The sequence below is a fragment of the Mytilus californianus genome, unplaced genomic scaffold (assembly GCF_021869535.1).
Source record: "Mytilus californianus isolate M0D057914Y unplaced genomic scaffold, xbMytCali1.0.p SCAF_1, whole genome shotgun sequence".
NCBI lineage: Eukaryota > Metazoa > Mollusca > Bivalvia > Mytilida > Mytilidae > Mytilus > Mytilus californianus.
Window position 1 is genome coordinate 25,443,262 of NW_026262581.1, and position 273,984 is coordinate 25,717,245.

Below are 273,984 nucleotides of genomic sequence, written 5' to 3' on the forward strand. Positions count from 1 at the left end.
TGAAACTTAACACACAAGCTTTGTTCTTTTGTATTGCACAAGGTTTTAATTGAATGTTCCAATTAAGTGCGATATATCTATACTATTTTTGTTCTTTAAATTTCAGTTTTCTTTTACCTCTCTTTCTGTGTGTATATGTCTAAAGTGTGAAATCTTGTGATAAAAGTACCTGACACTTTTGTTTCCTATTCTGACATCGGACTCGGACTTCTTTTAAACTGAGTTTTACTGTGCGTATTGCTATGTGTTTCTTTATTCTACATTGGCTAGATGTATAGGGATCTCACAAAACATGTTTAACCCCGCCGCATTTTTGCGCCTGTCCCAAGTCAGGAGCCTCTGGCCGTTGTTAGTCTTGTATGTTTTTATTATTTTAGTTCATTTGTATGTTTTTGAGTTTAGTGTGACGTTCATTTTCACTGAACTAGTACACAGTTTTATCTAGGGACCAGCTGAGGACCACCTCCGGGTGCGGGATTTTCTCGCTGCGTTGAAAACCCGTTGGTGGCTTTCGGCTGTTGTCTGCTCTTTGGTCGGGTTGTTGTCTCTTTGACATATTCCCCATTTACATTCTCAATTTAACTTCAATTGTACGATAGATCTTATAAGATTGTTTCTTAATTCTGGATTGGTTCCTTTATGAGAAATACATGTGATTAACAACTTTATCATGTAAACAAAAGATAAAAAACATATGAATAAAATAAAATTAAAAAAAAACTAAGTGCATTCCGGATTGCGGCCTTTTGTTTGTCCCTAAATACGTCTTATTTCATGTACCTCTACTTTATGATTTCTATAAAAAAAAATACCCTGGTTGTACATTAGGATCAATGGGAAAAGAGAAACAAATCTTCCTATAACGAAAAAAACTCCATATACAAGTGATTTTAAGTACTATGCAGTTTAAAATATACGTTCACTTACTTTACCATAAACCCTTATAACAAGAGTTATGCCTCATCACCGTCAACTTTACGTCAAATTGTATATAGGCGAACTATATACTTTCATTTAAGACTAGGCCAGAAATATCCAAAAGTGGTTGGAAGAAGTTTGTTGTATTTTGAAATTGTCGAAAGTGTTAGTATATCTGTGTGAAATCTAAGGATGCTGGTGTCGTGTAGGAAAAAAAGAAAAAAATCACCACGAAATAAATCATAAAAGCAAACAACAAAATGACTAAATAACAAATAACAAAAACCTGAAGATGCTGATAACATTGAATTAAGTGGGGTTTTTTTATTTGTTTTTTTTTTTGTTTTTGTTTTTTTTTATCGTATATCATTTCATAAAAAAACAGTCGTAGAACAAGAATTATAGCGAAACAACACAGCCAATCAAATTATTTTAAAGGTAAAAGTTTTAAAATTAAAATTTTTCAATATTACCTCAAAAAGAAGGATGCCATTAACAATTTTAAATCAGTCTGCAGCTACGTCAATCTTTTCTTTGGTTTTTAATAGTCTTCCCCTTTCTATCTTTTAACAAACATGCACTTTAATCAATCGGCTGATTTCATTATACATTAAATACCAGGCTTGAAACTACGACAGACGCACTACGTCTAAAAGACTCATTAATGACGCTCGAATGAAAAAAAGGTAAAAGGGCCAAATATATTACGAAGGTGAACAACATTGAGGACCCCAAATTCCGAAATGTTTTGCCAAATACAGTTATGTTTTCTTTTCCTGTGGTATAAAACTTTCGTATTTCGTAAAATTCCAAGTTTTTTATACAGTTGATTTTTTTTATTCTCCTATTCTCTGACTGCTTTTGGCGTCTTTACACTTATTTTGTTAGTTAATATGTAATGATTGATACGTAGGGCTTGGCAAACCTGATTTATTTTATCAGTTGTGGTTGACTTTGGACTAGGTCTCATTAACTGCTAGTACTCTTTTATCGGTGCTTTTCGCCTTATGCCTGTTTGTTAGTTTTTCTTTTGGTGCTTCTTACCGATCTTTTGAGTGAAGCTATTTGAAAAGAATTTTTACAGTTTGTTCTAATTTTTAACCGTTTTCAAATTTCAGGAACAATACCGACAAATGAACTAAGCAAAATAAGCAAATGGTTGCTTCCTGAAAGTTTTGTTAAGTCGAAAAAATCAGTTTGACAAAGTGTATCTATCATTATCTTCTTAAATTGTAGGGTAATATCTGTAAGGTAATATCTATTTCTATGTTATTTTAAAGACATAAGAAAATCAATGTTTAAAGAAAGACGACCCATTTTCATCTATTTTGAACATACAAAATTCAGTTCTAACGTTTAATTTCATAGTATGTTTCAAGCGATAAATATAGCTGCGAACATATTTTATAAAATGTGTACTCCATTGCAAAGAAACCAACAACAAGATAACACAAACTAATGTTATAGTGATTCAAAAATAACATCATTAAAAATACCAAGCTTTTATTTAAGAAATACATACACGAATTTTGTCTACACCAGACTCGTGACATATGGTTGAAACAGAAGACTGCATTGCACAAAACGCATTTTAGTAGTTTTTGTAAAATGTATAGATTATCCAATTTTCTGGAAATTGATTTCGCAAAATATCAGCCGCGAGCGTTATAGGAAACTTGGTGGCGAGTGAGCGTATATCTAATCGCAGATAACTCGATGATCTGTTTAACGTTCTATCTCTATCTTTTCTCCCTCCCTCAGACAGTTTAAGATTGGCAAAACAAGTTGTGTCCATTTGTTGGCTCTTTAAAAGTCATCTTATGTGTTTCAATTTACACCCTGGATTTTAGCTATACAATGCCTAAATAGTTAATTGGTATCAATTAATTAACAGTGCCACCAAAACTACAATATTGATGTTTAAGAAAGTTGAAATATACATTGACATTAATTGTTTTCTTCATACCATGATGTTTTCCTACCGAAGGTCGGTGGTTCTCTCCGTGCACTCCGGCTTCCTCCACCAATAACAACTGACCGCCACAAAATAGCACAATAGTGTTGAAAGTGGCGTTAAACACCAATCAATCAATCAATCAATCATACCATGATGATATGTTTTGTTAGAGAAGAGAGGAGGAATATACCAATAAGGATATTCAAACTAATAAGTATAAAAAAAACGATCAGATATTCAATAGATGTGTGGTATGTCGTGGTAGAAATAACAAAAATTAATTTTTATCATCATCTGAACTTGAAGAATATCATATATATTGTTACGCAAAAAAAGGTACCGGCTTTATTTGATACATTGTAACAGTGACTCTGATAAAATGAAATGTTCATGTTTGATTGGAATGAATCATTTCAAGATGTTTATGAGATTTTCGTCAATTTCATGTATCTATAGCTAGATAAATGGTATCTTCAGATGGAAGAGCTTAATTTAAAAATATGAACGGTAATGTTGACCTTATCAGACTATTTAAAAACACGTTAAAACATTATATATCATACTTTTATAACTATGTGTGGGGTGATGAAGATGTTGGAAAAACGTCTTTCATGAAAACACGTGATGATGTAAGAAAAAGGTAAACAGACAAAAAACAAATCACAAAACACAACATGGAAAACTAAAGACTGAGCAACACGAACCCCAGCAAAAACTGTGAGTGATCTTAGGTGCTCCAGAAGGGTAATCAGATCCTGCTCCACATGTGGCACCCGTCGTGTTGCTCATTTAAGTACAAACCCGGTGGTAATTCTAATTCGGCAGGTCACACTCGGGGAAAAGGGGACGGGATTGTAGTTACGACATTTGGAACATATCCGTCGTCATTTGTGAAATGTAAATGGTTAAGGCTAAAATAAACCAATGAGTAACATGGGAAAATCCATTAAATGCATACAGCTTGTTATTCATGATAATCAAAAGTACTTCGTATATCCTCATTAGACATTATTTGCCTTTTTCCTCATATCAAAGGCAATACATTTTCCTTTGCCCTAATTGAACTTAGAAGTTTTTCTAGACTGTAACGAGACACGTATATCTAAGTGCTAAATTTAAATGCAAGGAAGATCAGTAAAAATTGCATAGAGAAAAGCAACCACAACCTATATATATTTTGTAGGGATGGCAACGAGTACTTCACCCCTTTGTTGATCATTAAATGTGTTTTTTTACGGTTCCCAAATGCTGTTGTTTGAGTAAACATTTTTCTATATATCTGGTCCTACGTAATAATGTTGAGGATTTTACGTTCATAAAACAAGACAACGGCCCACAATAAATAACATGGATGTAATTTTGTGTTTTCATTTTGTAAAAGTTTTACCGAGCGAGTACTCGAGTATCGCTCGGTAAATCCAACGAATACTCGATGAGTAAATCTTCATCGAGTTGACATCCCTAATATTTTGACAAAAAAGATTGACCTATTTTTTTTTCTTTGGTTCTAACAAATGTCTGTCCATTCTTCTTTTTTCAATAACTACTGTTTGCACAGTACTTATTCAGGCAGAAGGGCTCTTTTCAGTTTTATAATTTCAAAAATATAGTCATCATCATTAGTAAAATCAGCGTATGTTATGTGTCTTAGTTTATCTGGAATATCACACGCCTCCAGATAAAGTGGAATGATACAGTCTTTTCTAGATTCCATTGACTCAAGTAATGCTTGATTGGTCTCAAACTGACACCAGTAGCTGTTAACAAACTTATTGGTTATAACCAATAAGATCTTTGAACTTTTCCTGAGAGAATTTTCAATATTTTCAAATATGAATTTACCAGGTTCAAAATCTCGGTCCGCTATACAACCTAAAAGAAAAATAAATCTTAGCATTTTTTTTTATATTTTACTGTGGGAAAATAAACCGATTAATAATACAATCCACGTTAAAAGGAACATTTTTTCTATTCTTGTGTGTATCTTGTCAATGCTTGTCAAGATTTACGTATTATTACATGTATGAAGATTTGCATTTAGAAATGTTGTATTTGTTTTTCTCTAATTTCATATTTCATCACTGGGTCGATACCATAGCTGGTAGACTGATTGTCGCAGAAGTTTCATCGGCTCAGTAGTGATGTGTTATAACATACCCTTCATAAAATTTTTAGAACTAAGATTCCAACTCCTCCTGGCATTATGTGATTTTTTTATTCCTTTTAGGCTCTTTTAAATATATCCTGATATATTCAAGCATTTATACATCTTTGGCTTTAAATATAAATTTAAACGTAGACGGTGAAGGGCGTATGGACGCAACACAATAATGACGTTTTTTTTAAATATGTTCTAATTAATCCTACTGCTGAAACCAAAATTTCAATACCCCACATCTATCTATACGTTCAAAGTACCTTTAAACTATGCGTACCTCTAAGGACCACATCATCCTCTGTAAAAGCAGATTCTAAATCAGCTACAAGTCGACTCAAGACCCAGTCAGCATCTTTATGACTATGAGAGACAAAGAAGTCGTAGACAAATCCTTCTGATGAATTATTGTTTCCTGGTCCAACTGGAACTGAATTCGTTTGAGAAATTTCTTGTAGCTGTGGCTCAATGTCATCCATAAGGTTCAGGTCTGGAACTGATCTTATGTATTCATGGAAAATTTCTGAATTTTCTATGTCATGAGTCAACAATTGAGTACAAGTTTGTACGCACTCAGTAATCAACTTTACCCTGGGGCCGTCTAATATGTGCGGTATCTTGAAAATGTCCCCAATTACTCTCATTAAAGCCTCTTTCTCGTGTTTGAAAATGAATTTATAAACATCTTGAATCTTTTCATATTTTTCTTTCCCTTTCATCATTGTAAACACGAACTCTTTCAATAGATAAACTACATTTGGTTTTAAATCCACCTCCTTCATATATCTTTTTATCATGTATCGACATGCAAGCTTTAGTGCAATATTTGATTTAGTATTTGATAAAGACACAGCTCGCTTCATCCAGTCAACGGCAGATTTTATCTCATCTAAGTCATATAAAACGGTTCCCATATGATATGCGAGAAAGTAGTTAGTTGGACCGCCTTGGTGGAGTCCAAAGTTAAGGTAATCTAAAGCATTAAGTAAATACCTTTTTTGAAATTCTTTAACGTACCTAAATCCATATTCCCGTATGTCTGGAAACTTTGCTAAAAACTGACAAATTTCGACAAGTTGGCATATTGATCTGGGTGTTCCTTTCGAAATAAAGCATTGGTAACCATCGTTGACTGCAAGTTCGAAAAAAGTTCTTGCTTTTGATTTATTATATCCAAAATACACCTGTCCGAGGTCTTTTCTGACTAACATTCTGGTGCTATAACCAAACCAGTTTAAAGAACTTTCATTTATAGAACTTGATAATAAACGTTGAGCTTTGTGGAGCAAATCTTTTTTATCTTTTGGTGCACGATGCTGTTCTGATAAATTCCATAATGCTCTTCCATAACGATTCAAAATAAATGTGTCACTTCTATTCATTACTTGTGCTCTTTCAAATGCTGAAATTGGATTATTCATAAAAACTCGAAAGAGCTGATCACTGATAAAAGAATAATTATCATCAGAAGTCAGAAAATATTTCTGTCGTCGGATAAGAATGTGTCCAATAAGTGCATACGACCTTGCTTGGTATATAATAAAATTTTGGTTCGTTGTACCTTTATTTGTACTTATTTTCCAAAATATTTCCGTTGCTTTTAGGGTGATGTCTTTCTTTTCTTGAAATCTATCTCTGCCATCTTCGGAACTTAAATCTTTAATGGAATCGTATTTTCTATTGAGTGCTACACCTATGTAAAAAGTCCAAATAATGTTCTCAATCGTAACGTCGAACAAGCCTCTGGCCTGCTCGAATTTCTCAAGAGCTGTTATTCTTCTAGTGAGCAATTCACTTTGGCGTTTACATTCAATGGCCAATTGCAAATTGCTCAATGCTTGTTTATTGTGATAAACGCATCGTTGTAAGTAATCTTTCCTTCGCCCTGTTCCCTTTTTATGCTCTGATAATAACATCCTATAGCTTTCAGAAAGTCTATTTTTAGAAATGTGTTCGATGTTTGCAGATTCTTCATTCAAAATTGCATATCCTTGTTCCATTAAGCATATTGATTTTGTGCGAAGATCATTAGCAGTTTTGCCTTGCAAGATATTTTCTAGTCTTGACTTGTACTGATCCGCTTCTGTAGTTCTATGGAGAGTACGACTGAGTTGCTCTATATCTGCTAATGCATTTAAGTTTCTGGGATCGCGCCTTAGTATATTTTCTAGATATTCCCTTGATTCGATCTTTCCACGAGATGACTTGTTTTTCAAGATGGCGATCATGTTTTGCAAAACATTATGGACTATGATGTGTTCCTCAGTTAGACGTTTGTTCAAGCCTTCTACAGAATCTGCGATTAATTGCATATCGTTTTCAAATGCAATATTTAAGTTCAAATTTGAAAGTCCTGGCACAATGGCAACATATTCCGCCATTTGATAAGTTATAAAATGTATACTATCAAATATAAAGTCTTTTTCAGTTTGCAAAACCTAACTTTGTTTATCTGTAAAAGGAAATAATTACTATCTTAAGTTATCTTAAGTATGTTGATGAAGGATACGATAGTCTATAAAAATATTCATTAAACATAGAAAAATATAAATTAAAATACGAAGACGTGATATGTTTGCTAATGAAACAACGTACCACCAAAGACCAAAGGTGGAGGATGTAAACAATATTAGGCCACCGACCGGCTTTCAACAATATGCAAACTCATACCGTATGGTAAGCTTTAAAAGACCTCGGATGTAAAAAAATAAACAATTCAAAGGTGAAAAACTACGGTAATAAGCTTATATTTGTCAGCACAAATGTATATGACAAAAAAATGTTCTGGATTCCCCCTAACAACATTGTTATGACTATTTTCATTTTGATGCAGCATATGTATATTTATAAACCTTTAGTTTAGTTTGGAATGGTCTTGGTTGCTCACATGGTTGACGTGATTGACGTCTACAGACAAACTACAGACGATCTACTTTTATATAGAAATAAGAAGATGTGGTGTGAGTGCCAATGAGACTACTCTCCATCCAAGTCACAATGTGTAAAAAGTAAACAATTATAGGTCATTTTACAGCCTTCAACACGGAGCCTTGACTCGCACCGAACAGCAAGCTATAAAGGGCCCGAAAATGACTAGTGTAAAACAATTCAAACAGGAAAACCAACGGTCTAATCTATAAAAAAACGAGAAACGAGAAACACTTAAGAACCACATGCTAGATTATTTTAGGTGGATTATACTAAGTTGGAATCGGATCCAATACTACTACTCTACAATTCGACATTTATTACAAAAGATAAATTCATTTAAACTAAAACTCTTTTCAGAAATATGGGTATTTGATGCTACTCCGTAAACAATGTATCTTGCCACTTTTCACGCTCTAACGGTACCCTCTCTAACTTTAAAATGAAAACTGGTACAAAACAAACCAGGAAGAGTTTTAGTAGGATCGTAGACAACTTTGACATGTTTGAACGTCTATAAAACACGACTCGGGTTTATGGTGACACCTCGAATCGTTTAAAGAGACAACTCAGACCGTCCTACAGACAATGGCTACTGTATCATTTGATCGATTTGAAGGCATATATCAAAGACAACTAGGATCGTCAATAGACACAAATATTAAAACATATACGGTATCGTATTGTAAGCTACTGAAGGCCACGCTATAAAAAAAATAATTAAAAAGAGAAAACCATGGCAAAACAAATACAACAACCACTGAATTACAGGTTAAAATGACTTGGAATAGGCAAACATACAAAATGTTACGAGATTAACAATGTAAATTGAGCTATTAATAAACTCTCCATTAACCTTTGAAAGTGGTATAACAGCAAAGCATAAGAACAAATTGTATCTGTTGGATACGAAGTAAAATAAACAACTAACTACTGGAACATTTTAATACACCTCGAGTATTCTGATACATAAATCAGGCATAAATCATTATAAATAAATAGTGTTATGGTAAATAGTGATACATTATGAAATTAAAATCATGTTAATTATTGCTTGTACACTTACCTTTCATCTAACATATCTACACTGAATTGTATCAATAGTTGATAGTATACATTCTAAACAAACAGATATATAAGTACGCTACAGATATTATATAATGTTTTAAATGGAGGTCAGCTGTTATATTTTATTGATAGTTATTTTCTGAAAACGTCTTTTCAGAAATGAGGGCAAGCGATTTCAATGAGGAGGATTTTTTTTTATTTACTGATGTAACAAGATACATGTTAGATAAGTGGGTATATCTTATACATCCGTCAGTAACATGCTTTACTTACATAAATGTACCCAGGTGCGGATCCATGATTATGAAAAAGGGGGAGCCCCTTGCAAGCCAACGTTTGGAGTGATACTTGTAAATAGTCTAAGTATGCATTTATCATATAAGAAGTTCCAGAAGAGAGCCCGGGTCCCCTTGCACCCCCCCCCCCTTTTCCCCCTCTCCCCCTAAATCCGTTTTTGGTACCCGAGTTCTGCCAATCAATCAAACAAATTGTTTAATTATCAAATTGTAAATTAATACTCGTACGCTTGCTTACCTTTCATCATCTGATATATCGATCTACACTTAATTCTATAAATAGATCAAAACATTCAAAGCAAACAAACAAATAAGCTACAGATATTATATAATTCAATAATGTATTTTAAAAGGAGGTCGTGTGTAATTAGTAACTTCTGAAGCATCTTTATCGATATTTTTTTTAGGAATTATAACGATCATGTACACGGATGACATTTAATTTTTTAATCTGTTGTAATAAGATAAAATTAAGACATAATTGGATTTATTTAAATTTCCTACTTAACAAGCTACGGACGAAATGTACTCAAGTCATCCAATCTATGAGGATTGTTTACTGAATATTTAAAAGTATTTTTGGGTCAGTCGAAAACAAAAAGTGACGGCATTCAATAGCGTTTCAATTAGAAATACAGGGGCAGTTATAGACCTGCACAGAAAAATGGACGGATAAAAGAGAAATCGAGAAAGTAGAGAAATTTTATAGAGAAAAGAAGGGAATGAGAGAGGATATGGAAGAAGAAAAGGAGAGGCAGAGGCATGGGCAAGGAGGAGATATATGTGTCCTCTAATAAAACTTAATTAAAAAACTATCTGCATTTACATGTTCATTCCCATCGAATTTATTATTGATCTCCTAATTAGATTTCAAGACCAGCAATCCAACATGTGTGATATGATTGCAAATGAGACAACTATCCACAAGAGACACAGGACGAAGATGAAAACAAGCCACTTTTGGTCACCGTCTGACCTTTAACAAAGAACAAAACCTATACATTATAGCGAGCTGGAAAGGCTCCTGCATCACAAAATCTAAATCAATTCAAAAGATAAAACAAACGGGCTCATTTATTCTAAACACAATGAAAGAAAAATAAACATTGGAGACACCAAAGAACGACAATGCTCGTTCATAAGACATAGCGTATGCTCGTTTTTTAAGTCAATGTTCATGGGTTGATAATCTCTAATAGAACACATTTATTTATATCCAATTGACACTTGATTTGGAAAATTCCTATGATAACTAATAATTTTAAAATGACTTCTTCAAATATAAGACTTACCCTTGATAAGTGTTACAGAATTATATTTGTTCATGTTTGCAAAAATGAGCAGACATGTTGACATATATAATATATTTGTGATATAATTATCATGGGGCTCAGCATCACATTTGAAATGGTTAAAGGTCAGGGAATTAAAAAGAATAAAAAGCTTCAATGATAAGCTTGAATAAAAACAAGGAATGAAGTGATTTTATTCACAGACGCTGAATATTTTCTGATACGTTTGTAATATAATATTTTATTCTTGTTTCGGGATAAATATGATTTAAATGAAAATATTTCAATGCAGTTTTTGTTCTCAAGAAAACTTATCAGTAAACTGTTTATTATTAACTGCAATTAGAATCATTTGAAGTTTCTCGTGATGTCGGGAGAAGTGTTTCTTTATTCGTTCAAACTATTTGCCAAACAGTAAGTGTGCGCATTAATATATAAATCGCTAGCACAATAAATCTCATTATTTTTAGGCTCCCTTGCAATTGTATTAGTATTCCTTTTTAGAAAAGCCATGGCAATTTTCCACAAAATTCTAATGTCAGTGGGTGGAGTGACATTTCTTATTACTTTTTAAGACATGCGCGAAGTTGCCTTTTGGCATATCTGAAAAAACACTTAGTAATACACATATATATCTACAGTTTACCATACGGTTTGGGTTTTGCTCATTGTTGAAGTCCGTGCAACGACCTATCGTTGCATTTAGTAAAATTGAGAATGGAAATGGGGAATGTGTCAAAGAGACAACAACCCGACCATAGAACAGACAACAACCGAAGGCCACCAATGGGTCTTCAATGCAGCGAGAAACTCCCGCACCGGAGGCGTCCTTCAGCTGGCCCCTAAACAAATATGTATACTAGTTCAGTGATAATGGACGTCATACTAAACTCCAAATTATACACAAGAAACTAAAATTAAAAATGATACAAGACTAACAAAGGCCAGAGGCTCCTGACTTGGGACAGGCGCAAAAATGCGGAGGGGTTAGTCATGTTTTTTGATATCTCAACCCTCCCCTATACCTCTAGCCAATGTAGAAAAAATAAACGTACAACAGTACGCACAGTAAAACCCAGTTTAAGAGAAGTCCGAGTCCGATGTCAGAATAGGAAACAAAAGAAAATAAACAAAATGACAATAATACATAAATAACAACAGACTACTAGCAGTTACTGACATGCCAGCTCCAGACCTATTCAATATACATCTCTGGCTTTCAAATAATTGGGGTTGAGCGTTTCTAATGAAGGTAATTTCAGAAAAGCGCTTCGGACACACAAAATTTATAAAGATTTATTTTCATTTTCATGAATATTTGGCGATCCATGATCATCGGAATCGGTTTTATTACACCCTTTATTATAACGTATAGAGATTGATTGACATGTGATGTACGCATAAAATGAATACTTTTACTATCAACTCTAACTATTATAACTGGATGTATAGTAGTAAGTATACTACCTTTAGCTTTATACATTTTGTTTCTGAATTCCTTCATAGGTTTCGAGTTTGGTCGTAAGAAAAGGTGTCTATTATTTTGACTTATGATAGTAAGTATATATTTGTACTACATTTAGCTTAATACTTTTATTCTGAATTTCTTCATAGGTTTAGAGTTTGTTCGTAAGAAACTGTTACTTTAACCGGTGTCGATTATTTTGTACATGATTGTACACTACAGAACGATGTACACATTAACGATGTACCCTCATCAACCTTATGAGAGGCGTATTTACGATTTCAGGTGTTTAGCTGAATTTATCCTGAATGACCATAGATCTAGCTTCGATTAACCTTCTGAATTCATGCAACAATAAATTTTTAATTTTGACGTTAATTGCAACATTTTACGGGAACTAGCGCGTGTCTTTAAATATTGGCAGACAAATTTGAATACAAGTTTTACTACGTCTATTTATGAGAAAAGGGATAATGTGAAATATTCAGATTGCTGTAGGCGTGTATGGTGACTCATCTTGATTGAATGATTACTTCCATCATTGTTTTAACATTGTTCAAGACTTATGCTTTTAATGAATATCAATGAACAGTATGTACAATGTAGCTACAAAGGAATGTCATGCATATCTTTATCGTCAATATAGTATTTTGGCGCATCCACAACTTTATTGTCTTCTGACGCTGAAAATTTATCATTATCTATTTCATTATCCTGATTTTCCAAGGCTTTATGAACTGATCGGTCCATTTTGAGGTCACGTGATAGCGCTTTATTGTCTTTATTAGAATTTTGTTCATGATCACTTTCTGGCTTTTTAAATGAAACATTGTTCGTCTCTGTAACTGTGTGTCCAATGCTGGCAGTTTGATCGGTGGCTTTATTGGTAACAGTCTGCTCTAACTTTACTTGTTGAACAGACACTTCATCGTTAACAGTTTGTTTTGAATTAACTTGTTGAGCAGAAACTTCATAGTCAGCTGTTTGCTTAGCATTAACTTGTTGACCAGACATATCATCGTTAGCAGCTATTTTTGCATTAACGTGTTGACAAGACACTAAGTCTTCATCGTTAACACTTATCTTAATATTATCATGTTGAGCAGACACGTCATCGTAAACAGTTTGTGTATCATTAACTTGTTGACCAGACACTTCATCGATAACAGTTTGTTTAGAAGTAGGTTCTTCGTCACTCATTTTATTGGAAATAGTTTGTTCATCTTTAACTTCTCCCGTTGTCACTTTTTCGCTATAAGATTTATCGGTATTTGATTCTTGTTTAACGCTTCTTTCGTTAACAGTTTTATCAAAATTCTCAATTCCGTTAACAGTTTGTTCACAATGTTCTTCTTGGTTACCAGTTATTGTATCGTAAACAACACGTTCAATATGCATCCCCACTGTTTGGGATTCTGGTTTGATGTTGCATGTAAAAGAAGTTTCGTTTTCATCATCCGATTTGCTTGAGGTAACGTACCCGTCATTGTCGTTGCCTAACTCAACATCGACTATCGCAGAATTTCTTGGTGTCTCAGGCAGTTTTCCAGTCATAACCTATCAAAAAACAAGTAAAAAAATAAAAATGGTCCATCTTTTTTAGAAATGCTGAATAAGGATGAGTGTAAAACACTTGCAAAAGTGTTGCAGGTTTCATAAAATATAAATGTATTCCGGGTTCGATTCTACCAATGTGTTTTGGGTATTGAAATATGATCATGACTGGACATTTTACATCCGGCAATAAAACAAATTTTAAAGAGGTTTGCACGTTTGCTGAAAACATAAATTAAAAGCCACTTTAAACGTAAATGACTGACATGCAATTACATGTATGCTGTCAAGGTACCTATAATATATAAACTAAATTTCAAAGTATATGTTTCATCAATAGTTTTTAAGGGGTGTAATCAGTGGAACAGGAACATCTTGAATCATCCCCCAGTTCTTATTTGGGTTCGTGCAGCTTATATTATCCTATAAGTTTATATTTTGTGTCTATCATTATCAAAACTAAGTTTAATATGTATATGCAGTTATCTTTCTTTATGCATGTATATTTTGTGCACAAATTGTATTGATGTCCCAATTATAATTTGTACAGAATTTTTTGTACAAATTATCAAACATTTTTTTTTTCACAAAAAGTATTTGGATAAACAAAGCACACTTTTTTGGTTAAGCTTATAACTGTAATATATGGATGACTACATGATAGTCTATAACCATACAATATATGCGCATTTAATACCAATCACAACGGTAATCGAATGTAAACATAGTCACATGGAATTTGATTGGATCTAAGCCACACATTAGAATAGTACCATCCCTCCACATGTTAATGGGTCCATGCAATAATTACTCTTCTAAATACGTTGTATAAATTCTAATTTCGTGTCGTACGAAAAATGCCTTTATCCACGAAGTCCAAGTTCATTGACCTTTCACCCACTATATATATCCAGCCATTTTCAGGCCTCATAATTTCATTTGTATTCACAAATGGAACTAACACAAGCAATCAGCAGAGGATAACATATGAAATTTAGGTGAAATGATGTGTTGTTTATCACATTCATATGAACAAAATATATCACATTCATACATGAGAGAATCTCATAACTGATCAAAATTATGAAACAAACCAGTATCATTTACATTAAAAGTATGTTTCATTATTATACGTTATTTTGATTGGCTAACAGTAATCTCGCTTCATTCTTCATTTCAAAATCAATTGCATGAATTGAAACATACATGATGACACACGTTTCCACAATAAAATGCACAGGTAAATAAAAGAAAATCTTGATAGTAATCGTGTTAATTCATGATCATAGCGAAAAAATGTAATTTCATAGGGTTGTAAAAGCGTTGACCGTGCGTACATTTTTAGAATGTACTTCGGTCAAGTTGAACGCTTTTACACCCCAATGAATTTACAAAAAGAAGCATTCAATTCTTAAATAAAACAATTTCTTTTCATTCACATAATCAAATATCTTACCGGATTATCTCTAAAACTTACTTCCTGGAAATTCTTTTTCTTTCGAAACCTTTAAAGTAAAACATAATACTGAGCATAGACGAGTTCACAACGTAATGATACGTTAGTTTTATATAGGAGACGCAATGGATAAGCGTTGGTTCGTTAAAGAGATATTATAATCACGGTAATGGTTGAACGTGGTATCTGACGAATAATCTGAGTTTGAGTATCTCAGTCTTACATTGTCCTATGGATCCCGAAAAACTAATTTTCATTTCATGCAGTCACTTAAGTACTAGTACTCTTTCTGTCTTAATACTGTTAATTTCTGTATATATTGCATGTGTAAGTATGGTTAAATATGGATTAATCATCATCAGATTTGGAATTTTGAGTATCATTTTAAAATGACAATTACCTGTTGCATTCCTTTTTTGCAGCACGTAAGCATAATCTGTATGCAGCAGATGTTAAATTCATTTGATTAGCATTGTTCCTTATATTCGGTAAAGTAATTATGATACATTAACTTCTGTTTTATGTTAACTTCTTAAGGCTTAATATTTTATCTATAGCTTTAACAAGACTTCTTTCGACTGGCGGGGATCTGATTTTAAGGGGATCGTATAAAATACCTTATTTTCGATTTAAAGTAATGTCACACAATATATCCCAATGAGATTACAGAATATAAATCAGTAAGTATGAGCTTGAATATTGCAAATAGATAAGAATAGAACAAGAGAATAATAAATTTGGACTATTCCATGGTTTGATTGAATGATAAATTGGCGTTTGCTTAACGTCCAGTGGCAAATATTTCATGCATATCTAAAGTGAAAACACAATAGTTGGATGTTAATATACCCTACATTGTACTATACAGACACTCTCCTTTTGATTTATAACGTGCTAGCTTTCAAGGTAACAATCCACAGAAAGACAAATCATGACATACTCTGACAAATTAATCTGGTTTTTACCTTTAATCCTAAATTCTTATAGCGAAAATACAAATTTTGAAGATTTTGGTTTTATCCAGCCCGAAAAGTACAAAGTTTAACTAAGCGACAGACAAAGGTATTTCACGGTTATAAGTCATGAAACAAATATAGAACGTTTACGATCATATGTCATATATATTCGTTTCTGATTAACGCAGTGATGATGGCGTCTTTAAAACATAGACGAAGATTGTTCAATGATGAAAATACCAAAAACACCAACCACAATCAGTGTACCGATCCAAGGGAACATCTCTACTAAGTGTATATGATATTTTTAATGAGTTCTAACGAATGAAGACGGTTTCTACGATTGTCCAAGAGGGACAACATTACAAGCCGACAGACCATATGCCAGCTGAGGACTAATTTGCTTTGATGACTAGTCATATGAGTCTGTTTATACCTCCGGCTACCTAACTTGTTTCAGTTTGGTTTGTATTACTTATGGCTGAGTTTTCAAAAAAATGTTTACGCGCATTTCTGTTTTTTCTGTGTTCTGTTTCAATTTGCATTGTCCTCATTTTCAATAAGGGGCTGTTGATACCGCCTCTCTACTTGTCTTGATTTGCAGTAAGAGGCTGTTGATAACGCCTCTCTACTTGTCTTGATTCGCAGTAAAAGGCTGTTAAAAGCGCCTCACTACTTGTCTTGATTCGCAGTAAGAGGCTGTTAATAGCGCCTCCCTACTGATCTTGATTCGCAGTAAGAGGCTGTATATAACACCTCTCTACTTGTCTTGATTCGCAGTAAGAGGCTGTTGATAACGCCTCTCTACTGGTCTTGATTTTCAGTAAGAGGCTGTTAAAAGCGCCTCACTACTTGTCTTGATTCGCAGTAAGAGGCTGTTAATAGTGCCTCCCTACTGATCTTGATTCGCAGTAAGAGGCTGTATATAGCACCTCTCTACTTGTCTTGATTCGCAGTAAGAGGCTGTTAATAGCGCCTATCCACTACTCTTGATTCAGTAAGAGGCAGTTAATAGTACCTCTCTACTTGTCTTGATTCGCAGTTGAGGCTATTAATAGCGCCACTCTGCTTGTCTTAATTCGCAATAAGAGGCTGTTAATAACGCCTCTCTACTTGTGGTGATTCGCAGTAAAAGGTTCTTAATAGCGCCTCTCTACTTGTCTTGATTCGCAGTGAAAGGCTGTTAATAACGCCTCTCTACCTGTCTTGATTCGCAGTAAAAGGCTGTTGATAACGCCTCTCTACTTGTCTTGATTCGCAGTAAGAGGCTGTTAAAAGCGCCTCACTTCTTGTCTTGATTCGCAGTAAGAAGCTGTTAATAGTGCCTCCCTACTGATCTTGATTCGCAGTAAAAGGCTGTATATAGCACCTCTCTACTTGTCTAAATTCGCAGTAAGAGGCTGTTAATAACGCCTCTCTACTTGTGTTGATTCGCAGTAAAAGGTTGTTAATAGCGCCTCTCTACCTGTCTTGATTCGCAGTGAAAGGCTGATAATAACGCCTCTCTACCTGTCTTGATTCGCAGTAAAAGGCTGTTAATAACACCTCTCTACTTGTCTTGATTCGCAGTAAGAGGCTGTTGATAAAGCCTCTCTACTTGTCTTGATTCGCAGTAAGAGGCTGTTAATAGTGCCTCCCTACTGATCTTGATCCGCAGTAAGAGGCTGTATATAGCACCTCTCTACTTGTCTTGATTCGCAGTGAGAGACTGTTAATAGCGCCTATCCACTAGTCTTGATTCAATAAGAGGCTGTTAATAGCACCTCTCTACTTGTCTTTATTCGCAGTTGAGGCTATTAATAGCGCCACTCTGCTTGTCTTAATTCGCAGTAAGAGGCTGTTCATAACGCCTCTCTACTTGTGTTGATTCGCAGTAAAAGGTTGTTAATAGCGCCTCTCTACTTGTCTTGATTCGCAGTGAAAGGCTGTTAATAACGCCTCTCTACCTGTCTTGATTCGCAGTAAAAGGCTGTTAATAACGCCTCTCTAATTTTCTTGATTCGCAGTAAAAGGCTGTTGATTACGCCTCTCTACTTGTCTTGATTCGCAGTAAGAGGCTGTTAAAAGCGCCTCACTACTTGTCTTGATTTGCAGTAAGAGGCTCTTAATAGTGGCTCCCTACTGATCTTGATTCGCAGTAAGAGGCTGTATATAGCACCTCTCTTCTTGTCTGAATTCGCAGTAAGAGGCTGTTTATAGCACCTCTCTACTTGTCTTAATTCGCAGTAAGAGGCTGTTAATAACGCCTCTCTACTTGTGTTGATTCGCAGTAAAAGGTTGTTAATAGCGCCTCTCTACTTGTCTTGATTCGCAGTGAGAGGCTGTTAATAACGCCTCTCTACCTGTCTTGATTCGCAGTAAGAGGCTGTTAATAACACCTCTCTACTTGTCTTGATTCGCAGTAAGAGGCTGTTAATAGCGCCTATCCACTAGTCTTGATTCAGTAAGAGGCTGTTAATAGCACCTCTATACTTGTCTTGATTCGCAGTTGAGGCTATTAATAGCGCCACTCTGCTTGTCTTAATTCGCAGTAAGAGGCTGTTAATAACGCCTCTCTACTTGTGTTGATTCGCAGTAAAAGGTTGTTAATAGCGCCTCTCTACTTGTCTTGATTCGCAGTAAAAGGCTGTCAATAACGCCTCTCTACTTGTCTTGATTGTGAATTTTAAGAGAATCAGGACTACACAATTGTACTTATGATGAAAAAATAAATTGCATTTTGAGGTTGTCTACAATAGGATGGTACAAAGAAAAAGTAAATACGTGTACTCACCTGTAAATGTATTTTATGTACAGATACACTATGACAACAACACCAATTAAAACAACCAATGGAATCACAACAACAAGAGTGATCGTTGTTGTTTTGTCCACCATCTTTGTTTCTTATAATTATCTGAGTTACAAAAAAAATCATAATACAATTTATATCAAAGATATATGTTCTTTCAAAGTATTATTGCTTCTTATATTTTATATGGATTTAAAATCGGTTCCCTTATGTTTAGCTTGTAAAAACGGTTATTTTTAGCTGTACAAAAGATTGACGGTTCTCATTTATTTTTCCTTTTTATACATTGCACAATGTAGCGTTTTTCTGCATTAATTGTTCTTGATATTTTTTATATGAAATCTAATACAGCGGGCCAATATAAGAGTGTAGGAAGTGATGATATTTACATCAGCGGAATATTTCCTTTGATATAAAAAAAGTAAGGAGAGGTGGAATGATTGCAAATGAGACAACTATTCACCAAAGTTAAAATGAAGTGGATGTAATCAATTATAGACAACAATACGACTTTCAACAATGAAAAAACCCATAACGTATAGTCGTCTATAAAAGGCCCCGAGTAATACCGATAAAATTTATAGGACAGTTAAATTGTTTTTGGAAAAGGTTAAGTTTTCTTTTTTTTAAGGATCAAGCAACAAAAACAAAAACAAATCCAATGAGGTAGACTTTACAATACATTCGTAGCATATTTACAAACCATATACGCCTTACCTCCTTTTGAACTATTTCTTTCTGATATTCGCTGTAATATGATATCTTGGAGTTCGGAACTTTCTACCTCAATTTCACAACAAGGTTGTTCCAAAACAACAGGATAACAGCCAAACACGAACAGGATATCACAATGAATGTATTCTGACCTGATAAAACACGAGTCTTTTATTAAGATGTCAAAAGATAGATAAAGATTTTTATTTCAGCGTGAATTTCCGGATCACAAGATTTAATAAAATTTTAAGATAGTGGTATGGGTATTTCAACCCATATCTAAAAAATGTGTTAAAGTGTATTTTGATCATTATCTTAAAAACGAAACTTACACTATCTTACCAAAACGCCTAGGGGACATACGAACATTTTAAAGTACATGAGATAAAAACACATGTCCCCTCCCGATAAACCGTTAAACAGAACTTTACTCATATAATTAACATGAATAAAAAGCAAGAAAAATCTTCTTTTTACGTACTTTAATTTTCATACTGTAATGTTGAGGGGAGGGGGGGGGGGGGGGGGGTGCGTTCCTTATTCCTTCAGAGGTTAAATTTCAGAAGAGCGATTCGGGCGCATCAAATGTAACGGTGTCATTTTCATTATTCATTACCGCTTTTCGAGTGAATGAAATGAAATATGATCACATCAATTTTAATGTCAGTTTAAGTTTCAGTCCAAGAGTATATATTTCATTTATTGCTATATATTAATTTCCTTTCCTGATATATATTTTAGATGAATGTAATATACTGCTGGACTTCAGATAACCAGAAATCAATCAATACATACAATCAATATCCAGACTTCAATTCTCTTATCAATGATGTTATTTTGTTGACATAATATATTTTGATATAACTTACAGGGAAAAAAATAAAATAAATAAATAATAATAATAATAATAATAATAATAATAATAATAATAATAATAATAATAATGAACATAAACTACATGTATATACCTTAATCGTACGTACGATCCATTGAATGAAAAAAATGTATTATTTAGTAATGGATGAAATTACAGTAAAGGATGTATTAACTTCGTTTTAATATAAACCCACACGTATGTAAAAATAAGATGGGATTATATATCTTACTTCTTTATCCAGATTTAAACGGATTACATACTCTGGAAATAAAAAGAGTGAAGACATTCACCTAAAAACTATTTTTGCATGTTAGATAGTTAAATAAATGGTGACCAATAGATATATAATGGTGACCAAAGGATAGTTGACGGTGACCAAAACAATGGCAAAACCAGTTAACAATTTATTGGTGTATAGTGGTTTTATCTGACAGACGGTGTTACTATCAATAGCGATTGAATTATTTCAAATCATATATGCATAAGATGACAATAACACAGCGAATGGCTGCATTTGTAATTTTTGTTTTTACATTCGTACATACATTGTATGTCTTTGACCATTTAAAACATGGCAGATTTCTGCAATCAAGCAATTCGGTCAACACAGTTTCAGTCTCAAATCACAGAACATGATACAATTTCTGATTGTCATAGTATCCCCCGATTTCATTCTGAAGTAAACATTTAGGCTACCCATCCGTCGATATATCAATACGTCAATATAGTTTGTAAGAAACGATTATTGGGACTTCTCAAATTAAAAAAATCGGTTAACACAGTTTCAGTCTCAATTAAATCACAGAAAATGATCCAATGTTTTACTGTCATGGTACATGTCTCCCCCTTTTCTTCTGGACTACATTTAATTCCACCCACCCGTCAATATGTCAACTTGTTAATAGAAATCAAAAGAATACTCACCAAAGATATATTTGTTTACTTTTAAGTATGTAAGAATCCGTTTTATCACAAACAGGAAGTAGAAGATTTAACATACTTGACCTGTTTTCTACAAAGAATTTTTAAGGTGAAAATTTAAAAAAAAGAATCAAATTTCTTACTTGTTTATAAATAGCATTGACACCTTTTACATTTTATTCATTTCCTTGTAAATTTTAATTCTGTCCTGGCGATTATTCATCTATTTCCGGTATTTACGAGAAAATTAAGAATAATACATGATAATGTGTACTGATATTTTAAATATTTTCAGAAGTGATAGGCCAATGACTTAAAAATTTGACATTTCAAGCAATATTTTTCTCGCAAAAATCGGTCTTTTTATCTTTTCTTAGATGTTTAGTGCCACTTATATACCGCTGTTAATCAATAAAAACTTAAAACTGTACTTGAAATAATTTAAATTATTGCTTAAAATGTATGATTTGGTCATTTTTATAAATTTACTTTTTGCAAAAGTATGAATTATTCGAAAAACTAAGGATTTTCTTATCCTAGGCATAGATTACCTTAGCCGTATTTGGCACAACATTTTGGAATTTTGGTCCTCAATGCTCTTCAACTTTATACTTTAATGGCTTTCTAACTATTTTTATCTGAGCGTCACTGATGAGTCTTATGTAGATCAAATTATAAGCCTGGTACCTTTGATAACTATTAAAGAGTTAAAATGTAAGGGGCAACCACTGACTACAAGTAATTACTTCTTAAAAGTGATAGTTTATTTCGAATATATCCATTTTGTGTTTTACTTATATTCGCCTTGGTCCATCATGTATGTCAGTGGTATATTAAATGCAGAACTAACAGTCCTGTTTTTTTTTATATATTTTTAAATTTTAAAGAGATACATTCTAAACAACTTCAGTGGCATATATCTCGTTAAGTGTTTACACATCTTTTGCTCTCAAATATTTGAGTTTATTAGATCCAGTATATGCTTTTAACCCAACTCATGACAGAGGTATTTTTTTTTATTTTGATATCAATCATAAAATTTCAATTTATTTTCGTCCCCTTATAATAAAACATTTAACCTACAGCAAACCTTTCGTTTTGACGTCACAAAACAGTAAAATGTTAATTGTCGTTATCATTAATAAATTAAATGTTGTTGAAATCCCTCTGAATATTACAATAGTTGATAGTCATCATTCGTTTTTATTCATAAGACCGTTAAATGTTAACTGACATTAGTATAAATTTTATTGAAATCAAATTTGCTTTATAATATATGTCAGACCACAAAACTGGTTAGAATACGGTTTAGTCAATAATAAAGACTAATACTGGTAGTATATTATATTCAAATAAATTCATACCTCATGATCTATATATTCATTTTCCGAAATTAAAACATTTTAATTGAAATTAGATGCGAAAAAATAAAATTTAATAGGCTTGAAGAATATGAAAACTATTAACATACTTATAGAATTTGATGTAATGAATAATAAAATCATTATAGATGTCAGGATTTAATTGTGTATTCCAGTCTCGCGTTTCTTCTACAAAAGACTCATGAGTGACCTTCGAATCAAAAAGTTTAAAAGGCCAAATAAATTACGAAGCTGAAGATCATTTAGGACAAAAAGTTCCGATAGATTTGCAAAATACAGATGTATGACTGATTCATCGGGAACCTTTTGTTAGCAATATCGGTATACATGAAAAATCCGCATGATAGTAGACCATTTATAATTGTTGAAGTTGTTATAAAGTCTCTACAAAGACAATATATTTTAGAAAGATGAAAAACAACAAATGATTAGAGTACGTTTGGCATGACGCTTGATTCACACATAAATTTCCTCCGGTACACTCGTAAGGGAGCTACCATTTGATTAAAAATTTTGTCCTGCATTTTTTTTAGTTGTGTAGCAGGAGCAATTTTGCTGGAGATTCGGGGATGCGTACCAGAGCTTGTTCTAGTTTGTGAACTGATTTAAACGGAGACAATGGATGCCAAATGTAAAAGCGCTATCTAAATATCTAAGTAAATGAAAACCAAAAACAGTGAAAACAATATATAATTTATTCAATAAGTACAACTTTTATCATGAAATCCAGAGATTTTTGAAATGGAGCATTCAAGGACTTCAATAATTACCCGTATTAAGAAGGCTTATGGCAGATGCACTAACCTTAAAGGGAAGTTTTGGAAAAGCATAGCTTTCCTTGGTTTTTTTTTATCGTTAAGCTATCCTTGGTTGCACTGAACTTCAGTCCTCAGACAAGTCAACATAATAATTCCAAACCACTTATATAAAATGTATAAGATTTTCAAAGAAGGTTATAAATGATTTGCGACGATGCAAATACTAAACTTTAGAATATAAATAAATATCTTTTACCAATGAATTCCAAATATCAATATCTATTCAATTTAACAAATATGTACTGAATAAGATTCATGTAAATTATTAAATAAAGAAATATGAAATTTATAGTTTTAAACAAGGAAAATAACAATTACATAATAATACTGTCTGCCACAGTTGTAATCTCTGTCCGGACTTTTTATTTTTCACTCTATTCGGTCCTGCCTTTTTTCATTAGTTTATCCTGACTTTTTTTACATAAATTGTCATCCTGCCTTTTTTTTTTTGCCAAGTTGCTCATCCTGCCTTTTTTTTTTAATCAAAACTCCTGTCCTGCCTTTTTTTTTTTAAATTTCATCCTAGCCCCCTCCCCTCATAAAAATCAAATGGTAGCTCCCTAAACAGCCACTTCAAAAATCGATAATTTATAAACATTTTTTAGCATAAAACTAAAGTCACATATAAATACAACAGATAAGTAACTTACTTATGTTTGAGAGATAAAAGGATTTGCAATCTTAGTTTTAGCAACAAACACAACAAGTCCAACTGTTCTTGTTTATCTGTAAAAGTAGTTAGTCCAGAAATGATCCGGAAGGCTTTCCAGGAGACATGAAAGAGTAGCTGCAGCAAATCTTTTTTTGTTTTATCTGTCTCGATGTTACATGTTACCTTGGGTTATTTCAAAGATATGATTGTATCTAGATGTTAAATTATTCGAATACTAAGGTTTTTTGCCCTAGGTATAATAGATTGGCTTAACCTCATTAGGCACATCTTTTTGGAATTTTCAACTTTTAATGCTCTTCAAAGTTGTATGTGATGTTGTTGAAAAGACCGCGAGACCGGCAACGTCGCGAATTACCTTTGTATCCAAGGTCGACGTTACATTGGCGACTCCACCTTAGCTTTAATTATAGTAACAGTTAAACGTCAAACTGTATAACTGTTGTTTGTTATTTAGAGTCAGATAATTATAAGAAATCGTTCCTACATTTATGGTGCCGTGACTAATGGAGTTACCGAAGCCCAAATCGATTAGATGGGCAATCGTAGTGCCGTTACCAGACTTTTACGAAAATTTGCCGAAGCAAAAGAAAGTTCTGCATTCGACAGAGAGGAGCTGTTAGCCACATACGAAAACAGAAGAAGTTACTCGACACACTGAATGAACAAATTGTGAATACATCGGAAACAGAGGATACAGAGACTTTAATCTTAATTTAATGTAATTTATATACTGTTTTTCAATTTTCTTTTAATCGTATTACTAAATTACTTTTTTGAGGCCCCGAGAATGTTGAGAAGACCGCTGGTCCGGCAGCGTCGAGAATTACCTTTGTATCCAAGGTCGACGTCACATCGGCGACACCACCTTAGCTTTAGTTATAGTAACAAGTAAACGTCAAACTGTATTACTGTTATTTGTTATTTAGAGTCAGATAACTATAAGAAATCGTCCCCACAAATGTGGCCTTCCACCTGTTTTGATTCGAGTGTCATGGTCGTCTGTCGTACAAAATTATAAGCCTGGGATATTTGATGAGTTTTTGAACTATAATCACGATATTTCGTATACATGCGACTTGTTTGAGACTCACTCATTAGAATCGTTTGGTTTAACGTCCCTGTGGTCTTCGGATTCCATATTCCACATGCTTAAGTGTGGAGTCGTAGGATTCAACATCCTAAGTGCAGAGTCATTGAATTTAAAATCCAAATTGTGAAGTCATTTGATCAAACTCGAGCAGACCTTTCTATGTGACTGAAGTAATTATATACATTTTATCTAGAAAAATGTCCTTTTATTGAGAAAAGGTTTTCATGTGAAAATAAAAAAAAATAAAACATAATTTTTTTCGCAAAAACATTTCTTACAAAAGCGTCAAATGTTAAGATCTGGAATCAATTTGGCGAAAAACATAGAATAACTAGTGGAACTTGTTGCAAGCATTTACAGTCAAGCATTTTGTTTAGGATAGATTTCTTTCTCAATTATTTCAGAAATTTTAAATGATTTACAGTCAAAGTACATGTAGGTATCTATTCAATATTTCTTCAGTAAAGAAACTTATATTAAATGAGTATGTATATATGTATTGCCTTTGAGTTGCGTATTTTTATTTCATAACTATTTTTCATTTGAATGGTTAATTATTATTCTTTTTTTAAGTACACGAAAGAGTGTTTTGCTAACTAAAGACTGAAAAATTTGACAACGGACCAAAACCGATATATATATATATATATATTTACAGAAATGTTTTTTAATTGATTTCTAATTTGAAAGAAGTTTGAATGGTTTTGTTTGATTTTTATTATAAAAATAATAATGGATCAGATTATAATATGTTTTTAATATTTATACATCACAAAGACGAGGGTTAAGATGTACTGCATAGGAATGGTTAATTATAAAAACCGAAAACTCATAATACTGGTGTAAAATCATTGAACAAAATCATAAAGGGGAGAACGTACCAAAGTTTGAAGAAAATTGACAGTTCTCTTTTCTTAACTTGATTGAAGTAGTTTTATTGCTTTTAAATAATGAGTCAGATAATTATAAGAAATCGTTCCTACATTTATGGTGCCGTGACTAATGAAGTTACCGAAGCTCAAATCGATTAGAACGGGCAATCGTAGTGCTGTTACCAGATTTTTACGAAAATTTGCCGAAGCAAAAGAAAGTTCTGAATTCGACAGAGAGGAGCTGTTAGCCACATACGAAAACTTACAACAGAAGAAGTTACTCGACACACTGAATGAACAAATTGTGAATACATTGGAAACAGAGGATATAGAAACTTTAATCTTAATTTAATATAATTTATATTTATATATTGTATTCAATTTTCTTTTCTACGTAAAGTACTTTTTGGAGGCCCCGAGAATGTTGAGAAGACCGCGGTTCCGGCAACGAATTACCCTTGTATCCAAGATCGATGTCACATCGGCGTCGCCACCTTAGCTTTGGTTATAGTAACAAGTAAACGTCAAACTGTATAGCTGTTATTTGTTATTTAGAGTCGGATAATTAAAAGAAATCTTCCCACAGATGTGGCCTTCCACCTGTTTTGATTCGAGCGTCATGATCATCTGTCGTACAAAATAATAATTATATTTGATGAGTTTTTGAACCATAAGCACGATATTTGGTGTACATGTGACTTGTTTGAGACTCACTCATAAGAATCATATGGTTTAACGTCCCTATGGTCTTCGGATTCCATATTCCACATGCTTAAGTGTGGAGTTGTAGGATTCAACAATCTAAGTGCAGAGTCATTGAATATAAAATCCAAATTGTGAAGTCATTTGATCAAACTCGAGCAGACCTTTCTATGTGACTCAAGTAATTATATAGATTGTATCTAGAAAAATGTCCTTTTATTGAAAAAAAGTTTTTATGTGAAAATAAAAAAATAAAATATACTTTTTTCACAAAAACATTTCTTACAAAAGCGTCAAATGTTAAGATCTGGAAAATATTTAACAAAAAAACATAAAATAACTATGTGGTACTTGTTTGCCAGCATTTACGGTCAAGCGTTTTGTTAAGAATATGTTTGTTTCTCAAATTACAGAAATTTGAAATGATCTACAATCAATGTACGCGTAGGTATTGATTCATTATTTGTTTAGCAAAGAAACTAATAACAAATGAGTATGTATATATGTATTGCCTTTGAGTAACTTATGTTTTTTTTTTCTTTTCATAACCATTTTATTTTAATGGTTCAAACTTGTTTCGTACATGAAAGTATGATTTGTTAACTAAAGACTTTGAAAAAAATTGACAACGGACCAAAACCAATATTGACAGATTTTATTTTTTAATTGATTTCTAATTTGAAAGAATTTTTAATGTTGTTGTTTGATTTTTATCATAAAAATATTAAATGATCAGATTATAATATATTTTAAATATATATTTATCATAACGACGAGGGTATGGGTGTACTGCATAGGAATGGTTTATTATAAAAACCGAAAAATCAATGGACAATATCATGAAGGTGCAAACGTAATAAAGTTTGAAAAAGAAAATGAAAGTTCTCTTTTCTTAACTTGATTGAAGTATTTTTCATTGGTTTTAAATAATAGTTGTAAAGAAATTTGATGTTGTTACATGAATAGAAATAATATGAATACAGCTTTACACTTAGCTGAGTTCAATTATAAACAAGTTCACGGCGCTGATTCGGTTTATCGTTTTTGTTTGATTTTAGTCGTGCAACTGCGGTTATTTACTAAAACAGTTCAGTTAAAAGCTTATGGAAAATAAGATAACATTTCAATAGGGAGAGTCCTTGTGGGGGGGGGGGGGGGGGGGGGGTTATACTTATGGGGATTTGTTTGGGAGACTTCGTAACAGTATCTTGTTACAATCAGTAATTTTCTTGTTTTCTTCAAACATATACATATACTTTGAACGATTTGTGTGAATAGGAGCAACATCAAAAATCGAATGTTTCCTTTGTCACGTGTTGTGTGTAATGAAAAAATAACTATGTATGACGCCTTTGTCCCAAGTGGATGACGGAACAAAATGCTTATGAAATACTTATAATATGACCGAGTAAGACATACACTTATTATCTTTTATATTATTTTAAATTAATTTACCCAAAAATTATGACTTTCTACACCAAGGCAAAAAAAAAAATAAAAATCACTCATGTCACAACCGTACATGGATGTACGTACCTTATTTCCCTAGACACGGCGCGATATAGCTTTTGCGGCATAAAACAGTCAGCAATAAATCAATCAATCAATTACTATGTCCCTAGATGATGTATATCAACTGTATTTACTTAATAGTTACATTTAATATAAAGATAAGAAGATGCGGTATGATTGCCAATGAGACAACTCTCCACAAGAGACCAAATGACACAGAAATTAACAACAAATTAACAATTATAGACTGTTTTCAAGTAGACAGCAATTTGGTGTGCGCATATTGCTTCTTAATTAAGAGTAATTGAAGCTTTCGAACAGTAAGTTTCAGCCATGTGGGTTTGTTCAATTTCCGACGTACGATTCATATCCGTTCCTTATATGCTTCGCAATACTCCAATTAAACTTTTTCTTTTGGGGTTGGTAGAAAAGAAGTAATCCAAAAAAGATATTGGAAAGTTCATAGAATCATGTGCATAACAGTGTAGCCGAGACCATTGATTGGCGCGCTAAAATATCCCATTGACTGGGTCAGATTAGGTGAACGTTCGTCTGTAACGCCCAAAACTCACGACGTATTTATTATAGACATTTAAACTGTGAGGTCACCAAAGGGTCTCAACGCCTAAATAAAATAATTCGAAAAACTAATCAGGAATAACCTTTGTGTTTTGATTTATATTGAATACTTACACTGAACTGCGGCCAAGCTTAGTGAAAGGTCGTGCAACATAATCAGTCAAACAAACTTTATTAGATTAACTCGTTAAGGAATGATCGTTTTCATTGGTCAATTCAAACCTTCGACCTCACACCTGCGAAAATAGAACACGCGTACTAAAAAGCTGAATGGACTGATCAGTATTCACGTAGCCGGTCAAGGTCGTTAAAAACTTCCATCTTCGTATTCCCGAACATGATTGTGTTCTTGATTATCCCATGGCAATTCTAGCTTTTATACATGTGCATGTAAAATTTTAAACTTTAATCTTAACAGTCACGTCGAAATATTTAATTCAACTGTCTCCTCTCAATTGGTCCTTGATTAAGGGAGCTACCATTATATTTTGATTTGGGGTGAAGGACTTGGATGAAACATTTTGTCCTGCATTTTTTTTAGTTGTTATCTCTGTCCTGTCTTTCTATTTTTCAGTCCGTTAGGTCCTGACTATATTTATTCGTTTATCCTGATTTTTTACATAAATCGTCATCCTGCCTTTTTTTTTGTCAAGTTGCTCACCCTGCCTTATCTTTTATTCAATGGACTTGATGAATTAACGTTGTACTTGAAATGAAACCGTACTTAACTACAAAAATAACCAAATTACATACTAAAGATATTGCTCGATTTTCATAGTAAATGGGTTTGTGTTATAAACTGTCATGTTCATTATTTATATTCTTTCATAAGTTTTAGGATAGTGTGATTTTTTTTCTGATTTAGTTTACTTGATTTTGAAAAAAAAATCCCGAAATTCTAAGTAAATTCAGAACATGTAACCAGCCATGCTTTGTTTAGAGAAAAAATGGAGATGGCAAACCATGGCACAGTGGAAGGAAATGTACTTTATAAACTCCAGCGATATACTTTCTTAATTTATAATTAACAGTTTTGCTATCCTCGGTTGAAAATTATACATTGTAAATATTTAAATAGTTGCATAGAAAACAATCAGTTTTAAACAGTGTGGTTATTCACTAAATGTATTGATAAAAGGTGACTCCATTTTTGTACATACTTTTACAGTAGTCATCCTTAGTTTCTTAATATTTCGTTTATAAGTTTATCATACATGTATGATTTTGTATTTCATGCCACACGTTACTTTGGCGGATAGTTCAACAATGTTATGCAAAGCTCTATTCTTACGGTATGAAATTAAAGGATAAATTTTCAACCAATTAAAATCGAAAACAGTACATTTATATAGTTCCTTATAAACTACGACATTTCTCACAAGTATTTATTTATTTTTTAGTTCCACACATGCAAAAATAAAGTCTTCGCCGATGAAACATTTCAAACCTTTTTACACCAACATGCCTTCACTGAATTCATTTGAATTTCGTGGTGACCATGATAGTACATTGCATAGTACATCTATATTCACGTGCACACATGGTACGATCTTTCGGGGACAATTTGCTCGTTTATGACACGTCATTTCTGAATGACCAAACGCTTAGCTACTTTATTTTCGTTTTATAGCATGAAAACAATAAAAGAGGAATGTGCAACCCATCATAAATTTGAAGTGGATCAGTATTATGAGATCCATCATAAGTAACTACGACATTGTCAGGATAATAACCTAGCGTCAATATGAAAGAAATTAAAGTGGTTCATACATTCATCCGTATAAAAGCGGCACATGTATTTTATTTTATCCTTATATTTTCATAGTGCGGTACAAGTGCTGCGTGCATAAAGAATATTACTTAACACAAATTATTAGTATAATATTTCAACCCCACTATTTGAAATTCACAAAATACTTATTTAATTATTTCGACCAAAAATCATTGTTTTTTACGTTCGTAGTAACGTAGTACATTCCATTGTCGGTCACCTGTGTCAATTCACGTGCACACAACAACTGTTGTTGTATTTAAATCGTTCGGCCAATGAAATGAGACGTTACAAGTTGTTTGTTTGTGATACGCCAGAATGTTATCAATGAATTATCAATCGCTAAACTTGACTGCATTTCAGTGTAAACGTTCTTTACTTGTGTTTTCGTTATGTTTTAATAATCAATTTTTATGATATCGCACGTTCTTTCCGCAAAAAAAAAAAAGGATTTAACTGGCTTTAAAAGTTAGAATGCATGTGTTGATTATTATCTTTTTTTTCGGACGTCAAAGCGATTTAACAATTGCGGTTGCATGTCCAATTATGTCATCTTTTAACTTTTTTCTGTTCAAAATTTTATTTTAGAACGAATGCATGATCAACTTTAAAAAGTGTGCGTACACAAAACATATAGACAAAATATACTTCTGTCCTGTCTTTTTCGTACTTGCAAGTTATTAGGCAATAAAAAGGCTATTTGGATCAAGCCTTGTGGAATTTGCATTTACGTTTTTGAATAGGTAAAATGTATAGTTTGGTGAACTTTTCTGCTAACTACTATACTTGTGAAAAACCCTTGGCAACAGAAACATTTTCAGCCTTTTTTTTAATCGACCCAATTTACATAGTAATGGACGACTTCGTACATTTTATGATCGCAAATAAAATATGTATATAATATACTGTGCATTGTAGTTCGTATATATACTGAAACCCTTTGGCAACCCCACAGTTTAAATGTTTATAATAAATACGTCGTGAGTTGTGGGCGTTACAGACGAACGTTCACCTAATCTGACCCAGTCAATGGGATATTTTAGCGCGCCAATCAATGGTCTCGCCTACACTGTTTTGCACATGATTCTATTTAGTGTAGTGTTTTGTAGTATGGAGCAGAACGAATATGAAATCTGTGCCGACGATTGGGATAGGGATTAGCTAGAAAAATAATAACATCTTCAAAATACCATAATCGGTCCTTATAAGTGAGATGAACAACTTTTAACAGACTGCTATCTGTATTCCATTTTCAACAACTTATTATAGGACGAAAACATACGATGAAACCAGACTTGAGACAAGCATCAAAAGGTGTCAGGGTTAAAAAAATGTATTATATTTTTTTTAATCTCTATCCGTGATATTGCAAAATATAAATATAATTATTAGTATACACGTACATGTATAATCAGTTCAGCAATTTTGGTATCAAATTCGGCAGATTTCAAGGGTACAAATCAAAATATACAAAATAATTCTGCTCCATAGAATGTTCATATTAATTGAAGGCAAGAACAAACTATGTTATCTGTTGACATATAAATTAAACTTCATATCGTTTGCGTATTCAAAAACAAAATGACATTTTCATGTTGTCCTTCTAATATCGGCCGCTGTACTTCAGAGTAGATGTTGTACATTAACAAATAACCAAATACATGTAAGCACATGAATCATCTTTTAGCCAGTGCTTCCAAAGAACCATTGCTGATCTTTATACAAGACCTACTATCCCCGATAATCTATTAATGAATGCATACAATGTAATTACGGTTTCATGATACAGTCCGCACGAATATTTATCTCGACGAATCGAGTTACGGTGGTGATTTACTTACATCGAATGAAAGTGAGGTTATCAGAGTTAAGACAGGACTTTTAATTTGAGGGATTTAACGAACAGTTACGACGTTTTGGAATAGACGGATAATGATAATTTTTACATTTTTCATTCCACTATATTTTTTCGTTTATTTACAAACAACCAATGGTAAGTTTAATACATTTTTTTTACCATGTCATCAAATAAAATGCATGTGTAAGAATTTATTCAAATAAAAAGGCAATCTAATAAGTAAAGCGATAAAATAAAATTTTAATAGACTTATTTAAAATACTATGTCATTTAGAATAGAAGTATAACATTTTTTATTATACAATTCATCTAAAATATATGGATTTCGTTTTTTATTTAACAATTCTATCACATTTTTTTTTCATTATCATCTATTTGATATATTTACTTTATACTGATAGGGTAAACAAGTGATGATGAACCAATTATTCTTGTATTTTTTTGTATAGCAGCGTAGTCAATTTCGTTACGTCTTTTATTTTTTAAATTTCAACTTAGCAGCATGTATTTCTTGATTATCATAGAGCTTTTTATATTTATGGTACCTAAATGTAATATATTTCATGGAATTTTTTATATTTTTTAAAAACATTTCTCAAACCTCCGCTTTCCTATCACTTTTTTTTTTCTTGGTAAAATACGGCGTTAACAGTTTTACAATTTCTTATAACAATAATGCATTAACAAAATGTGAGACAAATTTCGTAATTACAAAAATTGGGAATCTTTGACGGCAAAATAATACAGAATAAAGCTTAAGAGTTATAAGGAAATAAACCACATTTTGCATATTCAAAATCTCTAGATTTAATTAATTATATCTCAATTTTCACACGAGGGCCTACACCAAATTTGTTTCGGCTGCTCAATTGATTTTAACAATAATATGTTTATAGTCTCTGAAATAAAGATCTACACAAAATATAAATGCAAATACATGTGTTCTAACTTATAAAACTCTTTTCTGTATTGATAAACAAGGTAGGTTTACTTTTAATTGTAACTGTTATGAGATAGATATAGCTCTAAATGTTCTCCTGGACAACATCTATGTAAGTTGTTTCGGCAATACAGTTTATCGACAGGTTGTGCGTCTTCCTATGGGCACCCATTGCGTCTCTACAATAGCAGACTGTTTTCTGTATTGTCAGTGATTGTTATTAATCACAGTTAAGGTAGATGGGGGTTCTTAATTAAAATCAATAGAATTTTTTAATAACTTGACAAAATGTAGTTTATATGATGGCTTTCTTAAATATATAATAAAAAGTATGGATCATGGGGCTTTTTTTTCAAGCTACATGTTGTGCAAAATTGTCAGATGTTGTGTAAATTATTCATGGGAAAACACAATTTTGGGTGATAGAAAGAAAACTAAACCATAGAATTGTAAGATAAAATATAAGAAGATAGCTCTTATAATGGGCTTTCAAAATAGAGATAGAAACATTAGGGTCACGGGACTCTCTTTCTTGCTACAAAACAAAATAGGTGATTTCATAACACATTCCAGTATAAAAGTTACATTATCTGAGTTTTATCCACCTATATGACAAAGTTGAAAAAATTGAATCAAACAAAATATATTCTGTATTTGTAGAAACAGACGCAAAAATATGATAAAACACATAATTTTCTTCATTCAGATGAAAAGTCTAACACATGAATGACATTCTTCTTCCAAAATTTGTAAATTTCATTAAAGATCGAGACCCGATTGTTTAATTTCTGCTTGTTTACAGTCCAAGATGGCGGAAAACACCCGTGCTACCTTAATGACCAAACTTAGCAAGGATACTAGGTCTAAATTACATTTAATAGAAAAATTTAGACAGCAATTTGGTGTTCGCATATTGCTTCTTAATTAAGAGTAATTGAAGCTTTCGAACAGTAAGTTTCAGCCATGTGGGTTTGTTCAATTTCCGACGTACGATTCATATCCGTTCCTTATATGCTTCGCAATACTCCAATTAAACTTTTTCTTTTGGGGTTGGTAGAAAAGAAGTAATCCAAAAAAGATATTGGAAAGTTCATAGAATCATGTACATAACAGTGTAGCCGAGACCATTGATTGGCGCGCTAAAATATCCCATTGACTGGGTCAGATTAGGTGAACGTTCGTCTGTAACGCCCAAAACTCACGACGTATTTATTATAGACATTTAAACTGTGAGGTCACCAAAGGGTCTCAACGCCTAAATAAAATAATTCGAAAAACTAATCAGGAATAACCTTTGTGTTTTGATTTATATTGAATACTTACACTGAACTGCGGCCAAGCTTAGTGAAAGGTCGTGCAACATAATCAGTCAAACAAACTTTATTAGATTAACTCGTTAAGGAACGATCGTTTTCATTGGTCAATTCAAACCTTCGACCTCACACCTGCGAAAATAGAACACGCGTACTAAAAAGCTGAATGGACTGATCAGTATTCACGTAGCCGGTCAAGGTCGTTAAAAACTTCCATCTTCGTATTCCCGAACATGATTGTGTTCTTGATTATCCCATGGCAATTCTAGCTTTTATACATGTGCATGTAAAATTTTAAACTTTAATCTTAACAGTCACGTCGAAATATTTAATTCAACTGTCTCCTCTCAATTGGTCCTTGATTAAGGGAGCTACCATTATATTTTGATTTGGGGTGAAGGACTTGGATGAAACATTTTGTCCTGCATTTTTTTTAGTTGTTATCTCTGTCCTGTCTTTCTATTTTTCAGTCCGTTAGGTCCTGACTATATTTATTCGTTTATCCTGATTTTTTACATAAATCGTCATCCTGCCTTTTTTTTTGTCAAGTTGCTCACCCTGCCTTATCTTTTATTCAATGGACTTGATGAATTAACGTTGTACTTGAAATGAAACCGTACTTAACTACAAAAATAACCAAATTACATACTAAAGATATTGCTCGATTTTCATAGTAAATGGGTTTGTGTTATAAACTGTCATGTTCATTACTTATATTCTTTCATAAGTTTTAGGATAGTGTGATTTTTTTTCTGATTTAGTTTACTTGATTTTGAAAAAAAAATCCCGAAATTCTAAGTAAATTCAGAACATGTAACCAGCCATGCTTTGTTTAGAGAAAAAATGGAGATGGCAAACCATGGCACAGTGGAAGGAAATGTACTTTATAAACTCCAGCGATATACTTTCTTAATTTATAATTAACAGTTTTGCTATCCTCGGTTGAAAATTATACATTGTAAATATTTAAATAGTTGCATAGAAAACAATCAGTTTTAAACAGTGTGGTTATTCACTAAATGTATTGATAAAAGGTGACTCCATTTTTGTACATACTTTTACAGTAGTCATCCTTAGTTTCTTAATATTTCGTTTATAAGTTTATCATACATGTATGATTTTGTATTTCATGCCACACGTTACTTTGGCGGATAGTTCAACAATGTTATGCAAAGCTCTATTCTTACGGTATGAAATTAAAGGATAAATTTTCAACCAATTAAAATCGAAAACAGTACATTTATATAGTTCCTTATAAACTACGACATTTCTCACAAGTATTTATTTATTTTTTAGTTCCACACATGCAAAAATAAAGTCTTCGCCGATGAAACATTTCAAACCTTTTTACACCAACATGCCTTCACTGAATTCATTTGAATTTCGTGGTGACCATGATAGTACATTGCATAGTACATCTATATTCACGTGCACACATGGTACGATCTTTCGGGGACAATTTGCTCGTTTATGACACGTCATTTCTGAATGACCAAACGCTTAGCTACTTTATTTTCGTTTTATAGCATGAAAACAATAAAAGAGGAATGTGCAACCCATCATAAATTTGAAGTGGATCAGTATTATGAGATCCATCATAAGTAACTACGACACTGTCAGGATAATAACCTAGCGTCAATATGAAAGAAATTAAAGTGGTTCATACATTCATCCGTATAAAAGCGGCACATGTATTTTATTTTATCCTTATATTTTTCATAGTGCGGTACAAGTGCTGCGTGCATAAAGAATATTACTTAACACAAATTATTAGTATAATATTTCAACCCCACTATTTGAAATTCACAAAATACTTATTTAATTATTTCGACCAAAAATCATTGTTTTTTACGTTCGTAGTAACGTAGTACATTCCATTGTCGGTCACCTGTGTCAATTCACGTGCACACAACAACTGTTGTTGTATTTAAATCGTTCGGCCAATGAAATGAGACGTTACAAGTTGTTTGTTTGTGATACGCCAGAATGTTATCAATGAATTATCAATCGCTAAACTTGACTGCATTTCAGTGTAAACGTTCTTTACTTGTGTTTTCGTTATGTTTTAATAATCAATTTTTATGATATCGCACGTTCTTTCCGCAAAAAAAAAAAAGGATTTAACTGGCTTTAAAAGTTAGAATGCATGTGTTGACTATTATCTTTTTTTTCGGACGTCAAAGCGATTTAACAATTGCGGTTGCATGTCCAATTATGTCATCTTTTAACTTTTTTCTGTTCAAAATTTTATTTTAGAACGAATGCATGATCAACTTTAAAAAGTGTGCGTACACAAAACATATAGACAAAATATACTTCTGTCCTGTCTTTTTCGTACTTGCAAGTTATTAGGCAATAAAAAGGCTATTTGGATCAAGCCTTGTGGAATTTGCATTTACGTTTTTGAATAGGTAAAATGTATTGTTTGGTGAACTTTTCTGCTAACTACTATACTTGTGAAAAACCCTTGGCAACAGAAACATTTTCAGCCTTTTTTTTAATCGACCCAATTTACATAGTAATGGACGACTTCGTACATTTTATGATCGCAAATAAAATATGTATATAATATACTGTGCATTGTAGTTCGTATATATACTGAAACCCTTTGGCAACCCCACAGTTTAAATGTTTATAATAAATACGTCGTGAGTTGTGGGCGTTACAGACGAACGTTCACCTAATCTGACCCAGTCAATGGGATATTTTAGCGCGCCAATCAATGGTCTCGCCTACACTGTTTTGCACATGATTCTATTTAGTGTAGTGTTTTGTAGTATGGAGCAGAACGAATATGAAATCTGTGCCGACGATTGGGATAGGGATTAGCTAGAAAAATAATAACATCTTCAAAATACCATAATCGGTCCTTATAAGTGAGATGAACAACTTTTAACAGACTGCTATCTGTATTCCATTTTCAACAACTTGTTATAGGACGAAAACATACGATGAAACCAGACTTGAGACAAGCATCAAAAGGTGTCAGGGTTAAAAAAATGTATTATATTTTTTTTAATCTCTATCCGTGATATTGCAAAATATAAATATAATTATTAGTATACACGTACATGTATAATCAGTTCAGCAATTTTGGTATCAAATTCGGCAGATTTCAAGGGTACAAATCAAAATATACAAAATAATTCTGCTCCATAGAATGTTCATATTAATTGAAGGCAAGAACAAACTATGTTATCTGTTGACATATAAATTAAACTTCATATCGTTTGCGTATTCAAAAACAAAATGACATTTTCATGTTGTCCTTCTAATATCGGCCGCTGTACTTCAGAGTAGATGTTGTACATTAACAAATAACCAAATACATGTAAGCACATGAATCATCTTTTAGCCAGTGCTTCCAAAGAACCATTGCTGATCTTTATACAAGACCTACTATCCCCGATAATCTATTAATGAATGCATACAATGTAATTACGGTTTCATGATACAGTCCGCACGAATATTTATCTCGACGAATCGAGTTACGGTGGTGATTTACTTACATCGAATGAAAGTGAGGTTATCAGAGTTAAGACAGGACTTTTAATTTGAGGGATTTAACGAACAGTTACGACGTTTTGGAATAGACGGATAATGATAATTTTTACATTTTTCATTCCACTATATTTTTTCGTTTATTTACAAACAACCGATGGTAAGTTTAATACATTTTTTTTACCATGTCATCAAATAAAATGCATGTGTAAGAATTTATTCAAATAAAAAGGCAATCTAATAAGTAAAGCGATAAAATAAAATTTTAATAGACTTATTTAAAATACTATGTCATTTAGAATAGAAGTATAACATTTTTTATTATACAATTCATCTAAAATATATGGATTTCGTTTTTTATTTAACAATTCTATCACATTTTTTTTTCATTATCATCTATTTGATATATTTACTTTATACTGATAGGGTAAACAAGTGATGATGAACCAATTATTCTTGTATTTTTTTGTATAGCAGCGTAGTCAATTTCGTTACGTCTTTTATTTTTTAAATTTCAACTTAGCAGCATGTATTTCTTGATTATCATAGAGCTTTTTATATTTATGGTACCTAAATGTAATATATTTCATGGAATTTTTTATATTTTTTAAAAACATTTCTCAAACCTCCGCTTTCCTATCACTTTTTTTTTTCTAGGTAAAATACGGCGTTAACAGTTTTACAATTTCTTATAACAATAATGCATTAACAAAATGTGAGACAAATTTCGTAATTACAAAAATTGGGAATCTTTGACGGCAAAATAATACAGAATAAAGCTTAAGAGTTATAAGGAAATAAACCACATTTTGCATATTCAAAATCTCTAGATTTAATTAATTATATTTCAATTTTCACACGAGGGCCTACACCAAATTTGTTTCGGCTGCTCAATTGATTTTAACAATAATATGTTTATAGTCTCTGAAATAAAGATCTACACAAAATATAAATGCAAATACATGTGTTCTAACTTATAAAACTCTTTTCTGTATTGATAAACAAGGTAGGTTTACTTTTAATTGTAACTGTTATGAGATAGATATAGCTCTAAATGTTCTCCTGGACAACATCTATGTAAGTTGTTTCGGCAATACAGTTTATCGACAGGTTGTGCGTCTTCCTATGGGCACCCATTGCGTCTCTACAATAGCAGACTGTTTTCTGTATTGTCAGTGATTGTTATTAATCACAGTTAAGGTAGATGGGGGTTCTTAATTAAAATCAATAGAATTTTTTAATAACTTGACAAAATGTAGTTTATATGATGGCTTTCTTAAATATATAATAAAAAGTATGGATCATGGGGCTTTTTTTTCAAGCTACATGTTGTGCAAAATTGTCAGATGTTGTGTAAATTATTCATGGGAAAACACAATTTTGGGTGATAGAAAGAAAACTAAACCATAGAATTGTAAGATAAAATATAAGAAGATAGCTCTTATAATGGGCTTTCAAAATAGAGATAGAAACATTAGGGTCACGGGACTCTCTTTCTTGCTACAAAACAAAATAGGTGATTTCATAACACATTCCAGTATAAAAGTTACATTATCTGAGTTTTATCCACCTATATGACAAAGTTGAAAAAATTGAATCAAACAAAATATATTCTGTATTTGTAGAAACAGACGCAAAAATATGATAAAACACATAATTTTCTTCATTCAGATGAAAAGTCTAACACATGAATGACATTCTTCTTCCAAAATTTGTAAATTTCATTAAAGATCGAGACCCGATTGTTTAATTTCTGCTTGTTTACAGTCCAAGATGGCGGAAAACACCCGTGCTACCTTAATGACCAAACTTAGCAAGGATACTAGGTCTAAATTACATTTAATAGAAAAATTTAATTGCACTAATCGTTTCGTCTTTTCACTTTTGTTTGTGTGTATTAAATACCAATCTGTTGAGTAAAGTATTTTCCAACTGATACATGTTCTTATATTGGCAGTTTTTAATACTAATCTAGATCAGAGACATATATATATGTGTATATATGTCTCTGTCTAGATAAAAAAAAAAAAAAAAAAGCGACTGGTTGGGATCTACAAAAAAAAGGTTAACCACTCAATATTATAACAATGTGCCTGTCCGAGGTCAGAAATTGGGTGGAAGATGGGATGGGTTTTTGCAAAAAGTTACAAAATATTTTCCAAGTTTCAAATAAAAGATGTTTCTTCTTTCAGAGAAATTAGCTGAATGACTGCACGTCCAAGTTCAGGCAATAATCTGACCTTAATTGTCCCTCCCAATAACTGGCTAATCCACTTACTTATTTGACCATAGCATACATTGGCCTCAGGTTTCTACACCATGATGTACAATACTGCCCTAGACCCCAGATGGCTAATCCCCAAATAAAATTACTACACAGTAGATATTACTTAATCCTCATTGATTATCTGAACTTGCAGACAAAACTGTTTTTATCTCCAATAAATTTATTGATTGTTTCTGTGAAAATGTTCACAACTTTCATGTGCTCGGGACGATTTGAATGTTTGCCGTATTGCATATCGTAAAAACAACTGTCTACTATTGAAGACTGTATGTTGCCCTGTAATGTCGTTTGTTCATTTTTGTCGTTTGGTTGCTGTTTCATTGCGTATACCCAAATCTCCTTTATTTACATCTATACATCTGATAACGGGTATGGTCAAGGAATATGCAATAGATGAAATGTAACTAAGGTCATGTTTTCCTGAACTGTTGTTTTATGAAGTCTACTGTAAAATGCATCCACTGATATTAGAGTTCAAGGCGGCAATGATTTTATATCAGCAAGTGAAGTACTTTGAACTTGCTTTTAGTCACTATATTGTAATTGTTTTTGTTATTGCTTATATCGTTGACATAGAGTTCAGCGTTTGTTGTTTAAGTTTTTTTTGTATGTCCATTGATTTAGATTTAAAAGAGATCGAATTGTTAAATCAGTTTAACTTCCATGCTGATTACATAACAAGTAAGACCTTACTTAGACTTTGAATCACTTGAAAACCGATTTTGACAGATCATTTAACTTTTTTCATTTGAACGCGTAGGTTTAATATAACTACTGGACGGTGGGACAATGCTTGCACTGTATTCAATAGACAGAATTTATTTATTTTAACGTCAAATTATGATGAATAAAGTTAAAGCCTTTACAAATTTGCAATAAAAAGAATTATAAAAGGATTTTATTTTTTGAAAGGTTAAAAATAATGAATATAAAATGATTTGGTGAAGTGTCATCTTAAGTACAATTAAAATGTTTTTCACGTAATTCAGTGGTGGGTCCGTAGGTGACCTGTTGCAAGGCAAAATTTCTGTAATTTATGGGAACGACTGTTTTGTTTTTTGTTTTTTTTTATTGAAACTGCATGTAGTTACCGTAAACCGAACTGACCGTTCTTAATTTACGGATTGGCTTATAAAAAGCAAAAACAAAATTACGGTCAGTGTTTCACGTTTAATAATATCTTAAAACTAGAGCCTCTTTCAGCTAAAAAGGCAACAAAAAGAAACGATTAAGGCACTTCATGATAGCAAAAACTTATTCACAATTCGTATCAAATTAAAATGCAAAACAAATTTCTAATAAAACATGAGTTGAGCTAAAACTATGAGGATTTCGGACAGATCCAGGTGAGCGATGTAGGCTGTTAAGGGCCTCTTGTAAAAAAATATTTATCTGTATAAAGGCACAGAACAGGGTATTTTGGATGACGTCACATATCTATCAGTAATTTATGTTCATCGTTTAAAGTTAATAAATGTTTATTTTTATAATCATAATGTATATTTTAGATCCACACCACTGTTGCAGTTAAAAGTCACAAAACGATAAACTGCTCTAATTTGATTGATCACGAGAATCAGATAAAAGAAGTCTATGAATGAGTGTTAAAGGCATACGATACCGTTTTAATTCCAGTGTGATTTTATGACGAAAATTTGCATACAAGCCATTTTATGCTGGATCAATTCAAATATGTAATAATAACAAAAATATACCGTCATGCGCTACTTTCAGAGATAATTGGGGTCAAAATTTTTGTTATTTGCTAAAAAAAAACCCAGTATTTTGAATATTTGTATCCTATGGCCAGAAATACCCAACTTTTTTTTTCAAAAGACAAGTGTTTATATCTTAAGTGCCATTCTTTGTAAGAATCAGGCAATTTTGAAAAAAAATCAAAACAAGGCCGGAAAAAACCCACCGACCTAACCATCTTATTTTGAAGTTACCCTTATCCTGAGTTAGAAATTGTAGGTCTTTCATTTCTGCGTGTCTGGTAATTCGAGAAATCTCTAGAAAACTTTTGGTTAGAATGATAGCAAATTACGGAGTTAGCTCCCCTTAATTGTTAATTTCTAGTGCATTTCAACCAAATTATATCTTGAATTACCAGAACAGGAAAAGGAAACGAATGTTATATTCGTGCACCATCACACATTTTGAACATAAATTAATGTCAACTTGAGTGGGTTTTTGTTCGTCATGTTTTCATCACTGCCTGATTCTTTGGCAGATTGACACTTAAACGTTAAAAGTGGCAGAATTTGTTTTTGGACCTACAGTCATAAAACTTTCGAGTAATTTTTCGTACTCAGACTCAGAAATCAACCAATCAAACTATTGGATTTAGTTTTTCGGGCACAAATGTTGTACTCCGAGTACTGAGTAAAGTTTTATGAATGAAAGCCAGATTATAAGAACTTTGTCGTATTAATCAATCACATATACATGTAGTAAGAGGTTGTTCTTTCTAATTTTATTGTTGAAATGTTTTTCCCTTCAATGGATGTAAAACGAATGTCTAGATATAGGAACTACGCTCATAAACATTAGTTTTTATCATTTTCATTTCACATAAGCCAAACCCCAGGCTGTATAACCACGATTGATTTTTTTTTTATTCAATTATTGCCTTTGAAAAATACTATGTTTAAAGTCGTTTATTTTGATTTTTCGATTTGATTAAGAGTGATTTTTAAAATTGTTGATTGCTTCAAGTTCAGTGGCAAATACTTCAGGTAGTTCATGGACAAGAAGAAGTATTTTATAATGATATTTATTCGATTCACTTCACTGTAAAACTGTATGTTACATGTATGTTTGATGTTCATATGCTATACATTAGTTTTACCTGGATTTATCAGACATTAATATAAGGCAATAGACCTTCAATACATTCGCAATGCGCGAGGGAACATGTTGCACAGCTCGAGTAATTATCCGTTTGTCAGGATAAGAATCTCAACTAAAAATGAAATGTTCCATCGCTTTAACTAATACATTATACATATATGCTTGATTAACCCGATAATTCTCCTGACGACTATGATATTAAGGGTCTTTATATAATAAAAAGGAATTTATCTTACTTATCTAAGTATCTAAAAATGTTATCTATTATCGGGTGAATAGTAACAGTTGTTTCGTTGGTAATCATACCCCATCTCCTTATACTGTAATATTCTCTTTTATTGAATAAAGCAAGTCCTAGTTTACAGAAAAGGCCTGTTTACATGATCTATCTTGAATGCATTTTGAATGAATGTAAATGCAGAGCAACAGTTCATTGTTTAACTATCAACGGACAAATTTAAATATGTTTTTAAACGTTTACTGAATGCTAAAATCAAACATAGTACGTACGATTTAAGTATAAGAATGATTCATTGTTAATCTGCTCAATATAATGTTTTCCTATTCAAATTGTTTGACACTAGAAAACGTGGAATATTTTAAAGTATATCATTACGTGGAACATTTTGAAATGTTAATTATCATTATACCTCGTTTTATGATAATCAATAACAAGTTTCATTGTTAATTTGTTCAATATAAATACTTTCCAATTGAAATCGTTTGACACTAGCCTGATATCACACTCAAAAAGGTTTGGAATATTATAACGTATAGCTTTCTACCTCGTCTCATAACAACCAATTACATAAGTTCTCAATGACTGTCAAGTAATTTGATGAAGTGCCATGAATTTTGAGTAAAATCGTTTGCAAAGTGTCATGATAATTGAAATTGTACGCAATTTGTGTAAAATGAGTTAGTTCGGAAAAAGACCGAGAAAAAAAATCAGGATGCAATTTAAATAAATTGCTTCGCCGAGCGCAGCTAGATACGACCGGAGAGGTCTAACCCTGAACAGTTGGGGCAAAAATGGACACAATATTCGCGCTTGATACAGGTCTGAATTTGGATTGTAATTAAATATTTGACACATAATAGGTTTCTGACACAGAATAACTGGTTTTTAAATAAAAAATATATGATTTGAACTTATATTCAATATTTTGCTTTTGTGCAATACACTATGCTGTTGGGAATTGCCCCCTCTCCAAAAAAAATTAAAAAAATTACCCCTCTTTTTTTTTTGCTTTTGTGCAATACACTATGCTGTTGCGAATTTATCCCCCCCCCCGAAAAAAAAATTGTTTACCCCCTTTTGTTTGCAAAAATTAAATCATTTGAAGAAATTTTAATTTCTGAAATCTGAAATGAAAAAAAATTGTCCCCTTACAATTTCTTTTTTTAACCCCCCCCCCCCCCCCACCTTTTCCAAAATAAAAAAATCTTACCCGCAAGATATGGTCATAATCTCAATTCAAATTTCCAATGGAGTTTGCAACCATAATTACCCATTTAAATACATCCTAAAAGTCTTAAAATAGAAAATGACATACATCATCATGACTAAAATTAATATTCAGCATTTTTAAATAGTAACTTCTAAAAATAGATTGACAGCTAATCACCTCAAGACATTACAACATTTCTTTATACATAATTTAAAAGCAGTGTAAGGGAGGTAATCCAAACATAACATTGTACTTTTTTTTAATTGTCAATTAAACAGGACACCCTTGTTTTTTCTTACTTTTTTGCCCCTCATTCCTAAACAGTTTGAGCCATAACCCCCTAAGCCAATCCTGACCATCCCTTTATGATATGGAAACTTGTGGTATAATTTCAGAGAGATCCATACACCGTTCCACAAGTTATTGTCAGAAAACTAGAAAAATGCTTATTTGGGCCCCTTTTTGGCCCCTAATTCCTAAACTGTTAAGACGATAACCCTCAAAATCAATCCCAACCTTCCTTTTCTGGTTATAAACCTTGTGTTTAAATTTCATAGATTTCTATTTACATTTACTAAAGTTAATGTCCGGAAACCAAATGTCTTCGGACGATGCTGACGACGACGACGACGACGACGTGATACCAATATACGACCGCAAAATATTTTGCGGTCGTATAAAAATTACCAACGGTATGTTTGTCTTGAAAAACATATTATTACTTATAAATAAAGCAACTATATTTTCATTTGGAAGAAAAAAAAGTACCAAATTGTCTTTGAACAAAGAAAGCCAAAGTTGATAGAAATATCTTTAATTAAAAGCAGTAACAAAGTTTTAAACCCTTTAACGGCATAAATCTTAGGACTACTTCACCAAAACTCTTTAACATCATAACCCTTAGGAATTATACTTCACTAAAACCCATTTACAGATTACATCAAATGATTTAATTTACTCCACCTTAACCCTTGTACTTCATAAATCTTAGAACTACTTTACTCAAAACCTTTTTATGGCATAACCCTCAGTATTAATTCGCCCTTTTACACTATAAATCTTAGAATAACTTCATCTCAACCCTTTAACAGCATACATATTAGGACTACTTCACTAAAACCCTTTTACAGCATAAATCTAATGATTTATTTACTTCACCTTAACCCTCTAACGGCATAAATCTTAAAATTACTTTACTCAAACCTTTTTGTGGCATAAATCTCATAATTGATTCACTCAGACCTTTTACAGCATAAACCTTACTATAGGATTACTTCACCCATACCCTTTTACGGCAAAAATCTTAAGTATTCTGTACCCAGACCCTTTTATGGCATACCTACTAGGGTTACTTCAGCAAATACCCTTTAATGACATAAATTATGGGAATACTTCACTAAGACCCTTTTACAGCATAAATCTTAGGATAATTTCACCTAAATCCTTTTATGGCATAAATCTAAGGATTTATTTATTTCACCTTTACCCTATTACGGCATAAATCTTAGAATTACTTTTTTCAAACCTTTTTATGGCATAAATCTCAGGATTAGTTCACCCAGACTCTTTTACAGTATACATCGTAGGATTACTTCACCCAGACCCTTTCTCTGCATAAATCGTAGGATTACTTTAACTAGACCCTTTTAAGGCAAACATCTGAGGATTACCTCACCAAGACCCTTTTATGGCATAAATACTAAGATTACTTTTCTGACATAAAATTATAGGAATAGTTCACCTAAAGCATTTCATGACATAAATCTTGGGATTACTTCACAAAAACCGATTTATATGTTCATGTTACCATGCACGTGGGAATTAAGAAAACTGCTACGAAATAATCAATTAATCTTAGGATTACTTCAACCAGACCCTTTTATGGCGTAAGTCTAAGAACAGTTTCACTAATACCCTTTAACAGCATAAATATTAGAACTACTTCAGCAAAATCTTAGCTCCTATTCCTAAATGCTGCGTGTTTAGCGGAAAAGTGGCAAATACCAATTTCAAGATGCTGGTTCGACTCGGCCGGTAGGCTACTACGAGGACTGTATGCTGCCATCTAGAATAGATGTCTTTGGGTTATTTTTGTCATTTGTTTACTGTTTCATTGACCCCACATATTCTTTTATTTATAGGTCAGTGTATAGCAAATGACGTCATTGGTGAACAGAACACACAGACTGAAGATAATGATGATTATAATGGAGATACTGGTAAACATAGTCAATTATTAACTCCAATAATTTGCGACCTCCATCTACCAGAGATGTATTTCCATTCTAATAAGAAATATCATAGTTTATGTATGCAGCCAGTTTTTAAGCGATGTTTAAACTTCTTTCGGTCAAAATTACCGTAAGAATTCGTTATAAATGGCTTACACATTAACCTCTACCCGCATTTGCGTACATAATTGACATTTGTGTTGCTTTCGTGTTGTGGTGTTAACAAAAATCGTATTCAATTTAAAAAGTTGACAAAACTGAAAAAAATGAAAAATCATTGAAAACAAACAATAAAATGTTCCAATTTCTGCTTAAAACATAATAAACTAAACTGATTATTTGTTGATTTTGTTATTATATCTATGGTTAAACTAACATACCAATAACACAATGGGTTTTCTAGTCAACATTAAAATATGTATTTCAGTGGCGGAACCAGGATTTGATGTTAGGGGACGGGACCCTTATTAGTTCTTGACATTTTTTAAGCTAAAAAAATATGTTTGACGATCTAAGGGTGCGCACGCTCTTTACTTACCCACACGAACATTAGGTGTTCAGCAAATGCTTATTCGTCAGATCATAAATTGAATCTCCACATTTACGAAGCCGAATAAATTACTCCCGATCAGGTAAATGAAATTTAATTGTTATACATGTATGTAATGATGGACCAACGCATAGCAATATTTGATAACTAAATACCTTAATGTTATATTCATTTCAAACTAGACGAATTTACAAACCATTATTCTTTATCTGGTTATAAAGGAAAATATTAAAAGAAATTGGCGGATAGTTGTATCTTTGGCAATCATACCACATGTCGCATGAAGTTTAAATACAAATTTAAATTCCATTGCAATGTTATTTACAGATAGGATTGTAGTGATAAATATTTATTATTATTCTTATTAATTTTTCTATATATTTTTAGTCAATGCAGTTCTAAACTTCGACAACCAATACAAATTCGATTGCTGTGGTTTCATATATACGTGGGAAATTTATGTACGCAGAAATGTTATTACACCAATAAATGTGAAAGTCCAAGTTTGGTACAATTCCGGTACAATATGGACTCTGCGAGGAGAGAATGATATTACTGCCACTGGTAAGGCGTTTCACATGTATATGTTACATGTATGCTAAAATACTACGAAAGACTGGTAGGGACATTTTTCCAGTTATCAGTGGGCATTTCTCAGTTTCAACTTGGAAGTGTCATGTTCAGTGCCAGTAAGTGATAAACAGCTTTCATCAGCTCTTTTTTTATTACCAAATATGTACGGCGTCATCTAGCCTAACGCCAGTTTGATTGAATGTTAAAGTAAATTTGATTAAACAATTATGGGTTGCTGATACAGAGGTTTCCATTAGTCAATTATAGCCAAGAGTTCCACAGGGTGAAGTTGAAATCATCCCTTCGTAAATTTTACGGACGCCATCACGAGTTGGTTGACCGTTATGGAATAACCGTTTCACAGATGATATCGGATATGTTCCTTATGTCGTAACTACAATACCCTTCCCTTTTCACGGATGTAACTTACCGAATTAGTCTAATTACCGGATTTGTAATAAATAAGCAACACGACGGGTGCCACATGTGGAGCAGGATCTGCTTACCCTTCCGGAGCACCTGAGATCACCCCCAGTTTTTGGTGGGGTTCGTGTTGCTTAGTCTTTAGTTTTCTATGTTGTGTCATCTGTACTATTATTTGTCTGTTTGTCTTTTTATTTTTGGCCATGGCGTTGTCAGTTTGTTTTCGATCTATGAGTTTGACTGTCCCTCTGGTATCTTTGGTCCCTCTTTTATAGGAATGACAGGTTTTCGAATGACACACATTCCCTAGAGGAACGCGAACCACGTTTTCGTGCAAGTTGCAGCAAGTTCCTCTAGCATACGCGAACAAACTTTAAAGGTAGCATGTTACTCTAGGGTATCCGAACAAACTGTTGCACGTTATTCTAGGGTATGCGAACAAACTGCTATGTGTTGCACTAGCAAATGTGTTAAAAATTGCATTGCGACTCGAATGACCCTTCGTACAACTTACACGAGAACGTGGTTTGCGTTCCTCTCTAATATACTGTTTTAACAGAAATAAAAATAGACAAATCTCACAACAAGAATACATGATTGTTCTCCGCCTTAGACAACCTTCCCACACAGAAAGAAGAATTTCCTCTGATAAAATGTTTCCTGTTGATATTATTTTCTTCGATCGCTCGACTTTTTTTTAAAATGTTTGAAATAAGTGCTGCAATGTCAAAAGACTGTCAGTGACAGTTTATGCTCTGTTTTGTAAATTGTGTAACTTTTTTGGTCATTGTTGACGCTAACGCGTAAAAAAGTCGATATCTAGATATTAAAATGAAAATATTTAGTTTTTTCCCATTTTGACCTTTTCAAAAAATGAACACGATGCAGCAGTAAATCTTGGTACAATGTTGAATTCTATTCAATTCAAAAGAATGTTTACAACAGATAATTCTGCTTCATGCTTTGATCTACAAATAGAAATATGAATTGGGAGCTGGTAGTAGTGTAAATGGTGAGACATATAAGATTACGTCAATTCTCACATGTTTGAAATTTCATTAATATATGAATCATTATTACAGCATAACTCTAGACAAGAAACTCCAGTATCCCTGAAACACGTGAAACATGTATTTTTTTTTTTCATTTAGGGGGAAGTTAAAGATTGAAAAGTGAAACTCTTTTTTTTTTTGGTTACTTTGCACTATAAATTTAAGTACATCTCTCTTCGATTAAATCTTCCTCCGAGCATATTCTTGGGATAAAGTAAAGCTATCAATATATACTATAGCCCTTTCATTTATGATTTGTCATAAACCGATTTAAAAGTACATCAAACGGAACTAAAACTGAAGGAGATGTGGGTTATACGCCATTGTACGACTTTGCCCCCAGGAGTGCTATAGAAAAACAGTACATTAACGGGTGTTACACGGACACTTTTTATGAATAGAATCACTCGTGCATGATCAGTGAGTTCATGGGCACTTTAAATTTCAATTAGATTTGAACTTTTTGTTTCACCGACATATTTCCTGTCTTTTTTATTAAAATATTTACGTTGGCATCAATAACTATATTTTTTTCAAACAATCCCAGTATATTACTATTCATGTCAGTACACTAAGGGATTGACCATTCAACTTCAAAAGGGGGTTATGGTTTTTTCCTATAAAAATATTCTGATCCCCAATTTTAGGAGAAAACAATATATTGTGGTCAAGCAGATGACACAATAATGGTCCAATGTTATCTTTTGATTAGATTTGATTTTTTTTTATATATTTCCTGTCTTTTTTATTGAAATATAAACGTCGGTACCAGCATTTCTTCACTTTCAGCATTGTCCAGAATACTATTCATGTCCATATATTGAAAAAAAAAAACATTTACGGACCGACCATTTAGCTTCAAAATACGGTATTCGGAAAATCAGGAATACCGTATATGATTGTGCTAATTTCGAAAAAAAAATATTTGGGTGATAGCGTTGACAAACTAAATAATTTTCTTACTCAGAAAAAAAAATACCCCCCTTTTGAAGCTAAATGGTCGGTCCGTAAATGTTTTTTTTTTCAATATATGAGAATGAATAGTATTCTGGACAATGCTGAAAGTGAAGAAATGCTGGTACATTGTACCGACGTTTATATTTCAATAAAAAAGACAGGAAATATATAAAAAAAAATCAAATCTAATCAAAAGATAAAATCCCTATCAACTCACCAATGCACGATTGATCTATAAATAAAAAGTGTCCGTGTAATACATGTTCAAATAGGCAGCAAATCTTGAAGAAAATCATTCAACTTATGTCACCAATTTTGGACGGTAATATAAGCTGCGGTTGGATCATATTGTGACACGTGTTTAATCTTGATCAACACTATCAGAAACATATAAAAACCTATGAGCATGAAATTTTTTTTTAAAAATCCAAAATATATGCCTATACATATATCTAATAACAAGACAAAATCCATTTTTTTATAACATTTCATTCCCTAATGAAATAGAAAATTCATTCTTTTGATACATTTATATTGTTATTGAATTCATATATATATATATATTGAATTCATATATTTGGGAGCAAACGTACGATTTTCATTATTTTTTTAAGGGGAAATGGGGGGATGGAATGGCACATCCTGCATTTTTTCAACAAAAAAGGATCAATCATGTTTATTTTAAATGTGTTTTACCGCCCTTTTCCGTCCCCCCCCAATAAAAATCAAATGTTAGCTTGCTTACCTCTGAAATCTTTTTCATACATTACTTACTTGCGAAGTTGCATTTTAAAAAGTCTCAAATGTGTACGACATTCATCTTTTACTTGACATGGTTCTTTTTTATAAAATTATTAGACTCTTGAATTTCTTGAGAAAAAAATTCTCGGCTGAAGGGAAGTTTGTTTAAATGTAACTTACATTAACTGGTATATGGCCATTTAAGTTTCTAATCTGTTTAATTTTGCTACCTCTTCTAAATGCAAAATGTACTACTCGTCGCACAAGTCAGATACAAAACAAAGGTAACAAAAAAACAGGCCGGAAACAAACTGCCGTATAGTTCTTCTGCACTAGTAGTCAGGTCAAGGTTCACCTGACTACTCGTGCAGAAAAACTATCCGGCAACGGTTGTTATCGGCCTGTTTCTTTGTTATATTTGTATTTTATCTAATACATAAGACAGCAATCAAAAGACAAAAACTACCTAAGGACATCTCTAGGGCAACATATAGTGTTCAACAATAGACCGGTGTCTAAAGAATATGTCAAGTTATAAATCGTTAATCAAAAACCCAGTCTCATTTATCTTGCCGACTTTAAAGAAAACTTATTTGATCTGATTTGATCGTCACGAAATTTATATAAAAATTGTGAATTTTAACAGAAACAATCAAAAACACCAAATACTGTAACAATTTAGGAGAAAGCCAGGATATCAAAAAAGTTATTATTTAAAAGTTACCAACCTTTTACTACGTCAATGCGTATTTTCCCCTTCATTTACCCTACAAGAAAAACTTTCGAAGGAGCCGTGGATTGAATATCGTCTTAATATTTCCAAAACGTTCACGTACATTGATGGCGTCATGTGTTAAAATAGTTATTGACCAATCAAATCGGTATATATCATTTCATCTGCACGGTCGGGATTACCCATTAACCCAGACTCCTACGTCGTTCGGGTCAAGTGAAGTCACCCGAGCCGTGCAGATTAAATGACATATACCAACTTGCTTGGTCAATAACTATAACATAGTATTTTATTATTTTCAACATATTGTTCATTTTAAACGTTAATATAAGTTATGGTTTGCCGAATCCCGTATGGGTTTTACTTCCCCTCTATGGATCCGTAGGGGTCAGTAGCGAACTATTTAACGATTTTATCGCACCAGGGTCTTTTCCTGCCAAGTTTTGTATAAAAATAAGCAATGAAATACAACATCATTAATATATATGACGTCACCATTGATAGTAGACGTGACGTCATGAACCCAATATGAAATCTACTACGTGATGGCGTTAAGGGTATACGATACAGTACAGATAACAACGTTTTCAAGCTTTTCGTGTTGTTTTCGCGACGTTTTTAATCAGAACGTTAACATTTCGCGACGTCGCTTTAGATGTTGTCACATTTGCGGAAAATTCACTGACGTCATAAATCCGGTTGCGCGAATTTAAAAAAAAGTACCTGTTAAGAAAAGTTGCCATATCACGAGAATTGTTATATTTATTCATTTTATATTGAAATAATGAGTCAACAGTATTATCTTGAAATGTAAAAAAAAATCAAATCAACATTTACAATTTTGTGTGTAATTTTTTATTTCATATACGAAATGAATAAAAAGATATGTCAATGAGATAGAAACCCAACACAAAAAGCCCAATAAGTAATTTTAAGTATCAACGCACTGTATTCATCAATATATAGTATGTATACCATTAATTTTGGCAAACTCTAAATCTAACGGATAACTGTCATTGTACGGACAAATTCAACAGAGACGGTCAACAAAATAACAAAATAAAATAATGAATAAAGACAACGCCTCATACTTTTCCTGATTTTGAATAGGAAAGTTGTCGAGTTAAACAGCTTTGTAAAATTTAACCCAATAGAACATATATGTGTGTGTAGAAGAACTGTCATTTAAAAAGACACAGTTATAATAAACCCTGCATGATAGACCAAAACAAGAACGCACCCTTTGACGTGCTAAGTATATCCCCTCTTGTACATATTGAGAGAAAAAAATCGAAATATCGGCACACAGGAATTAGGTATCTGACAGACCAGAAAAGTGTTCACACATTATAACTCATTGATGTCAGACTGATGATCAAATATAATTTCAATCTGTAAGGAAGTTTCTGAGAAAAGTAACAGAAATAATTGTTGAACGACCGGACGGACGGACAAACAAAGTAGTTGCAATATTGCCCCACTCCTAGAGTAAATAGATATAAGGAAGATGTGGTATGAGTGCCAATGAAACAACTCTCAATCCAAGTCAAAATTCATAAAAGTAAACCATTATAGGTCAAAGTACGGTCTTCAACACGGAGCCTTTGCTCACACCGAACAGCAATCTATAAAGGGCCCCAAAAACTACTAGTGTTAAACCATTCAAACGGGAAGACCAACGGTCTAATCTATATAAAAAACGAGAAACGAGAAACACTTATGAACCACATCAACAAACGACAACTACTGAACATCAGATTCCTGACTTAGGACAGGTGCAAACAATTACAGCGGGTTTAAACGTTTTAATGGTACCAAACCTTCACCCTTATCTGAAACAATAGTGTAACATCACAACATAGAAAGACACACTATAAAATATCAGTTGAAATGGCTTAACTCAATCAAAAGACATATTAACACCAGTGAACATACACTGAACAAATAAATTTGATCTATGATACAATGTAAATACAAAATAAATAAACTAAGGGAAGAATAATTAAAGTAACATGTTATACCGCTGTGAAATGTTAAACAGTTTAAGAAAAACAAAATGCTTGAACAAAAATATCAGCCAGTTGCAATTACTTTAAACACAGGTAAATGAACATAATTGTGTTGTTAGGTATACGTGTACAGTTCAAATGGAGAAAGGAAATATTTTTACAAAATAAATGATTTTGATGTTCATAGTACGAAGAAGTTAAAATTTATAGTAAGTCAATAATTATATGTACCGTTATAAAGGATAGTTTTTTACACTGAAGACAATCCAAGGTAACTTATCTATTGATATAGAATCATGCAATTTCATGCTCTAATACCAGCTGCTGCACTTCCTATGAAATGTATACTACAACATAATGGACTATTGAGACAATTATGACATGAATTTGCACGAAACAGCTCTAAAAATTAACTGTTTACACATGTTCAGAGTAGTTTCTAAGCTAACCCGAGTTAATGAGGGTATGGTTGCGTGTACATATAATGCTTATAGAGACAAAATTTACCATATTCTGAATTTTTTCAAGAAAAGTTTTCAACGAAACAGATATATGTTTTGTTATTGTATAATGACATGCATATCTTTTATTTTGATAATTCTGCATTTAAAGTACAATGTATTAATCGAAGGCTAGAAATTCAACATTACCAATGGTTTATCAATTTCCTTGACTTCGTATGAAAAGGAAAACCTTAAATTCAGGTTTTCAACAAACTTATATTTTACTTTAGGCTACTATGCCCACAGAACTTTTCAAAACCACGAAATGAAATGTCCACAGATTTGATTTTTAGCCTCAATCCACGTAACTAAATCAATATACACTACACCTAGTTTCAAACGAGAAACATATCAGCTGATTTATATCTTTGTCTCTCCTTGTAATTAAAATTTGAACGAAGATTGTCTTTTGGATGCAAAGAGAAAGGGAATTTGAAGCAAGATGATATACCCCTTGTCCTATTTGATATATTCAACGAACAAAGAAGTGCACTAAAACACACAGGAAACGTTAAAAAGGTTTACACTAGGCCATTAGTGTTCTCGTTGTGAATTGTTTCACATTTTTTATTTATAGCTGACTTTACGGTGTGGGTTTTTTCATTGTTGAAGGCCGTACGGTGACCTTTTATTGCTTTTGTCTTCGTCATTTGAACTATGGTGGATAGTTGTATCATTTGCAATCATATCAAATGTCCTTATTTTTATATTATCCCACTTACTTTATAATTGTTTCACATTTTGTCATGTTGGGGCCTTTTGAATAATCAAAACTATGCTCAAGCTTTGTTGTCTACATGAAACAATTCAGGAATAATGTCGGACAGAGATGCAAATTAATTTTTTATCTTTTTTGTTTCCGTACATTTCTCAAAGAAATTTACTAGAATACTTTAGTAAGATGCTATTTCTTGATTATGAAGAAGTTTCTGTCCAAGTTTCGTAACATTTCAGAAAAGTTTGACAAATATTTTATGCTATTTTACAAGTTACCAGCTTTATAAATGTTGATGATTAATATCGTTGCATTGCAAAACCCCCTTGGCTATACCACTGAATTTGACAGCGTAGTCGTGTACGGCGGGAGTGATTGCACGACGTTGTTGCGATTACAACTTATTGCAACGTAATTTAGCGCCATATTGGCAAACTGGACGTTTGCCATGAACAAATCAGGGTTTATTGCTTTTATTGAAAAAAAAACAAGCACATGGACCCCTATTTTTTTCTTTTGCAATCAATAAAGTACGGTTTCAAGAACGCTTCTCCAAAATTTTAAGAAAAAATCAACTATAGATTTTTTTTTTCTGCACTTCTGTGTAGACGCAAAAATATTGTCAACTTCTTTATTTCACTAATAGTAATATAAATTCAGAATATAATAATTGGGTTTATTCTTACACTTATAACAGCACTTTAATGCCAAGGACCAAGGGAACATTTTACAAAAGAAAACAGGTTAAATTATGACTGTTCGTTCAAAAGTATTGCTACTTTCCTTAAAAGTCCTAAATTATGAAATGTCATGGTTTTGCCTTCAAATATGCAAATTACGAACCAAAATATCTCAAAAAGTAAGTCATAAAGGTATATTTTTCTTTGCATATTTCAAAAGAACATTGAAATTGACCTTCTATCAAAATTTCAAAAAAAAAACCAACGAGATATCTCTACTGTATCGTATGCCCTTGACGTCACTAATTTAACCGAGTTGCGATAAAGAATATTGAGAAATTTGTACAAATACTGTTTTTCTTCTTCTTCAGATGATAGAAATGAGAATGTCATTGCAATTGCAACTGGATCTAGAATCCGTGTCTTCCCTGACGATTACATAGGCTTGTATGTATGAAACAAAATAACAAACAAACACACACACACACAGCATTACTTATCGCTTTTCTTCTATCAAATGTATGTTATGGTTGTCATGAATAAAATTACTGCGCATGCAAATACTTCTTCTTTTAAGAATGATTTATTGATCTCATATTCATCTACCAAAACATATCCCTTGTACAGAAATTCATGTTTATGTTGCATTCATGGATGACAAAGAGTTATATAGTAACTTTTAACACTGTTTATTTCCCTAGCAGAGTCACAATTTTGAAATTTATAAAATCCAGGGTGATTTGAATGTTACTAATGACTTCAAATGATACACTTAAAATGTAGTTTAGTTTATATTGATTGGTGATTGCTTTGCGCAACATCAGCACAAAAGAGGCTATAACTATGTTATTTGTTCAAAAAGATAAGTTAAAACAACTTTTGAAACCTTCTCCTTTACATATGTTACAATAATTATACAAAGTATGAGCAGCTAAGGAGATGTACCTTCGGGAGCAATACCACCATTGTTTCCCCCTATTAGTCTTTGTTAAATTGGCATTTAAAAAAAAAATATACAGAATTTATCTTTGTTTTAAAAAAAGAAATAAAGGTATATTTTTCTTTGCATATTTCAAAAGAACATTGAAATTGACCTTCTATCAAAATTTCAAACTGGCATGAGTAAAGTTTTTTCCTGTCTAGTACTATAGTGAAAATTTCAGATAACATTTCATTGCATATAAGATAATAACCATCATCGGAAGTAACGAATTAAATTTTCACCCTTTTTTTTTCCTTTTTACAAGCTTTAGTAACCATGTCACCTCAAGTTTCCAAATATTTTATCGATACACCAAATAAAAAAAAAGCTTTGGAACACCCAAAATATATGTTTATGACTCAGAAATTTGTTTCTGCAATGAAATGCGGGGTTCACTTCCTACCACTGTCAAATTCAAGGGAATATTATTTTCGACCCTTTTTCGGATGTGACGTACTATGATTTGGTGGCATTACACCTTAAGGTATTAGTAAACAGGGGCAATAACATACATACAGTGTGAAAAATAACCCAACATAATTAAAATAATAATAATAAAAATTTTAAAAAAATTGATAATAATAATGAATGGAATTCATTGGACACGATGTTTTTTTTTTTTGGCTTATATCTGGGACTATTATTCTAGTATAGTATGTCCTAGCATATTATACCTTATTTGATTATCATGATTATTCTTAGAGGATTTTTTTTTAATTTATGCATTTATTATAACAAAGCCTTTTTTAAGATTTCACAGTTTTCCTCGTATGTTAAATTTTGGCTATACCCTCATTGAGCAACTCAAGATTAGATATTCACGAGGTGAACCACATACAAAGTTTGGACTCTGTATTATATTTGATTTAAATTGGTCGTTTTTTAGAAATGAAATTTTGTTCTCTCACACACATTGTTGGTAAAGAAGATTCGAATTTAAATTTTATAAACGATATAGTAACATTTTTCAAAAATGACATTCTGTACTTATATTCAGAGGAGAAGATTTTTAAAACTTAGATCAATCAGAACAAGAATTGCCTCTGACAGCAATGTTTGTTGACCAAAATCAGTAAGAATGAGAAAATTTATTAAACACAATCCATAGGCAACACCTGCCAAGTTTTTATCCAGCTGGGCCTGTGGTTTTGGAGAAGGTGAAAATGAGAAAGGTTTTTAAGATGAATGCCGATATACGACAAGTGATAGTAAAAGCTCATGTGGTCTTTTGTCAGCACGAAGCAATACAGTCAAGATCTGTAAAAACGGACAGTTCCATGCTCATGTCTGTTATTGTCATTTGGTCGATGACGACAGAAAAAGCACAGTAATTTTGGAGATCGCGTAGAGTGACGCATTTTCTTTTACTTACAAAATGAAATAATGTTGTCAGCACTCCTCCTGAATATGTAATAAATAAAGCGTCAAAAAGGCTTTCAAAACATGGCCATGCCGGTGAAATACATTCAAAGGATATTAATTGCCCTACAATATTTTTTTTACCTTACCAAAAATGCCATAAGCATTAAATCTCTTTAATCTGTTTTCAGTATCTACTAATAATTGGAAGTTGCCTTTAACCTCATTATACCTGTCATAAAGCAGGGTAACATAATGACAAAATTATATATATTGACACATTGGTACGATAATTGTTGGTGAATATTGCAAAATAGATAATATTCGTGGAGTGTATAGAATATTACTCCTGAAACATTATCCTTGAAATGATAAAAAAAATCATGTTTAAGGTGGTACCCAACACCTTGACTTATATCAATTTGGCTCGTTTAATTTTCATAAAATTTTGACAAAATGTTTACTTTGACCCTTTGACAAAAATATAAAAATTTCAAAAAATTTGAACCAACCACTTTATCAGAAAAATTTGGTTGGTTATATAGCAGTTTGACAAACCCATATTTTGATCATTGAGAAGCTTAATATTTCCTTAACAATACAACGTAATTAAAACGTTTAGCTGATTTTTACAGAGTTATCTCCCTGTAGTGTTAGGTACCACCTTAACTACTGTCAGTATCAACAATTTGAAGCTATATTGCAACTGTGTAATAACTTGACAATTTGCGATGTATTTCTTTAGTGAAAAATACTTTGATATACAATAAATACTTATTGTTGACATTACATACATTATAAGATCTAAACCAGGATATTTCGAGCCGATGTTACTGTAATAGTATACATGTTAGTATTATACATAAATATTTGTAAGTGTTCATATTCTATACTTTGGTTATTAGTAATACGTAAAAAGGAATTACCAAAAAAAAAACACTGAAAAGTACATCAGACCACATCAGCCACCAACACCCAACGCTTCAGAAAAAAACCAAATATATGTCCAGACAAAGACAAACAACAACAAACAACACATGGTCCAGATAGTCTTTGTACAGGAACAAATTTAAACAGTTTTACGTGCCCGCACCCCTCCCCTTTTACCCTTATAAGTATTCTTTAAATTATATACAACAATCTGGTTAAAGAATGCATAAAATTAATTGCAAATGGGTGATATTTTTGTTCAAGCATATTGTTTTTCTTAAATTGTTTAACATTTCACAGCGGTATAACATGTTACTTTAATTATTCTTCCCTTAGTTTATTTATTTTGTATTTACATTGTATCATAGATCAAATTTATGTGTTCAGTGTATGTTCACTGGTGTTGATATGTCTTTTGATTGAGTGAAGCCATTTCAATTGATATGTTATAGTGTGTCTTTTTATGTTGTGATGTTACACTATTGTTTCAGATAAGGGTGAAGGTTTGGTACCATTAAAAACGTTTAAACCCGCTGCAATTGTTTGCACCTGTCTTAAGTCAGGAATCTGATGTTCAGTAGTTGTCGTTTGTTGATGTGTTTCATAAGTGTTTCTCGTTTCTCGTTTTTTATATAGATTAGACCGTTGGTTTTCCCGTTTGAATGGTTTTACACTAGTAATTTTTGGGGCCCTTTATAGATTGCTGTTCGGTGTGAGCCAAGGCTCCGTGTTGAAGACCGTACTTTGACCTATAATGGTTTACTTTTATAAATTTTGACTTGGATGGAGAGTTGTCTCATTGGCACTCATACCACATCTTCTTATGTCTAATGACCATTTATGGGATATGTTTTCCTATAGGTTTGTTTTTGTCTTTTTGTGTATGTTTGCATTCATATAATGTTTACATGTTATCTTTTTGTATGGTTTGGAAATGATTTCTACTCTTAAAAGTTACTATCTAGTGATTAAAATATTCAAAGAATACATAAAAAAAAAGATAAAGACAAAAATAAATAGATTTTGATTTTATTGTAAAAAGAGATTTTTGAAACTCTCGTAAGTTAAAGTTGATTGCGATCGCGCAGATAACAGCGTGGGTAGTTTAAAGAGAGGTTGAAAGCCACTTTTTGTTACTAACAAGTTTTTTGTAACACAATGTGACGTGTGAAATGTAATGTTGGAAACAGAATTGTGAAGATTCAAATATTGTGTCATAAGATTATTGTGATCAACTATGATTGTCAGAAAGATTGATAAAGATTTGTGATTATTCGCAATGAGATGTCTACTCTCTTACTTAGGACGTTGCCTAAAACTTATATGAATTGAAGTTTAGAAAGAGGAAGAATATACTAGTATATAAATTTTTAATGTGAAATTTAAATAAAAAGAAAGTTTATGTGATACAGAATACAATTGTGATAATATATATTGAGGATTTATCCATAATTAACGATGATGATTTACACATCTTATTTTATAACATCTGTGCCGTAGCTTGTTAGGAAATATTTATATAACACAGTTTTACATGTTTCACGACTAAAGGAATAGATTAAGATAATTTGGAATCTAGTATATGGTATCTTTATATGATATTGTTCGTATTTTAATTTTGACCGAAAAGTAGGGGAGTGCAAAACAGTTGTGTTCATACCTTTAAGATAAGATTACTATCGACCACCTCCATGCTTCGCCAACGCCTTATTCTCTCCGAACATCAAGTGAAGACAAGACTAAAAACGGGTCTGCACCTGCGTCGCTGCACGTACTAGTTATAGATTGAGGTAACATGTATACTGGAGCATAACTAATCATTCTTTGTCAATGAAGCGAAGAAAACTTTCACGAAAATTTTCCTAGTATGATGAGTGTTGTAAAAATTCAAACTATCGACAAACATATAGTGGCGACACGGCTCATATAAATAGATTATTCGCTACAACTAAACATTATCAAGCTGCATACCCAATATTATATCATTCCCTTCAATAGGAACAAAGAAAACTTTGACTAAAATTCTACTTGTACAATGAGTGTTGTAAAATTTCAAACTTTCGGCAAACAGGAAGTGGATACACCGTAGATGTAAAACCAAAATTATAAAGCTACAGACCGAATATTTAGATTTAAATCATTCCCTTTCACAGAAGCCTTGAACAGATTTCTTTCGGACGAATGGACGGACGGACGGACGGATGGGGTCGAGCGGTTACCAGACTTGCTTCCGCCTTTGGCGACGCAGGTAAAAACAGTTTAGCACATCGAATATTACGTTGTTTACTGTTTATTAACACATTTATATGGAATAACAGTTAGCACATATATTAGTATTTTTTTTCGGTAGAAACAACTGAATGATAACAAATGAAAACAAGCACACTTTAAGTCTTACAAAGCTTATTACATATATTTCAAAATTATTTTCGTAATTGTTTGTTAGTTACGAATATGCTGGATCTGTTATCACGTATGGAAATGGTAATGACTACAGGACAGCTACATTTGCCACAGACCAGACAACGTTTGACTGGGGTACAGCAACGGCTGGTGGTAACAGAGACCATGCAATTCACGCCAGGATTACTCCAAGTATGAGTTTTAGGTTTTATTAGCTCTAATGTTTTCGAATTGATGAAAAATAAAAAGATTTGACACGATTTAACAGGCGATATCTATCCGCTAAAAACAACATGATGTTATATACATATTTATTTTCGTAATCTTGTATCTCTTTAATATTTACCTGAAATATTCTGTACTTTATCTACGGAACCTTAAATCCGAAGTATCTGCAGCATGTGGGGCAAAGTTATACAAATGTTTACACACATAATGGTCATTTTTTAAACTCGATTGATAATAATAAATAAAAATAATTTCAACTGTTTAATTTGCCTTAGTATGATTGAATGAGTAATTGTAAGATATATCTAAACATTTCTATAGAATATACCTTAATAGGTGAAAAAGCGTTCCAACATTATTTTTTAATCAACAATACTCCAAAATCGTTCCATATAGATCTGTTTTAAAATTGATACTTTCTAGCAAGGCATGTCACCATTAAAATGTAGTACTTTTATTCTGATCTTCAAACAAACCATACTGTTACATGTGGATGAAAAAAATATCATGCTGAACATAATTCGTAACGTTATTATACTTTTTAAAATTTGGATGGTATATCATTAAACATTTTCGATTTATAACTTATTCCCGATTCACGATACTCGTAACCATACTTTACTAAAAACGTAAAAGAGGATTTTTTCGAAAGCTTTCATTACAATTTTCGATGCTGATATACATTTGAAGATTGCAGATTGAAAGGTCAAATATATCATATTTGTCAATACTACCAATCGGTATTTATGTACATGTATTATATAATAAAAGGAGAGGCATGAGTTGATCAGACATTAACTCAACAACACAAAAAACTAAAAGCAATCTAGAAGTCAACATGGTTGTGTTTGTTATTACATATATTTCTCTATCTTTAATTCATAATGTAATTCTAGGTCAAATTCCAGCTTTCACAAACCTGGATGATACTGTTGCAATAAGCAATAATGAAGTAGCCGGAACCGTTCTTTTTACCCTCGCTACGAGTGACAGCGATCCTGAAGATGCCGGTCTGTTGACTGTAGCACACACTGGGAGCACTGGATTTGCTGCAACTTTTTTTGAACTCGACTCTTCAACTTGTAAGACATTAACATCATTATAAATTGTATTTTTAAAATTTGGTCGTCATAGTTACAACATTTGCTTTATTATAAGATAATTGTCAAATTAAAAATAGTTTTATTATAAAAAAGACCACATTTTGTAGAGTTAAACATATGCTGCTCCTTGAAAAGGATAAAACATGCTCAATTGATTAAGGGAGTCTCTCAGAGATGCTTTCTAAATTATTCAAGAACTTTTAAATCGATAGACAAACTTTAAATGATGTTACCGTAAAGCTGATATCTATACCTAATTCCTGAATAGAAAATACTTTGTGAAACAACCATTGACTTTGAACTGGCACATTAACATATGGTTCATTGGTTATGGTTCATATGTATATTTTGTATTTTGCGATGTTGTAAATACCATTTCAAGCCTGAAATGTACTACAAATAGTAATTGTAATTTAAAACTCAAAAGGCAATAATATGATCAAACTTTCAGGATTTTCATTGGCTTTCTCACATTTCTCGCAACAATAAAAATATCAGATGATAAATCTTATACGTCTGAAGCGCTTTTCTGTATTTACCTTCACCAGGAATGCTTAAACCTAAACATTTCATTGATTGATTGGTGATTGCATTATGCCGCATTTAAACTTTTGAAAGCCAGAAGTTGTAGAAATATGTTGACACGTATACAAGAAAGAAATTAAACACAACTAATAATAATTAAATATCACTTTTTGTAACAAACAGTGGAAGTTAAAATTAGGTCTGGTGTTTCTCTATCCCCTGGAAATCATGATATGACTTTCAGTGTAACGGATCCATGTTCAAGATCTTCATCTGGTACCCTGACGATACGAGTAGAGAATGATGTAAGTATTTTGATTACATTTGCTTGTTGCATCCTATACCGTGATTTACGACATGGTCCATTAAATTACCAGGATATTAGTAATAAACATGCAAGTCCTGTACTTCTCGTCAGGCTGTTACGTATAAGGTAGCACAATACAAAGATCTTTTTACTTCCAATCTCCAACCTTTAAAATGATGTTACTTTCTTATGACTGCATACAAACTAATAAAAGAGGTATATATAGATAGATAAAAGATTAATCTTTTAATTGAATGCAATATTTTTGTCATGCAATCATTATGTAATCAATTATTATGCAATTAATGGCAAAATCTTGGTCAGTTCACTTGAATGAATTTAGCTCTGACATCTCTATAACTTCACTAGAAATTTTAACGTTATCTCAATCAACACAGCAGGAGCTACAAAAGGGTGTCTCAAATTGTCGCTATCGTATTCCATTTTCTCAAGGGGGCCTCGGTGGCCGAGTGGTCTAAGTAGTTACTACTGTAATCACTAGCCAGTCAACACTGAGGTTGTGAGTTCGAACCCCGCTCATGCGGGTGCACTCGACTCCAATCTTAATTGACTAGGATTGTCAGTTTTCCTATCGAAGGTCGGTGGTTTTCTCCGGGCACTCCGGCTTCCTCCACCAATAAAAACTGGCCGCCACGAAATAGCCCAAAAGCGGTGCTTAAAAGTGGCGTTAAAACACCAAAAATCAAATCAAAATCAACCATTCTCTCATAAATCTGTAATTAGTGTAAACATCATTACCACATGCAAGTAGAGATTATTTGATTAGGTGTAAAATTTGATCTATACATTGTATCCAAAATCTGAGACACCCTTTTGTAGATAATGGCTCTAGAAACAACATATTATAAAATCAACCCTCTCGGGGTATCCATGAAGAAGCTAATTTCAATTGAAAGTGGAAATTTCTTGTAAAATTTTGTAGACACAGTTAAAATTATAATTAATTACATAATTGTTGTATAATACTAACATTGCATTAATTTGAAAGAGTAATCTGTCAACTATCCATAAATACCACTTTTATAAATTTTCAAGCATTAAAAAGAAAGTTACAGCATTTTAAAACTGGGGAGTTGGATGTATAAAATCTTTGTATTGTGCTACCTTAAGTGTAGAAAAACTAATAAAATAAAAGTCCTGGCCTTTCGATCAGAAAACTTTAATTAGAACTCGAAGTACAAAATTTGTACTCGAAACATTACATTTCTTTTTTTTTATTGATTGATAATCGTACTCGAAACCATTATGCAAGTCCTGGCATAAGAAAATGAATAAATAGTAAATTGTCATGTAGTAATATCTTCTTTTTATTGACACTTTTGATCTATGATAAATAATTCAACATTTAATTAATTTTTTTACCGATATGTTGTTTTTTTAGCCCATAAATTTAGATGGAAAAAACCCTATTAACTGATTGATGCTTTACAATGCCATGTTTACTTGAATTAAAAACGATTGAGAACTAAGTAAAACAATACGTTTAACCCTGACATGTATTAATTTGCCACTTCCATGGCCTGCACCTCGTCAATAGCTTTCATTGCTTAATTGATTAGGATTTTGTCAAAGAAAGTATTTGGTATCAATTACAAATCGTTTATGATCTCCTTTATAACAAACTTTTTTTTCCATTCCAAACGAGTTAGATCCCGAAATTGGTAAAACCACTATTATAATACCTGACGACCTTATGTTGAATTTTAAATATTTTTTTCTTGTTTTATTGTATTGTTTAGGTTAATTTCTCACTTATGCAATTCCATATTCCCTTTAAACGACTTTCCGTTTATTTTTTTGTGTTTTAACTTTATATTTTTTGCATAAAAGTAAAAAACAAAGTTATATTAATCAAGTTTTGTTATCTACATGTATGTGCAAAAGCATTTTATAGAAAAGATTTTTTGCTTGTGCCACTGGCTGCACATGTTTGAAACAGTTCTTACAGTATACTTTCGCTATCGATTTTATCCTCGTTTCTATATACATGTACATCTTATGACGTATGTATATAGAATAAGGACATTTTTTTGTTTTTTTCATACTGACGTTATCAGCAAGAATATCGTTATTTTTGGTTTAGAATATGAAATAACAAGAAATAGTAAGTAAATAAACTCATCATAGATATCAGGATAAAATTTTGTACGCCAGATGAGCGTTTTGTCTACAAAAGACTGATCAGATACGCTCGAATTAAAAAAGTTAAAAAGGCCATATGAAGTACGAAATTGAAGATCATTTAGGACCCAAAATTCCTAAAGGTTTTGCCAAATACAGCTAAGGTAATCTATTCCTAGTAAAAAAAAAATTACGCGTACAAAAAGTTGCGATAGTTGTTCCATTGTATAAATGCAGCTGTATACGTTTCATTGATAAATTGACGCGGATGAAGATGACATTACTGCATGCAGTGTTACGTAACGTCATTTCCTTATTTTGCCGAGTATCACGTCCTTTCCATGATTTACAAAATATTAGGCAGTAGGATCAAAACGAAAATGTTCAAATTGCCGACAAATCACACCATCAGATTAACGATGATGTTTTTGGGTCTACATATTTTCAAAGTCAAATCATGAACAATGATTGAATGTTACAGCCACCAGTGATAACAAGTCTGTCTACAAGCAGTTCCACCACTATATCTGAAGACTTAACAGCAGAAACGTTATTGCATACCCTTATCGTAACGGACTCAACGCCTACTACGTGCCAGCTTGATTCCACTGGAGTTCCATTTGAAATCAAAACTATATCTGGCAGCACGAGTAAGTTTGTACTTCATTGCTGTTCACTGTTAACATTTACAAAAAGAAAGACCATATTAAACTGCATGATAATTCTACTTAAAATTTTCTTAGAAAAGCTTTTGCCGATTGTGTGAGCATCATGTGTGGAAGGATAACATTGTTTTCCCCTCCTAAAACCTAGTATTTTTGTTGTTATAAGATGTCGACGTACATATATACAAGTATTTTAAACACAAAGACTTCCCAATCTGTATTTTCTAAACCTTGATTTACTAAAACTGGAATTATCACTACTGGTTCCCTCTTCATTCAAAAGTGGCTCCTGTGTTTATTCAACATCGTGTTACACTGTGCGTCATTTATTGCATATCTATTTACAAATTAAAAATTAAGATTCCATGTCGTTATTAAAAAAAGTATAATCGGATAAACATACGTATTTTTTCCATTACTGCTGGACACCAATGATCACATGACTCTCTTCCTCTTCCTATATTCATGAATCTTTTGCTTTCAAAATGTTAGACTATAAGCGTCCTTATAATGATTTCAAAATATTATATAGAAATAAGATAATATATTATGAATGCCAATGGAATAACTATCCACCACAGAACAAAGTACGAGGATATAAATAACTATAGGTTTATGTGAGGCCTTCAATGATGATCAAATGGAACAAATTCAGTCAAAGTTTTACAGTACCGATATTCTATGGATTTTCACCAATATATACAGATATATATATATTATTATATACCTTTTGTTATGTATGTCTTTAGATTATGGCATATTCTTGACTGCCGGTGCATCCATGGATTACGACACACAAAATGCATATGTCCTGGATTTATCTTGCACTGATTCTTATGACGTCACAACGGGCGTTTATACTGTGTACCTTGTAAGAAATGAGGCAAGTAAATTACTTATTGTGTTTTTAATATTCAACATTTTATTAATTGAAGTAAATACAATTTTGTATTTACATAATTCTAGAAAATCATGTAAATTGTGGAAGGAGAAACGGAGTAAGAGAGGTGAAAGATAGCAAAGGGACAATCAAAATATATAAATCGAAGAGGGGCGTAAAGGGGGGGGGGGGTATCTGCACGGAAGAACGCGAAATAAAATTGCCATTTCACGATGAAAGAACAATTAAAACTTTCTTGCACGTTGATCTTTTTACTGAATTCACGAAACACGGTGAATAACGAACCTTTTTCACGGCTGCACGTGAAATAAAAATGGCAAAACACGTTGCACGAAAATAACCCTTTACCACCCTCATCGAAGGTTAACCAACAAAACCATGGTAAAAAACGACGATAAGAAAAACAAGTCTACAAAACTACTACATAAAAAAACCAAAGAGTCAGCAACACAAATACCACCAAATACAAGGGGTTTTCTCATGTCTTGCAGAAGGATTAGCAGTTATAAAGCTTTTTCTATAGAACCACAGGCACTTGTCCTTGAAAAAAATACCTATATACTTTAAACAAAAAATGTCAGAAACAAGTGCCTGTGTATAGAATATACAAATTCTAAACTGGGTGACAGTAGTCGTCGTTGTTCAGCTAAGGAGAAAAATGCTTTAGCAATTGTGGATTTGGTTTTTGAATTATTCATACCACAGTTGATAAAATCGCACCATTTTGAAAAATAAAAGTCGTAAATCTTGAATCAGGTCATTAGGGGGAAAAGGAATCGACAAGGCCCCAAATTCTAGCTCTGTTGGGTAGCTATGTATTTATGAGAAGAAAGTTGTATTATAAATTCATCAAACTGTCCTATGTTCACGTAACATTTAAGCCCCTTTTCGTGGCATGTTGGGTTTCTAGAGGTTGGCATACATTAAATTTTGCGTGAGAGATATGTGCTGTCGTGATTTTGTTGGGCGGTCCGATTACTCTAGCTCATTGGCAATTGACAATTGACCCATACCAAAACATCAAGGGGGAGTGAACTATCGTGTACCGGAATGTAGCGTTGCTTGCTTTACTAGTGGCACCTGTTCTGTTGCTCATGACTGGTGTAAGACGCTGATAAGTAGTTTAAGATGATAGTACACTTATAATATATACCAGGATTACCATTGTGTACGCCAGACGCCAGTTTCGTCTACAAAAGACCCACCAGTGACACTCGAATAAAACAAGTTAAAAAGACCAAATAAAATACGTAGTTGAAGAGCATTGAGGACCCAAAATCCCGAAAGGTTATGCCAAATACAGCTAATGTATACTATTCCTTGGGTAGCAAATTCGTAAAATAATTTCGAAATATTCAACGTTTTGTAAACAGTTGATTTATTATTATGACCATATCAATGATAATAATGATAGGTGATGATATTTACATACTTTCATGTTTGTTTGAATACAAATTTAAGGATACATAATCGGATGATTTAATGCTTATAAATAATTAGATAAATGTTTTCATTTTCATTAAAAGATTGTGATCTTGAATGTAACATAACATAATAATGTAGCAGTGTGATTTTCCATATAAAAGTGTTCATACAAACGACGGTGCGTTGCTTGTTCCGCCTTATGCTCCACAAAACCTCTTTCAAAATTAATAACATCCATTTTTTCAGCTGCCAAAACTGGACCTTGGAGTTCTGATACACCACTTACCCTTAGGTCGGTGTATATCAAATGTGGAGACTAAAAACTCAAATGTGTTTTAGAGAACATACAGTCTTAGACCTATTCTACGTGCAATAGAATAAACACACATTTTATTACTCTGTCATATTTACAAGTATTTCCCATTCTAATCTTAAAAAGCAGATTGTAAGAATTTTTCAAACAGTGTTTTATGAAAATGTAGAAACAAACACCTTAAGCTTGTTCAACGAAGGGAAAACTAGTCCTTATACAATCTGATTCAAACAAAATTAAAGCTGTCCGAAACTGACATCATCAAGATGCTTTATTTCTTCTATTGTCAAAATATTCGTTTCGCTTGGTAGACTTGTTTTCCAAAACCTTTTCCCTTTTGAAGATATCATTGAATACGACTTATCAGCGGATCTTTTACTGGCATCATCAACATTAAAAGAGGCACCACTTCTTCGAGATTACCATCAATTAACTGTTACTTTTTTCTAGCCTCCAACAATAAACGGACTACCAAGAGCTACCGATATACAAGAGGATGTTGTTGTTGAGACAACACTCTACACATTATCTGTAACAGACCCAGAAAGTACTGTTGTGACATGTGATGTCACAGCAATTACTCCAAATACAAATATTATGTTCATCAAGCCATCGTCAAACTTTAATGGTAAGTACCGAAACTAAAAGTATAAGAAATGGCAATGGAAAAGTCTACAGCTATCACTATACGTGTATATGTCGCAAGGATAAAAACAACCATATGAAATAGTGTTCTGCTGAAACGGCTTTCCATTCTTCTTATATCATCTGATTAGTTCTTCAGTAAATTTTTCCTCGCGGGGTTATGACGTCCTAATGATTTTGAATAACGTAATCAAGTTTCACTATAACAATAAGTTAACTTAAGTTTGTGAATTATATTAAGGTCTATCAACAAACATACACGTTGAACATGGTATTAAAAACCAAATATTTGTCTAATATCGTGAACCGTAGTTGAAAAAGGGAAAATCAGCAAAACTTTTCGGTAATCAAGATATTTGTAAATCATTAAGACTGTCAGACGATTCCTTATTTGAGGTATTGCTCTTTAATGATGATTTTATGATTTCATAAGTCTTTATGAAAATGTGGGTGTTATATAATTTGGACATAGCCGATTGATTGGTGGAGAAGGGAATATATAAAAAAAAATACAATTACCCTGATTTTTTTTTGTTAACAACAGTTTGACATATACTTGCCATGGGAGTGCTTCTGGCTCCGTGGTGTAAATATGAAACATTTTTTCTCTCATTTCACATCGAACAGTTTTAGAATTTGAGCTGTTTTTGAATAACTCAAATTTTTGTTATTTACATCAACTATAATGAATTAAAATCCTACGATTTATCCACGAATGTCAAAGATTTCATTCCTTGTGCTTTCTGCGAAACACATCAACTAGATTTACAATTTCTTTCCAGTGCAAAGACTTAGAGTCATTTCCTATGTACACGTACGGAAATGTTCATTATATTTTCTCCCTCCGGCACACAATGTTTTACTATGAGAGGTAATAACTGACGAACTTAATGTAAGTCATTGAAACGTAAAATGTGGGTCACAGTGACATTCTGCTAGGAGAGACTGCGCTGCAGATGCAACCTTGCACCCTTATGTATGCTTGTATCTAACATATATAATATCATAGTTTAATACTGAAATTCATAAAAATTCCGGCAGCTGAACCGTCTTATGGTAAATGGACAGTTTCTAAATGATATATGTGCATACTTAACGATGTGGTTGACATCTTTTCGTTTCTTATAACCTGATGTAGATGCATACGCGCACACTGACGAAACGACGGTAGTTCTCGAATAATCCTTCGCAGCCTGATGACATGAAATACTGATTTCTGGTACATTTATATAAAACATTCTCGCATATATAGGTTATATAAAATTGTATTCTGAAACGTGAATAATATTTCATTAAAACCTTTGAATATATTATCAAAATAAATCATTTTCCCTCAAATAGATTTTCTCGCATCTTCAAAGAAGAAAATTGTTTGCAAGCATTGTTGGAGTATCATCTGATTTCGTCTGTTTAATATAATTTTTTTGTTTAATTATTCTAAAGAGGTATTTGTTCAACATAATCTTTTTTGCAGAATTTGACATAGTTTTGCAGTCAAACCCTAACCTCCAATATGACGTGGTAAGGACTTACAGACTTGATATTCAGTGTACTGATGGTCGGCGTTCAGATTCCGGTGTCTTTTTTATGAATGTGTTACGTAACAAACCACCTGTGTTTTTGAATCTTCAGAGTAAGATAATTATTTTATTTATGTCTTATGTACTTGCTTATGTGTTACATGGATAAATTATGTTGGTGTTCCATAATAGTTGAGACAACATGGACAAGGAGTTTTGTAATTCCTTTTTTGTGAAAAAAAATAAAATTGAGCTTTTACTTTTAAAAAAGTTTTTTATGATTTTCCTTATATTGTGTAAACTGGTTGTTCGTTTTTTTTTCATACATCGTATAAGGCAAACATAAATTTCCCAGTTTACAAAACAGAAAACATAAACTGTCTTTATGAAAAAGTGAAAGGCAAAAGATACTTAAGGGATATCTCATAAGTATAAAACAAACCGACAATGCCATGGCAAAAAAACGAAAAAAGACCATTATACAAGCAACAGTAAACAAAACACAGCAAAGAAAACTAAAGAATGAGCAACACGAACCCCCCAAAAAACCAGGGATGATCTCTCAGGTGTTCGGGAAGGGTAGGCAGATCCTGCGCCACATGTAACGTCAAAAAATTATCTTTATGTATTCTTATGTTTCTAGATACATTTGTTGTGCTAAAGTCTTGAATATCAGTTTCTTTTCTGTTACTGTGCTATTATGGCATTTTTAAAGCTGATTTGATCCAACTTATATTTACAGATGTAACAACGGTGTCGAGTGTCGCATCTTATATTGGACAGATTGTCTTTGACGTTGAGATATCTGACCCAGAAAATGACCAAGTCCAGTTTTCTATGTTTTGTGTACCGTCAACCAACTGTCCGTTTGAAATATATCATTGTATGATTAATTCTTACATATAACCTCAATAAGCTATAGCATGCACAGTCTGCAAAACTCTTTTTAGTAAATTATATTTCACCTATTAAACAAATCTGAAAGCAATTACCAAAACTAAATCTTATAGCAATTTTAAAAACAATTCTATTTAAATAATTTTACAGATAATATTATTTTAAGTCAAAAGTGAGTTGTGTCTGTAAGTTAGTTATATATTCTATTTTTATGCTACGTTGTTACTTGGAGGACCTTCACTCAAATAGGGAATTTTTGAAGAAAAGTTTACATTAAATTTGCGTCATATGAAACCACGAAAAGCAACAAAATTCATAAGCTAATAGCGAACAAACATTTTTCAACATGAAAAAAAAATTATCAGCGCCAGTTGTTTAAATTTCATAGTCTTCTCAAAACACAGTGTAACATCTGAAACACTATACGTCTGCATTCATGTTCTTTTTTATATCTTTGAAGCTGGTGAAATAGTCCTCACGCGGTCCATAGAAGGTGAATTTGTACCAGCCTATGATTTATATGTTTATGTGACCGACGGAAAGTCGACAACAGGACCTAGGTCATTGACAGTTCATATCCTAGGTAATATTAGTATGAGTTAAATATAAAAGTCTTATATTAGTATTTAGATGTTCACCACCTGGAAAGTTCTAATGAGTTTGATAGCAATTATTAATTCACATGGACATAATGGATATCATCACGAGAAATATAATAAATGTATCGTAATTCATGGAATCAAGATTTTGAAAGTAACCTTCAGTCTCAATAGATATATTTCTAGATGTATGATGTAATTATAGTACTAACAAACAATTTTTATTTTAAGATGAAAATAGTAAAACTTAATTTGAGCTTTGACACTGGCGACTGGGATCGTTATGTCTTTTTCTCAACTAATTATTGTGCCACAAATAAAAACTGTTTAGAAAATGTAGAATGTTTTTGAAGTTTACCAAAATATGTAATAATATTCTACTTTACGTTTTTATGTTTCTTATTTTTTATATTTCAGATATCAATTATGTTCCAGTAATTAAGAACCTACCCCTTCCTTCTGCTTTAGTAGTCTCTGAAAATTCTGCTGTAGGTTTGAGTATATTCCAAGTATCCATACAAGACAACGACGGGCACGATACACATACATACTCTATGACTTCTTCGCCGTCTGATGGAGTCTTGTATTTTGATATTGATTCTGCAAGTAAGTTTTGAATTAACCATCAGTGGATATAGATTATTTATTGTAATGACTCGCTTACATAGTAGGGCATTATGGTTGTTTGGTTGTTTTTTTTTGTCTGTGCGTCCGTCCGTCTAGCATCAGGTTACATTTTTTGTTTAAGGTAGTCTACTGTGAAGTTGTGGGTACCCCGACTTGGGGCTTACTACATATGTTTATAATGATGTGAAATTCTGAAAATATATGTCAAAGAGAGGCGAAAGATATCAAAGGGATATTCAAACTCATATGTCAAAATTATCCTAATCATGGCAAAAAAAGAAAAAGACCGAAGGGATATTCAAACTCATGAGTCGAATTTATACTAAGCATGGCAAAAAAAAAAGAAAAGAAAAAGACCAAAAAACAAACAAAAGTATACAAAATACAACATCGAGAAAAAAAGACTGAGCAACATGGACCCCAACAAAATCTCAGGTGCTCCGAAAGGGTAAGCACATCCTACTCCACATGTGGCACCCGTCGTGTTGCTACAATCCCGGTCTAATTCGGTAGGTCATATTCGGGGAAAATGAAGACGGGGTTGTGGTAACGAAGATTGGAACATATCCGTCGTCATTTGTGAAACAAATATTCCATAACCAGAGTTTTAATAGCGGTTAACCGCACACGGAAATGGTGGAAGTATGAATATATTGTGATGACCTGATTAATGATAGGTTGTTGGTGTTTAACGCCACTTTCAGCACTATTTGGCAATTGCTGGTCCGGGTACACAGTTATCGTCCTTTGATACGAATTTGGTCCCTAGTGTGGACAGTGTGTTACTTGTCGATTTTTTTTATACCCCTTCCAAATTTATTTCTCCATGTTTTATGACTCAAATAGTAAGTAGGGGGGTGAAATGACACTGTAAAAAAAATTGGGTCATGAATTTTAAAGTAAAGTAGTGATTTGGTCCAGCTGAAAAATGTTAAAAATTAGCACTTCGGAAGCTGTCAAAAGATTTGAAGACCCCCTTAACATGAAATTGTCCATATTTTGAGTTAGAGCCGATGAAGTTTTCTATAATTTTGATATAATTTGTCCCAAAAGTAGTACAACACACTGTAAAAATATAATTGAGAAAGCGCAGGTGGGATTTTTTTAATTTTCATTTATTGTCTAAAAGAAATGCACTACGAAATAACTGTGTACTCGCCCTAAGAGGTGAAATCAGGAAATATAGAATTTGTACTTTGGCAACTTCCCTGAATGATTTGATGGTGTCAATTTATCAAATAGCATAAAACTAAAGGATTTAAACTTTTATTTGATAGAATTTCTGCAAAAATAACCAATTTTGGCATTTTATGGTCAAAATAAGCATTTCATAGCTTTTTCAATTTTGATGCATAAGTGGCATTCTGACTTTCTATCTGACAGGTTTTTATGTGTCAATATTTGTGTTTCTATGCTTCAATCCAGTTGTATTACTCATTTGTGAACTCTGAATCTACAGAAAAGAAGATTATCTCGGACAATATGTGCAAAATGTGTTGTATCTATGATCCTCGTCTAACGCCCTGTTTGGATCAAGTTAAATGTGAGGAGCTTGGAACATAAAAGTTGAAGTCTATTATAAAGACCTCACTAAATTTGTATAAAAAGCACTTAACATGGTTTTTTGTACCTGTTTTATGCCACATTATATCTTTCTTTTCTTCTGTAGGATAGCAAGTGGTTCAAATATAAGCCTTTTGAGACTAAAATTGCATGCATGTTTTTCACTAAAAAGTGAAAAATCTTTGTATCAGATCATACTGTCTGCAAAAAAAGTTGAATGCAAGAGTCTTTTTGTGCTCAGATTTATTGTATCATGTCACCTGAGTATAGAAATGATAGAAAAGACACAAAATTTTATTTCCTATAGCTTCAATATGCATTTGTAAATGTAAATATGTGATACGGCCTAAATTGACCCTAAATTATTTTCAGTCTTACTTGGCCTAAGACCCTTTTAAACTAATGTGATATGTTATTTGTCAGATTTCTTTCCATTTAAAGTACATTAAATACATATGTAAGGATTATTTATAAACAAAAAGCTTTACAAATTTAAAATTGCTGGAAAATATTACATCTTCATGTAAGGCCCCCCTTCATTGGAAAACCTCCATTTTTAGCCACAGACTCATATAAATTTGACTTTTTAATAATTATGATAAGTCTGATAAATCAAATGAGTACTCTATTGCTTTTAATACATAATATATTATATATTAAGGCATTTCAAAAGTATTTTTTTGCAATATTTTAATTTTTTAAGCCCCAAATGTTGATAGTTGAAAATTTTCAATTTTAACGTCTAAATTTAACACGCAAAGTTGAATATAGAATTAGTCATGTTGTCTATAACATGTATCCTATTGCCATGAAACTTTGTAAGCAGTCTTATTATTTAATAAGCTTTGGTCATACCAAGTTTCATTAAGATTGGTCAACTTTTTCTACCCTATTAGGTCCGGGTACACAGTTATCGTCCTTTGATTTTCGTTGTCCACGAATATAGTCCCTAGTGTGGACAGTGTGTTACTTGTCGATTTTTTTTATACCCCTTCCAAATTTATTTCTCCATGTTTTATGACCTTTAATAGTAAGTAGGGAGGTGAATTGACACTGTAAAAAAAATTGGGTCATGAATTTTAAAGTAAAGTAGTGATTTGGTCCAGCTGAAAAATGTAAAAAATTAGCACTTCGGAAGCTGTCAAAAGATTTGAAGACCCCCTTAACATGAAATTGTCCATATTTTGAGTTAGAGCCGATGAAGTTTTCTATAATTTTGATATAATTTGTCCCAAAAGTAGTACAACACACTGTAAAAATATTATTGAGAAAGCGCAGGTGGGATTTTTTTAATTTTCATTTATTGTCTAAAAGAAATGCACTACGAAATAACTGTGTACTCGGACCTAAGATGATCAGTTTTTCTATTTAAAGTAATTACATATAGAAAATGAAAGGATATGGAGTAAATGTACATGGGACAAAATCGCACACAATACATAGAAAACATAGAAAATTATCAATGAACAGGGCTTTTATAGACATACATCTATTAAAGTTTTCAAGAAAAAAGACAAAAAATGAACAAAATTGGAAAACACTTGCACCTTCATTGTAATGCCGTTTATCCGTTCATATTTGACAAATGCAATGCCAGTTAGGCTAAATTTGATGAGATAATAACATTACATAATTCCTTTTAGCCTTTTGTGATGCAATATTTAGTTTTTATTTTTATTTACAAACAACTGTAAGCTGGGCTATTCAGTACCTCTGCCACAACAAATATCAATTATGAAGCCGTATCATCAACATCGTTTACTTTTACAATAACAGTGTCCGACACAAAGGACTCGGCATCTCAGAACCTTACAGTCACCATAGCTAACCAAAACGAGGCTCCAGTGTTTACGAAAACATCTTATGTACTTAGTGTTGATGAAGGTCCGGTATGTATTGGGAAAAAAAATCACATGTGAGATAAACATTTGCACAAGATGTTTTAAAAATTATGATAATATAAAAACTCTATCGATAAGGTTTGAGTGCAAAAAATAACACTTTATCTTTTTGCGTGGGTCTATTAGTTTTTTCTGGATATATCTTCACCAGGAACGCTCAAAACTATATATTTTAAAGACAGGGATGTATAAATACGTTAACTCGTAGTAATATGACCGAAATGGGCAAACAAAATAACCTAATTTTTCAAAGGTTATTGAGAGAATTTGAGTCTCAGTTTTTTAATAATTTGTTAACTTATTAAGGATGTTCGCTCCTCTTGTTTTTGAATTTTAACAGATATTCGGAATCCTCTTGTTTTATCCATGTACATGTAGTGCCATTAAAAATTTTTCCCACAAACCTCTCATTTTTTTTTATAATACTATAACATATAGTTTAAAAAGCCATATTTGAAACTCTTATAAAATCCTTGTTATTTTTTTTTATAGTTGTTGGAAGAAAAATGGTGCCAATGTCAAATGTATGAAAAATCTAGAGAGAATCATTTCCCGCCATATTTTCAATGGCTTATATCTCGAAAACAAGCACACGGACCTTTCATTTTTTTCTGCTTTTTTAGTTTCTTTACTTATATACTACCGATCGATAATAGTCTTTTAAAAAGCTTGTTTTTTTAAACAGAGTACCAAACACCCTTTAAGGGTCATTTTTGAAATGTATGTTATGAATCATGTCAAAGCAATGACAACTGAGTTGATTATACCCGTGGGGATAGTAGTCTTTAACAGTTAGCAATTTTATTTTACACTTTCTCCTTTTAAAAGAAGGTTTTGCTTCGCTATCAAATGAGATCTTTCGACATAAGATGGTGAATATATATTTTACCACAGGAACAGTCTCTAAATAATCACAATGGCGAGAGAGCTATTCGGAAGATCGGTTGCTTCAATATATTTCATATACATTTTGTATTCTGAACACATATTTACAAAAAAAGAAATATTCAGTATAAAAACACAGTATAGACAGGCTTATAGTTGGTTAAAAAGAAATTTTCTAATGTAAATCATTTCATGCATTTATAATTCAAAATTTATTTTCTTTCAATTCGAAAGGCTGGAACCGTTTTAGGTGATCCTGGTTATTTGTACCAGGATGAGGATACTGGTGACACACATAAGTTTTCTATGAACTGTGCATCAAATGTGGGATACTTTTCGATAGCTCCAACAACAGGATTCATCAGCCTAGCTACGGATATTGACGTCGATGCTGCCGGCTCTGCAACATCGTATACCTGTACAGTTAAAGTGTCTGACAGTGCTTTAACCGATAGTGCGTCTTTAACCATTAATGTGAACAATATAAATGACAACACGCCAAGGTTTTCCAACAATTTGTTTACATATTACCTAGATATTAATTACCCTCTTAACACTGTGTTTGGTTCCACGGTGGCAACTGATGCCGATGCTGACACATTTGGTAAGTGTCATGTATAATTTATGATTTGATAGGATTCTAGGAAATGTATTTGTCAAGAAAGTGTATGCTGCAACAAATGACGAAAAGGTAACATTGATTCAAAAATTATTTAGAAATATTTGATTTGAATTTCCGGTTGATTGCTATTCATAACAACACCTACGAACTCAAATGATAATTCTAAACCATTGAACTTATAATATAATCAAGAAGAGTTCAAAGGGAATTTCTTACTTGACTTGTTCTCCTGTACTGTGTATGTAAAGGTTGCAAACGAACCAGTAGCTTTAGGTTTTTTAAGCTATTGGAATATGATTATGGTAATGTTTGCATGTTTCAGTATATTTCTGAATCTCACAACGGAAGTACTTGTAGTGGACTGTAGATTTCGGTTCTTGTTTCTTGTACAAATGGTTAAAAAGGGTATTCTTATCCTTATTACCAGAAAATACTATCGTTAGTTAACCTTCTGTTGAGGTATACAATAATTGGCATACAAAAACTATCAATTATTTAATGGTAAACAAAATGATAATCATATAACATGTCTGACGAAAGATTTAAATCCATTTTTATTTTTTAAAGTCAGTTAAAATTATTTATAATGTAATACAGTTTCGATTATTTTTGAAAGAGTTAAAATTGCACCAAGTGAACGTTGTACTATTTATTTTTTAATGAAAATAGTTCAAGAATGACTATTGAGTCCATCATTGTTTCTTTACAACTCTAAATTCTGTACAGTTATCAAGCATTGATCGTTAGAATATTTGTATTATGTTGGTAAATACGCATTAGTTGAAGCTTATTTAACAGTCTTTTTTTTCAAATACAAAAAAAAACAAGATTGTAAAATGAAACAAAACAAACAAACAAATAGATTAATATTTCTATGCATATTTTGCGTTCTTTTACAGGAAATTTCATTTATAGCATTGACCAAACGTCTTTAGGAACAGAAACATTTGGAATTAAAGCAGATGGAGATTTGTACTTAAAGAATCCTTTAACAAGTTATGGTTATGGTTCAAGTATTAGCTTTACCGTTCAGGCAACAGATACCGGAAGTCTTCAAGGGACAGCTACAGTTTTCATCGTTATACCACAAACTACCACGACCACAACCACGACAACAGACCGACCTCTTACGTTTTGGGAATACCCAGCTAACCCAGCGTGGGTAATAGTTGCGGGTATTCTTGGACTGATAATTATGGTGTTGCCTTGTTACATGTGTTACAAAAACGGATGTTCTTGTGAATGGAGAGGAAGGTAAGTCAATTTTTATTTTAAGTTTAAAACACTGTTACAATGTAGTATTTAGCATTTTACGCTTATAAACCGTGTTCAATTGTTGTTTGGTAAAAATGCTTTATATGTTTAATGTAAGATTCATTTATTTCAAACATTAATATCAAGGCAACATAATTACAGAGGGAATCCAGATCGAACACCTGATTATGTCAAATTCAACGACGATTTCAAAAGAATGTACAACTAATGATATTCGTATATCTCATTTTGAAAACAATTCTGAAATTAATAATAGGGTCTATGATATACCCATTTCTAGAATAAAAAGTAAACTCCAAGTACTCGCAAAGCGGTTTGTGTTCGTACCGGCAGACAAAACAGCCAATAATGTAGTGGTTGTGTGACGCATATACTACACGGAAGTTCTCCAAAACGAAATAATCAATTCTTCTACATTCAGGTCCGTACGCTCCACAGAGAGTCAAATTGTAAACAAGCATGTCATTGCCACTACCCAGCTTAAAACCTCTTCCGATCATTTGAAGGTCTCGACTATGTACTGGTTAACTAAATTACACAGACAACCATTAAATTTTCGTTTCATCTCCGCATCTAGAAAGTGTTCTACTACTAATCTGTCAGTGCTGCTAACTACCTCCCTTACTACTATGAAAGAACTTGTTATTAACTTTTGTAATAAAGCTTATGAAAATAATGGTATTAATTATTTTTGGAATGTTAAAAATTCTTTAGAGGTTTAAGTTAAAATACATGCTTTAGATGGTCCTTTTAATTCTTTTGACAGTTATGATTTTTCTACTCTCTACACTACACCTCCACACAATCTTATCAAGAAAAAGTTTTCATATTTAATTAAATGGTCTTTTGAAAAATCTCATTGCAAATTTATTTGCTGTAACTCGCTGAAAGTCTTTTTCTGTAACGAAAAAGGAAAGTATGCTAGATGCACTTGCTAGAAATGTGAAGATATGATTGAAGCTTTAAATGTTTTCCGGGACAACATATATGTACGTTTCGGCGATAAAGTGTATCGACAGATAGTAGGTATTCCTATGTGCACTAATTGCGCCCCTTTAATAGTAGATTTATTCCTGTATTGCTATGAATCTCAGTTTATGACCAAACTCAGTAAAGACACGTCATTGGTACATTTGGTTGATACATTCAACAATACCTACCGTTATCTTGATGATATTTTTCGTTAAATAATCCAGGCCAGAGTTTTCTAAATATACTACCGAAATTTACCCAAAGAAACTTACTTTAAATATATCTAACATAAACAGCAGTAGTTGTCCTTTTCTAGATTTAGACATTCAATTTCTAAAGGGAAACTCCATACTAAAATTTACGACAAAAGAGAATATTTTTTCATTCCCTATTGTTAATTTTCCTTTTTTAGACGGCGATGTTCCCTTTGTCTCCATCATACGGTGTTTATAAATCCCAACTCGTTCGATATGCCCGTGTGTGTAGTGATGTCATAGATTTAAACGAATGTAATCAATGCATCACTGGTAAATTATAAAGTCAGGGATTTCTTTACCATAAATTACTTAAAACTTTTACTAAATTCTTTCATAGATACAAAGATGTGATAAGTAAATTTGGCTGTACATGTAGAAAACTTATTAAAAGCGGTATTTCACATCCTAAATTTTACGGTAATATTGTACTGAAAGCGCGGAAATCACTATGTGATCGGAGTAAACTCATCGAACCTTTAAACAAACTTATTAGTAAAGGTTATCTTATCAATGTTGTAATTATATCTTTGAAAATTGCTTTTATTGGTACAAATATCGATTTTGTCATCAACAAATTAAAATAAAACTAAATTCGTATTCTTTTCAAATGTTTTTTTTTGTGATGTATAAATGCACATCCACGTTCATTTTCTATATAGAGATTACTTTATCTATATATAACAGTATACATATTTATTAAAAGGTTAAATCCTAACTATCCTACTGCCTGTCGGTACTTTTAGTTTGGCATTGCACAGGTCATGTCTTTTTTAACTGTCCATGACGTTAAAACACTAAATCCCTGGGATGTATTTTAGTTGATTTTAGTCTCTGATGCATGATTTTTTTATATTATTAATTGTTTTTGGCTTTAAACTAGCTTTCAGTAACTGCGAGTACTCTCAAATCGTACTTTCGTGTTAATTTGACCTGTTGATACAATTTGTAATGCATTTTTGTTATTCAATGTTTACTTTTTTGTGTTATATCTCGTTTTACTATTTTTAATATATACTACCTTTGTTAAGTATTTAGTATGACGATTAATTTTCACTTCCGTTCTCGTACTATGAACAACAAATTTATGTATTTTGTAAAAAATATTTCTCATGTGTATACCCTGTACTCCTTATAACAAAATTATTTTTATATACCCGTGTACGTTATTCTACTTTTCGGCATTTTGTCCACGGTCATAGTTGTTTTTCTGATTTTATTGTACACCCCACCTTTTTTTTTTTTATTAATTTTGTATTTACATTGTGTTATAGATCAAATTTATTAGTTCAGTGTATGTTTTCTTGTTTTTGTTAATATATCTTTTGATCGAGTTAAGCCATTTCAATTGATATTTTGTAATGTGTCTCTCTATGTTGTGATGTTACACTCCTATTTCATGTTAGGTTGAATGTTGGCGCCTGTTAAAACGTTTAAACCCGCTGCATTTGTTTGCACCTGTACTAAATCAGGAACTTCTTGTTCTGTGGTTGTCGTTTGTTGATGTGGTTTCCTGTTTCTCGTTTTTTATATAGATTAGACCGTTGATTTTCCTGTTTGAATGGTTTAACAGTAGTCATTTTTGGGGCCCTTTATAGCTTGCTGTTCGGTGTGAGCCAAGGCTCCGTGTTGGAGGCCGTACTTTGACCTATAATGGTTTGCTTTTACATATTGTGACTTGGATGGAAATTTATCTCATTGGCACTCATACCACATTTTCTTATATCTATTGACATTATAATGTTGTATTTTGATTTGCTAAAGAAAAACACAATATTAAAACAAGTAATTTTCCTAGTAACAAATTATTGACATGTTCCGTTACATTGACTCACATCCTATATAGTAATTATTAATGTTGAAAATTCTAGAAATTTCCCAGATTGTAGTAAAATTTGAACTCTCTAAATGCTTAAAATCTTTGTTTATTAAAGTCGACAATGTTATAATGTTTATAAGCTCTTCATCCTTTGAAAGCTTTAGATTTTCAAATATTTAGGCTTCGAGCATCACTGAAATGACATTTATAATCGAAATGCGCATCTGGTGCAAGTAAAATTGGTACCGTTTATGTTATTGCTACCACTGCTGAAGGACTGTTAGTTCCCGAGTGTAGCAAAAGCCCAGTTGCCATTACCTCGGTACTGGCATGAAAATACGGATAATGTGTCATTAAAATTTGCTGTTACAAAATTTTTAAAATTATTTGAAATTAAGGAATATATCTTCCTCATGCAATGCTCTGATTCTTTGTCCAGTATTGACTAACTTTTTCTGTTTTTTTTTTTTTTTTGGTTTATAAGCTCTACATCTTTTGAATTAGTTTTAGATTTTCAAATATGTAGATCATTACTGAAGAAAAATGTATTGTCGAAATGCGCATCTGGTGCAGTAAAAATGGTACCATTGATATTATGGCTATTTTTCAAAATTTTCCATACAAATAGATTAAGCTTGAGCCTCCTCCCTTCAACACATGTAAAGCATAAGTACAATTGCCATGTAGTTTTCTTTGTAATAATGCATTACATGCTAAATTTAACTGATTTCGTTTTTAAAAATGTGGTGAAGAATTCGCATTACTGCAATAATCATCAGGTATAAATTGACATGAAAGAATAAAGAATCTAGTTATATGATGATGCATGCATATCTGAAATTCAAGGTTCAGATGATTATATTTCAACATTTCAATTTTGGGGTACCAATCAGGGGTAATTGTAATCATTAATCAGCTGTAATCGTTTACAATTTTTCAAGTTATCATTGTAACCATCAATCAGCAAAAAATCTGAATACATGCAATTTGTTCCAAATTACCTTGTAATCCTGATTACGTTTTGATAACATTCTGATTAAAACAAAAAAATCTTAAATTGTGTTAATTGTCAATATATCATGTCTTAAATGAACATTTTTACTATTCATGTTTAATAAATATACAACTTGTTAAAATAGTTTTGTTTACATTAAGCATGTTAAGATATTATGAAATATTGATATATATGTAATTAGATACCAACAAAATGTTATTTCAATGATTTTTTTAACCTTTATTCATTAACATCATTCAAATGGGTTATATCAAAATTCAGTGTAATCAGATTTAATAATGATTACTTACCAATGTAATCATTAATTTAATTAATTACTTTGATAAATGGTGTAATCATTAATTCAATTTAATCTTACAATTGATAAAGTAATTGTAATTTAATCAATTACATTGAATGTATTCAGACCCATCTCTGGTACCAATATATATTTTTTTCAGACCTAGTGACTATCACGAAAGACTTCAAGAAACATCTGAAAGTATGTAGAAAGTTAATGAATTTCTAAGATTGGGAAAAGTATTATATTATAATGTGTAGAACTCAAAGATCATTGTCAACCTTTGTACAGATCATCTTTATTTTTGGGATGTTTTGTTCAAGAAGCACACCGTTTTACTACCAAAAGAAATCATCAACATTACATTCTGTGAATAAGTGAAAATGTTCATCTCATACTTGTAGATCAAATGTTGACAAATGCAAATGATAAATGATCAAATCTTTAATTCTTTACTACTCTTAGATAGCCACACACAAATAAATATATATCAAGTCAGGATTATGACAGCTGTTTTCCATTTGTTCCGTTTGTTGGTATTGTCGAGCGTTTAATTTTGTAAGGTTTTATGGACTTCTAGTTCGGTATTTGTGTAAATACTGTTTTATAATGATACTTTCGATAATTTGTAAAGGTAAAACAAAAAGAACAAGCTATAATGGTAAAAGACTGTCTCTATCATTACCTTCCTTTGTACATTTCGAATATCAATATATGATGATATTAAGATGTACATAAAATGTGCATCATTATAAGCATAAAAGCTAAATGCTAACTTAACAGTGGTTAATTGAAAAATAGCTGGCATTAATCTTGTATTGATGTTATTGAATATTTCAGTAAACCAGAAAAAAGACAAACAACCAAAAGGTTATTCTAATGGAAGTTGGAATGCATGGAAATGGTATGAGCAGTAATAAATACAATGCTTACAGGGATATAAAAATAGTAGAAACAGTAAAGTTAAAGATAGGTAAAAATGAATTTAAAATGCTACCTAAAATATGTTAATTGTTTTCTGTATCCTGAGAAAAAATGGAAACTTCAACTGTTGTAAAAACAGTTATTAGATTTTTTATGCTGTCTTTTATTTTTTTTTTATTAAATTACTATTCATTATCATTAAAATTATTCGAAATACTAATGTTTTTTTTTTTCATCCATAGGGAAAGATTGCTTTATCCAGATTTCACTTTTTTTTTTTAATGTTTTGGTTTACAACGCTTTTCAACTTTCTAACGAATTTGAGATCCCAACTGTTTTCATTCGAGCTCCTCTATTGAATTTTGTGTAGACTTCAAGCGCACCATACTAGGTGACTGAAGTATTTATATCAGTTGGAATATGATAATGTGTTGCAGAGAAAAGGTTTAATATAAAAATAATTAAACTACAACATAGTTTTTTGAAAAAGCATTACATACAAAAGTGTTAAATATTGAATCTTGTATCACTTTACATAGAAAACCTAAAACTTTCGAAAGCAGTATATATAGTAAACAATGAAAGTCCATTTGTTTGAGAAGTCACTTTAACAAGTTCCAATTCAAACCTACGTTAACGACTCAAATATCCGTGAAATGCCCTGTAATAAGAGATTTTTTTTATTTATAAGTTGTTTGCCACTTTTATCTAAACAAAAATATGGATGAGGTATAATTGCCAATGCTACAACTATCCACCATAACATTTGTTTATTCCAGGCTAAATCAAACGTATCCATGAGAGCCAATTATTTGACAAAGAAGTATTTTACTTAATGAACGGACTTAATATCAATCTATTGTAAATCTGCGTTTTTATGCATTCATGTTGTCTATCAAATAAGAAAGGAAATAAAAATTAACGTTCCACTTCAGGAGGTGCAAATTGTCATTATTTGACTATATAAAAAAAGATTCTCAAGTAAACACTTAGTGTTCGTCGTAACAAAAAAAAGCCAACAAACATTGTCCCACGCATCGACAAAACCCTTGGATTTTGTTTAACTTTAGTCATTCTCAAGGTACAGACAGACTTTTGATATGAAACTGGTATTTAATGATTATTAATACGTATTGTATTTTAGCCACATGTACTTCAAAATTAATTTTAAAGTTCAAAATTACCTTACTACATTGTAAACATTGTCAGCTAAGAATTTTGAATGATACGCCAACTGATCAAAGATAAAAAAACTATTTTTAAATTGATTTTTAATTTGAAAGGAGTTTGAAAGTTTATGGTAAATATGACAAGACATCCGATGATATATTTTGACGTGAATATTCAAATTCTTCATAAAGACCAGATTAAAGTGTACTTCAACAAAAAAGTTAATTATATAGAAACCGATAATTATTTTTCACGTCAAATGATTTGTTGACAATAACATTCATGTGCAATCGCACAAAAATGTTAAATAAACTAGAGGCTCCAAGGAGCCTGTGTCGCTCATCTGATATTTTTGTTTACAATTGATGCATGAAATAATGCAAACATTATACTTTTGCTTTAGCTTCAGAGATATAAGCCAAAAACTGTATTTTACCCCTATGTTATATTTTTAGCCATGTAGGCCATGTTGGTTAGCAGGCGGTGTCATCGGACACATTTTTAAAACTAGATACCCTTTTGATGATTGTGGCCAAGTGTGGTTAAATTTGTCTCAGTAGTTTCAGAGTAGAAGATTTTTGTAAAAGATTACAAAAATTTACGAGAAAAATTATCAAAAATTGACTTTAAAGGGCAATAACTCGTTAAGGGGTTAATTGACAGTTTTAGTCATGTTGATTTATTTGTAGATCTTACTTTGCTGAACATTATTGCTACTTAATGTTTATCTCTATCTATAATAATATTCAAGATAATAACCAAAAACTGCATAATTTCCTTAAAATTTCTAATTCAAGGACAGCAACCCAACAACGGGTTGTCTGATACGTCTGAAAATTTTAAGGCAGATAGATCTAAACCTGATGAACATTTTTATTTTAAATGCTTTAGTTTCAGAGATATAAGCCAAAAACTGCATTTTACCCCTATGTTCTATTTTTAGCCATGGCGGCCATGTTGGTTGGCAGGCGGGGTCGTCGGACACATTTTTTAACTAGATACCCGAATGATGATTTTGGCCGAGTTTGGTTTAATTTGGCCCAGTAGTTTCAGAGGAGAAGATTTTTGTAAAAGTTAACGGACGACGACGACGGACGACGGACGCCAATTGATGAGAAAAGCTCACTTGGCCTTTCAAGCCAGGTGAGCTAAAAAATGAAATCAACGTGTTCTATTACTTGTGTGATGTAGTTTTCAATGGCTTTCAAAAAAAGTCACACGAATTAAAATTTAAATAACCTCAAAGGCTTTTCGCTAGATTTGGTGCAAGTTAAAAATTTCACAGGGATGAATCCGTTTATCTTGATAATCACTGATAATACGTTTAATCCATATCATTTCCATTACCAGAAATACTCTTTTATTGTACGTTGATTTCTCACGTCATTTAAACGTTTTATAGGCTAACTGGATCCCTGTAACTTTGAACTGATAAAGTAATTGTGATTGCTTGACATTTTTCAAACACTTGTCCTTATTCTTATGTACATAATCTAACCCTGCATAGTGAAATATCTTAATTTTACAGTTTAAAACAGTTATCGAAGCAGTCATAAATAAAGGCAACAATATTATACTGCTGTTCTAAAGTCATAAATTGATTGAGAGAAAACAAATCCGGGTTACAAACTAAAACTGAGGGAAACACATCAACTATAAGAAGAAGACAACGGAACAACAGAAACACTGAAGTGCAACACAAACAAACGCCATCATTCATAGAAACGAACTATTTGATAACAACTTCCATATTCCTGACTTGGTACACGACATTTTAAGAAAAAATGGTGGGTTGAACCTGGTTTTATGGCTAGCCAAACCTCCTGCTTGTATGGCAATGTTAACAAAATATCGCTAAAATGACAACACTGCGCGACAGAAATACAGCACAAACAAGCGTAAGAACACTCAGCACAGAGAAACTCATAAGGAGGTTATTAAAATATTCATCCCTTAGCTCGACGTACTGACGTAGATTTTATAATCAACAAACGTACAAATGAAAGGAGATTGAGATTAAACGGTCATGAGAAAACAACAAAATTTAAATTTTAAAAGAGAAAAACACATGTAGCGGTCAATATACGAATATACGGTATTCAACAACGAGTAAGTGTCTATACAGCATATCAAAGTCTAAGTCGTTCGAATTTCATTTATTTTGGACTTTAGGTCTATGAAAATATGACAAATTTAAACTCTTCTTTTTTTTAGATCTCAATACTCTCCCTTTTTTTTTAAATCGCGGTCAGTTGAGCAAATATCGGCGAATAAAAGAACAAACAATAAAAACCAATACCACTATAATGGGTTAGAAACACATGTATAATCAATACAATTTTAAACAAAACTGTAACAAAGAATGCTAGAAATTACTGAAAATAGGTTCAAAGTGCTCAAGCGGTGGAGAGGAAATAATGTCTTCCGTAATTAATTACTTATTATTTTGATCCGAGTGCCACTGATGAGTCTTATGTAGACAAAACGCCCGTCTGGAGCACCAAATGATAAACCTGGTTAATATTTGATGAGTCTTATGTAGACGAAATGCCCGTCTGGAGCACCAAATTATAAACCTGGTTAATCGTTGATGAGTCTTATGTAGAAAAAACGCCCGTCTGGAGCACCAAATTATAAACCTGGTAAATTTTTGAAGAGTTATTTCCTACACTCCAAGATCACGGCTGTACATCTTGTATTAAACAATGTCAATGAAATACAGGGAAAACATGATATTGTGTAATGCCAAAAATGAATTTTGAAAAACAAATATTACGAGAATAGATGAAATATTGTATTGTTGTTTCGAGCTACTTTTAGCCAGTTGATGTTCATCCCAATGAATGCCAGACGTATTATGACTCTACAGATTGCAGATGGAATCATAATTCGAGACATAAATCTACGCGTTTGGACCAATTTATTATACAAATTAGTTATGAAAATATTGTGTTGAGCAAAGTTTAAGACGACACTGTAAACGACAACATATCGATCAAGATGAAGAATGTATACTCAATAAAAAACATCACAATCATGGTAAGGACAATTAACAATAAGATAGGAAAAGTTGTTCCGTTTGTTTTGTTTTTTATAAGGTCTAGCCATAAATTGTGATTCATAACAGTAAATGATCAAATTTGCTATAAGAGGGATAGTTATTCCCCATCGGAATACTAATACCTATGATTTATCGGGTTGTATTTTGCATGAGAGAAACAAGTGTTCTCTTGGTTTCACCAGCAAACTAGAAGATGGCTCGATAAGTTGGGATCAAACTTATCAACGTCGGTTCATACATTATGACGTCGCTGATATGTTCGGGTCAAAGTTATAAAGGCCGGGTCAACGTATTTGACGTCACAAAGCCGTGATATGCAATTTTATTAAGAGCTGAGCAGTGTGATATAGATAGTGGGCGACCGATAAACATGTTTGTTTGCTGTTTGAAATATTAGTTTTTCGTTTGTTTTGTCATAAATCAAGTCGTTGGTTGTCGTTGGTTTTCTCGTTACAATTGTTTTTGATTTGGTCATTTCAAGGGCTTAATAGCTGATTTTACATAAAGTTGCTCACATACACGTCATTCGGACTCTGTTGGATAGTTATCTCATAGGCAATCAAAAAACATCTAAACTTTATATTACCAAATTTGTTTTTTTTTTGTAAGATAAGATTAGTACATGTCAGCTAGATTTACATGCGCATCTTAAAGTAAATAATATTTTTCCGTTTAATTCAAAAAGTGAATAACATATGGAATCAGATATTAGAATTTCTCTTCGATAGCTTTCGATTACGATCGCACGATCTGATGTCCACGAATAAATTGTTTGATGGGTAACTTGCATTTCATGTATTCACCCACCCAAACTGATATGTTTTTATTTAGGTACGTATATTCAATACATGATTCTAGACATAGAGACAGTTTTAAAAAAATTGATCTTCTCGATAATCTGAATGATCTATATTTAATACTAGGAAGTTTATCAATCTCAAGAACGTACTCTAATTCAAAGGATTTAATTTCGTAAAAACGAACGACTAGGGTGACATTTTGGAATTAGATGAATCATGATGTTTTTTAGATTGTTCATCCCGTTATATTTCTTTCTTTATATACAACCAACAAATGGTAAGTTAATCTTAATGTACAGGATATAATTGTATTATGATTGCATAAAAAAAAACACCATATTAAAATATACAATTTATGAAGATCAAATTTCACTCGACTTTATATTTATATTAAGAAAACGAACATTTTACATTCGATGTGTTTGGCATTTTATTGACTCAAAATTATGCTTTTAATTCGCATCAAAGTTTTTTTCTTACGGCCATGTATTTTACCTTTGAGTAGCAAATTTTGACATCTTGCAAGCATTTCTAAAACTAAACTATCACTTTATCTTCTTAGTGATATTCGATTTTAACGTCTTATTTGTTTTATTAAAGATGCTCATCTATCTGAGCAATGCCATAGTTGAAGTCACTTATTTTATAGTTTTCACTTTTCTTTAGACAAAAAATATTTAATTAATAATTATGTATTTACTAAATTGTTAAAATGATTAATCACATAAATTATTTTCTATGATTAATGACCATTGTGAAGGTTATGATGACAAAGGTCAGTCAATGATAAAAAAAACCTAAGTAATCACTAGTATGTATATGTGAGTATATGAGTCTATAGAAACAAACAACCAGCACATTTAACAAATATCGGACTGTCTAACGATTGATTGTTTAGGGTTTAACGCTACTTTCAGCACTATTGACAATTTCGTGACGGCCAGTTTATATTGGTGGAGGAAGCCGGAGTGCTCGGAGAGTACCACCGACATTCGACATGAAAACTGGCAATCCTATTCTATAAGATAAGAGTCGAATGCACCAGCCGCGTGCGGGGTCCGAATTCACAACTTCAGTGTTAACAGGGTAGTGATACAGTAGTTGAACTACTTAGAACACTCAGCCACCGAGATGAATTAATGGTGTATAGGGTAAAATTAACAAGAAATGCACTGTCCATACATGTACTATGGACTATATAAATCAGAGGCGAAAGATACAAAAGGGACATTCAAACTCGAAAATTAACTAACAACGCCATGGTTAAAAAGAAAAAGACAAACAACAGTTAACAAACTGTAAGTAGACAATACAACAAGGGTTCTTGGGCCGTTTTTGGATGTCAAAGATACTTTTCATTGTCTACCACCTAAGTATGGAGATGTAAACATACACAACCAAATTGAATAAAGTACAAGATTACCTATATTTGTGAGTGAGCTCTTTTAACACCAAAAACTGGTTTTATAACATGTTAAAAAAGGACTAACGCTGATAAAGGCCCATTGTTGTGCCGAAATATATGTCAATACGATATCTTTTGATCTTGTTAGTGAGACTTATATAAGATATGTTTCCGTAAACTGCAATCAATCACAGCAAGCCCGGTCTTGAATGGAGTTTGAATGAATGCGTGGATATGAAGTACAAAGTTTATTATTTAGGGACACATATGTTTTAAATGAAACATAAAAAATTAACTTCAATGTGTTGTACAAGAATGTTTAAATGTTTAAAATGTATGAATATTTTCACAGCAAATCGTTTGACAGTAACCGGGTATTAACTTGAGAAAGTTATTAGTATTAATATAAAGAAGGCTTTACAATCTTTGTAATCGCAATAAAAGAAATTTGCAATGTTTTTTTTTTATACATATCATAGATATAATCATGATAATGCGATTTGATAATTAAAAGTGACATGCATTTAACTTTAACGTTATGATCAACATTATGTACAATTAACGTCATCTGTTATGAAGATATTGTCCATGTCGTTGTTCTGCAATTACTTACGCCCATAGACTACACAACTCTACACATAACAACAGCCTCGTAAATGCTAATAAAAACCAAACTAAAGATTCAAATTGAATACCCACACGACAGTGCCATGTGCTGAGTTTTTTTGCACATTATGATACATAGTATCATGTCGACAAAATATAATCAGTTATTTATAAATACTACTGAAATCAAAACTTATCAAATATATCATCAAAAAAATAAACATAAGCAAGATAAATTGTTGAACTATGATACACGTCTCTTCGAGTCGGCCCTGTCGCGCGGGAAACAAATAACGGTATATGGGCAGACAATTAGAAGAAATTAATTTCAATGTAATTCAGTTCTTTCAAACGGTCGTAATTACATGGACCTTTAATTGCTGATTATACGGCATGGGTATGGGTTTTTCTCGTAATTGTTTATATCCTCGTCATTTAAACTCTGATGGATGTTTGTCTCATCGGCACCATCTCCGTATTTCTATATATGAAATAGAAAGTTATCCGTTTTTTTATTTAAATAGTTTCCCCCAAATATACAAAGCTGGATGGAGTTAACAGAATAGTAAAAATGAGCAAAACAAAAAGCGTAACAAAGGACCAAAAAATTGAAGAATAAAAAAAAAAGACCATAGAATAGAGAATAACGGGGTGCTAAAATATAAAGAATAGAGAATAATGGCCTGGATTGTAATTTTATAGCAAGTTAAGTTGTTAGCATATTATATATTTACGTGCAAATAAAATTTTCTTGTAAATTTTGAATCTTTAGAAAAAGTTCTATGTTTTCGTGATGTTTGTCATCAGGAATAAATATAATGTACGTCTAAAACCAAAATTCAATAATTTCTGGCGATTCAGAATTATGAAATCCGTACAAAACGGCAAATTTTATGCGTTCATTTTACAATTTCCGATAAAACTTCACAATTCAACATGTTAACGTCTTTCGAAAAGATCTCACGATTAAAAGGTCAATGTAAAAGAGAGGTGAAAGATACCAAAGAGATATTCAAGCTCATTAGTCGAAAATAAGCTGGGATTGACATGGCAAGAAAAACGACCGACAGACAAAAAACAGTATGCAAAACGCAACATAGAAAACTAAGGACTTGGCAAACCCCCCCCCCCCCCCCCCTTCCCCCTCCTGCCCCCAAAAAAACGAGGGGTGATCTCATGTGCTCTGAAAGGATAAGCAGTGTCACAATATGCCAAAAATTTTTGGCCATTGACAAATGTAAATACTTATACAATTTGTACAGGAAAAAGTAAAGAGATATTCTTTTAATCTTGCTATAATATACATGTAGCCATTAGAAGTGTATCTGTGGGTTCTTCTACATGTCAGTCATTTAAAGAATCCAAATAATTAATTTTAACAGTTTAGTTCGTCACGTTTTTTGGTAAGTATTTATAAAACCTCTGCTTTTGGGGTTTGAGCGTTCCTGCTGGTGGTTAATTCAAAAAAGTTCAAACACACTAAATTAATAATTAAAGTGACTTTTTATTTTTTTTTTTTTTTTTTTTTTTTGATACAGAGAATCCAGAAATAAGGATATGAAACTTTATAAAGTTCAGGGGCACGTTACTGAACTTTCTAAAATCTTATATCATTAATTTTAGTTATTTTCCATTCGTTTGATGTGTTTGAGCTTTTGATTTTGTCATTTGTTGAGGGACTTTCCGTTTGAATTTTCCTTGTATTTCGGTATTTTTGTTATTTTATTTTCTACCACAACCAAGTCGGATGTCAAGTTTCTTCCGAAAAGAATCTTTACTGCTGGTGGATTATTTCCTGAGGGCATCATTAACTTTGTAGCTCAATGCATGATGAATACAAAGTATACAAAGAACAAACCGAATAGGACGTCACCCGGGTTACCAATGTTCTCTTCTGCTACACGGAACACTGTAGCTTTGATTTGTGTGTTTCACGGAACGAACTACGGGATACCTTTGATTTGACTCATGTACAGCCAGAAAGTAATTACTACTTTAAAAATTCAGATATTTTTCAAAAATTAAAACCATGTACCGTTAATATTTTCGACTGTTTAAAGACACCCGCTACTAGTGAATCAACTATCATTTCTCCTTGTAATCATAACAAAGGAAAGAGGTGCAAATGTAAGATATGCAATATGTTAATCACTTCTCCAGATTTCACTAGTAACTTAACAGGAAAAACTTATTACACAAACTCTGTTGACCTTCTAGACTGTTCCGCGGACAAAGTCGTTTACGGAATTGAATGTACTTTGTTTTGGCTACTTAATGTTGGTGAAACTCGACAAACTTTGCTTAAAAGGATGATTCAACACCGATCTGATAATAAAGATCTGCAATTCAGGGTTCTTTATAACCATTTTAATCAACCGGACCATGACCTTCCTTATCTATGAAAGTACACATCATCGAGAAAATTTATCACCACACCAATAACGCTATACTAAGTACTCTTTTCCGAAAAGATAGAGAAAATATCTGGATAAAGGAACTAGGAACTTCAATGCCATATGGTTGCAATGATGAGTAGGAAACTGGTCAAGTCCAGCCTGCAGTGATGTAAATGTAATGAGCTTATTTAATACTAATTTAAGAACCTAGCGAAGTCATGGACAAAAATATTACCAACGGCCCAATGAAGAAAAGTCTTCCATATCTAGATCACCTTCTGGGAGCTTTGATGACCTCCTTTCACATCTTCATCACTGCCGGTTAACTTTGTAAAATGTTTGAGAGATTATGCACTTGACAGGAGATGCATAAATACAGTTTCTTTAATATACAGACTGGTCAGTATAATTTGTGATATAGCTCTTTTCCGTCTTTTAGACCAGTAAAATCGGAACCATTACATGATTAAAATAGGAAATTCCTTCCACTTCAGTTTTCTTATAAAGGAATCGATGCTATCAACATCAGCAAATATCTTCATCACAAAGAGGTAACATCTAAAATTCCACTTTATTTTCAAAATCAGTCTGTTCCTTTTGTATCCTACCGTTACACTAAAACCATTGCACCTAAAGTATTTAACTATAAGTAAGCATTGCAGGGCCTTGATTAAAAAGAATACTTAACAGATCTCTGGCATGTGACTGTTCCCACTCACCTTATATTTACAGCCTCTCTGGCCATGTCATTACTGGAGATCTAAACATAATTCAACATGAACATCTCCGAAAGGTGATATCCCATGGTCCTTAGTTCAGAGAATGCCATCACATCAATTGGAGCCATGGCTTCAAAATAGTTATGGGTTCCATTGAGGAGTACGCCAGAGCATGGGCTAAATGAGAAGAAATTCAACTGGACACTTTGTCAGAATGGGTTATAGCTATCACGTCTGAATCCAAAACTGTGTAAATGATTGACCAAAGTCCGTATTCAGAGACAAAACAGCTGTGAAATGTCTATCATTTCTTCAAGAAAATTATGTTGTTGTCCTGCGAACAAAGCTTCAAATAATATTGTTTTTGAATGTAAATCGTACTACAACGAGTGTCTTGTAAAAGAATAAGGAATAAATGTACACTCAGGTAATCCCACATACAAAAACATATCATTTGACAAGGATGAGATTTTGGCGAATCATAAGTCCTTTATGGCTTCAATGAACATTACATTGAACAGAAAATCTAAGGACTTACCTTGTTTGTATTGGATACTTAAGCTTCACAAAATTCCGTACAAACAACGGTACATTGCCGGCTCATCTACTGTTCTACAAAGGAATTGTCTATTAGATTGACAAAAATTATGTCCTTAGTGAAAGAAGATCTTCAGAAATACTGTGAAACTGTTTACTCGCGTAGTGTTATTAACCATATAAGGATACCTTTGATTTTTCAACCCTTTATATCACCATTCCCCATGTTAAATTGAAAATTCGTCTAAAAGAAATAATCCATAATGCTTTTCAATATAAAAATGGTAGCATACGCTATAATTTATTGCTTTGAGATACCATACGACATATTTTGTTATTAGTAAACAAAAAGGTAAAACATGCTACACCGAGGAAGAAGTGATCAGTATGCTGGAGTTTCTTATTGACAACATATTTGTTGAATTTGGTAGACTTTTTCAACAAATTGTCGGCAATCCTATGGGAACGAACAGTGCGCCTCTCCTTGCTGAACACTTCTTATTTTCATATGAGTCGGAGTTACTTCAGACACTTGTCAAAAACAAGAAGACTAAAGAAGCCAGATCATTTAATTTCACATTCAGATATATTGATGATGTTCTTTCCATTATTAATCCAAATTTTTCTGATTGGGTTCCATTTATGTATCCTCAAGAACTAGAAATTTAAGAAACAACAGACACGGCTGCCTCCACCACATTTCTAGATTTATACATCGAATTTGACATAAGCGGTCATTTCAGTACCAGAATCTATGACAAAAGAGACGATTTTAATTTTAAAATTATAAATTTCCCCGACCTTAGCAGCAATATACCAACTTCACCTGCATATGGGATATACATTTCCCAACTCATTCGGTATTCAAGAGCTTGCAGCTGCTACTCAGACTTTATAAAACGGCACCAGTGTCTGTTCAGAAAGTTGATGAACCAGGGTTATGTCAAAGAACGTCTCGTCCTTTTTCTAGAAAAGTTCATCGGAAGATACCAAGACCTTGTCAATAAATATTCCGTATCAACTTCACAAATAATACATGATGGTCTTGAAGTATAGAATCCAGGTACTGACGTTGTGTATCATCTTAATTACGTGTTATAGTGTTCTTTTTTTTTGTCTTTGTATATTTTCAATCTTTACTGTTTAGTCCATTTTTGGTAATATCCGTTCGGCGTGGCTCGGTATTTATACATCCCGCTATTGTGTTATTGTGCGATGGTAATTTTTTGTATTCTTGCCTTTCATTTTATCAATTTTGCTTATGTGCTTTGTCTATAGAATGTCTACATGCCATTTTGTTTTTCTTTGTTGACGCAGTTGTTTATAGTGATTAAGATTATAATACAATGTTGACTGCTGTATCCCAATTTTTGACATTTTTACCTATTATGTCTGTTTGTTTTGTTCAGACATTGTTGTCAATATAATGGAATTTTATGCGACTGTCATACAAGTGAGAAGTTTAGCTAGCTATAAAACCGGGTTTAATCCAACACTTTCTACATAAGGAAATGTATGTACCAAGACAGGAATATGACAGTTGTTTTCCATTCGTTTGATGTGTTTGAGCTTTTGATTTTGCAATTGTTGAGGGACTTTCCCTTTTGAAATTTCTTTGGAGATCGGTATTTTGTTATTTTACTTTTCCCTAGGGTAACGCAAACAACATTGCACCCATGTGTGCGTTTACCAGACCTACATGTTTAGTGTTTCCTATCATGATTTCCTTGATAGAGGATACTGCTCACAAGGAAGCTATTAAGCCAAGAGTTCCAAATGGTGAAGTTGAAATCATCCCTTCGTAAATTTTACGGACGCCATCACGAGTTGGTTGACCGTTATGGAATAACCGTTTCACAGATGATATGGGATATGTTCCTTATGTCGTAACTACAATACCCTTCCCTTTTCACGAATGTGACTTATTGAATTAGACGTTTAACCGGATTTGTAATAACATAAGCAACACGACGGGTGCCACATGTGGAGCAGGATCTGCTTACCCTTCCGGAGCACCTGAGATCACCCCCAGTTTTTGGTGGGGTTCGTGTTGCTTGATCTTTAGTTTTCTATGTTGTGTCATCTGTACTATTATTTGTCTGTCTGTCTTTTTATTTTTGGCAATGGCGTTGTCAGTTTGTTTTCGATCTATGAGTTTGACTGTCCCTCTGGTATCTTTCGTCCCTCTTTTATAACGCGTTGTTCTAGTATACGCGAAGGAAATGATACGCCTTAGTCCAGTGCATGTACACGAACTGCATATTATATACGTGATCATGTTCGAAACACGAACGATGTGTAATGCGTTATGCTATGGTATGCAATCAGTCTGTAACGCGTTTCTCTAGTGAATCAATCTAACAGCAACATGCAACTCTAGAAAACGAGTCACAATTGCAGTATGAACCGAGTAATCCAACATATTTGTTATATTTTCTTGGACAATTATGACAGAGATAATATATTGATGTTACATGTAGTAACTCTATACTGCTTACAATGAAAAGTTGCTAGATTTTTTAAACTTCATTCAAAATGCTATATAGTTTAAACAAGCGTTTTAGTTGTTTAATAATCTTAATTTATCAAGATATTCACTTGTGAAATAAATACTTCACAAAACATTTATCTAATCACAATGATCGATTAAAAACAAAAGTTCAAGGAAAACTGAGAATACATGTATACAATATATATATATAATGTTGTCCGTTAGCAGTATGCATTGATGAGATAGCAACAAAAACGACAAAAAAAAGACAAAACATTTGGTTTACATTTGTCACTTCGGGGTCTTTTACAGCTGACTATGCGGTATGGGTTCTGTTCATTGTTGAAGGTCGTACGGTGACCTATAGTTGTTAACGTCTATGTCATTTGGTCTCTGGTGTAGAGTTGTCTCATTGGCATCTTCTTATTTTTATAAAAAAAAAAAAACACATTTAGGGGTGTGCATAGTTACGGCCTTAATCAATAGGCAGACGTTTATGATACAATAGTATGAAAACAATAATAATTATGGAAATATATACAATATATCAAGCTCCAAATCGCCACGAGTCTACAAAAGTTGTGAGTACTTGCAACTAAGACTATCAAAGATCTAACATCAACATAGAGTTCCAGTTATAACAAAAAAAAATTGTATGCTATTATTTACAAACGACAACCATTATCGAGGTTCCTACATGTAACTGGGAAAGGGAAAATAAAAATGTGGCAGGGTAAACTATTTTCTATATTTCAACCCTCTGCCTTTGAATTTCAATCATTGGCAAAACAGAAGATTCATAAAAAATGGTACACTAAAAATGAGAAAAGGAAAAGAATTTCGCATTAAAATACTATAAAATATGGAGAGTGTGGTATGATTGCCAATGGTGACAACTATCCAACAAAATTCAAATAAAGTGGATGTAAGCAATTATAGGCAACTGGTCGGCCTTCATGAGAAAACCCCATACCGTATAGTCGGCTATAAAAGGTCCCGATATGAAAAGTATGAAACACTTCAATTGAGAAAACTAACGGCCTAACTTATATAACAAAACAATATACGAAAAACAAATATGACAGACGTGAAACAACGACAACCACCGAACTACAGGCTCCTGGCTTGGGACAGGCACATAAAGAATGTGGCGGGGTTAAACATGTTTGTGAGTGCTCAACCCTCCCCTAACCTGAGACAGTGGTGTAACAGCACAACAAAAGAACAAACTATAAAAATCAGTTGAAGAAGGCCTAACTCACCAGATCGATACAAAAACAAACATCAAACAAAAACACAGACAGGACGTGGCAGGGTTTATTAGATAACAAAAATCACAATACAAATATAACAATACCGTTTAAGAATGCTCACAGTTATTGAAAGCACTCAGTCTACTGATATAAAATCATGCTATTCCCTCGCAGCATTTTACAAATCTATGTTAATTGCAGGTATTACATGTATTTCACTACCTACTATAATAATAGTTTTTTTTTACTATTTTTAGTCAATGCAGTTCTTAATTTTGACAGCAACTACAAATTCGATTGTTGTGGTTTCATAAATAAATGGGAAATCTTTGTACGAAAAAATCCAAGTACATTTAATGTGAAAGTCCAAGTCTGGTACGACTCAGTGTCATTATGGACTCTGCGTGGGGAGAATATTATTACCGCTACTGGTAAGATATTTGTATTTATGAAATTAATAAAGAAAATTAAGTGCTAAAGAAATAAAATCATGTTTTCGGTTATCCAAAGGGTTCTTGATATTAAGGTTTAAAAATAGTAAGAACAAATTGAACTTCAAGGTTTATTGTAAAACTGTCATGTCCATGCATATTGAGTAAAGTCATCTCTTCGAAAACTTTGCAAACATAATATTGTTTCTGTAATATTGTTTTTATGATATTGATTAAAAAAATTCAAAACTGAAGGGCAAAAGTTTATATTGAACGTGTGTTTTGTCATCTTCAAGGGTTTTAATGTTTTAACGTAAAAATTAGAAAATAACAATTGTACTATACGTGAAGGTCTTTTCTGAAAAAATGTCCATATACATGTAAAAACTGTACTTGTACTTATATATATATATGTATATGCTAATTGAAATAATTTTTTTTTCGAAAAATTGTAGACATGTTCATGACCTACATGAATTTAACTGTTACGGAATATTTGGTTAAAAAGTCCTAAAGATATGTTCTATTTGTCATAGACATAATCCAGGCATTACGTATAACTAAATACGACACATCTAGTTTTTCTTGTTTTTGAAAAAAGTGGCTACAGTTTATACAATCTGAATCAAAATTATGTTTTTCTTGTTTAGCACAAGTAAATGCCATCTACCAAGCACTGTATAATATACTTAAAGAAAGATCTAAATGTACCACAAACAAAATGCCGGATAAGTACTGAATTCACTGAGCGAAGTGGAAATGTCTGAAAAATCGTAAGACAGACTAAAAATCAAAATCTATTTACTATTCTTGATGCATGAGCGCCTGAAAACAAAGCAGTAATCTCCATATCGTAGATTTGTTTCCTATATGAAATGAACTCTATCAACTTCTTGCTCATTTCTCTGAAACGCGTAAGTTTTTTATCATTGAAAAATTTCAAATTTATTCACTATTTTTGTTGAAATGTATAATACAATAGAATTAATTAAAAAATATTTCAGATGATAACAAAGAGAATGAAATTGCAATTCCGACTGGATCTAGAATCCATGCATTCAAAGACGATTATATAGGCTTGTATGTATGAAATTACAAACAACTCACCACATTTCTCTTATTGATTAGTAAAACCTCGTTTAATTATAGTAAACCTCTCTATCAGGATCGCTGTGTACTACCACCAGAGTAAGTTGGTTTAAACTGGATATGCGTAACGTAATTTGCACTGTCAAAACGCGCTAACCGTTAAAATGTTTGTTTTATACTTCCACCGACCTTACATGGGCTTGTACAAATCCCTTTTGTAACGCTGATAAACTACACCCGTAGTTATGTGCCTGTTTCTCAGTATTGTACAAATACATTTTATATTTTGAGACAATGTATATACATGTTTTACATGTATAATGAATGTACGACAGAGAAGCACAAAAACATCAGCTTATAACTTAAGAAATCATAATGTCTCATTTGGGGCTTGAATTTATTTTGACATACCCCGGATTTGCCTATGATGCCAAATATTTTCCACGAGGAAAAGAATAAAGTTAAATTTTGAATATGTAATAATTGTGTGTGTTTCTGTCAAAAGAAGCAAACCAAATCTTAAATATGCAGATCTGTGCTATCGAGTAATATTATTTCAAAATGGCACTATCCGGCCATGATGGAGGTTTGATGTGTATTGCCGATATATAAGTATGAATTACAGTGACATGCTAAAATCAGTGCGCAACGTTCTTTCGACATTTAATCATTTATATCTGTCTGTGATTATTTCTACATTATATCTGTCTACGACGTGTGAGTAAACTGGAACAGCTAAACAAAATATATGATATTGCCGATCAGCTGACATACAATATATTCGTTTATTATATGATTATCAAATTCCTCTTTTCTCATTGACTAAAACCATACGGAATCTTTTTTGACAAAACATTATATTTACCGCGGGAGGTTAATATAACATTTGGAAGAGCCAACGTGTACCTAAATAGTTATTTTCCGAGGCCACGTCAATAACGTAGAGTTATTTTTTGTTTTTCTCTTTTTCCCTTTTTACATTTTATTGAATATTATATTTTATAAAAGCTAGCAAGTACCAAAACAGACAATAAATTTAGTATAAAATCAAGGAACAGTTAAATATCTTGAGTAAATGCTAAAAAATTGTAGATGGAGAAAAAAAGTCATATAATAAAACAATTGTGACTTTTGATATCACTTGATACAATGATTTATCAACCCCAGAGATCTAGATATGACATTGACCTAGGTGAATCTCATATCTCTTGGGTTGATAAATCATTGTTGGCCTAGACGAATAACATATATTTGGAGTTTATAAAAAATTGTATCAACCTCACCAAAAGCGTCGTAATATAATTTATTTTAGAAGCAGCTGAAAAATAATATTCGTTATGGATAAGTAACTAATAGTTTGATTTCATAAATTTTCACATGTTCTGATATATTTTTGTATTTGTTGTTTGTTTATGCAGTTATGAATATAATGGATCTGTTATCACGTATGGAAATGGTGGTGACTATAAGATAGATACCTTCGCATCAGACCAGTCAACGTTCGACTGGACTGCAGTGACGCTTGGAGGCGATAAAAGAGATCATGCCATTCATGCCCGGATTACTAAAAGTATGTTCATCATTTTTAGCACCTGGCTTATAGGTGTCTGATGACCCCGCTTGCCAACCAAGATGGCCGACATGGCTAAAAATAGAACATACGGGTAAAATGCAAGTTTTGTCTATTATTTTGAAAACCGTTTTAAATTTAAAAAAATGGCGTAAATCGGCGCTGTAAATTTAAAGAAAACATTCGAAATATGTTTATATTCGTGGAGAAATAAGTCAATGGTACGGTTTTTAATGGAAACGGAAATGGGTGGGACATGAGTAATTCACTAAGTCACCGTTGCAAACTTGTTCCGATTTTTATTTTGAAAAAAAAATGTACTTTGATTTTGAGAATTGATCGTAATTGCAAGGCACTGTTATCCTTGTTTGAGTATGTTTGATATTGGATATTATCAGATTTCTCGAAATTGTTTTTTTTTCTGGCGGTCCTTACTCGAAGAAAATCTGCTGATCCTCGCTATTATTTTTATGTTAAAATACCAAAAATGTGTCAGTCCTTTGAAAATTTGGGTGGTCAAAACCTTTGGACAACCACTTTTCGAGAACTCTGATATTATGGGATTGAAATTTGCTGTTACAAAATTTTGGAAATTATTCTTAATCTAGAAATATATCTACCTCATGCAAAGCTCTGATTCCTTACCCCACTTTGACTATGCTTTAAGTTGTTTTGGTTTTAATATGTCTTCATTTTTTTTTTAAATGTTTTGGACTCGAGCATCACTGTGAAGAAACATTTATTGCCATAATGCGCATCTGGTGCTGTACAATTGGTACCGTTAATGTTATAATAGTCAATAAAAACTGTTAGGATGAACATTATTTCGTTTGTATTCAACCCATAAATTCTTTTAAGGTGGTACCCAACACCTTGACTAAAATTAATTTGGCAAGTTTAATTTTCATAAAATTTTGACAAAATATTTACTTTGACCCTTTGAAAAAATATAAAAATTTCAAAAAACTTGAACCAATCACTTTCTCGGAAAATTTTCATTGGATATATAGCAGTTTGACAAACACTAATTTTAATCATTGAGAAGCTTAATATTTCCTTAGCCATACAACGTAATTAAAACGTTTAGCTGATTTTACAGAGTTATCTCCCTGTAGTGTTAGGTACCACCTTAATATCTCATTTAAACTAAATTGTTCCCGACATATGGTATTGATAATACATGTGTTAAAATAACTTAAAACCCGCCGTATATTCAAATTCCTCTCCCAAGTCAGGAACCTATGTAGTGATTTGTTTTTTTAAATAATTATACTTTAATTATCATTTTCATTAGATATTTGGTGTTGATGGTAGGTCTTTGATAGTCGATTTAAACGTAATCTCGGAGCAGTTTATAGAACATGTTGTAATTGTGGACATTCAAGCGGATGTTGACCTCAAGATGTCTTGTGGGCTTTTGTGTCGTTGAGTTGCTGTCTTATCGACTAATTTTCTACACCTGCTTTTATTTATGAGGGTCTGGGTGGGGTTTACAGAATAGAAATGATGGGCAAAATGTGCAAAATAAATGGCAAAATGAATAAAGAATAGAGAAAAATAGGGCAAACAAAATAAAGATAGTCTAAGAGAATAATGCGATGCTTAAATATAAAGAAGAGAAAATAATGGACAAAAAATATAAAGAATACAGAAAAATGACCAAAAAAAGGTAATGAATACAGAAATGAAAGACCCCCATCCAGAGCCACATTTATATTTACTAAAACGGAGAACAAAATCATCTTCATTACAAATTGCAATGCTTATATAAATTTCAAAGGATTAAAATATAAAATATGCCATTATTTCTGAGTCCTGTTGATAAACCAAATGGTTTTGTTGGTTGTTTTTTTTTTATAATTATTTCACAGTTTTCTTTAACTGCAACTTATGAAATATATATTATTATTATATCTTATTATTATCTTCTTTTAGGTGAAATACCAACTTTCACTAACCTAAATGATACTGTTGCAATAAGTAACAATGCCGTAGCCGGAACTGTTTTGTTTACTCTCGCTACGAGTGACAGTGATCCTGAAGATGCCGGTCAGTTGACTGTAGCACATACACCGAGTTCTGGATCTGCAGCAACCTTCTTTGAACTCGACTCTTCCACCTGTAAGGTTTTGAAATTATAAATCATTATATTTCAAATTTAGAATATTTCTTTTACTAATAGTGAAAAAATTTGAAAGAGTTTAACTCTGGCAGCTTCAACATGACATAAAAATGCTTCATACTTTTATTACATTGTGACTTGGTTGGAGAGTTGTCTCACTGGCACTCATACCACATCTTCTTATTTATATTAATAGATGAAATTAGTGGAGAAAACAATTTTCTAAATTGTTTTTGTACTCGTATTGTGGTGTTTTTTTATTATTATTGATAGCGATTGAAATAATCAAACTCTTTCTATAGCAAAAGATATCTTTAAAAGTTTCTTTCCCAAGTGGCCTCGTTGGCCGAGTGGTCTATGTAGTCCAACTACTGAATCACTAGCCTGTCAACTATGAAGATTTGAGTTCGAATCCCGCAGGTAGTAGGTGCGCTCGACTCCAATGTTAATTGACTAGGATTGTCAGTTTTCCTGTCGAAATTAGGTGGTTCTCTCCTGGCACTTCGGTTCCCTCCACCACTAAAAACTAACCTCCACGAAATAGCCAATAGTGCTGGAAGTGGCCTTAGCCACACATTATTCAATCAATCAATCACCCTTTTCCCCATTTACATCAGATATTGGCATTATGAGAATACAAACCCTGGTTCAAGGGTAAATTAGCTTCATTTTCGACATGAGGAAATGCCTGTACCAAGTCACGAATATGACAGTTGTTTTCCATTCGTCTGATATGTTTGAGCTTTTGATTTTGCCATTTGATAAAGGACTCTCCGTTTTGAATTTTCCTTGGAGTTTGGTATTTTTGCTATTTTACTTTTTACCATTTTCAGTACGCTTGGTTATATCTAATCAAACAGACGAATACGTCATCGAGAATATCTGCCTTGCAAAGAACTCTTACGGAATTTTTTATTTTGCTTTCCTAGATTTTCATTCATGTTCAAAATAATATGCATAGTTATACGACAATATAACTCGACAAATTCAAAAAATTAAATTACCCCCCCCCCCCCTCCCCCTTCCCGTATAAGTTATTTAGCAAATATGTTGGTGTGTCCTGCAGTGGTCCAAATGTAATTACAAATCTCAACTGTCATTGACTAAGAAGTAATGACAGCTTATTTGTAATATTTCGTTGTCCGTTATATTTTATGATTTTTTTATAATACCTTAATTGAGTGGACAAATTAAGCGTCATCGATATGTAGTAAATAACTCCTTTCTAACTGGAGCTAAATGAGATATCTTTTGCTATACAAAGAGCATGCTTATTTCAATTGCTGTACAAAATAGATACAACAATTACAAGACCTATAATTGTTTAAAGATTACGAGTGAAAAAAACGAGTAACTTTTGGTATCCGTCGGATTTCGCCAGACTTGTCAGTGGGAAATATAGTGTCAAAATACTTTCTTCCCTTGTAAATTTTGAACTTCTCTTTTCAATATTTGTTCCGTTTTAGCTAGAACGCTATTTGCTTTAAATTCACATGGAAATGTTCTGATAAATAGTTACAATAAAAAGGAATTGAAATACATACTAAATTTCCATATAATGTTATCATTTCCCTCCTAAATAAGCAAACGACGAGTACAGCAGGCTATAGCAGCTTTGTATAAAATTGACTTAAAATGTTGCTGTGCGAACAAATTCCTGGAGTAGCAACTTCTATTTATTTTTCTAATGCTGTACACCTCTCTGGAACATGCCAATTATCCGTGTATACAGCGAAATCAGACAAGTTCAGGGAAAAAGTTCAAAATGAATCGTTTGATATGCAGCAAAGATTAACACTTATGAAATTAAGTTACTAAACAAATAAAACGGACGTTATCCCGATGTAAACATTGAATGTGAGTAGATCAAGAAGACCACAAATACATGTAAAGAAATCGAGACGACATTTTCTTAAAATTGTATAACAAAATAGTAAAAATCTTTTAATAGATAACCTAGTAGTACTTTATAATTGTATTGTTGAATTTTTGAGCTTGCACAGATACGACTTTTAAATTGTTATATTTACGAAAAAACAATATTTCTATATTGGAAGTTTACGTGACAAGAGCAGACAGGTGTATCGAAAACTCAACATGTTAAAAATAGGTTTATTTTTGGGAAATTGTAACATGCTAAGGACTATGTGGAACACTCCGAAAATTGGTGAATTGAAAGATCTTTAGATTTTGTATGTAAATGTTTTTCATTTTTTTTTTATATGCAGCAAAGATTACCATTTTCTTTTATTTCAGTTTCACAAGCTTCTAATGCAGTTATCTCGATAAATAATGAACATAAAACATCGTGTATTTGCATTTATATTTCTAAATACACAGTTTAACAACCAATTTCTTTGAAATGAACGCTTGTTGTTTAGAAATAACTGTTGATCAGTATCGTCACCGACATTGTTTTACCATTGATTTTCTCAACTTTTTTTATAGGAAGAGTGAATTTTCTATTGTTCTCGGTCGTCGGTTTTGCCATTGTTGCTGTGCGCGCTACATACGTCACTGCAGCTACTCTATTTGAATTAGGTTGAATGTGAAAGTTTGCCCCATAGTGGTCTAAATGTAATTACAAATCTCAACTGTCAATGAATAATAAGTAATGACAGTTTCTTTGTAAGATTTCTTTGTCCGTTATATTTTACGATTTTTTTATATTACTCTGCGTGTAGAAAATAATACCTTTTCACAAGAAGAGTGAATTTTCTATTGTTCTCGGTCATCGGCTTTGTTTTTGTTGCTGTGCGCGCTATGCCATTGCTTATACTCTTTTTGAATAAGGGTCCATTATGTTGAATGTGAAAGTGCACATCCACGTCCTATAGGTAGTACAAATACGTAACGCCCTATTTTGGACATTGGCTCGAAGAAACATAATTTTAAAGGACTTAAATACTATCGGAGGGTTGAAGCCCTGTAAAATCGCGTTTTACACACAAAATTCAAATGAATGTGACTCTACAAAGTCATAACTATCACACAGGCATTCACCACTTCCCCCCATAAGGACCATATGAGGAATTAAAAAAAAACATGTTACATGAAGTATATATGGACAATGCTTTTTTTTAGAATAAATCTTTGAGCATTTAATTTAGTACATTTTCATATTCAATTAGTAATCTAGTCTTTATTAAATTTTTACATAGAACATACTCCAAGCAATTATACTTATTTTGATATGGAAATCAGAATGAAAGTAAAGGTGAACTATATATCAATCAGACAGCATCCAACAACACAATTAAGAGAACATCTTTATTTCCATGATGTCAGCATATGAACTAACTTGATAGACGTGATGTCAACCTCTTCGTAGCCTTTGTTCTTCTCTAAACAAGCTATGAATTAAGCCACTAAAGAACATTCGTCTACATCGGATTTTAAAATGTAAAATCATCCCTAAATAACGACTTGCTATGTTGTTGACTTTGTATAATACATGCAAATTATATCAATGTAAATACCGATGTAAAGCATATCTTTATATATCAAACAGCGGAAGTTAAAATTAAGTCTGGTGTTTCTCTTTCCCCTGGAGATCATGATATGACCTTCAGTGTAACTGATCCATGTTCAAGATCTTCATCTGGTATTCTGACGATACGAGTAGAAAACGATGTAAGTATATTTCATATACATATATTCATACATATATTCTTACATATATATGTATATAAACATTGTATATGTATGCGTAAAATGTCATCTCAAATATGTTATATTCCAGCAGTTTGTGATTGCATGAAAATATACCTACTAAACCTTTTGAATATAAAAAAGGAGATGTAGAATGAATGCTAATGAAACAAATATCTACCATGGACCAAATGATTTAAATGTAAGCAACTAGAGGCTATTGTACGGCCTTCAACAAGGAGCAATACCAATATCGTATAGTCAGCTATAAAAGTCCCTACATAGACAAAATTTGAAATAATTCACACGTGAAAACCAATGACAAAATAATAATGGAAAAACAAATATGACAGACAGTAATCAACGACAACCACTGAAACCCAGGATCCTGTCTAGGGATAGATACACCGAAAATGGTGCAGGGTTTAACATGTTTGTGAGCGGACAAACCCTCTATAAATCTGGTACAGTGGTGTTTAAGCAAAACATAAGAACAAACTGTCAAAACCGGTTGGAAATTTACTTGACTTATCAGATTGGTCACACGCTCAAAAGAGAACGGACATAAAGACAAAAGACACAATGTATAGACCTAAGAGAACTCGCAGCTACTGAAAGCTATCTATAGTTCAAAGCCAACTACAACTACTAAAAAACTCATTCAGTGTTCAGTGTAAAGACGTCACAAACAGTCTTCATTTCTCAGTCCTTCTACGCAGACTTTCAATAATCGATTTTATTTATCGGTCTATAAAAGTATATAATATGTATCAGATGAAGACTAAAATTGTTTGGGTTAGGGCATTTCTAGGATTAAAATTAAAGAAACCTCAATCGAATCCACCGTAAAAATCCGAAACATTTAATGTTACAGCCACCTGTTATTACAAGTTTGGCTACAAGTAGTTCCACCACTATATCTGAAGACCTAACAACAGAGACGTTATTGCATACCCTCATTGTAACAGACTCAACGCCTACAACTTGCCAGCTAGATTCTCCTGGAGTTCCATTTCAAATTAAAACTATATCTGGCAGTACAAGTAAGGTTTTATAGAACTGATTTATCTTTTTCCACTATTCTTTAATAATTACCAAAAGATCTCTCACCCATATTGGTGCATAAGAAGAAAAAATGTTCTTCCTCTTCAGACCATAATGATGTTGGTTTTATTTGTAACATATTTAGAGGTTGAAATATCTCTAACTTTCGTCGATCTCTGTACATATTCAGTATATTTATTACATTGTTTGCAATTAATTTTCTTTATTCCAATCAAAATGAGCAGTAGAGTGGAGGTATGGTGAAGACCATAGTTTGGTTCATGAAATTACAAAAATATTAAAATGATCCAGCGCCCTTGATACTATGTTAACTTTATTGATTGATAAATTTGATAATATAATCTGGACTTTTCTGTAAAATATTTTCAGTTGGGTTGTCACTTAGACTTCTATGTCGCAAAAGGCACTGATAATTTAAGACGGCAACAGTAGTAGTAATAATATTACCGGTACCAATTTTACTGCATGTTAAATGCGTGTTTCCACAAATAATGTCCCCTCAGTGATGCTCGAGGCAAAAGTATTTGAAAATCCTAAAGTGTACAAATACATTTAGACATAGTTTGTTAAAGATTTGATTGAATTTCATATATATAATGTGCAATAATTCCAACAGAAATGTCTACATTGAACCCCAGAACCGTTAAAGGTTCATAAAGGTCCTCAAATCTTTATTCCACAGTCTTTTATTACAATTTGTTGATACATGACATTTAAAGGTTCAAGCCCTTCGAGTAAAAAAAAAAATAAATAAAAATCATACAAAAAAAAAAGATACAAAAAAACCTTTTCATCGACGTCATTTGGATTCAGTTGGATAGTTGTCTCATTGGCAATCATGCTACCTCTCATCATCTATATATTATCACCAAACCAGTCTGTATATTATGATACTGAAGCTTAGACAGTTGTTAGCTATGTATTCATGAACATTGTGCCTATAAAAGTAAGCTTTTGATCCATTTTAATTGATGAAAAACCGTCTGTGTTGAAATAAGTCGAAGTTTTGAGTGTGGAAAACGTATAACGGGATTCAAAGTTATGTGAACATTTAGAAAAAAAAGCTTTGAGATTCCATAGTATTCTGTTGTAATGATATCTACCGTGATATTAACTCTATGAACATTTGTAATTGTACAAACCATTAATTTAAGATGTTATACATATTGTTATGCTGATAAACACGTTGTAAAGTATGAGGGATCTGAGATCTGATCGCTCTTTATAAAGGTTATTATAGAAAAGCAATTCAATTGCAACAAAAACAGTTTAATGTTACAATACTTTTTATCTATAAGACTTTCATATCTGTATTTCTCTCTTATGTCTGTTATTTATTCTTCAGATTATGGTATATTTCTTTCTACTGGTGCATCCATGGATTACGACGCACAAAATGCATATGTCCTAGATTTATCTTGCACCGATTCTTATGATGCGACAAAGGGCATTTTTACCGTGTATCTTGTTAGGAATGAGGTGAGTGAAGAATTCTCTTATTTATCCAAGATTTCTATATTCTAACTCGTCTATGGAAGATTTGCTTACGGGGAAATAACGTCCGTGCTTTACGTTGTTCCCGATTAATATAGAAGAATAAACTGTTAGTAGAAAAGGCAATATCTTAGCTTGCATTAGAATACATATTCCTATCAAATACTTGTCAATGAACAGATTTATGCAAGTTTAAAATTTAACTAAACACTTCAAAAAGGATTCATTTTATACAGTTATTAAGTAGCGGTCACCAAAGTCACATCAAAGTCACACTGACGACTGTATATCTTCTGCAATGATGACTTCTGTACCAATACGTTTAACAAACACGGTAAACTTGTGTGCATAAGAAAGTAGGCAGTTGCTGCTACGATAATATCAATCGTTGTGTTACCATTTTTTTTAGAGATTTCCAATAATATGACATTACTCGGCATAACCAACCTATCTGAACATCGACTTCATCTGTTTTGCCCGTTGAATACATATACTTTGTTGGAATATATGTTATTTAAAATTAACCCACTTTTCTATTTTAATCTTTGCATATTTGTTTCATCTGAATTCTGTATAATTTTATTGACAACATCATTCAACGTGGGAATACATAATCCAGTTACCGGTAATCAAATGTACCGATCGATACTTGGTCATTCCACTTGACCCTTATATTTAGTACTCAAGGGTAAATTTTAAAACTACTAAATAAAAAATAAGTTTGAAAAAATTAGAATAACAAAATCTGAAGCGAGATAATATTCTTTATTTTTGATTCATACTAGTTATAAGGTTGAAACAGGAGTTCATACACGCCGGAATGTAAAAGGTGTACACGACAGGTGTACACGACTTACCTCTCTTTTAGCACATCTTTTAAATTATTTCAGACAAGATACCTTTGTGTTAGGTCGAAATTGAGATCACTGATGCATTTGTTTGACAGTGCTTTGCCATCCTTTTGTACAATTTAATCAAATGGAATGAGGATCACTTTCAAAAAACACAAATGATTCCACTTTACCATTTTTACTGAATCAGTTATCATTGTTAACTTCTTGTCATTAATTATATTGATGCATGGATTCTAGGAATGTCTAGTTGTGTAATATAACGTCATTGCTCCAAAAAAATATTTTATGAAATGCTTGGCGTTTAACTTTAACTCTGAAAACGGACATGTTTGGATCATTTAATTGCAGTTTTGTTACGAAGGATCTTTCAGCTTTATGGCCAACTTTTGATATCAAGGGGATATAATATTTTCTGGTCAATGATTTCTTCCTGTTCCAAATTTTAAACTGTCAAAATTAGGCTTTGACCCGGACTAATTGGTTCACTGAATATGGAAATGTGATAATGTGAAGAGACACATTGTCTTATGGCCACTTATTCTTTTTTCAAATGTTTTCAATAACCATGTTCATGTTTTTGTTTCTTCAATATTCAAAACCGCCTCGGTGGTCTTGTGGTAGCGTGCTCACCTCAAGTGCGGCAGGTCATGAGTTTGAATCGAAAAATGACTGCCTCTCTGCTAAGCACGCGATATTTAGGAGTAAGAGCAAATGTTGATCCTTCCGGAGTCAGAATAATGTGTCTTTGCATGGTTACGTGTCTTCCTGCGGACTTTTACCCTGTGAACTAAGATATAAAAAAAATGGTTCAGCGTGTCAGCCTTGTACAAAGTCGGGTTCATATCCGTCTTCTCGTCCTGAGTATGCACATTCAAAATACATATGAAATAAACACTTGTGGTCCTACATCATGTTGATATACTTATATACTTAGCGTTGTGCAAAGTTGTGATCTTCTGAATTACGTTTAATATAAACACATCGAAAAGAAAAAAAACACAATAATTTATGAAGAAAAAAAAAAAAAATTCGGTGACGACCTATACATTGCTAATCAATAAAATGGATAAAATACTATAAGTTAATGTACTTAAGGGGTATAAAACATTTTGCCTGGAAATGTTTTTAATATTTTTACTCATATAACATTTTAATCTGTCATTTCCGTTAAACAACACAACACAGAACAATCCTTAATGCAGCACACCTAATAAAAAAACCTATATAGGGATTTTGTTATATATAAATAATTTTATAATAAATGAAAAAAAACTTGTATTTAGAAATTAAATGAATGCGATAGTTTTTATGTCAGTTTTCCAACATTTATCAAGAGACAATTTCTGACAAACACTGATTTCGACATTTCTGAATATGTCAGAAAAATATACTTCGAAGAAATATTTTCCCCAAAAAAATATAAATATATAGATAGAGAGACGAAAAAAGAAAGAAAATCGAATAACCACAAAAAATAAAGCACGGAAAATATAGAATAATGGAGCGTTCAGCTGCAAAGTATATTGAAAAATAATTGTCACAATCAAACCATGAAAGATACCTTAATTAAACGTATGATAGGTAAGGGCGTGATCTTTAACATATATCAGTGAAAATTAAGGTGGGGGATCTGAAGAATCACGTGATAAATAAAAATACCTGATTTCTATCATTTTACATAATTTAGAAATTATTTAATAAGGATGAAATGTAAGTGTAGGATTTTAAAAGTCTTGGAATGTTTTATATTAATTTGAGCGACGTATTTAAAAAAAAAATGCATGGGTTGGCAATAAACCGTTCCCATTAGGTACGTACGTCGAGTTATGTACGTGTGTCATTTTTTGGAAAATAAAAATGTGCTTTGTCTCTATCATATACGGTTATAGGTCAAAATAGGGGTAAACAGAACGAAATTGTAGACTTAAATTCTGTGTGGTTTGGTCATAGTGTTTACAGTCAATATTTAGAAATTGAATGCAGGCGTTTTCAGTTCAAAATGTCAAGTTTTTGGGTTTTTTTTGTTGTTTTTTTTTTTGTTGTTTTTGTTTTTTTGTTTGTTGTAAATTACGTTATATATGTACGCTTTGCATCTTAACGGATGAGTTGCATTTTCGTTACTGTCTGTATTTTCTTAAAATTACATGTAAAAAACGAACCAGTACGGAAATAGGAATACGTATTACTAAAATGCATGTATTTTTTTCAAAAAACCTTAATGTCTGCTGTATATAATCCTCATAATAACTGATATCGAAACTGATTAATGTAATAGACAACATGAAAAAATCATTGCAAAATTCATGATCCTATTTCGATCAATAAAAATATTAATAACGATGATAATATAGATAAAATCAAAGTTACATCGTCTAGAACTTTTCTTAAATTTTCTTAATCCTTTTTGACCGTTACGTCATTGATAATCAACCATTTATATCCCATTGTTACTTTTTATTCTATTATATGATTCAATTTAGCCTCCAACAATAAATGGATTACCAAGAGCCTCAGATATACAAGAGGATGTTATTGTGGAGACAACACTTTACACCTTCTCTGTAACAGACCCAGAAAGTACAGTTGTGACATGTGATGTCACAGCAATTACTCCAAATACAAATATTATGTTCATCAAGCCATCTCCAAACGTTAATGGTAAATATATGTGTATGCAAATGTGTAAAGGACAAGTCTTAAAGACATGAGAATTAAGTAGAGAACAACATCAAAATACGCTGTTGTCCTGAAACATGGTTTTCATGCCTCTAAAATATACGGTTAAACTCTTCGGAGTATCAAGTATCACAGCATTGTATACCGACAAAATTTTAAAGATTGCATGCGACGGCATCAACTTCCTAATCAATTGACGAACTATGTCCTAATTAAATACAACACTCTATGATAAACCGGTTATTACGATTTAAAAACAATTTTAGTTATGGCACTAAGAATAGTGAATGTTTTATTATAGAATGCACTTATAATAGCCTGTGATTGCATAATACTGTCTAATAATGATAATATTCATGACAATTAGCAAATTATACTTTTATTGGATAGCAAAAGGTTAAATATGACACGAAAACAATGTTTTACTACATTTATTCTTATCGGCTCCATTTGTGAGCTATCATATTGTAATAATGCGGGATTTGTTACGCTATGATACATTAAAAAAAATAATAGCGGTTTGACATAATATGAAATGTTTTAAGCTCAAACGCTTCACTCAATAACCAGAATAGCTACTGCTTTACGGCTTATATTTCCGATATCAATAAGGTATAAAATTAATAACATGAACATTTCTTTATAAGTGATTCTGTGTCAGGATGAGAGATATTATTTTATCCCAATTGACAAATATCTTTCATTTAGATAATTTGAAAAAAAGATAGTATTTGAATTTTGATACTGTTTTAAATCACAATTGTGGTTGTCAAAATAGTTATCGAAGTATAAAAGAACGAATATGTAGGTCTCTTACTAGTGAAGAAATGTATTGATATTCTCGCTCACTGCATTCGTCCGAATATAAAGTAATTATATTCTATAGCCTTCACAAAGAACAAAGATCTAATGTATGTGTGTACTCGCGATAACCTTTAATTCTATATCTTGTGTAACAAACACAACACATTATAAAAATAATCTTCATAATTACAAATACAAATGCACATTAAATTATCCGTGAAAAAACGTGTCTCTTCTTTAGGCTATAGCGAGAGTCGATGGTCAGAAAGATGACTGCACGGGTTTTAAGTGCAAACAAATGGCACATGGGGAATGTGTCAAAGAGACAACAACCCGACCATAGAGCAGACAACAGCCGAAGGCCACCAATGGGTCTTCAATGCAGTGAGAAACTCCCGCACCCGGAGGCGACCTTCAGCTGGCCCCTAAACAAATATGTAATACTACTTTTTGATAAATATTCCTAAAGTAATGAACATAGAGAAGTTCTCGCTCGGACACACACTCCATGTATAAATAACAATGAAATGTGAAATACTTCAAAAGACTGCTCTTCTGCATCCTTGCAACACGTTATGGTTAACTAAGATCTTAAATCGAATGCACAGCTTAATTCTATCGGTGAAGTTAAAAAGCTTATACAAACTCCATTACCCGCGAAAGTTAAGTTTTAGATGTATTCATCTTATTTGACATGCTCGCATACATTCAGTACTGCTACATGTTGCCAACTAAGTCAGAAACGGGGATTCATGTCATCTGTTGCCAATTGTAACATCGGTAGGGAATAATAATTATAGTTATAGCTGTATTTGTATAACATTATCTTCTTCTGCAGAATTTGACATATTGTTGCAGTCAAACCCTAGCCTTATATATGATGTAGTTAGAACATACAGACTCGATATTCAATGTAGCGATGGTCGACGGACAGATACTAATGTCTTCTTTATGAATGTGCTGCGTAACAAACCAACTGTGTTTTTGAATCTCCAAAGTAAGGGAGTCATAGATATATTTATTAATGTCTTATCAGTCTTGTCTAAAAGTTGAAAGAATTACCAATATTTCTGTTAAATCAATAAAATATGAAAATTCCATTTTATACATTATTAGTCCTTTTAAACTTACATATAATAGTGACATTGAAATTTGCTACTTGCTAAGCAAATACGTACATATAAGTTGGAAGTTCAAAAATATTACACAACGGAGAAGAGTTATAAATATTATAAAACAGGAATCCCAACACTATAAAAATGTTACGTAGTTTTGGATATCAATAACTCAGTTATGATGGTTTTTTTTATTCTCTTTTAATTGTCACCGTGATTTATGACAAAACCAGATTTTCTCTAATGTATATTTGCAGATATAACAACAGTGTCGAGTGTCGCATCTTACATTGGACAGATTGTTTTTGATGTTGACATATCTGATCCAGAAAATGACCAAGTCCAGTTTTCTATGTTTTGTGTACCGTCAACCAATTGTCCATTAGAAATATATCACTGTAAGATTTAATGGAAACAAAATGGTTGAAATAATTAACCATTATTTTTATATAGCTTGCTGATGCAAAAAACATACTACATAACAATTATTATGCAACTAATTTAAGAACAACGTAGTGACTACTTAACACATTTTTGTCGAATTAGTCTACCAATTATCATAGACCGATATAGTAAGTTGAGACTCCAATTAAGTCATATATTATTTGTATCTTATAGTCGACAAATATCAACGTATCTTTGATATTATTAAAGCTTTTACGAACTAGAAAATGTTTGTGGTAAAGTCTCACTTTTTTGTTCTTTGTACATGATGTTATAGAGAAAGTCCAAATAACTGTCCATTCCTGGGAAATAATGGAGCGGAGTAGTTATAAACTCACTAGTGAGTTCTTTTTATAACAGCTGCTTTAAATTGGGTTGATTTTAACAAGAAGTCCATAGTAGCTAGTGTCCAAGTTTGGATTATGTCACGTCTGGACAGTGAGGAAATTTTTCTCACGCAAAACACATTTTCACAAGAAACCAATGACGATAACTTGGATTTATGTAATTTTTTCTTGGGATATGATACTACTACTACTAGTGAAACATATTCAGTTGCATGTTCTGATATTTCTGAAGACGAAGGCTTTTCCAATCAAAAATTAACACAGTCTGACGACGAATTACTTATAAATGTCTCAAAAATTCAAAGTAAAAGTCATCAACCATCAACTTCAAGATTTCACGAGCCAAAGACAGATAAAGAAATCGAAGATATGCAATCAAAAATTTTTAAAGTAAGTAACTTATGTTTGATATATATGTAAACAGACGTTTTGTTCAAATCACAAAATAAACAGTAATACTAAATCATGAGACATTGTGCGTGGTTTGTCATCATTTAGGTTATGAAATAGTTGCCACTAGACGTTAAGCAATCAACAGTTAGTCAAATATCATGTTGATATTTTTTCGATTATACTTATTTAACTAAGAAATAAATAACAGGACCCATTTAACTCTGGAAATGAAGAAATAAAAGAAAAATGTAAAGCAGTCTTCCTTTGTGCATGATTACATCTTACAAAATGATAAGGATCAGTTGTATGCTGTGATAAAGTCTTCTCGTTCATCTGTACATCAAAAAAAAAAAAAAAATACGGAAGCCTGCGTAATTTTCCTTGTCTGTATTGAAATAAATATTTTAGTTTGATATTTAGAAATTCGCAAATGACCTTTCACATAAGATTCGACCGGCCGTCAAGTTTTTGTCGGTATTTTGTCACAGTCGGACTAAACAAAAGTTTGACCATTATCGCCTTCTTATTTATACTGCTTTTTTTCTTACTTGTGCACAAAAAGAACATATATTATACAATACATCATGGTAAAACACAAACAGTTCTTAACCAACGAATTTACAGATATGGATAGTAAGATTAAGGTTCGGAATTTAATTTCCATTTGATACTTGATTACAGCCGGACATACAGAATACGGTTAAATACTACATTTCTGTATCGGGACCTATTTGGGAGCAATGTATAATTCTATTGTTAGATATAAATAGTGACATAAAACAATCATATATTTGCATGTCCTATCTTCTTGTTTTTTTATTTTTTGTCTTTTTTTTTTAGGAATTTCGTATTGTCAGATCTTTGACAGTTTGTGTTAAGTTATTAATTTTTCTAAACTCGGGACGATATGAAGCAGTTTATTTTTGAAAACTGTATATGTTGTCGCCTATCTAGATATCTTTTATATTGTATCGTTGGGTTGCTGTTTCATTGATGTATACACCTCGTCTAGTTTTATTCATAAATTATTAGAAAAAATTCGTTTTATAGACATTTGTTTTTTAGTCGTGTATGCTAACCTTCATAAACCAATTTTTTAATATTGTTAGGTTGCTGTCTCGTTAACGTCTACCCTAATCATACTCTTTTATAATTCAACTCTCTTTACTGATCAAGGAAGGTGTATATCTCTCTCTTGCTTTCGCTCTCTCTCGCTATCGCTCTCTCTCGCATTCTCTCTCTCTCTCTCTCTCGCTCACAACTGCAATATTCGATTAATATTATTGAAGTATAGAGTAGATATGTATTTTCGCTGTGTGTTTGCTTGAACATTTATTATTGTTTTTTAATGTTGTAGGTTTGCTGACAGTACCATGAGCAAAACCAAGTTGGCAACGACCTTATTCAAACAATTGAAATATACCAGAAATATTAGGGCGAATGATCCAAATGTGGGACTTAGTCCAATTTGCGTAGATCTGGCTGAAATGTCGCTTGATGAATTGAATTATTCCATTTCCCGCTTTATTTGTGAAGTTCGTAAAGCTGATGGAACTGAATATCCACCAGATACGCTTTATTCTCTAGTTATTTGTTTACAGCTATGCATGGATACACTTGGATATTATCATAAGTTTCTATCTGATTCTAGCTTTATTCAGATAAAAAATTCCCTAGATAATGTAATGAAATTACGAACAGAAGTTCGCGTTCCTAAAAAACAGGCCGAAGAAATTTCTTTTGAGGAGGAAGAAAAGTTATGGGCAAGCGGTTCATTCGGATCTGATAACGCTCGTCATATATTAAATACGTTAGTCTATTTAATAGGTTTAAACTTTGCGTTAATGAGGTGGCCAGGAACACAGAGATTTAAAAGGGGGAAATTCAACACAATTTCAAATAAAAGAAAATAATTGTTCAAAGTGTTTGATTTATAATGAAGCAAAATCGAAGGCAGACTAAGGAGGTATCAAGCATAAAAACTTAAAAAGAAAATCTGTGGTGGCATATCAAAATACCGAAAATAAAGCTAGGTGCGTTTTGAATTTGTTTGAATTGTATGTTCCCCACTGTCTACCGTTTCCAAGGAAAGCCGATGCGTTGTAATTGAGACCTTTGAAATTCCAAACGGAATCATTTGGTATACTTATCAATTTATTGGTAGACATAGCCTTGCTAACATTGTAGCTAGCATTTGTCAGGAAGCAGGTATAGGTGGTTACCGCAATAACCACTCACTTCGACCTTCTGTCGCAACTAGGATGTACAACGCTGGTGTAAATGAGCAATTAATATGCAAGGTCACGGGTCATAGATCGAATGCTGTAAGAAATTACAAAGGAACAAATGAAAAACAGAAAAGGAAAATCAATTCCGTTATCCAAGGACGAACCGATAGTGAAAACTATGATTCCGGAAAGTTTAAAATATCCAAATCTGATGGCAATTCGTCAATTACATTGAATATTTCCATGAAGTGAAGTGTAATAGTTCAGTCAGTATTGTGTTTTGATGTTGGAAATGACCGAGTATAGTAATAAATATGCAGTGCTCCTATATTCTTCTTTTTTAGTTTCAGTCGTCATGTCCCCTTGACATCGATACAAGAAACACAAGTGCAGATGTATTCCTTGTTTGATGTTTGTAATCACTTGTTACAAATACATTTTTTATTTTTATTTCCTTCTCTTTCACTTTTCCTATAAAAATACGCAGTAATATGGAACATTTATTCAAAAGGGGGTTTTAAGTAAAATTACTGCATTTTGATAGGAAACAATGTTAGAGGGGACAAATATAAATATAAAATGTACTTGTGACAAGTCTTCTAGGTAAATTGTTGTCATCGGTTACAAAGTCTAGGTATTAGTCACAAAGCTTTTTCCCTCAGGGTATTGCATACGCCTAATAAAGACGGACAATAGGAAATAACTCTCCATTCCTGGAAAATAATGGAGATTAATAACAATAGATTTACGTCACAAGTGTGTTTTAATGTTTATTAAAACAATTTTTCAGCAATTCTGAGACACAAAGTAATTCTTTCGTCATTGCCAGAAACAGGTGTACTACATTTTGATAACCTACTAGCGAAACGTACCACATGAACTATTTTCATTAATCGAGAATTTTATCCACAACTTAGTATTAAGTAAAAATAGAAAAAAAAACTTTACTATTTGATTTATATATATTTTTTTTTATTTTATAGCTGGTGAAATAGTACTCAAAAGGTCAGTTGAAGGTGAATTTGTACCAGTCTATGATGTATATGTTTATGTGACCGACGGAAGATCGACAACAGGACCTAGGTCACTGACAGTCCATGTCTTAGGTAATGCATACATGTATATCAAAATTAGAAGATGTGTAGGCCAATATTCAGAGTTTAATCTACTGGACAATTCTAAAATGATTGTCATAACAATCATCTTTGTATTTTAAAGCTTGTACATCAACATTATAAACCTTTCGCTAGACACGATTTTTTGTTGCGTTTTTCGTGGGATTACTGCCTCATCGTGATCATAGAAGTATACTCCACATTTTCCTTTATTTAAATTATCATGAAAATATAATCATTACGACATATTACCTAGTGCAAGATCATAAGACTTTTAGTCGTAACTTCAGTATATATAAATACATAAACATCCACTCATACATCATGTAATGTGTTTTGTGCGTCAACACATTATCGACATGCTTTCGCGGTCTAGCAGAGGACGCTTACTTTGTCGACGCAACCGGTTTCGCTGCCGAATTCCCTCAATTTTTTTTCGTTACCTTGATTTGCATCTTTTTAATCGATTTATTAGACTTGAACATCGGTAAACTACTGTTGCCTTCGTTTACAATCCTTGGTTAAATTGCATAGGAAAGGCATAACTCAAGTGGTATAGGGCACTAAACTCCGTGCGCAGAAAACTCAACGATGTCATTGAAGCAAAGGTTAAAATCCCAATAGGTGGACGGAAAATGTTTTCTACAGCAAGTTTTTATATCTTGCATTGTTTGGATAAATTGCAGAAGAGGTATTTAAATGATAATAATAATATAGGTATTACAAACCTAGATAACGTCGACTAGAAGATATCATTCGACTAACGACAACTATATTTGTTCAAAGTCTAGTGTGTCGAGTGGTCTAGTTCGTTTGACAAAGTATATGTTGATTTGCCACGATGTCGCAGATGCATGGGTTCAAATCCAGTTTGATATGATAATTGCAAATGAGCAGATCTAACATTCTTTGGCTAAATTTCAGAAAACGAAAATATTTATTTTGTGGTGTTAAGGTGGTACCCAACACCTTGACTAATATTAATTTGGCTCGTTTAATTTTCCTAAAACTTTGACAAAATTTTTACTTTGACCCTTTGACAAAAATATAAACATTTCAAATAATTTGAACCAACCACTTTATCAGACAAATTTCATTGGTTATATAGCAGTTTGACAAACACTAATTTTGATCATTGAGAAGCTTAATATTTCCTTAACAATACAACGTAATTAAAACGTTTAGCTGATTTTTACAGAGTTATCTCCCTGTAGTGTTAGGTACCACCTTAAAAAAATCATCAAAGATACCAGGCTTATAATTTGGTAAGCTAGACATGCAATTTGTCTACACACTCAATGGCGTTCGAATCAAAACAGTTCGTGAAAACGGCAAATCATATACGGAGAGCATTAAAAACTGAAATTTAAAACAAAATGGTTTATACCATAATATGAAATAATCCTGGATTATCCGATAGAAAATATCAGTCGTATAATTGTCACACATATAGATATGTAAAATTAAAAAAAGAGGAAATATAGTTGATGTGACTGCATGACTGGTATTTGTCACCCTTAACGATTTACCTTAGCTGAATTAAGCTATTCGTTTCATGTCCCATATTGTGATTTAGATCCTAACGTTTCTACATATTTATACATCCTTGGCTTAAGATGTTTGGGTCGCAGTGTTCTAGAAAAGCGATTCGACCACATAAAACATATAAAACATATAACGACTAGTGTTTTTCAATAAACTAAATTTGATAAGTCTGGGATACATGGTCCGTTTAGGTGTTGGTTTTAAATAGCTTGCTATAACCGTGAAGACTCTTACATTGTCTTAGGTCGCGTCTTTTATCAGTTTATCATTTGCTTTCCGACCTAGTTCTGAACTGATGAGACAAGCCTTTTTCAACTATTTTTTTAAAAATCTACTGTAACACAACTTGTACAGATTAGGAGGAGGATTGGGGGTTCACAAACATGCTTAACTTTAGGTTTTTATCTTATATCAGACCATTAATTTTCTGTGTTGAATTATTTAATATTTTAATCTTTTGATATTTTGCTATACTTGGGCTTTTTTGTAACTTACTTCTGGTATGGGTTTAGCCTATGTTAAAGGCCTAACGGTGACCTGCTTGTATTTACAATTCCTGTCTCTTTGTGGCCTCATTACCAAAAAGTTATCCCATTGGTAATCGTACAACCTGCAGTACAATGACTACATTTTCCTCTTAACACTATTTACAGAATGTAGGTTTGATATACAGTTTTGTCGAGCCTGCGACTTTTGTCGCAGAAAGCTCGACATAGGGATAGTAATCCGGCGGCGGCGGCGGCGGCGGCGTTAGCTAACTTTTTAAAAGCTTTGTATTTTAGAAGGTGGAAGACCTGGATGCTTCATACTTTGTATATAGATGCCTCATGTTACGAAGTTTCCGTCAGTCACATGTCCAATGTCCTTGACCTCATTTTCATGGTTCAGTGACTACTTGAAAAAAAAGTTGATTTTTTGTAACGTTAAATTCTCTCTTATTATAAGTAATAGGATAACTATATTTGGTATGTGCGTACCTTACAAGGTCCTCATGCCCGTCAGACAGTTTTCACTTGACCTCGACCTCATCCCATGGATCAGTGAACAAGGTTAAGTTTTGGTGGTCAAGTCTCAGATACTATAAGCAATAGGTCTAGTATATTCGGTGTATGGAAGGACTGTAAGGTGTACATGTCCAACTGGCAGGTGTCATCTGACCGTGACCTCATTTTCATGGTTCAGTGGTTATAGTTAAGTTTTTGTGTTTTGGTCTGTTTTTCTTATACTGTATGCAATAGGTCTATTATATTTGGTGTATGGAATGATTGTAAGGTGTACATGTCTAGCTGGCAGGTTTCATCTGACCTTGACCTCATTTTCATGGTTCAGTGGTCAAAGTTACGTTTTTGAGTTTTGGTCTTTTTTTCTAATACTATATGCAATAGGTCAACTATATTTGGTATATGGAAATATTTTATGATCTATATGTCGGTCGCACAGGTTTTATTTGACCTTGACCTCATTTTCACGGTTCGTTGCTCAGTGTTAAGTTTTTGTGTTATGGTCTGTTTTTCTTAAACTATAAGCAATAGGTCAACAATATTTGTTATATGGAAGAATTGTTAGCTGTACATGTCTGCCTGATTTGGTTCATCTGACCTTGACCTCATTTTCATGGTTCATTGGTCAATGTTTAGTTTTTTTTGGTTAATGTTAAGTTTATGTTACAGTTGTAATAAAGCTTTATATTTAAGACTATTAACATAATATCAATGATTAATAAAGAAGGCGAGACATTTCAGCGTGTGCACTCTTGTATATTATATCTCTGTGTTTATTTCAGATATAAATTATGTTCCTGTTATAAGGAATCTTCCTCTACCTTCTGCATTGGTTGTTTCTGAAAATTCCGCTCTAGGTTTGAGTATATTTAAAGTATCAATACAGGACAATGACGGGTCTGATACGCATACATACTCTATGACGTCATTCCCTTCTGATGGAGTTTTGTACTTTGACATTGATTCTGCAAGTAAGTTGTCTATTCATCATTTATGATGATACATTCATTTTAAAATTATTTTTTAGTGCCTTTGGACATATTTTAATGTAACTAACACGTCCTTTCATAGCGATTCTTCAATAACATCAATGTTTATATTTAAATTGTTTCAGCTACTTTTTGGTTCCTAGTTTATGAACTTTCAGAAACTTGATAACAATTATTTGCTTGCTATTTCACGTATATCCATTTATGAAAATAAAATTGAAATTCTCGCAACTAATGTCAAAAAGAAGAACATCAATAAAACACTACCTTATATCGGTAGTTTTCTTGTATTTCATGGATTTGTTGTCAGATGCATAACACTATTATTGTCCTTTGGAAAGTATTGTTACATTTGAATTTCAGAACAAATTTGAATTTCAAAAAAACAAAAGAAATGTTGAAGCGATAGCAGTAAATAACGAGTCATAAACAAAAGTTTTACATAAAAGAAATTAATGTAAAATAGTACATATAGGGTGTGTAACGATCACTTTATCTAGTAACAAGCCGCCAGTTCACATAGACAAATATTCATTCAATTTTTCTATTACTTCGCCATCAATGTTGTAACAAATGAAAATTAGGTTAGAAGAGACAACAATTGCATCGGTGCTTAACTATTGGGACTAAGGTTTGATACGTATGAATATAAATTGTAATATGAAAAAAAAATTACTATATAAGCTCAACCATATAGTAAGGATTTATTCTGATTTGCGATAACTCATTTTTGAACTATGCAATACAACTGATGTTTGATTTCATGTGAGATTAACCTCAATAATTACTATTTAAGCGTTTTAACGAGTGATATATATATTTTTATTAAGCTGGACTTATCAGTGTCTCTGCCACAACAAATGTAAATTATGAAGCCGTATCATCAACCTCTTTTACTTTCACAATAACAGTATCCGACACAAAGGACTCGGCATCTCAGAACCTTACTGTCACAATAGCTAATCAAAACGAAGCTCCCGTGTTTAAAAAGACATCGTATGTACTAAGTGTTGATGAAGGTCTGGTATGTATTCAGAATATAATTTTCAACATTCGAGATAACAATGTGTACCCGATAAGTTTAACTTTTATAATAATAATATTAAGCTCTTAATCTATCTAAAATGTTTATAATGTAGCAAAATAAAACCTCTGCATTGTGTCTTTTAAAACCACGGTTCTTTTCTTTTCTCTTTTTATTGCTTTTATTGTGAACGATTGAACTAATATATCTTTCGATTCCTTAAAATAGATCTGAATAATGATTTTGGCGAAAATATGATTCGTTAATCCGGTTGCCTCATGCAATAAGAGATTAGAATCGAAACGAGAAGGACAATATTAACTACTGACATGCAGATATTTTACCGAAAAATTGTATTAAATACATATCACCTCCAAATACACAATATTGCGTGAACTAAATTAAAATTAAATAGAACGAATCTAATTAAGAAATATTTAAAGCATTCATGATCAAGTTGAGTTTTCAAGTAAAAGTTATTTAGCAAATTGTTGAACAATTCCAATATAATTTAATGTATTAAATTAGAATTGTATCTCAAATCGATCAAATTGGTAGACAAAATCATAATCCATTAATTTCTTTTTTGCTAAATATGACGAAAACAGAACATATTAATATTAGATAATATATAATAAAGTATGCTTATACGATTTGGACTTCTGAACACAAAGTAAGACAATAAATATTCTGTACAATATTTTTAACTTATATTTGATAATTTTTAATAGCAATCTTATTTTAGACTGTTTTGGCTATTTATTTTACCACTTTATTCAGTATAATTTTATTTTGATTCATTGATATATATATTCCACTTTTTTGTAAAAATTTCCACATTATTAATCCTTTTATCTAGAAAAGTTTTAACACTTAAATATTTATTTTGTGTGTTCATGTTTTATATTTTTATTAATGTCTGTGTGTATATTTCGTTTAACATGTGATGTAAAGCGCTTTGAGTAATATTATTTTAGATTTAGCGCTATAGAAAAATTGTAATAATAATAATAATACAAGAATCGACATGCTTATAATTTGTTTAAAATGAAATTTCCAATGTAAACTATTTTGAATGTCATATCCAATATGTTACTTCAATTTTTAAGGCTGGTACCGTTTTAGCTGACCCTAGTTACTTGTACCAGGATGAGGATACTGGTGACACACATAAGTTTTCTATGGTCTGTTCATCAAATGTTGGATATTTTTCGATAGCTCCAACAACAGGATTCATTAGTCTAGCTACTGATATTGACGTAGATGCTGTCGGCTCTGCCACATCTTATACATGTACAGTTAAAGTGTCTGACGGTGCTTTAACCGATAGTGCGTTTTAACCATTAATGTTAACAATATAAATGACAACACGCCAAGGTTTTCCAACAATTTGTTTACATATTACCTGGATATAAACTACGCTCTTAATACTGTTTTCGGTTCCACGATTGCAACTGATGCCGATACTGGCACATTTGGTAAGTGCCATGCATTTTGTAGAAACGATTTAGTAAATATTTGATTTGAATTTACCCGTTGTTGAATTCATAACAACATTTCAAGTATGTAACACATAGCTTATCATACGAAGTGAGATTTCAAAAGATTCATGTAAACTATCAAATTTATATAAGTATAATCTAGAGGAGTACAAAATGAGCTTTCTTACAGACTGGGCTGTCGTTTATATCTAGTTTTGAAACATACAATTATCTCGTTCGTTCTTACTTTACCATCAATCGCCATAGAAGTCAAACTGACAAATGTATTCGGGAAAAATTGTGAGGAAATACATATGCGAAAGAACTGAGGTGTTAAAACTTTTCATCTCTAATCATGCATTGCTGAAATATAGGTACACTATATAGACAGGATGAAGGATCATAAGTTTTTTTTAACTGTATAGCAATACATATGAAATTATGTTGGGTTTTTCAAATCTTAGGCAAATATATCTGAATACTGTAATTTGACAATAATGCACAATCAGCATCTGCTGAAAACATCTTTCAAGTTACAGATGAATCAGATGTATAACATTATGGAATATCTCTATAATTTTACACACTAGTGAATTAAACAAAATATGTATCCACATTGGTACAAGGGTCGCAAAGCAGTAGTAGCCGAAGGTTTATTAAGCTAGTAGAATATTATGTCACTTTTACATATTTTAATATATTTCTTAATATCTCATTAACGATACTTTAGTTGAACTAGCTCTTGGTAGAATTGGTTAAAAATTTAAATGACGGGCCCAAAAAATACTACCGTTTCAACTTAGATGAAACGTCAGTTGAGATATACAACAATTGAAATACAAAATAATACCAATGACGGAAAGATAAACAAAGTGTTTTACTAAGATAAGCTATCGTATAGTGGAATCCGTGTTTATTTCTTATAAAACATTGTAAAACTCAAATTATATACAATGTTATAAAATACCGATGATATTTGAAAGATTTGAGATTGTAAAAGAAAGGCGAAAGATACAAAAGGGATATTAAAACTCATAAGTCGAAACAGAAGCTGACAACGCCATGGTAGAACAAGTAAAGAATCTAAAGACAAATAACAGCGTACAGAATACAACATAGAAAATTAAAGACTGAGCAACACAAACCACAAGTGGTATTGTAATATTTTAAAAAAAATCAATGAAAATTCTTATTGCAAGGAATGCCTATACCCACCATTGTTTCTTTATTACTGTAAAATTCGGAATTCCATGTATTAAACAAGACTTGGTCTTAAGTGTATTAAGTTTGGTATAAGTCAATACAGTTGTAGCTTATTCATCATTATTTAGTTTACAATTCCAACTAAATTGCAAAAGTTAAAAAAAATATATAGTATACGCATATTGCTTTATTTTACAGGAAATTTCATTTATAGTATTGACCAAACGTCTTTAGGAACGGAAACATTTGGAATTGAAGCAAATGGAGATTTGTACTTAAAGAATTCTTTAACCAGTTACGGTTATGGTTCTAGTATCAGCATTACCGTTCAGGCAACAGATACCGGAAGTCTTCAAGGGACAGCAACTGTGTTCATCGTTATACCACAAACTACAACAACCACAACAACGACAACAGACCGACATATTACATTTTGGGAATATCCTGCTAATCCAGCGTGGGTTATTGTTGCGGGTATTCTAGGACTGATAATCATGGTGTTGCCTTGTTACATGTGTTACAAAAACAAATGTTCTTGCACATGGAGAGGAAGGTATGCCCATTTCGGACTGTAATTTGTTCTCTAGAGAACAGTCACACACAACCTTTATTATCTAGTAACTATAACCCTGTTCGGAAAATGGGGAATACGCTTTTATCTCGATGTACATCCGTCCGGCTGTTAGTCCGTCCCATGAAATCCGAGTTTTCTAAAATTTATCACTCATCAACTTCCTGTTGACTGAATACATATATATTCTTACAAATAATGGGCATGTATGAAATTACCGTGACATATTTCGCAAGCTGTACAATTCAGAGCTTAGGTAAATTTGGTAGCAAAAGACTAATTCAAATATTATATTAATAACAGGAAAGCCTTTAGATGAACTTAATGTGGAGTGCATTCAAACAATAAAAATATAATGGATACATAGTTTGTCACATTTAGACAAGCAATATGACCGTTATGTGGCGTAAAACAAAATTTAAAGCATAGTTGATTAAAGCAATAACTTTTAATGTTGAAAAGGGTAAGAAGATGCAAATAAAAGACAATATTATTTGTTTTATTCGAAACAATAGAAGGACGGCCATCTATGTAAATATGACGACTACGCTGAGTGAATTAATTAACTAATTAAATTTCACCTGACAAAAAAACAAACAATGCAACAGTATTGTATATTAACAATCTTTATTGTTTGTTAAAATAAATACACGGTATTGGTGGAATCCAGATGGAAGAAAGACACATTTTCACTTTTAATTCAAGGTTCCACAGTTTAAAATTTTGACGTATAAATATTTCATTTTCAGACCTGGTGACTATCATGAACGAGTTCCAGAACAATCTGAAAGTAAGTGGATACTAAATTTCTATTTCAAAGATTGTGAAAAAAGTATGAAACAAAAATAAACTTATCAAAGAAAATGTATTACCATTATTATTAACCTTTGTAAGCATTGTGCTATTTTTTTGTCTGATCAACTAAAGGATCAAACCCGTGTGTTTGGCAAAATAGTCGATCTCATACCTGTGTAACAGTTATTGGCATGCAAGTGATAGAAATATGCGTTGGCGTTGTTAGTCGTTTTAGATAATGTGTGAAAGAGGTAAATATAGAACCCACTGTTCTCGTAAGACTATCTCTATAACTACCTATATAAATTTTCTGATATCGATGTATGATTCCTATTTTATTGTGCAAGTCTACGACTCTAGATCTCAAATAGTTTACAAAGACAAAGGAATATAATGCTCAATGCATTAAAACTATTAAAGATGATAACATGTATGCAAAAAATAAAAGAGAAAAAGATAGAACTGATATGAAAATGATCAAAAATGGTACATAAAAGACTGATTTGTTGCTATCCTGTTTTGGTTAATGTGGAGAATACTAACTCTGTTTGATGGGTTTTGTTCTGAGAATTCGCTGCTTTCTATAAAATGCATGTATTTATGAACTTAAAATAAAATTAAAAAATACTGACATAAAAAGTAATATTTCAAAAAGATATTTGTCAAAGTTTTTTCCTTTGATGTTAATGAATATTTCAGTAAACCAGAGAAAAGACAGACAAGCAAACGGTTACTTTTATCCTAGTTGGAATGCTTGGAAATGGTATGAGCAGCAATGAATACAAGAAAGTAGTAGATTCAGTACCATAAAACAGAGTCTGAAATGTTAAAACATTTTTATCATTTTTTTTATCTTGAAAAAAATGTGTAATATTTAAGTTTTTCACAACAACTATACGAGTTTTCTGTTCTCATAATTTAATTTTAGATAGTGTAGTATAGTCCTCATATTTTAAATAAGTGGCATATTGTTTTCCTGTATAAAAGTTTTACTTAATTTAGAATAACTACTGTCATAATACTTGATTGCATCAACTATCATAAAAATAAAAGATTGCAAAGAAACAATTAGGTACTTGTATTACCATATCTTGACTTATACCTAGAAATTGACAATGAGGGTTGATTAGAATCTTGCAAAAAAAATAAAAGATAACTAAAGTTTTCCCAATTTGAATTATCCGTTTGATGTATAGCAACATCCTAGCTTCACCTGTATATGGAATATATATCTCCCAAAATATCCAATATTCAAGGGCTTCCGTTTCATATTAGTATTTCAGTGATTGATGATTGCTACTAACTATGAAGTTATGGAACCAGGGGTTCGTAATGGTAAAGTGGAAAATTGGCTTTCAAATGTTTATGTTTAAGCGTTCCTAATGAGAACCGCTTCGGACGCCACAATATATAAAGACTTATTGTCATTAATGAGTTTACTTTTTTCGAATAATTAATTAGTTTGACAGATTATCACGGATATGTTTCCTTTGTCCTAGCGAATTTACCGTTCTCCCTTCCCCATGTGTAATAATTACTAAGTGCGATTTATAACATAACACATGTAACATGAGTCACACGACCGGTGCCACTAGGGGTGCATAAACTGCTCATCCTTCCAGAACACCTGAGTTCACCCAAAGTTTTTTTAAAAAGGTACTTTTGTCTTTGCTTAGTTATCTGTGTAGTATTTGTGCCATCTTAGTTTTCAATATAAGTGTTGATCCTACAAGAAAAACTTTAACTATCATTTATTAACAAAGTCGTGTTTTTTTCGAGTTCAATTTTCATTTACTAATCAACTTTTTGCGAGGAAAATTGTTTTCAGACTAATTTAATACTCATTTTCATAAACATTTTTTTTCGAATGCATTCAAGTGAAATGACTTCAATTTACTTATCTATTTGTATTACGTGCGGTAATTATAGTATTGATTTACGTAAAAATCAGGATAATAAAGTTATTATTAAATCGTAAAAGACTCTCCCCAACCCCAATTAAAGGCCTAAGCAGTCATCGAAATATAAGCGACCTTTTATATTTATACAGTCTCTGTATTCATTACAATATTTTCACAATCGTATGCGATAAAAACGCTTAAAGTTAGTAGCATAAAAGACAATAACTAAAAGAAGGAAACATCTGACATTTTTGATGGATGATCAAGCAGCTTTGTCCTTTGAGATTTTGTCTATCTAATGCTGCTCGATAGAACTGAACATGCTGAATACCATTCCCAAACAAAAATGTACATATTAACGATCACTCGTTTGAAGTTTACATTTGGTTCACATTTGTTAACTAGTTTCAGCTGTGACTTTCGTTGAAATAGAAATGCACAAATGGCTCAAATAATCAAAAGCTCCGATAAATAGTAAATGTTCATTTTTATTTTTATTTATTCAAACTATTCGTATTTCTTACCTTGATATATTTTTTTTTTCTGTTTTCAGTTCCTGTCTATCTATAATTGTTTTCAAGATAATATACAAACACATAAATGGAAAATAGATCATGATTGTAGAGTAATTACTCCCATAAAAGATCAATTATTGGTAATGTCATATCTAAATTAATGTAGATCTTGACTAGCTTATCATTTTGTCTGTTTATCAAAACCGGAAAAAACACAAAATTGTTAAAAAATCGTCTTTTAAGGGCAACTACTTACACATGGACTCAGTTGATTCTTGAATTCATTTTAAATGGTTTGACGATCTTGTAATGCTGATCAATTTTCGGGTGTACTGTTTCTGTCTATGATAACTTTCAACATGATGGACAGACACGTTCAAAAGTTTTCCGACAAATCCGGTAGTTAATTGAGGTAGTACGGTGAGTAGGCGGATCAGAAGGCAAGCAGGTCGGCAGATATTTTACACACATTAGCATATATGTAAAATACATTTTGAAACAAAGTTTCTAGTTGGGTAAAGCTCCTGCTCATATTTGGTATTTAACGACAAGATCTAAGAATGAGGCTGTTTTTGTATAGTTTTCTTATCTGTTTCACTGTATCTAGACGTTTGAATCCCTTATCTCAATCTGTAAGACAAACTTTTAAAAATGTAGTTAATGATGTCCGACAGACCATTGTATTAAGAACACCTGAAATATCTTATTTATAAGATTTATACCATTTTTTTTGACTTTCTAATTTAGGGGTCAAAAACAAGTGGTCTTATCTGTATGAAACGCCACAGCTGTCTTATGTGGAACTCTGATATTACGTTATGTTGTTTTATCATTACTTGATGATATTTTTTCTTTACATAATATGGTTTTGACATTACATAATGATGTTTTGATATAACTCAATATGAAATAGTCATTATTTAATGATATTTCGATATTATACGATATGGTTTCGTATTGACTTGATATAGTTTTGTCATTACTTAATATGGTTTTGTCATTACTTGATGTGGTTTCACAATTATTTGATGTGGTTGTGTCATTAGGCAATGTGGTTTTAACATTACTTGATGTGTATGTGACTTAACGTAATGTATATATTTGTTTCATTACATGATGTGGTTTTATTATTTCGTAATGATGATTTGCCAATTCTTTATATGGTTTTAACATTACGTAATGATGTTTCAAAATTTAACGATCTTACACTACATGATGTGTTTGTTTCAGTATTCGATGTGGTCCTGTCATTCTTTGATGTGGTTATCACATTACTTGATGAGGTAAAACCACGTGACCATTTCGGAAAAAAAAATATGTTCTATTTTTAAACCGATTTCTATATGTCATTTGTTTATTTATTTAATGTGCTTTGGATGAGTATCGCTATCCATTGAGTTAAGTTCAAATTAAAGTTCGAGTTGCTGTTCAGAGTTATTTGGTATGAAAAAGGGGAACGGCAGACAAAACTAAGAAAAAAAGTACTAAAATATTAACAGTATTTCGGACTTAAGGGGAATATCCCAAAACCAGTTGCTCCTGTCGTGTTTTCCCCTAGTTCTCAAATGGAAGCAGTATTATAATAAATTCGTAAAAGATTTCACGGAACCCTGTGTTTCGCCTGATATTGCTGCTGTCAGTGTAAAAGCGTAATGTTGACTGTACATTTATCGGTACATTTATCGGTAAAAACAAAATTAAAAAAAAAAATATTTTTCTGTAGATGCTTTATCTTGATCTTGAAGAATAACTCCTATACAAGTTTTATAACAATTCATGGAGGTTACAAATTTATCATGTCAAAACAGTTTAATTCGGTAATATTTAATGCAAAAAAAACCCTTATATAAAATAAGAAAATGTGGTATGATTGCCAATGAGAAAACTCTCAACAACATACCAAGTGACGTAGAAGTTACCAACTATATATGACTGTATGGTCTTCAACAATGAGCAAAACCTATACCGCATAGTAACCTATAAACGGTTCCGAAATGAAAAATGTAAAAACAATTCAAACGAGAAACCTAACAATCTAAATGATGAAGACGCCGACGCCACTACCGACGACGGAATATATGTTTGTTGTGTCTCACTGCCGCTACATTAATGTCGCAGGCTCGACACAAATCAAAAGACTTGTACTTTATTGTCAACAAATGAGACACTTTAAATAAACTCACACTAAAGTTTCAGGGAAATGAGGGGATCGGACTAAGCGACAAAGCATCAATTCTCTAAAATAAGAATTCTCCGATTTTTTTTAGCGTGTTTGATCATTTGAACAAATACGAATACCGATATTTTATTTTTATAAATTGCATTGTCTGATATACCTCGCACTAATTGAAAAAGCAAACTTTTTGGAATATCTGTTTCACAGGTGACGACGGATATGTTCCAGTTGTCGTAACCACAATCCCGTCATCTTTTCCTCGAATGTGAACTACCAAATAAAACCAAATCACTGGGTTTTTACCTTCACGAATAACACGAAGGGTGCCACACGTTGAGCAGAATCTGCTTACCCTTCCGGAGCACCCTATATTAACCCCTATGGATTTATATTACCCATTCATACCGATCTATTGATTTAAGCTAATTGAAACTGTTTTTTTTTTTTTTACATTTTTTTCTTATGCTGTGCTGTTACACTACAGTCCGAGGTTAGGTTAGGGTTTACGCGCTCATATACATGTTAAACTCCGCCACGTGAACTTTCTTTATGTGCCTGCCCCAAGACAGGAGCCTGTAGTTCAATGGTTGTCGTTGTGTCATATGTGTCATATTTGTTTTTCGTGGAATGTTTAGTTATAAATTAGACCGTTAGTTTTCTCGTTTGAATTGTTTCACATTTTCACGTAGTTGTCTTTTGTAGCCTACTATACTGTGTGTTGAAGGCTGTACGGTTGCCTATGATTGCTTACATCCACTGCATTTAAACTCTAGTGGATAGTTGTCTCATTGGCAATCACACCACATCTAACTTTATTTCAATTTCTATGTTGTGTTTTGTATACTGTAACATTGTTTATGATTATCTATTGTACGCATACCCCTGAGCCCTCTTTTCGGAAGCACGAGCAAAAGCCATTGATCTGCGATATAAAATTTAAATACGAACTCATATTAGATAACTCGAATTTCAACTCGAAATCGTAATCTATATGAGACTCAAATTCGAGTCTTACTCAAACTCTACCTCAAAAGGTGACTCAAATTCAAAGTTGAAGTCGAATAGTAACTAGAACTCTACCTTTAAATGTGACTCAAACTCAGTCGAAGTTTAACTCGAAACTCAATGCTAACTAGAACTTTAATTCTAATAATGGCTTGAATTCTAACTCGAAATCGAAGACTAACTCAAAGTTTAACTCGAACAGTAACCCGAACTTTAATTTGAACTCTAACTCGATGGATGGCCACACTCATCCAAGGCACCTAAATTAAAACATTGAAATCTATTTAAAAATAGATCTAGTTTTTCCAAATTGGTCACGTGGTTTTACCTCATCAAATAATGTGATAACCACATCAAAGAATGACAGGACCACATCAAATACTGAAACATACACATCATGTAGTGTAAAATCGTCAAATTTTGAAACATCATTACGTAATGTTAAAGCCAAATAAAGAATTGGCAAATCATCATTACAAAATAACAAAACCACATCATGTAATGAAACAAATACATTACGTTAAGTCACATACACACAGGGTTAGGTTAAAACCACATTGCCTAATGACACAACCACATTAAATAATTGTGAAACCACATCGAGTAATGACAAAACCATATTAAGTTATGGCAAAACTATATCAAGTCAATACGAAACCATATCGTGTAATATCGAAATATCATTAAGTAATGACTATTCCATATTGAGTTATATCAAAACATCATTACGTAATGTCAAAACCATATTATGTAAAGACAAAATATCATCAAGTAATGATAAAACAACATAACGTAATATCAGAGTTCCACATAAGACAGCTGTGGCGTTCCATATATCTGCCTTCTTTTACTATATATAAGATTTTAATATTTAACATTCTATATACTTAAGTAAAGGAACTAACGAGCCATTGTATAAAACATGCCATTCTCAACGCACTCAAGCATCGACTTCATGAATATCTTTTCTTCCAAAACATTTGTTAAGAACTGAATAATTACCGCTTAAAATGTTCATTGAGTTTTATAGTAGGAAAAAAGATATTTTTCCGTTTTGAGGTACCTTTAACGTCTCTTATCTATGCATGCATTAAATGACACTTAATAAAAATCAATTATCACAGGAGCAGCAATAGTTTACATTTACTGTAAATACTAACACTTGGCTGACGAATATTTTGTATACATCATAATTAAGAAAATGTCTTGGTATTTTTATTATGGAAAGTGGACGCATTTATATTGATTAAAGTTTACAAAATGTAGTTTTTTCTTCTTTAAAAATCACAAGAACTGCTAGTATGCAATATCTTAGTTGAGGTTTGATTTAAACAGGATCGACAAATGATTATAGAAGAAAGATTGAACTTTCATCTTTTATTTTCGTTCCCCATCTTAAATGTTTAGGAACAGATGTGGCTATGAAAGACAAATTTCAATAAACCAAAGGAAATACTTTGTCAGTCTTTTTTTTCGAGAATTATAACTTATTATAAAGATTAACTAAGAAAGTATGATTTATCCTACAGGAATTAGAAAAAAAAATATATCAAAACCTTACCAATGGTTGTATTATTCTAAAACAAAGAAGCTTATGAAAATTCTTCATTATATCCTCTCTCCGAAGTCTTACACTTGTAAAAGTAAAGTAAACAAAATTACCGAACTCTAAGGAAAATTCAAAACGGAAAGTCCTATAATCGTTTGTAGATTCCGTTTATATCTAACCTCAACGAAGATTGCATATATTGTCCTCAAATGGCAAAATCAAAAGCTCAAACACACCAAACGAATGGAAAACAACTGTCATATTCCTGATTTGGTACAAGTATTTCCTTATTTAAAAAACGGTGGCTTAAGACTGGTTTTAAAGCTAGCTAAACCTCTCACTTATATGACAGTCGCATAGAATTCCACAATATTGACAACAATGTGTCAGCAAATCAAACAGACATAATAGGTAAAAATGTCAAAAATTGGGATACAGAAGTCAACATTGTGTTGTAATCTTAATCACTATACAAACAAATAACTATGTCAACAACAAAAAACACAAAATGGGATATAGACTCTCTAGTGACAAAGTACATAGGCAAAAAATGAAAGAAAAGAATACAAAAATGACGATAGCACTATCACACAACGACGGGATGTATAAATACCGAGCCAACCCAAACGTATATTTGCAAAAATGTACTAAACAGTAAAGGTTAAAATTATACAAAGAGAAATAGAAGGAACACTTTATCACGTACTTCAGATGATAAACAACGTCGGTACCTAGAATCTATACTTCAAGACCATCATGTATTATTTGTGAAGTTGATACGAATATTTATCAACAAGGTCTTAGTATCTTCCGATAAACTTTTTTCGAAAAAGGACGAGACGTTCTTTGACATAACCTTGGTTCATCAACTTTCTGCTCGGACACTTTTGACGTTTTATAAAGTCTGAGCAGTATCTGCAAGCTCTTGAATACAGAATGAGTTGGGAAATGTATATCCCATATGCACGTGAAGTTGGTAAATTGCTGCTAAGGTTGAGGGGAGGGGGGAATTTATAATTTTAAAATTTTAAAAATCGTCTCGTTTGTCATAGATCCTGATACTGAGATGACCGCTTTTATCAAATTCGAGGTATAAGTCTAACAATGAGTCGGAGGAAGCTCTGTTTGTTGTTTCTTTAATTTCTAGTTCTCGAGGATATATTACAGTAATGCAGACATAATTTTCTTAATAAACCTGCCAAACCCTTGTTATTCAGATCAGAATAAAGTAACTTCGTTAATGGCATCTAAGCAATTTAAATTGAGATAAGGGATAGCACAGATGCTGTTAGTATAGAATAAGAAAATTTGGAATAATTGACAATGAGAAATATAAAACTTAACCCAAATGACGTGGGTTTTAACCACTTCAAAAGAGAGGCGAACGATACAAAAGGGACATTCAAACTCATAAGCCGAAAATAAACTGACAAATTTACCGTACACTTGCAACAATGAGCAAACCCATACAGTATAGATCTGCTTTATAGCTCGCATTACTTACATCGAAAATATAACACTGAGTGTCAGCTGAAAACTCAACTGAATGACAAAATATTATTTGAATTTTTCGATTTTCTACTATCAATTTTAAACAGGATCTGTTTACCCTTCCGAAACACATTTGATCACCAACAAATTTTAGTGGAGAAAATTCTGTTTTCTATGTAGTGATTTGAAAACTTGTTTGTATTTTCGTCATCTTCCGTTTCTTGCCATGGCGTTGTTAGTCTACCTTGACTTTTGTCTAAATTCTGAATTTTTAAAACTGCTCCGTAAAAAAATATTTGAATTCGTTTCACGTAAAAATATTTATCATAATGATAAAAAAATCAAACTTCAGCATACCCATCCTTTAATTCGGTATGTTCATTCAAGAGAATAAAGTTCAAATGATTTTAACACTTATACATGTGTTTTATGGTCTGTCATCGTCACCATTATACATTATATACTTCGGTTTACATAAATTGAAATTGACTTTCCTTGATGACCTAATAGTTCGGGTATATCTTACTGTTTTTTGTAAATTATTTGGTAAACAAATTTTTATTACACATGTCACTATAATTGATAATTTACTAATTTACCTACTTATATTTATTCATAAGAAATTGAAAAACCAACCAGCTAGAACTATTATTACGTAAATCGAATATTAAATGTATTTGATAGAAAAAAGGTAATAAGAATCTAGACCATGGTAGAAACCGAAGTCAACACTTTATAAAAGTTGAAGTTAATAAGCGCTTGTAATAATGATCAAGAAGGAACAACAAAGAAAATTGCATTCTTAAATTTGCATATTATAAATATGCATTTTTAAGGAGTTAGTCCTTTTTTAAGAATATAATGTACTAAATTTCAATCAATCAGTTGAGCAGAACGTCATTGTACAAATGGCTGCATCATATGAACAATCTTTCTTTTTTTCTATTTGGAGGTGGGGGGTTTGATGATTGTTCAAAAAATTTAATAATTTAATTAAGAATTCTATGTATCGTGAGTTTTGAAGAAAAATGAAATATCCCATCTTTTTTCCTAAAAGATGTATCAAAACAAACATTTGCATTGCGCTACACATCAACTATAACAAACTCATGATTTTATAAATAAAATGCATCGTGGTGTCTGTTTTGTTTATTAATTAGGTCGAACATACTGCCTTTCACTGATATGCATAATTTGTTCCCAATAAAGGCAACAGTAGTATACCGCTGTTCGAAACTCATAAATCGATAGAGATAAAAACAAATCCGGGTTACAAACTAAAACTGAGGGAAACGCATCAAATATAAGAGGAGAACAACGACACAACAAAAACACAACATTAAAATGTAACACACACAGAAACGAACTATAATATAACAATGACCATTTTCCTGACTTGGTACAGGACATTTTAAGAACAAAATGGTGGGTTGAACCTGGTTTTGTGGCTAGCCAAACCTCCCGCTTTTATGGCAACATCAAACACAACACCAAAACGACAACATCACATGACAGGACCACAATACAGATAAATGGGAGAACATATAGGACAAAGAAACACACGAATAATAGCTAACAAAAGGTACTAGGCTTAAATTCAATACGCCAGACGTGCGTCTCGTCCACACAAGACCAACCAGTGACGCTCAGATGAAAAAAGTTTGAAAGCCAAAATAAGTACAAAGCTGACGAGCACCGAGGACCAAAACTTCCAACAAGTTGCGCCTAACACGGCCAGGGTTTTCTGCCTGGGACAAAACCATCCTTATTATTTAGAATAATTTATAATTTTGCAACCAGTAAATTTTATAAAATTTAAAAAAGGTCTTCCCGCGGAAATATTTTTGTTACGTGACACATAAGTTCACCTGACAACCAATTGAGTTTATTACAAAAACTAAAAACTATCACGGACTGCTACATTGTTAACAGTCAGTTAGTGAAAGCAAAAAAGAAAAAAATGGATAAAAAGTTATAAGTGATCAAAAATTAACCTCAATATCTTTCATTATTAAACGAAATGGTATTATATATTGTTAAATATACTTCGTATTGTGTAGTTTCAGGAGTATACACTATTAGATACATTTCAGAATCTACAACAATTTTGAAATAATATAAAAGCCTATTAACATAACATCCAAAGAGTGTTACTTTACAGGTAAAAGTTTAAGATTGTTGATTAATTGGAATTTTAACCAAGGTAATTCAAATTGTAACACTACAGCTTTCATGATAAGACAAATCGATAAGATTACGAAATGAAAAGTTAAGAACCAATATTCTTGGTTCTAAATATCTTCTAGGACCGTTATATATATACGATGCCATTGGATGGATTGGCTTCAACTAAATATTTAATATGCAAATGCACCAATACTAAAAAAGTAAAGATCAAAAAGTTATGTGCCATTTAAAAAAGTGTTAAAAAACAACTTTTGTTTACTGTTCTTATCTCGTTTATAACTTGGAAAATACCAAAGAACAGAAAACTTTATGGTTACGCATAAACTCATGAAGCAATACTGTGTGTGTCGAAAGGTTAAGCGTCTCTGCTATACATCTGTAACTATGCCAATTAGGGTTCTAAAATGTATCGACATGGATTAGGACACAATCCGCAAATTTACAGTCAGACGACTATTCGGGTGTCTAATGATATGAGACAAAACAAAAAATTGTAACAATACATTTTTTTAAAACATTAGTGAGGAGAAAAATGGACAACTGTAATATAAAAAAATGTTAAATCTGATGTAACTGTTTTTAGGAATTTTTGACATTGATACGACAATACCTTAAAAGCAATCAAAAACATAGATTGAAGAGATACAGATACAGTAAACAGACAAATCACAAATTATAGTTCACATAAAAGCACACAGAAAAACCAATACTGAGCATTACGAAAACCACTTCACAAATCGCTGAACTATCAATACGCATAGATGACTAGGCGGGACTTTGAAATTTGTTTCACTTCAATTGAATGATCATTCTTTACTTTCAGCGATACTCAATGTATACTATTATACTGCATCTCTTAAAAAGGGACATACCAGTGTTAAGGAGTGCTAAATATTATCAATAAAAGCTTAGTCATAAATGAATGTATACATCTATGATCGTAACAAAACGAAATAATAGCATTGAAAAAAAGCGAACTAAAGTAGCACTTAAATATAGGAAATGCAAGAGTCGTTTTATGTCACCAAAGCAAATCGTTTTCAAAGGATTTGATAATTATAAATAAAAAAAAATTGTATACCTTTTCTTCTCTATAATATGCAACATGCAATTAAAATAAAAAAGTTATTTTGACGTTAATCAAATTCTAAATAAATTTAACTAAAAAAAAAACAATACAATCTTGAATCATTACTTCATCAGATGCATTTGACAGTGGTAATATAGTTAAGGAGAGGACCACAAACAAGGGAGCATGGATAAATTAAGACGGATAATGACTGATATCATCTTATTCTTTCTTTTTTGTTTATTTGTTTATATCCAATCAACTGAAAGTAAGTTTATCATAGCAATACTCATATATTTTATTGATGAAGATACCTATCATTGTTTGTCAAAATACATTCGTGCCGTAAATCTAACATTTCCTTGTCACTTTCCTTTCATAATGTTCCTCGATAAAAATATTTTTATAGACAATTCGTGGCAATGATTAGAAATACCATATGATTAATTATAGTTCGAATCAAGATTTTTGGGGTTTTTCCGGCTGAAAACAATTCTTACATCGAAGCAATATGATTGTATTAAATGTGTCACAGATATTGTAAAATATATTAATCTGTCCATCATTTTTTTTTTGTGCGTATGCGTTTACATTTTTATAGAATAAAATAGTAAATGCATATATGCTATAAAAAAGAATATGTGCTTATTATCATATTCCTATCTCAAAGCTTCAGAGTTAATAGGTATTAACCAAATTGTCTCACTATAGTTTTATTTTTCATTCCATTGCGTAACATATACATTATTTAATATATTTTTTATTAACCACTGACTTAAAATACATGATTAATTGCACATTAATTACAATTCTACGTGTCACAGAACTGGTCACTTAAACATGTCTAGTAGATGGGGATACGACAAGGGGAAAACCTTTCACCTGCTTTGTTTTCTATATTTTTAAATGATCTTCAAACTTTTTTTGAACAGAAAAATATAACTGGCTTAAAATCTATATCACAAGATATCGAAAATGAGCTGTCAGTATTTTTGAAATTATTTCTACTTTTATATGCAGATGATACTGTTTTATTAGCAGAAAATAGCACTGATCTACAATACATGTTAAATACCTTTTACGAATATTGTGAAGAATGGAAAATGAAAATAAATACAAATAAAACTAAAGTTTTGATCTTTTCGAGTGGCAGAATGCCAGCAAACCTCAAGTTCACAGTAAATTGCAACGATATTGAAATTGTAAAGGAATATAAATATTTAGGTATTTTATTTTCTAGAAGTGGATCCTTTTTATCAAATAAAAAATATTTAAAAGAGCAAGCCACAAAAGCTATGTATAGTGTTTTAAAAAAAGGTAGACAAAACAATTTGTCAATAGAATGTCAACTTAATTTATTTGACAAAATGGTTTTACCAATACTGTTATATGGATCAAAAATATGGGGTTTTGAAAATATAGATATACTTGAACGTGTACTTTTACAATAATGTAAAATGATTTTACATTTAAAACAGTCTACTCCAAATTTCATTGTGTATGCAGAGCTTGGCAGATACCCCATTACCGTGTCTGTAAAATTGCGAATGGTTAATTTCTGGAGTAGACTTCTTAATGGAAAAGAAAGTAAAATTTGTGTTATATTATACAAACTTGTATTTTTATGTTATAATGATAACGGAATAGAAACTAAGTGGATATCATATGTTAAAAATACTTTTGATAATTGTGGTATGTCCAATATATGGAATGCACAGTTTGTTGATAAATGGGTGACAAAATGTATTGAGCAAAAACTCAAAGACCAGTTCCAACAAGAATGCTTTGCTTTTGTTGCAGACTCGCCTAAAACTATATGCTATCGTATCTTTAAAAAGAATTTTCAATTAGAAAAATATTTTTCTTCTTTGCCTTACAAATTTATTCATACATTTTGCAAATATAGATGTGGAAGTCACCACTTGCCGATTGAGTCTGGAAGGTGGCAGGGTATACCGAGAGAAGACAGAATCTGCCGTCTCTGTGACTCAAACGACATTGGTGACGAGTATCATTACATTATGAATTGTGGAACATTTAATTTGGAAAGAAAGAAATTTTTACCGAAATTCTGTTTGTCAAACCCTTTATATCTATAAATTTGATCAACTGTTTAATTCATCAAATATTGTTATATTAGAAAAACTATGTAAATTTATCAAAGTTATAAATGTGAAAGTCAGTCCTCCAAGTTAATTTTATTGTATTGTTCGCACATGCATGCAAAAATTGTACTTTATAGTTATATTTATGTATGTTCTCTATAACTATGTAATTGTAGTTTTATGAGAAATAAAGTATTCGTATTCGTAGTACACATGGTACAAGCTTAATACCGAATATTAACTGGTCGTATACAGAACTTCAACTTCTGGATAGCAAATGAAAGTTTTTATGACTCAAAATGTTAGATTTTTAACACGTTGATGTTAAAGTTGTTATTTTTTTTTATTTATTACAATATTTTTATTGAAATTTAGTTTATATAGATATATATATCACCAAATGTTTTCTTTTATTAACCAATAACTTAAAATACCGTGCATTGTACATTATTAATTGACCATGTATGATAATTCGTGCGTCGGAACTACGAATGAGAGTTTCATGAATTATAAATCAAAATACATCGACCAAAAGTTACCTGTAAAATCAAAATGTTACTAGTCTCATTTTCCTTTCTTTTATTGTTTGGAGTAGTTTCTAAGCAATTTCTGGAAAGACGTGTAGTTAATCTTAGACATACAACTCGCATTTACATGCACAATACTCTTTGATGTGTATGCCTTGCATCATTTCATTAAATTAATATTCGTTTTAGGTCAGTGCATCACAAATGCAATTATTGGTAAAGAGAAAACACGGGATGAAAGAAAAAATGATTATGATGGGGACGGAGGTAATTCTTTGAATTTGTTATTAACTAATAGAATTCCTTTACATTTTTTTTAATAGTAGGGAAAAAAGGTTATTGCTCGAGCACAAATAATTTGTTTGAAAACATAAATACATTTTGATACACTATTTGTGTCATATTGAAAAAAAGATCTTCCATATCTTAATAAGGTATTAGTTTGTGGATATAATTCCATATTATTTGCTAATACTTCTACCATTTTTTTACGAGATATTATGTACATAGATGTGGTATGAGTGCCAATGAGACAACAATGTATTTATTATTATCGTTACGTTACACATTACTTCATACACGTACTTTCTATGATAAACGTTAATAAACTTGTTTAAAGATTAAACAGTTATAAAGATTTCATAGCCCGATACGCCAACGGCGAGAGCATGTATTGTTACCGCTCTACTCCGTCCGTCATTCCGAATGGCCTTGGGTAGAAAACTTCAGTCAAAATTTACTTAACTTTATCAAAAGGGAATGATTTATATAAATATGTGCGTTTTATTCACATACATGCAATATTAAAACGTATGTCTATATAAAAAATTATGAAATGGAATAAAATAAATCAATTAAATGTATATCCTTAAAATCTATACAAACTTAACATTAAGTAAAACATGTCTACCAAAACCGCTTATAAAACAGTATAAATCATATGCAAGAATTAAAATATCATTCAATTGATCCGTATAAAATATTTATTAGGCCCTTTATCAAATATACCATCAAAAAGACAGGCTATGGCATATACGCCATGACTAACTACAAATAAAAACGAAATGTTTCTTGTCATCATTTTGGCCACTTCAAAAACAACAACTTGTAATGGGCCATGAATATTGTTTTTTGTCATTCCACAATTCCTGATACCCACTTCTTTTTTTAAATTTATTTATCAATTGCCACTTGAAATTGAAAAAAAACATTGACTCACAACAGGGTAATATAAAATGCATAAACAGCGTGTTACATGAACAGTATTTATATGGAGATAGAAATGTACGATTTTCCAGTAAATTGAATATAATATGTCATTTCTGTTTAAGATTACATCAGGAGGCAATTCTAGGTTTTATTGTACTTCTTTTTCGTTCGTTTGTATTATAGTGAACGCAGTTTTAAATTTGGACAACGAGTACAAGTTCACTTGCTGTGGTTTTATATATGAATGGGAAATATATGTCAGCAAAGATGCCACGACACCAAAAAATGTAAAAGTGCAAGTTTGGTATGATACAGGGACAACGTGGAACTTGCGAGGGGTGAATGACATAACCGCCGAAAGTAAGGTTATGCGTTTGATTCAACTCTGCCATGTTTTACTTTTAAAATCAGCTTGTATTGTATATTACGACTGACTTATGATTTGAATTGCTATTTTAATTTACTGTAAACCAACTTATTTTCTCGAGCGATTTATTTTCGCGACTTTCGCGAGTAGAAAAATAACGCGATTATAAATCGTTGCGAATATGTAAAACTTGGATCGTTCCTTCAAGGAAATTAGAAAATCGCAAAATTAAATAGCCGCGAAGTGGTCTAGAAAGGGTAAAACGCGAAATAAAGTATTCGCGAAAATAAGTTGCTTTACAGTATATAGATATTTGAACTGCTATTTCAATTTATATATATATATATATATATGAATTGCTATTTAAATTTACATATATATTTAAATTGCTATTTTAATTTTTATATATATATACATATAAATTTTAATTTTTATAAACAGCGTATATATATATATATATATATAAATTAAAATAGCAATTCAAATATATATATAAATTAAAATAACAATTTAATAGATGTGATGACGAATCTATTATGTTGCATTCTTATCACTAGAATCACTCAAATTCGTATAATATACATGTTTATTATTAATAACTTAATTATTTTATAAAGTTTAAAAACATTGGAATATATCTTTGAGTAAACAAGTAATGTTTACGTTAGAAAAAGGACCGTTTTGCTGTTTTATTGTGATACATTATAGTCTTCACATTTTAGTTTACAGACTATGATGATAATGATTGTTTGGTTATAAAAATGTAAATATTTCAATGTTCTTCAATGTTCATGTGTACAAATGTATTATTTATTTGGCTTTCTGTACCATTATGTTGCATTCTTATCACAAGAATCACTCACACAAGTACAATTTGCATGTTTATTATTAATAACTAAATAATTTTATAAAGTTTAAAAAAAACATTGGAATATATGTTTGAGTAAAAGGTTAACCTAAAGTTATGATTAAGTTAGAAAAAGGACCGTTTTGCTGTTTTATTGTGATAACTTATGGTCTTCACATTATCATTATTGAATAAGTGATTTTCTTTTGTTTATTTATGTTTCGTTGTTTAACTGAGAGTGATATTTAATATTTTAAAAGCCGCCCAATTGCCTTTATTAAAAAGATTACCAATGTACCATTGTTGCGCGCTGTATTTACATAAACATTAATTGTATGCTGCTGTAAATATAAAATATTGGGCTGGTATTGAAATATCGGTCATGTTTTTGTATATTTTGTGTAGTATATTGTCAGGGTTATTTATGAATATCATAAACTCATCATAGAAACAAGAATTAAAATTTTGCACGCCAGACGTGCGTTTTATTAACAAAAGACTCATTAGTGACGCTCGAATAAAAAAGTAAAAAATTAGTTGAAGTTGAAGAGCATTGAGGACAAAAACATTCAGTAAGCTTTTGCAAAATACAGATACTTGGAATCTAAGTATTTCCCAAATGTGTGTGATTACTGTCAGATTGTTAATTGGTTACTCCGCCAGCCTCCGTTCCAGATTTATTCTTAATCATTCTTATCTTACATCTTTGTTTCGAGTATCTCTTAAACGCATATTATCAAGACCGCTGATGAATCCATCAACTTTTTTGTGTGACAATATTTAACGGAATTAACTGTGTTATGTTGTAAACTTATATTTATTTATGTTTGCTTTATACAGATGCTGACCAAGCGAATGTAATACCAATTCCAGATGGATCTAGAATACGTGCCTTACCTGACGATTATATTGGGTTGTATGTATACTTAATGTGATGAGGTGTGAAACAAATTGTTTTTCAATATCCACCTTTTTGAACTTTTATGAACAGCAAATTAACAAGAAAATTAATGTACTTTTATATAGCATTGTAAAACCCGGATGTTAGATCTTCTCTAATAACGAAAATTAAAAAGAAATAAGCATGTAAAATAAGTGTTATGAAAAAATTATTAATAAAGCATATACATTTAATGAACATTTTAGAAGGACTCTCGAAGGTATAGTTGGTAGCGGTAAATGTTATGATGATGTAGGTCAACATTTTGATGTTCTCAAGAGATTTATATACTGAAAGTAAAATAATGCTAGAGAGCCAAATTCACAATACCGGATTTGAGTATATTATAGATGTAAAAGAGGGACGAAAGATACCAGAGGGACAGTCAAACTCGTAGATCGAAAACAAACTGACAACGTCATGGCCAAAAATAAAAAGACAAACAGACAAATAATAGTACAGATGACACAACAAAGGGTATCTAAAATTGATAAGTCTATAGCAAATGGGTTATACGATGTTTGACTATCATTTTGTGTATGTGCAGCGATGATTGCTCCAGTTTTAACACCTTGTATCGACTATTGTTTTAAATAGTTAATAGTATTTTAAGACTGCAAGAGTTTGTTAGATGCTAACTTCTACGTCATCATTTGAGAAATTCCAATGTTCATACTCTGTTCAATTCTACAGATATATTGTATATTACAACATTTATCACACATCTCATTTTAAATATTATATATGAAATTATTGCGAGCTAGTTCCCATACCTGTCGTTATAAACTGATTTATAGTTCACTAAAGTCAGAAAATGTCTTGCCAGGTTTGCTCGATACAGGTTCCAATAAGTCATAATTGCTTTAATTGAAATAATGTTTATGCATAACGATTTTGTTTTCATGAAATCGATTCGGAATCGATAAAATCGCGTCTGAATTACTTGCTTATTCTACCCGAGGCTAATTGTGGTTTTGCTATTCAGCCACACAAGTCTGATTTTGCCTCTCGTCGACTGAAATATGGTTTTGCTTCTCTTCGATTTAAATATTGTTTCGCTTCCCCTCGACTGAAATATGGATTTGCTTCCCCTCGACTAAAATATTGTTTTGCTTCCTCTCGACTGAAATATGGTTTTGCATCACCTCGACTGAAATATTGTTTTGCTTCCCCGTGACTGACATATGGTTTTGCTTCTCCATCTCCATTTTATGACTTCGTATTATTTCGAAACAGGACTTTGAAATTTTTAAGTTCATTGTGCTTTATATCCGTATTATTATTTTTTTAACAATTTACTCAATTTGTTTATATTTTAAATTGTTTACGTTTATCTTTGTCAGCAACTTTATTGTTCATATTCATAACGAATTCCAAGGTCTGTCCTGGATCATACGTTGACCTTGCTGGTACACAACTTTGATTTCAGCATCATACTATTCACCTGTAAATCATCTGTGTATGTTTAAGAGAGAAGCGAAATATAACAAAGGGACATTCAAACTCATAAGTCGAAATTTAACTGACAACGCCATGGCAATTAAAGAAAAAGACCCAACAGACAATAAACAGTATACAAAATACAACATAGAAAACTAAAGACTGAGCAACATGTTTACTTATAAACAGATATCAGATCAATAATAAAAAGTAAACAAGTGATGATTAATTTGATTGGTGTCTTTAAATTTTTAAATGTGTAAAGTAATATGGTACAATACAATAGATAGTCAACATACAGGCATGTTGTTATTGCTTTAATTGGAAGGCTGTGAGACTGTTTATACTTGTATAAACTCCATCAAGTACGTACATTTAGTTAGATACAAAAATTAGCATAGAAACCTAATTGGTAACTTTGTTTTAAATATATACCAACAATTATTAAATTAATAGTGAGAGTTCGTATAGGATATTAACATACATCAAGAAAAAAATGTTGATTTAAAAAGAAAATATTTTATAAGGAATTGTTTTCTGAAAATTTAAGAAACAAAACGTATTAAATAAAATTATCGCTCTTTATCCTAATTTTTTACGAAACATACGAAAAGCATATTTTTTGTGTTTTGTTTTCCAAAGAAATAAACATAGGAATATATAGATGTAATAAAGATTTTAACATACATTTGTTTTTCTTTATTTTGTTATTTGTTAGCTTTGAATATGATGGGTTTGTTATCACATACGATAATGGAGATGACTACAGAACAGCTACATTTGCTACAGACGAGACAACGTTTGACTGGAATACAGCAACTAGTGGTAACAAAAGAGACCATGCCATTCACGCAAGAGTAACTCCAAGTACATTAAATTTATAACGCCACTGTAGATTAGGATTTATCAAAGTTTGTTTCAAATTGTCACTTAAAGGACACTACTTTTTATTGTTAAAATTAATCAACTCCATCTCCAATTCTCAGTAGGTTTGTATTCCCTGAAAAGTCGTTTTTTTTTCAAAATCAACGTGTGGTTTATTCGATATAATTTTTTCATTGGTAAAAATTCAAGTTTGACGTCAACTGTTCTTTATTTCTACTGATTTCGCTATTGAGACACAAAAAACGGCCATACCTGATGACATCTCGTATAAAGAATATGAGAGGAGAAATACCGTAACACACTTGATGCAGTAGTGGGATTCATACTAAGCATAAAACAAAGACTGGGTGCTAATTGTTCATATCGCTTTATCATATTTAGCGAAAAAAAATCATCAAACAATAAGCTAATGGAATAACTTTAAAAACATAAGATACTCATACCTGCCCAAATATGACAAAACCTTGTAAAAGATGTTATATTTATGTTGTCAGTTAAAGGGTCAAAATTTTCACAGAAACCAAGTTTAGTATATCTAATTGTTGACTTCGGTATGTTTTGAAATATCTATATTTCAATGTTTTGAAATATCTTTATTTCAGTGTTTTGGAAATATCTTTATTTCAAACAACATATGTAAGGCGGTGAAATAACCACGAATAATTTTTCTGCATCAGAATACTTATACAGTGAATATCGTGAAAAATCAATAATTTAACACAATTGCGGATAAAATTTGCTTTACAAGTTTAACAATAACCTTTAATTACATGTAACTACAAATAAACCACTTTGTTTGGGAAAACGTGTTTTTATTTTTAACCATATATAATATTTTGAAGTACTAACACACAAAAAATATTTTTTGTTAATAAATGTTTTTGTATACTCAATTGTATGCAAAGATAGAAAATATGAAATACATTATACATGCTTATTGCTAGCATGATTCAGATGTGCATTTTCAGATTAAAGGGCAAGCAACAAGTTATGTGTATATTTTTAAGCAACGTTAAAAGATCTTCTTCTGGATGTTAGAATTTTCACAAATGTATGCATACTATAGCCGACCATCTGTTTATGAAACCACATCGAAACTCCTCTACTATTGAAAACATTCAGATGCAAATCTAGATATACCTACTCACAATATACAGGAGTTGCTAAAACTTCCCGAATACCTGAGATCACTATTGGTTCAAGTAGTGTCTTGTAGCCTGTTGTTTGTCTTGTGGTCGTTTTTTTATTTATTGTCCCTTTGGTATCTCCCGGCTCTTATTAACCAATGACATGACAAAAGTTTATAAGACTTCCGAATTCTTAACGATTTAATGGTGTTGACATGACACTATTCTCTATACAGTATACTATCCTTACATACTCATGTTTTTTTGTTTATTTTTAATTTTGTGTTTTGCTCTATCATTGGCTTATTTTCCTTTAGGTCAAATACCAATGTTCACTAACCTGGACGACACTGTTGCAATAAGTAACAATGAAGTAGCCGGAACTGTTCTGTTTACTCTCGCTATGATTGACAGTGATATTGAAGATGCAGGACTATTGACTGTAAAACATACAGCGAGCACTGGATCTGCTGCAGAGTTCTTTGAACTTGACCTTAATACTTGTAAGGCTTTAATTTCATTATAAAATCTATTATTGACCATTCATTCAATATATGCAGTTTCTTTTAGATATGTGATGATCAAAGCAAAACGGTTAATTAACTTATATGTATTGGTAATTTTCTGTAATTGAACTTAAAATAACATGTTAAAGTCGATACTTTAAGTCATAAATTGTTAAAACCAGATTTTACAAACCAGAAAAGGATATCTACAAGTGACTTATCTTCAAAATTTAAAAAAAAACACTATACTCTAGGCAAACTGTATTTTTAAAAGACATCACAATGAGACACCATAAGGAAAAAAACAACGAATTTTTTATACATGTTTGGGTTTAATATATGTCGAATATAATATTGAGGAACACGTATAAAAGTCGTTGATCTATCGCAATTGAATTGTCTGAGCATTCGGGAAACATTTTTTTTTCAAAATTAAGTATAACTTTGTTCTCTTCGTTTTTTTTTATATAATAAACAGTGGAAGTTAAAATTAAGTCTGGTGTGTCTCTTTCTCCTGGAGATCATTCGATGACATTTACTGTAGCTGATCCATGTTCACAATCGTCGTCCAGCATTTTGACGATACGGGTTGAGAATGATGTAAGTACAAACGTATCGTTTACTGCATTTGGACAATAATTAACCAAATGATTATCTAAAGATATCAGGATGTTTTGAACGCAAAAGTAATGAAACACCTTTATCTAGTTTTCTAAGGGATTTATACAGTTAACAGTTTTTTTTTACTATTTTTGGTTTCCTGGGAACATAAACGTTTCGTCCGAAAGCAAATACTTATTTCTCGAACAGATATTGAATAAGAGGCTTAAATTTCAAAAAAAAATTGTACAAACAGCTTCTAATTTTGGAACAAAGAATTAATATTGGTGGTACAACAATTCATAAAATAGAAACATACCATAAAAGACAAAAACAAAAAGGTCCATAAGGGAACTGTCTGGTTAAGAAACATATTCTCGTAAAATATCTGCTGCCAAAATAATTATTAGCTACTTTTTTTCCTGATAAAAATTTTGTTTTATTGTTCTATTTCGACTAATTTCTTTTTGAATATTTTTGTAAACAAATTTACTTTATACATGTACAAACTGCCTTTTTACTTATATAATACATATAAAGTGTAAAGTAGAAATTGGGTGAAGATAATTTTGAGATTCTGATGGAGGCACGAAATAGGAATAAATATGGGTTAAAACGTGAAGATAGTTCTCCTGTGTAGCTAAACATGACTTGTCTCTTAAGAGTAAAGAAAGAATAAAGCCTAATTTGTCGTTTGACTGAAATCACACTGTTGTTCGATATTGCATACAAATGTAGCTCAATGGAGAGAGAGAGATATGGTGGTAGCATGCAAGAACTCGCTATAATATCATGTAACATTTAATGTTGTAGCCACCAGTTATTACAAGCTTGGCTACTAGTAGTTCAACCACTATATCTGAGGACTTAGCATCAGAGACCCTACTTCATACTCTTATCGTCTCGGACACACAACCTACTACTTGTAAACTTGTTTCTACTGGAGTTCCATTTGAAATCAAACGTATTTCTGGGAGTACAGGTACGTTGTATCATCATACGTTTTCAGGAAGACCCAAAACAATCTATTACTTAACATAAGAACTCAATGACACTTTAAAAGTGTTTCCCTTACTTCATTTGTCATCTATGAAAACCCTTTATTGTAAATGAAGCACAAAGAACGATGTATATGAGTTTTGATTTGTCTCGCCATTATGTACGTATATGTCTAGCGTTTACACATGCAATTGTTTTTAATATGGATTTTGCACTGTTTTATCACCCTTTGTTATGGTGAGATTATACTGAATTCAGAGCGATGTATTGTCATTTGTTGAACTAAATTAGTTGTTCTAAAGATTTCGATTCGGTTATTTTGCGTTGCAAGAATTTTGTACCATTGACGTTTAAGCCAAATTTTTCTTCATTCATTTCACCCGTCCAGTTGTTAATGCTACCGTACCCGTCAAAGTTGATTATGGTTGATTATATTCCTTTATGTGGTCATTTGACTTTCTTCACAATTAGAGGCAATTTAGATCATATTTGGGAAGATCATATCATTTCAATGTGCATCTTAATCTTCATGTTTGCACCTATAACCTGTGTTTGATGTTCTTATTGTATTAATATTTGCTTTGTTTGTTTGTTGGGTACTTTTTCTGTGTGTTTGTTTTGTGTTGTGTTCTTTTTTTCTGTAAGTGTGACTAAATTATGTTTTGTAACTCCTGATTTATTAGATTCCCTGTATTTTTCCCTACTTTTAATGTAATTCAGATTATGGAATATTCTTATCGACCGGTGCATCCTTAGATTATGACGCACGGAATGCATTTGTCTTAGACTTATCTTGCACTGATACTTATGATGACACAGCGGGTATTTATACAGTCTATCTTATTCGAAACGAGGTGAGTGTTTGTTTGTCAAATGAATTTGTTCATATATATTTTTTATTTTTTTTATGCAAAGACAATATATTTTTTTAAATGTCTACAGCTTTTAGAAAGAAGGATGTGAACAAGCTATCTTCATATCTTTCCAAACGAGTCATTCGTCGATAATCTGCTTTATTTACAACCTTTTAGGGAAAAAGTTGACATGACCTAGGTAGTTGAATATATAATCAAATAGATGAATATGTATCACGGTAGTAAACTTGACATTTGATAAATTACTTCCTAATCTATTACTACTTTAGTATATGTTTTACATTACACATTTCATGGGTTAAGACATAAATTTTTGGAAATAAATAATGTTTTTAAATGATCACGAAATTCTGAAGAAAGAAATGAAGGAAACGCTTTGTTTGAATATCAACTCGATTTAATTTCAACTGAGGATTTATCGAGTATTTTACTATTGTAATTAATTAACGACAATTGTTCTCGTCTTGAAAATGTATGAACTTTTTGTCACTGGACTTAAAGCAAACAATCACATGAATAAATAATAATTAAATATTGTAAGCCTCCTTCAATTAACGGACTTCCAAGAGCTACAGATATACAAGAGGACGTGGTAGTAGAGACAACACTTTACACATTTTCCGTGACGGACCCGGAAAACACTGCCGTTACATGTTCTGTCACAGCAATTACTCCAAATACAAATATTATATTTATGAAGCCATCCACAAACCCTAATGGTGAGTAGCATTTCCTAAAACTAAATGCATATGGTATTTGTGAAAACGAAAATCAATATTAAAAAGCTTCGCTCCTTTTTTATGAGGATTTTTTCCTCTTTCAAATAGTAAAAGAGATCTTCGTAGTTTTTACTGTTACAAATTTCAATTTTTTATTTGAAATAATGTTAATAATTCGCTTTTTACATATAATGTAGATTATTACGTCGATTGTATGTGTTTGTATATTGAGTATGGACACATCGTGTACAGCAAAGTATCATACAAATGATTCATTTCCGTGACAAGATAAATACACATGGTCTTTATTTGTACAAAGTAGAAATATATATACTTGTGCAATACCTTTTTTTTGCAGAATTTGATATAATTTTGCAATCAAACCCTAGCCTTCAATACGATCTTATAAGAACGTACAGAATCGATATTCAGTGTAATGATGGTCGACGCCCCGATTCCAGTGTCTTCTTTATGAACGTCTTACGTAACAAGCCACCTGTATTTTTAAACCTTCAAAGTAAGTTTTTAAGCAATTCAGAAGTTATTTTTTGAAGTCACGTGAAAATAAGTATATCCATATATAAATCTATATCAAAAGACGCAAAAAATTGTACTTACAATACAATCAATATTTATCACCATGACAATGAAATGATTTTATAGTGAAGTACTTTGAAACTTTGGAATTGAAAATTGATTTAAAAAAAAACTTATACGAAGCTTTGTACGAGAACATAGTTCACAAACAGTATAGTTCCTGTTCTTTGAAACAACAGTACCGTAGAAAAGGAAAGTACCAAGTCAGAAATATGACAGTTGTTGTTCCGTTGGTTGTTAACGATTGATTTTTCAGTTTTTATAGATTTTCCCTTTTGAATTTCCATAGAGTCCGGTATTTTTACTATACTTTTTTAATGTGTTGATTTTTGAAACGTTGATAATACAAGAGTTAATGTAAATAACGCTGATGTAAAAACAAATCAAGTTTCTAGAATTTTAACTGCAAATAAACGAGGTTTGTGAAAGCGACATATATCCACTACAAAGCCGAATACTCAAGATAAATGCTTAACGAATGCCAATGAAATTTTATGACATCTTATTGACTCACATGTATATTTTTAGATGTAACCTCAGTGTCGAGTGTTGCAACTCATATTGGACAAATTGTCTTCGACGTTGATATTACTGACCCAGAAAATGACCAGGTGGAGTTCTCCATGTTTTGTGTACCATCAGCCAACTGTCCATTTGAAATATATCACTGTATGATTTTTATAATTGAATAAGTTGAATTTAAATCTTTGAATTTTATTTAATCGGAATCATATTTGATAAATATTACGTGATACACTGCAATAATCCAAATTGCAATTTTAAAAAAAAATCTGCATATAATCGCAAAATCTTTATGCTAGCAACATCAATAATGTCAATGAAATTAACCGTAAATTAAATCAGGCGACAGTTGCTTTGTACGCGTGTCAAGAGTTTCTATCCACATTGTAGTTTCTTTAACAGAATTTAGCTAAGTTATCCTTCAAGCAAAACTCATGTGAGCAAATAATGTTAACCAGTATGGCTCTTCTTATACAATTATATATCATTATCTTAAGTATAAATTCATCCTAATAAAAAAACTAATTTTCATTTCTATTCTTTCAATATTTTATAGCTGGTGAAATAGTACTCAAGCGGTCAATAGAAGGTGAATTTATACCAGCCTATGATGTATACGTTTATGTAACTGACGGAAAGTCGACAACGGGACCCAGATCATTAACAGTCCATGTCCTAGGTAAATAGTTCACAATACAATATAATGTCCATACTTATTAGGGTTTTAGCAACACTGTAACCGCGAAGACTTAACGATTTTTTTTCTGTAGGGAAAATAGGTTTCTCGAGTAAAAATTTCAAATATTTATGATTACAATTGTCTCTATTACATTTTGAACATATATACATTGTAAGTGTACTGCATAACCACCTAGTCTTGATATATAAACGTCCAACTACATGACAACTTTTCAACAGACGTTGACGTTTTCCATTGGGTAACCTAGTGTAACCGTTCGTCTATGACAGCACACAGTTAGACCACCTGAAATCTGTCACACATCTTATGTAAAAGCATTTACAAGTGGGAGGTTTAGCGCAACGTAAAACTTAGTGCATACACAGATCTCGTTCTGAAAAGCCTGTATGAAATTATGTCTAGAACGACCAATTGTTCAAATATAGACATTTTCCTGAAGGAGCAAAATTGGCAACATTTGACTTGTTGGTAGATCTTGGCTTGCTGATCATTTTTGTGATTTAAAGTGTCTATTCTTCTATTATAATTTTTATCATATAAGGCAAAACGCAAAAAATAAATGGTAAAAATCGGCATTAAAGGGCAATAACTCCATAAGGAGTTTAAAATAAATATCACAATGATCATTATGGCCAATTGCAAGTTTGGTTAAATTTGGTCTAGTAGCTTCAGAGGAGAAATTTTTTAAAGTTAACGGATGACGACGGACGACGGACGCCAGGTGATGATAGAAGATCACTAAGCCCTTTGGGATTTGTTAAGATGGGCAATGACACAACTTTACACCAGAAACCAAATTAAATAGTGTAAGAAACTATATCATGTATATATAGGTCACCGTAGTGTAAGGTATAAATGGTAAGATATGAAAAAAAGTAAAACAATTCAACGGAGAAAACCAACTGATGGATGTGTACTGCAACAATGAAAACAAAAAACATATATAACTGAAACAACCAACCACAACCACTGAATTACAGGCTCCTGACTTTGGACAGGTATATACTTAATTTGGTAGAATTAAACACAATGCGAACGCTCAACCTTTCCATAACCCGGGACAATGGTGCAACAGCATATCATAAGCACAAACTGTAAAAACCAGATGGAAAGGATTTAACTTATCCGATCGGAACGAAGCACAAACAGTCCTCTAACAAGAAGATAAAAAGACAAAAAACTCAATTTGCGGTTTTAAAAGAACTCGCATCTAAAAAATAAACTATGTTTTCGAGATCAAAATAGCAATCAGTAAAAATCCAAAAGATGTTATAAACAGCCTGATAATAGCATGATCGTGTGCAATCCTAAACAAGTATCGACATTATGCAGAACCATAATTGTACATAGCTGAATGGATGGTACTGCTTGTGCATCCTTCGCATTTGTGAACATGAGAATTAACACTTGATCAACCAGATCGTGGAAAGGCATAGGATTTTCATTAGTTTTGTATCAGTTTCTTTTCGTGCAGGATAAGACAGCGATTAACTATCAGTAACAAATTAATTTATTTTCTATCGAACATAATTCATAAAAAGTGTAAATAGGTAATTGTTGCATATAAGATAATGCAAGAGTGTGGTTTATATTTAAGAAAAATACAGGAGTTGTACCAAACAACAAAAAACATCAACGGACACACATAAATAGTACTAAATCTAGGATATCTAACATTTTACTGGAATACAACAATCTTGTCGAGATTAGTTTAATATATTCTAAGTCTACTTTACTGCTCGAACTTTATTGTTCATACACAACTAAACATTTCTAAATTTTAGGTCTTATATATAGCGTAACATTACATTTGTTTGTCTGTACATTTCATATTTCAGATATAAACTACGTCCCTGTTATAAGGAATCTACCCCTACCGTCTGCATTAGTGGTGTCCGAAAATTCCGCTCTAGGTTTGAGTATTTTCCAAGTATCTATACAAGACAATGATGGTGCAGATACACACACATACACAATGACGTCATTCCCTTCTGATGGGGTTTTGTACTTCGATATCAATCCTGCAAGTAAGTGCTGACAATACTGTGTTGTGCTATTTGAGTTTCCCGGAGAAGCGATATTACTTTAAAACACTTACCATTCATGGATAATGCATCACTGTACTCACAGAAAAATTGAGTAAAAGTTTAAAACTGGTGCATAAAGAGATGTGCATTGCATTTCGTCATTGGCAAATGACCCTTTAGTAAGAATAAACAAGTTTTAATAATAATCTACATGCTTTTTGTTAGGCAGTACATGACTAAGCCGACAAGTTAATCGGTGAACTTTAGACGCAGTTACAGCTATGTTCATATTCGAAACACGTATTATGGCATTTAAAAACTTCTTAAAATTCTAGTGTTTTATATAAGGGGACGGAAGTCAATTACACTAGTAGCAAGATTTCAGTCTGAAACGGTCATTTTGGTCTGATCAAGTCTGAATCGACTGAATTGACCGCTAGGGAAAAACGTTAAGACTTTTTAAGACTGTCAGACGCTGTTCAGATATGTCGTGTTCAGTCCTTCATTCATGTCAAGATAAACAAGACAGAAGGCTCTAGCTGTTAAACAAGATATGTTAAGACGGTTTTAGACGAATTCAGACCAAACATAAAAAGTAATGTTCAAAATTTTCAGATTGGGTTAAGATCCGTTTAGTGTGACAGAATTATATTAGGAGTTACGTCCCTTCATGTGGATGATACATTTTAATTACAAAAAATGTACAATATAAATGCTAGAATGAAAAACGTATTTTTAATAATTAAACATAAAATCATTGGTTGACTTTTGATTTCTGTTGGTCTTTTTTTAAGAGATTAGTGATTTTGTTTTGTTGAGGAAATAAATCATTCGCCTATAACTGTTTATGATTTTATTTTATTTTTTTATTTTCTGATGTTAATTTATGTATTTCTCTACTTATTCTTTGAAAAGAAGTAATTGCAAATTTTAAACATAACATTAACAAAAGAGTGAAAACACCTTACAAATTTCATGCGTCTGAAGCACGTTTCTGGATTTAACTTCGTCGGGAACGATCAACGTAAATACAAATATGTTTTATGTCAGATAATTTATATCGTTAATTTCGTTATCTTTCGATACTTTCCTCTAAAACTTAATAATTACTTCGTGGCATTTAGTAATTATTCCCCGTGCGAGTTATTCTTTTTATATTTGGAAACCGTCTTTTTTTCCTTTTATTTCGTAGTGATGCGTAGTCACCAAGGCCGCATCTCCGAGTGCACTTATATTCTGAAAACTGTACTTAGACCGTGACGAGACAATAAAACTATAAATAACATACCATCGGAAAGAAGAAGATGTTGATGGGGGGTTTACAGAATAGAGAATGATGGGCAATACATATAAAGAATAGAGAAAATGGATAAAAAAAAAAAAGAACAGAGAATAATAAGGTGCTTGAATATAAAGAATAGATAATAATAGACAAAAAGTTTAAAGAATAGAGAAATAGAAATAAAGGACCCCCTCCAGATCCTAATAAAACTTTTCGTTAAAACAATGTAACCTAATTTAAGTTCAGCATCGAGTATATATCCTTGTAAATGCGTTAATCCTTTCTTTCATTTTAATAACAATTTTATTTAATATAAAATAATTATGTATTTATTTGTTTATTCAAGTTGCACTATAACAAATAATTCTTCTTCTTCTTCCTCTAATAGTAATAAATGTATTCGTTATTTAATATTTTCTGTCAATAATGATTGAGTTCGATGGCACGTGCCAATAATCAACAGGTTATACAATCCATGATCCTTAAACTATTAAAAACTTGGCAATTACAATGGCTATTTCACAATTACATCATATGCACACCTGGCATGGTATCATAGCTCTGATCATGTATGTGTAGTTTAATGTTCTAAAAAAATTTATAATAGCTTCTTTCTAAACACTATTGACGATATTGTTAAAACTGCACGAACATATCACAAAACCGCAAATTTAGTGGTTAAAAAAAATATACGATAATGACAAAAAAATAATTAAAAACTAAAAACAAAACAAAATTCTGTAGGAAGTAGCATATATTTACATATATGGCACTCATATCACATCTTCTTATATCTATATATAAATTGTCTAGTGCTTTTATTACAGCGGTATATATATATATAAATTGTCTAGTGCTTTTATTACAGCGGTATACTTGTTTTATACACAGACCATATTCTGATCATATTCTATGCTAAGATATTGACAAGACAGAAATAAATATGTTTAAAATCGTTTTAAATCAATTCATTTCACAGCTGAGGCAAATGTTCCTTCCCAATGTTGAATGGAGGTTAAATAAAGGTGAACAATAAAAAAGATGTATATTTCTTAGGCATGGAGCTAGGCATTTCTGAAGTATCTTTGATAGCATGTTTTTTTTTTCTATCAAAAATGTATGCTGGTATATTTGTAACTCTAGGTGTTTACCTAAAATGTATTGCATATGTAAAAGTTTTAGATTTTTTTTTTAATATTTGCGAAAAAAACATTATCCGGAAAACCATATAATGGCGTTTTGTCCTATAATTCTTTTTTTTTGTGACTTTCTAACCTACCTTCTTATTGATACGTTAATCCAAACAGTGCAAGTGTGTAATGCAAACATACAAAATTCGGCTTTGGTGTATCATGTTAAAAAAATACCCATAAATTATGATAATTTCAATAATTTTAGATAAGATTATGCAAGGAAATGTGTTTTTGTTTTCTATTTATCTAGCAATATTGTATCTTTTTTTACACAAAGATGTCGATAAATAAATTGGATACCCTGCATTTATCATGCATTTCAATAGCAATTGTCAAATTGTTAAAAGATCTCCTCCTTAACAGGGAATCCATTAGTGTAAACAATATTTTATTTAGAAACAGATAAATAAATACGTACATCAATACAATACACGGATTGGAAAACAAGTGACAAGTCACTTATACAAATTCCTCTCCTTTTGAACGGCAAAATTAATTACAATGGACAGAAAATGTACAATCATATAACATAATATCATAAAAAAAGAAATCAAATGCAATGGAAATTAACATATAATGCAGATAGTATTTTTTTAAGGGAATCCGTTAGTATTGAAAGTCCCTGTCCTAAATTATTGAATTTGTCATTCTGCATTGACAATATTCAATTTATCTTGGTGTAAGTAATACGCACTCATTCGGGCTAACGCCCTTAATGTGTATCTAATACATATTATTTTCTCCCTCGTTTCACCCTTCCGATGATAAAGTTTTTTCTTAACTAGATATCGTAGAAAAAACCAAACACAGTATAGGGTTGTGCGTTCGCTACAAGATCGCCTTAAATTTAATATGTTCAACATAAATATATACAATCAGCCATACAAAAAGGCATATTTTTTTACCATACACAAGTCGAAAAGAAACGATAATGTTACATACATAAGATGGGTAAATGGGGTGGGAGGGGAAAAGTATACCAAACTAATTCCTAGTCCTTACTATCTTGTAACGAACGTCGCATTGTCAACACCTTAAATTTTCCTTATATACTGACTGCCGAAATCGCCCGTGCAGAAAGGAATTCAATGGTGTATTACCCTATCTCATTTAAATATAGAAAGACCGTTATATATAAAACATAGGACCGTAAAGAAATGCAATTATTGTATTTCATATAACTATAATATATGTCCTTGAATGATATAACCAGAGACATATGTACAATATTGTATTATATGTCTCTGATATAACTTACCAGATAGGTTGTTACTTTCGTTTCCGGTACACTAACACTAATAAGCTGTGATTTCTTGTTTATCATAAGTTTCAAAATTTGTGTCAACTAATTCTGCCTCTTTAATGGTCAAATGAAAGTAAGTCATTTTCACTCTACCATGGAATGAAATGAACGAGAGAACTTTTGACGTGGTATAGTTATAATATAACTGTACTTTATACTTATAATTATAGTTTGTACTGCAAGCCGAAAAATCCACTTTGCCCTCTGAATGTCTTTTGGTTTTTTTTTTTTTTTTGTGGTTTATTTGCTATATTATTGACGTAAATAAAACCGACAACTCCTTTTATTCATATATATAATTTGAGTTCTGTAAATTTCTAGACGTACGTAATAATGAAAGACGAAAATGCAGGTTTCATAAATGGCCATCAAAGAGCGACACAATTAAAAACAAATAAAAATATAGTTATTACAGCTACAGTAATTTTTTTTCTCTATTAAAACATATTTGATACTTTTTGCGCTATTGTCATATATCGAAAATTTAAAAAAATCTAACATTTCCATAAGCTTTCTGTGATTTCCCCGATTCACCATTATGATGTCATGCCACTTGCTATATGGATTCAGAAAACAAATTTACGAAATCTATGACCACACAATTGTTACTGTTCCTAATTTTATTAACAAAATTTAGCGTAAATATTTACAACTATAAAAATGAGTGCCCGGAAAACAATGCGGACTAAATCTGTGTACAGTGCACGTGGCGGATCCAGTCATTTTAAAGAGGGGTTCCCAACCAAGGATAAAGGGAGGGGATCCAACCGTATGTCCTTATTAACAAAAGGGGGGTCCAAAATCCCCACCACCAAATCCGCCACTGTGTGTACCACTGACTTTAAATTTTACAAATATGCAAATCGACACTTGTTCTGTTTGGACAGTTTTCAATTTTAAATAATAGAAGTAGGTGAATTATACAGCAGACATATTGGTTTTCTTGGTTTAGATAGAGGAATTATCTACCCCCGATCAAGAATCTCATTAAATTGTACGGATGTGCAATACGTATTAGTCTAAAATATAATCTTTAATCTTATCAAATTTGAATCTCATGATTTTTGTAAATAGGCGGAATTAAATTTCCAAAGTGATATTCAAACTTATTATTCAAAGACAAACTGACAACGCCATGGCAAAATAAAAAAAAAAGTCAAAATGACAAACTGTACATATATGCTAACTTAGAATATATAGTTAACACACTTCATGACTTCATAACCATAGAAAGACAACGAAAGATCATATCATAAACAAAATTGTATTGAAAGGTCAATGATAAGAAAATTTTAACATTTGTAATACCTAGTACTTCATAATCTTTTTCTAAACAGTTTTCTCGTCCTGAATATGCATGAAATGTTTGACAATGGACGTTAAGCCACAAACAATCAATTAATCTTTTGCTCTAAAAAATTAATTAAACAATATAAGCCACAATTGTATTGTTACATGTTACCTGTGAATTGCCGCCAATGTAGTTGGTTTTTTTAGCGCAAATGAAAGATTGGATTTTTTCAAAATTGGCGCAAATGCAATGCACCCCCTCTTTGGAGTCCTTCAAAAAGGTAAAAAATCACTTGTATAGGTATTGCTGGTGTATTTATGTCACACGTCCCATCTACAATATACGGAAATGACACAGCTGGGTATTGTAAAGTTACTGAAGGACGTTTAATGTCAAATTCATATCCCTGGGCGAAAACATTATTATTTACCAGTTTGTCAAAACACCGTTTGTACACTCTCAACAGTGTATTGATCTTTCACGCTGTCTTGTCTAAGATTAAAAGTTTAGACCATTTTTGTAGGTTTTTAAATGAAGAAAGAAGATCGTCAAAAACCTTTAAATAACGGAAAATGAACTTTGCAACAGTGTCTCTAACGATTAAAAAATAATGTGGTCCGTGAATATGACATTTTACAGAGACAGGTATAAATATTTGTAAAAGTGCATTAAAATATTTCATTAAACAGCAATTTGTAGAACTGATTATTTTGATCCTTCGAATATGTGTAAAATAACGAGTATTTATATTATTCAGTCTCTTTCATAGAATTGCTTTTGTTTATTGTATTCACAAATTTTATATAAACTTGTGACGTTTAGACCTGGACATTTCGTGTAGACAACTGTTTCTGAAAGTGCCCTCGTGATTTACCCAGAGACAAATATGAATTATATGTCTCTGATTGTAATACCTATAGCGTTTTTGTAGTCTGGTTGCTGTCAAATTGAAGTTTATCCCACATCTCCTATAGTTTGAGTTCCGTTTGATTAATTTTCATTCAGTTTATAAGAATTCATAAATGAAAGGGTTATTTGCATGAGTATGGATCAATTGCTTTTCTTTCCAAAGCCATGAATTTACTCAGAAGAAGATAAATCGTAGAGAGATGTACCAAAATGTATGGTACAAAGTAAACAGAGAAAAGTTTCACTTCTCAGTCTTCAATTTCATCCCTCCTCCCACAATATTTCAACTGTATTAATTTTAAAGACATGTCACATCCAAACGAAGTCTACATATATGTACATGTATAAATATGTATAAACATATATATACATTTCATTATTTAACCAATATGTGAAGCAAAACAAATAATACCGTTTTGAGCCATAAAACCAAGGCAATCTTTAGGTAACGATACAGACAAGACCTAACGGTTCACCTTTTATTATGTTGAACCAATTTGACAGTCAAACGTAAACTACTACATGTATATTTGATGGACGAGTCAATTATTCTGTATTATTCCCGAACAGTGAAAGCTCGGATGAAAAGGAATTGGAATGATTTATAAACCCAAGTTATAACGGGTGCCTAAAAGCACCGCAAAGGACCTCCTTTGTGCACGAAGGAGCACAAAGGTGCACAAAGGACCACAATGAAGTTTGAAGAGCACAAAGGACCTGAAATTCCCTTAAAATCATAAAAATATTATAATTCCAGAAGAAACATGTAAAAAAAATTTACAATTTCAATAAAAGTTGCGATTTTAATTATGTACGATTTGTTGTTATCACCAGTATCAGTTAGGAACCTACTTTATATCCGGGCTATGTGATAGCTCATGTATGTGAATTTTTAAATTGTTATAAAATGATATAAATGATAAAAACATCAATTATTATTCTTAATATTTTGGGTTTTTTTTTTTTAAGATAAAGACTTTACCAAAACTACGAAAATTATGTACGGATACCGATGTTTTGCTGTTGTTTTTTTTTTGTCTCGTTTTTCATTTATAGCAGTTTGTTTTCTTATGTATGGTAATATATATTGCAACGACGAAAACGTTTCTAAGACACAAAGGGAACGGTGTGGCAATAATTCTAAAGGTAGGAAATTATAGTTTGAATGTTTATCAATTTTTCTGCACAAAAACAAAGTATGCCAAAACTTTCCAGAGAAGGGGCGAAAGCCGTGGTGCCGTGTGCAAATTTTTGTATGTCACGTGGTACGATTTTAGCGTCCCTCGACAATTTTGAATCTGGAAAAGATCGATTTGTTCATGTTTTTAATATCAAATATACTCTCTTGCACTCGCAGAAAATATAGAAAGTTTTTAAATAAAAAAATTAATCAATGATAGAAGATCACTTTATATGAAATATTTTCTTCATGCTTTTTATCTTAAAAAGTAAATTCTATCAATAAAGAAATGTACTGTAATGGCGGGAATGTTTATTCGATCTCTGCGAAATCACGAGGCACAGATTTTTGTAAATTTTACAAATGTCAGCACGTGAAAATCATTCAAATTTATGTCAATCAAAGAACACTATTCGAACTTTCTAAATCTTCTTAAGTCTCCAGCCGTTGCTTCGTAATAAGTCGCTAAAATATGATTTCCGGTAAGTAAAATATCCAAAATATTTGTCAAATCCGCGAGTAATTATGTTATTTTAGGCATATAAACTCTTCTGTATTTTTATTATTTTGAAAACAAAATGAAAATTTAGTCTTATGAATAACCATCATGAAAAAATATAGTTTTTTCATAATTGAATCGTGCATTATTTTTGTATTGGATTGCTTAATTGCCTTCTCTCTAGTGTTATCTCTGTTTTGTTTACTGACACATGACGAAATAATGCAATATTTAAAATTTAGTATTTTACAAAACTTTGTCCCGATTTAAAACTTAAAACCGACTGAATAAATTCAGAATTCACTGATTATCGATGTCGAAATTAGCCCTTGGTAATAAACAGTCAGTTTGGATATAAATATGTTAATTGCCAAGAAATAACTGGCAAATTTGTTTATTATGTTTGTACAAAGTATATGTATATTGCATGATCAGCCCTTCTGTATATCACTTGTTTTTTTTAATTGATTTAATAAATTTCGCTTGTCCAGGTGTCATTAACGGTGATGTCCACACCACGAGTAGTTTAATATAAATGACACAATACCAACAAATGGAAGTTTTTAACGACCTTGACTGGCTATACAGCCCTTGCACGGTCGGTCACAATACCACCGCGACCGATCGATAATATAAGACAAATCTGCGTGCCGTGTGCAGAGTGTCGTCCCTACTCTAAAAATTTTCTTACTTGACGATTCTTAAATTGCTTTAACGAAAACGTTTCTAAGACACAAAGGGAACGATATGGCAGTTAATCTAAAGGTAGGAAATTGGTTTTTAATTTTTAAAGGTCCTTTGTGGTGTTTTTAGAGACCGAGATATAACTGTATTCTATCTCATTTATTGGTGATTAAATTGCATATCATATGATGTACGTATTACTAGACAAAAATTGCTGGATATTGATAGATGCTTACGAAACTTTAATGAATTATTTGTACTTTTCAAAATAACTTTTATATCCGTTAAACTTGAAAAAACAAATCTATCGGATAAAAACTACTGTTTTTTCTATGAGACAAAATATATCCTATTGGAGTCAAATCTGTCCTATGAATTCGTAAACGACAAAAATATACTCAGTAACGGAACAAAAAAAAAAAACCCCATGGTAAAAAAAATGTTCATTCTTTAATAATCCTAGAAGGTTAACAAAGTACTATTGTAAATTATTTTTTTCGGAATTAATCTTTTAGACATGCACCAAAAACGGTCTCCCGGTTTTGCAATCATGAACACGATGAAAAGTTAATCCGAGAAAGTGTTACATGTCTATTCTAAATTAAATAAAGAATTGTTATGATTATACCATATATTTAACTATTTTATCGAAATACAAACACTGTAAACACAATTTCAATTGAAAAAAGTTCCTATATTAAAATCATTCGAAAGGAATACGTGATATATTTGCCTGATCTTATACTTGTTTATTTACAAAATGCCTTCAAATACATAAAATGTTTATTTTTATTAAATTTGACACAAAACGTATTTAGCTTAGTTTAAATGAAAATAAAGAACAGAGAATAAAAATACTGTCGAAGAGAAAATACATATCCGTGTTAAATTCGCCTTAGTTTGTTAATTCAAGTTTGACATCTAACTTTTTAATCCGCATTCCACATTTAAGCGACAACCTTGTATATTGTATTTTGTGGATGGAATACCCTCATGTACATGTGACCATCAGCACACAAGACAGCTGATTGGATAAATGTGATAGATTGTTACGCCTACATTAAACTGATGTCCAATCAAATTCCGTCAGACACCTGTCAGTAAAAAAAATAATATTGCAAGCGTGGATAAGTTAGAGATTTATTTGTGAATTTGATATTTGAAAAAAAAAGTTAGATAGTAACTATTCATTTCCATTTTTCAGTCGAATTTCATCAATTGTTTTTGCACTTCCTTTTTTAACAGAAAAGTATTTAAATATGAGCGTACTGCAAGTTTCTGAATTTTACAAGCATTTTATATAGCGACTTGTGTTTTCCGGAACATCCTATTTTCAAGATTTCACAGACCTCTGAAAAAGTTAGATCATACAAGTTTCAAATGCCATGTGCTTAAAAAAACACTACCAAATTAAATTTTTAAATTGTAAAAGATTAATTAGATATAAGAAGATGTGGTATGAGTGCCAATGAGACAACTCTCCATCCAAGTCAAAATTTATAAAAGTAAACCATTATAGGTCACAGTACGGTCTTCAACACGGAGCCTTGGCTCACACCAAACAGTAAGCTATAAAGGGCCCCAAAAATTACTAGTGTAAAACCATTCAAACGGGAAAACCAACGGTCTAATCTATATAAAAAACGAGAAACGAGAAACACTTATGAACCACATCAACAAACGACAACTACTGAACATCAGATTCCTGACTTAAGAATAGTTTTATATCTGTTCTAAACAATCTTCTGAAATAAAACAAAACATATTTCTCTCTGTCGAAAGCAATCGAAACCAAATTTTCATTTTATTCTTTATCTATTTGCAAAAGACGAAGAACCCTCCTTAAACTGTAAATTATTAAACAGACAGACTAACTTTAAAGGATGAAATACAAGTGTGTTTCCATAAAGTAACTGATCCTTAATTCACAACCGTCAAAACTCTGGACTCATTTCTGATATTTACCTGAGAGATCATAAACTTAAAACAAAGTGGCAAAATTGAAAAAAAAAATTTTTTAATTTTTTTGGTAGACGAGTAGAAAATTGAATAACGAAATGTTATTGAAAGAGTTTTAAGATATATGATAATTTTTGTAAGCAATGTGGCAAAAAATCGCATATAGAGTTACGTAGGTGAAAAAAAAATATATTGATAGTCAATTTCGACTCTTTTATAAAGGATTAGAGGTCGAATACGACACTCGATTCGTGATTTTCAATGTACATGATTTAAAACCGTTTTAAAACCGTTTTTTCTTCTTTTACGGATTGCATTCCACAGAACACATGCTTGGTTATGACCTTTCAGTATTCAGCGAACAATATTATTTGAAAATCAGGATGATTTCAATGGAAAAGAAATTGTTTAAGTATGTAATTATTTAGATCATTTATGACAATCCGTTTCGGTTGACTGTTTAGATAATCAGTTTATTGAAATGTAAATAACTTTCACCAAGCATCTGTCATCTGTATAACATTTTAAAATATTAAGTAAATTATATACTTAAAATATACATTTCCTGACCAAATATGGATACGAACTATTATTTTACATTAGAAACAAAACAAAATTAAGAAAATTTAAGAACATCTTTGAGATATATTACTGATCATTATATCTTTAGAATATGAATAAATACAGGACTACTTTATGTCAGAAAGCACGACTGCAAAGTTTTTTTGACTAACACATTTTCCGGTTACAACAATTATTCTTTTCTTATATAACGAAATTAATGTTAAAGATTCTATCGAAAAAAAATGAATTGTTTTTAAAGTTTGCATACTTTATTTGTTAAAATAGATATACAGTCACATTAAAAGACCACAACAGAATGTCCTCCGAGCTATAGAGATTTTATTCATAAAGGGGGAGTAACCCCTGATTAAAACAGATAAAGTGTCGCCCGTTTTATTTAAAATGTTTAAAATCTTAACACGACTGAACACGATCTTACAACAACTAAACAGATTTTTTACCTTTGGTCTTATTTGATCTAAACGTGATCTAATCAAGTCTTATTTGAATGCTAGAAGAATCTGTCTTGTTTATTCTGACACGACTGATCTGACTGAACACGATAAATCGGAACAGAGACTGAAAGTCTAAACAGGTCTTAACGTTTTTCCCTAGCAGTAAATTAAGGCGATTAAGACTTGATCAGACCAAAATGACCGTTTCAGACTTAAATCTGGCTACTAGTGTTAGGTAGTGACAAATCAAGGTAACAAACATAAACAGAGAGAATCGCATCAATGCCAAAAGAACGAGATAGGATAGGTCGATAGAGTGAGGGTCTTTTGTTGTTTGAATTTACATGTCACAATCGCGAAGGGAACACAATCGGTTAATTTACTTATCAAACGACTTTACAGGTATCTTAAGATCTAAGACAACACAAACATGTCGCTAGGGAGAAGAATATATGTGCTTAGGATTTTGTCTACATGTCTTATAAAAAAAATAGGGTCCTAGTGCGACCTGTACAATCGTTTTCGTGAATATGTTACTTAACATTAAAAGTCAAAATGTCGCATCCTGTAACTGTACAGAAACAGACTACTCAACCTAAAAAGGAGTTTAACAAATCATATATTTGTCTCTTATATATCCAATAAACAAAAACAAGAACTCGTAATATGATAGAAATCATATAAACCAGCAAATAATGTGAACATTCAAAATGATAGTACACAGTTATATTTTGATAATGAATGTATCATAAAAAGCATAAACTTTTACCAGACATTAAGGCAAATAAAACCGAAAATCGAAAAGCACATGGTTAAACTATTTCTACAGCATGAGGTAAAACAAAGTTGTATACTTGCAGGACAAATATGAATTCATTCAATATCTATTCTTTGTAAACATTTTGCGAAACACATTTTCATTTTTCAATTATAGATGGCCTTTTCAGTACATCTGCATCAACAAATATCAATTTCGAGGGCGTATCATCAACTTCCTTTACTTTTACGATAACGGTTACTGACACAAAAGATTCGGCATCTCAGAATCTCTCTATAAGTATAGCCAATCAAAACGAGGCTCCAGTGTTTACAAAGAAAGCATACGCATTAAGTGTTGACGAAGGTGTGGTATGTATTCGAATTGAAATATGGTCAGTTAAGAGATGCATAGACGTGGAAAATATTATACATGATAAATGCGTTTTCATAGATTAAATGAACTAAGAACTAGACACATGTTCACGTCTTGGTACTTCGGTCTTTAATTGACAGATGATTAATTTGCATGAATGCCGGTTCTTCGTTTCATAAATTAAATTTAGATGTTTTCTTCCATTAGATAAAGAAAAACATAATCTTAAATATCCTACGAATGAAACTGAAATTACTGGGTTTTATTTGTAAACAAAATGACTTATTATTTCATAGAAGGGCTATTGCATTTTGCGATTATTGTGGAGAACTTAAAAAGGTACTGACAATTTGGTGAATTTATTTTGTCTATAAATTATATAAACAATTCGCAAATTCATAAATAAATATAAGATTGTAGCATCAACATTGCTGGCGTCTATTTGGACTTGATTTATTTAATTGGGAATTTTCATTTACTATGACAAAGAATTTAAATAACATAACGCAAAATATCGGGATATTTTCTTAGTTATAGCTACGTACATCTGTAAAGTAATGGAATTTTCCCGTTGCAAATTAAATTAATGAAATTATAATTAGTTCACTTTGATTCCAAGACATAATTTGACAGGGGATTAATTAATAATGGTTTCATTGCTTTTATATTGTTTTCTATTTCATATATAAAATATATTTGATGATGCAATTCTCTATTCAAGATAATAACATTATCCAGGAGCTACGGTTTGATTTCCTACCATATAGATCACTATAAGCTTAAGGGAGAGTGCATATATCAAATCAATTTTAAAAACGCAAAAGTACAAAAAGCAAATAGTAATGTCTGAAACCATTTTTATTAAGCACAACTGATATTCTTTTAAACATGATTTACATTTAAGGCTGGTACTACTTTAGCTGACCCTAGTTACCTCTACCAAGATGAGGATAACGGTGACATTCATAAGTTTTCCATGACCTGTGCATCAAATGTTGGATATTTTGCGATAGCTCCATCAACAGGATTCATCAGCCTGGCTACTGATATTGATGTTGATGCTGTCGGTTCTGCTGCATCCTTTATTTGTACAGTGGTTGTGTCAGATGGTGCATTTACCGACAGTGCATCTTTAACCATAACCGTTAATAATATCAATGACAATACTCCAAGGTTTTCGAATAATCTGTTTACTTACTACCTAGATATTAACTATCCTCCTAACACTGCCTTTGGTTCGACGGTTGCAACTGATGCCGATACTGGTTCATTTGGTCAGTTCTTTTGTTTAGCTTTCGTATTTTTAAAATTCACCGATAAAAGAAAAGAATGAGATTAGAAACTGCAGTGTAAGAATGACAGTTGTATTTAAACTATATTTCATCGTATTTAAAATTATCATGCATCTTAGTACAAAACATCTTTTATCCAAATGTTTTCGGTAAAACTCTGTCTCATATTTATATACATAACACCATTTTGGCAGTTGTTGTAGTTTTACAATAGAATTAAGAGATGTTAAAGCAATTAATTGATACATATTAAAAAAAAAGCTGTGATTAATATTCTTTAACGTGTTGTGATCATCTGCCAGATGCTATATTACTATATTCCATTTTCCACAAATGCTTGTAGATATATTATATAACTATCAATTGAAACAATATGCTAGAGCTTTCATGTACTTGAATGATTTAAACATAGGCGGTTACTGCTTGCCTAGAAGCTTTGAACAAAAGGTTCCTTGTGGTAAGGTTGAATTCATCCCCTCGACTAAATAAATACATCCGTATGGACGCCATAATAATTCGGTTGACCTGTTAAGTCATACCTGTTTTATTATAAACAATTTCCTCTTGTTGTATCCACAAAGTCATACTAAAAATATTATCTATGACCGTATGTTTACTTGTAATGAGCAAAATTACAGGTGCCTCCAGTGGTGAACGAAAAGATAAATTTACTCAAATGCATCCGAGTTCTTGCAGGATTTCTACATGATTCTTATTGTTCTATTTAGTTTTATTGGGATTTTGTTTATCTCGTTATCCACCCTCTCTTTTTTGAATGTGACCTACCGGATTCGACTTATCGCCTGTGTATTACTACCATGAGCAACAAGACAGGTGTCACTTATGGATCAGAACCTGCTTACCCTTTTGGAGCATTTGAGACCACTCTGGTTTTGTTTGAGTATTTGTCGCTCAGTCTTTGGTTTTCAATAATGTCTATTGTAGACTGTTGTTTGTCTTTTGGTCATTTTTTTTTGGCAATGACAATATAAGTTCGCTTCTGATGTAATAGTTTTGTATCTTCCGCCTCTCTATTCTGGTGTCTTTAATCTTTACTGATGTATTTTCCAGGAATTTTCATTTACAGCATTGACCAAACAGCTTTAGGAACAGAAACATTTGGAATTCAAGCAAATGGTGATTTATACTTAAAGAATTCTTTAACAAGTTACGGTTATGGTTCAAGTATAAGCTTTACCGTTCAGGCAACAGATACTGGAAGTCTTCAAGGGACAGCAATAGTTTTTATCGTCATACCGCAAACTACAACAACGACCACAACCACAACAGATCGACCTATCACATTTTGGGAATACCCTGCCAACCCAGCGTGGGTTATTGTTGCAGGTATTCTTGGACTGATACTTATGGTGTTGCCTTGCTACATGTGTTACAAAAACGAATTTTCTTGTACCTGGAGAGGAAGGTAATACAACTATTATTCTAGACAACCAGTTTAAAACACCGTTATTATCTAGAAATTTGTTATACTTTGAAGTTTATAAACCATATGCAATCATGTTTTGACCTTTGAATAAAATAGTAGTGCATATCAGCTTTCCATTCTAGGATATAATTTTTTACGAAAATTCAAAGTAAAAGTGGCACATTCTTAGCTGTAAAGGGAGTTCCTATGGGAAATTGCATTGTCTATATTTACAGAAATGCAACCTATAGTCCTACAAGTGAAAGGTTTATCTAGCTATAAAACCAGGTTTAATCAACCATTTCCTACATGAGAAAATGCCTGTACCAAGTCATAAATATGACAATTGTTTTATATTCGTTTCATGTGTTTGATCATTTGATTTTTGCTATTTGAAAAGGGACTTTCCGTTCTGAATTTCCTTGGAGTTCGGTATTTTTGTTTTTTTACTTTTCATAATGAATCAACGACAAATAAATGATAACTGTATTTATGATTTATTTAAGCTCAAGGGAGGGGCTCCAGCTTAATCTATATTTTTTGTAGAAAATATAGCAATTGTCGTCTTTAAACAAGCTTTTAATCATTTGGAAAGTCTGATTATAACTGAAATTTGGGGAATAATTACAATATAGGTTGAGAGGTAATGTAACTGCTACACGTCAATAATCTGTAACTAGAAATGTACTAACTTAATATGTCTTCCTTCCAACTAGCAAAACTTTAACATTACAAAAATGGGTACAATAGCTGTTGCTGCATTTTGAATCTTTGTTGAATTTGAAATAAAAGTGCTTTATTCAATGAACGATAAAATAAAAGAAACATCAATTTTACCACATCACATCATTAGAATTTTACTTTTTATTAATAAACTTACCATTTTGGTATTTATTACGATATTGGCCGAACTTATAACTAAAACAATCTTTATTTCTTTTAATGTTAACTATGAAAGTTGCAAATCAAAACGAACAGAAAAATAGGAATAATTTTTCATAGTAACAGTAAAAAGAACATATTGGAAAACCAAAGTTGCATCCCTCATTCACCACTGAAATACGTTTATTATTCCCTTAAAACATTATGTCATTGTAAAGAAAAGGTTTCGTCCACCAAAAATTGACTATGTATAGCCTTACAAATCAACACTGTGTTGGCAAAAGGGAAACATTGTCTGACCTAAAACAAAGGTTTTTTACAGGAGACCTTAACATCGTCCATGACCGAGAAATGAAATCGTTCCTTAGTAAAGGACCTAAACATCGTCCCCCGTCAATTACTAATTGGAATGAGTGTCTGCACAAAACACCTTACAAATATAAATTTATTTCGTCTTCAAGTCATTATTCCACTACTTAACTGTCAATTCTACTTACTAGTACACTAATTTCAAATTTGTTCATAGCTGTGATTTTTCTTTCCTATATACCACTTTGCCATATAATCTCATTAAGCAAAAATTCACATACCTAATCGAATGGACATTCAAAAAGTCAGAATGCGAATATATATGGTCAAACTCTTTTGGGTAATTTTTAGTAACAACAAACAAAAGAACAAAAGAACTATGTCAGTTGGACTTGCTTTCATACGATAATTGCACTTGAGTTTTTACTAGTTAACATTTTTGTTCGCTATGGAGATTCAGTATATCGTCAACTTATCGAAATTCTAATGGGAACTAACTGTGCACCACTTATTGCGGACCTGTTTCTGTATTATTACGAGTAACAATCTATCACTAAAATCAGCCAAGACCCATCGAAACAACATCTGATGCAAACATTTGATAACACTTTTAGATATTTGGATGATATATTGTCTCTCGATAATGACGACTTCAGTATGTACACTAAAGAGATTTATTCTGCTGAACTGACTTTAAATAAAACTAATATTAACAATGAACACTGCTCTTTCGCAGATCTTGAAAGAGTGATTTTTAATTTCCTATTGTTATTTATCCATTTTTAGATGAAGACGTTCCCTTGTCTTATGGTGTTTATATATATCTCTCATCTTGTTCGATTCGCTGGTGTATGTAACAATGTATTTGATTTTAACGAAAGAAATCTCTGTATTACTGAAAAATTATTACACCAGTGTTTTCGATATCACAACCTATTCAAAACATTTACTAAATTTTATCATCGGTACAAGGACTGTATTCGTAAATATAAATCAACGTGCAGACATCTTATACGTTCAGGTATTTCACATCCAATCTTTAGTGGTAATGTTCTATACAAAGCACAAAAATGTCGTCATTCACCTCAAAAGCTTACCAAACCTTTGAACAGATTTATTCAGAAGGTACATAGTTACGATACTGTTGTCAGATCATTAAAAATGACATTTATGGAATTAATATTGATTCACTCATGTGATCTATGCATCGGAAATAAACACATGATGTCTTTATTTCCGTTAATATACTTCGTATGAGATGTTGAATTACTCGAAAAACTAAGGTTTTTCTATCCCTAGGCAAAGATTTAACTCTATTAAATTTGGTTTGTCCTAAAAAAAAACCTATATGTACGTCTTTATATGTGCACTATGTTTGTTTAAAAATCTGTCAAGCTAGATAGGATGAGTTGTGCTTATAATGTTTATTGACTTACGGTTGGGTCAATAAAAACTAACATCGTTCGGTTACAGAGACTATAAAAAGACCCTTTGAGATATTAAATGAATAAGGTGTTCAAAGTGCAGTATTGAATATTGAACTATAATATGGTGGACTTTGTCAGAATTTGACACAAATGTTTTTTTATGCTTACCGTAAACCAATGTGAAAATGTTGATTTGGTAAGAACATTTATCTTAAAACCTTGAACAAAGATTTTTTTCCAATTGGAGACAAATTTTGTATCAAAAGCACAATAGGCATTCACCAAATAAATAAATTTATGATTTAAAATGAAACAGTAATTTATTTTTCCGATTTTAAGTCACAAAAGCAACAGTAGTATGTATTTCAAGTTATAATAGTTAAAAAAAATAATTGTTTTGTTCATATAAACATTCGTTTAAAAAAAACATGCATTATGTATATTTGTTACTGTGAACAAAATAGTGACACACACATGAGATAGGAATGGAAAAGTTTAAATATGAAAATTTTTTTTTTTCAATCACTTAATGTTTATACTGTTATCCTAATTCTAAATTGATTTAAAAAAGGGTGGTTGTGAACATTCCATTTGGTAAAATAAAGGAAAATTATTGCTTGAAATTTAAGTTTAAGATGCACTAGTATATACATTTTAGTATGAAACGGTTTTTTTAACATCATCTGAAAAGTCTGACAAAAAATTATTTATGCATGTTCAGTCTTTCGGTCATTTTTCAGACTTATCCATTACGGTAAATTCAGTACTGTTCAGACAATACGCTTACGGTCAATTAAGACCTTTTCAGTAGTATTTCAGACTAGTATGCAGAATCACGATGTTTGATGTGTACGAGTAAATATCAGCTATTGGACCGCCTGAGCATCAACTGACCAGATCTTAATTCACTGCAAACCAATTTTCTGAACATTATATAATTCATCACAGTGGATAAGTCTGAAAATTGACAAGAAGGCTGAAAATTACTAATAACTTATTGTTTAGTCTCTAAAGGTGTGTTGACATCAAAATGACATTTAAGATCAATTCTATTTACTAGTGATGACGACGAAAGACGGTAAAACGTTTACTTGTGTTTCAAGGCTCCGAAGATAACAGTTCAAAACTCTCATTTTTTTCAGTACTAAATAAATCTATTTTTCAGACCAGGTGACTACCATGAAAGACTTCAAGAACTATCTGAAAGTATGTAGAAACTTGATATATTTCAAAGATTGGGAGAATATTGTCGAATTATCATTAAAAACATTCAATACTATTGCCAACCTGTAAGCATTATATCAAGTTAAGGGTGTTATATTTCAGAAGCAAACCGTTTTAATTGCAAACGAATACATTAAAATCACATTCTGCGAATAAGTAAATGTCTACCTCAAACCGGTAGATCGAAAAGAATACTTATTATCATTCTTATAAATTGTAAACGAAAATATAACAAACAAACTATTCAAATACAAAGACTGTATCTCGCAGTACCTATCTCTTTAGATTTCTGATGAAAAAGTATGATGCATATTTAAATGTGCATTCTAAAATAATTAGAAATCTGAATGACTAGAATAATGAACTGTGCAGCATCTAAACAAGGAAAGGCAAAAAAATATAGAATGAGGAATAGAAACAAATAAAACGAAATAATACCGTGCATTCAACGCGGTATTTTGCAAACTTGTCAACATATATGTCAAGAATGCCGCATTCGGTTCGACACTTTATCTGGAAAAGCTCTCCGTTACATAGAACAAGTATGTGTCTATGATCATAAAACAATGCTGCTGACACGACAATGATTTTTTTTTCAAAATCAGCTGTCCTTAATGTAATTTTGATTTAATTGAATATTTCAGTAAATCAGAAAAATGGGAGACAACCAAATGATAATTCTAATCCAAGTTGGAAACCATTGAAATGGTATGAGCGGCAATGAATTCAATGTTTACTGGAACATAATATTAGAAGAAACAATACAGTAAAATTTATAGATTTAACAAATTCTGAAATCCTTGGTTAATTGTTTAATATTCATGTTATTCATTGTTATTTATATTGACAAAATATCTGGAAACGAACTTTTTTGTCTTCATTTATACGAATTCTTTGTCTTCATTTATTTTTTCACTTATTTTAACTACGAAGGTTTTTCTACCACTAGGAAGAGATGGTCTTAGATTTTAGAATATTTGGTTTTTAACGTTCTTTAACTCCTTAATTGATTTGATCTCAGAACAGTTTTTATTCGAGCGCCTCTGGTAAGTCTTGAGAAGTCGAAAAGCGTCTTGCATCATGTTTTCGAATATAAGCAAGCATAATATAAATAAAATAATATAGTGTGAAATAAGAGGTACATCGCATTTCTGTATGTATGAAATGCTTACATCAATTAAAATTGCTAAATAACTTTTGCCATTGATCACATCTATTCAATTGGAGGAAAATAAGGAATTTCGCAAATACAATAGGGACCTTTAATTTATATCTATTACAGGTATTTTGTAAACTGCTTGAACATTTTAGGCATTTTCTAAGAATACCCGTGAGATTTAGACATTTTATAAATTGACTTATCTTCCAAAAAATTGCAGAACTTAGCTATTGGATTTCTGATTGATTCATGACGAGAAACAAACAACAATTTATCAGTTCAAATATGCATGGTGCTCTTTCTTTATGTTACACACTTTTGTTTTGAATTTAGAGTTTTGTTTTTGTAAATATTTGTTGTGTTGTAAGAACTGTTTGCTCTGCTGTGATCGGAATCTTGTGCTTGTTTTTTTTTCTTATATAAATATTTGTTCTGTTGTAAGAACTATTTGCCCTTCTATTATCATGAAAAGATGACCATAGAATGACCCTCTAAAGTTAATACTTCCGTAGTTTTTCTGTGACTACTAGTTGAAGATATACAAACATTTCCTGCTTGTATTTGAAGAATAAAATTAATTTCACTTAACCATTAGTTTTATTTGTCAAAATTATTTTGTTTTGCCTCTATTTGATCTTGTATCTATATGGTATATATTTTTTTTACAAATAACCTGAAACTGAAATAACAATTTGTTGAATTTTGTTAAAAAAAATCATTCGTTTTATAAAATGACTTATATTTTATATAATGTCTGTCAAGGTTAGGTAATTTACAAAAATGCAAAATGTCTAAATTTTTGTTACTTATATCGTTACAGATTGAACCCACAAAATTGTGTGGCAACTGTGGCATGTATATTCGCTGGTACAGAAAAAGAGTATAACAAAAATACCGAATTCAAAGACAAATCCAAAAAAGGGAAATTCAGAAAAAAAAAACTGACAACGTCAAATGTTATCAACCAACGACTGGAAAACAACTGTCATATTCCTGATTTGGTACAGGCATTTCCAAAGAAAATAGTGGTTAAACCTGGTGTTATAGCTAGTTTAACCTCCCACTTGTATAATAGTTGTTTATAGTTCCGTTATTTTGACAAATTTTGATAAGCAACTAAAACAGATATAAAAGATCAATATAACAATACGCTGCCAACACTGTGTAAATTTACAGCACAGACATACAAAAGAACGTACTTAACAATTCAAACAAACAAACAAATCAATATAACAAAGACGCCAACGAAAAATTGTTGAAGTTGAAAGTAAATTTGACAAAGACCCCAACACAACTTTGTTTTTTATTTTGCAATTGTTAGTAAATTGACAGACGCCGATAAAAAAAAAAATTTCTTGGTAGTAAATACCATAAATAGTCTACACGTTCTCGGTAAAGTACAAATGTAGTATAATATTAATATAATAGTAAACAAAATGGAAACAGAACTGTAAAAAGTGCTTGCGTCCGAATCACGCCTCAGGACCCACCTGCACCAGGAATACCCGAAGTAAAAAAAAAACCGATAGCAGTATGCATAAATACCGAGTCACGTCAAAAGTCATACGACCAAAACATAATGCCACGAAGACAATTTAAAAGGAAAATTTAAAATAAATAAAAAGAAACACAACTTCAGAACATATAATCTATAACTCAAGCCTCATCAGAAACGAGGATTCCGTTTCTTATTCAGATGCAGGCGCATTTTTTGGCAATCCCATCGCTGTCGGATTATTCAACTCCGGGGTTATAACCACCAGACATCTATTTGAGCGTTATGATCCATTCCTCTCAAAACATACTTATCTTTAAATTGCACAAAGATCTTTTATATTTCATCTACAATTTAATATCTTCCTGGTTTCCGCTTACGTATTTATTAGTGTTAAATCAATTCAAAATTTTCACAGACACATCTGCATATAAATAATTCATTCAAATCACTCTGAAATTAATTTGAATAAATTATCTGTAATGCAAATCCAAAATGAATGATTAAATATTTATACACTGATTATACTATTGAGTACCAAAGAATTTATATTGCTTGAATTTTTCAACAAATCACACAAATGAACTTCTATAAATCGTTTAAAAATCTAAAATTAGTTATTTACTTTATTAGAACTTAGCGGCCCGTTCGAGTAACCCGTATTACGAATTACACATTATGCGCCATTTGATATTTGGTTAATGAGACAAAACAAACAGATCGTATATAAAAAGTGAATGAAATAAACACAAACGTTATGACGACCAAAAAGGGAATACTAAACATATAAACATGTGGGCCAAAATTAAAAATAAATATTTCAAGTGTGCATTGTTTATACGCCTGTGATATATAGAATACATACGTTTTTCCTTCAGTACAAGTTCCTTTTTTAAAGAAAAAACATTTGTTTTCTTTGGTTGGATCCCTGTATGCCTCTTTAACGTATGCATAAAACATCATTTTCGTCTGTGATTTACACACGTGTAGATGCAATAATATTGATTTGAGACTTCATTGATCTTAAAATTGCTGACTTTTCAATACTTTAACAGTAAATGAATTGTCTTAAATATAAAGCAAATCCCTTAAACTGTTGTTTGTCTGCTTGTAAGAAAACCGTTAAAAACAGTGCCAAATAAATGCTCTTTTAACAAGATGTCAACACGTAGTGTCCACATTTACATAATTCAATAGAAATATTTTTAAATTTGTTATCGTGAGGTAGAAGTGGCTGAAAAACTAATCTTAAGAAACTGATTCTATATAGTACGTCACAATACTTTTCATCTGTGTGCATTAATCGTTACATATCGATTGGCGCGAGTAGTGTTCAGATTAAACATAACACTAATGAATATACTTGATGTTTTCACATCAACATAATTTTAGTTCTTTTTGCATTCTAGTATATAGAAAAAATAATATATTAAAAATATGTAGAAATCTATAGCGATTGTGTTAAACGTTTATATATAATGAATCATTGATTTTTGAGAATTGATTCCTCGACATACGTATCTAATCAAGTATCAAGATCCCATTAAAGAAAGGGCTAGCCCATACCAGTGGTACAAACCGTGAACTAATGCGAAGTAAAACAGACCTATGATCAAAGAAAGGAGATTCCGACTGTTGGTACATCATATTAAACAAAGTCTAAGACATATGTTACCTAGATATTTCTAATAAGTCCATGAAGTCCTAATGCATAAATAAAGCTCTTGATGATATAACGTTAACATTGACAAAAAACTGCAAGTCTTTATCTTGAAAAAATTTATGGAAATCTCAAGCTTTCAACTATTGTTTCAACTGAGAAATGTATACTATGTATTCTGCTGCTTCAGATTGGTGTTACTATAGTTGGCTGTCTCTGTGTTGTCCCTGTTACAGATTCGAGGTTAGCATTATTTGGCCCAAGACACGAAGATTTGAAGGCCAATACAGCTGATCAAGAATGTATAACAAATACAGAAACAGTCAGTTCATAACGCATCATATTTGAACTTAATTTTCGCAGTCACGATGCATTTTGTCAATAATGATGACATTTCTGATTTTTTGTTAAAGTACAAGCATGAAATATTTCCTAAAACACGTCATTATATCAAGCAACTTTGAACTATGACGTTGCTAGGAAGAATACATCAGACTTTTGAACCATTCGTATTAATTTTTTATGTTATTTTAAATTACAAAATATTATTAAAAAATATTCTTATCCCTTTTAAAACGTATCTCAATGCGTCCTAAATTTCGTGAGATGTTAAAAAAACGGAAATCAATGTTCTGTAATAGCCCATAGGCAATACGTAATTTTTTCTGAATTGGACCGGGCAGAAAAAAAAGCTGTAGTAATATCAACAAGGCAACGTCATCAGTATTGTACATGCTGATTTATCTGTTTAAAGGTTGAATTGATCATATAATTTAATAAATATCGATATCAAGTTGAAATTGGAACATGTTGAATATCTATGTGTAGGTTCAAAAAATATGTCAACGATATAAAGAGGACATTCAAAACTAATATGAGTTGAGAAAAATGACAACCCCATTGCAGGAAACGAAACACGACAAACACACAAATAAGTTTAATTATTATAACACTTAATAGAAAGTAACGACTGAGCAAAACGAACACCCCACGAAACGGGATAATCTCAGGTGCTTCGGAAGGATACGCAGACCTTCTCTGCTAGTATCAGTCATCGTCTCACTAAAAGTAATGGGGTGAAGTGTCTCATTTAGTGATGTCACAGTAGAGGAGAAGAAATGCGAAAAAAACCGCGGATACTCTCATGTCGGTGCATTTCGTCTTTTGTCCTTATGTAAGTTGTATATTGCTTCGTGTCAATCTGATGAGTCCGATCGTTTCTCACTGATATTTACAAGTTTGTTATTATTTTGTGCTGTTACACCACTATCACAGGAAAGGGAGATGGTTACTCGCTCGCAACTATGTTTAACCCTGAAACATTCTGCATTTGCCTATCTCCCAGTCAAGAGACTGTAATTTAGTGATTGCCGTTCGCTTAGGTCTGTCATACTTGATTTTCATTTATTGTTTTATTATAAATCAGGCCGTTTAATGTTTTGTGTAAATTGTATCACGTCGGGGCCTTTCACATCTGACTATACGATACGGATTTTTCTCATTGCTGTAGGTTATACAGTGATATATGGTAGCTAAAATCAGCTGTATTGTGAAATTTTATGGATAGTTGTAATATTGGCAATCGTACATCTCTTCTATGCATCCTGTTTTTATAGGATACCCGACGTCCGCGCCAGTGTCAATATTGTAATCAGGAATATACCAGTTGTACAAAATACAGTTATTTACCTTTTTGTCAATCGAATGTCAAAACATTACCGGAAATATCTAAATATAATGTTTAACACAATAGAATAAGCTTACAATGATAAAATTACTAAAGGACTAAAACCCAACCATTTTTTTTGCTCATTGTCAAGTGTAATAAAAATTGATTTATTATTTATTATATTCTTAAAAGGGCAACGAAGAATAATAGCAATACTGTTTTCCAAATTCCAATAAGCCTTCTAAAGTTCCTTTGGCTCCATCACACGGTGTTTATATATCCCAACTCGTTCGTTATGCCCGTGTGTGTAGTGATGTCATAGATTTTAACGAACGTAATCAATGCATCACTGATAGATTATTAAGTAGGGGATTTCGTAACCATAAATTACTTAAAACGTCTACTTAATTCTTTCATCAAACTTTTTGTAACACATTTTTTAAGGCAAAAACACAATTTATGTCTAATGTAAACAAAATCCTTTTTTTGATCTGAGAAGTATGTTAATTTGAGACTTTAAACCTTTAAAAGGCTGTGGTCAAATACTCAATCACATAATGAAAAGTCTTAGGAATAAAGTTAAGTGCGTATACCTTTATATGTGAGATTTTAAGAAAGTAGTTATGAATAGTGCCATATAAAAATACTCTTAAAATTTACTTTCAATGAGACGTGCTAATAGTTATTAAATGCAATGACAAATATTTACAAATTATCTTTGTGAGGTAGAAAAGTATGATGGGAAGTGTTAGGGCATTTAATTTCACATGATATTTTGTTTTGTATCAACGCCACTAAGTGTACAACTATTACTTACATCCCTCGGATTTCAAATGTTTGGCTTTGAGCGTTCCTGATGAAGGTAAATCCAGAAAAGCGCTTCGGACGCATGAAATTATTAAACGTGTGTTCAATTTTTTAAGACATTTGGGTAACAGTGTGATAGTATTATGATTTTTTCAATATTTCTTAGTCATAAAATATAAAAAGGAAGTTCCTTGTACAGTTGTAAACAAACTACATATATTAGCTGAGACTTAAAAGATGGGTGTAAAAAACAGTTCAAAAGTCTTTCTTAGTACAATCTATTCATCTCATGTATGTTCAAGCGAGTAATTCACAGACGAATGTATAACTAGATGATATACTTGAACTATCGTTATCTTGATATGAAAACATCTCCCTATTCTATCCTGATGTCTTCAGATTAGCATATTGATAGTTCGTGCTGCATATATTAAATAATAATATATTTAAAAAAAATTATAACAATTGAGAGCTCGAGGTGCATTAGATATTTAATGCACTAAAGTTAAATGAGGGAAATACAAAACTAGACAAATGCAAAAATGAAAGTCATTCCTTATCAAACGTGCGTTATGTATACAAAATTATGAAAAAAATTATAAAATCTGAATTAATTGTTATGTTATCAAAATTTAAAATATCTATAGAATTCAATTAAAAGAAGCAATACGAAACTAGACCAATGTATAAACTAAATTCAGTCCTTATTAAACTATCAAACGATGTATTAAAAGCTTGTATTATTGATAAAGAAGGTACACCAAGGGAAATTGTATATGCAAATTGCATTATGCAAACTTTAGCTTTTTTGTCTTTTAAGTTTTTATTGATTTTCAACAAAAAAAAGTTTTACTTGTGTAACTAAAACTTAAGATGTTTATGTTTTATTGGTAATATAAGATATAAGATATTCCAGAAGAATCTTCTTCGCAAACTGAAAATAGATCAGTTATCTCTGTTTTGTTATCCAAAATCAACATTCGAAGTCAGAATCTGATTATTCGGTTTTAAATTGAACTATGCTTCCCGCCTTTCACAAAAACTGTATATTTGAATTTGAAATATTTAGTGAAATACATCATATACATCATGTGTTTAGTATGCCTCATATGAATTAAAGAACAAGTCGGCAAGAAGAAGAGCAAAAGAGAAATTTTCCGCTATGAACAAATGAGGAGTTATAATATGATTGCTAATAAGCCATCTTTGATCTATATACCAAAGAAACAAAATATGAATAATTACAGGTCACAATACGGCCTTCCACAATGAGCAAAACAAAAAACGTATAGTAAGCTATAAAAGGCCCCGGTATGACAAAGTGTGAAACAATTCAAAGAAAAAAAACCAGTCGAATTCTACAACAACAATGAACAAAAAACAAATATAACAGACAGCAACCAATAACAACCTCTGGAGTATGCTTAGCAGAAGTTCTAGCCAGTTTCATTAATCTTACCTCTTAGTTTTGCTTTCGATAAAAATCTATAAACATTGCTTATTTAAAGGAGTTTTTTAAACAAACCATGTACCCAATAAAATATATGTATGAACTCAAGTGAGCAAATGTTATAAAATGGGACCATTGTATTCATATATAATTACTTTTGACAGAGGATGTTCAAAATATTTAGAGCTTCGTTTTGAGGGACAAAAGATTACCATACGTAAGGTGGGAGTCCGTTGCATTTCATCTGCTAGCTGATAATTTTCATTTAGGGATACTTAAGGTATAAACTGAATCGCAAAATCAGCAATACAACCGTGTTACAGTTATGAGTATTTGTAAAAAAATGTCCATAATTAAAAAGTCACACAAATTTTGAAAAACATAAAGCGTAAAATACCTGAACAACAGCATTGAAACGCAAAATAAAGAACCGTTAAATAAAGATGGGAAATGAGGCGTTAAACATTATTTATATTTACTTTAGCAAATTAATATGATTTTAGACCCACCCAAAATTATTTCCTTCAGACTGCATTATGTGCACAATGCAATTTTAAAATGTACAAATATTGTATGAAAACTTTAAATTTTTTGATGAAATGCAAATGAAGTTAATTGAAAATCAAAACCATAATAGGAAGGCCACAGTCAGACACACGTGGTTTCATCCATCCATTAACGTTACCTTTTACACTTGAAATATTGTTACTAAAAGGAGCGATTAGAAATGCAATTGGATATACAAAAATGGATGATGATTAATTTAAGATTTTTCTTTATTTTTGCGTTAGTTGTTAATTTACATTCTGTGAAAAGTAAGTTTATCGTAACATTAAGTATTTAAATGGAAAGATCTCTATTCATTATTTCATTCCTTTGAGGTAAATACATGTATGTTGTTCATATCGAAATTATATTTCAACAGGAAAACATTGTGTGATATTCTGTATTCTGCTTTTCCATCAATATTGCTAATTCTTTCTATATTTCCGAGTAAATATTCTTAATGAACAAGCTATGACATGAAATGACGAAGACCTTGTGACAAAGCAGAAAGAGATTAAAGATTTCAACTGCTGAATGGAGTAGTGCGCAATACAACATAGCCCCTTTATGTTGAAGAGTCATTATATTTAACTTTATTTTCTTAAAACATTTCTGTAAACAAAAAAATAGCTCGCGAAGGCCTATGTTTTCTAATGAAAAATTTGGTAGAGACGCAATCAATTGTTTGTGGGTTTTTTTTTCCGTGTTTTATTATCAGTGAAGAATAATATTCTTAGATCGCTGTCCATGTTCCCTAATTTTTTTGTTAAATTTTACAACGAAAGAGATGATTTCAGCTTCCCAGCTGTGATCTTGCAATTGTTCTGTAGTACCATCTTAGTAGCGCCTGCATATGGAGTATACATCTCTCAGTTAATATGATAATACAGAGCTTGAATTTTCTATGATAATTTCCTTGATAGAGAGTTGCTAATTAAATGGGAGTTATTTAACCGAGAGTTCTAAATGGTGAAGTTGAATCATCTCTTCGAAAATTCACGGACACCACCACGAGTTTGTTTACCATTATGGAATACCGGTTTCACAGATGATAAAGGATATTTAACAATTGTCGTTATTACTATCACGTCCTCTTTTCCTCGAATATGACATACTGAATTAGACTTATCACCGGGTTTACTGGAGAAAACACGACGAGTGCCACATGTGGAGCAAGATCTGCCTACCCTGCTGGAGCACCTGAGATCAACCCCGGTTTTTGGTAAGGTTCGTGTTGCTCAGTCTTTAGTTTTTTATGTTATGTTTCGTTTACTGTTGTATGTCTTTTCGGCAATTTTCGTTTTTTGCCTTAGTATTGCCAGTTTGTTTTCGACTTTTTTTCTCTTCTTTATAGAACATGTAGAACAGGCATCTGTGTATTCAGTTGATGAAGAATAGAATTTATATAACAGATATATAAGGGTGAAATTCTATATCATAGCAACTAACTAGCATTGCAATCATCAATCACTCTGTATCACATTTCAGCAGAAAATTCCTGGTTACGATACTTGCTTTTTAAGTTCCAAAAAGGGAATACCTCACAATTTACTATCATAACTCTGCCTAATAACAAACAAAAAGAATAAACAAAAATATCGAACTCTAAGGTACATCCAAAAAAGGGGAAGTCCATATAATCAAATGTAAGACTATTTCAACCAACGGAACGAACGGAAACAACTGTCATATTCTTGACTTAGTACAGGCATACGCCGACAAGAAATGGTGGATTAAATCTGGTTTTATAGCTAGATAAACTTCCCACTTTTATGGCAGATTTTTTGTTAGTTCCGTTATATTGATAAAATTGGGCGTGCAAACAATAACAAATAATGGCCGTTTTTACATTTCTTTAGATAAAACGGTTATAAGATAGTAAAGAATGAACTACTGACCCTTCAAGAGCACAGAGTTTCCCCTGTTTTTCTTAGTTTTTTGTAGTGTTTGCCATTTCAGTGTGGTGTTGTCTAGTTTTCTAAGACTTATAGACTTTGATAGCTGCGTTTGTTTGGTCTCCTCCATTTTTTTTTTCAAAGAAATTGTTTTTATCAAAATCATTTAATATCTTCATATAATAAGTACTAAATATTGCGTTTCTACTAACAAATGATTATTCATCAATTGGCTTGATTTTTTAATGCATGCTTAAAGCTGAAATATGACATTAACGGTAAGGTTTCAAAGCAGAAAGACCTAAAAAAAAACAACATAGGGACGTTTCCAATGTGTTGATACTGCTAATATCTCATATTTTTATATGTATATTCTTATTTTCGTCATATTTATAATAATGCATTCATCTAGCTCATTTTCCTGAACACCCAAACTGATGTCAAACAAACTGTCATGGTACTTTCTGCACTTTATTTTGTTTCATGCATTTCATATTAAGATTTGACCAATTCTAAAATAAGCAATAAAAACACTTGATTATTATTAAAAAGATATCACAGAAATGTATTTATTAGAGAATGCTTTTTCGTGACATTTTCATCAAAACGGATTAGAAAGCTTTCAAATGAAAACCGATTTTATTCTATCCTATCTATCAATTAAATGTTATTCATCTTTACCGTACAAATCTTCTTGAAAATAAATGAGAACAACACGTTATTATTTTCATGCGTCCGAAGTGCTTTTCTGGATTTACCTTCATCAGGAACGCTCAAAGCCAAATATTTGAAAGCCGAGGAAGTATAAGGACCGAAACAGTTGAAGAGCTATATGACCAAAAAGTACTTAAAACAATAGCCAAATCCATTGTATAATTCTATGAAATTATTATTCTTTTAAGGCCAGTGTGCAAGTGAACATAATATAGGTGAACCAAAAACAAAGGATGAAGATAAATCTGATTATAGTAAAGAAACAGGTAACGGTTTTACAATTATCTTCTGATATATCCTTCACAATCATCAGAAATAGTTTGGTCAACAAAAATATACGTTATGACTGTATATCATACTTAAATATATAAAGCACATCGTTTAAAAAGATTTCATTGTAGTGATGCATATGTTGAAGTTTATAGACAAATAGACTAAATGTCGTATATTGGACTGCGACAGTAGGCCTATTATTGTATTGTTTTGTGATATTATGGATATGTCATGGACGCACGACTGTAATATCAAAAATTGTTTACATAATCACATTTCTATTATTTATTGATGTCATTTACGCAATCCGAGGCCAAGCGATTTCAGTTTCTCTCAAATTTTGCATTATCAATTATTAGTGGAAAAAAACATGGAAAAATTCTAAAGTGGCTTTAAATTACAGAATTATATAGATGGTCAATGATAATTTTCTGTTACAAGGTTGAGAATAGGAAACCAAATTGACCTCTGTCAGGTATTCCCTCAAGACCAGTTTCGTACGGAGTAGAAAAAAAACTGTTTGAACAATATTTCATGATGAAAATAAAATGTATTCTCAATGAAATAAAAATTGACAAATCGGTTTAAGTCAATGCAAGTCTTTCAAAAGGACTTCGTGCCGTTTACAAAAAGCACTTATACAAAAAATGCACATTACAAATGTGTAACCAGTACACACGAGAGCCTGCTGTTTTGTTTGACCCTTTGAACAAGTCAGTATAATATAAGATTTAGTTCGTTTAATTTAGATCGATACACGTTTTTTATCCAATACTTTAAATTTACTTTCATATCGGCGGCAGAAATGACTTTCTTGTGACCTGTGTTTTAAAATATTTAAATACCTATTATATTTAATATATCATAAATTATATTTTCTACTAAAGCTGCTGTAATTATCAAATTTAGAAATAATTATATTATTTCATTTAAAACATATAACATTTTTATATCATCAAAACGGCATGAAACAGTTTCGATAATTGTATATTTTTTTTGATAGTGAATGCAGTCCTAAATTTAAAAGCCCAATACCAATTCCAATGCTGTGGTTTTATAAAAGCATGGGAAATATTTGTCAGCAAAGATTCCGTGGCAGGACGAAATGTTAAAGTACAAGTTTGGTACAAGGATGTTGCAGGGAATGATTGGAATTTGCGAGGGGAAAATATTATTGAAGGAACCAGTAAGGTTATACGTATTTTTAATTCAACTTTCAATACTTGATATCTGGTACCACTGATAAAAATATGTTTTAAATGTTGTATTAACAAGATAGCTATGGTATCCTGCAATTCTGTACATTAATAATTGATTATATTAAGAATGGTTCCCGCTTAATGACATTTAAGTGCCTATTACATGGTGCAAAAAGGGGGCGAAAGATATCAAAGGGAACTTCATGAGTCGAAGAGAAACCAACAAAATCATTACAAAAAGACAAACAACAGTCTACAAAACACTAGAAAGCAAACTATGTAATTCGAATTTTTTTTTCTAAAATACTGATGGATTCAGTCGAGGATTATGCCAGGCAATGGGAGAAAGAAGACGTAGATACTCTTTCCGAATGGATTCTGGCTGTTAGGTCGTTGATACAAATCAGAATTAAAAAACTGTACGGGTCTATTAATACCCATGCTACCTTAATCTTTACAGGCCCAAATGTTGCAAAACACTTGTCCTACCTCCATGACAAATATGTTGTTGTCCCCGCAGATAAAGCCCCAAACAACATCTTTTTTGTGTGTAAATCACATTACATAAACTGCTTGATAAATGAATTAGGTATTGACAATTCACTTGGAAACTCAACATTTACCCCCACGACACTTACTAAAAAGGAAATCCTGGATAATCATAGGTCTGTTCTATGTTCCTTTAGAATTTCAACCAAAGATGAAGAACTGGATCTTCCATCACTGTATTGGATACCTAAACTACATAAGTGTCCTTACAAACAAAGGTATATTGCTGGATTTTCCAGGTACTCTACGAAACCTCTTTCTAAATTGAGAACATCATTTTTATCAGCAATCAAAGCCGGGCTTCAAAGTTATTGTGAAACTATCTATTCTAGAGGTGGCATGAATCAGATGTGGATACTAAAAAAGTCCAAAGATCTTTTATAGTACATACAATCTAAGACTCTTTCATCTTGTAATGGTATTCAAGCATTCGGCTTTTCTACATTTTACACAATTATTCCTCATTCCATACTAAAAGAAAAATTGAAAGAGTTGGTCCTGCTTTGTTTCATAAAAAAGAATGGCCAACGTAGATACAAGTTTCTTGTCTTAGGGAGGGATAAATCCTACTTTGTAAAAAATCACTCTGATTCAAACAAACAATTCTCCAAAACTGACATTATAGACGCTTGATTTCTTGATTGACAACATATTTGTTACATTTGGAGGACATGTTTTTTAACAAACAATCGGCATTCCAATGGGAACAAACTGTGCCCTCTTCTTGCCAACTTGTTCCTTTATTTATATGAGACTGACTTCATACAGAAACTTCTTAGGGAGAAAGAAAAGACGTAAGCGGTATTCTTTAACTTTACTTAACGCTTATATAGATGATGTTCTCTCACTTAATTATTCAAAATTTGGTGACTATGTTGAACTCATCTACACCATCGAACTTGAGATAAAGAATAAAACAGATACAGTTAAGCCTGCCTCATATCTTGGCTTACATCTAGAAATTGACAATGAGGGTCGGTTTAAAACAAATATTTACGACAAAAGAGATGGTTTCAGCTTCCCAATTGTGAACTTTCCATTTCTGTGTGGCAACATTTCAGCAGCGCCTGCATACGGAGTATATATTATCCCAGTTGATACGATATTCCAGGGCTTGTATTTCCTATCATGATTTCCTTGATAGAGGGTTGCTGCTAACAAGGAAGCTATTAAACCAAGAGTTCCAAGTGGTGAAGTTGAAATCATCCCTTCGTAAGTTTTATGGACGCCATCACGAGTGTTGGTTGATCGTTATGAAATATCCGTTTCACAGATGATAGCAGATATGTTTCTAATGTCGAAACTACAATCACATCCCCTTTTCCCGAATGTGACCTACCGAATTAAACTTATTACCGGGTTTGTATTAAAGACAGGCGAGATACCTGAGGGACATTCAAACTCATAAGTCGAAAACAAACTGACAATGCCATGACTAAAAAAGAAAAAGAAAAAGACCAACAGACAAACAATAGTACACACGAACCTTACCAAAAAAACATGAGCAACACAACGGGTGCCACATGTGGAGCAGGATCTGCTTACCCTTCCAGATCACCTGAGATCACCCCCAGTTTTTGGTTGCTCAGTCTTTAGTTTTCTATGTTATGTTTTGTGTACTATTGTTTGTCTGTTGGTCCTTTTTTTTTATCCATGGCGTTGTCAGTTTATTTTCGACTTAGGAGTTTGAATATCCCTCTGGTATCTTTTGCCTCTCTTTTCTAATGAGGAATAATTTAAAATACACTGGTCTTCAAAATCAGTAACGTTTCCGAACTTTTATACGATGAACATGTTCTTGCTGAATGGTGCCTTTTCGTGACTTCAAGATCAGGGAGATTAGAAAATTAGCTTTTCTTTCACTGTTTTGTGCAATGAATTGTTACATTATATCATTCTTTCGATTTTTACAAGTTTGAGATTGATAGTATTTAAATCGCATGAAATTCCTATTAGACAGACCAGATGCCTCAAAAGTCAAAATGATGCGAAGTAAAGCAATAAGCAATTAATCAATCAATCAAAAAGGAAAACACAAATATATAGCACACACAAAACGTTACAAATGGCAACTGAGAAATCAAAGCCAAGCAAGCAAACCTCCGTTTGAGATAGACACTTGATTTTCAATATCGCAAATAGTCAACAAGGTTAATAGATGGCTATGTTTGTTAATAACTTAAGCTTGTTTGCTGAATTTGACTCAATATCTTCCTATTTGTATCTATCAAATTGTATAATGATATATCAAGACATTACGCTCAAATTAGTATTTCTAGTGGCTGCACAAGTTTAAATGTCTTCAAATTAAAATGTAAAATCAAGTAAAATTACGCATGATATAAGGTTTGGTCCCTCCCTTCTCCCCTTATTTACTTGTAACTTCTCTTCCATCTCTTTTTATTGCACCTGGTTCAACTGCTAACTAAGCTTAGAGAACCTAAACATGCCTTAGTGAATAAAGTCGTCAGTCAAGACAATTCATTCAGATCACACAAACAATTGTTATTATAAAAATTGTATACAATACACGAATCTAATGACGTTTTTTTTTTATTCATATGGGCAACCACCGCATACTGTATACACACGCATAAATCCCATTAGTATAGCATTATGGTCGCTTGAGGTTTCCAGGTCTTGTCGGACAATCTATGCAAAAGAGCTTGTCTGTTGGACTGTTTTATACACAGTCATGCCCGATCGGTTTGCTTAAAGTCATCGATTCATTAAACTGTGTTCAGACCTTGTCGAGAACCTTTCTCTTTTTCAATTTTATGCTATATGCCCACATAACCCACATAACTGAATGACTGTTGAATGTATTATCGTTATCATGTGCCTAAAATATTTAAAATGACTGCACGTTACTCATTGCATTCTACAGGGAGATGGAATTATGTATCATTTCTTCGCTAGTATTATACATGATTTATTCGGCAGTATCAAACAGTACTAGTACATCAATACTTTGTTTTGTTTCAAAATTAGTCTTTCAAATTGAATTTGATGTCCTCCTGTATATCTAATAATTGTGCTTCAATTCATCACATTTCAAATGTGTGTTGTGATCTGTTAGTAGAAAATAAGATAATCCATAACAATATGTTGGACGTACAGTCTTCGCAATTAAGAAATTATTTTAGTCAACAGAACTTTGAAATTTAGAATTAAAACAGGGAATGTGTCAAAGAGACAACAACCCGACCAAAGAGCAGAAAACAGCCCTAGGCCACCAATGGGTCTTCAACACTGCGAGAAAATCCCGCAACCGGTAGCGCGCTTCAGCTGGCTCATAAACAAACAAAATGTGAACTTGTTCAGTGAAAATGTACGTCACACGAAACTCCGAAACATATAAATGAACCAAGATTGAAAAAAACATACAAGACTAACAAAGGCCAGAGGCTCCTGACTAGGGACAGGCGCAAAAAATGCGGTGATGTTAAACATGTTTTGTGAGATCTTAACCCTCCCCACCCTATACCTCTAGTCAATGTAGAATAAACAAACACACAGCAATATGCACAGTAAATCTCACTATATTCTAACTCATATTCTTAACGTAATCTTTTTATTTTGAACATCTCTGAAATCTATTGACATTACGAACGCATAGGAATTGATTAACGTTTTTATTTAGACCAATTTTATCAGAATTATTATTATTTTATTGTGAAATTAGTATGAAGATCTTTTTTTTTTACAGATGTCAAACAGGTAAATGTGAAAGAAATATCAACAGGATTTAGAATACGTCCCTTTTTTGGCGATTATATTGCATTGTAAGTATATATTATAACATATGTCACGCTCGGTAATTAATCAAAACTCAACCAATTTGTAAAACGAGAAAACGAGACCTGATGTGCTTTCCTGGTATAAAATATCCCAAAATAAAAACAGGTTAGGTCGATTTTTTATCAGTTTATTGTAAATCTGTGATTGTTTTGTTAACTCGAAGAATGTTATACCATAGATAAAGGATAAATGAAATTTTAATTTCTCTTCTCTGATTGAAATTCCTAATATTGAAGTTGCAATTATATTTTCCAACAGGTATCATGTTATTGAAAACATCATTTTGTTGTTATATATAGATATGCAATGATATCATTAAATTAGCAAACAAGTGTGTCAAAAGACTTTTGTTCTTTTTCTAATTCGCTACTACCTCGTTTGTAAATTACAAACTGAAAAACAAGTCATTTCTTTGCAATAAAATATAAATTTCCAAATGGTTGAGAAATAAAGGGATTTATTTGCCTTTTTTTCATAATATTGGGACTTTTAGTTTATTCTATGTTTGGCTTAAGATATTGAGGGTTAAGAGGCCAGGTCAATAAGCATTGAGCTTCATACTGTACAAACCTTGAATTTAAAATGCTCTTAAATGATTTGTTATGCCATAGAGAATATGTTAAAGAGAAATTTTATCTTTTTCATCATGTCCTTACATCTTGTGTCTAAGGTCGAATGTTTCTTTAGTTACGAGCCCAAAGAGCGTATCACAAATAAACAAAAATAAACACATGTGCAGGCCACCTAGAGCAGAAGTGGGACTAGGATTATTTTTTTCTACAAAAAGGAAGTATAGTTACCTTTCACAGTCATATAAAAACATATTTATCAGTGATGATGTTTTCGTTATATGTTGTTATGATAACGGGAAAATGTAAAGGACTTTGAATTAGAAACATTTAAGAATAAGACCTTATAAGTCTCATATGTATACTGAAATCCGGACTAACAGTGATATAATGTATATTGTGTTTTTAATATTAAAGTTTTATTTGGTTAATTAAAAAATATAGTTGGGTAAGCATTGAAGAGACTTTCTTTCCTAAGGGTTTATTAAAAGCCCATTTTTTCCTTTTTGCAAGTTTTTCTTAATGCTTCTTGAAATTTTCTGCGGACTGAGATGGCCTGATGTAGTTATGATGCTTATCTAATAACACTATTATACTGTTTTAGTTTCTTAACTGTTATAGATTGAATAGGCCAATAATTAATTATTTGGGACAAGTAGAAGGCACATTCAGGGTGGTAATCGGTGGTGGCATAGGGCATGTAGGGGCATATAGCCTTTTTTCTTTGATTTTGTTTTCTCGCATCAACTTTTTTTCAAGTTTGACCATTGTGAGCATTAATAATTCACTATTTTTCTCTCCTCCCTTTTTCCACCAGCCTGGTTATTTCCCCTGCAAAACGTGAAATAAGTCCTAAATGATATAAATGATTTTGATTTTTTTCGATGTTCATTTCTTTCATTCCACTTTTTCACATAAACAAATGATAACTTTACAGATTTGATCTCATTAGAATTTTATCTTGTATATGATTTATGTTCCTCTACTAAGAAAAGCACCCGCTGTATACTATTTGAACATGACAAAAACGTCAGGTATTTGCCTGATTTTAACTAGTACGATAGTAAAATTGCGAAATTATGTTGAAGCCTTTCAAGTTTACATTAATTTACATGTGTGGAAACTTGCATGGGAAGATACATTAAGGCCATGTAATTTCAAGTGACTGATCATATTTGTGGAGGAAGAAGACTTTCAAGTCTTCTGAGATTCTGTACTACCAGCTGTTTCAAGTTTGAAATCATTGATACTCAAGTTTTGTTAGCGTTTCCAATCATGATTTCCTGAGGGTTGCTTCTAACAAGGAAGTTATTAAACCAAGAGTTTAAAGTGGCGAAGTTGAAATCATCCATTCGAGATTTTTCGGACACCATCAAGAGTTGGTTGACCGATACGGAATATCACAGGTGACGACGGATATGTCCCAATCGTATGTATACGGTTGTTAGGCAAAAAAAAGAAAAATACCAAACGACAAACAACAGTATGCAAACACAACATAGAAAACTAAAGCCCGAGCAACATTTGACACACGAAAAACAGTGGGTTATCTCAGGTGTAACGGAAGGGTAAGCAGATCCTGATCCGCATGTGGCACCTGTCGTGTTTCTCATGTTGACTGCTGTACCCCTATTTTGACATTTTTGACTTTTATGTCTGTTTGTTTTGTTCACACATTGTTGTCAATATAATGGAATTTCATACGACTGTCATACAAGTTAAACTAGGTTTAGTCTATCATTTTCTACATAAGGAAATGCCTGTACTAAATCAGGAATATGACAGTTGTTTTTAATTCGTTTGATGTGTTTAAGCTTTTAATTTTGCCATTAGATAAGGGACTTTCCGTTTTGAATTTTCCTTGGCGTTCGGTATTTTAGTTATTTTTATTTTAGCTGAATTTTGTTGGATTTATGTTGTTCATAAACTAGAAATGATATTTGATTTTCAAGGTTGCTATCTGTTTATATTTATTTTTATGTTTTTATCGCGTTATATGACCGTCCGGACGTCTAGACAAAAATACAAACGAAATGCTGAATTATATTATCAAGTTCATGCATTCTTAATTGTTTATTTTAGACTTTTTGTAATTTGGTTATACGTTTCAGTATGTTATAAATCAAATATGAGAATTTGAGTCAAATTGGTGAACATGCATTTGACAGCTAATGCCTCTTTAAGAGAGACGAACGACTACAATTAAAGACGTTGCTGGTAGGAATAGGCACATGAGTAATCGGAGGCTAAGTAAATTCATGAGGATTTCATGATGTTCCGGTCCTAAGTCGCTGCGACCCTAGTCGATCCCGACCCAAATCGATCCGACTTATATTTACAGTAGTGTTGACCCTTTTAGAAATAATTAACATATATATATATATAAAATAGAAGATGTGGTATGATTGCCAATTGGACGATTCTCCACGAGAGACAACAGACACAGAAATAAACAACTATAGGTCACCGAATTGACTTTTCTTTAGTGCAAGCGATAAATAATGAAATATTATGCCTATATTAAAGTAAAGTACTGTTGATACTAATTGTAATGCTTTTTGTTATTTAATGTTATTCAGGGTTATCTGGTCTATATACCAGCTTTGATAAGTGTTTGGTATTACTATAAATTTTCACTTCTTACTATGAACATCAAAATTATTTATTTTGTAAAAATATTTCCTTTCTCTATTGGAACTGTACACGTATACCTAACAACAAAATTATTTTCATTTACCTGTGTTTAAATTTATTACAAATGGCTGATATTTTTGTTCGAGCATATTGTTTTTCTTAAATTGTTTAACATTTTACACCGGTATAACATGTTACTTTTATTATTCTTCCCTTAGTTTATTTATTTTGTATTTACATTGTATCATAGGTCAAATTTATTTGTTCAGTGTATGTTCACTGGTGTTAATATGTCCTTTGATTGGGTTAAGCTATTTCAGTTGATATGTTATAGTGTGTCTTTCTATGTTGTGATGTTACACTATTGTTTCAGAAAAAGGGTGAAGGTTTGGTACCATTAAAACGTTTAAACCCGCTGCATTTGTTTGCACCTGTCCTAAGTCAGGAATCTGATGTTCAGTAGTTGTCGTTTGTTGATGTAGTTCATAAGTGTTTCTCGTTTCTCTGTTTTTATATAGAGTAGACCGTTGGTTTTCCCGTTTGAATGGTTTTACACTAGTAATTTTTGGGACCCTTTATAGCTCACTGTTCGGTGTGAGCCAAGGCTCCGTGTTGAAGACTGTACTTTGACCTATAAAGGTTTACTTTTATAAATTTTGACTTGGATGGAGAGTTGTCTCATTGGCACTCATACCACATATTCTTATATCTATAAACAACTCTTATGAAAACTAGCAATGGTTGACGACCAACAAATGTGCCATTGACGCATATTTAAATATATTTCCCATTTAACTCGTTCGTGGTCAGTGCACGTATATAGACCGTTAAATAATGTATGTTCTACAAATCGTAATGACGTCACCAGTAACAACATATAAAAATTGGTTAAACGCTTTTCATTAAATTATTGCACAGAAATAGCTGGTGCCGCCCGCCTTTCGTACTCCCCACAAAATACCTGTTTTATGGTCAGAAAACCCAGTGAAGATTTAATTTTAACGTATAGTTTATAGAGAATTGTAAGGAACTGACTATACATTATGTATTTTGATCATTTTTGAAGGTCATGCGATGACTTTGTGTTGCTTACATCTTTGTTATTTGAACTCTGGTGGAAAGTTGCCTCATTGGCAATCAAACCACATCCCCTTTTTTTTATCGACTCGAATATTTCTTTGCCCCTACATCTACATTGTAAATCAGTAACAAATCCTAAATATTACTGTAATTTAACTTGTCACTGTTCTAGTCTCTCTCATAGTCTGAGGTAAAAAATGTGCATATTTCTACTAATACTTTCCTACATTTTTTGTAATTACTTATTATTTCATTATTGAGTTAGGCTCGGGACAAGATCGACTTGGATAGTATCGTATTTGAGCCGCATCGACTTTGGATCAGGTTAAATCTGGGCCTAATATGTTGGAGTTAGAAACAACCTAATACCGTTTTTATTGATCTTCAACTCTTCCTGTCTTAACCTCACAATGAACACAGGGAACGTGCAGAATAGAACATGTATCTATAAAAATCAACAGTCAGGAAAGGGACTTAACACTCTGAAAAACAGTTTTATCATGTGTATTGATTTTATTGACATTCACAAGAAAATGGTTAAAGACAATGAAATTATGTGTGGTTTATATAATGCTTCATGTAAAATAACATTCTTCAGAGAATATATTTTAGAATTATTTATGTGATATCAATGTAAATAAATGTTTTTATTGTCATTATGGAGAGTATGACCCATTATGATTTAAACGCTAGGTTTAATAAAACGTAGACAGGTCTGTGGTCTTATTCTAAAACGGTGCCACAATATTCATATGCACAAAAGCTTTTGACACATCCTTACCTTTTGTAAGGAGTTTTACATGCATTTGTTTCTTTGTCCATTACGTCTTGTATGTAGTTGTGTTTGACATTTTTGTCTTCGTCTGTTAGGATTTTAATTGTGTACATTGTCTTGATGTTTTCCTTTTAAATGTTTTAACGTACATCTGAAAGTTGGTATGTGAATCAAGGCTTCCATACTTATTAGATACATAGAAATAAAAGTCGAAAAAGGGATATGTATACATCAATGAGACTTCAACCAAATAAACAAATATATGGAAAAAAATCTGGAAGTGTATATAATCTTCTTATATCGATTCTTATTATTATGATTATGTCAAGTTCAAAATAACCTAAATCTAGAAAATGGATGATCAAATATCACAATAATTATTGTTACGAAACATTTGGAATCAACGCTAAACCCCATGCTTTTTTTTGTTTTAAACCGTTTTCTGTTTAATTATCTTCTAGGAATTTCAAGAAAGAACCAATTCTTGTGTATAAACACAATTATATAAGCTTAATAAACCTGTTGATTTATAAAAAAAATAAACTTTTTTCTTTTATTTTGTATTTGCTAGCTATGAATATGCTGGATCTGTTATAACATACGATGATGGTGGTGGCACCGGTGATTACAAAATAGCTACCTTTACATCAGATCACACAACTTTTGACTGGGATTCAGTAGGTGTCAGCAACAATAGAGACCATGCCATTCACGCCAGAGTCACTCCAAGTATATTTAATACGTTTTTCTCAAGATAAAAATTCATCACTTTTTTAATTCGTTAACTATCAATTTGCATATTGTCCCTATGCATCCCTTTGTAACGCTAATATTAACAAACTGTAGAGTGTTTTTTTTTTATATCACACAAATAATTTTTGATAGTATACAACTTATTTCACCATATTAGGTCTATGAAACCACATTAAAACAGTATAAATTCTGATGAAATTCTTGAACAGAAGTTAACGCTGTCAGTTACATTGTTTAGATTTGTCTTAGAATTGAACGGTGATGTTGTACAGGCTTTTCTTTGTAATCTTCGCAAAAAGCAAGTACACTAAAAACTAAATGAGCTTTCTTGTATGCAAAATTTCAAGATTTGGAAAGCAAAAAATAAGTGTTAGCTGAATAATAAGACCCCAACCAAAACTTAACGTGCAATAATATACAATTATAGCCTTTGTATGAGGTCGATACAAGGATATATCCACCTGAAATAAGTATGTCTGCCTTTTTAAAATATAGCTGAATAATAATATAATTAAAATAAACACTGTTAAAATTGATATAAATTGTATTTAAAAGAAATTCAGAATTAGTTTACCAAATTGTTTTTCTTTGCACATAGAGATTATGGCGGAAAAAAAATTCAAAGGATAGAATTAATCAAAATATCCGACATTGCACGTCATGACCAAAAAACTACCGTATTCTAATGAGGCGGTAAAAAGATCAAAATCGGTCTAGTGACCATTTTCCGATGATTGGTTCGGAAATGACATGACAGTTAAATGCAGTCAAAATTCAGTTTTTACGTAATGTAGTAATATGGAGAGCATATAATAAAGGTATTGTAATTTTATATATATATAGTTCATAATTTTTGTGCTATATTTAGACCCCTCTTCCAAGAAATTTGTTTTGCATGCACACGTATAAAAATTGCGGTTTTTATCCAACGCAATCATAGGTTTGAACGTTGTTTTCAATTTAGACTTGTATATTTTATCCTAAAATACCCAAGGATTATTTTAATTTCATAATGCTAATACTTTCTTAGGTATAGCACCAACTTTCACTAACCTGGATGATACTGTTGCCATAAGTAACAATGACGTAGCCGGAACTGTTGTGTTTAGCCTGGCTACCATTGACACTGATCCTGAAGATGTTGGACTATTAACCATAGCAGCTCCAACAAGCCCTGATTCTGCGTTAACTTACTTTGAACTCGACCATATAACTTGTAAGGCTTTAAAATCATTATTTAGCCTATCGGGACAGTCTTTTTGTACATATAGAAATAAGAAGATGTGGTATGATTACCAATGAAAGAACTCTCCACAAGAGACCAAATGGCACAGACATTAACAACTAAAGGTCACCATACGGCCTTCGACAATCAGTAAAACCCATATCGAATAGTCAGCTATAAAATGCCCCGAAATGACAAATGTAAAACAATTCAAACGAGAAAACTAACGGCCTGATTAATGTACAAAATAATGAACGAAATACAAATTTGATATGTATTGTTAAAATAGAAAAATTGCTAACTGTCCATGACTTAACTAATAGGATGTGATCAGTAGAGTTTTTATACTCAAAGGCATAGATGATGAAAGCCATATTCAGAAAAACAAAAAAACAAAATTAATCTACTTGTTAGAAATCTTCTATTAAATAAAAGCAAACACAGTTCACTTGAAAACTTTAAATCTAATCAACAGATACTCCGTATTATGTCATTCATACCTAAGTCACATATGAATAAAATTGTGGGAAATGAACAGATTATTTTAACTTATCAAATACATGTTCATGTGGTTTAATATACCATGTAGAGAATTATTGCAAGTTACAATAATGACTTTAATTGAATGTATAACCAACAATCGTTTATATTTTTTGCAATTTAAAAAGCATTACGATCGTAAAAAATATTTCGCTGTTTCATAAGCCATTTGCTTGTGACAGAGTCACAAGGATTATATTACTATTTTCATACGTACAATTAATTTTCTTCTTTTTATAACAGTGGAAGTTAAAATTAAGTCTGGTGTTTCCCTGGTCCCTGGAGATCATTTGATGGAATTCACTGTAAGTGATCTATGTTCGAAATCGTCGTCCAGCATTCTGACGATACGGGTTGAGAATGATGTAAGTATACACACAGCATTTACCATATTTGGACACTACTTAACCAAATGAATATTTAAGGATATCGGGATGTTTTTGCAACGCAAAAGTAATGACTTCTGGGAACCTGTAAATTTTGGAAATACCATTATTAATTTCTGTGGAGGTATTTAACCGAAAGAAATCTTCTTCAATTTTTATTATTCGCTTCATTCGTTTTTTATGAAATTGTATTTTATCGTTCTGTTTGGACTTTTTTCTTATTTATTTCTTGCAAAGAAATATACCTGACAAAATATTTTTTTTGTTTAATGCACATTATTTGATTTCTTTTACCTAAATAAGAACTATGATGTAATCGAAAACCGATAGAGTAAGCACAACAACTTGTACAACTAGTTATGACAACACATTTCAAATTTGTGTCAATATTTCAACAGTGTAAAGTAGAAACAAAATTAACTGGGCTAGACTGGGATGAGAGAATAAAAAGATTGAAAAGAAGGCACGAACAAGGAATAGGTTTTGGGGATACTTAGTTAGTTACTAAGGTGTAATTCTCCGAGAAAGTTATTATGGAGAGAGCATGCTAAAATTCCATCCCCTTGAGAAAGTAATATTAAATGTTGCAGCCACCAGTTATTACAAGTTTGTCTACCAGTAGTTCAACCACTATATCTGAGGACTTATCATCAGAGACCTTACTACATACTCTGATCGTCACGGACACACAGCCTACAACCTGTAGACTGTTGTCTACCGGAGTTCCATTTGTAATCAAACGTATTTCTGGCAGTACAAGTAAGTTGTATCATCATAAGACTCATTTAAGACCTAAACCAAGCTATATCTGACATGGACATAATATCCTTATTACACTGCAATCCTTACTTCGTTCGTCTCCAGCTGGGGGATTTGATCGCTGCGTTGGAGACCCATTGGTGGCTTTGTGCTGTTTTCTGCTCTTTTGGTAGGGTTGTTGTCTCTTTGACACACTCCCTGTTTCCATTCTCTATCCTATTTTGATCTTCATGTTTGCATGTTTTCTTTTAGCTGTGTTTGGTTTTCTATTTGTTTTAATTTTGCTTTGTTTCTGTAGAAAATATTTTGCGTTTGTTTCTGTTGTTTTATTTTATTTTGTATTTATTGTTTTGGGTTTGGAAAGCTTATATAACACTTGAATGTGTAAGAACTACTGAATATCATAGTTCTTTTCTATGTTCCTTTGGAATTTTAATTAACGACGAAGAGCTGGATCTTCCTTTCGTGTTCGATATCTTTAAAACCTTATATTACTGGGTCAAACAAGTGTTCATCTTTCTAACAATGAACATCAATCTTATCAGCAGTCATGATTTTCTTAATAGAGAATGTATGGTCACAAGGTAGCTACTTGACCCAAAGTTCCAAGTGGTGAAGTTGAAATTATCCCTTAGAAAATGTCACGAACGCCGTCATGAGTTGGTTGACCGTTATTGAATATCTTTTTCATCAACAACTATGGATAAGTGTCGATGTCATAAACACAGTTCTGTCCTCTTTTCCTCGAATGTGATCTAACAAATTAGAATTAACATCGGGTCTGTACATACATGAGGAACATGACGGGTGACAAATGTGGAGAAAGATCTGCCTACCCTTCCAGAGAACCTGAGATCACCCCCAGTTTTAGTGAGGTCCGTGTTGCTCAGTCTTGTATACTGTTGTTTGTTGTTTGGTCGGGGTTTTTTTTTGCCAGTTTGTTTTCGACTCCTGAGGGAATATCCCTTTGGTATATTTGCCACTCCTTTAACTACCCTGTATTTTTGCAGCTTTTATCATGTTTTCTGCAGATTATGGCATATTTTTATCGACCGGTGCATCCTTAGATTACGAAGCACAGAATGCATATGTCCTAGACTTATCTTGCACTGATAATTATGATGACACAGCGGGCATTTATACTGTCTACCTTATACAGAATGAGGTGAGTGTTTTTGTTTGACATATCAATTTGTACATATATTTTATTTTATTTTTTTATATTCAGAGAAAATATAATATTTCAATATCTACTGTTATGGGAGAAGAAGGATAACAACAAGCTACCTTAATATCATGCCGAACGAGTTCTTTCGTCGATAACGTGTATATTTATCCTTTTAGACTAACCAGCTTTAAAACAAAGACCTGACCTATGTACAACGGGACCACAAGCTAATAAATAGATTATCTGTTGTAAAAAAAAAACACCTTGTATCTAGGTATTGAATAGAAAACCTGTATTAAAACAAAAGTCTATTCATTTTAAGATTATAAAGTACCGAGCTTATAGTACTTTATGACTGTCCTAGGTCTTATAGTCCTGTATATTTAGTATGTATGTGTATAACGGTACCAAACATGGCATAATTATGATAAATTTATCAATATTGCGTAGAATCGCAATATCCTGCCAACAAAATCAGCTTATGAACGGCTGTGGCTTGGTCATGATTAACTATATATTTCACATTTTAACCTATACGCGTAAGGAAATCTAGGACAGCTTTAAGGGATAAAAAAAACGGTGCATTACATTTACACACATTATCATTACTTTTAGGCGTAAAAATCATTACGTTTTCGCATAGCTTTTTATTACATTTTGCATTTTCTAAATTCTTAAAAAGATAATTTGTTTCATCATATTCATAAATCAAACAAACATATACCCCGCTAACACATTCTGAATAGACATGTCGAAAGTCAGAAGCCTGTAGTTAAGTGGATGTCGTTTGTTGCTGTATATCATATTTGTTTTTGCAAATGTCGGGGCCTTTTATAGATTGCTATGCGGTATAAGTTTTGTTCAATGTTGAAGGCCGTACGGTGATCAATAGTTGCTGACTTCTACGTCATTTTTGTCTCTGGTGGAAATCTGTCTCATTGAAAATAATGCCACATTTTCCTATTTTAATATGGCCTTTGTAAATTTTCTGTTTTGATGATATTTGAAGTTCTATTCAATCTTAACCAAAGATCATGATCAGCGATGTAGAATTTGAACAAATACAGCATTCATACCCTGAACTTGTCTTAGCATGGTTTAATTATCTTAAGCTTACATGATCGTAACAGCTACGATTATAAGAATACGATCTGTGTTGTATCTATAATTTACATATTATAATTTATTGTTACTTTTTTGCCTCCCTTACATTTATATCACCCCAATGCTAGGTATTGAAATATAGCCATTCCTGGACTTCTTCCATCTTGTAATGGGATCTTTTGAAAGGAGGCGTCTGTTTGGTTGTGCTGGATGTATGAATACGCAACGAAGTCGGAATGGAACTGTTTAATCCGATGCCTCTTTTAGAAAGATACAATACTCTTTGCATCCACGTTTAGAGATATACCACGCTCTCTACACGTTAAAGAACCCTTATTAAAACTCTTTGAGGACGTAGGTTATTTGTTGTAAGGGAAAATGTTTGCCTCTGGCCTGAATATGTATGAATAATTTTCCATTGGAATTTCAACAAACAGTCAATCCTAATATTACATGTTTCAGCCTCCGTCAATAAACGGACTTCCCAGAGCTACAGATATACAAGAGGACGTGATAGTAGAGACAACGCTGTACACATTTTCTGTGACGGACCCAGAAAACACTGTCGTTACATGTTCTGTCACAGCAATTACTCCAACTACAAATATAATTTTTATGAAGCCATCTACAAACTTTAATGGTGAGTTACAATTCTAAAAACTAAAATGTAAACGTGAAACAAGGATCAACATTGAAAAGCTTTCTCCCTTTTATAAAAGGGGACTTTCGTAACTATGCTCATTTGCTTTCTCTCCCAAACTGAAAAATACCTTCGCATTTACTAATGTTACAAATTATAATTTTTGAATAGAGTTTAAGTTAAGGATGTTCGCTCCTCTGTTTCAAAATAACAAGCTTTTTAAAACACTGTTATGAATTGATAGTATATGAATAACGGAACTTGAAAAGCAGAAAAAAATGACAAGTCCTTGTTTATGAGAAATTTTCAATTGAAAATTTGGCGGAAAAATAATTTCTCTAGATTTTTCATACATTCAACATTGACACCTTTTTTCTTTCAAAAACTTTGAAAAAATACCAAGAATTTTATTAGATTTAAAACAAAATAGCTATTTAAACTATATATGAAATAAAATTATGAAAAGAAAATAAGGGTTAGAGGACAACATTTTTATTGGCATTACATAGATAAAACCAGAGAATTCCAAATATCTGACAAAAAGTCAAAAACAGTTCTGAGTAGCGAACACCTTTAGATGTGTCATACAGTAAGGGTCATTGATTAAAGGAGAAAGGCAAGATAAATCTAATATATTTAAAATATGGTTTTTATTCAAATGCAGATTATTGGGATAACAATTGTTTTCTGTAACTGAACCGAATTCAGATAACATTCATTTCCATACGCATATATTTCATCTTTAGTATGTATTCGATTTTTTCACATTATATAGATTATTATGTCGGTCAAGGGTATGTTTTTATCTAGTAAGTGAGGAGACCTCGTTTACAACAAGGTAACATATCAACGATTCCTTTTTGTTACAACAGTTTTAAAAAATACATATGAATATATATGTTTGAACAAACCATAGATATGTGTACATGAGCAATACCTTTTTCTTGCAGAATTTGATATAATTTTGCAATCGAACCCTAGCCTTCGATACGATCTTATAAGAACGTACAGAATCGATATTCAGTGTAATGATGGTCGACGCTCCGATTCCAGTGTCTTCTTCATGAACATTTTACGTAACAAGCCACCTGTATTTTTGAACCTTCAAAGTAAGTTTTTAAGCAATTCAGTAGATATATATGAAGTCACGTGGAAACTAAGTATATCTTTCAATATCAAAGGATCACATAAATTGCACTTACAATACATGCAATCTTTATTGCCACATGCAATGAAATAATTTTAAAGTGAAGCGCTTTGAAATGATGGAACCGATAATTAAAACAACCTTGTTATGCCATCGAAACTCTTGGAAGGGAAACTTGTGCTCGCACAGTATTGCATTAGTTTATTGGGAACAACAGAACAGGGCAAACATGTATTTAAATGTGTTCATTGTTTGCATCGTCGTAAATACAAGAGTTCATAGAAAATACACTATGTAAAATTAAAACGTCAAGTTGCTAGAACTTAAACTGCAAATAAATGAGGTTTGTGGAAGCAACAGATATTCACTGCAAAGCCGAATGATCAAGTAAAGTATTCAACATTAAAAAACTAGATTTTAATATGTAAAATTAAATTTAATGAAAAATAATTAACTCCAATGTTTATTTTTAGATATAACCTCAGTATCGAGTATTGCAACTTATATAGGACAAATTGTCTTCGACGTTGATATTACTGACCCGGAAAATGACCAGGTGGAGTTCTCGATGTTTTGTGTACCATCAGCCAACTGTCCATTTGAAATATATCACTGTATGATTTTTTTAAATGAATAGGATGAATTGTTTAATTGTATTTTTTATAAACCAAAATAACATTTGATAAATATTACGCGATACACTGCAGTAATCCAATTTACAATTAATAAAAAAACTTGTTAAAATAGTATTTTTTTCATATTATTTTGATAATATCATCGCTAAATCTTTATGCTAGCAGCGTTAAATATGTCACTGATATTAAACTAATTACATTTATATTCTCTCAATATTTTATAGCTGGAGAAATAGTGCTCAAGCGGTCCATTGAAGGTGAATTTATACCAGCCTATGACTTATACGTTTATGTAACCGACGGAAAGTCGACAACTGGACCTAGATCATTGACAGTCCATGTGTTAGGTAAAATGAATCGAAACAAAATGTAATTTCCATACGTATTTTATTAGGGATTGATCAACACTATAACAGCGACGACTTAGCGATTTTTTTCTATGCAAAAGCATTAAGAAATGGGAGGTTTAAACTTAGTGCATATACAGATTCCGTTCTGATAATTAGCACGTATTAAATTATGCCAGAACGAATTATTGCCAATTGTTCAAATAACGATATATAGAAATTTCCCTGAAGGAGCCACAATATATAGATTGTTTAATAAATGCTGAGCTGTAAAGATGACACCTCTAACTGGTCGTTTTGGTTAAAGTATACCATCTCGTAAACTATTGCGGACTGTCTTTGCCGATATCCTGGGAATACAAACAAGGGGATGTGGTATGATTGCAAATGAGAAAACTATCCACCAGAGACCAAATTAAGTAGTGTAAGCAACTAAATATAGATCACCGAATAGTAAGATTTAAAATGGTATGATATGACCAAATGTAAAACAATACAAAAGAGAAAACCAACTGACTAATTTATACTACAACAATGAAAAAAACCAAATATAACTGACAGCAAAAAACGACAACCTCTAAATTGCAGGCTCCTGACCTCGGACAGGCATATACTTAATTTGGTGGAGTTAAACATAATGCGAACGCCCAACCTTTCGTTAACCTAGGAAAATGGTGTAACAGCATTACATAAGCACAAACTTCACAAACCAGTTTGAAAAGATTTGATTTATCAGATCGGCACGAAGCACAAACAATCTTATTACAAGAAGACAAAAACACAGAAGACACAATGTGCGGATCTAAAAGAACTCGCAACTAATAAATAAATAATGTTTTCCGAGAATAAAGTATCAATCAGTACTAATCTAAAAGATGTCATACACAGCCTGGTGATAGCACGGTCTTGTGCAATGCCAAACACATATCGACAAGATGTAGAATAATAATCATTGTGCATAGCTGTATGCCTGGTATTGCTTGTGCATTAGAATGTAACAATCCTTCGCCATTGTGCACATGGTAATAACACTTGGTCTACCAGATCTTGAAAAGGCATAGGTTTGTTGTTACTTTTGTACCAGTTTCTTCTCGTGTGGGAAAAGACCGCGATAAGCTATCAGTAACCAATAAATTTATTTTCTTTATTAAATACTTCATCAGACGTGTAAATACGTAACATGTATATCAAGGACAATGCAAGAGTGGTTTATATTTCAGAGAAATACAGGTGTTGTAAGAAACAATGAAAAATATCCACGGACACACAACACTCATACTAAATCTAAAGATATCTAACATTTACGGGAATACAACAATTTTGCCTAGATAAGCATAGGATATTATATGAATATAAGAAGATGTGGTATGAGTGCCAATGAGACGACTCTCCAAGTCAAAATTTATAAAAGTAAACCATTATAGGTCAAAGTACGGTCTTCAACACGGAGCCTCGGCTCACACCGAACAGCAAGCTATAAAGGGCCCCAAAAATTACTAGTGTAAAACCATTCAAACGGGAAAACCAACGGTCTAATCTATATAAAAAACGAAAAACGAGAAACGAGAAACACTTATGAACTACAAACGACAACTACTGAACATCAGATCCCTGACAATGTATTATAAGTCTACTTTGCTGCCCGAACTTTATTGGTCTTACACAAGTAAACGATTCAAAAGTTTAGGTCTTGTATATAGCATGACATTACATTTGATGTGTCTATATTTCTTATTATCCTATTTTAGATATAAACTACGTCCCTGTTATAAGGAATCTACCACTACCGTCTGCCTTAGTAGTGTCCGAAAATTCCGCTCTAGGTTTGAGTATATTCCAAGTATCCATACAAGACAATGATGGTGCAGATACACACACATACACAATGACGTCATCCCCCTCTGATGGAGTATTGTACTTCGATATCAATTCTGCAAGTAAGTCATTACGAGAATATGTTGTGTTATTTGAAGTACCCGGAAAATCGACATAACTTTAACAAAAGTTATACTTTGCATCCATATTTGAAGCATCGGAAATGGGCAATGATTTATGATACCCGAATCAGTAAATGAATTCCTGAACTAAAAGTCTGAAGTTATTCAAATTATAATATAAAAATAAGAAGATGTGGTATGATTGCCAATGAGACAACTCTCCACCAGAGACCAAATGACATAGAAGTTAATAATTATAGGTAACCGTACGGCTTTCAACAATGAGCAAAACCCATACCGCATAGTCAGCTATAAAAGGCACAGAAATGACAAATGTAAAACAATTCAGCGAGAAACTAACGGCTTGATATATGTACCAAACAATGAACGAAAAACAAATATGATATACAGCAACAAACGACAACCACTGAATTATAGGCTCCTGACTTGGGACAGGCACTTACAGAATGTGGCGGGGATAAACATTTTTACTGGTGCGCCAAACCCTCCCCCTAACCTGGGATAGTGGTGTAAGAGTACAATATAATAACAAGCTATAAAATCTGTTGAAAAAGGCTTAACTTATCAGATCGATACAAAACAGAAAGACATTTAACAAAAACACAGACCCGACGTGGCAGGGTATTTATACATCCCCACAACAAAAATGACATTAAGTACAGATCTGAGAGTACTTGCATTTACTGACAGCTATTTAAAAGCCAATAACAAATAATAAAAAAATCATGCATCTAAGACTTAAATATCAATCAGTACATATACAACATCCAATGGATTTATTGTTAAGACGTCATCAACGGTCAGAAAAAAACACAATCTTGTGCAATGCCAAGATACAGATATCGACAGATTGTAGAGCCATGAATATGCATAATAAATTTATGTATATAAAAATACTATTTAGTTTGTTTTTAATTTACTGAATCATTATTAATATCCATATCTAATATACATATACTTTATCGCATTTTACATAAACATATAAGATGTCAAAATCAAAGTACACAGTTGTAGCACAAACTTGCCTAAAAATATTTAAAAAATAAAATCGGAAACCGTAAAATAGACTGTAAAACTAGTTCTACGGCAGGAGATAAAAAAATATATATTCGCAGAATCATGATTTATTTTGTATACTTATTGTCACGTTATGAATAAAAGTTTTATTGTTAATGTTACAAATTATACTCTGAATTCCTCATTCTGTATAAGTAAAGCCAACAGTAGTTTGCCGATGTCTAATAGTTTAAAAAGAGCCAAATCAAAGTAGCAAACAAAAACAGACAACTCCAAAAAGGAACGAGACCGAGTGTGTCGACAAGATAAGCGTCTGTTGCTCAGCACTTAAAGCATCAACCGCGATGCGAATCCACACTCAATCAAAATGTCACAATCGGAAATAGGACACAATGGGTAAAATTACAGATCAGACGACCATACTGGTATTTAAATACCACGAAAACATGTCCTTTTACTTTATAAACCATATTTAAATGTTTACATCTCAGGTATCACATTGAATTTTATATTTAGGATACTACCGAAAGTAGAAGGTCGGTTTATAGTGAGTTGAGACATCGACACATCGGTTAACCAATTTGTGATGGTGACTGTAAAATTTATGTAGTGCCGATTTCTTTCTCACAATTCTGTTGGATCAGTTTTTGTGTAAGGACGCTAACCTTATTAACGAGGTCCGTATAGTGTAAACATGAACAAGCTCAACGTATTAACTGAGATAATTAAACTCCATAGCTAATATCTAAACGGGAACAGATGGTTTGTTACTGCTGAGAATTGGGAAGTTGACAATTGGAAAGTTGAAATCATCATGTGTGTCGTAGATTCTAGTTTGAAGTCGCCCATCTGTGTCAATATCGAGGAAAAGATCAAGATATAAAACGACCTTCTACTTTCGATAGTATCCTAAATATGAAATTCAATGTGATACACGAGATGTAAACATTGAAATGTGGTTTATTATGTAACAGGACATATAAATGCGGTTTACCATTTCTTAATGTTAATGTTAAAGTTGTAATCATAATGTTATTATTTTATTCAATTCTTTTTGAGAACTATATTTATGTTTTTTTATTATAGATGGCCTTGTTAGTACATCTGCATCAACAAATATCAATTTCGAGGGCGTATCATCAACATCCTTTACTTTTACAATAACAGTTACGGACACAAAAGATTCGGCATCTCAGAATCTATCTATAAGTATAGCAAATCAAAACGAGGCTCCGGTGTTTACAAAGAAAGCATACGCACTAAGTGTTGATGAAGGTGTGGTATGTATTTACATTTAAATAAGATCAGTAACGAGATGCACAACCGGTTACAATACTGTCAGAGAAAACTCAATTCTAAGAATCGGGTTTTCCTAAACTAAATGAACAAAGAACTGCACAAATGTTCACGTCTTCGTACTTTGGTATTGTAATCTTCTCCTTGTTACTGTTCGTCATACATGTCATATGAGATAACTGATGCATGTACTTTATAAAATATATACTAAAATGACAGATACAATGTATGTCTGCTTTTTGTGTTATCTATAGTTTGTTTTTAAATAGAGTCACGTACATCTGTAATTTCTGTGTCATGTAATTACTTTAGAGGGATTTCCTGTTTCAATTTTAATTGACATAACAATTTATATGAAATAAAAAACATCATTTTCACCGAATATATCTGGCAAAGGATTTCTCGGTTTAAGCGAATAACACTACCAAACTGCTACGGTTTGCATCCTTCAATGATCACTATAAGCTTAATTTGTCTGCGAATATTGATAATTCAGTACAATGTATATCATACCGATCCATTTAAAACAATCGTCCAATTACAAAACTCATTTATGTCATGCACGACTGATATTTTCTTTTAAAAAATCTAATATCTTTAAAGGCTGGTACTACTTTAGCTGACCCTAGTTACCTCTACCAAGATGGGGATAACGGTGACACTCATACGTTTTCCATGACCTGTGCATCAAATGTTGGATATTTTGCGATAGCTCCAGCAACAGGATTAATCACTCTGGCTACTGATATTGATGTTGATGCTGCCGGTTCTGCTACATCCTTTACTTGTACATTGGTTGTGTCAGATGGTTCTTTTACCGACAGTGCATCTTTAACCATAACCGTTAATAATATCAATGACAATACTCCAAGGTTTTCGAACAATCTGTTTACCTACTACTTGGATATCAATTACCCTCTTAACACTGCCTTTGGTTCGACGGTTGCAACTGATGCCGATACTGGAACATTTGGTAAGTGATATTAACACTGGTCCGTATTTTAAAAAAAATATTTGAAAAGAAAAAGAAGAAAAGAAGAAAAACAAATCTCGAAACTTTAGTGCAGGAATTCCTGTTGTATTAAAACTATGAGTTTTAGGCTGATTAATGTGCTGTGAACGTTTTTACATAATCTTATAATCTAATATATATATTTTATATATAGATTTCAATTTTTCTAAATTCTTTAATATTGATCATATAACTTCGAATCAAAACGATATGCCAGGGCTTTCCTTCCCTTGAATGATTTAAACGTATAACTTTGCTGCTTGCATGAAAGCTATTAAACAAAATGTTCCTTGTGGTAAGGTTGAAGTCACACCCATCATTATTAGGTTGACCACTTGCCGTATCTGTTTAACTATGCATTATTTCAACTTTTCGTAACAAAACGACAATTGCCACAAGTGGTGAATGAATTGCTTATTCGTCCGGGACACCTCAGTTGTCCTCGGATTTCGACTTGGTTCTTATTGCTCAATCGTCGGTGTTTTATCTAGTGATTTTGGGCTTTTGTTTGTCTCGTCATCCGTCGTCTTTTCCTCGAATGTGATCTACCGATTTAGATTTATCTCCGAGTTTGTATTTATATGACCAACAAGACGGGTGTCACATGTGGAAGAGGGTCTGCTTTCCCTTCCGGGGCACATGACACCACCCCTGTGTTTTGGTGGGGCTCGTTTTGCATTGTCTTTAGTTTTCTATGTTGTGTTTTGTAGAATGTTGTTTGTCTTTTGGTCGTTTTTTTTGTATTTTGTCATGGCATTGTCAGTTCGTTTCCAACTTATGAGTTTGGTATCTTCCGCCTCTCATTTACGATGCACTTACTTTTTACTGATATTTTCCAGGAAATTTTATTTACAGCATTGACCAAACGTCTCTAGGAACAGAAACATTTGGAATTCAAACAAATGGAGATTTGTACTTAAAGAATTCTTTAACAAGTTACGGTTATGGTTCTAGTATTAGTTTTACCGTTCAGGCAACAGATACCGGAAGTCTTCAAGGGACATCAACAATTTTTATCGTCATACCACAAACTACAACAACGACCACAACAACAACAGACAGACCTATCACATTTTGGGAATATCCTGCTAATCCAGCGTGGGTAATTGTTGCGGGTATTCTTGGACTTATAATCATGGTGTTGCCTTGCTATATGTGTTACAAAAACGGGTTTTCTTGTACATGGAGAGGAAGGTTAATATAATTTCTTATGCGACAGTACAAAACAAGATAAATGTACTATGAGCTATTGTCAGATACAAAATTTCAATCCTGGTATCTACGATGAGTTTATCTACAAGCCACAAATAATACACCGCTTTAAGTATTCAGTAATCAAACACTTAATAAGTGATAGATGTGCAACCACATTACACGGTATATCATTCAAAATGAAACTTGAAACCACATTTAAGTATTTTTTGGTTCTTACTAACAGCGAAAAAAATGGTCGGTGTGCTTGTTTTCGAAATATAATCCATTGAAAATATGACGGGAAATGATTCTCACTAGACTTTTCACAATTTAACAATGGCATCTTTTTTTTTTTTTTTAAACTATGAAAAAATAACAAAGATTTTAAAGATTTTATAGGATTTTCAAATATTGCTTTTTAAACTATATGTAATCAAATTGTGAAAAGAAAAGCAGGGATTAGCGGCCAAAATTTGTAATGGCACTTCATGGACAAAACCAAAGGGGTAAAATTTCAAAAAACAAGAGGATCGAACATCCTTAAGACAGAAAAAATGGTCATAGAAAAAAACTTACCCGTTCTTAAAGATAGTGAAGAAAAACAAATATAATTATCATTATTTTTAATATAAGTTCACCTGTCGGTATAATAACAGTTGCAATTCATTATATAACCATTTTTTTTTTCAGACCAGGTGACTACCGAGAAAGGATTCAAGAATCCTCTGAAAGTAAGTAAATACTTTATACATGATGCAAATGTTCATCGGTAGAATTAGTTTTTAGTACTTTACTCCTTTTCTGCAAGTTTTCGTTTAATTGAGTTATGGCCTGTTTAATCTTTGGTCAAGTAAACCTGTGTGATTGGTGGAAAATCAACGTGTGAAGTTTTGATAATTAATGACAATATCTGTTTCAAAACACAGTTTACTGGTTTCTGGTGTACAACTATGAGACCCAACATTGGGACTCGTAAAAGAAAGTCAAAGAATACCAAAGGGACATTCAAACTCACGAGTCGAAAATAAAACTGACAACGCCATTGCTAAAAAGAAAAGACAAACAGACAAACACCAGTACACAAATCACAACATAGAAAACCAAAGACTGAGCACCCAACAAAAAATTGGGGGTGATCTCAGGTGCTCCGGAAGGGTAAGCAGATCCTGCTTCACATGTGGCACCCGTCGTATTGCTCATGCAATTACAAATCCGCCATATGTCGATAGGTCACATTAGGGAAAGGGGAAGAGGTAGTAGTTACGACAATTGGAACATATCCATCGTCATTCACCTTCCGAATAGACGATGTATATCATCCAACTAAATCTGAAATTAGCAAAGACAAACAAAACAATCCGTTACTTTCATAAATGTAAAATCCTAGTCTTTAGGGGCCAGCTGAAGCCCGCCTCCGGGTGCAGGATTATCTCCCTGTGTTGAAAACCCATTGGTGGCCTTCGGCTGTTTTCTGTTCTTTGGTCGGGTTGTTGTCTCATTCCCCATTTCCATTCTCAATTTTATTTCTTCACACTGGCTTTTTTATAAATATGTGATATAAACGGATAACCGAAAGGTTTTGAATGATAATTGCACAAAAGGAAGTGTATTTGATATTCACAAGGAACGGACGAATGAGGCGAAAAAGGAATACATAACAATTAAAGCATTTTATAAGTCTATGTTTAAAAAGCTGTAGGATAAATACATGTTAATTTAATGGACAGCTATCAGTTGAAATACATCAATATGAAAATAGTTATAAGAAGATGTGATATGATTGCCAATGAGATAACTCTCCACAAAAGACCAAATGACACAGAAATTAACAACTATACTTCACCGTACGGCCATCAACAATGAACTATGAACAATGCCCATACCGTAGTCAGCTATAAAAGGCCACGAAATGACAAGTGTAAAACAATTCAAACGAGGAAACTAACGGCCTAATTTATGTACAAAATAATGAACGAAAAACAAAAATGTTACACAGCAACAAACGACAACCACTGCACTACAGTCTCCTGACTTGGGATAGGCACATACAGAATGTGGCGGGGTTAAACTAGTTTGAAAGCGCCAATCCTCCCTCTAACCTGGTACAGTGGTGTAACAGTACAACATAATAACAAACTATACAAATCAGTTGAAAAAGGCTTAACTCATAAGATCGATACAAATAGAAATACATCTGACAACAACACAGAGTGGACGTGGTAGGGTACTTATACGTCCCCGCAACAAAACGACAGATCTGAGAGTACTCGCAGTTACTAACATTTAGTTCAAAGCCAATAACAACTAATAAAAAAAGACTAAAATATGGATTTAGTGTAAATACGTCATTAACAGTCAAGGAAAATCATGACCTTGTGCAATGCCAAGATACAGGTATCGACAGATTGTATGAATGTGCATATGTATATACAAATGATATTTAGTTTGATTTAATTTACTGATAACAAAATCAATATTAATTACCCATAAAAACAATATTCAGAGATCTAATTACAGTGTTGAATTGGTAATCTTTTAGAAGAAGTTTATTTAAAGGATCGATAATTTACCCGGATCGTTTCTTAATTTTCCGGGCTCGGTAAATAACATTTCCGTAAAAATTAGGGTGTGCTATCCCGTTTGAAATACGTTTCCTACAGGTACATTCAAACTTCAAAACCAAATCTGTATATCTATGGAAGAATTTAGTAAATCAAGTTCATGTACCAGCACATATAAATATATGCGGGGAAAAAACGTTCAAATCGCCAGCGATCCATCCGGACTAAGACTAAACAAATACGTCTACATGGTAAGCTCTTGCTAACCAGGTATGCCACTCCAATTCAATACACAGAAGTAAATACCGTCCGAAAATTACGTTAGATAGACAATTGGTTAAACTAGTTTGCTAGTCTTTTGTGTTGTTTTGTGTGTGTGTGGTTTTTTTTTTTTTCCTTCGGTTGTTGTTTCATTTTTTATTACATCATTTTTATTCATATGTACCAATTGTTTCATATAAGTATACATATTTCAGTACGTAATACCCAAAATAACAACACAAAAGGGAATGGTTTAAGTCCTACTTGGAAAGCGTGGAAATGGTATGAACAGCAGTAAATGGAATAAAGGAAGAAGAAAGACAATGATCGTTTTATGTTTTTATTTACAAGACAACAAAATATCTATACAACATTCTATGCATATTTCCCAACCATAATTTTATATACATAATGTGTTTTATGTTCCTCTGTTATGAAACAATTTACGAACAGCATATAATATAGAAATTCAAAATATAACATGCATATATCAGTTACAATAGTCCATTTGCCAATTACCGATTTGTTGTGTTATAACCACTTTAAATACCAATTGCTTCCCTTAGTCAATCGTAGTGTTGTTCTTTACCAGACAAAATTGGCGTCTGCGTACGCAAAGCATGATAAGTGGAAGTGAAATGTCGGCGTTTTAACCAACTTTTAGTGAAAAATGTATGCTGGTATCAGAAGTGTTTAGCTTAACAAAAAATGATTTGAAAAGCTCAGATGTAACACGCAAAGATAAATTTGTTCTTTCCGCTATTTCTCCATTGTTGATAAAAATGTATGTCCCCTCCTAAGGGGGACAACTAAAAATCGACTTAGTATTACAGGATTAATTACGGAAATTGCCAATTAGACTATTGAAATGTCTAATGTCATACAACTGTCAATATATCAAATTATGTGCTACATATTTCTATTTCTATTTTGATGCTAAAATGTTAAAGATCAAAAGGGTAATTTTGTCATTGTCTGTAATAGTAAATGAAACTTTGAATAATTGCATTTCGTAATAGTCAACATTTCTTTTGAAATCTTGATTATTTTACGTGGTATATTCCGCGAATGTTGCCAGTTTATATTGAAATTATGTTTTTATATATTTACGCATAGGACATTTTTTATTACCTGTTCACTTCTAGAAAAAAAAATTAAAGTATAACTCGTTATGTTTTAACTGTAATGGGCTTGTAATATACCCAATTCTTATTATTTTTATTTCCGTTATAACATATAATGTTTTATACAAAACAAAAATGTGTGTGATGTTCAATATACATGTATCTTGATGGGCGCTAGCATTCCTTGTAGAATTGTTATCATACCTTTATTACATTAATCTATATTTGAACGAAAGCAAGTCACTTGATGTTAATCTTTGGGAACGGTTGTCTTGCCTCGACGAAGTGCTCTTTCCGGCGGCAGCAGCATAGGCGGCTGCAGTATCAACAATGTATTATTTTATAATTATGTCAGTTTATTGGGAACCATTAGTGGTATGTCAATGATATTTGGTATGCAGTTATAGAAGTATTGGCACATCTAGTCATTGACATGGAGATTATTTGTCACCGGCCTCTCAATCATGGTCTATTGACTTTTGAAATGTTTGCTTCGTTTGTGATTAGGTCAGTTAATCTGGAACTACTAATTGAAGGTTAATGATAATTGGTATTTGTATAGGCATATCTCATTTCCATGGAGATTATTTGACCTTACCCTGTAAGTAATGGTCTATTGACTCTGAAACTTTTTTTTCTTAGTTTACACGTATAAGTTTGTGATTAGGTCAGTTTATGGGAAACTACCAGAGGCAGGTCAATGATATTTGGTATGAAGTTAAATTAGTGTTGGCACATCTCATTTCTATGGATATAGTTTTTAATTTTTATAAATCCTAGCCATCATGGTCTTTTCTGATCATGAATTAAATACATGAAGACAAAAGGGCTGAAGGGCTGAAGGCATTTTGGAGAACCTCGTATGATACACTATGTCTCCGCACCAGGGCCGTAAATTTGAACTTGTTTAATAGGAGGCATTATAATGTGCGGGGGTCTGGGGAACGAACAGACCCCAGATGTTGAGCAGTTTCCCTTGATATTTTGACTTGGTTTCAGAAAAAAACTGTCAAACCTCATAATTGAAACTGCTCTCTACATAATTGATAATTTTATTAATTATACCAAATTCACATTCTGATATAAAATTTGGTGAAGATATTTTGAGCATTGTTCGTTTATTACCATCATGTGTCAAAGCGTTCTTATTTACTTGCTGTATTTTTTCGTATCCGGAGAAATGATTTAGCTAGTGTTCGAACTTGTAAATGAGTCTTCATAAACACTGGTTTTTTATCAAGAAAATTTTAATATGCTTTATGAAACTTGCATGTACAACATTTAAGATTTCGATATCTTGAAAAGGAATATCATTTATTAATTGCAATAGATAAAAATATTTCATCAGTATAGTTATTGTTTTAGTACATAATCGATCTAAATTCATTTGATCAGAAGTTCCAAGTGTGTAATAAGTCTATTTAGATTGTAAATATTGCATAAACGGTTACTTGAATGACCGACGTCAAAGTCGGGCATTACATCAGAAAAGAATACTAGTTCTAGATTTGAAGGTGTATACAAACAGTACAGTAACTATTCGGTTATTTTTTTTACTGATGATAAGAAGGATATATTTTTTCAACAAAATCAAAATAAGCTTTTTGGCAAATTCAACTATAAGAAGACGTTAATGTTCTATCTTAGATTTCATCCGAAAAATATCTTATAAATAGGTCTGGCTATTCTCTTTCATTACTAAAAGTTAGTAAAAAGTATAACAAAATTACCAAACTTCAAGGCAAATTCAAAAATGGAAGTCCTTACAAAACTGACAAAATCAAACGCTATTTACCAACGAAACAAGTTCAATTCCTGACTTGGAATCGTACCTTATCTCCTCATTTTTATATTGGTACAGGCATTTATATAAGTACATAGTGTAAAGGAAAGTCATTTTGTACTTTACCAATACAGCTATTATATGAAGTATACGATTGCTTCTCTGCAAAACCACGCAACATTAAACCATGAAATAATACACAAAACGGTCAGTTAATGAAGCTGGGGTGTCAAAATGTTCGACGATACAATTTTCTTAAACTTCTGTAAAAGACTTCTGGGTCAGTATACTTTCAAATTTTGGGGGTCACTGGCCTTACTTTCTTGAAAAATCCATATAGCTCAAATTTTCCTATCGAATTTAGTATGATTTTCTGCCCTTGAATCCAAAAAGATTTTTTTTTCTGTAAATTTTTAAAACACTTAACAACACATCATTTTTTGATAGTTTAATCCATATTTTTTTTTCTAGTTTCAGATGATTTTGTTGTATAATGAATGTTACTTGGTAAAATATTTTTGACCACAAAAGTATTTTTGCAACATGCCAGAAGGGATGCTCAGAAAAAGACACCTGATCTAAACTAAATTTCAATGATCGATTGCATCCTGACGACAGTTTTCAGCTGTAGTAACAATAGAAAAGCTTGATTCCTATATCTGGTGTGATTCTTTCCATACTTGGGTACGATCCTTCATAAGCATCATTATTATTAGTACCTTCTGTCTCCCAGAAGACCCATTCCTCAACAACAGACATACCATTGACGGATTGACACGTCGCTCCTTTCTTTAACAATACAAACGGAGCCGCTGTAGGTAATACCATAGGAGAAGTTGTTGAACTGTCGTTTCTGAAAGGTAAGTAAATCTCGTATGAAACTATGCGGCAAATGATTTCACTAATTATATTAGATAAGCCACATGATGGAGATATATCTACATGTAATGAGTAAAAGATAATGAGCAAAGACAATATCATTTTAGCTTTAATAATTTTGATAGTGCATTTACTTCAATATATTATTCTTTTTTTCTTCCATTTTTTTTTTTTTTTTTTTGCTTTTCCAAAATGAATCAAATTTCTTATTTTTTTACTGTGTGCGTGCTATGTACACGGGTTTACTAAAAATGGCATTAAACAAGATTGTATTTTTTTGGGATTAAAAACATGATATCATTGAAATCTATAATTAAAAATGTCCATAATGGCATTATAAATTAAATATTATTAGCTAATATAAAAGGTAATATATATTTGACGTCATTATTTTAAAAAATATTTTAATTTGAGTATATCAGATATGCTACGCTATTTGGAATTTTTCAAATTCATAAAACGACAGTCTTTTGATGGAAATATTAACCGTTATTCGATTATTGGATGTTCATTAGAAAGAACAATCGCTTATCTCAAGTTGCCTGAGCATAATGCAGATGTTCACAATGTACAGGTACATATGTTCAAGAAATTTAGTGTAATGCTTGTGGCAAATCCTTCAGTTATTTAAATTGTTCTTACCAGTTTACGTTGCTATATTGTACAGATAATTAAATAGTCGTAACATATATCAGAGGCGGATTTACGGGGATTCATGGAGCTCATTTATGGTTTGTCTTGTTTGGGGGCATGCCCCCCCCCCCTTTTTCAAAATCCTGGATCCGCATCTTTATATAGCATCCTATTGCCGTCTGTTCGTACTTCAAAAACAATTGCGGTTCTTGTTGTGACGACAGGTTTGGAATTTACTTGACGTATAATGACGAATTACAGATAGATTTTGTGATCTTTTAACATTCCGGTATGTCTACATTGTAGATAGACCGAGTATTTTTTTGTTTTCATGCCCCAGCTAGGGGCATCATGTTTTTCGGTCCGTTCGTCCGTTCGTCTGTTTGTCCGTCTGTTCGTCCGTCCGTCCGTCCATCCGTCTGTCCCGCTTCAGGGTTAAAGTTTTTGTCAAGGTAGTTTTTGATGAAGTTGAAGTTCAATCAACTTGAAAATTAGTACACATGTTCCTTATGATATGATCGTTCTAATTTTATTGCCAAATTAGAGTTTTGATCCCTATTTCACGGTCCACTGAACATAAAAAATGCTAAACTCCAAAACATATAAATGAACTAAAATTAAAAAAACATACAAGACTAACAAAGGCCAGAGGCTCCTGACATAGTACAGGCGCAAAAATGCGGCGGGGTTAAACATGTTTTGTGAGATCTCAACCCTCCCCCTATACCTCTAGGCAATGTAGAATAAAAAAGTATATAACTTGTTTATAAAATAAAATAATACTAAAGCAAATATTATAACTACGAATTAATTGTTTTGTTATGTCGAGTGCTTAACATGTAACATTTTTAAATTCCAGAATAAAAGACTCATTATTTTGTTTTTAAAACCAATAAATGAGTATTATCAATTTAGATGCAATTAACCCCCCCCCCTTTCCAAAATCTCACATGTGTTCAACGATAAAACTTGCCAATATGTGTCAAAACAAACTTTTATATGCGACTGTTATACAAGTGAGAGGTTTAGCTAGCTATAAAACCAGGTTTATTCCACCATTTTCTACATAAGGAAATGCCTTACCAAGTCAGGAATATGACAGTTGTTTTTCATTTGTTTGATGCGGTTGAACTTTTGATTTTTCCATTTGATTAAGGACTTTTCGTTTTGAATTTTCGGTTATTTTTGTTATTTACCTTTGACCACTGTAACCTATGTTCCCAAGCATGATAAAGAAAATTTTGTTTTTCCTATTCGAAATTGTAGCTGACCTACACTGATGTTAAATAATGCTTCAAATGTTGATTAAGATTTGTTGACGTTTATATATATCCGCACACAAAAAATCCTTCGGACGCATATCTTTTAGGAAATATAAACAATTTTTTTTAAGGAATAGTAGTAATACTAAAAACTAAGTATGAAGTAATTATAAGTTTCTCTTTTTGCACTTTAATTTTGGTTCTTTTGAAGCGATACTGCATGAATATTTAATTTCATATTTGATGCACAATTTGGTTCGCGAATTTTTAAGCTGTCTTTGGAAATAGGTTTTTTTTTCATTTTGCCAGTAACTATTGCAATATCAGGTCATTTGTTATAATCTCAAGCTCCCCATATATGCTGGCCCCTTATAAGATTTGTTTACGACACCGTTAACCTATAAGAAAGTCCTGGTGTCTTTCGAAAAATTGCCGTAAATAATTTATATTCCAGTTTGAAATGTTTTTTGCCTTATATTACATGATTTTATCAGTTATACGACTTTTTTTTTTTATTTCCTAAACAATGGCTACGCCTTGGGCTTTAAATCTTCATAAAACATGACCAAGTATTGTCTAACCTTTACATAATTTACAGTGATATATATTATGATTCTGTAAATCCTACAAATGAAACGGTTAATTCCAGATTAATTGTTTTTAGTGTATTTCTGTTAATTTGTGCTTGATAAAATTAAAGTTAACATTGTAGACTCGATTATAACGATATGTATTTCATTTATAAAGATTTACCTTGAAGTGATATCATTTATTTGTAACATGAATCATGGTTATTTTTCCTTTGATCTACAAGTGAATTAACTTCGGTTATATTTAGAGGAGTGCGTTAACTGAATGATTTTTCAGTTATTACACTCTGCATTCCCGTCGTTGACCGCATCTCGTTGGAATAGCAAAGAATGGAAGGAGCTTAAACCAGTGCTCTAACTTCCATTTCAGAAGTTGTTAATGCACAGTCCGGCTCCGCCTCCTTCGAAAAGTAAATAATGAAAAAAATGAAACAAAATGGAATAGAAATGACTATACATACATTTTCCTACTGTTATTATGGTTTGATTCCTGTTTTTATCTTGTCATAATTAACAACATTATAAAAAAAAATATATGTCATTGGATGTTTAGTATTTTTCTCCATTTTATAAAGGTCTATCTCCGTGAATTGATCATGCTTCTAATATTTGTCCCTGGACATTACTCGCAATCAACAACCATTCAAATCAATTAACTAACAGTTGTTGGGAAAGGAAAAATAGTATAAAATGACTTTTATATATCAGTATTGGAAAATGTTTCCTTCTTATCACTACGTTAAAACTCCTTTAAAACTACACGTCCTTTTCGGATTTGAAGGCAGATAAACATTGAATAAAATTTTGCATCTATCCCCCCCCCCCCCCCCCTCAAGAATTTTCGGGGAGAAAAAAAACTATTCAAAAACACATAAATGGCTATCGAGTCTGAATCCATTTAAATGTACCTGTATCTGAAATACAAATCCAAATGTCATCTGCTGCATGTGGTAATTTTCTGAAAATCAAATATAGTATCACGCCACTATTTGATTGACATATTGAAAAGTACAGTAAAGTTTTATTTGTTAGCATTTAACCTTTGACATGTGTCATAGCCCATTAATGTTACAAATCATATATAGCCACGCCTTACTCATTAACATATTGAATTCACTCAAAGCTGCGCTTTTCGTGAATTAAATACGTTAATTCGTAAAAGGAGTGCTATATATATATAACATGTAGCTTTTAAATCAACCACAGTCGGCGTGCGTTTGGAAAAAAAACACAACCAACTGATTAGAAAATGAGGTGTAAAAAACATTTATTACCTGCAACAATAGAAGATTGTGGTGAGATCGTTGGTGAATTCACCATCTGGTAAGGCACCAACAGCCGAATTACTGTTCGTCACATCTTCGTCGTCCCAAGTTATGTATCCAGAGGAAAATCCTATATAAATTAAGAAAAATAGCCAATTCAACGTTTCGTAGAATCCTATCAAAATATTTCATAAACTTAATCTCGCACATGAACATTTTTATCGTTTAAAATATGATTGAGTTTCGTTTCTCTCACACACAACATTTTATGAAAAAATATTCATACCACATCATCTTAATTTTATACATCGTTAACTAAAGGTCTGATCTTCATCTATATATTGCTTTTGCTTATTGACATCCAAACAAAACTCGTTCAATGTTTGTAATAAACAAGATACCATAAGAACTTTTGAAAATTTAAACTTTTAAAGTCTTTTTAAATCTTTACCCCAAAATCCATTATGATCCCAGATAGATAAGTTAAATTAAACCTAAATGTTAAAGAGGAGAATATTTCTTTATTTTATTTATTAAATGAAACCAAAACACATCGGAAAAGAAGTACAATTACCTTTCTAATGTTCCTGTTGGGACTGCTGTAATATCAAATACGTCACCTAAACTTTTACGTCATTTGGTCTTTGGTGGAGAGTAGTCTCATTGGCAACAAACCACATCCTCTTATTTTTATATTTGCCTGTCTTTCATTTGTAACAAATTAACCCGGATCACGAAAGAGATATCCAGTCTATACCATTTCAAGATATCGCAAATTGATTTTAATGACTTACCCGAAGGACAATCTCCAGATTTTAAAATACAATATGATCCCATGGGCCATGAAGGTTGTTCTGTTACAGCTCCCCCTTGCTTCATACAGAACTCTGTCGTTATTTCAGATGTTGTAATTGATCCTGTAAAATATATCAATTTTTAAAACCCATAGGATTCATATGTTGTTACCACAATCTCGTCCTTCTTTCCTCATTTATGACATATAATTATATATTTATAATTTATTCTTGTTATATGCAACACAACGGGTGACGACAGTGAATCAGGAACAGCTTACTCTTCTAGACCACCTAAATTCGACCTTTGTTTTTGGTTTGGTATGCGTCGTTCAAATTTCATTTTAATGTGTAGATTTTTTAACTATTGTCGTTTTTATTTCTTTGGTCATGATGCTATCGGTCTTTATTTTAATTACGATTTTTAAGTGTATCGTTTTCCATTTTTTTAACGTTACTTTGATTCCTCGGTGATACAATATTTTTCTTTTTGCAGTTTTTCTAATACATGGAAAAATAAAAGAACATTTTGGAGGTTTTGTATACATGGACGTGTGTCAATACCAAACAGCAAATGGGCAATAAACCTAAAGCCTAGCCAGACGCCTGCAGTCAAGTGGATGTCGTCGATTGCTGCATTCCATAATTGTTTTTGTTTATCATTATAAACATAAACCAGACCGTTTGTTGTTTTTTTTCGTTTGAATTGTTTCAATTTTTTGTTATCTCATGGCCTTTTATAGCTTTATGAGTTAGTTCCTCGTTGTTAACTTTTGTCCGTTGACCTATGGTTATATACAACCGTGTCATATCTCGTTGATTAATTTAAATGGTAGTAATTAAATCGCCTAAGGCACGTTTATTATTATATTGAAATGAAATTACTCGAGTTGATATCAAGCAATTTTATTATATCCTATTCTCACTCGTTAAAAAACAACTATAAATGTCACTATCTTTATAGTTGTGTTTTTGCCGACTGCATGTTAATCACTAGATGTATTTGGGGTTATTTTTTCGTTACTGAATCAATGACGCAATACTATACTTTTTCTCATTGATATATCGAAAATATGTTACATAAATTTGTGTATGTATGGACTCGTTATGAATCTCTATAACGATAACGTAAACTTTAAATAAAAATATTAGAAATCTACATTTTTACAATAAATGAGGAAGTTGGAGATATTGAAAACGTTTTGGCATGTCAAATAAAAAATCGTCTTTAAGAAAGATCTGAACCAGTGCATGTATGTATTTTCAAATATACAAATATTGTAGCCGTAAAACATCGACATATTTTTTCATGGATGATGAGTATATTTTTAAAATACAATCTAACTATCTGTTAAAAAATAAGTTTACTTAGCTTTGTAATTCACAAGACTGTTATATTTTTTCCAAATTAAATCACATGACTATCTCCAGGAATATTCTTTTTCTATATCTACATCGCCTGGTAGTTCTAATTATTGCGAATTTATCGTTTTAACCCTTTAGTTAGTTAACATGAATACTTTTTTTATATCAAAACAATGCTTATTGATATAAAAATAAGGCGATTTGGCATGAATTCCAATTAGAATTCTATCAAAATGTCAAAGGTCGAAAAAGAGGAGGATACAAAGTGGGAAACCGGAAACCGGAACCATAAGTGGAATAAAAACAGACACCACGGCCAAAAGAAAATACGACTAAAGACAAAAACGGTAAAAAAAAATCACTACATATGCATTTAATGATTGAGCTCCTCTAGACTCACTTAAATCCAGAGGTGAATTCAGAAGTCCCGGAAGAACTAGTAGTCCCAAACTCCGAAACAGCGGTGACGTTGCTTTGCTAAACTACATGTATCTTTTAATTCTAATTGAAAATCATCGTAGCGTAGCAAGGAGGACGTTACCACTGTTTCGGAGTTTGCAGTAGTTCATGTTTTAGTGACAATGAAATTATCAGCTATATGTACATTGCGTAACCGTGCGACCTTCAACAACGAGCAAAACCCATACTGTATAGAAAGCTTTAAAAATCCAGGGATAACTAAATTAAAAAAGTAAAAAATGTATGGCCTAATTTAAGTTTCAAACATTGAACGAAAAACAACAAGGAAAGACGGCAACCAATAACTCATATGAACCAAATGCTCCTGTCTTAGATCAGACACAATTAAAATATAACACGGTTAAGCAGCATATGGGGACTCAATACTCCTGATAAATTGGGGCAATAGGGTAACAGCACAACATAAGTACAAACCGGTTCAACTCTTTACTTGAACATGGATACTATGATTAAGACTACTCACAGGAACATATACCAAGGCCTAGTTCAAAGCCAACTTCAATTAATGAATGTACTATTTTTTTTTTAGATTGAAATACAAATCACTATACACCTCCACTGTATAAAGACGCTATAGACAGTCAAATAAAAAAAATGTAAAATTAATAAAAGTATTGACACGATGCAGGACAATAATTGCTTAAGTGGTTCTCCATAGATAGAAAAATATATTAAATGTGTTAAAACATTGAAATTAAACTCTATTTTAGAAACGATACAGATAGTATATTGAGATCTTACCAATATCGTTTTAAAAATTGATAACCTTTAGGAATAAGCTTTTGAATTCAACGTCACCTTAAACAATAAAACACATGATAGTTTTCACACATTGAGAAGTTTAATTAGCTTAAAATAGCTTATTCAGCTTTTAATGGCTAGTATTAATTCAAAAAGATGTAATACGTCTCTAAATGCATGTTTTGACATTTATAAATGCTTTCGTCTATACAAGCAAATGATAAAAAATGCACGCCATAATGCATTTATGAAATCAGTATATAAAGAAACTAATTGTTCGTACGACATGCAATATTTTTAGCACAATGGTTAAGAATAAGCATGTCTGTTTGAATATAATATTTAAAAGCTTTTTCTTGTGTTACACCTGATGCAACACCTTCTCAGTTCTATTAAATACAGTTTTGATAATGGCAAATTATTGTTTGCTATTTTCTCCTTTCCTGAATGCGCTATTAATTTCACATTTCTACATGGATAGAATTAATTTTATTGCATATTAATGATATGTGTAAATAACAACGATTCCAAAATTGTCTTCTTCTTTTTTTCCTCTTTGTTTAAATCACAATACTGTAAAATTAGATTCATTGCATAACAAAGTAAAATTTTGAAATGCTACATTTAAATTCCATCGATATATCACCCTACATTTAGTCTATTGTATCAATATTTTATTTTTATAATACGGTTTCGAAGACAACATGACGACTTGAAACATTAATAGCTCTGCATTTATCAAAGTCAAAACAACTATAGGCATACAATGTATAAACTACAAATATTATACATAGAATAGCAGCAGGTAGTCGCGTGAAACATATTTCAACATGCCAAGTCTTATTTTTTGCACGAAATATGAATTTACTCAAATTATAGTTGCTCTCTAAAATTATTTGAACTCATTTATTGAATATATTTATATACATAAAAGGTTTTCTCCAAAAATAAGGTTTAATAGAATAAGACCTGATACCTTGAAAAGTGGGACATTTTAAAATGAAATGTATCTCATACTCAATGTCATCCTTACAAAAATCCAGTCTATTACTTCTAGAAATTCTAGAAACAAATATATATATATTACTAAACCTTGAAAAGTGGGACATTTTCAAATGAAATGTTTCTCATCTTCAATGGCATCCTTACAAAAATCCTCAGAATCTATCACTTCTAGAAATTCTAGAAACAAATATATATATTACTAAGCATCGTTGAAGGTCAATATAAAAATACCACATAGTAACAACATTGCTGAACAATGCATAGATTCACAACACTGCCATGGTGCGTCTTTTTTTAAGTGTCAATCTGTCTAAGAATCAGGCTGTGGTGAAAACATGACAAACAAAAACCCACTCAAATTTACATTGATTTAAGTTCAGAGTGCATGAAAATAACGTTCGTTTCCTTTCCCTGTTCTGGTAACTTGAGATATAATTTGGTTGAAATGCACTAGAAATTAACAATTAAGGGGAGACAACTCCGTAAATTGCTATCATTCTAACCATAAATTAATTTAGATATTTTTTAAATTACCAGACACGCAGAAAAAAAGACCTACCATTTCTAACTCAGGATGAGGGTACCTTCAAAATAGGGGGGTTAGGTCGGTGGGGGTTTTCTTCGGCCATATTTTGATTTTTTTCTAAGTTGCCTGATTCTTACAAAGACTGGCACTTTTAACAAACAAAATGTTTCACAATCTATGTATTTTTTGACAAAAACTATTGTAATGATTACCTTTTAAATGAACTGCATTTGTTACAGCTGATAGAACATTTGATCCTTCGGTGTCTTGAGTGATTCGGCCTGTACTCCACGTAGGAGCAGGACATCCGGTTGTAGTTCCCATAAGTCCAAATGATCCTCTTGGCCATAATTCGTTGTTGACTGAAAAAGATAAGTAAATAGGATGAGTTTTGATTTTTTAATATATAGATCATATACTAGTACTATGTAGTTGATGATCAATGAACTGAATAGATCATATATGAATAGGTAAAAAAATTCTTTGGATACTATTCAAGATCTGTCCCGAGCCCCCATAATGTTTCAGACAACAAAATAGTCTAAGGGATCTGTTGGCTGAAGTGTGTGGACAAACGCTGCAAATGCTACACACAGATGTATCATTCAGCAACATTCATGAATAAGGCTACTCAAAAGTACTACATACTAGTTTGTAATGTGCAAAAGATTAATTTTTATTTATATTCTAGAATGTTCTACCTGTGGAGACCGATTTGTTGGTGAGTCAAAACGGTCATTCCATAAACGGTTCAATGGGAATAGAGGCGAGATCATAAAGAAGCCATATAACGCTTTGATCCAACGCTTGAGACAGTCTTACCCAATACCTCGATGACTTCAACCGAATGAAAGTTCTACTGATTAAACACCTCGCGGAGAATCGGAAAATGTCTGGATAAAAGAACTGATTGTATGCACTTTTATATCAAATTAATGGGTCGTTTAAGAGGGTACTATTTCCTGTTTCGTGTGCGTTTGCCCGAGAGAAAAAAACATTGCTAGACAAGTAATTGTCGTTATTTTTTAACCACACTCGAACTTTCCAAAAAGTAAAATAACAAAAATACCGAACTCCAAGAAAAATTCAAAACGGAAATTTCCTTATCAAAAGGCAAAATTAAAAGCTCAAACACATCAGACGAATGGAAAACAACTGTCATATTCCTTACTTGGTACAGGCATTTACTTATGTAAAAAATGGTGGATTAAACCTGGTTTTACAGCTAGCTAAAGCTCTCACTTGTATGAAAGTCGCATAAAATTTCATTATATTGACAACAATGTGTGAACAAAACTAACAGACATAATAGTTAAAAATGTCAAAAATTTACATAGACAAGGGATGGCATATTTGTCTTGTTTAGGTATATTTTATTTGCTTTATGAGAAAACGAAAAGATTCATTGAATTGATAAAATATTAAAAATATTAAAACTTAATCCCAGTCTTGTATAACATATACTATTCAGTGCTACATACAAAAAATAACTTCAATATAGAAAAATTAATACTGCATACAGCAGTAAATCTACAATAAAGAAATGTAATGCTGCATGCAGAAGTAAAGCTACAATGAAGAAATTTAATGCTGCATGCAGAAGTAAAGCTACAATAAAGAAATTTAATGCTGCATGCAGAAGTAAAGCTACAATGAAGAAATTTAATGCTGCATGCAGAATTAAAGCTCCAATAAAGGATATCTTATGCTGCATACTTCTAGAAGTAATATATAAAAGCTCCAATAAAGGATATTGTATGCTGCATGCAGAAGTAAAGCTGCAATGAATATTCTCATAGATAACTTCAGTATGATTTCAACGCATCTTTTATGTGAAGATTGTATGCCATTAATGCGTCGGATCAAATAGTTTGACGATCACCTTTCTTACATGTACTACGGTTGTTGTAAACTAGTAAAACGGTAAATGTTCATTGTCATCCAAGTGTTTATGTAATTTCTATTAATTCAAAATGATGCTAACTTGTCATATGTATGGAGTCCAAATGCCACCAGCGAAACATAATAAAATTCAGATTTGTGTTTGGTAGATACATCTCTGAGGGTGTGGATGAGGGTTTACAGATGGGTAAAAAAATAAAGCATAGAGAAAAATGGACCAAAAAAATAAAGAATAGAGAATAATGAGGTGATTAAATATAAAGAATAGAGAATAATGGGTAAAAAGTATAAAGAATAGAGAAAAAAGGCTTGAAAAAAAAGAGAATATAAAAATGAAGGATCCCCATCCAGACCCTCGTCTATGAACACTTTCTTCTCATCTTATTGTAAAGGTTGGTAAGATGGTGTGTCAATGATATTAACCTACATCCCCTTTATTTGAAATGTTAATACGAACTTTTAATTATTTATCACTTTTCTGTGTTCTAGTATAGCAATTGATTGTTTTGGTTACTGTAGTTTGAACATTTCTTAAACAAAAAATAATAATTAGGTTTATAGGTAAAATTGCAGCTTCTATGTGTTTTAAATAAGTTCATTTTAATTTTAATATATCATTTATAAGCAATCAAGATGATATCACCAATTGAAAGCTATACCAGTAATGCATTTGTATAGTGGGAAAATAAGCAAATGGTGATTTATATTCTTCCATATTTTTTTGTTTCAATAATGTCGATTATTTTTCTACAATATGCAATACAGTATAAAAGATAAAACAAATTTTTGTTTGCATTATTCGAAATATAATTATGAACTCGTTATGCGCATTACTCTTCGGTGCACTTCATACATTTAAATGCATTTTCAAAATTGCTTCATTCCATACATCCAATCATACTTGAATATAGATAAAAGAAAAGCATATTGTTTGAAAATCATAATATTTTTTTCAAGTAATAAAATAGATACAAACGAGAAATAAATAATACCGTGAATAAAATCAGACTTATTAATGAGACGGAAGTATTTGTTTAAGTTTCAAATTATTTGCAAAGGAGAAAAAATGATGCCATATAATTAATTTATCTTCCCATTTAAATAACGAACAATTTCAAAGACTCAGAAATTAGTTGTCAGACTTGCTGAACCTTTACCGCGTTTATAGTGAATGCATTCTAGTTTCAAAGTTCAAAACCGAATTTTATACTAAATAGACCTCCGTGTACCCTCATGTACTGGAAAATGATAATAATCCAATGGACAACCACCACAACAATAGAATTACCCATAAGGCACCTGGAGCAAAGTACACTTCATGCAAGCAATTAAAAGCATTATAGTAAACGAAAGATTATTATTGCATAGTCGTCTGTTGAAGTGCTGGATATACCCGGTATCAAATGTGCACTCATCAGGCGCAACCTGTTAGCTTAAAATAGGTACGTTAAATCCGATACCCTGTTTTTATTTTTGTTAATATTGGCAAAGATGGAATACACTTTTGATGTTTGTTTGGTTCATCTACCATATTTCTTTTTTAAATCAGAAATGTATACGTTTTATCAAAATTGAGGGTCAATTTATCGTTTACAAGATTATGTCTTTTTTGTCTTCCCCAACCAATTGAAACACCCCCCTCCCTTTCCCCTCCAAATGATATACTAGATGACAAGGGTGCTGAAAAATGACGTTAAATACCAACAACTAAACCTTTAATAAAGAGCACATGAACATAGTGGCAACACATGCTACAAAATAAAGTCTGGGGTATACTGCTTTGTCGGACGAATATCATATTTTACTATAAAAAAAATAGTTTAAAATCACAATTGTATTTGTTTTGTTTTTTTTCAAATTATCGTCACCCTATACCCGTTTCAAAATTTTTTGTCTCAAAATTTATAACTGTTGTTATTTGATACAACATTTTACACGAAGAAAGCTATTTTTACGAACACAATAGGATAACAAATTGCACGTAAATATAATACTACTTTGTATGGTCTCATTTTCTTGTTGTTAAAATTTTCTTGGTTTCATCCCATACCACCTAAGTTTAGAAAATACTTATTGTGCAATTAAATATGCCCAAAATATGCATAAAATATTTACATCTAGACATATAACAAACAACAAACAATCTGTTTTTTGCTATTCTTTCTATGTCTTTTTTCGTCAAGTTTTACTTTTAACACAACACTTATATTGTATATGAAAACGCTGAGACATCTGTTTTGGTTCGTTAATTTTCTCATCCATGGTTTCGCTGTCTAAAATTAAATGGGCTTTTTTCATTCAGTTATTTAACAGAAGCGTGACAAATGCTTTCATTTTGAACTACTTTTTCTTGCATTGTCTTGTATACCTAAATTTACTCCTTGGATTGACTGGTTTAAAGAAATGTGGTAATTCCTTTACATGTACTTCTACATTTGGAGAGTACAGCCGGCTACAGACTAAAGTCTGGGAGAACATGAGTTATATGTTAGATATAACTGACTTTGAGCTAGCTTTCATCAGGGGCAAGTACTCTTATATAGGTACTTGGTGTCTATTGATTTTACGTTACTACTTTTTTTTTTTTGCGTCCTACCGATCTTTTGAGTTAAGCCAATTGCAACTGATTTTTACAGTTTGTTCTTATGTTGTGCTGTTACACCACTGTCCCAGGATGGGAGGGTTGAGCGCTCACAAACATGTTTAACCCCGCCACCATCTTTATGTGCCGGTCCTAAGTCAGGTGATGCAGTGATTGTCGTTGGTTGGTGTCTGTCATGTTTGTTTTTCTTAAAATGTTTTGTTATATAAGTTACAATGTAGGCCGTTCGTTTCTCGTTTGAATTGTTTCACATTTTCATGTCGGGGCCTTTTCAAGCCGATTTTGCGGTATGGGTTTTCCCATTGTTGAAGGCAGTACGGTGGCGTATAGTTGCTAACTACCATTTCATTTTAGCTCTGGTGGGTAGTTGTCTCATAGACAATTCTACCACATCTCCTTATTTTATATTAACATCCATTTCTTTTCGACAGTTTAGTAAAAAATAAAATTACAAAAATCCAGCTTTGCTGACACCTACACTAATTCAATAGCAAAGATAAGTAAAAATCAAAGCTAACATCCATTGATTCTGAATATCCTTTATATCTTTTTAGGAACTGATACAGAACGAGTAACTCGACTTGTAACTTTTTACGACCATTTGGCACAAGCAAATTATCACGCGGGTAATTTCATAGATTATAGTAAATCCTTAACTCAAAAGTTATTCCAAATTGACAGTAAGGAAGTCCTACTTGTGTCATATTAGTTGTACAGTTGAAATTACGAATAAGTGTAAAATGTCAAGGTAAATACTAGCAACATGCAGGATAGAGCATGCAACAGCGTAAAAAATGGATGAGAATACAAACGGACCAAAACAGATGTCTAAGTGTTTTCATTTAAATCATATGGGCTGCGTTATTGAAAAACTTGATAAAAAAATATACGTAGACAGAGCACAAGGGCTTGTTTGGTAAACCAGATGAGGTTTACTGTCAATGGCGGTTTTTGTATAGGATAGCAACCGCCATTGACAGTAAAACCTTATCTGACCCACTCAACAAGTCCTTGTGGCGAGATTAGCAAGAACCAGATTATTTGCTGTTTGCTTAATGTCTAGTTGTATATAGTTAATGCATAATTTTTACAACCTTTTGGCACAAGCAAATTCTCACACAGGAAATTTCGTAGATTATAGTAAATCCTTAACTCAAAAGTTATTCCAAATAAACATTAAGGAATTCCTACTTATGTCATACAAGTTGTACAGTTGAGATTACGAATAAGTGTAAACTGTCGAGGTAAATACTATCGACATGCAGGATAGAGCATGCAATACAAGAGAAAACATATCTGTCGACAAAGGGTTTGACTAAACATGCTAAACCCGTTCGAAGAATGAATACCAGTATTGGGACAAATGAATGTACGTTACATGGTTTATTTAAACAAAAAATGTACATATGTAATGAACATTGTTATGCGGAATATCTCTTAAATAGATAAATAGATTATTATATTTGGATCCCCCCCATCCCTGCCCCCAACTGATGAAAAAGAACCAATAGTTTTTTGCCGATTGCCAAATCGCGCAAATCTATTCTGAATATACAAATCAAGAAAAATATACCAACCACGTTTAAAATCAGACAAAGTCAATAGATTATGACATTTTCTTATATTTTTCCACATCGGCACTAATGAAATGTAAGCGATGTGTGGTTTTTCTTCTTCAGAAAAAATAATAAAAAGAAATGGAAAAAAGCACACGAAAGCCTGAGAACTTACGATATAAAATATAAGCAGACTTTCGTGTCAAAGACGCAAGACAAGGTTGAAACATGTAATTTGCTGCTTGTTGTCGAACCTTTAGTCACAAAAATCAAATTTGAAATTTCTCTTTATATTTCATTTAGGAGGGTGTGGATGGGGGTTAACAGAATAGAGAATAATGGGCAAAAAATATAAAGAACAGAGAAAAATGAACTAAGAAAATAAAAAATGAGAAAAATGAGGTGCTAAAATATTAAGAATAGAGAATAATTGGCATAAAGTAAAAATAATAGAGAAACATGGCCTAAAATATTAAAGAATACAGAAATGAAGGACCCCCCCCTTTCCAGACCCTCATTTAGCATTCAACATTAGCAGCGTCAGACTGACAATTTTCGGAGAATAATTTGCAAATTACTACTTCGATATAATGTTTGCTGGAACTACATGTTATGCTGAACAAGGGTTTTTTTCTATGTATCTTGCGTCGACCATTGTACTTTTTTCACTGTCTCATGACCCAGTCATGTTTGCCTCTGTTTTTAAGTTTATGCTCCATAATTGTATGTTACAATGAAAACATTGAAATGTTTACATTAAAATTTATTAAAAACTAATTTATAGTCTAAATCAATCACTTCTTCAAATTTTCAACGATATTTGGTCAATCAATATACTTAAAAAGGTTGATTACAAACATTTTTTTTATGATCTTCGACTTGCTTTGCAAACAATGCATACCTAATTTATTTATATTTATTCTATTCCGGGACGAAAATACATTAATTCAACAAATGTCTATTCGAAATTCATATTTCAAGTGCAGAGACATCATGGATTAATATTTTTGTTTCTTTACTTTATAATTATGTCAATTGAAGATAAATTTATTGCTTACTTTTTCTTATTTAAGGTGGTACCAAACACCTTGACTAAAATTAATTTGGCTCGTTTAATTTTCATAAAATTTTGAAAAAAATATTTACTTTGACCCTTTGACAAAAATATAAAAAATTCGAAAAACTTGAACCACACACTTTGTCGGAAAAATTTCATTGTATATATAGCAGTTTGACAAACACTAATTTTGATCATTGAGAAGCTTGATATTTCTTAACAATAGAACGTGATTAAAACGAGAACATTGTTAACAGTTAACAATAAATATAATCGATCGTCAGGTTTTGAAAGGTTAACAGTAAACAATAAATACAATCAATCGTCAGTTTTTGAAAGGTTAACAGTAAACAATAAAAACAATCAATCGTTAGGTTTTGAAAGGTTAACAGGTATGAATGTCGAAAAATTTGAACAGACACTTGCAAATGATATTATGTTGGATACGGGACAAAAATATTCTTAGCAACAAGCTATCTAATGACCCCTTGGAGAATTGCTGTCACTGTATAGCACCACCACAGGATATAGGTACCCCAAAGCAGTGGAATAAAATGTGAAGTCAGGTAAGGTCAAATTCTTCTGATTTTCATTAAATTCTATACGTTTTGCTGACAAGTAAAGTTTTATGATACTGATTCCTAATAATGTAGCTACTATTTAGGGCTGATTACGATCCTAAATTGACTATCTATCTCTTCAAATCGTCAAAATCGGACCGGGTGGTACCTGTTCAATGAAGAATGTGACGAGTTCAAACTTATTAAAAATACATTTATCCTTCAACTATTCATTTGACGTTTTCGTAGAACAAAGTTACATCATATGTAAGCTTCAACAACACTGTATTTTGAAATAAACTATTGTTTTCACAGAGAAATTCATGTAATTAAAGCGAATAAATTGCCTATACCAAGTCAGGAATATGACAGTTGTTTTCCATTCGTTTGATGTGTAGGAACTTTTGATTTTGCCATTTTATAAAAGGACTTTTCGTTTTGAATTTCACTTGGAGTTCGGTATTTTTGTTATTTTACTTTTTTGTACGGCGAATAGGTTTTTTACTGTACGGGGAATTGAATAAATACTGTTTGCTATAATTGTTTCTTTGAATTCGAGGTACCTATATTCGATGGTGATGCTACAAAGTGACTTCAGTAGATGAATTTCATTGACCATTTTTCATTGGTCCCCTGTATTACTGGTAACCAACAAGAAAATTGAAACAAATAATTATATAACAGTGGATGTTTTTACTTAAATTAAGATAAAAATGCAAATAATACGGTTTGAATAGCTATTCGGTATTTTTATTCAAATATCTATTTACAAAAACCTTTTTACCATTCGAAAATGTGGATTGTGTAGATAAGGTTCCAGTAACAGTGGACGTCATCGTTGCTCTAGCATCAAATCAAATTACATACCGATGGCTCGATAACGTGTCTAATCTAGATTTGCAATTATGTTCTGAACATCTCTTAACTTAGTAAAACTTCTATGCGCAATCAATGCACGTTTACTCTATTAAATCTGTCTTCAATTAAATTCAATCAGATATTATTATCAACATGTTTAAATGAAATGAAAAAGTAAACTTTTATTTTAGATTTCGATCTTAATGGGTTTATTTTTAACTTTTTTCAAACATTAATATTCAATTTTTCCAGGTAAAACGCGTACTTTTTTTACTCATAAAATAAATTTCTTGAGTGCTTTGCAATTCTGTCAAATATTCTGATCTTAATGAATCCTATTTATTGGGTCAGGATCAAGGGAATGTGGAAAATCGGTGTTGTAACGTTATTTGTGCATTGTGCATATCCGGCCAAGTAAATATTGGCAAATTGATTCCAAAACACCTTTTTTACAAAAGTGGTTTTATTAGTTATTTACGATAATTGATTATTTCCACTTGTTTGTGTAAATATAATAAAATAAGACTTTAGCTTTTTTCAAAATTTGTACGTCAAAGGCATGTAAATTTTACAGGAGTTTGATAAAATATAGATAAATTTAACCATAAATAATTAACGGCTGTTTTACGGTTGAAAGTTATTTAGTGTGTTTCCAATCTTTTGGGAACCAATCTTATTATCTAATATATTGAACTCTTAATCGTATAAAAATGCTTCACAAAAGTATCATGAAAAAAAAACATTATCCCTGGCAATGTTGAGCTTTGACTGCTTTCCTTAACTTTGTGCATGATCGTACTTGAAAGAATAACCTTTACATATAACAATAAGATGTGGTAAGATTTATCAATGAGACAACTCTCCACCAGAGACGAAATGACATAGAAGTTAACAACTACAGGTCACCGTACGGCCTTCGACCTTTACATGTATGGGTTTTTATTACTACCACTGGATCTCTATCGCTGCTGTTGGGCTAAACGCCATATGCGTTCTTCTTACTTTCCAGTTCATAAATTTAGGTAAATTTTGCTTAAACTTTAGTTGGTTTGCAGTATTCTTGCAAAGTTGGCTTTCAACGCTTTTGGCTGCTCCTTTTGGGCTAAGTTGGGTTTTATGCTATCAACAGTTTTATATTTTTACTGTCAATCTTTTCCCGAGCGTACGAGATAAAAGTTACTACAGAAACATGTGATGCGAGTACGGCAATCATAAATATATTCTTAGCTCAACTGGCCCAAAGGTTCAAGTCAGCTATTATCATCATTCTGGGTCCCTCATCCGTTAACTTTAACTAAACATCTTCTACTCTGAAGCTACTGGATCAATTTGAACACAAATTTGACCACAATCATCATTGGGTATCTAATTTGGAAAAAAAATGAGTCCGATGATCCCTCCTGTAATCAGACATGGGTAATCGTAATCAGTTATCGTAATCAGCTGTAATCAATTACATTATGCAATATAGTTGCATGTAATCAGTAATCATGCAATTTCTTATTACAAGTAATCGTGATTTAATCGATTACAATGTAAAAATCAGGTGTAATCATGATTACTTTTAGATTACATTCATACGATTACTTGCTGATTACAAATTTTGTAGTTTTTTGATATACAATATAAAAATAAGAAGATGTTAAGTATGAATGAAAAAAATTATCAAAATAGTATTCACTGTGATTGACAATCCCTGCCTGCAATCCATCTAGGCCGATTGCAAAAAAAAAATAGAACATAGAGTAAAATGCAAAATTGTCAATTATCTTGATTATAGATAAAGATAGAAAAAATCTGACCAGGGAAAAATAGTTAGAATGTCTACTAGGTCTACCAACTATCCATTTACATCAAACCTGTCAGATAACATAAAAATGATCAGCAAGACAAGATCTCTAGATATGTCAAATGGCATAAATCGTCAAACGATTCCTTATAGAATTTTTTTTTTAATTTGCAATTTCAACTATTTTTTTTCCAATTTTGTCTGTTATCTAAAGAACTATAATTAATAGAGAGAATGTTCAAATAGAAAAAAAATATCAGTAAGACAAGATCTACAAATAAGTCAACATGGCCAAAATCATCAGTCGATTTTTTTATAGGAGTTTTTGTCCTCAAATGACGATTTTTTTTATCATTTTTTGCGTGTTTGCCTATTAATCTCTTGAAAACTATGATAGATAGGAAAAACTGTAAACAGTAAATTATCAGCAAGACCCGATCAACAAACATGTCAAAATCATCAGCCCACTTCTTATAAGATTAAATGCTATATAGAATGATGATTTTTACCCATTTTTGTGTTTTCGGTAAACACTACAGAAGTATATAGAGTAAAATTCAACAGCAAAAATTATCAGCAATTATTATACAAGATCAACAAAATTGAAATTTTTATAGTCATGAATTATATTCTAGTCTACAATATTGGAGAATGGTTATTATTGAAGATGCACATAGATGCAGGTGAGCGACACAGGCTCTTTATAGCTAGCCTTTAGTTTTTGTTTCTTTGAGAAGAATGAAAGAGGATATCCCTACTAATGAAATAATAGATGATGATTTTGTTTCTATAAAAATATATTTATTTTGAACAATAAAAAGCTGTTTTTCTCCAATCGGCAACAGGAGGAATTTCTGGTTGACACAAACAAAAATTGCAATTTGACTGAAATGTATATCACGTACTGCGCTTACTACGATTTGACAATGTACCGTTCTACTTTATAAGGGGACTCGCTGACCAAGTGGTCTAAGTAGTGCAACTATTATATTACTAGCCTGTCAACTCTGAGGTTGTGAGTTCGAACCCGCACGTGGCAGGTGCATTCGACTCCAATCTTAATTGACTAGAATAGTCAGTTTTCCTACCGAAGGTCGGTGGTTTTCTCCACCAATAAAAACTGACCGCCATGAAATAACCAATAGTACTGAAAGTGGCGTTAAGCACCAATCAATCAATCATTCAATCAATTAATCTACTGTATAATGTCAACAAATGAAATAACCGTCTCAAAACTTTGATAGTATGCATTATTAAAGTAAATCGCAGGGATCATGTATACCTTTCAGTCAGGTCAAAATGATTTTTATCTTGCGATCGACCTTACAAATACATGTTGACAGATAGCTTGAAGCTGGACAAACGTCTAGTATACATTTATAGTCTCCTGGTATCCCGCTTCAGTTGTAAACGACCGGTTCTGTTTACCTCACAGTTCAACTTGGGGTCCTCATCGCGGTCCGCCTTCAAGTCCTATTGTTTTCATTAAAAACAAATCCAACGGTTTGGAATTTAAAAAAAAAAACAATAGGATAAAAGCAATATTCGTACATTGCAGGAAAATAAAAAAATGTAAATGTACTCGCTACGAAACAGGAGAAAAGCTCTGCGAACCTCGCTTTTCTCTCTGTTTCTAAAGCTCTTACGAATGAATTTTATATTTTCCGACAATGGTTTCGGCTAAATCGTATCCGAGGAGTAACGTTTAACAGGTAAAGTTTAGACTGATAAATCTGTCTCAAATCTTATCGATATAGGCTTGAGCGTAGGTATCAAGCAAGGGGACGGTACTCGTCAGTCTAAGATAAAATTATGCTATGTTACGTACATGAGTAGCGTTCACAAAGTGTTATGGCTAAAAGACGAAAACTACGACTTTTAATTCCATAGCGAGTCGGCAGGTGAAAATGAAATCGTAAGCCCACGAAAATTGTGTCTTATGTATTACCCTTCCGGAGCACCTGATATTACCCCCAGTTTTTGATGGAGTATGTATTGCTCTTTCTGGTAGTTTAAGGATTTTTATTGCTTGCTCTGCTGTATGGGTTTTGCTCATTGTTGAAGACCTTGTCTCATTGGCAATCATACCACATCTTCTTATTTTTATATTGTTTGTATTTTCGTCGTCTTTTCGTTTGTTTTTTTGCCAGAGCGGTTACCACGACTTATGGGGTTTGAATGTCTCTTCGGTATCTGCTTCCTCTTTTTACTAAGATTTTATTTCATTTAGCGTTTTACACACTTTTATTCAGTCGATGTAGAAAATTTGTAAATTAACCTTTTTCAAGTAAGGAATCAATATTACATTTTTAATTAAATTTAAGAGAAATTGAAAATGAACATAATAAAGAATGTATAATAACACAATAACCAGTAACTTGTAAAATTGAAATTGATTTTTTTTTTTATTTGGGAAAGGGGGGGGGGGGGGTAATATATAATGCTATTTTTCTATAAAAAAAAAACATTTATATCTTCTTTTATCTAAATATAAATACCTTTTATCAATTACAAAAAAAAAAAGAAACTAGCAAATTATTCATACTATTTCTGTTATTTGATGATGAGTAAATTTTGTTTTCTTAAAGCTTACCTTTGCGCCTGTACACAATTGTATTCGGCGAACTGACACATGTTGTTACATCCGAAATTACGTTACTGAACAGTCGACACTTCCGCGTTTGTAAATTGTGTGAAAACGAAAAACACTCGTCCTCTCGAGATGCGCATTTTTCTGCACATGAAAGTTTCGATCTAGTAGTCAAACTATTTACAAGAAAATTTTCGCAATCGTGACCACTTTCTGTTGCCTGTTTGATAAATTTTTCATCTATCATTAATGCTATAACATTCGTTGTGAAAGTAAATAATATCCCGAAGTTAATTGATACACGCATATCTATTTCAATTTGATTTACATGTTCCAATGTTCATGCTATAAAGTTTCTGATACAATTAGATTTCCCGCACTGAATGCGTAGGAATTTCATGGATGATTTCTGTTCGTCGATATCTTAATGGGCACTGCTAAGTATTCTGTATTTACCACTCTTTAAGTATTCAGTATACCATTAACGGCGTTCTTAGATTAAACAAACACGAAAATCCAAACAGATAAATCGGGACTATTTTAATGAACATTGCTTCGAGTTATTAATTAAAATATTGGAATAAAATAGATACATTTAAGCTTCACCACACTTTAATTACTTGAAATTAGTTTAATTATCACAGAGATGTCGGAAATTAAAAATGTACCAGAAAGAGACGAACAGTATCCTGAAATGAACTGAAAAACAACAATTATCAAATAAGCGAATTTACGGTCCGATTTACTGACTGACTGGACATTGCGTAGTAAAAAGCCAAATGGATACAAGAAAAACATCTGTAGTTTTTAAATGAGCGATTTGCATTTTAGCCCTAATCTGATCTAATTGGGTTTCATTTGATTGTAGATCTTTGAAATGTGTCTGTTTTATTTATTCTCAACTTTTATAGACAGGGGTCGATTTAGAGCGTGCCATACGGTCTGATATATATTCTATAGTATATATACTAAGTCAAAAAGATAAGCAGCAAATATTTTTAATTATATCCTAAAATCAACTAATCTGTACTTCTGAACATAATAATAAAAAGACTAATGTATCAACGAAACTAGACCATAAGGGTTAGAAAAAATATCAAGTACTTCATAAGTATGATTTACTTGTGTCTCATCCATTTTTTTTTTTTTTTCATTTAGCAAATAAAATATGTTTTAACTAAACTATTGAATATGAAGGTGAAACCAACTTTTTTGGGAATAATATCAGATCATTACGGATATCTTATTTGATTTATTTGTCTACATTTGGTCTTCAGAAATAGTGAGATCACATACACGTACCTCTATCATAGTCGTGTATATGTTCCAGTTGATTTGTAAATTATGGATTTTGTTAAATCCATGAAATTGCAGCAGTTTTGAAAATCACTGAACTGATTAGTGAGTTTATTAAACCATGGTTTTGACTAGAGATTTTACAAAACCCCTGAAATAATTATGAATTTTTTTTTACAGATTCACTGATTTATTTCAGGGATTTTTTTAAAAATCCATCTTTTTGTTTAAATAATTAATTGAAAAAAGACAAAATTATGCCGTTAGTTTTTTAGTTTGAATTGTTTTACATTTATCATTTAGGGGCCTTTTATAGCTGACTATGCGGTATGGGTACAATCTGTTGGGCCTTTCCTGACAAGTGTACAATCGCTTGGCCAACTTCAAAAAATACACTGCATATGTATTTCATTATTTGTTTCTTGTCAGTCCTATTATATTCATCTATGGTTTTTGAAATAAAAATTAACATAAATTCAGTCATTTTGCCGATTACAATTTAGTAGTTGAGAATTGGCCTATCTCCGTATTGTACTGGGTAAAAAGGCAAAAGAAAAAAAGAGGGGGGGGGGGGGGATTTGTGTAAAAAAATTTAAGAGGTAGACGAATCCGGCCTTAAAGTGATCAAATTGACTTTTTATGTGCAAAGATAGGCAAATGTACCATATTTTGATTTGCTTAACTCACGGTTTTCGTTTTAATTAAATTGGTAACCGCTGAATAACACTGAAAAATGCTATCTTCTGTTAAGACACACACGATTTCGACCTTGCGTAGACATGCGTACAATATATATCAACGTTTTTTTCTTTAAAATGATAACATTTTCAGAGAATGAAAACGCATGATCTGCAAATTTTCTCAAATTTCTGAAGAATACACTATTTCAATAATGTAAAAATTGTTTGTATTACAAACATATTGGGAAAAAGTAAGAACTGGCAAAATGAACCTTTCTTACCTTTTGTCTCATTGATAAAAATAACGTGCTCGTCCAGTGTCCAGTGTGATGGTCAAATAAATTACTAAACTAGTATCTGTAAAGATAGTATCTGTAAAGATATCAACCTGTTTTTCTCAGATATTTAGGGTCTTCATTTCTGTATTCCTTCATTTTGTATGCTATTCGACTCTATTCTTTATTTATTTCGTCCATCATTCCTTAGTTTGTAACTCTATAGAGACCCTTAAGTTGTGTTTTATCATTTTTATAAAAAAAAGAATCAATGAGTAAATTTGTTCGACTTAATTTTTAGTATTGAATGAGGAAAATTTATCATACATGCCCTATAGTAGAAATTTACACAGGAACAGGAACGTGTAACGCGTTTTTTTATTGGAGTCGGTGAAACATGAGGTATAAATAAAAAGATGAACAGTTGACGTTTGCGACAAATTCAGCCTGTAAAGATATCATCAATGGCAGAAATATAGATTCCACCACTGCAACAAGTGTGTTACGATATTTCTCAAATAGAGACAGTTAAAATTTTAATATTTAAAGCACGAGGCTTGCCGAGCTTTTTGAATAGTTAAAATTTAACTGTTGAGAGTGTAGAAATATCGTAATACACAAGTTATATTGGTGGAATCTGTTTCTCTAATGTTTTTATCCTTTCTTGTTGAAAGATTTGAAAGTTGTGTTCTTTATATGTGACGTCATCGTGCATGGTCGCCTTTTTTCAAGACGTCACAATAGGAAATTAAGAAGAAACCAAGAAAATTTGAAGTCATAATTAAATTTCGGCCAATTATTTGCCGAGAACAGTTATTTCACTAGTGAGGAGAACAATTTTTTCACAATCGGTTGGGAAATGTGAAAATAGTGAATATGTGTTCATTGTGTATCTAAACGTCTCCACAGTGTCCCGAATTCTTTATATCATTTCAATTCGCCAATTGTTCACTTAACCTTTACACGGTATTCCGAGAAAACACAAAATCCTTAAATTTCATTCAATTATAATTCATAATAAAACTCTTCAACACTCAAGCGGTATCACCCTCCAGGAACTTTTCAATATTCATTACTATAACTCCGATGAACGAACAACACGCAGTGTACCAAAGCTCTTTTCTATCTTCAGATCATCATGGAATCCTATCCCGGACGATATCAGACTAAATCCATTAAAATAAAACCTTAAACATCATAACACATTCGAATGTGTAATAGAGGCTTAAATCCAAATTTGATAACAAGACAAAATTACTATTATTAAATCGTAACGTAAGGGAAAAAAACCTCATGTCAGAAATATGTTGGATTGCAGTAGTTTTAATGAACATTTATAAAATAGAAATCTCACGGAAAGTAAAAACTGTTCATGAATGTGGCAGAATATATAGCAGTAAGCATTTCCTTCTTGTGTGAAATAATTATTCACATGCCCGAAAACGTTATTACTAGAAACTCTTCTGTTCCATTAAAACGTTTTGGCCTATATTGACTTCCTCCTTATCTCTGATTTGAGAGGTAGAAACGAAAAGATCTGATGACATTTTTTTAACAATTTAAATAGCAGTTATTTCCTTTTCAGGGAGACGGATTATTATAAGAACAATATTGTTTCCGAACCCCTTTGTGTATTACTGCAATCATATTTTGTATGTCATGTCTTTCAAATAAAATATGTTCATACTGAAAGCTGTATCACGAAAATAAGATGATTCAAAATAATATTTATGACATTTTTGTCATCAACTTAACCTGAAATCGAAAATATCAGTGTAAAGCCAGTTTTATCAAGAATATTTTTAATAATTGGATTACGAGTCAAACAAATCTGGAACTAAGATAATTTCTATATTCATAAAATATATGAGAAGAACATAACCCATATCATGCCAACAGCTGGTTCTAGAATAAATGTGTTTATTTCCGATGCAAAGACCCTATGAGTGAATCAATATTAATACCAAAATATGCCATCTTTAATGACCTGACAACAGTATCGTAACTATATCCCTTCTGAATATGTCTGTTTAAAGGTTTGGTTAGCTTTTGGGGTGAATGTCGACATTTTTGAGCTTTGTATAGAATATTACCATAAAAGATTGGATGTGAAATACCTGAACGTATAAGATGTCTGCATGTTGATTTATATTTACGAAAAATGATGTCCTTGTACCGATGATAAAATTTAGTAAATGTTTTGACTAGTTTGTGATATCGAAAACCCTGGTGTAATAATTTTTCAGTAATACAGAGATTTCTTTCGTTAAAATCAAATACGTTGTTACATACACGAGCGAATCGACAAGTTGGAAATATAAACACCATAAGATGGTGACAAGGGAACGTCACCATCTAAAAATGGATAATTAACAATAGGAAATGAAAAATCATCTCTTTTATCATAAATTTTTGTATTAAGCTTCCCGTTTACGATATAGATATCAAGATCAAGTAAAGGGCAGTGCTCATTGTTAGTATTAGCTTTATTTAAAGTCAGTTCAGCAGGATAAATCTCCTTAGTGTACATACTGAAGTCGTCATTATTGAGAGCCAATATATCATCCAAATATCTAAAAGTGATCTTAAACTTTTGTATCAGATGTTGTTTCGATAGGTCTTTGCTGATGTTAGTCATAAATTGTAACTCGTAACAATACAGTAACAGGTCCGCAATAAGTGGTGCACAGAAAGTCCCCATTGGAATTCCAATAACTTGACGATATACGGAATCTTCATGTCTGTTAACTTATATTTGATTTTTTGTAAATTGTTTTGTTATATATAATTAGGCCGTTTGTTTTTTCGTTTGAATTGTCTCACATTTTTCATATTGGGGCCTTTTATAGCCGACTATACGATATGGGTTTTTCTCATTGTTGAAGGCCGTACGGTTGCCTATAATTGCTTTCATCATTTCATTTGAACTTCGGTGGATAGTTGCCTCATTGGTAATCATACCACATCTCCTTATTTTTATATTATATACCTGACTTTTTAACTCGTGTTTTCCTGAACATGCATGAAATGTTTGTCACTGGACGTTAAAAATAAGCAACCAACAATCAATCAATCAAGTTAAACTTGTTTGTGTTAAATAAGGGGAAAACCATTTATTGTTTTGGGGTTGGATGGGGGACAGGAGGATTTTGAACATGAATATGGTGGCCTGGTAAGAGCTGAAAAATAGGCATTATTAGCGACAGATTAAAATGAATAATAAATCTGCAAAATATTCTCTTGTTATTGCTGTTTTTCTTTTTGTCGCCTCTATATGTTCATGGAGTTGTATGATTTTATTGGTCTTATGACTCTGTACCCCCCCCCCCCCCTCCCTTTTGGAGACTTATCTATTATTTTCAAGGACAACACATGCAATTTCTTCGTTTCCTGTGTGAAATAAAGTTCTCTAAATTGCTCTCCGTCATAAATATGCATGAAGTATTTGCCACTGGACGTTCGTCAAACATATCTCCTCTAAAGTTACAGAACAATAATGACTTTTAACATAATTGAATAAATGATAACAGATTTTAAAATTTTTAAAATTTTTAAAATCTTTTGAGCAGATATTTACGCGTCTATTATTTTACTTTTTGGGAAAAAATTAAAAAAAAAGAATATTGAATATCAAAGAAACACACCATTTTACTGCATGAGTTGTTTATCTCATGATGATGGATTACTGCAGCATTTACCCCACATGCCATAGACGAAAGTGACAGTGAACAGAGTGTAGTTGAAGAATAGAATATTAATGTTATCATTGTTAAGTTACTGTCACATTGACGTTTATCTCAGTATTCCTCTTGCTCATCTTTTTGAAACCTATTTGTTTATATCGTACTTTTTTGCAACTAAGCAAACTTTTTGAAAACTCCTAAAACATTTTTACATGTTAATATAACATATCCATGAGAAATAGTTCACATTTCATTTCACTTTAAAGAAAACAAACATATAGACGAAAATAATTGATCTTGTATATTAATTATAGTTATAGATAATACATTACTTGAATGGACGCAGCTTACATACACTTATATCATTACAATCAACGCCAAATGAAAAAAAAACTGATATTCATGAACTTCTTTTAGTTTTAAAATGAATCCATCACGTCATTCGGTATCTGGTTGAAAGTTGTCTTCTTTGCAATAATATCACATCTTCTAATTTTCATACGGATTGAGGCATGAATCTGTTTAATTTTACTAAATGATAATAAAAATAATAACAAAGTACACTCGAACTTTTTTCGAGATAAGAATGATAGTTGTGTGTTGAATACCGGAACACTTTAACCACGAACAAGACTTACTAGTTAAAATTACAAGATAAAAACTAATTCAGAATAAATTGACAACTAAAACGTATATCCAAATTAAAAAACAAGTATAAAATAAACAATTTACGATGCATAGAATCGATAGTATGTAGAAGCATTTCGTGTGTATTTTAGTCTATACGCCATCTAATGAACCATCGAGGCGACCTTCCGAAGACTGCCGACGGTCAGATAACCCGATATAAACATAAACATGGATATAAATAGATAGCGAACTCGTGCAATTGGATTTTTCTAGGTCTGTTTGATTTCATATTATAGGTTAAATCAATATGCTAATAATCGTTTTTACCTGTATAAGAATGAGATTTTGTAGATCCAATCAGTCAACCAAATGGTTTACCCTTGTTTCACTTCCAATGTTGAAATTCTTTTTCTTTTAATAGCTGAACACGACTAGTTCATGCGTAACCCATCTCTAGCTAAGGGATTCAATTGAAATTCACATGAATACGGATTTAATGAGGTCGAATTATCCACTTGCAAATGAATAATTCATTAGCGATGTATCTTTGCTTATTTTGACAAAACTGAACCAAACTGGCTGCATGCTACAAGCGAATTATTATTTCACTATTTCACTTTCATTATGAGTGAACAAAAAAAATCATTTTTTTTTCTATATGTAGTAGCTAATGGCCCTTTAACGAGAACAAAAATCATAAAATAATAATAAAAGCATTTGTTCTTTTAAAACGTAATTGATAGAAACATGCAAAAGTCGGATAGATTTAATTGAATATAGCTAAATCGCTAAACCAAATCGTCCACAATGGACAACTGAGAATGAGAATTCTGTCAAATATTTGAGTTTTTTAAAAGTGGCTATTTTGTCGGCGCCGGCAAAATAGAAAATATGCTATTTTGTCGCCTTTGATTAAAATATTTTAATTAAAACTAGAAAATAGTGAATTTTTTATTTTGCCGGTTCTTTGTAAAGAGTGCATTTTTTTAATATTTACTTTTGAAAAATACTACGAAAATGTGCATTGTCAACATAAAAGAATCAAATTATTATTCGACATATAGCTGAATAAGATAAGTGTCACAATATTTGAGATACATATAATCGTTTAAAAACATTTATAAGTCCAAGTGAAAATAAGAATTTGTAAAAAGGAATAAAAATAAAAACTATTGAGCATCCATTTGTAGCAATGAAATCATATCAAAACATGTAGTTGAAATTACTTCTAAAATCGGTCTAATGCTACATGTATGCATATGCACGTTTCGGCGATAAAGTGTATCGACAAGTAGTAGGTATTAATATTCCTATGGGAACTAACTGCGCCCCTTTAATAGCAGATTTATTCCTGTATTGCTATGAATCTCAGTTTATGACCAAACTCAGTAAAGACACGTCATTGTTACATTTGGTTGATACATTCAACAATACCTTCCGTTATCTAGATGATATTTTTTCGTTAAATAATCCAGAGTTCTGTAAATATACAACCGAAATTTACCCAATAGAACTTACTTTAACTAAATCTAACATAAACAGCAGTAGTTGTCCTTTTCTGGATTTGGACATTTCAGTCTCTAAAGGAAAACTCCGTACGAAAATTTACGACAAAAGAGACGATTTTTCATTCCCTATTGTTAATTTTCCTTTTTTAGACGGCGATGTTCCTTTGACTCCATCATACGGTGTTTATATATCCCAACTCGTTCGTTATGCCCGTTTGTGTAGTGATGTCATAGATTTTAACGAACGTAATCAATGCATCACTGGTAAATTATTAAGTCAGGGATTTCGTTACCATAAACTACGTAAAACTTTTGCTAAGTTCTTTCATAGATACAAAGATTTGATTAGTAAATTTGGCTGTACTTGTAGAAAACTGATTAAAATCGGTATTTCACATCCTAACTTTTACGGTTATTGTACTTAAAGCACTTAAACTCATCGAACCTTTAAACAAACTTATTAGTTAAGGTTATCTTACCAATGTTGTAATAAGATCTTTGAATATAGTTTACATTGGCATTAATATCGATTTTGTCATCAGCAAATTTAAACATAACTAAATTTGTATTCTTTTCAAACGGGATGTATAAAGACACACTCACGTTCGTTTTGATCTATAAAGAGGTTAAACTCCTAACTATCCTACTGTCTGTCGATACATTTATTTTTGGCATTGCACTAGTCATGTCTTCTTTGACTGTCCATGACGTTAAAATACTAAATCCCTGGGATGTGTTTTAGTTGATTTTAGTCTCTCAGACTGATGCATGATTTTTTATTATTAATTGTTTTGGCTTTTAACTAGCTGTCAGTAACTGCGAGTACTCTCAAATCGTACTTTCTTGTTTATTTGACCTGTTGATACTAATTGTATTGCTTTTTTGTTATTAAGTGTTATTCAGGGTTATATCTGGTCTATATACCAGCTTTGATAAGTGTTTGATATTACTATAAATTTTCACTTCGTACTATGAACATCAAAATTATTTATTTTGTAGAAATATTCCCTTTCTCTATTGGAACTGTACACGTATACCTAACAACAAAATTATTTTCATTTACCTGTGTTTAAAGTTATCGCAAATGGCTGATATTTTTGTTCGAGCATATTGCTTAACATTTCATACCGATATAACATGTTACTTTTATTATTCTTCCCTTAGTTTATCTATTTTGTATTTACATTGCATCATAGGTCAAATTTATTTGTTCAGTGTATGTTCAATGGTGTTAATATGTCCTTTGATTGAGTTAAGCTATTTCAGTTGATATTTTATAGTGTGTCTTTCTACATGTATGTTGTGATGTTACACTATTGTTTCAGAAAAAGGGTGAAGGTTTGGTACCATTAAAACGTTTGAAACCCGCTGCATTTGTTTGCACCTGTCCTAAGTCAGGAATCTGATGTTCAGTAGTTGTCGTTTGTTGATGTGGTTCATAAGTGTTTATCGTTTCTCGTTTTTTATATAGATTAGACCGTTGGTTTTCCCGTTTGAATGGTTTTACACTAGTAATTTTTGGGGCCCTTTATAGCTTACTTTTCGGTGTGAGCCAAGGCTCCGTGTTGAAGACCGTACTGTGACCTATAATGGTTTACTTTTATAAATTTTGACTTGGATGGAGAGTTGTCTCATTGGCACTCATACCACATCTTCTTATATCTATAAGAATAAAATCTCAGATTTTTAAACTAGACTGTAAAAAAAATGAAAGATAAAATTCTCATAGCATATAGATTTGATAAAAACGTTAAACAGTTTAAACAAATCAATCACATAGCTTCAAAATCAAACATGTTTAAATTAAATTTGGTTTTGAAATAATAGTCAGTTTTGAATTGCATATCTGTTAACAACATCGTTTTAACTGGCATGGTGGCTTCCGCTTACCGATATTTGACAAAATAGTTTATTTACAATTTTGGCGGAGCCGGCAAAATAGCCACGGCCTTTAAACCATAATTATTTTGCCTAGTATAAAAGTTCTGGGTAATATAAAAAGGATTCATTGAACCATTTAAATGAATTATATTTCAATTTTTACAGGTGACTACATATTTCACGCGCTTTAAGTACAATTAGAGAGAGCAGTACTATGTAATCTGGTCAGTGACGTATAAATGTCAGGATTATATGAACCTATCGTTCATTCAAATGTTTAATTCTGAATGTTGATTTGAGAGTAAGCATGTAATCCTCCGGAATGAGAATGATGTTTATGAGTGCACGTGTGGTTCTGGTGTCCGATGACTTTTGTACACTTCTAATGTTTTCTATGATTATTGAAGTACATGTAATGCTATGTACTGTCTATACACAGTGTTTATCTTTATCTGTGTTTTCATCTTTTACTTCTTTACTAGAAAATAAACTTTTCTGTGTTTAAGTGAATCACATGTTTTCTTTTCACATACAAATAAGATGATGTGGTGTGATCAACTATCCTCATACATTTTTTACGACTGTACTTTGTTCGCCAAGATATTTTACAGCTTTCTATCTAAATTCCTTCTTCCCAATAGAAGACATTCATTGCTTATGTTTTAAAATCCTTTATGACTTTTAATTTAATCTATAATGCTATAGAATTATGTTTGTTTACATGGTCTCTGCAATTTCTATTTCGCAAATATCAATGCAGAAAACGAGTATTCGGGCCACTTACACGAAATTTAATTGAAGCGCTTATATGCAGCTTAAATCTTAATATCAGTAAGTTTCTGTTAATAGAGTTAAAAAAAAACAAGATATATGGACGAGATTCAAGAAATATTTTGTTAAAAAATTCTTGTGGTAAAATGATTATAAAGTTACTAGAACGTTAATGAAAACAATTTTAACGTTACGCGCCAACGGCTAAAATACCATTTGTACCTTGGTCTTTTCTGATGCCCTGGAAAATTATGCAAACACAGTTACAAGTTTAATGGTTATCATTTTATGAACTACACTCGTTACTGATCCTTCTGCAGTAATTTGGTCAATTTCTGAGATAGGGCCGTTTTTAACCCTTCGTGGCCCTACTCCTTTAAGCTTTACAAGTTAATAGCAACGTGAAAAAATATATTACTACAAAGATTTCCATTTGTTACTTTAAGTTCATTTGACTTTTTTTGTCTGTAAAATCGGCGAATCATTCCAAAAAAAAATATTTAAAAAATCGGCACTATATTAATATCATTTAATAACTTCTTTACAATTATAAATCGCTTTAAGATTAAAAAAAATCACATGATCAAACCAAAAATGGCGGCATGATGATAAGTTTTTGAAAAAAAAAATATAATTTTTTTTATTTATCCAATATCGATATAGATATAAATCCGTTTTTCTTTTCATTTAACAACACCTTTCCTTTGGGTAAAACATTATTAAATTTTGTAAACTGTGTGTTTTTATTTTTAAAAAGGCCTAGTTTGGGATCAATGTTATTTGTCATTTGTAAATAAACTCCGACCTGCTAACTTTTTTGTTCATGATCAGGAGACATATGGAATACTAGAGAGTGCATTTATGATTTTCAATGGTCAACTCAGCGCTTATTTGTCAGAGCATCGGTGGTCGAGTAGTCTAAGAAGTTCATCTATTGTATCACTAGCCTGTCAACACTGAGGTTGTGAGTTCAATCTCCGCATATGGCAGGTGCGTTCGATTTCCATTTCAATAGAATAGAATGGTCAGTTTTACTGCCGAAATCGGTGGTTTTCTCTGGGCACTCCAGCTTCCTCTACCAATAAAAAGTTACCGCCACGATGAAGTAAATAGTGCTGAAAGTGGCGTTAAACACCAACAATCAATTAATCAATTTAATTTTACATGTAATCCCAAAAGCCTAATATAATTTCATTGATTTTTAACGGAAATATATATATTATCCGATTTTAGGAAATTTGATGGTTCATAATAATCATATATAGTACACCTCGGGAAATTCCAATATGATATTGAAATCGAAACTAAATTGTATGATGTTCCAGATTTGTGCAGAAATAGTTACAAGGAAATACTGACAAAGGATCGTTCATCCGATGAATTAAGACAATCGTTTTTTTAATATATATTTTCAATTATCAAAAAATAGTACATATTCTTAGTCTGAGCTACAAGGCACACGTATGTATTTAACTATTAATGATATCTATATATTATAATATAATCACATACCGGTATCAGTATTTTGACCATTGGTTTGCAGAAATCTGAATATTACTCCAAACTTGCCTAATTAAAATATTAAAGCATTAGCAAACAATTACTATTGCAATTATTTAAAGAAAACTTCTTCGTGTAATATAACGCTTAAAGACCTTTTAGACGATTGCATTGGGAAAATATCAATTTGTTTACAACAACCACAAATACGTGTATGCCGAGCAAAATGAGTAGGTGCATTGCACTTTATTTTTCAATATGATTATTTCACAACAGTGCATTAAAAAAAACTATTATATCTAAGTTATCGCGTTATCGGCGGTATTAAAAAATTAAAAACAAATTGTGCATGTTGTGTATTTCCCCTCAGCTAGCGGTCACAAAAGAGTAAGACCAAAGACTTACGCTCGTATAATAATTAAGCGTGCCGCGTTGTGACGATATAGCTTGGTTTTGAAAGTTGATTTCTGAATTAGTAAGCCCAAAATATTACTCGTGCTAGTATGTAAAAAGAAAATAAAAGTGATAAAAAATTAGTTTATCGTGCGTTTAATAATTGCAGTTTGATGTTGAGCCCTAATCAATTACTGAATCAATATATAAAGTTTTGTCTAAATATTTTACTTTGCTTCTATTTTTCCCTTAGTGTAGCGTCATGTTTTCGACAAATATACTCATTCTTGGATTGGTTATATCTACCACTCATCATAGGCATTGTCAAGAAGATTCTGAAGTTTGTAATTTTAAGAGGACAACCACATGTAGCACCGATAAAAAGTTTCAGGTTGACTGCACGGGAAAAAATTTATCTCATATTCCCAAGTTTCCGAATTCTACAAAAACACTCATTCTAGCGAGAAACAAAATAAAATGTATAGCGGAAGGAATATTCGCTGCCCACAATGCTCTTGAAGACTTGGATTTATCACATAACATTCTTGTTACACTGATGCCAAATTCGTTTAAAGGACTGAAGAACTTGTTGCGTCTGAACCTGCAAGGCAATACACTTGGGAAAAATAACACAGAATTGCCGAAAAATTGTTTTAAATATCTAACGAAACTACGACAGCTAAACGTTAAGGATAATCCAATTACTGTATTTCCAGATCTATCTTTGGTACTTAGTCTTGAAACTTTGAATGCAACTTTTACCAACAGAATGACTTTCGGTCAGCAGTTACAAGGACTTGGATTTCTTAACCATCTAGATTTATCTTCTTCATCATGCAAGCCGAAACAACTTGATAATAACACATTTAAAGGAATGGCAGCTTTACGTTATTTAGATGTGTCAAACAACAGCTTGTACAGCATATGGAAAGGTACATTCGCACATATGCAACATCTTCAGTTTTTGGACATATCTTATAACACTCGGTTGGGCTTTCGAGGACTAAGAAATGTCACCAATGATTTATCAAAAACTTCAATTGAAATCTTCAAATTTCAAAAATTGGTTCCGACATTTTCAATGAATCAGATGCTGATGAGAGAACACTTAGAACCTCTAAGGAAAACCAAATTACGGGAGATGTATTTTGATAGCAATCGTATTCAGCTTCTGCAAGCAGGAACAATAAGTCTTTTACCGAAAACAATAGATACAATTTCTATTAGTGACAATCCACTCTCGTATGGAGAATATGTTTTAGAGTTTCGACAGTTATCAGCAAAAATTTTAAATGTTTCATTTCTGAGCACGTCACACCTACCAGTCAATGAAGGATTTTGTGTTTCGGATTTGCATGACAAGGATTACGAACAAACTCTGTATGAGTATAATTATGTTGTGGGGGCACAGCAGGTATCAACGATGTCTCGGCAATTCATGGCATTCAATGCCGGTTTTAAGCTGGATGTTTTGAACATAATTAATCTACCTTTGCATCTTCGTGTATTGTATTTCACGGCTAGTAAATCAGAATTTGAGATTCCAAGGCTCCGTTTCAGTGATAATGTACTAGAAAAGGTTGATTTCTCCTCCAACATATTCTACTCATTGAAAGGTCCTATAGTCAATATGCCTCATTTACATGAGCTTGATTTGTCAAACAATTTCTGTTCAAACATTTCTAATGTATTTTTCAACGGAACTCCAAATATTCAAAAACTTCTGCTTCAGAATAATTTGTTAGGCTTCATTCTACCAAACGACGAAAAAGGAGAAATATTTAGGCCTCTGGAGAAATTAGAAATCATTGATTTGTCAGACAACAGAATTCCAAGATTGCCTTATTTAATTTTTGAGTCGCATCAATCAATAAAAGAAATAAATTTGAAAAGGAATGTGTTGGAACAAATGCAACTTAAAATTGATCATATGAGAAAACTTACTTTTTTGGATCTGTCAAATAATGTGATACGATTTCTTGATGTTGATGAAACAGCCAATCTCGAGACAGTTGCAAAATACAATACAAATCTTACAGTAGACTTAAGCGGCAATCCAATTCAATGTGTATGTAGCAACATTAACTTTATAAGGTGGATGGCAGCAACAGAGATTCGTTTTAAAGGGTTAACATCTTATTCCTGTCAGCTGTCAAATCTTACCAAAATTTCTCTGGCACATCCGAAAGACCTTGAACAAATACTCGAAAAAGAATGTTCTTCGTATCTTGGTTTGATATTAGGTATTTGTTCGGCGTTGGTTCTTTCCGTTGTAACAGTTACCACTGGCATTGTATATAGATATCGATGGAAGCTTAGATATCTTTACTTCATGGCAAAATTAAAATATAAAAAAACTCCGAGCATATTAAAAAATGATGTTTCCTACGATTTTGATGCATTTGTTTCCTATGCTGACGAAGACCAGAATTTTGTGCACGACAAATTTATCAACCATGTTGAAAAAGATGGAGAACTGCGGATTTGTGTTCATAAACGCGATTTTCTTGTTGGAAATGAAATCGCTGCTAACATTACCGATGCCATACACAGAAGTCGTAAGACTGTTTGCATAATCAGTCGCCCTTTCTTAAACTCGTACTGGTGCATGTTTGAATTCAACATGGCACGGATGGAGAGTATTTACTCACGAGATGGAGAAAACATTGTATATTTAATCTTTCTTGATCAAATTCCAACCAATATCTTACCTCTGATTTTATTGGAACTCGTACAATCACAATCGTACATAGAGTTTCCGAATGACGAATATGGCGATACAATTTTCTGGGAGAATTTGAAACAAGTTTTGAAAGATTGAAAATATTTTAAAAAAAATATTTGCGCTATGTTCATATGTCCTGAATTGTGGCGATTTTACTAACTTTCGAAAAGTTTCTTACTCTTAACATAATCATACATTTTTGTTTAATGAAGCATTGTTTGCAATCTATAATAAAATAAACATAATCGCTTTTATAGAAGGAAGTTTTTGCTTGTATAGATAAACTTGGATTGAGTGACTGTACATTGTAACGAATATATGTCGCCATTATTTTTTATTGTGAAGTCAAATAAGGAAATTAAATAGTAAATGAAAAATCGACAACCAACTTTGTCCCGCATAATGTTTAAAAAAATCAAGTGCAAAAAAATATTTCCTGCAGATTTATATCAAGTTTTGTTTTTGAGGTTTTTGAATTGTTCAAAACAAAAGGAGAGTTATTAAAACGAATCATAGACTTTTCTATTTAAATTGATTTCAGGCTTGTACAAAATTATTATGACATTTTCTCACTAAACAAATGACGAGGGCATATACATGCAAATGTTATATTCTTTGACTCACAAAACTGTTTTGTTGCATGTGGGATTGCGTATGTATATGAAGTAATTTAAATGATAATATTCTCACAGAAAGCCCTCATTTATATAAATCTTATCTTAATTTTCTTTTGCTTTAATACGTTTTGACTTGTACTACTTGATGTTTGCAGAACAAATAGAGGAACTCAACTGGAATTACAAAAAAAAAATATATCAAACCGTACAACAGGCAATATCAACCACCAATTGTTGTGTGAAGAGGCACAAACTGTGATGGGGAATTACACCAGTTTTACATCTTCCTGTCGGTCTGCATCATAGTCAGACTATGTTTCATATATTACTTGACTAATCTTTCTTATGTATGAAGAAGAGTATGTTCATAGCAGTTGATGCATTCATAGCAGAAGACGCCCCCTATCTCGCTACTTTTGCAGTTCGTGCGATTCTTTCAGTTCTTATTTTTTACTTTGATGATTTGTCTTCTGTATCTATTTATGAGATTTTAACATCAGTAAATTACAATAACATAATTTGGTGTAATTTGAAATAACTGTAGTTCGTAAACGTACGTCAGTCTGATCTAATTTTGGTGGTCGGTTTGTATGAGTTAAGATCTCAGAATTTAAAGGATTTGTAATTTGTCAATTCGTTACGTATTGGAAATGAAAACAGCCCGTTGGGAAACTGTATGACCTCTTGGACACTCAAAACTGTTCTTACTAATGGTGACACTTTTTGTAAGATGGATAAATATACCTCTGATTCGATTTGGGAAAAGGAATGTGTTGGAAAAAATGCAACTTAAAATTGATCATATGAGAAAACTTACTTTTTTGGATCTGTCAAATAATGTGATACGATTTCTTGATGTTGATGAAACAGCCAATCTCGAGACAGTTGCAAAATACAATACAAATCTTACAGTAGACTTAAGCGGCAATCCAATTCAATGTGTATGTAGCAACATTAACTTTATAAGGTGGATGGCAGCAACAGAGATTCGTTTTAAAGGGTTAACATCTTATTCCTGTCAGCTGTCAAATCTTACCAAAATTTCTCTGGCACATCCGAAAGACCTTGAACAAATACTCGAAAAAGAATGTTCTTCGTATCTTGGTTTGATATTAGGTATTTGTTCGGCGTTGGTTCTTTCCGTTGTAACAGTTACCACTGGCATTGTATATAGATATCGATGGAAGCTTAGATATCTTTACTTCATGGCAAAATTAAAATATAAAAAAACTCCGAGCATATTAAAAAATGATGTTTCCTACGATTTTGATGCATTTGTTTCCTATGCTGACGAAGACCAGAATTTTGTGCACGACAAATTTATCAACCATGTTGAAAAAGATGGAGAACTGCGGATTTGTGTTCATAAACGCGATTTTCTTGTTGGAAATGAAATCGCTGCTAACATTACCGATGCCATACACAGAAGTCGTAAGACTGTTTGCATAATCAGTCGCCCTTTCTTAAACTCGTACTGGTGCATGTTTGAATTCAACATGGCACGGATGGAGAGTATTTACTCACGAGATGGAGAAAACATTGTATATTTAATCTTTCTTGATCAAATTCCAACCAATATCTTACCTCTGATTTTATTGGAACTCGTACAATCACAATCGTACATAGAGTTTCCGAATGACGAATATGGCGATACAATTTTCTGGGAGAATTTGAAACAAGTTTTGAAAGATTGAAAATATTTTAAAAAAAATATTTGCGCTATGTTCATATGTCCTGAATTGTGGCGATTTTACTAACTTTCGAAAAGTTTCTTACTCTTAACATAATCATACATTTTTGTTTAATGAAGCATTGTTTGCAATCTATAATAAAATAAACATAATCGCTTTTATAGAAGGAAGTTTTTGCTTGTATAGATAAACTTGGATTGAGTGACTGTACATTGTAACGAATATATGTCGCCATTATTTTTTATTGTGAAGTCAAATAAGGAAATTAAATAGTAAATGAAAAATCGACAACCAACTTTGTCCCGCATAATGTTTAAAAAAATCAAGTGCAAAAAAATATTTCCTGCAGATTTATATCAAGTTTTGTTTTTGAGGTTTTTGAATTGTTCAAAACAAAAGGAGAGTTATTAAAACGAATCATAGACTTTTCTATTTAAATTGATTTCAGGCTTGTACAAAATTATTATGACATTTTCTCACTAAACAAATGACGAGGGCATATACATGCAAATGTTATATTCTTTGACTCACAAAACTGTTTTGTTGCATGTGGGATTGCGTATGTATATGAAGTAATTTAAATGATAATATTCTCACAGAAAGCCCTCATTTATATAAATCTTATCTTAATTTTCTTTTGCTTTAATACGTTTTGACTTGTACTACTTGATGTTTGCAGAACAAATAGAGGAACTCAACTGGAATTACAAAAAAAAAATATATCAAACCGTACAACAGGCAATATCAACCACCAATTGTTGTGTGAAGAGGCACAAACTGTGATGGGGAATTACACCAGTTTTACATCTTCCTGTCGGTCTGCATCATAGTCAGACTATGTTTCATATATTACTTGACTAATCTTTCTTATGTATGAAGAAGAGTATGTTCATAGCAGTTGATGCATTCATAGCAGAAGACGCCCCCTATCTCGCTACTTTTGCAGTTCGTGCGATTCTTTCAGTTCTTATTTTTTACTTTGATGATTTGTCTTCTGTATCTATTTATGAGATTTTAACATCAGTAAATTACAATAACATAATTTGGTGTAATTTGAAATAACTGTAGTTCGTAAACGTACGTCAGTCTGATCTAATTTTGGTGGTCGGTTTGTATGAGTTAAGATCTCAGAATTTAAAGGATTTGTAATTTGTCAATTCGTTACGTGTTGGAAATGAAAACAGCCCGTTGGGAAACTGTATGACCTCTTGGACACTCAAAACTGTTCTTACTAATGGTGACACTTTTTGTAAGATGGATAAATATACCTCTGATTCGATTTGGGAAAATTAAATACATATAGAAGTACATTTTGTGTGCAGGATGCACACTACCCTCGCAGAAATTGTTGCTGAAGAGAGTTTGATGAATAGTGCAAAACGTATAATTAGACCGCGCTGTCTTATCGAAAACACATATGTTTCAGTCTTTATCACACTTAAGTTAAATGTCACCCTTAACCCGTTTTAATTACAATTTCATGTTTAAATAGCAAATATGGACTTCAGCCGAACTTTTTAAATGTAGCTATCATAAAATTGAGAATGGAAATGGGGAATGTGTCAAAGACACAACAACCCGACCATAGAGCAGACAACGGCCGAAGGCCACCAAGAAACTCCCGCACCCGGAGGCGTCCTTCAGCTGGCCCCTAAACAAATATGTATACTAGTTCAGTGATAATAGACGTCATACTAAACTCCAAATTATACACAAGAACTAAAATTAAAAATGATACAAGACTAACAAAGGCAGAGGTTCCTGACTTGGGACAGGCGCAAAAATACGGCGGGGTTAAACATGTTTTTGAGATCTCAACCCTCCCCCTATACCTCTAGCCAATGTAGAAAAAACAAACGTACAGCAGTACGCACAGTAAAACTCAGTTTAAGAGAAGTCCGAGTTTGATGTCAGAATAGGAAACAAAAGAAAATAAACAAAATGACAATAATAAATAAATAACAACAGACTACTAGCACATACTGAAATGTCAGCTCCAGACTTCAATTAAACTGATTGAAAGATTATGTCTTCATCATATGAATATCAGGCACAATCCCTCCTGTTAGGGGTTCAGTATTATACCATCATAAAATATATGAGAAGAACATAACCCGTGACATGCCAACAACTGGTTTTAGAATAAATATGTTTAATTCCGATGCAAAGACCCTATAAGTGAATCAATATTAAAGCCAAAATATGCAATCTTTAATGCCCTGACAACAGTATCATAACTATATCCCTTCTTAATAAGTCTGTTTAAAGGTTTTGTTAGCTTTTGAGGTGAATACTGACATTTTTGTGCTTTGTAAAGAATATTACCATAAAAGATTGGATGTGAAATACCCGAACGTATAAGATGTCTGCATGTTGAGTTATATTTACGAATGATGTCCTTATATCGATGATAAGATTTAGTAAATGTTTTGACTAGTTTATGATATCGAAAACCCTGGTGTAGTAATTTTTCAGTAATACATAAATTTCTCTCGCTAAAATCTAATACGTTGTTACATACACGAGCGAATCGTACAAGTTGAGATATATAAACACCATAAGATAGTGACAAGGGAACGTCACCATCTAAAAATGGATAATTAACGATAGGAAATGAAAAATCATCTCTTTTATCATAAATGTTTGTATCAAGCTTCCCGTTAATGATATAGATATCAAGATCGAGGAAAGGACAGTGGTCATTGTTAGTATTAGCTTTATTTAAAGTAAGTTCAACATGATAAATTTCTTTAGTATACACACTGAAGTCGTCATTATTGAGAGCCAATATATCATCCAAATATCTAAAAGTATTGTTAAATTTTTGTATCAGATGTTGTTTCGATGGGTCGTTGCTGATTTTAGTCATAAATTGTAACTCATAACAATACAAAAAAAGGTCCGCAATAAGTGGTGCACAGTTAGTGCCCATTGGAATTCCGATAACTTGACGATAAACGGAATCTCCAAAGCGAACAAAAATGTTATGAAGTAAAAATTCAAGGGCAAATATAGTATCAAAGCATGTCCAATTGACATAGCTCTTTTGCTTGTTGCCACTAAAGAATGACCTAAAAGAGTTTGAACATATGTATTCGCATTCCGACTTTTTAAATGCCCATTTAAAAATCAACAGACATGGCCGCCATGGCTAAAAATAGAACATAGGGGTCAAATGCAGTTTTTGGCTTATATCTTAGAAACTAAAGCATTTAAAGCAAATCTGACATGGGGTAAAAATGTTTAAAAGGTCAAGATCTATCAGCCATGAAATTTTCAGACAAACCGAACAACCCATTTTTGGGTTGCTGCCTCCAAATTGGTTATTCTAAGGAAATTTTGCAGTTTTTGGTTGTTATCTTGAATATTATTGAAGATAAAGATAAATTGTAAACAGCAAAAATGTCCAACAAAGTAAGATCTACAAAATAGTTTAATATGACCAAAATTGTCAATTGACCCCTTAAGAAGTTATTGCCCTTTAAGGACAATTTTACACAAGTTGTTTATGTTTTTTAACTTTAAAAAAAGAAAGGAATCTAGTATAAATTTTGTACTTTATTTCCTTGTACGTCAAGAAACATAGAAACTATGGCTAAAATGGAACATATGGGTAAAATGCATTTATTTGCCTTTGAAGAAAATATGACAGATACAATGAACATTTAAGTGGCATTTTTAAGCCACTCATTAATATATATTGAAAAGCAAAAATAATCATTGATGAAAGATTTAACCAAAATTTTAACAGGTGAGCGATTCAGGCTCTTTAGAGCCTCTTGTTATGGTTGTTGTTAAGAGTAAAATGTTCTTTAAAATGTTGTATACGTATATCAACTATCTTCATTACTGAATTAAAAAAGGAGTCCAAAGATTTTTTTGTCAGCTTTTTCCCGTTTTATTCATTTCAAACAGTAAGCACGAAGTGAGTCGTGGATGATATTACGACACTCATTCCAATTAATAATTGACGGGGGACGATTTTTAGGACCTTTACTGAGGAATGATTTTAACTCTCGGTCGCGAACGATGTTAAGGTCTTCTGTTATAACATAGGAAATGGGGCCATAAGTGTATTCGGAATTACTACAATTACATGACGAAGGTGTATTTTCACTGATATTTACACCTTCACAGACTTGGCTATAATTAAACACGAATTTTCGGGTAGATTTCTTGTAAATATAACAAATAAGAGGGAGTTCAGTATTATCAAAATATCCAGGAATTTGTTCTTTAACAGAATGGTCGTTAAAAATACCGGCAATATTTACAAAATCAAAACCTTTATTGACATACTTTATTTTAATAAAATGTTTTTTTATGATCTTCAGGGCGATCAATTTTGGGTAACAGTTTAGAATAACAATATGCCATTATAATTTGAACGATTTCATACTTAAGACTGCAACATGAAATTGTGTTGCAATCCTCTAAAATTTTATTTAATTTATTTATAGGTAAAGAACAGAGCTTGGTTAATAGATAATGTCTGCCGTTGTTTTTTGAAATAGAAATTAGGTCCGATTTATTTGTATGGTTGGTCCGAAATTTTTTTTGATTGCGATTTTTTCTACGCCCATGAGAACGGTTTTTACGAACAGTTTTAGAAACTATATCCGAAATGTTAACAGAATCGGTTCTTGATATGTTACCAATTCCCATGATATTATCATTAAGACCGAGAGGGTAGACTGTCTGTAATTTTTTAATCCAATTTAATTCAATTATTTTCCGTGATCGTACAAACTTTGAATGAGATTCACCAGGCTGCTTATTTACTACTTCTAAAGGTTGAACTGTTAAATATTTAATAGGATGATTGTGCTTTTTAAGATGTTGATAAATGATACTTTTGAATTTATTGGGTCTTTTAAAACGATACAGGTGTTCTTGCGTGCGTTTAGATAAATATCGTCCAGTTTCACCTACGTACTGAATACCGCATCCCGGTTTGTTTCATGTGAGTAAATAAATAATACTGTTTGCTTTTCAAGTTATATCAGTTTCAAAATTTAAAGAAAATGTGCGACCATTAAACGTAGACCTTACCGTATTGTTGGTGGAAAGACGGGGACATGTAAGGCATTTTTTGGCATGACACTTTTCGATAGAAGGGTAACCACGATTTTTATTGTTAAAAATGTTAGCGATGGTAGTATTTTTAGATAAGTTATTTTGAAGATTGAGACGTGTAGATACCCTTTAAACGAGTTTAGTATTTAATATTTTTCCATTTCTAAGCTTCATATTAGTTTTTTGTAATGTGGATTTTATTAGAAAGGAGCAAAGACTGGCGTCCAGAATATGAACCAGCACACAATAAATCGAATTATGTAAATATGATAAAACCTGTTCGGCTAAAGACGTCAAACGCTATCCGTCATAAATTACCCGAAAAATAAAACAAAATATAGGGTATATCAGGGTAGCGTCTGACGTCTGACTAAATAGAAGAAGGGGGCTGAATGTGAAATACTACTTTTTGATAAATATTCCTAAAGTAATGAACATAGAGAAGTTCTCGCTCGGACACACACTCCATAATCTAGTATATTATAAGAGCATAAACCTGAGGCACGGAGAGGCACTCTACTGTCTCGACACGGCACTAAAGACAAACTCTGTAAAAAATAAAATTGAGAATGGAAATGGGGAATGTGTCAAAGAGACAACAACCCGTCCATAGAGTAGACAACAGCCGAAGGCCACCAATGGGTCTTCAATGCAGTGAGAAACTCCCCTATGTTTCTATCATGTTTATTGTTTTATATATTTATTTTATTTTTCAGTCATTGAAATGTGTAAATTTCTATAAATGCGTATTATTTTTTGTAAGTTTAACATTCAAATTTACTTTAGATCTAAAGTTTACATCTGACACAATTGTATTATTAAACCATGCAGAATCACGTCTTAATCTGATTAATTGGTCATCTAAAGTGGTACAACAAATTTCAGTTAAGGTTTCAGGACCTTTTGAAAGTGCAGCTGTTGTGAAGTAAATACAGGATATTAAGTTGGTCCTACCATGGCAGTATTATTTATATTGACAATATAATACTTCCATTGTTCTGCGTACCTGTCAGTAAATTGTACCAATATCCTGCTATTTATCATAGTTTTCAAGTACAGTAACTATATAGTAGCCAATTTCAAAAAGTTAGATATTGTTACATATTCGGTCCAAATTCCATTTTTCATATACTTATGAAGTTTTTTCTGTTATCTATTCCCACAACTAAACGGATTGATATATATATAAGTGATACGAAAAATGCGTGAATTCGGATGGCCTATCCTGGAATGCATTCCGAAATGTCGACATTTCCACTAGATATTCGTTAGGTCAATAATGACTTTCAAAGGTTATATTTTCACCTTGGCAACGCAGAATTTTGATTTCTTTAATAATAAACAACACACGCACAAATATGATTTATCTGAAAATTATCTATTTTTCAAATTTGATTCCACTCTTAAGGGTCCAAAAGTCTTGTATAGTCTGATGTTAACTGTAATCTGTCTTCTTGGCACAATACTCTTACTACCGTAAGCGGACTTATATTTGAAGTGAAGCTTGTGAAATCGAAACTATTTCAAGATCAAAGATAATTTGTAACTTGTGTAGGTGGGACATGGTTTGATATCAACTATCGTTATCTAATTTCAAAAATTAACATAAAATCGCTAAAGGCTCGTTTATCATTATTTTGAAATTGAATAATTCGAATTGATTTCAAGTGATATCCAATTCTCACATGCTTAACCTTATCATCAATTAATTTTAATAATATTATAATTAGTGACATTAGAAAGAAAATATTGTTATGTAATTAGTTTTTAAAAAATATTATAAATTTATGGATGTATGTAGCTACTACTTTCATATTATAGATTTAATTCACTGTACTTTTGAAAGGGAAACTTAAGTTAACAAAATAATTTAAATAAAACTGACCTTACTCTAATAAATATGAATTTGTCTATTATTGTCATACGGACGTAACAGTCATAACCATGAAATTTTTCCACTTAATAATTAAAGATGATTTGAGTTATCGAAAGTATGTACATTAGGTTGACCGTTAATTCATAAACGGAGAAAACTTAAGGGTTTTATGCAAGCTCTTAATTTACATACCAACAGAATTTGGCAAATCGAGTGCACCTTATATCTTTGTTGATATATTGATTGAGAAAATTTGTAAAGTGACGAAAAATAATGCAAGTTGTCTTTGTTGGCATTATCCATCGATATAACTATGACAGGTGGCCCATGTTGAGCAGGATCTGCGTCCCTTTCGGAGCACTTACAATATTATGTCTGTTTGGGATGCTTACCCAAAATTTGTCAATATAACGGAACTATAAACAACTATAATACAAGTGAGAGGTTTAGCTAGCTATAAAACCAGGTTGAACTCACCATTTTCATCGGAAATGCCTGTACCAAGTCAGGAATACGGCAGTGATTTTCACTTGTTCCGTTGATTGACAGAGTTTGATTTGGTAAGTTTTCATGGACTTTCCTTTTTTAATTTGCCTTCGGGTTAAGCATTTTGTTGTATTTTTTTACAATCCCTTAAGGTTTTCGGTTGGATTTGTTTTGCTCAGTATTTTGTATTTTTTGAAAATAAACATTAAAAAAGAAAAAAGGTAATCCTGCAATTTCGACCGATTTTTAGCAAATATCTCACAAATAAATTTGAAGGACATGCCAAACCTTTCTATGTTCGTCCACGTGGCAGGAGCTTTCGACTCCAATCTGTAGTGACTAGGATTGTCAGTTTTCCTACTGGAGGTTGGTGGGTCTCCTCTCCTCCACCAATAAAAACTGAACGCCACGAAATAGCACAATAGTTCTGGAAGTGGCGTTAAACAACAATTAATCAATCAATCAATCTATTTTCGTCCGTCAGATATCAATTCATTTTGGTTGTAGAGATGAGGTTACTGAATAATTATTTTATGCATAATTGTTAAAATCTTGAATTTGTTATTAATGTGTCTATTATAATATCATTTTTTTTTATTCACCTAAAGATGTTTTTTTGCACGACCAGTTACTGTAGTTGGGCAAGTATCCCTCCGAATAAGTCACTGGATGACCAGGGAAATTACGGCCAATGAGTTCATAGTTATACGTTACAATAGTTAGTTTTACAAATCATAATTTTACACAAAAGTTTTTGGAATATATAAAAGTGCTGCACAAATCAGTTTTAAACAATTTGTTTTTGAGTATAAAAAGTAGCATGATTAAAGAAATTATACAGTTTTGTCCGCTTTTGCTTCTTAGTACTAGTTATGATCATTGACCTTATTAACCTTTTAAAGAACCGTTATCACCACGTGTTGGATGTTCTTACAAACAGCTTAAATTTCAGCTATATATTGTATTCAACTTCCACTTTTTGGGTAGTGACTAAATGAGCATGATGAGGGAAACAAATATTTTGCAAAATAGCCATACCTTGTGAAGGCTCTGATGATTTAAATTTTCACATACGGGTCATTTATTTGCTATTCCGAACATTTGGTCTCGATTGCGATGGAACTAAGAGTTTTTAAAGTTTATACTGCTGTTCAACATGATAACATAATTGGTATGTATAGTATTTTCACTTAAAACTTTGTGCCTACACCGGGGAAAATTTCTGAATAAAGTAAACTTAGAGTCTGACTAGCAGAATAAAATGCAACGTCTGGTAGATCTTCTCGTTAAATCATTTTATTATGATTCCATCACTGGGCTCCAAACATCGGATAATAAATTCGTCCGATTTTCCGTCGCTGGACGCTATTTAACCCTTCCGCATTTGTGTTTTAGCATTCGTACAATTTAAGATCCGAAAAACAAAATAAAATTATATGTGTTATATTTAGCTGAATGTTAATCAAACATTAGAAACATTCACTTTCAGATTAAACCAAACCGATCGTTTAAATTTTAATCTACACAAATTTTTTTAAAGATATTCATAAACTTCGCCATGTAAAAACAAATTCAAATTTGTCAAATCTTTTTAACTCTCGCTAACAAAACAAATGTCTAAAAAGAGGAAATTTTGTTGAGTCATCAATCCCCTTCAGACTCAAAACTATATAGGTCATTAAATGAACCTGAATGATTGATATGCTCCCTAAACGTCCAGTCACAAATATGTCATGCATATTTAGGACGAGATGCAAAGTGGGTCGACCGAGAACAAATGTTAAAACTTAGACACTTGAAAGAGATCGTATGTTGGAAAGGTACATAAAGTATGCCTGACAAGAATAAGGTCGTACCTTGACATAAATCGTAAGGAGCAGACGCCATTAGATCGGAAATTTAAACCTGTCCGAAACCTAAAAATTGTTAACTTTATGATTTGTAGCTGGTAATGATCAATCAAATGCATTTTTATTCTTTGAAATTGCAACTGATGGTATTTTGCTTGCCTTTTTTAATCCTATTTTGGATCTCATGATTCTAAGGGGCGTGTCTAATTAGTCTTACTAAATAGAACCTCAATCTAAATGCCTACACGGGGTTAATGAGATCGAGGGTACGATAAAAAGAGAACCTTTATGAAATGAAATCGTTCCAGATAACTTAGATAATATGTTTGTGTTGTATAAACTGAACAAAAATGAAAACTACACGGAAAGGTTTGTAAAAAATGAAAATATCAGCCAATACATGTATCTCCTTGTGCACAACGCCGAACATTGGAAATCATGATAAAACAATGCACAGGAATACGGTTTAGGTTTTTCAGATTGTTGAAGGCCTTACGGTTGCCTATAATTGCTTCCATCCACTTTATTTGAACTTTGATTGATAGCTGTCTCATTGACAATCATACCTCATCTCCTTATTTCTATATAGGAATCAATGAACCTTAAATGACAATAAAACAAATAAGGAACACGAATACATGCATAGTTGCCAACTCTGGTACTAATAAATGAAAGTTGTATGAAAAGGGGGAAGGAGGTTAACAGGACCTGAAGGCCTTATATTCACAATACTAGTACATAGTAATCATGAAAACAATTGAGGGTTGACTGTTTACAATGGTTTACGTACATGACGTACAATGACAACAGACAAAGAATGATCATGGCATTAAAGCTGTACATATATAATCTGCCATTCTATGGGTATGAATTGTCCCAAAATTGTTTTATCTACATGATCCCTTTGTTGCTTTGTTGCTTTTAAAATCATCAAGCAATCATACTTACCTCACTCTGCATGGTCCTAATTTACAAAAACATATACATTATGTTGTTTCCATCTGCTGTTTAGTTAGAGACAAAGGTAACAGACAGTACATGTACGTTCTCTGTGATAGAGGTGGTGTAAAATGTTTTGGATCAACTGGTACATGCTACATGTATTGCTTCATGTGACTATCTCGACAACTTACGTGATATGTTTTAGTGTGCTGTTCAATCCAATTACTTTCAGTGTGTTCCTTCAAACATGTCTGATGAAGAAATTTGCTAGTATTTGCTTTCCTGCAACTCTGATGATTTCCAACTGTTAGAGACCTTCCATACCATACGTGTTAGATTTATCTACATTTGTGGAACAGAAATGGTGATTCCGACAACTGTTCGGAAGCAAGGACGGACAAACTGACGGAATCGCCGATTACTATGACCATCCACTGAATAAAGCCTTGGGAAAAGGGGGGGGGGGGGGGGGGGGGGGGGGGGTATAAAAAGAGTTGCATATAGGTGAATGCGGTTTGTACTTTTGAATATGAAAATCCGGTCATGTGTGAAGAAGGCATACAACAAGAACCCTATTTGAGGTGGAAACGCTTTTGATTCCGTTATAAACAGCTAAAACATAGTTTAAACACAGGGTCAAAAAGTATACTCAAATTTAATCCTGACAAGCAAATAGCAACGTAAAAGAATATATTACTACAAAGATTTACATTTGTTACTTTTGATTCATTGAACTTTTTTTGTCTATAAAATTGGCGAATCATTAAAAAAAATATTTGAAAAATCGGCACTATATCAATATCATTCAATAAGTTCTTTACAATTATTATTCGCTTTAAAATAAAAAATAAAAAATCACATGATCAAACCCAAAATGGCGGTATGATATTTCAGTTTTTTCATTAAAGACCTAGTTCGGGAACAATGTTCTTTGTCATTTGTAAACTAAACTCCTACCGGAAGTTCTTTGGCTGCCTGCTCACTTTTTTGTTCATAATTAGGAGACATATGGAATACTAAAGAGTAAATTTAAGACTTTAATGGTCACCTCAGACACTAATTTACAGGGGCATCGGTGGTCGAGTGGTCTAAGAAGTTCATCTACACTGAATCACTAGCCTGTCAACACTGGGGTTGTGAGTTCAAACACCGCATATGACAGGTGCGTTTGATTTGTATGTCAATAGAATAGAATTGTCAGTTTTTCTGCCGAAGTCGGTGGTTTTCTCCGGGCACTCCTGTACCAATAAAAAGTTACCGCCACGATGTAGCCAATAGTACTGAAAGTGGAGTTAAACACCAGCAATCAATCAATCAATCAATCTAATTGTACATGTGATCTCAAAAGCCTAATATACTTTAATTGATTATAGGAACTTGATGGTACAATAAGCATTGAACGTTCACTTTGTGAAATTTCAATATTACATTGAAATCGAAACTAAATTGTATTATGTTCCAGATTTTTGCGGAAATAGTTACAAGAAAATACTAACAAAGGATCGTTCATCCGATGAATTAAAACGCTCGTTTTTAATAATATGTATTAGTACATATCCGTTATCTGAGCTTCGAGGCACACGTATGTATATAGCTATTGAAATATCTATATTTTATCATATAACCGATTTAAGAATCAGTTATTAACTATTTACCATCCAGTGCACGTTTGTTTGCATTCATTTATCACGGTTTTCCCCTCGCACTTGCGCTTTGCGGTGGCCGAGGTTCAAAGGAGAGGTTGCGTAGTTAAGGTCACTGCACATGGGAAAATATCAACGAATTAGTGTACGAAGACAATAATTTGAAAGCAGTACATTTATGAAAATTTTGATAATATAAAGGATTTTCTTTTACTAGAAAGTTAACGTATGTTGCATTTTTTTTTATTTTACCGTTTAGCTAGCAATTTTGACAAAAATGTAGATCGTGAATGGCATGCAGTTTGACTTGTTTTTCAAAGGCTGCACTCAATTATATTTTTTTTATTCAAACATAACACACAATGCTTTAGTGAATATTCGAAAACCCTCATTAACTAAAACAATTTGCGGAAAGTTGTATCCGGTCCCTGTTTGGACTGAATGCATAGTCTTCCTAATAATTGTTTTAAAGGGGCACTAGCTACGAGATATGTTAAAAATATAAAATATGATTTTTTTTGTTCACTCATTAATGAAATTGAAATAGTGAAATAATATACCACTTTTAGAAGCCAGTATGGTTCAATTTTGTCAAAACAGGCTAAGAAACATTGATGATGAATTATTCACTTGCAAGTGAATAATTGGATCTCATTGAATCCGTATTCATGTGAACTCAATTTAACCCCTTAGCTAGAGATGGATACCGCATGCATTGTGCGTGTTCAATTATTTAAAGGAAAAGAATGTCAACATTGAAAGTGAAACAAAGGTAAATCATTTGATTGACTGATTCGATCCACAAAAAATCATATGCATTCTTATACAGATAAAACAATGATTAGCATATATTTTTAATCTATAACTTGAAATTAAACAGACCCAGAAAAACCCAAATGCACGAGTCTGATATCTATTTATATCTATATTTATCTTTATATCGCTTATATGGCAATCGGATGTTTTCGGAGGTCAACTAGACAGTTAATTAGATGGCGTCTAGACTAAAATACACACGAAACGAAGCTACATATTATCGAGCCCATGTCCGGTATATTGTTTATTTTAGACTTTTTATAATTTGGATAAATATTTTACATTGTTATAAATCAAATATGAGAATTTGAGTCAAATCGGTGAACATGAATTTGACGGCTAGTGCCCCTTTAAATGAGAGATCATAAGAGTCAAAATAGTTGTAAAGTTAGGAAATTGGAATCCGACAAAATTGAGATGAACTTTCACATTTCAAAGAAGCATACATTAAGTTTAATCCTTTGTTG

General features: G+C 32.0%; 8 protein-coding genes and 1 long non-coding RNA gene across 13 annotated transcripts; 5 read left to right on the forward strand and 4 right to left on the reverse strand.

The window, feature by feature from the left end:
* Nucleotides 1-2,425: 2,425 nt before the first annotated feature.
* Nucleotides 2,426-9,317, reverse strand: LOC127717817 (uncharacterized). The gene is made up of 3 exons (XM_052223664.1): nt 9,025-9,317; nt 5,311-7,482; nt 2,426-4,747 (listed from the first exon to the last, which is right to left on the reverse strand). Exons 2-3 carry the CDS (start codon nt 7,409-7,411, stop codon nt 4,437-4,439), a joined length of 2,412 nt encoding a protein of 803 aa, XP_052079624.1. The 5' UTR covers nt 7,412-7,482; nt 9,025-9,317; the 3' UTR covers nt 2,426-4,436.
* A 3,203-nt stretch (nt 9,318-12,520) lies between these two features.
* On the reverse strand, nt 12,521-21,441 carry LOC127717825 (uncharacterized). 3 transcript variants are annotated; one of them, XM_052223697.1, is made up of 5 exons: nt 21,352-21,441; nt 19,554-19,702; nt 18,819-18,941; nt 15,111-15,138; nt 12,521-13,636 (listed from the first exon to the last, which is right to left on the reverse strand). In XM_052223697.1, the coding sequence occupies exons 3-5, from the start codon at nt 18,920-18,922 to the stop codon at nt 12,686-12,688; spliced, it is 1,083 nt and encodes a 360-aa protein (XP_052079657.1). In that variant the 5' UTR covers nt 18,923-18,941; nt 19,554-19,702; nt 21,352-21,441; the 3' UTR covers nt 12,521-12,685. The 3 variants fall into 3 exon arrangements, with proteins under 3 accessions (XP_052079657.1, XP_052079639.1, XP_052079648.1); XM_052223679.1 differs by having other exon boundaries at nt 15,090-15,138; XM_052223688.1 differs by lacking the exon at nt 19,554-19,702 and having other exon boundaries at nt 15,090-15,138; nt 21,352-21,432.
* LOC127717839 (uncharacterized) lies at nt 15,148-18,805 on the reverse strand. Its single transcript, XR_007989437.1, has 4 exons — nt 18,248-18,805; nt 17,591-18,203; nt 16,802-16,845; nt 15,148-16,625 (listed from the first exon to the last, which is right to left on the reverse strand). It is a non-coding gene; the product is annotated as an uncharacterized LOC127717839 (long non-coding RNA).
* Nucleotides 21,442-38,407: 16,966 nt separating the features above from the next.
* Nucleotides 38,408-85,414, forward strand: LOC127717880 (protocadherin Fat 3-like). Its single transcript, XM_052223741.1, has 19 exons — nt 38,408-38,519; nt 47,092-47,169; nt 48,119-48,295; nt 56,489-56,564; nt 61,835-61,983; nt 62,916-63,101; nt 63,831-63,952; nt 66,578-66,746; nt 67,511-67,644; nt 69,851-70,028; nt 71,520-71,678; nt 72,308-72,448; nt 72,923-73,045; nt 73,479-73,667; nt 76,947-77,140; nt 78,272-78,641; nt 79,559-79,913; nt 84,435-84,475; nt 85,115-85,414. Exons 1-19 carry the CDS (start codon nt 38,459-38,461, stop codon nt 85,189-85,191), a joined length of 2,979 nt encoding a protein of 992 aa, XP_052079701.1. The 5' UTR covers nt 38,408-38,458; the 3' UTR covers nt 85,192-85,414.
* A 14,483-nt stretch (nt 85,415-99,897) lies between these two features.
* LOC127717890 (protocadherin beta-14-like) lies at nt 99,898-132,826 on the forward strand. Its single transcript, XM_052223752.1, has 17 exons — nt 99,898-100,067; nt 101,072-101,147; nt 102,575-102,726; nt 104,662-104,847; nt 108,360-108,481; nt 109,374-109,542; nt 110,910-111,043; nt 114,393-114,570; nt 116,231-116,389; nt 116,765-116,905; nt 120,903-121,025; nt 124,363-124,551; nt 125,400-125,593; nt 126,703-127,071; nt 128,476-128,830; nt 129,598-129,638; nt 130,343-132,826. The coding sequence occupies exons 5-14, from the start codon at nt 108,410-108,412 to the stop codon at nt 126,931-126,933; spliced, it is 1,590 nt and encodes a 529-aa protein (XP_052079712.1). The 5' UTR covers nt 99,898-100,067; nt 101,072-101,147; nt 102,575-102,726; nt 104,662-104,847; nt 108,360-108,409; the 3' UTR covers nt 126,934-127,071; nt 128,476-128,830; nt 129,598-129,638; nt 130,343-132,826.
* An 8,837-nt stretch (nt 132,827-141,663) lies between these two features.
* Nucleotides 141,664-179,286, forward strand: LOC127717871 (cadherin EGF LAG seven-pass G-type receptor 1-like). Its single transcript, XM_052223733.1, has 19 exons — nt 141,664-141,804; nt 144,358-144,435; nt 145,561-145,737; nt 147,432-147,507; nt 149,690-149,838; nt 151,301-151,486; nt 151,968-152,089; nt 152,903-153,071; nt 153,809-153,942; nt 154,505-154,682; nt 155,041-155,199; nt 155,808-155,948; nt 156,358-156,480; nt 158,340-158,528; nt 170,782-170,975; nt 171,884-172,253; nt 173,343-173,697; nt 177,481-177,521; nt 178,184-179,286. The coding sequence occupies exons 1-19, from the start codon at nt 141,723-141,725 to the stop codon at nt 178,261-178,263; spliced, it is 3,003 nt and encodes a 1,000-aa protein (XP_052079693.1). The 5' UTR covers nt 141,664-141,722; the 3' UTR covers nt 178,264-179,286.
* Nucleotides 179,287-186,419: 7,133 nt separating this feature from the next.
* Nucleotides 186,420-218,846, forward strand: LOC127717849 (protocadherin Fat 4-like). Of its 3 annotated transcripts, none has more exons than XM_052223710.1 (19): nt 186,421-186,594; nt 189,123-189,200; nt 190,211-190,393; nt 194,665-194,740; nt 200,386-200,543; nt 201,598-201,783; nt 202,576-202,697; nt 203,309-203,477; nt 204,488-204,642; nt 206,212-206,389; nt 207,340-207,498; nt 208,010-208,150; nt 208,396-208,518; nt 210,267-210,455; nt 212,580-212,773; nt 213,393-213,762; nt 214,641-214,995; nt 215,686-215,726; nt 218,033-218,846. In XM_052223710.1, exons 1-19 carry the CDS (start codon nt 186,507-186,509, stop codon nt 218,113-218,115), a joined length of 3,048 nt encoding a protein of 1,015 aa, XP_052079670.1. In that variant the 5' UTR covers nt 186,421-186,506; the 3' UTR covers nt 218,116-218,846. The 3 variants fall into 3 exon arrangements, with proteins under 3 accessions (XP_052079685.1, XP_052079670.1, XP_052079677.1); XM_052223717.1 differs by having other exon boundaries at nt 204,509-204,642; XM_052223725.1 differs by lacking the exon at nt 208,010-208,150 and having other exon boundaries at nt 186,420-186,594.
* Nucleotides 218,847-220,624: 1,778 nt separating this feature from the next.
* On the reverse strand, nt 220,625-243,651 carry LOC127717902 (uncharacterized). The gene is made up of 5 exons (XM_052223761.1): nt 243,182-243,651; nt 230,477-230,626; nt 226,148-226,270; nt 225,363-225,483; nt 220,625-221,577 (listed from the first exon to the last, which is right to left on the reverse strand). The coding sequence occupies exons 1-5, from the start codon at nt 243,483-243,485 to the stop codon at nt 221,346-221,348; spliced, it is 930 nt and encodes a 309-aa protein (XP_052079721.1). The 5' UTR covers nt 243,486-243,651; the 3' UTR covers nt 220,625-221,345.
* Nucleotides 243,652-256,054: 12,403 nt separating this feature from the next.
* Nucleotides 256,055-258,940, forward strand: LOC127714134 (toll-like receptor 4). The gene has a single exon (XM_052220135.1). It carries the CDS (start codon nt 256,058-256,060, stop codon nt 258,614-258,616), a length of 2,559 nt encoding a protein of 852 aa, XP_052076095.1. The 5' UTR covers nt 256,055-256,057; the 3' UTR covers nt 258,617-258,940.
* Nucleotides 258,941-273,984: the final 15,044 nt, after the last annotated feature.

Bases quoted from the DNA above. Each gene is read 5' to 3' on its own strand.
- LOC127717817 (XM_052223664.1), bottom strand. From the start codon at position 7,411: ATGGCGGAATATGTTGCCATTGTGCCAGGACTTTCAAATTTGAACTTA. The intron at 4,748-5,310 runs GTACGCATAGTT...TTTTTCTTTTAG, and splicing joins GGATGATGTGGTCCTTAGAG to GTTGTATAGCGGACCGAGAT.
- LOC127717825 (XM_052223679.1), bottom strand. From the start codon at position 18,922: ATGGTGGACAAAACAACAACGATCACTCTTGTTGTTGTGATTCCATTG. The intron at 15,139-18,818 runs GTGAGTACACGT...TTTACTTTAAAG, and splicing joins TACATAAAATACATTTACAG to GTTTCGAAAGAAAAAGAATT. The intron at 13,637-15,089 runs GTAAGATATTTG...GTTTTTTGATAG, and splicing joins TAAGTTTTAGAGATAATCCG to GTTATGACTGGAAAACTGCC.
- LOC127717880 (XM_052223741.1), top strand. From the start codon at position 38,459: ATGATAATTTTTACATTTTTCATTCCACTATATTTTTTCGTTTATTTA. The intron at 63,102-63,830 runs GTAAGACATTAA...TGTAACAAACAG, and splicing joins TGAACTCGACTCTTCAACTT to TGGAAGTTAAAATTAGGTCT. The intron at 72,449-72,922 runs GTATGATTAATT...ATATCTTTGAAG, and splicing joins TCCGTTTGAAATATATCATT to CTGGTGAAATAGTCCTCACG.
- LOC127717890 (XM_052223752.1), top strand. From the start codon at position 108,410: ATGACCTTCAGTGTAACTGATCCATGTTCAAGATCTTCATCTGGTATT. The intron at 116,906-120,902 runs GTAAGATTTAAT...TTTATTTTATAG, and splicing joins TCCATTAGAAATATATCACT to CTGGTGAAATAGTACTCAAA. The intron at 125,594-126,702 runs GTATGTATTCAG...TCAATTTTTAAG, and splicing joins TAAGTGTTGATGAAGGTCTG to GCTGGTACCGTTTTAGCTGA.
- LOC127717871 (XM_052223733.1), top strand. From the start codon at position 141,723: ATGGATAAATTAAGACGGATAATGACTGATATCATCTTATTCTTTCTT. The intron at 145,738-147,431 runs GTAAGGTTATGC...TGCTTTATACAG, and splicing joins GAATGACATAACCGCCGAAA to ATGCTGACCAAGCGAATGTA. The intron at 170,976-171,883 runs GTATGTATTCGA...TTTACATTTAAG, and splicing joins TAAGTGTTGACGAAGGTGTG to GCTGGTACTACTTTAGCTGA.
- LOC127717849 (XM_052223710.1), top strand. From the start codon at position 186,507: ATGCAATTGGATATACAAAAATGGATGATGATTAATTTAAGATTTTTC. The intron at 186,595-189,122 runs GTAAGTTTATCG...TATTCTTTTAAG, and splicing joins TAATTTACATTCTGTGAAAA to GCCAGTGTGCAAGTGAACAT. The intron at 190,394-194,664 runs GTAAGGTTATAC...TTTTTTTTACAG, and splicing joins AAATATTATTGAAGGAACCA to ATGTCAAACAGGTAAATGTG.
- LOC127717902 (XM_052223761.1), bottom strand. From the start codon at position 243,485: ATGCGTGTATCAATTAACTTCGGGATATTATTTACTTTCACAACGAAT. The intron at 230,627-243,181 runs GTAAGCTTTAAG...TATCTTTTTCAG, and splicing joins AATTGTGTACAGGCGCAAAG to TCAACAACGAATTATGGCCA. The intron at 226,271-230,476 runs GTAATCATTACA...TATATTTTACAG, and splicing joins AAATGCAGTTCATTTAAAAG to GATCAATTACAACATCTGAA.
- LOC127714134 (XM_052220135.1), top strand. From the start codon at position 256,058: ATGTTTTCGACAAATATACTCATTCTTGGATTGGTTATATCTACCACT.